This window comes from Leptidea sinapis, chromosome 25 (assembly GCF_905404315.1).
Source record: "Leptidea sinapis chromosome 25, ilLepSina1.1, whole genome shotgun sequence".
NCBI classification, from domain to species: domain Eukaryota; kingdom Metazoa; phylum Arthropoda; class Insecta; order Lepidoptera; family Pieridae; genus Leptidea; species Leptidea sinapis.
The window spans coordinates 9,268,087-9,502,358 of record NC_066289.1 but is presented as its reverse complement, the minus strand read 5'-3'; the positions used below and the strand labels follow the sequence as shown (position 1 = coordinate 9,502,358).

General features: G+C 36.1%; 6 protein-coding genes, 1 non-coding gene and 1 pseudogene across 10 annotated transcripts; 3 read left to right on the top strand and 5 right to left on the bottom strand.

Annotated features, from left to right (window-relative positions):
- Window positions 1-2,242: 2,242 nt before the first annotated feature.
- Window positions 2,243-24,685, bottom strand: LOC126972168 (ubiquitin carboxyl-terminal hydrolase 14). Of its 2 annotated transcripts, XM_050818771.1 has the most exons (12): window positions 24,518-24,685; window positions 23,545-23,723; window positions 21,421-21,528; window positions 21,184-21,298; window positions 15,948-16,194; window positions 15,525-15,596; window positions 11,723-11,879; window positions 10,533-10,598; window positions 8,309-8,491; window positions 6,666-6,771; window positions 4,731-4,910; window positions 2,243-3,517 (listed from the first exon to the last, which is right to left on the bottom strand). In XM_050818771.1, exons 1-12 carry the CDS (start codon window positions 24,531-24,533, stop codon window positions 3,390-3,392), a joined length of 1,557 nt encoding a protein of 518 aa, XP_050674728.1. In that variant the 5' UTR covers window positions 24,534-24,685; the 3' UTR covers window positions 2,243-3,389. The 2 variants fall into 2 exon arrangements, with proteins under 2 accessions (XP_050674728.1, XP_050674729.1); XM_050818772.1 differs by lacking the exon at window positions 15,525-15,596.
- A 4,273-nt stretch (window positions 24,686-28,958) lies between these two features.
- On the top strand, window positions 28,959-79,679 carry LOC126972192 (ras-related protein Rab-23). The gene is made up of 6 exons (XM_050818823.1): window positions 28,959-29,134; window positions 65,087-65,283; window positions 70,869-71,031; window positions 73,275-73,354; window positions 74,383-74,555; window positions 78,748-79,679. The coding sequence occupies exons 2-6, from the start codon at window positions 65,129-65,131 to the stop codon at window positions 78,855-78,857; spliced, it is 681 nt and encodes a 226-aa protein (XP_050674780.1). The 5' UTR covers window positions 28,959-29,134; window positions 65,087-65,128; the 3' UTR covers window positions 78,858-79,679.
- Window positions 58,119-58,421, top strand: LOC126971998 (60S ribosomal protein L44-like; annotated as a pseudogene).
- On the bottom strand, window positions 76,697-76,814 carry LOC126972260 (U5 spliceosomal RNA). Its single transcript, XR_007731107.1, has one exon. It is a non-coding gene; the product is annotated as a U5 spliceosomal RNA (small nuclear RNA).
- A 1,241-nt stretch (window positions 79,680-80,920) lies between the features above and the next one.
- LOC126972196 (BAG family molecular chaperone regulator 2) lies at window positions 80,921-104,116 on the bottom strand. The gene is made up of 4 exons (XM_050818828.1): window positions 103,896-104,116; window positions 103,331-103,473; window positions 102,374-102,486; window positions 80,921-86,663 (listed from the first exon to the last, which is right to left on the bottom strand). Exons 1-4 carry the CDS (start codon window positions 104,000-104,002, stop codon window positions 86,427-86,429), a joined length of 600 nt encoding a protein of 199 aa, XP_050674785.1. The 5' UTR covers window positions 104,003-104,116; the 3' UTR covers window positions 80,921-86,426.
- A 1,268-nt stretch (window positions 104,117-105,384) lies between these two features.
- Window positions 105,385-134,061, bottom strand: LOC126972152 (protein FAM91A1). 2 transcript variants are annotated; one of them, XM_050818740.1, is made up of 19 exons: window positions 133,858-134,061; window positions 133,663-133,747; window positions 133,002-133,109; window positions 131,047-131,148; window positions 127,996-128,177; window positions 126,641-126,741; window positions 124,713-124,890; window positions 123,583-123,716; window positions 122,106-122,208; window positions 120,377-120,484; window positions 119,103-119,189; window positions 117,357-117,535; window positions 116,435-116,601; window positions 114,671-114,895; window positions 113,671-113,817; window positions 112,442-112,971; window positions 111,270-111,373; window positions 110,582-110,651; window positions 105,385-109,795 (listed from the first exon to the last, which is right to left on the bottom strand). In XM_050818740.1, the coding sequence occupies exons 1-19, from the start codon at window positions 133,927-133,929 to the stop codon at window positions 109,685-109,687; spliced, it is 2,793 nt and encodes a 930-aa protein (XP_050674697.1). In that variant the 5' UTR covers window positions 133,930-134,061; the 3' UTR covers window positions 105,385-109,684. The 2 variants fall into 2 exon arrangements, with proteins under 2 accessions (XP_050674697.1, XP_050674698.1); XM_050818741.1 differs by lacking the exons at window positions 116,435-116,601; window positions 117,357-117,535; window positions 119,103-119,189; ... (8 more) ...; window positions 133,663-133,747; window positions 133,858-134,061 and having other exon boundaries at window positions 114,671-115,045.
- Window positions 134,062-145,855: 11,794 nt separating this feature from the next.
- On the top strand, window positions 145,856-160,757 carry LOC126972182 (muskelin). Its single transcript, XM_050818810.1, has 7 exons — window positions 145,856-145,908; window positions 146,363-146,501; window positions 147,157-147,375; window positions 150,078-150,236; window positions 152,019-152,258; window positions 157,888-158,043; window positions 159,070-160,757. Exons 2-7 carry the CDS (start codon window positions 146,487-146,489, stop codon window positions 159,295-159,297), a joined length of 1,017 nt encoding a protein of 338 aa, XP_050674767.1. The 5' UTR covers window positions 145,856-145,908; window positions 146,363-146,486; the 3' UTR covers window positions 159,298-160,757.
- Window positions 160,758-167,091: 6,334 nt separating this feature from the next.
- On the bottom strand, window positions 167,092-210,763 carry LOC126972160 (protein bicaudal D). 2 transcript variants are annotated; one of them, XM_050818761.1, is made up of 12 exons: window positions 210,422-210,763; window positions 208,796-208,936; window positions 184,893-185,117; window positions 184,483-184,720; window positions 182,458-182,612; window positions 181,430-181,573; window positions 179,066-179,315; window positions 177,794-177,934; window positions 176,273-176,449; window positions 173,007-173,264; window positions 172,482-172,648; window positions 167,092-170,292 (listed from the first exon to the last, which is right to left on the bottom strand). In XM_050818761.1, exons 1-12 carry the CDS (start codon window positions 210,635-210,637, stop codon window positions 170,218-170,220), a joined length of 2,187 nt encoding a protein of 728 aa, XP_050674718.1. In that variant the 5' UTR covers window positions 210,638-210,763; the 3' UTR covers window positions 167,092-170,217. The 2 variants fall into 2 exon arrangements, with proteins under 2 accessions (XP_050674718.1, XP_050674719.1); XM_050818762.1 differs by lacking the exons at window positions 208,796-208,936; window positions 210,422-210,763 and adding an exon at window positions 205,676-206,025.
- Between the last annotated feature and the right edge of the window lie 23,509 nt (window positions 210,764-234,272).

Sequence of the window (234,272 nt, the reverse complement as noted above, 5' to 3'; positions counted from 1 at the left end):
GTGAATGGAGCGACCGTATTGTACGATGTTACATTATAACTATATTTTTATAAAAAATAAGACCGCTGAGTTTCATGCGCCCGTTCTTCTCAAGTCTGAGGCATTTTATTTAGCATGGGTGGTAGTAGATTTAACTATGTGACTATTTTGAATGAAAATATTTGAATTTGAATTCACAAGAGATTCAACCACACGAGGCAATCCATCTTTACTCAGAACGATGTGGTCGGGGGTCATATTGTGGTACTCAACAGTATTATTGAGATGCGGTTTAAAATAAAATAAAAAATAACCAAATTCAACTTACGAAATTTATTTATTCATAATTCAGCGTTAGTCTTATCAAGCTCGATTCTTGAAGTGAGCACAGAACATAAAATAAAGCGGATATAACTTGCATTTTAAATGCTTTAACGGTTAACCAATAATAATATACAACTTTGTGACTGTTACAACATGACACAGTACAATACTTAGCAATTAACAATAATTTATTTCACCGAAATAAATGTAGGTACTTACCGATGCAAATGGGAACATTATTTCAATAAATTATAGGGAACGCTTTTAAAATAGCAACTTAATGTCAAATATGATTTAATCTAAATTTAATTAATTTTATTTTTGGCGTCTTAGAGCGCTTTCGCCCTACGTCCGATCAGAGTGCGAGCCGGTCCTTGAAAAGCCGGATCTAGTGCGTTTAATACCATCGAAATAGTTTTACGACTACTTCGGACTGTGTTTTCCCACAAGCACACAGCCGGTCTGAGGTTCGAGTCTCCTTAGGAGACGAACCGCGACTGTTGTTGCGTAGTCTTTGCGGCCTCCACGGCCCACGCTGTGAAAGCCAGAGCTGCTCACAGCACAGAGGAGGTTTTAGTCGGTATGGGGCGTCCGATTACGCGGACACTCGAGTCCGACATATTACGCCCCGTGCCGGAGCGTAAATACGTAACAGTATTTCCTCCTCTCAAAAAAAAAAAAAAAAATCGGACTGTGTTTCCACGGATACGGATCGAACTCTGATCGGACGTAGTACGAAAGCTGTCTAACTGTGGGTTATCTCAGTTTTACAGCCCTAGCCGTAACTCAAAGGAGAGTGAAATTCTTTTACTATTCTTTTTATGATTTTCGTATTCAGCTTGCTGTCATTGCATTTTTTTCTTTTCGCATTTTGGCAGCAGAGTCTGATGATTGCAATGCGAAGAGGAGACACGCCCACTTGTCGGTCCACATCCATTGAATTTCTAGCAACCTTGTGGGATTAGCTCCGGCTGACTACAGCATTCCCGATCCGATATAACTTTGATACCTCCAGGAGCATACTTTTACCAGAGCTGGCAAAGCATTCAATATTAATTCTGGTATTGCAGATGCCCTTGGGAATAGGTTTGATCTTCCAATCAGCCTTTCCCGCTCTTTCGGTATAAAGTAACAATTATTGTTTAATCTGTAGTCACTATCAAGCCTTGGAAATCCAAAAAAATAAATCAAACCGGTTATCGAGTAAAATAGTACATCGAGAATTAGGTTTTTGGTTAAGTTGGTTATTAAGGTTTCATCGCCAAGGCATTGGACAGAGCAAAGTTCAATTATAATTGCCACGTTTCAACTTTGGCGGAATTAACGGGTTAACATGTTCAGCCAAAAATAAGTTCATATAAAATGACCAATTGGAGATGTGAAATATAGAATAAAGGCGATCGCACACCAATAAACAACGAAAAATGGTAATAAAATGTAATATGGACATTATTTTGAACTCCTTTGTAAAACTGTCCGCGGGCAGAATATATATATATATATATATCGTCTATAAATATAGAACTTTCCATTTCATTCCATCCGAGACAAATAGTTGATAAAAATTAGATCAATTCTACCAATGTTTACGTTGAAGAAACTATGTATGTTTGCTTATTATACAACCGTACAAATGCATTTAACTAAGGTGGCGGACAAGATAAAGTTAAATTACTTTCGCAGAATTTAGCTTTTCTAAGCACCCCTGCAAGTGGAGTAGGATTGTGTCTTTTTGGAAGAGAGAAAATTTTTAAAAAGGTTTACGCACTTTTTCTAAGACATCCCACGTCGTATCGTGCTGGAAACAACGCACAAGGAAGCATTCTTAGTTAAATATTTTTGTGATCCGATGTTTTTATAACTATGCCCACGATAAAAATAATGAAAAATTTCAAGTGACGTCACGTATGGATATGTATTCACTAAATGAAACGTAGAATAAATTGTAGGAAATCTTTAATTCAATGATAGACTGGCAATCATACAGTACCCATAGTTTAATTTCTTAATCAAAGCTGCGTCGCTTAAATCGCAAAGGTTATGTAGAGTATCACGAATAATGAAAAAAACATGTTTCATATAAATAAATAATAACATTAAAATATAGTACTTTCTACTATAGTTACTTGCTCATTCCTTGTCAATGTACGGCCGCCTTTATTAGAAGTATGGCTTTAATAACATGACATGGAATATTTACTTTACATTTTCTTGTGATATTTATTTCAAGAATGCATTAATTTAATTACTATTTCATATTTATATAGATACTTTTGACACGTTTTGACAGTCTTAGATAATTACACATAATAAATAGAAAGTTTTGCGCTCTCTTGAAAAGTAACCCAAGTCCGTCTGTTTTAGGAAATGCACTGATCAGATACCTATATAATCATAAAGTCAAGGTTAGTTCGCTAAATGCAAACTAAGGATAACCTATGTCACGTATCGATTGATTATTGTTGTAAGTAAAGTTACTCGACATATAAATTAGGTAGTACCCGTGCGGGGTAAGTTGAGACCTGAGCGCTGTAATTCCACGGTCGCGTGGTAATAAAAATGGTATTGCCGTCAGTAAGACTCGCTCCATCGAAGGAAGAAATGAAAGAGGTAGCGGATGGAGCCTGCTACTCCTTTCACGCCGAATTCCAATCGAGTCTCAACATAACGCGCACAAGTAATATTATTACTTAAGGATTCGGGATTTAGGCTCCTCTAACGGCCATTCCCAATATTCAGTCTATCTCCGGTTGTGGCCTACTTGAGATCAAAAAATAGCAACTGTTGTTGACTTTTCTGTCCCAATAAACTTATCGACGGTAAGTCACCTTATCCGTACACGCTGTCTGTCAATGGAGGACGTATAGCTTACCAGCGATAGAAGTTTGTATGGAAATTGCAATTCACGCGTACCAATATAAGGCGATAATAATGACTTATCGGGTATATTGGGACAGCTTCACTGACACTATAAGGTAGTAATTTATCTCTATCTGTTGATAGTATATTGGGAACGGCCGTAAGTATTAGATAGAAAGGGGGCCTGTTAGGGGTTTGTTTAGTGCGTCTTGTTGGATACGGGATCTCTACGCTTGTGCGGTAGGGGGCGCCCCCGTAGCGTCCTCGATCACTTCAGTCACCATGGGTTCATCTTCCTCTGGCAACTCCAGAATACGGGGTCCGTACAGTAGTAAATACGCGCAGTGCCAATCACCTGAAACATTACAGGTTTTTATGAGACCAGGGAAATGGACGAGCTAACGGCTGGCCTGGTTTTTAGTGATAACCGCCATGCACTGTAGAAAAACCAGAAGGATAATTTGTATTATCTTATGATTTTTATATTAGACATTTCTTTAAAAAAAAGTTTATGTTCAACAATTTATCGCAATTCACATATTATAGTATCATTTCATTAGATTTATGCTCTAGTGCTGCGTTTTCCATTTGCCGGGTCGCGACCCAGTACTGGACCATCAAAATAAAATACCAAGGGTCGCAACATTCACGCCTTGTTTTAAAAATATTACCTATTATCGATCGGCGTATCGTAAATATTCATAAGTTATAAATAGGTAAACAAAAATAAGTAAAAACCGTTGCCGTTCACTGTTTTCTACTATTCATAACCTTTTTATTGCTAATAAATGTGTATTAGTTTACCTAATGGAACCAGTTTGGGTTTAAAAGGGTCAAGAAGAGGCAGTGTGAAAATTACCGGGCCACGGCAAAACAATGTTCACTGCTTAATTAAGTTAATATTAAAGTATCATTTCGTTATTTTATTTTTGTCCTTGCGATATTACTAAATAATAACACAGACTCACGATAATGCGGCTTACAATAATTTCCTGAAACTCACAATCGCGTGGATCTGAGTACTGAAGACCGAGCTGGTCTTTTAAAAAGGAGGTTTTTCAATATTTTTCTCATACTTTTTGAGAACTATGGTAGTTACGGAATGACAGTTAAACATGATAGACTATTTTTTTAGGGAAAAGGAGCACAAACGTGCGTTAAGTGATCACCGCCGCCCACATTCTCCTACAACACCAGAGGAATCACAGTGTACACACGCTTTTTTTGAAGGTACGTCGTATCATCCCGGAAAGACCGCACAAGGAAGCTCATTTCACAGCTTTGTAGTACGTGGAAGAAAGCTCAATGAAAATCGCACTGTGGAGGACCGCCACACATCCAGATGGTGGGGATGATATCCCAATTTGTGGCGTGTCGCACGATGGTGAAATTCGGCAGCAGGAATCAGGTAAAACAGCTCTTCGGAACACTCTCCGTTCACACAGCACTGGTACGACGACTGAGACGAATTTAATCTCTAGGGTGTAAAGGGATAAGTAATTAATGTATATTGCCCACCCACATTACTTCTGGTATATGAACATTACCCGCCTAATGCTGAACATTACCTCCTCCACTCAGCTTAAGCACCTCCTCCTCTGTAACAGGGGAGACCGTATCGTCGTCACATCGCAGCCAGGTTTTGTCCCGCTTAACCCACGCGACGTAGTGTCCAGACGACGAGGAACGTCCGCGGTGCGTGAGCACAGCCTGCAGTCTGTAGTACCCGCTATTGTTGCTACCGACATCTAACAAAATTCAAAGATGTTAAAAGGCATTTATTTCCTCAAAATTGATTCCTTTAGAATTCTTTTTGATGTCATTTCTAATAACTACTAGATACTACTACCGCTTCGGAAACAAACGGCGCTCTGAGAGAGAAGAAGCGGCGCAAGAAACTCTCCCAGCATTCTTTTTTTGCGCTCTTTTCAATAAAAATAATTTTTATCGCTATAAAATAATCACAATCTAGTCCCAGGCTGTCCGATCATTTAGATATTCAGCAGTGGAGTAATAGGATTTACGACAGAGCCATTTTTTTATTTTTTTAAAATTTATTTATAGATAATGCCTGAACAGTGGCTGGGACTTTATTATAGAAGTGTATACATTTACCCTTAAAGCTATTACTATTAGCTATAAGACGCCACCTCCACGAGCGAGTGTATTGCAACGACTACGCAATTCTATCGTCCGGGTGTTCACGAGATGATGTTTATCTATCGTCGTATCGCATCGATGTCACAGTATGATGGATTGAGATATAATAGACAAGGCTTGAAACCAATTAAAAATTTAACGGTTATTGCCGGTTAAATTCGTTTTGTATATTTTATATCGTTCAGTAACCCTTGCGAATGTTGTCTTAAAGCCTATATAAACCAGTTATTCTGTAAGAGTTGAAAGACGAGCATACCTACCAAAGGGTAGACCTGACCGTAGTCGCGGGAGGTGGACACTCGTTTCGTGCTATGTGCTTTAACTAATATATATATAAATGAATTGCTGTTCGTTAGTCTCGGTAAAACGGCTGGACCGATTTGGCTAATTTTGGTCTTGAATTATTTGTGGAAGTCCAGGGAAGGTTTAAAAGGTGAATAAATAGGAAAATGCTGCTAAATTAAATAAAAACAACAAATTTGTTTTTCCTTTAACGTGGCCATACATAATTTCTATGAGAGAGTTCATTGACGCACGGTTTGACAGTTCTGCTGTGAAACAATTTCATTACGACAGCAGGGTGCATATTTTACGAAGTAATTTCTGATGTTAGGATATATTATTGACAAATTCAAATAAAAACATTATTTTATTTATTATATACAGAACAACGTCTGTCGGGTCAGCTAGTTAGTTATAAAAATGCAGGTTGCACTCCGGCAAAAGTGAAAACTAGAACATTAACGTTGTGCATTTTGAATATTTTGGAATGGTGATGGAATAATTTCTCACAAATTGCTTTATTTATCACTTTAAAAGTACTAGCATTTATGTGGCTAAATACAATATTAATTAATTGCGCTATCGTATACAAAAATGAAAATTTAAAAGTTTATCTCTCAGAAAAACTTTCATACATAATTTCTTTTTCTTACGAATTTTCGATCAGGTCACGTGTCCTGACGCAAGTTTAACATTTTAATAATATTTGTTAAGAAAAGCGATTTATACAAAATTACAATATTATTAAAGTTTTCACTTCAATAATATTGTGATTTTGTTAAACAAATATTAGTTGTCAATTATGATAATATGACCTTAAATAACAAAATACGCAAAAAGTCTGTTAAAGGTAAAGCGGTTAGAAGTGCTATGAGAATGTATAGAAATTCGTAGCACGAAGATATCGCTCGCTCGTGGAGTTGGCACCTTAAGTCCTGCCCTTTTCGCATTCCAAAATATACCCTAAAGTTGGTGTGATACTTGTAACAATAATTGCACTCAAACTAGATATTTAATTAAATATTTATATGCGATTTGCATAAATTTTAATTTTAACTTACCATTCTCAAAATGATACGGCAACACTTTCTTTTTCCTGAGATCTCGTTTGCTGTCGCCGTGGCTTTTGTTGCCGAGCGATGTCTGTACTCCCGCTTCATCTACTTCCTAAAGGAAAAAACCATTCATCATTTATAATTTCAGCCGGAAGACGTCCACTGCTGGACAAAGATCGTCACGACGATCACTTTTCCGGTGCCTTCATCCAACCTTAGATAATTTATACATCTAGATATCTCTTGCTTTTAGAAAACCGATTAAAACAGGCCAGGTTGATACTTTAGTGTGCGTGACAAGCTACGCCTTACACTCGCGATTTGTATGTCACTTTGTTTTAGTGTGCGTTGCAAATAGAGGTTTACTGTCAACCTCAATTTTTTTTGACGCATTAACAGCTGTCACAGTCTATCTAGACGTATAAATGATCTAAGCATCCAACCTATTCCGAGGGGCCTACAACGCTACGTCTTCAGGTACGTGGCAAAACCCAATATTCTTAATTAAAGTATAGACCCCACTCACTATGTCAAAGAAATTCTTTGCGCAGTGTTTCCAGATTGCGGTATACACCCATCTAGGAGGCCGATAAAGACTACCAGCACTGCCGCTGAGATAGTGTGACGGAGGGTTCAATAAATACCTAATAATATAAACAATAGATATGAGACAGAGAGATATAAGACTACTACTGCATTACTTTAGTATAATAATAATATTGACACACTTTTACACAAATAATCTTGCCCCAAACTAGGCATAGCCTTTACTATGGGTAAAAGACAACGATATATTTAATATATAGTTACTTAAACATACATAAATACATATAAACATGCAAGACCCGGAAACAAACATCCATATTCATCATATAAATGTTTGCACTTACTGGGATTTGAACCCGGGACCTCTAGCTTAGTAGTCAGAGTCACTAACCATTCGGCCACATCGGTCGTAGTAGGATAAGACGGTATTTTACAATTTATAAAATTTCGTAGTTGACCTAATCAACGAAAAAAGCCTTAAAATCTTGCTTACCTTGATAGTGTCGAAATATAAGAGTGTTGCAGCACAAACAGCGGTGTTTTTTTTTACGTGAACATAGATGTTTGACTTTTCCACAGCTTCCAGTGACAGGAAGTATCGAGTTGAAATTAAAATGATATACTTATCATTTCACACGTTTCCGAAATAAAGGGTCTTGAGATACACACACACACACACACATAGATAAATGGACAAGAAAGTGATCCTAAAACGGTTCCTTTTTTCTTTTGAAGTTCCGTACCACAAAAATCATCTCATTATTATTTAAATGCAATTTTAATAAAAACTTTCAACAGTACAGTCTTGAGATACACACACACACATAGATAAATGGACAAGAAAGTGATCCTAAAACGGTTCCTTTTCTCTTTTGAAGTTCCGTACCACAAAAATCATCTCATTATTATTTAAATGCAATTTTAATAAAAACAGTCAACAGTACAGTCTTGAGATACACACACACACACACACACACACACAGTTAAATGGACAAGAAAGTAATCCTAAAAGGGTTCCTTTTTCTTTTGAAGTTCCGAACCAAAAAAAAAAATCTCATTATTATTTAAATGCAATTTTAATAAAAACAGTTAACAGTACCCACCTTAAACTTATTCCTCATCGGAGTCAGTCTCTCCTGCAGATCCGGTGTGCACAGCTCATAGACATCCAAGTCAAGAGGAAACTTGACATCCTTTAGGATCTTCGCATTAATAGATTCCTTCTCTTTGTAATAAAATCGCACGAACTGTACAGTAAGGTATGCAGGCAGCCGGCTGATTTTGCTCTGTAAGTGTAGTACATATTGTAAATATTAACAAAATTCAATAGGTACTGAGGTGTACTATACAGAGTAATAATCTAATATATAAAATTCTAGTGTCATGGTGTTAAACATTGAACTCCTCCGAAACGCCTTGACTGATTCACATGAAATTTTGAGTGAATATTGGGTAGGTCTGAGAATCGGACAACATCTATTTTTCATCCCCCTAAATGATAACGGTGGTCCACACGAAATTTTTTTTTTAAATTTGTTTGATTATCAGTCATAATTAAAAAATACATACAACTTCAAATTTTCACCCATCTACGATCAACAGTTACCTTTGTATCGCGATTTTAATATCGGCAAAACAACGTTTGCTGGGTCAGCAAGTATAAAATAAAAAAATTTAAAGTACTGTAAGTGGCATACAAATTTTATTACTTAATAGACTATTGCTGCAGTAAGTTTAAAAAAGAAAAAAAAAATTGTTTGATAGAATTGTAAACCTTGAACTTTGAGTATTAAAATTTCATAATGTTCAAAAACAATTAAATTATTAATTTCAATTTAATTTTAAAACTTATTTTAAATAATATATTTATCAAATAAAAACACTATTTCAACAATGCACAGTAGATACGCATACGATTGAACTTTTCATTAAATCCATTCTATTTCACTTATAGGATAGACACATCACTAATGTCTACTAAATACGTCAGCTGTATAGCTACAGATATACTGCTATAAGCAATTCGGGGAAGCGAACTCACAAGATTCACCCATCCAAAAGTATCGAACTAATTAATATACTAGCTGACTCGACAGACGTGTTCTGTAGATAATAAAAAAAAATACTGTTTTATAGGAATTTGCCAATAATACTTCAAAACATCAAGAATTATTACAAAAAAAATGTTCCCTGTTGTTATAATGAAATTGTTTCACAGCGGAACTGTCAAACCGTGCGTCACTAAATTCTCTCATAGAAAATATGTCCATACAAAACAAATATTGAAAATAAAAATAATTATGGGTCCCACATCGAAATAAAAACTATCCTATCTCTCAAGTTGGACCAAAATGCACACCATGAAGTAATCCCCATTAAAATCCGTTCATTAGTTTAGGAGTCCATCGCGGACAAACAACGTGTCACGTAATTTATATATATTACTAGCTGACCCGACAGACTTTGTTCTGTACATAACAAATAAAATACAGATTTTTTATGAATTTGTCAAAAATATTTCATAACATCAAGAATTATTTCGTAAAATATGCTTCCGATCGTTATAATGAAATTATTTCAGAGCGGAACTGTCAAACCGTGCGTTACTAAATTCTCTAATAGAAAATATGTCCATACAAAACAAATATTGAAAATAAAAATAAAAACTATCCTATCTCTCAAGTTGGACCAAACTGCACACCATGAAGTAATCCCCATTAAAATCCGTTCATTAGTTTAGGATAGGAGTCCATTGCGGACAAACAACGTGTCACGTAATTTATATATATTAAGATATATATATTTTTAATTACATAATATTTCTTTATAACGTGCACATGAGCATGTCGATGACGCGAACCCATAAGATTTTCCTTACCAAAAAGTGCTCAACGAGCTTAAAAAAGTTTTCACTTCAAAAATATGACACTACTAGCTGACCCGGCAAACGTTGTTTTGCCATATAGATTGTATTGATCTTGTGCTTGCTAGTTGATAAGAGATGGCGCTAGTTGTATTCATTAGTAACAATCACACTTCTTTTATATTTTGTATAATTCACACTACAGTTTTATAAATTATAGCCTATTTGTTATTCTGGTGTGTAAGCTATATTATTGTTAAGTTTCATCAAAATCTATTCAGTAGATTTTGCGTTAAAGAAGTTCAAACATACATCCAGACATACAAATTGATTTTTTTTGTTGAAACGTAAAGTTCTAACGATCATAAAAAATATGTATTTCTACTTATGTTTAATTGCCATATCTACTATCATATTGCTAATCAAATAATATATCATATTTCGTTACCAAACATGAAACTCACGGTTTTTGTGTACACAGCATCTCTTCCTAGTGTCTCTGACATTTTTGTTATCTGCTCCGACATTTTCTGTTAAAACAAATGAAGAGCGTAAAAATAATAATAATATAAGAATAAAGGAATCGATGGAAGGAAAAAGGAGAATTGTCAACTTCTAAGTTTAAACGTAGATTTGTAGCTATCTTTATTTTCACATAACTATGTCATAGTCCGGTCAAATAAGACTAAAAAATAGGGGTGAGGTTACAAAAATTCCCTCTTGGCTGAATATTGTTAGGATTGTTCAATACACTATTATAAAGGAAATGTGAAAAGTCCTCATTGATCCGGCATAATCCTCCTCATTAATATTCAGCCAAGTGGGAATTTTCGTTACCTTGGATGTCTAATTGATCGGACTAGTCACCTCCAATGCTAAAGTAATTGATTTGTAATTATTAAGTAAGTGAGTTTCATCACTACTAGAATTATCTATACAAATTTTAATTAGTATTCGAAATTGTTGACCAACTTTAAAAAAGGAGGAGGTTCTCAATTACACTGTATTTATTTTATGTTTGTTACCTCAGAACTATCGACTGGGTGAACTGATTTTGATGATTACAAGTGTTTCTCGTGTGGTCACATTGCAATTTGGGCCAGATCTGACAATGGCATCCATGAGAAAACCATAAAATACTTAAATTTGCATTATTAACTCACGCCACCCGATTTTTTTTGTTACATCACTACATTCTGTTGTAGTTCTTAATACTTTGAAAGAAAGAAAGAAAAAATGTTTATTAACGTCATTATACATTCTGATAATGGTTCTTAAAGTTATACTAATCTAATTATGATCTAATGTCTCCAATGGGCCCCCAGCTCAGCATAGTTGTGGTTTCGAAAGAATCCACAACGCTGGTCTTCCGTGGAAACCCAGAGAGCGCTACTAACGCACAGTCCTGTCACACGAAGGTGTACAAACTATTAATTCTCTATGAGCACAAAGCACAAAAAATAGTGAAACTCGGATCTAAAATTAAAACTAACAACAAATAAAAACAATTAAACTTGATTTAAACTTTCACAACAAACTAATTTTTTCAAATATTTTAAATTGATTTTTGGACATTTATAAGATATTCCTTGTATTTTAATTTAAATAGCCCTAAACTGGCGGAATATCATTCGTGATATTTTATCGCACTCACCGATCTTAGGCCAGACTGTAAATATTTGACATCCTGGGATATGAAGCAGGACAGCTGTAGGAATGTCTCCGTAGACCTTGTGGGCGGCTCTTGGGCTTCACTACACACGAGCTCCACATCCAAGGTGCCACCGAAGTATTTCTCAATAAATGCTTTGCTGTGAACGAAATTTCACTTCTTATTATCTGACCAGTGGCATACCTTTCAGGATATGGTAAGCAAATATGTCTCAATCAAATCAAATCAAAATCACTTTATTTATGTAGGTGTCACGGAAATGACACTTATGAATGTCAAATTTTTTTCTCTTATTGAATCTACTGCTACTTTGAGTAGCAAGAAACTTATTGCCACTCTTTTAAATCAAGGTTTACATTTTCATCTTTTTACAAATCATTTCAGTTGCAATATAATATGAAAATATACAACAAACATACTCAAACGTCAAATAGTCAATGCACACATGAATAAGTCAAAATAGTAAATGTAAATTAAAACAAAACAAAAGTAATTGAGTACAGTAGCTGCTCTACACACACCGTAAATAAATAAAGGTATTCTGTGAGCATTTTATAATCGATCGACTGCCTTATTCATAATAAAACGCTTTTCGAAGGTATAAAGCTCTATTAGTCAAAACGTGTTTTAAGCCTATCGAACGTTCGATAAAATTCCTTATTCATATTCGTTAGACAAATCTCCCATAACTAATACGTCTCTATAGTACACAATGTTGCCATTTCGTACAACAAAAAAAACAACGTCAATGGAAACAGACATCTTTTAAATGTCAATGGTTTGTCAGTTGTCAAACGTCGATGTCAAAATAATTTCATAACTTCAAAAATCAAAGTTTGGAAGTGTGTCGGTTGTCTATCTATGACGGATATACAACATCTTTGAGCGGGAAGTTATTTTTTCACATTATTTAACGAACAGCTGATCGATGTCGGCCATGTTTTTTTGCGTTCGAGTGCTTAAAATAGGTTTATAGAAGGGTCTTAGCTACTATAAGTGACGTCAGCTTTAACGAAGAGATAATGAGCGATAATATGCGATTATGAATACCATTTTTTGACAAGTGTATATTAGCGATGTTTTAAATCTCCGCTAAGTCATTATGAATAAGACAGTATATGTTTAAAAAAAATAATGTTAATAATGTAGAGAAGCTCTGTTCATGAAAGTATAACACTAAGTAAGTATAGCACCGGGCTAGTTGGGTCCATTTCTGATGTTTCCACTTGTTCGAATCAAAGCCTTTTAAATGGTGCTCCAAGAGAAGCAGTTAAAGTTTGTCATCGGAGTGGTTGGGTATAAAGTGAAATCGCTTAATCACTATTCATATACCCAGAAATAATGGATAATCCTTGAACCCCAGGGACAGCTCTCCAGCGCTCAGAAAAAAATACCAAAAAAAAATAATTCCAAGTGATACCCAAAATAAGTTTTTTTTTTTTAGAAAAACATGTGTTTTTTTACTTTACTTCACATTCATGTGCACAACGCCCACAAAGTACTGAAATTTGTGGCGTTTCTTGTGTCATCTTATTCCCGATAGACTATACTACTAGAAATACATTAAATAATATAAGTATCTATGATATATTTTGCAAATACAAAATAAGAACTTGAGTTTTTGACATGAAATTTGATACCAAAATAATTTTGGCATAGTTTGAGAGTGTTTCATGTAAAAAAAAGTTCGAAAACGTAAGTGGCCAGCTATTTAAAAAAAATGCGCAGTACATACAGTTTACAAAATGGTATAAAATATCATTTTATTTAATATCACTACGAAGTTATTGCTATCGAGATGCAAAAAGAGTAAATACGACTAAAGACAGAAAATTATAAAATGATATCTTGTCTTAAACGGTAACATTGACAATAGCGTTCCACAAAAGGTTCCCTTTTATGGAAAATTTAAAAAAAAAAGTCATATTTTGGCTATCACTTGGAATTATTTTATTTAGATATTTTTTTCTGAGCGCTGGAAAGCTGTCCCGTGCGGGGTTCAAGGATTATCCATTCTTTCTTGGACACCCTGTATATACCACAAGTACCTAAGAGCGTAAACTGGTCAACTAATTCTTGGAACAGTTTGGCGTGAAGTAAAAATTAAATACGAATTGTACGTACTTTTATAATTAATATATATATAATTACTTTTATAATATTGAAAAAAAAATATATTTACAGTACAGCCATCGTTCAGTATTTCTTTAACAGAATCTGAATTCTGGTCGCTCGCCAAGGCTGTCCAAGGAAACTTCTGCCAGCCAGCCATTCCGCCACTGCACAGGGACGATGACTCGCAGGCCCATGACGCGAAAGAGAAAGCAGTCCTGACCTCACCTTGGACATTCACAAATCGAGGGGGCCCGATGGCATTCCCCCGATAGTGCTGCGGACATGTGCTCCGGAACTGGCGCCGGTCCTTACCCGTCTTTTCCAGCTCTCCTACGCATCACGCAGCGTAGTCATGGAAGGTGGCTTTAGTGCACCCGATCCCTAAGAAAGGTGAACGCTCGGATCCGTCTAAATACCGCCCCATTGCCATTACCTCCATTTTCTCCAAAGTAATGGGGAGACGATCATCAACCGCCAGCTCTTGGGATACCTAGAGGAGCACCAGCTGATCAGCGACTGCCAATACGCTTTCCGTCAGGGTAGCTCAGCTGGTGATCTTCTTGCATATCTCAACCATAAATGGGCACAAGCAGTTGAGTCGAAGGGAGAGGCGTTGGCGGTGAGTTTGGACATAGCGAAAGCCTTCGATCGGGTGTGGCATAAAGCGCTTATAGCGAAACTTTCATCGTATGGGCTTCCCGAGAAGTTATGCAAATGGGTCACTAGCTTTTTGCGCTATTAGCATCAAGGTTGTTATCAACGGTGGTGCATGCTCCGACTTAAAACCCATAAACGCTGGTGTCCCACAAGGCTACGTGCAATCCCCTACACTGTTTCTTCTGCATATCAGCAGTATTCATTGTTATGCAGACGACAGAAGAGGGTATGCTTCTTACACCGGCCTGCCAACATGTCTGAGGATAGCGGCAACGAGAACCGGAATAAACTTGTGTCTGAAAAAGAGACTATGCTTTGCAAAGTCTCAGAATGGGGCCGACAAAATTTAGTCCATTTCAACCCCAAGAAGACACAAGTTTGTGCGTTCACCACTAAAAAGTCTCCTTTTTGTCGTATCCCCTCGATTCGAGATCACTCCTCTAACTGCCACAGCCTGTATTGGCATACTTGGCATCGATATATCGAGCGAAATTCAGTTCCGTGGTCACTTGGAAGAGAATGCCAAACTGGCCTCTAAAAAGCTTGGTGTACTCAGTAAGGCGAGACAGTACTTCACTAAAAGTCACCGCCGCGCAAATTCAGCCTCACATGTCACCTCTGGGCGGGTGCTCCCCAGTACCAGCTTCTTCCATTTGACCGCATACAACGAAGAGCGGCTCGAATCATCGAAGATCAAGTCATCTCCGATCGGCTTGATTCTCAAGCATTGCATAGAGATGTGGGTTCGCTCTGCATCTTCTACCGCATTTATCACGGGGAGTGCTCAGAGGAGCTGTTCGGATTGATTCCAGCGGCCGAATTCTATCGCCGGACATTACATGCAAAGTACCACTCGCATCACGTTGACGTCTGGCATTCCACAAACGCACGTTTTGCTAGAAATTTCTTACCCCGCACAGCCACTTTGTGGAATCAATTACCGACTGCTGTTTTTCCCAACCGACACGACTTAGGGACCTTCAAGAAAAGAGCATGGCAGTATGCTCTTTACCTTAAAGGCCGGCAAAGCGTCCCTTGACCCCTGTTGCGGATGTCCGTGGGCGGTTGCATCAACGTTAGTCGCCTATAAAAAAAAAAAGTACGGTTTACCTATTAGTTAATGGACTGTATTAGGTCGTTACTAGATAGAGAATAACTGTGCTAATTTAAATATGACTATTAAATTGTTGCTAAATTAAGTCTAGGCATAAGCTGATATAATGAAGCACTCGGTCGCTGCTGTGAGTGAACTACTCGCCGCGGGGCGGCTTACGCGCTTAAGATTGCTGATCGGGCGAATAGCTAATCGACCAAAATTACATTATTGAAATAATGATATGTTCGATACTCGAACAGACATTAATTATTAAAATTTTGTTATAATTATCAAAATGTCAAGTCGCATCGCGTGTTGTTAGTACTGAGTTTGAGTCACCTCTCAGGTTCAGGCAGCGTGAGTCTCACACGCAGCGCACGCACTATCTCTGTCCAGCACTCGGAAGCGTCTTGCTGCGCCAGCTGTCCGCCGGCGCCGCGCTCCGCCAGGTGCGGCGCCGCTTCGTGCAGCGCGTGCAGCAACTTGGCAGCGGCTGCCGCACACCTGCCCGCACCGCCCTCCTCCAGCGCCTGCACCGTGTCCGACAGCGCCGACGTCAGGTGGCCGGCGGTACCGCCTCCTGAATCTATTATAATACCAAGAGTTGACGAGGCGGCCTGACAATTTTTTTCTTCTTTTTAATTCATGTAGGTCACAGAAATGACACTTATGAATGTCAAAAAAAAATAAAAATATTGTTTCTTATTGAATTTACCGCTACTTCGTAAAGGGTTGAGCTAAAAGTAGCAAGTTGTACATTTTAATTGTTTTACAAATCAATTCAATTACAATATATGCAAAGTGACGCAACAAAAATACTCAAATGTCAAAAACTGAAAGGCTTACACGAGTAAGTCAAAAAAAGAGAAAAAAAGTAAATTAATACTTATACAAGAGTTATTGAGTATAGTAGATGCATCAATCCACACATAGCGTAAATAAAAAGAGACATTATGTGAGCATTTCATACAATAAAATATATAATAACTTTAACTTTAAAGGAAATAATAATAATAATAAAAAACACATCAAGCAGAGGTCTGCCGGGAGGTCCCGGTAACAAGATCAACCAGCCACCACGAGTAGCACCCGTTCACGAGCATGACGCATGGACCAGCCATCACCTCCCTCAACCATACACGCTTTTAATATGCTTTTATTAGCTTCATACGTATGTTAGTATGTAACGGAATCTTTGAACATGATTTTGACCCCATTCAAAACGTCGGATTAACTCGAAATTTGGCATACTTATTAAGGACTAATGACAATTCAATATAACAAAAAATAAGTTTAAAAAATAGAAAATAAATCTTAATAAATTTGAATTAAAAATAGTGTAAGAAAAAATGTTTTTATTGTAAAAAAAGCGTGGGGTGTTTTTCAGGACATTATCAAAATAACCATTCTACTCATAATCATAAAATATTTATAACTATTAATACCATACACCCCGCGATTTTTTTACAATAAAATTATCTTTTCTTACAATATTTTTAATTCAAATTTATAAAGATTTATTTTCTATTTTTAAGTGGTATTTTCTATAAATGCGTATTTTTTAGTTTTTTTTTTAAACTATTAATTATTTTAAGGAAAGGGCGAGACGAGCAGGACGTTCAGTGCATCAAACTACAATTATCAAATATTTTAAAGGAAATTAGACTTATTATTTCATTTAATAACAGCCAAATGCAACTTACCAAATACACAGTGTAGACTAATTATAAGCAAATAGGTACATGCATTAATATTTTATTTTATAATTAACACTAGTGTACATAATTCAGTATACAATGTATGTAATCTAAGAATGTATGTTGTATGAAGATGTAAATAATTTCTTAATAAACATTTTTTATAATGACAATGAGGGACCGAGACGAGCTGGACCTTCAGCTGATGGTAATTGATATGCCTTGCCACTCAGGATTCTTGAAAAACCCAAAAATATTGAGTGGCACTACAATTGCGCTCGTAACCTTGAAACATATGATGTTAAGTCTATATGTCATAATGCCTAACTACGGCACCCTTCAGACCGAAACACAGTAATTTTTACACATTACTGCTTCACGGCTTCTGCCGTGAAGGCGCCATTGTGGTCCAATAAACTTGCCTGCATCCTGTGCATAGGAGCTTCCCACTGGTAAAACTGACTCAGTGACGACAAAGTGGAGCCAGATTGAAGCGAGCACTTCTAAAATCACAAATCATGTGGTGGCCCTTCCTCAAAAGCCACAATAGAAAGAATAAATTATGAAATCACCAATCAAATTGCAGTTTGCATTATGACAGCCCGCTGACGTCAGCAGATGTGTAACAATGAAATATATCTTTATTGCATACCACAAAATTATGAAACATAACAAAAATCGAGACTACAAAAAGCAATAGGCGGCCTTATCGCTTAAGAGCGATTTCTACCAGGCAACCTATAATGAATCAGTTATAGTTGAAAAGATAACAGAAGGTGGTGTTATCGATATGCATATAATTTAAACATACAGTAAATAATTCCAAGAAAAGAACTAGTATTGAAATTGTCACAGTAATAAATAATAATTATGGAGCGTTGTTTTGAAAGATTGGAGAGTTTAAGCCTTTCTGATTTCAGAGGGAAGAGAATTCCATAGGTTAACAGCTTGCACAGCAAATGAATTGTTGAAAAAGGAAGTTTTATGAACAGGTGTACAAAGCAAGAGATTATGAACAGACCGAAGATATAGTTGGTGAGAACTTAATGCTGAAAATTTTTCCTTGAGATATATAGGAGTTTTAGGATCAAATAGGACACGATAGAGATGTATAAGTATATGGAAATTTCTACGCAAGCGGATAGGGAGCCATTTGAGCTTTTTGCGAAATTCAGACACGTGGTCATACTTACGTAGTCCAAATATAAAACGAATACACATGTTCTGCAATCGTTCAAGCTTATCCAACTGGAGTTCGGTTAAGTCGACATATGAAATGTCAGCGTAGTCAAGAATGGACAGGAGAAGGGATTGAGCGAGTAAAGTTTTCGTGGGAATAGGAAGAAAATTTTGGAGTTTTTTTAATGAGTGAGAGGCAGCATAGAGCTTCCTACTAACTTCTTTTAATTGATGGTGCCAAGACAAATTCCGATCAATGAATACGCCCAAGCTCTTAACAGAGCAGCTAAAAGGAATAAGAGTTCCTCCTACAGAAATGGGAGGTAGATTACCCCACTCAATTTTATGGGTTAGTTGTGAGCTACCAACAATAATACATTGAGTTTTCGACGGATTCACTTTTAGTCCATGGGCAGTACTCCATTCCACGATTGTAGTTAAGTCTTTGTTAGTGTTTTTAATAGCTAAAGGCAGACCCTCGAGAGAAGATTGTGAGTATATCTGGAGATCGTCTGCATACATATGATACCAGGAAGTTAAATTTTTAGTTATCGAGTTAATAAAAATTGCAAAAAGAAGAGGAGATAGTACACCGCCTTGTGGAACTCCAGCGGAAAGGTTAGACCAGGTTGAAGTGTTATCATCAATCTTAGTCCTTTGCCGACGCCCACGTAAATAGCTTCGAAACCACCCTATCACTGTTGGAGATACGTTAATAGAACTCAACATGCTCAGCAAAATATCAAAGTCAACAGTGCAGAAGGCATTACTGAAGTCGAGTAGTGTAAGTATTGTGAGCTGTTGCTTATCCATGCCAGATCGGATATCATCGGTAATTTTTATAAGTGCAGTAGTCGTACTATGTCCTGGACGAAAACCAGATTGGAGAGGGTTAAGAACACTGTGCTTATTAATAAATATAGAGAATTGTTGATGGACTAAGCGTTCAAGAACCTTGGAAAGAAAAGGTAGTATAGATATGGGGCGATAGTCAGAAAGATTATGTGGTTTAGAAATTTTAGGTATTGGAATAACATTAGCGTCTTTCCAGGCTACAGGAAATTGGCCAGACGTTATAGAAAAATTAAGAATATGGAAGATTGTAGGAACTAGGATATCTATGATAGGAAGGATCATATTACGACTAATGCAATCACTACCAACGGCCTTAGATGTAACAGACAAAATGGTTTTTTTAACGTCAGAATCAGTGAAGGGAGAGAAGTTGAACGGTGGAAAGTCAGGGGTTGGGATTAAGGATAGGGATTTAAGCGTTTGAGCTTTAGTGTTATTGTCAAGAAAAGATGAATTTTGAGAGAAATGTTGATTAAGTTGTTCAATATTTAGATTATTGGAAACTGTATGTTGTTGCTTCCCAACTCCTAGCGTTCTTAGGAATTTCCAAACTTTACTGGTTTCACCGTTCTCAACAGACGAGTAGATATGGCGTCGCTGCGCGTCTCTGCACATTGTATTGCAACGATTCCTTAATCTTATATACTTTTCCCGGTTAAGATCAGAGTTATTATGCTTATAAATAGATTTAGCTCGATTTTTAGAAATTTGCAGTTTTTTAATATCATCAGTAAGCCAAGGAGCAGGTAAATGCTTTATCTTCACGGGTTTAACTGGCGCATGCTTATCATACAGCTGTATTAGCAAAGAATTAAAAATATCAACTTTATCGTTGATACTATTAGAATTAAAAATGACATCCCAATCAATAGTTTGTGCGTCTATAGAAAGACGTTGCATATCCATCCCAGAAAAATTCCGCTGCATCAGTATTTGGGGTTTACGTTTAGGGGGGCGTACTTTATAGGAGAGAAAAATGAGATCGTGGAAGGAAAAAGCATCCGCAGAGCATTGCCCATGCGAGTTTACATACTCGGGCTTAGAGACTATGTTAGGTTGTCGTTAATTTTATGACTTTATATTGTTATAATTAATATGCTGTTAGTATTTTCTTGCTGAAAACATGCACAAATGAATAATAGTTAGTTAGAAGTCTCAACTAACAGTGTTAATACTGTTGTTTTTCAGTTGTGTTACTGTAATTAAAGGCACCGATCCCTCACTGTGAAAGTTGCATGTCATGCATAGAAATATGATAATGTGTTAAACAGGTTATCATTCATTCTTTACCCAATACATTCATAGAATATTAATAGTATGATACAATGTAGTGCGTAGACTCTTTTAATTCCATATAACAAACCCAAATTCAAATATTTTTATTCAAAATAGAATGTGACTCACTTATTGAAAGTCAAAAAACTACCACCCATTTAAAAGTTAATGCCTCAGGCCTGAGAAGAATGGGCGCAACAAACTCAGCGGGTTTTTTTTTCATCAAAAAATATGTTTACAAAGTAACATTGTACAATTAAACTTATTATTGAATAGCCTAAGGGTGGTCGCTCCATTCCCAATTTGTGGTATCATTAAGAAAGTCATTTATGTTATAGTAACCTTTACCACATAAATGTTTTTTAACAGTTCTTTTGAATAATGTAATACTTTTGTTTTGAATATTTTCTGGGATCCTGTTGTGGGAAAGGCTTACTTCTGAAGGTTTACTTCCTAATTCTTAATAAAATATATTTTATTAGTAGTTTTTTTTTATTGATTATTATACATTGCCATAATGCAAGGTTAACCTATTATTATGTAATGTTGTATAGAGAAAAAAAACTTACTCTGATCATAGTCCAGCAATGCATTCCTTAGTTCGGGGACAGTTTTAAGACACTGTACTGTTGCATTCATATAACAAGTGTTACCTAAGTTAACAAGACCCTCTGGAAGTTCCAGCTATAAAAAAAGATAAACTCATATAGAAAACTAACAAGAACAAAGCTAAAATTTAACTTAAACTATAAAATTAACAAATATATTATTCAAACATTTGTATGTCTTAGCAGAATCATACTCACAGCGGTAGCCAGCTCTGACTCATTCATATCTTCCACAAACTTGGTCTTCTCGGCAGGTGCTGCTGGCACATCCTCCTCTTTGCTGCCCATAACCAGCACTAATGCATTCTGTGATTTTAAAATCTTAATTATATTCTTTAATAACTACCCCCTTATTCATAATGGTCCGCTAAGTTTAAACAGCCGATTAGGAGTGTTTTTCTCAATCTGACTTAGGTCAATAGAAGACGACAGAGTGAGAATTAGTAATGCTTTAAGTTGGCAGACTATTATGAATAAGGGGGCCAGTATTTTATTTAATCAATAATTATTTTATTAAATTCAAAAATTTACACTTATAAATATATTTGGGCTTAAATTAAATGAAGAGGTGCCAAGTAATCAATATATACTAATATTGTATAAGATTGATATGTTGCTAAAACTTTTGGATTGAATATATATTCTTATTAACACAACTGGCAAGTTCATTGCGATACTAGCAAAAAAATATACAATAATAGTTTGTATTGCAACTTTGTCTATGATTCCACTTTAAGTCAAGAAATTGACAAGAATCAGTTGTATATCTATATATATAAAAATGAATTGCTGTTCGTTAGTCTCCCGAAAACTCGAGAATGGCTGGACCGATTTGGCAAATTTTGGTCTTGAATTATTTGTGGGAGTGAAGTCCAGGGAAGGTTTGAAAGGTGAATAAATATGAAAGTGTTCGGAATTAAATAAAAACAACAATTTTGTTTTTCCTGTGATGTGTCCCCCGTCGTCCGATATTTGTTTTGTATGGACATATTTTCTATGAGAGAATTTAGTGACACACGGTTTGACAGTTCCGCTGTGAAACAATTTCATTATAACAACAGGGAGCATTTTTTACGAAATAATTCTTGATGTTTTGAAATATTATTGGCAAATTCCTATAAAACAGTATTTTTTTTACTATCTACAGAACAATGTCTGTCTGAGCAGCTAATTATTCAAACTTATATGACAATTTTAGTTTTCAGTGGAAATCAATAAAATATTAATATATTCATAGTTCATATATAGTTGCAGTTCATTTCACTATGACCTGCAACTATATATGAACTATGCACTTACAGAAGTCAAAGGTGGTTTATTAAATTGGCTCAGAAATTATGTGAAGTTTGCAATATGTCTTTAATATTTCAATAAACAAACACATTTTTTACATATTCATTATTGGTGTGACAGTGATGAGCAATCACTTTTTTCCATAAGTTTCTATGTCATATATATGAGGATTGTATAGTAGCTCGGACACAAGTGCAACTGTGACTGCTAAAGAGATAATTATTCCGTTTCGGTTTAAAGATATTTATTCTCATAAGATTTAACATAAAATCACTTACATGAGAATTTTACATTAATATACAATATAATATTACCGTAGGTTTCTATAACTAAGCATGCAAAACAAAAAGTGAACAATTACAAAAAATTAAGGTACATAAAAAATTCTCAACAAAAGAATATCAACATATTTTATATTTACCCGGAATAAGAAGGACTGGATGTGGCTAACGACTTATAAAGATAACAGTTGAAGTAAACTAAACTAATACCTATGGTTTGAACAATAATACAAATAAGAAAACTTAAAACAAGTAAGTACATGTTTATATGAGTGATCCAAGTCCACTTTCCATGTTAAGGTTATTTTGGAAGGTTAGATGACATATAATGCATAGCCATTCAACTGTGGAACAATCTGAAGCAAAACTTCACAAATCATACATTTATAGTTTAGCTTGTTTGATAACAATTCCAATGAAATAAGATTTATATGCCGTTCTAATACAAAACTTTATAAATATATTCAGTTCAATTTAATCACATATTTTATCATCATGCAAGAGTTTGGGGAGAGTTTCTTGCGCCGCTTCTTCTCTCTCAGAGCGCCATTTGTTTCCGAAGCGGTAGTAGTATCTAGTAGTTATTAGAAATGACATCCAAAAGAATTCTAAAGGAATAAATTTTGAGAAAATAAATGCCTTTTTATGGCTTTTAAGACCACCTAGATGAGTTGATTTTCAAAAATGACCTCTATAGTAGAGGGATTCAGCAAATGTTTATGTGTGTAGTAATAATAATAATACTTACATTACTTAGTGCAAAGTTGCCCCAAGTATCATCTCTCAAAGTGACACCTTTGCACACAACTTTTTGCCTCTCGGGTTGTACACCAGTCAATGCAAATATTTGAGCCTTGAATACTATTGGGAGGTCTTCAGTATTCACTTCCACACCGGGAAACAACTCCTTCCCCCATTTTACCTTTACTGTAAATATAATGAATATTGTTTTTGTATGTTTTAGAAGAGTGTGAGTGGACCTATGTTTAACCTCGGCCTTTGCACTGATACAGTGAAGGTGAAATGTGTAATTTACATTTTAAAAATATTCATATGTGAAAGGTTTGGAAAGCTTCCAAAGGGGCAATATACCTCACATATATATATATACCTTACAGCTACTGCTACTCTAAGCCTTCGGAGGAATACAATGATGCTTGAATATAAGACAATAAATTAATGTTTTTAGCTCAAAACTGCAGCTAGAATGTGATCTGCCATTAGAATACACTGATATCACACAAATTTCGAGCTAAAAACAGTATAGCTTGAAGATAGGTGATTATAGCAGCAAACTTCAATTATGGGCCAACTGGCGAGTGCGTTATTTTTCAATGATTCATATATGTTTGAGGAGGCTTAATAGGCAACATATATCCACAATAAAGAATACCTTGTGCTATTTATAATAATAATAAAACTTTGTAACCCTTCCAATAAGTAAGAACAATAAACATGAATGCCGGCAATTTTGTGATGTGTTGACATCATTTTTACTTTTTAAAATAACAACACACAAATATCTTTAAGAATACACTCTCCATCGAAGTTTTATTGTAACAAGCGATACTTTAGTCTATTTAATATTCCGAAGAGATTTAAGTATGGAGAAAAAGAAAGCTTCTGCAGAAAATAAACGGATAACCTCGAAGTTGGTAGAATGAATAGGCATATTTATGTATATAATTTTTATATGACTTGCTAGAAATTTACTAACTTACCTGAAACTTTAGGCATGTTGTGTATTTTGGTAAATGCTTCTTTAATTCAGCTGGAAATAACAAAACCACTGCACTAAAATAAACCGTTTACAGTTTGTAGGTATCCACTATCCAACCTATCTATGAGTTATGACTTTGCAATTCATTCGTTCATTGACAATGACAAAGACAGATTATTGATCGTAGAGTAATAAAAACCAAGAAAGAATAATTTATCATTTATTTTTTAGTTGTCCCTTAATGCAATCTTCTCTGCACAATTATATACCCGCTGAAGTCCCCCGTCCAACCTCTGTTAAATGTCTCCTCTCCCTAGTTTACACTCCTTTTGTAAATATTTTGTGTAAATATATTAAAATAAATAAGATTAAGTTGTAAATATTATTTAGTACTTATATTAATTAATTATTTAAGTATTTCTATTTGTGTATGTCATTTATAGCCTTACAGGCATGTATATTATTTGTTTCAGATATTATTAGAAAATTAAACTTTATGTAATCTGAACACCGATTATTACCGTTAAACTTGGAAGACACATACTCAAAGCTTGGTAGTCTAATCTAACGTGATTCTGGCAAATCTGTGGTATATCTTCCACAGAAGCCACAAAATAAAGCTAAGCTAAAGAATAATTCGAGTAATAATATACCTAGGTATTCTGTGGACTGAACACAATCTTTATGACAAATTTTTGACAAATAACGTTCACTTTGTTTTTATTATATTGTGACTATGCGATATCTAGACTATGCTAGTTTTTGGGTCGCTTGACATTAACTTTTAACCAATGAATGATTCATAAAACCATTTTTTTTCCAGATGCGCACTCCACACTATGTGCGCTATTAGCTATAGACAGTGAGTACGGAGAGTGGGCCGTGGACGAAGAAGTAAAGATAACTAGTATCAAGTATTTAAATATTTTTATAGTGAATATTATTTAGTACAATGCCAGTACACATATGAGAACCTCCTATACGCTCATAAACATATTAGCCAATTTAAAAATAATAGCGATGTACATAATGTCAATACTCGAAACAAACATAAGCTCGCAATTCCATCTACTAGGCTCCGTAAAATTGCTAAATCTTTTAAAGTGGATTGTGTTATAATATATAATAAACTCCCAAATGATATTAAAATATTACCTAAAATTTTAATGTATCGTAAAAAATAAATTAACATTTAGATGTTATAATGTGTATGGCCTATTATAATGTGAAAGATTATTTGAATGATAAAGATAGTTGGAATTTATGTTATAAATTTTGTTAATGAATATTGTTAAACGTATTTGAATGCTATTTTAACTTTGGTACTTCATCCTGACTTGCACTAAATAACTTATAAAGATTTACAGTGAATAAATATTTTTTTGACTTTGACTTCGATTAGTTTTGGAATAGTTTTTTTTTTTAAGTTGGTTGTTTTTTGTTTTGTTTTTATTTTATTTTTAGTGAATCTGAAGTAATTTATCTGAATATGTGTTGACTTACTTGCTATACGTACTGCTCATATAAGACAGCGCCGTTTAAATGAAACACTTACAAACGAAGTCAGGGAGAAAAGCCTATCTCAACAGAGGAAGTCCAGGACTCGAGGAATTTCAACAAAATACTTGCGAAGAGCGCAAAAATAGAACGATTACGTCATGTTGCAATGCAGCAACGAACGTAAGTGCACTGCAATTTGATTACAGACCGAGTGCCGTAAAATTCTGGCCACAGGTCGCTGTCTTACTGTAAGCCGTTAGGGAGTTCCATTGATCATCATATTCAACTACAAATATTACTTACGACCATAACGACGTTACGGTAGGTGACTCAAATATCCGCATAGCACAATATATAAGACTCGGCCGAGTATCGTTAATTTGCTTTTGATAATTGAAAAGTTCTTTTCATGGATCCCATTACCAGAACATAACCAAACTCACATCAAACTACCCTTGCAGTACAATTCCAATAAAAAAATAATCATTTAATCAGTTGGCGTGATATTGAGTTATTCGTCCATCTTTGGCGCACATACTTAATGCAGATTTAAGACCGATGTGGTTTTCTCATGGATGCCACTGTCAGAACTAGACCAAAATTTAAATGGGACTACACGAGAATCACCAGCTTTCATATAAAAAAAATAATCTTTTCTTTTTGTATGTACACCGACTACGCTGAGATTTATGATCCGATTTTCGTGATTCTTCTTTAGTTCGATACGAAATTTTTGCCATTTGGGCCCATAAAAAATTGTAATAGTTTGGCCCAGTAGTTTTAATTGATGAACATTTTTTATGAATATTTTTGTTTACGTGGATGATGTTGTTATAGTTAGTATACTGGTTTTTTATGACTTTTCATTTAGTTTGATTATATATTATTATTATTAAACCGTTTGCCAAAATAAATGGGTTTTGGGCTACCTGTCATTTATAGCTAACAAACGTTCTTTACGATATTTTAGTATCCCACAAGAACCTGAAATAAGGGATCTATATTGTTTAAGGCACGCGGAACCTTTGTCGGCCTACCCATAGCTACTTAAAAAAATTACTTTTATATGACAATAAAAAGCATCGACATCTTATAGTTTACCTGATGAATGACAATAAAAAAAATAATAAAAACTACGTTTAAGAAAACCGAATTAAAGAACTCAAAAGAATAAAATATTTTAATAGAGATTTAATTTAATACACCTCTTATGCAAATCTTTTATCTTTAATTTTTAATAATATTAAAGGTATTATTCATATGTGTTACCCATTGATAGTTTGAAGTCGGTGCCAAGCCAAATTTATTTTATTTAATAGCAGGTACCTACACTCGCCACGTGTGACTTTGAGCGGGATAGCTTCGTCTAGAACCAGACAACCCAAGCGGGCAAGCACCGACTTAAACCCTATCAATAGGTAGCACATACAAATAATAGTATTTTAGTAAAATTAAGGGTATAAGATTTGCATAAGAGGTGTATTAAATTAAATCTCTGGGTATTAAGTTATTTTATACTTTTGAGTTTTTGAAGTCGGGTTTTTTTACTTAGTTTTTTTTACATCTTAGTAATAATAATGAACACGTAATATATATTGGCTCGCTCAAGTCTGATAAATTAATTTACTTTTTATAAATACTTATTGGATCAGAATGAAATGATTTGGTGTACTTTTAATAATAGTTATTTTGATTAAGATGAACAATTTTCGTGATCAAGTTAGTTTTAAACCGTTTCTTAGCTAATACAAAACTAAATTCCACATATTCACATTAAGCAGCATAGAAGTATTATATTATAGCATAATTATCTACGTTAAAATGATCATCAGAACAATATAAACACATTAATGGAGATAGACTATCCCTTCTCATCATCTCTCATCACCAATGTTGTTGTACTTCCGCATCGCTTGGAGTACCACCAGTATTGGTGATATGAAGCTATTAACACTCAAAAATTAATAACAGGGATTCCTTGATAATTTAATTAGAATCATGAAATCAGTATATACTTAAAACAAAAACCGAACTTAAAAAAATATAAAAATAAAATAAATTACCTTGCCCCAACGATAATTATATCAATGACAATACATTTAATACGATGTAGTAAATACGAACGAACGAAACGATAGCCTGGCATCGGGGGTAAGGTCATCTTTTTTAATATTACCTTATTTTAATATTACATGAGACATTTTTTCATTTATTTTATGTTACGTAGTGCAAACGGCCAAGTGGCTCCTGATGAAAAATAAAAAAAACTTGCTGGCCTTGGATAATGGATATTATGACACGGCGCCTATTTCTGCCGTGAAGCAGTAATGTATAAACATTACTGAGTTCCGTGTGAAGGGCGCCGTGGCTATTGAAATTACTGAGCAAATGAGACTTAACATCTTATGTTTCAAGGTGACGAACGCAGTTGTAGTGCCGCTCAGAGTTTTTGGGGTTTTCAAGCATTCTGAGCGGCACTGCATTGACTGACACTACCATCATATGAATGTCCTGCTCGTCTCGTCCCTTATTGTCATAAAAAAAATACAAATAAAATATCCCCCTGTTTGTCGGTTTGCTTCAAAAGGTTGAACGCGCACCACGTAGAGGCCTCTAACCGGAGTCCGAATTAAAATATTGATAAATGTGAAGTTTTCCTTCGAGTATAATTTTGCGTTTATTTTATCAAAATTCATTATCTTTTATCTATTCTATCGTTTTTATGTATTAAAACCATAAATCATATAGTAGTATATGATAGTATACGTCGAACCTAGTGCATGATAAGTGAACTACAAGGCATGTAATTTTAACGGATCACATCACTTTTAAGCAAATTATCGTGGCATTCGTCAAAGCCTTCACAGCTAAGCTGCGCGTGCGTTCGATGAACTTTCCCATCGAAGCCTGCGGCGGCCAGCAAGCCTTCACTGGGGACCGAACTACCGAAGCAATACGGAAAAAGTTTGCTACTTGCCAGTTACTCCAAAACCGCGTATGAGCACGCACGTTTGATATATTTGTTGAGCCAATTTTACGGAAAGGTGATATTTAGTAGTGTTGTGTTGGTGTGTGTGTTTTATCGAGGAATGTCGCCGCACCATAGGACGAGCTTTATGTGAGTTGACGAGCTTTGGCTAGCGAAAGCTTCACTATTAAATTTTTTATCCACTTCTATCTTGTATGTGCTTAATTAAGTCGTTTGCTTACTAAAGCTACCTACTATTAGTAGTTCTCATTGTGTTTATACAATTAATTCAAGGAGCAAATATGTGGATGTTTAAATATATTTGATTTTAATTAATTAATTTATTTATATTAAAGTTGCATGTAAATGTAAACAAGTAAGGGGCACTTATGTGCCTCCACAAGTAGATAAGTGCTGTATACGAAATCAAAGGCAATAAGTGAAGCTATTACGTCTAATATACCCATTCCTTCACTGGTAAAATATGCGCTAAAATACTTTTATGTTTGCGTATCATATTATGCTGTTAGCGGGTATTATGTGGTTAGTGGTTAACTATTAATACTTAGATAATGACGAGGTATTTTTTGCTATGAAAAGAATCATTTTTTAGAGTTCCTTACCTGAAGGGTAACCTACGAAAACCCTAAAAATGGTAACCTTAACTTTACAAACACTGCGATTTGGTCAAATAACCACACAACCCTTTTTTTAAGGAAGAGGCCATGATTACCTGAACTTAGCTGGTAAAAATACATATCTACTTAATCTATAAAATACCTGTATTGCTCTCTCATAAACTGCACAAGAGTATTATATATGTGGATAAAAATAGAGGGTAAAAGAGCGTATGGATCGCCTGAATTTATGTGATCACCGCTACCCACAATCTGTTGCAACCCCATAGGAATCACTGGAGCGTTGCCTCTTTCTGAAGGCGCCCATGTCGTATCGTCCAAGAAACACCGCGCAAGGAAGCTCATTTGAACATCTTCACTGGTGTAAGGTAAGTTTTCCTCACGATGTTCTCCTTAAAGCGGAATAAATAAGTTCTTCTTATGATTATTTAGGACCTAGGCTATTAATTTCGTGAATCGTCTTCTGCAGTAGAATGATGGCACGTCGTTGCCTGATAACAATATAATATGTTATATAACATAGCTCTCTCTTTTTTTTTAAATTAAAAACAAGGGACGAGACTAGCAAGACGTTCAGCTGACGGTAATTGAAACGCCCTGCCCATTGCAATTCAGGGCAGATTATTGAAAAACCCAAAAATTGTGAGCGGCACGACTACTGTGCTCGTCACCATGAGAAATAAAATCAAGTCTCATTTGCCCAGTAATTTCACTAGCTAAGGCGCCCTTCAGACCGAAACACAATAATGCTTACATATTACTGCTTCACGGCAGACATAGGCGCCGTTGTGGTACCCATAACCTAGCCGGCATCCGGTGCATAGGAGCCTCCCACTGGTAAATCAACTATAAAATAATTTGCACTTAAATTGAGTTTTTAAATTTAAATTGAGTGCGTAAGAAGTTTTCAAACCATACTTACTTCTTTTACCGAAACAATATTATATAAACATGATAATTTGACGAATTGCATGACCAGAAGTATCGCAACAACGCAAATTAATGCCTTATCATTAATTACCATTATGGCCACGGGATAAGAAGTCAAGAAGTATACTAAATTCTTGCTTCCCATAGTTATCTGTTGTTTTTTATTCACAGTATCCTAACTACCGTGCTAAAAATTATATAAACCTTAGATCACTTTATACGTCTAGATAGACTATGACAGCTGTGAAAACGTCGAAAAAAATTGAGTTTAGAACTAATCTTTATTTAATCTAAGACGTAGTTTGTCACGCACACTAACGGTGGTTCCCAATATTCAGTCTATCTCTTACTTGAGATAAAAATCGTAACTATCGTTGACTTTTCTGTCCCAATAAACTTATCGACGATAACTCACCTTATCCGTACACGCTGTCTAACGTATAGCGTCCCAAGCGATAAGAATGACTTATCGGGTATATTAGGACAGCTTCAGATTAATGACAGCTAATTACTGACAGTAAAAGGTATTAATTTATCTCTATCTGTAGATAGTATACTGGGAACGGCCGTAAACTAGTATTACGGGCCTGTTTTATCTGTTATCTCAGCAAGAGGCTCTATCTAGACGTATAAATTATTTAAAAATTTAAAATATTACTTCAAACCTTATCTAGAGGGAGATTAAATGACTTGATAAAAAGTTACTCTCAAGTCTCATCCAATCGCGCTATAGGAAGTGGATGTAACATCTAAGTAAGCGTTTTCTTCCAATTTAGCCGAATAGAATGGCTCTGTCGTAAATCCTACTACTCCACAGCTGAATATCTAAGTGATGGACAGTTTATATTATATATATTAATTAAAGTACAATATTGTATATTTTATTGAAAAGAGCGCAAAAAAAGAATGTTGGGAGAATTTCTGCGCCGCTTCTTGTCTCTCAGAGCGCCATTTGTTTCCGAAGCGGTAGTAGTATCTAGTATATTAGAAATGACATCAAAAAGAATTCTAAAGGAATCAATTTTGAGAGAATAAATGCATTTTATGCCCAGGAAGACTAGACGAGCCTTTAGTCTCCAAATGCTAATGTGAACTGTTACAATAATTATACTTTTATCATATAACTACAACTCGCCCATGCACTGTCTTGTATACAATTATTATACATGTAATTAGTTGGGTTCACAAGGTAATTAGACACTCGCCAATTTGATTTGCTTTTAAGTCTTCTGGGAGACTTTTAAATGCGATGTATTTCTATGTAATTGAATAATTTTGAGAGAGAGATCGTCATTTTAGTGTAGGTATGAGAAATATAAAAAGTTAATAATAATTGTTTTGGTCAGAGGAGGGCTATTCGTGCAATTTATGACTTAGAAAGTTAGAACGGCTTGGAAACTTTTAAGTGTCGTCGAGACGAATATACATATCAATATATTCTTTGAGCATATTATATGTGTGTTATAAGTTATTTTTTACCTTTAGATTTCATATTATATTGCTGATCGAAATATTATCAATTCTTTGGGTAAGTAAGAAGTCAATGATACTTCCAGCCACTCCTTCGTCTGTGTTAGTATTACTGAACAGTGAGAAGTGTTTTCTCTTGGTATGTACAAAGAATGCAAAATACATACATATCTGTCCACAGATATGCCAACTGACAGCGTCATTCATGCACTTGGACATTCTTTTATCTTCCTGCATCATTAGATTGAGAAGACCTTTCCAAAATTCTTACCAGCTAACTTCTGTTTTTTTTATTTGGCTGTTTTACGACTGCAGACCTTCAAAGTATTATTTATATTTTTTAGAACATCCTGTTTTATCCGCATATCACGTTAACACATATTAGAAAAGTTAACTATAACCCTTACTAATATTATAAATGTGAATGTAAGTTTGTTTATTACACTTTTACGCAGGAGCTACTGAATCGATTGTTATGAAATTTGGTAGAGTGAGAGATTAGAGCGTAGGAAAGTACATTTTATCCCGGAAAAATCCATCGTTCTCGCGGAATTTGTGAAAAATTGAAATTCACGTCAATGAGCTATAACTATACCAATAGTATGTTTAGTTCGCCATCGCAATCTTCCTCGAAATAAGATTCATATAATATGTTGGGAACAGGAGCGAAAACGGGAACCGGAACTGGAATGGAACACGAGATAATCTTTAATTCCAAACTTGCTTATTATTTTTAAAAACCCTTTATCTACGCGGTCAAAGTCGCGGGCATCACCTCGTAAGGTCCGATAATATTTTAGCTATTTTAATGGTGACATTTGCCAGAAGTGACCAAGCACTTAATTTGAATGGAGATTTGTAACAAAAATACTAAAGAAACGCCTAAAATAAAGTCTCAAACAGGTCTGTTGATATAAAAAGCCCTAAACAACATACAAATAAGCTTACCGCAACTCAGTTTATTGCAAAATGTTACAAAACTGGAAACATTTCGTTGGAATTCAAGCTATTAATGTGGCGTAAAGGTGTTTTCTTGGTACAATCGTTCTTAGAAGGATATAAAGTCACATATCATGTCGGTAGAATATTAAGTAACGTTTGATATAAACTTAACACGATCCATTGAAGGTTACATTGCTCAATTTAGTTACGATTGTTTAGGGAATCTGTAATTTTCTGATTTTTAATGTTACTTTTTGGGTTATTAAATCGAACTTTATTGAAACCACAATTCCACAATACATAATCATATTAATATATATTCTATGGGGTTCTAGCTGACACCGACTAGGACTCATCAGGAGATGTCTAGAGTGTACTTAGACTTTGCTGAGATTTTACTTACGTAAAACTTAGCTGAGTGTGATAGCATAAATCATAATCATAAGCTAAAGCAACGCAGAGCAGCTCGAATTGTCGTGGACCCAGTGCTCTGTGAACGACTGGGGCACTTGGTGTTGCGTAGAGACATCTATTCATTGTGTGTTTTCCACCGCATTTATCACGGGGAGTGTTCCGAAGAGCTGTTTAACCTGATTCCTGCCGCCGAATTCCACCTTCGCACGACACTCCACAAGTAAGGATATCATCCCCATCATCTGGATGTGTGGTGGTCCTCCACAGTGCCGTTTTCAAGGAGCTTTCTTCCACGTACTACAAAGCCGTGGAATGAACTTCCTTGTGTGGTGTTTTCGGGGCGATACGACATGGGTACCTTCAAAAGCACGTACACCTTCCTGAAAGGCTGGCAACACTCCTGTGATTCCTCTGGTGTTGCAAAAGAATGTGGGCGGCGGTGATCACTTGACACCAATAAGTATTTACTTAAACATATATAAATACTTATAAACATCCATGACTCGGAAACAAACATCCATTCATCGTACTTACTTGTACACTCATCAGATATTTTAACAATAAGGGACGAGACGAGCAGGACGTTCAGCTGATGGTAATTGATATACCCTGCCCATTACAATGCAGGATTCTTGAAAAATCAAAATATTCTGAGCGGCACTACAATTGCGCTTGTCACCTTAAGACATAAGATGCTAAGTCTTGTTTCTCCAGTAATTTCACTAGCTACGGCGCCCTTCTGTCCAAAACATAATAATGCTTACACAGTACTGCTTCACGTATGTAAAAGACAACCCAATAATTATGTATTATTTATGAATGAAGTAAAAACGGAATCGTAAACTTCAAAACAAAGTTCCTAAAGCTTTTTACAGCAGTCGCGGTAGTGTGAAGAATTTAAATGACCATCGAGGATTGTCTACCTGTTGCTAATGGCCCCTTAAACTGACAACTCACGTCGTATACCGAACATTCCTGAACAAACGCACGCATAAATGATTTTCGCACTCGACGTTCCTATAATCAAGTCATCAGGATTTTATTTGCAAAGATTTCTACATTGTGAGTAATCTAAGTATATCTATATTGGAAATCCAGTAACCACCCTTGTGCATTTAACCATCATTTATACATCTAGATAGACTATGCTGCAGCTGTGAAAACGTCGAAAAAAAATAGACTTTAGAAGTAACCTCTATTTGGAGCAATTCATGCACACTAACACAAAATGTCAAACAAATCGCGAGTGGCCTGTTTTTATCGGTTGTTTAGCACCACGAGACTCTAACAAGACGTAAAAATTATCTACCTGAGCATTTAATAAATAAATTTGTAAAAATCTTTCTGGGTTTAATAAAAAAAATTAAAGTCCTATTTTGAATTAAAAAATAATAATTTGTGTTTTCTACCTTCTCGTCCTTTCCATCGGGTAATGTTTTGACCTTCTGTCATAGTGCTTCATTAAAGTTTCTTTAAAGTTCGCAATTTTATTAATGACCCATTAAAATTAAACAAGTTTTTAAATTTAAAAAAAAAACTTGTCTTTTACCTACTTTGCAAATTTGGCAGTGGTTGAAGCAATGTTTTACACAGTCAATAGCTTAGGAATACAAAAAGGCCAAATATACATTATTCTTTACACGAATTTTAGAACTTATTAAAAATCATCCTCACGTACAAAAATTCCATGACATAGGTATATATTTGATTATTATTTATTATATCATATTAATCGCGGAAACATATAAGGTAAGTTTCTATTGAGTGAGGATATATTATGTACGTCATATATATATTAAAATCTTTTCTCATAATAAACTTTCAGAAACTCTTGAGATATGGTAAACTAATAACTCCACTGAATACATTATAATATCTCCAGTTATACCTACCTATAATTATTGTTATTACTCAGACCGAGAAAGGCCTGTTCTGTTTCTAGTTCAGTCACTTTTTCTGTCTTTGTGCAAACTTGTCTGGCCTTTTCGAGTGTACTTGTAAAAGTTGTATTTAATTTCTCCGTTGTCTTTCCTTTATGTCAAGACCTAGTTTATCTTTACAATGAGGTAAGGTACGATGGGATTTTTTTAAATTGCTGTCAAAGAAAATATTAATTATTATTTGTTTTCAATAAAGTTACAGATACTTACTCAAAGATTGTTAGTGTTACCTTAGCAAAGTTAGTTAGTTATGTTAGTTTCATTATAATTCTAAATTAATAATTACAAATAAATCAATATAGGTACATTATGGCCAGCCCATCCGGGTTGGCGATACAATAATGTGAATTATGAAAGTAAATTATCATCACCGATTAAATGCGGAGATATCGCCGTAGGTACCTATATGTGTATTGTACTCAACGTTACAATCATTTCAATCTTTGTGTGACACTGTATTTTGGTTAATAATGGTAGTATTGATACTTACCAAATGAGTAATTCGCTAATATGTGACTTCAGTGTACATTTTAACTTTTATTATTATCTTCATAAATAGGTATTTCCTACTAGGAGGAAATTGCTTTACGTGTGTTAAGACATATTATTATTACTATTACATTCATATGTTACTTTCGATCCTCAGTAAATTAATATGTTCACAAAATATATTATGTTCTATCTCCACACTGTGCCTTTTCATCTTCAACTTTCGTCATCATCTTTCTATTCAATTTTCGTTTGGCGCTTACATTATATTGAACTCCAATATTATATTATAGTCATTGAGTTCTGTCGATGATGATTACCGTTTTATGGCACAGAAATATGAGTACCTACCCGTAAACTCTTCAAAGATCTTTTTAAAGTTTCATATACAGACTTAGGAGGCGAATCTTGAGAGAACAGCAAGGCTTCAAAATTGGTTGTCACAAGCCAATGATATTTAAGAGTATAGATAGGTTATGTAGACAATATTCGGTGTTTGAAAATGATACACTAACGCACACATGAACAATTTAACATTGCAATAGCACACTACATTACAGTTACACGTCAAAGAAGGATAGTAAATGCAATTATCGCAAGCGAAAAAGAGATAACTCTAATTTGCTAATTGCTTCGTATTTGTATAGAGAAAATACAGTTAATTCATTAGATATGATTTTTTACCGTATACAGTGATTTATGCCTAAATTACGATTCATTCATGAGTTCATGTAGTAAAAGCTATAAAGTAGTAAAACTGCATCGAAATTAGGTAGATAATGTGTCATTGATTTATAAAAAAAGTAATTTAATATTGATTATAATACATAGCCACATTGATGATGTTAATTATTTATATATAAAATAATAAAAAACATACAGACACCAAAACAAAACCGAAAGGTATCCACAGTAAGGGTCCCATTTTTACAATTTTACTTACAACTGCTCCCAAAAAGTTTTATGATTACAATTATTATTTTTTGTATCTTATATTATTTATGAATGTCTTTTTGTTGAGGGTTTATTACAATAAGGTAATGAGAAAAGAAGAAAATGATCCATTGATTCTTCTGCAGTTAGCAAGGGATATACTGAAAAAACTCCTACGTAAACAAATAGGGCTCACTGTCTACATCCGCTACCTACCCTAAAACTTGTTTTAGTAGTTTGATAGTTCAGCTACCTATATACGCACTTGTTTATTAAAAATTATTACATTCACTGCAACAATGACTTTTTTACATCATTTCCTAAAATATTCTACCTCGATCATCCCGCAACAGACAGCACCAATATTTTGTCATTTCTGTGCGTTAATCTATGATCGGCTTGGCAGCGATCGGCGATGTCATGGCAACATATTTATTTTGTTAGATAAATAATGAAATCAATTAAAATGTAATAATTCATGGTTTCTTAACTGTGGTACCTATGTAATTATATGATTTTTTTTACTTTCGTAATTAGTGCATCTTCCCATAACACAAGACGGCATTTTAATGTTGTACCTATATCAAATTGTAAGCAATTCGGTCAAAAACAACCGCGTGTGTACCGTTTTCGTATCGAGAGAGCGACTACGACAAAAGGAACCAATTGACTCCATTTAAGCGATTGATTTCGCCTTACAAATAAAATTGGCATAAAGTTATAACTAAGCATATACCAAGAATATGTAAAATGTTTACAAATAGACATTTTGCTTGCGAATGGTTTGTTCGAACGCATAACGTTTCCCGCGTTTATTTGCAAGGCAGCTTGTCATTCGGAAAACTTCAGAATTATCATTGTATTGACAGTGTTGTCAACGACATTGTAAACATTTTGCATTTTCTTTGTTTATCAGCAGTTATGACTTTATACCAAGTTTATTTGTAAGGCCGTATTACTCCACAGCTGAATATCTAAGTGATCGGACAGCCTGGGACTAGATTATGGTTATTTTATAGCAATAACAATAACAGAACAATATTGTATATTATTATTAAAAGGAGCGCAAAAAAGAATTCTGGGAGAGTTTCTTGCGCCGCTTCTTCTCTCTCAGAGCGCCATTTGTTTCCGAAGCGGTAGTAGTATCTAGTATATTAGAAATTACATCAAAAATAATTCTAAAAGAATCAATTTTGAGAAAATTAATGCCTTTAATGAATTTTTCGAGCTCTACATGTAAGAGCCGCCTTCCTTGGCAACAACAGAATTAAATAGAAAAATATAAACCAAATGTTGTAAAGACATACACAATCGCAGTATAATAATTAACAAGTCGTAAACCGTCACAAACCGATAATTGTTTCCGAGACTGATACTTTCTCGCTCATGATGATTGCATTTCATTTTTTGCACACGATGTTCCATTATTGAAGACGAGTGAAACATGTGAGATTGTTGATCGTTTATTGAAGATAGTCGAAGTAGAATTATTAGAATTTCTAATAAAGATCATCATTAGCCGGGGACTGCTGGAAGCTGAAGAAGTCCTGCGCTGCCCTCATCCAACGTATTCTGGCGATCTTGACCAGATCGTCGGTCCATCTTGCCTACTAACACTGCGTCTTCTATCTGCGTCGAACTATGTGCCCTGCCCACTGCCACTTCAGTTTCGCAATCATTTGGACTATGTCGGTGGCTTTGGGAGGATTGAGAGAAAATTTCTGGGGTTTTATACCCCATATACCACAAATAGATGACGACCGATTCTCAGACCTAACAAATATATCGTACTACAATTATTGTACCTATTCGATTGCCATCTTGTATCCCTATAACGGATTTGTGGATGGAACAGAATAATATAAAACGCGATACAAAAATAGTTGTAGATCGTAGAAGGGCGAAAATTTTATAATAAAATAAAAATTACAATAAATTGTCAAAAAAATTAAAAAAAAATACCCTCAAAGTCACCCTTATCATTCAGGGGTTTGAAAAAAGGAAGTCCGATTCTCAGACCTACCCGATATGCACACAAAATTTCATACAAATCGGAGTTTGGAACACAAACACCGGGACATGAGAATTTTATATATTAGATGTATGATATTGTTAGGAACTTCCGTAATCTTCTACAAGCTAGCAAATGTTTGTTAGTGAGCTATTAATTTGTTAAGATTCGGTCGATGTCCATCTCGTCACGGTTCACGCCTTCCCCGCCATATGCAACGTGTTTTCCTTCTTAATAAAAATATGCGTTCAGTTTCAAATGTTATATTGTATTCTATCGTGCCGTTTTTTGTACACATATTGTTAGATATATTAAATAAATTCTTATAAAATACGTTTGTTACAAAGGAGACCTACCTATGTAATTTCTTTAGTTTGTGACGAGACAGACTGCATCTACATCTTCTACCGTATTTATTACGTGGAGTGCTCAGAGGAGCTGTTCGGGTTGATTCCAGCAGCCGAATTCCACCACCGGACTTTACGTAAAAATTCAAAATACCATCCGCATCACGTCTGGCATTCCACAACCGCGCGTTTTGCAAAAAATTTCTTACCTCGCACAGCCACTTTATGAAAACAATAACCGGCTGCTTTTTTCCCGAACAGATACGACTTAGGTACCTTCAAGTAAAGAGCATACTACCATCTTAAAGGCCGGCAACGCATCTCTTGACACCTGTTGATATTTGTAAGTTTATGAAGGTTCACCCAAACAGAATTAGTAGCCACATAATTAAAATATAACAGTCTGGTGGTGCTTCCTCCATTTCCAAGGTCCGGTTTCATTGACAACGTAATTTATGCTGTACCAACCTTATTAACAATTATTTTATGATAATATATCAATCTGCCTCTGACTAGATTATTATTTATTTATACGTATAGATAGTGTAATGTTCCTCGTTTGCTCACGAGTGAAACAAATAATGTTTACTACAACCTGGGACGTCCACGCGCAACCGATAACCGAATAGAACTGACAGACAAAGGAAACTGGGAAAGGCCTACCGGAGGGTAGGCCTTTCCCGGCGGAGATAACGATGGGAGGGAGGTGGTAAATGCTCAATGCATGAGCAGTTATTTGGGACTCACGTAAAACCTAAGTGCCTACCTACTAAACACCACCTGAGGTTGGCTCTGGGCAAGTGCCCTCCAAGCCTTCATCGAAGGCGACCTTCTCTTGGGGAGAGAGAGACGAGACGGCACTCCCTATGGATTATCCGCTGGGATACGGCCTTCCGCTGTACTGTGCATTCCTTATATAGCACTCGACATCACACGGTTAATGTCACTGTCGATGTCATGACAGTGATAATGATTGTTAACACATACTCAGTTCAGACTAGATGTCAATACTCTACAGATAGACCCTCTTGCTGCGAGACTCAGGGAATGAGGGAAATATATCGAGAACTTTTCTCAAGTCAATTCTTGTTTCAAACTGCATCTAAAAGAACTGTGGTCTATTTAATTAGAAACACTGCGTGACAATTTGCGACCATAATATTGAACAGCCAGGTTATCATCCAATAGGCGGTCAGTTGCGATTGTTTCTAGTTAACTGGTCAGTAGGTATTCGGAGGCTAACATCAGCCACAAACATTCGCCAATCGCCTTAGATAATTTAAACGTCCAGATATCTTGCTCTAACAACCGATGAAAACAGGCCAGGTTTATTACTTCAGTGTGCGTGACAAGCTACGTCTTACAACCGCGATTTGTAAGACACTTTGTGTTAGTGTGCGTGCATTGCTCATAATATAGGTCTAACTGTCAAACTCAGTTTTTTTCAACATTTTCACAGCTGTCACAGTCTATCTAGACGTATAAATAATTTACCAGTGGAAGGCTACTTTGAACCGGATGCCGGCTAGATTATGGGTACCACAACGGCGCCTATTTCTGCCGTGAAGCAGTAATGTGTAAGCATGTAAGCTAGTGAAATTACTGGACAAATGATACTTGACATCTTACGTCTCAAGGTGACGAGCGCAATTGTATTGCCGCTCAGAATTTGGGGTTTTCAATCATCTTCAGCGGCCTTGCATTGTAATGGCCAGGGCCTATCATTTACCATCAGCTGAACGTCCTGCTCGTCTCGTCCCTTATTTTCATAGCAAAAAGTACAAGATCTAACTCGAATATATCTCACAAAATTCCCTATGTAGTAAAATACATAGAATATTGAGAAACACGTTTAACATTATAAAATCCTCGAAGTGTTTTCTATTAGAGAAAGTAGAAATTAACGTCATATTATTATACACAAGTCTAATAAATTATGTCACTACGAAGATCGACGTAGCTTTTTTGTGATAATCAGAAAGTAAAAGCTAAAACATGGCATTTGTTCAAAGCCGCCTTGAGCTGTCAAAAGTGTTAGTCATCTATTGTTTCGGATGAAACAATATTTTTTTACGATCAGGCTACACGGAAGAGGTATTATGTATTACAATTATTGAACTGCAGAAATTTTAATAGATTTTAGTAGTTTATCTTGACCTTGAGCGGTGTGGTCGCAAAGTGCGGCAACTAATACTACGCCCAAGTGGGCGTATTCGAGCCAATCTCGAACAATGTGTGACGTTGACTTGCCAAATGTTCTATTAAACTTTGCTAATAATTGAAACTAAAATACCGGGTTGAGTAGTTAAACTTTGTAAAAATAATACTACAAGAAACCATAAAGACCATGGGATCACATATCATCAGTAAGTTTTTTGAATTAATCTCAATGTAAAATAACACGAATCGTATGTTACAAAGTTTGAAAGATGCCATTGAGTGTCAAGATGTCACGCACACAAGCATTTATTAGTTGCCATAATAAAAAAGCTATTATATATAGGTTGTGCGGTAACTAGTCCAACTTGACCTCTAATCTAGTAATCTAGCACAGCGTAGACCAGGCGGACGGATGGAGGGAAGTACGGACAACAAAGTGATCCTATAAGGGTTCCGGTTTTTTCCTTTTGAGGTACGGAATCCCAAAAAACAGCATAAGCAAACATCAACAACAAAATTGTGAAACGTAAGGGACCTTCCCAGGGGAACTTGATTCTGTTATTACTTATACCTATAGCCTGAGTCACGTCGGACACCTCAGTAAGTTAATGTGAATGCCGGTACTCTATAGTGTTCAAATTAGAGTGAGAAAACAATACTATGTCCACTTTCTCCGAACATGCCTACGGCAAATAAATAATGGTAGGTATACAACAATTAGAAAAAGCCTAATTTAATAGAGTTTACTTAACGCGTGTCTGGCCGCTTGGGTTGATTTGTTCTAGACGAAGCTATCCCGCGCAAAGTAACGGGTGGCGAGTGTAGGTACCTACTATTATATTTGGCTTGGCACTGACTTGAAAGTTATTTTATGGGACCAAATGGCATCCATTCTGCATCGAACTAAAGAAGAATTAAGTAAATCGGATCATAAATCTCCGAGTAATCAGTGTACATACATAAAAAAAAAGATCAAATTGAGAACCTCCTCCTTTTTGAAGTCGGTTAAAAACTAAAAATAGTTACTTACACAGTTTTCCTGAATCTTATTGTTGTAACAGCAATTTAACAGCGACGTCGTTCGCTTGGACGTGGTATCGAGAGTGACAATAATATGAAGCCTATATAGTATTAGAATATGTTGTCCTTGATATATTTCATGCAACATTTTAGTTAAATCTATTCAGAAGTTTTTGGTTCCCGAACAAACGTACAGAGAAACAGACAAAAATTCTTTTTATTATTCACATTGTTTGTAGAATACTCAGCAGGTATTCTTGTTCAGAAAAACAGTAGCACTAAAATAGATAGGGGTAAAAACTATCGCAGTGAATAAAGGCAGCAGGTGCGTATAACAAAATGAAGCACCTGTCGAGGTTCAAACACAGAAACACATCTGAATTCAAGCCGCTTACCTGCCCGCGTTGGTGTGGTTAATGATTACAACATTATAAAGGAACAATCTTCATCATCGCCAATTTATGATTTTAGTTGAACTGGAAGAAATTTTATATCAAAAGCAATTGTGCTAATTGCTTGTTCCAATTATATCTATTGATAAAGCAATTTCAAAACTAGGTGAGTAATTTTATATGTTCACATAACAGTCTCAACACATGATCGGATTTGGTACGACCGAAGCATCGGACCCAGTCCGGTAGCGGACCATATGCGATTTTTCTATGTCGCATTGTCCATCGCACAAAATTATTATAGTCATTGATAGAGTGTTTGCTCTGCAAAAGAGAGCTGTTCGTGCTATATATCAGCTTGGTTATAGACAGTCTCTCAAAGAAAAATTTAAAGAAATAAATATTATGACTGTTCATTGTCAGTACATTTATGAAAATTTAATAAACGTTCACAAAAATCGTCACCTTTTTGATCTTAATAGTGATTTTCATTATTATAACATTAGAAATAAGGGATTGCTTGTAACTAATTCTAGTAGGCTTCATAAGATACATAATAGCTTTAAGGGTAAATGTATACACTTCTATAATAAAGTCCCCCAGCCACTGTTCAGGCGTTATCTATAAATAAATTTAAATGTTTTATAAAAAAATGGCTCTGTCGTAAATCCTATTACTCCACTGCTGAATATCTAAATGATCGGACAGCCTGGGACTAGATTGTGATTATTTTATAGCGATAGAAATGACTGTACAATATTGTATATTTTTATTGAAAAGAGCGCAAAAAAAGAATGTTGGGAGAGTTTCTTGCGCCGCTTCTTCTCTCTCAGAGCGCCATTTGTTTCCGAAGCGGTAGTAGTATCGAGTATCTAGTAGTTATTAGAAATGACATCAAAAAGAATTCTTAAGGAATCAATTTTGAGAAACTAAATGCCTTTTATGCCTATAAGCCTTTTATTATTATTTCCGTCCAGACCGTACCGAGTACGACCCCAGTACAGTTGGTGCGAGGCGCCCATCCGACCGTCCGATGGTCCGGCCGTAATTCGACCATGTGTTTATGCTATTATACCGGTTAGATAGGTATAAAATGTAACAAGGCGCCGCGGTGGCCTTACCCTGCCTCTATCTAGTAGTGTGCAAGAACACATCGTTTCGGTTTAAAGGACGCCATAGCTAGCGACAATGACTAGGGCTGGGCGTATTACTTACCAATAGATGAATGTCTTGTTCATCTTACAACTTCTTATCACACAGAAAAACGCCGAAAGAGAATTTATATACATACTTATATAAAATTTGGTAAAAATCAGTAAAGCCGTTTCGGAGGAGTAAGGTAACTAACATTGTGACACGAGAATTTTTTATATAAGATTATAACATAAAATAATATGTTGGTAAGAGGTGGCGATGACGTCAAACATTTTTTTTATTTGATTTTAAACGAGGAAGAACAAGTATAGACTAGGCCAAACCGGTTTATCCTAAGGTATACTTATTCATGTTATGCTCAACTACACAGCTCAGCCTACGCGAAACGAATTTGGCATGGGAAACTCAAGTTTGTCATATCATCATACCACCCGACACCAACATGTATTACCTTGGCTTGGCGTAAGAGTGAATGGGAGAACGTGAGAATAGAAATCTAATGAAAATCTCAGAAGCTCGGAAACAGCATAGAGACATTCGCCAAATAATAAAGAAGGAAAATTCTTTAGTCATAGGAAATTTCAGTGAGTCTTACTTTTGTGCCGTTTGATGTCGAGACTTGACTCTTGGGGTCCAGAGGCGCGGAGACTGTACAGACTACTATATCTACGCGCCTCAATAGTTGGACTACTGGCAACCCAAGTGCTGGCAGCTATTTTGTTCAACGGATCAACCTATCCAACGCGGAAATGCTGCCAGTATTATTGGTGCACGTCTGCGAAATAATAGTATAAATTTAATTTAATCAAAGCTTTTGTTTTTACCGTTTGGTGTTGAGACGCTTGGCCCGTGGGGCTCTGAAGCGCGTAGAAAGTACAATGTAATATATTCGCCCCTCAATAAGGCTAGGTACTGGAAACCCAAGCGCTGGCAGCTATTTCGGTCAACAGATCAGCCTAGCTATCTAACGCTGCCAATATTCTTTGTACACAGCTTCCACGTAATGATAGTTTTAATTTTATGTTTGATTAACAAATGTATTAAAATTTAATCAAAGTATTGTAAAATTTGTTTAAATATATCAGAATAAACTTATCCCAAAATAGGATTAAACATCCTATGGTCTTGCCCAGTCTTGGGGTCTCAGTAAGGTTTCCCGAAGAAGAAGCTGAACATGATATTGCCGGCTGGTCAAAATAAAATAATATATAATCAATTCATATAAAATCAAGGAACAATTAATGTTCCTTATTAAGAATAGAGATAGCATAGAAAAATTTACACAAGCAACAACAGAAGTATATTTTAAAAGGTACAATATTTGCGTAGTCTAAACTAATAGTAAAGTAAATACACACTGTCGTAAAGCCAATGGCCGAGTCAATACTTGTTCAGCCTATTTACACGAGAACTGAGCAAATACAAATACCTTTTCTGGGTTATAATATATAGGCATATATGTTTTGGCTAATATTAGATTTAGTTTTTGCAAGAAATTGCAGCTCACGTCTCGATTAACGCTTCGGTGATTACATATTATACTAGCTGACCCGACAGACGCTGTTCTGTAGATAATAAAAAAAATACTGTTTTATAGGAATTTGCCAATAATATTTCAAAACATCAAGAGTTATTTCGTGAATAAGGCTCCATGTTGTTTTAAGTTTTTAATGAAATTGTTTCACAGCGGAACTGTCACACTGTGCGTCACAAAAATCTCTCATAGAAAAGATGTCCATACAAAACAAATATTAAAAATAAAAATAATTATGGGTCCCAAATCGAAATTAAAACTATCCTATCTCTCAAGTTGGACTAAACTGCACACCATGAAGTAATCCCCATTAAAATCCGTTCATTAGTTTAGGAGTCAATCGCGGACAAACAGCGTGTCACTTAATTTATATATATATTAAGATGTATCTATAATACATAATTAACCAAACACAAAACTGAATTTAATTTTAATTTAAATAGTTCTATAATTTCAATAGCTGGGATGGGTTTACGCACTTAGCCTCTTGGTTATCGATAGAGAAATTGTGCATGTCCTTTATTCTTACGTCAACCAGCCGAGATGTCAAGCAGTCTTTTCAAATTGCTACAGGCATCGGTGAAGCAATTATGGTAAGGATAGCACATGTTCTGATGTTTTCTCTGCCTCCATGCACACTTATGGTAGAGTATTGTTTAAGAGCAGTAAGGGACAGTTGCGGGTGACAACTTACTAGTTGTACCTAGTAGTCGGAACAGGTTGCGGGCAAACCTCTTTGATGACGCTGGAACTGCATTCTTTCTTTAAAGTTTAAATAGGTCTCAATTCCTCGTCTCAATAAAAAAATAAAATAAAAATAAAAGGTATTTATTTCAGGCATAATAAAACCCATAGTTACAAAATTTTTTGGACACTGTAAAGGGGTGCCAAGTTAAAAGTAAAATTAGACTAACTAAAACTATATAAATATTGCACAAATTTGTGCAGTCATTTTTTGTTCTTGTCCATGTGAACAGAGATCCAGCGCTTAAACACTGGATTCCTGATTGTATTTTGTTGTCGGAACGTCTCAGTCTCCGCCAGAAAGAGGCAACGCGAGACCGAATTATGGCGAAAAAGTCGGGGACCCCAGCGTCTGCGAACATGCCCGACGCGCTACAGCACCGCGGGAGCCGCATAAGAGCCCGGAACGCATCATTATACTGGACTCTTATTCTGCTCATAGCTTTCTGAGAATACGTTACCCACAGCTGGCAGGTGTACATGCCTAAACAGTATGTATCAATAAAGTCGATAATCGATAACAGTGATGAAATTTATGGGAGAATGAAGATTAGAACAAGATTTGTCATTTTGAATAGCATGTATCTGCCTTTCATTGCAGGAAAAAGGCGTGCTTGTGAAATGTAATTAATAATAATTTTGCACAGGAATGTCTTGGAACAATCAAGCTGTAAAACAGATCGGACTCCGTTATAAGTTGAACGACCACTGACACCGAAGCGGACATGTTATGTTTTGATTGAGGAGACTCTTCAACAACATATTTACTGGTTGCTTATCGTATCAGATATTACTAATTTTAAAAATAATAATAATTTTACTATTTTATATTCCGTTTTCTATTACTGTGGGTAGCACTGTTTTTATTCTGGTATTACTTTATATTCAAAGTCAAAGTCAAATACACCATCTTTACTTTATCCAATTGGGCTAAAATTAAGTGCTTTTGTATAGTCACTATGATAAATATTTCTTTTAGATTGCTGAATCTACAATATTATGTTCGGAAAAAGTAGAGCTCGAGAGAAGAACATACAAGAAATTCCACGGCCACTATTTCAATCAAATAGAGTATTTTACAATGGCTGTGATATACAAATAACAAATTAGTTTGTAAGGTACTGCATCCAATATATTATTTAATAAAAGGTAATAAAGAAAAAACTGTATAAATATAAATTATCGTATAATGGATGCATCAACCTTAAGAGCATGATTTTTTTTGTTTTTACATTATCCACTCTTTATAATATGTAATTTTATATTTATACCTTTATTTCCACCTGTATATTAATCTCATCACCATATCTCTGGACCCATAAAGCGTAGAGGCTTGAAATTTGGTTGGAATATTCCTTTCATCGGGGAATGACTTTGATTGGCGGAGGCCTTTGTCCAGCAGTGGATGTCTTCCGGTTGATGATGATGATTTCTTTCGCCGAGTAGAGGTCAGCTAAGATTTTATGAAATTCCACCGGCAAGAGATTTTATCATTATGTAAAGAATAACGTCTGTCGTGTCAGCTAGTATATTATATTACCTTTATTAAATATATAGCCCAAGTTTTCCTCAGACTCTGGTGTTTCAAATTTGAAATGTGTTGTAATTGGTATATAGTTTGTAGGTTCCTAACTTGAAAGTGGGACTCGAAGTTGCTGGTTATAAATATTTATGTTTTTAGAGTTCCTATGAATTCAGTACAAATAGGGGTTACGATTTATTAATTTGAAAAAAGTCTGAAAAAGAGCCTGATATTTCGATAAAAGATAGGACTTTTATGATATGAATAAATAAATTATTTTATTACTATATTCCATCTAATTGATGAAATGAAATCCGGGCAAGTAAGAGAGGCGGACAAAATCTGGACTAGAGTCTAAAAGACCGGACATGTCCGACAAAGATTAATTCGGATGCATATTTTAAATAGTTTGTTATTTTAATGTGAACACTCACTTCTGGGATTTATTATACAATTTAAATATGTTACCAAAATTTATTAACGATGCGGGATTCGAACCCTCGCCTCTCGGTTTTTTTTTTATGAAAAAAGGGACGAGACGAGCAGGATGTTCAGCTGATGGTATTTGATACGCCCTGCCCATTACAATGTAGTGCCGCTCAGGATTCTTGAAAAACCCAAATATTCTGAGCGGCACTTCAACTGCGTTCGTCACCTTGAGACATAAGAGTTAGTCTCTTTTGCCTAGTAATTTCACTAGCTACGACGCCCTTCAGACCAAAACACAATAATGCTTACACATTACTGCTTCACGGTAGAAATAGGCATCCTGTGCAAAGGAGCCACCCACTGGTACCGTCCGAACGCTCTTACCAAATGAGCCAACCGTTTGAGTGGCGTATGGATTGTAAATGTCTTGTTCAACTCTCAAGATACACATTTCATATTACATTACATTACATAAACGTATTTTATTTACATTCGCTTGGCGGCCGATAAACACTAACCAAATATTGATTACTAAAAAAAAAGAGTTTAAAATTTCTACAGTAATTTTTAATCGTATTTGAATATTATATTAAATTACAATAATAAAAGACCAAGGATATTGATTTCACAGAAGTTTAAGGTGACCCATTGTTTTGCTGTTGAATGAACAGTAACTAAGTAATGCTTGCTATCATATTCAACACTTCCGCAAAGCATTGTGTAGTGTGCGATGAGAACAATGTACCTACCTACTTTACTACCTCTGTTTTGTAACATTTGTGAACACAAAACATCGTTTAATTACTTTTTCTCTTTACTAATTAATTACCTTTAAATGGCGCTTTTTATACAATTAATTCTTAACTTGGTACCACAGATTAGTAAAAAAATAAGGACTCCGTGTCACCTTACCCAACAGTGTAGCACCAAAACAAGCCGATTAACGTGTAAAAACATAGGCCCACGCACACACACCACTACAGGCCGATAGGCGGCCATTATGAGAATTGTCATCGTCTGTGACAGATCAGTTTGCGTCTCAATAAAATATTTTAAAAAAGCCGTCGTGCGTTGTAAAAAAGTGTAAAAACGATACTATATAAGCATTTGTGGCCATATATGATTATTTAAGGGAGAAAAAATTGTGTAACTAGTATCCCCCGTAACCGCACACACACTAGCATAACGGTGCTTCACTTGCTAATATTACGGCGCGGAGTCCTTCTTTTTTTACTCGTCCGTGCTTGGTACAATGATTTAGATCTTTTTTCATTATGTAATCTTAATGTAAGTAATAATATAGTCATAATATCAAAAAGCTGAAATATCTCTGCAATTTATCATTCTGTTGTAACTGTTAAATTTAAGTAAATTTTATAATTATGCTAATAACTTCGCAACAAAGAACGGTATATTGTAATAGGTACTAAAAAACGCTGAATTCTCGTTAAATATATTTTGCGTGGTTGTATCGTAAACACCTCTAACGCGCTATAGAATAAACTTACTACACGTGGTTTTTGGGGCAATATACCACTACCTAGCTATATGCCTCATCTTCGCGCGTTTTTCCGAATTTTCACAGACCCAGTCTAACAGGTGCGACATAATAAATAATAATAAACTGAATCTAAGCCTGAACATATTCTTATTATTAATTTTGCACATTAATATTTTAAAGCTAAAATGACTATTTATGTTTAAATAAACGTGCTACCTCTGAAATTCCAATTTTTGGAATTTAAAGCATATTTTGAGGAGGCAAGGCTCAGCTCATCGGAAACCTGAAATTATGTTTTATTAAATAATTCATAATCAGATTACTTTTCACTATAAGATTCCTAATTTATTCATATTTCCGTCATTTTGCACACTATTGTTTTTTTTTATGAAAATATGGGACAAGACGAGCAGGACCTACAGCTGATGGTAATTGAGACGCCCTGCCCATTACAATGTAGTGTCGCTCAGGATTCTTGAGAAAACCCAAAAATTCTGAATGGCACTATAACTGCGCTCGTCACCTTGAGACATAAGATGGTGTCTCATTTGCAGTAATTTTTCTAGCTACAGCGCCCTTCAGATCGAATCACAGTAATGCATACACATGACTGCTTCACGGCAGAAATTGGCGCCGTTGTGGTACCAATAATCTAGCCGGCATCCTGTGCAAAGGCGCCTCCCATTGGTGCACAAGTTCCTCCATTTCGTTAGTCTTACGAACATACGCAGCAATGTACTGTCTATATCTATCACAGTCGTCCCGCAGGGAATTAGCATATTATAATAGTTCCCTTACCTCCTTTTTAGATTTCTTTCCTCTTTTTACTTGTTTTAAGGCTTTGTCCTTCAGGTATACCTTTCGTATGTTTTGGATCAATATTTCGTACCTTACGTACGCGTACTCTTTTATTCACATTGAAGTTTACTGTCCAAATATAAGTTATAAATTACAACTTCCATCATATCTATATTATTGTAACTACGTAAGTACTGTTCGTATGTAAAATACGTGGAATTCTAATAAGGCACAATTTTTATTGCATATGATATATTTCTACGGTAAATTAAGTATAAAATGTTAATTAAATGAATAACTTAAATAATTCTAATTTCGTATCAGAGTGTCTGCTTTCCATGAGTCATTTTATATATATAAATTTAAAATTGATTATAAAGCAAATTATTTACTGCAGTTTGTAATTATTAATATTAGATATAATATGTAAGTAAGTAACTAAGTAAACACACTTCCAAAAGAAATTACTATATTAAGTTACAATCAAAATTAAAACAAAGAATATTATTGATGACGAAAGCCATATCATCTTCATCATCATCATCAGGCGGAAGATGTCCACTACTGGACAAAGATCTCCACGATGATCGATCTTGCGCTACCCTCATCCCACGTATTCCGGCGATCTTGACTAGATCGTCGGTCCATCTTGTAGGGGGCCTACCAACACTGTGTCTTCAGGTACGTGGTCGCCATTCTAGTTTTATGTTTTCGACTTTTCTGCCCCACCTGTCCCTCGAACTATGTGCCCTGCCTACTGCTACTCCAGTTTCGCTAGCATTTGAGCTATGTAGGTAACTTTGGTTCTCCTACGGATCTCCTCATTTCTGATTCGATCTGGCAGGGAAACTCCGAGCATAGCCGTCTGACCCATATCATTATTTAAAATTAATATTACAGTGTGACTCAAACTGAAATTTGACATTTTTCTGTAAAAGACTGATGATAAGCATTTGATAGAAAATTATTTACAGCTGACAATTGTTACTAGGAGTGCTAATAGTTACTAGGATCCTCTCAGGCCATGTGCCAATTTGGTTTCGTTTGTCAAATTGGCTGCGGATAAAGTATCTGTAAGTAAATAAAGAGTTTGAACAAACAATCCAGTTAGGCAGGTCCAATTTCGCGAAAGAGGACTCGTCGAATCCAACTCGGATGGGCAGCGTTCGGGAAGCTCCGAAAAATCTTCTCGTCCCAAATAGCACAGTGTCTAAAAACGATGTTTCTCAACCTGTGTGTGTGTTGCCAGTGATGTATTACGGTACGCAGACGTGGTCGCTAACTATGTGCCTGATGAGAAAGCTCATGGTCGCTCAGAGGGCAATGCAGAGAGCTACGCTCGGAGTTTCTCCGCGAGATCTTATCACAAATGAGGAGATCCGTGGGAGAACCAAAGTCACTGACGATCTGGTCAAGATCGCCAGAAAACGTTGGATGGAGATCTTTGGTGGAGGCCTTTGTACAGCAGTAGACGTCTTCCGGATGATGATAATGATGAAATAAAGAGTCGGTTTTGTTCCTTCAGTTATACTGCTTATACTATTATACCGATCAGAATAATACTTTTAAAATAATATGCAGCGTGTTTCGGAGAATGTTTTAGTATATTATATTATGTTGAATTACTTATCCGGATCCCTTAGATTAAGGAAGCAACCCGGCATTTTAGTTTCAATTATTAACAAAGTTTAACAGAACATGTGGCACGTGAACGACACACATTGTTCAAGAGTGGCTCGAGTACCCCCACTTGAGTGCAGTTTTAGATGTGATTACGCCTGCAGTATCTAGTTGGAGCGCAGCGGAGACCAATCCTTAATCTAAGCTGGAACCTATATTTTTAACTTAGAAATACCTATATATGAGCAGTACAGCCCTACTAATATTGCAAATATGAATGTAAGTTTGATGTTACGCTTTCACGCCTAAGCCACCGAACCGATTATGATAAAATTTAGTACAGAGATAGACCAGAGCCTGAAAAAGGACAAAGTCTATCTTTTATTGCAAAAAAAATAATGGATGTTTTGAAATAGTGGATGGCAGTTTGTATGGAAATTCGTCATTATCGAAGATAAAACGATGACACTTCGTATTAAGGCACTCGATAACAAATAATTTATAAACATTTATTCGAGCATTTTTTTAAACTTTGTCCTACATGGGGATGAAATAGGGGATTTAGGTTCACAGAGAGATACAATGACAAGGGATATGCGCTGCATCTTAGAAGAGCGCTGCCAACAGCGAAACGAGCAGTTTCTATGAGCATTATTTGAAAAGTATTTAAAAAAAATAAAAAAAAAAGTAATTATTCAATTCGGACGAAGTCGCGGGTAAAAGCTAGTATGACAATACATTCCTACATTGTGCGGGCGCGAGGTAGCTATTTATCTATGTGGCAAAACCACAGAACAGTTTAAAGAGCTAGACTGTTCTGTGTGTGTAACATACGTCTGCATAATAGATTCGCCTTCATTTCCTTAGAACTCGTATATTTATACGAGTTGTGTAATGAAATATAGTGGTTTCTATTATCCAGTCATGCTTTCCATGTGACAAGAAACAATAAGACAAGACGAGCATCAAATGAACAATAAACCACACTTAACTAACATATAGGTACCATTTACTGTTAAGTGTTAAATAGGAAAATTGCCGTTAACTTATAATTTAATGAATAATCTATAGGGCTGTCGCGTGTAAATTTCTACTTTGCATAATCAAATCGTATTACATGTTCATTTTGGTATTCATTAGGTCAATATTTAACCTGAGAACTTAGAAACATCAGATATTTAAATTATTATGTTAGATGCTGGATGGACAAATAGCCATTGTTTCTGAATATTATATTTCTTTACTATCAAAAATATAAATAAATACTACTACGTCTACTGTAACCTACTTACTAATTAAACACACACACACATATTTAATTTTTAATATGTTTCATTTGCCATTTGTCGAGGAATCACTGACCCGGAAGATACAGTTTGAACTAGTTTCGGGGTCAAAAGTCCACCCCTTCTTGTCCACAAGCCCCTTTTCCCTGCTGGCCGACAGCCTGGAACACTCGTTCAATGGACCTCCCACAGCAGACTTACTTTGGTCAGTCCATGGGCTCGATGGACTCACTCTCGCGCCGGGAGACGTGTCCTAAGAACTAAAGTATGCGTCTCTGACATGACATAAAACTCGGTCCATGAAACTCCCAGCATTCTCCTCCAACACTACATCTGCAGAGCAAAAATTTTCTTTTTCTCGACTTGTCGCAAAGTCCACGTCTCTGCAGCATACAAAATATGGGAAAAGCAAGTGTTTGGAAGAGACCGATTTTCGCAGCTTTTGTTATGTTTCTGTTCTTAAATAATTTCTTCAATTTGTCCATCACAGTTCTTGCTATCGCCATACGGCGCTTTACTTCATATACTCATCCTCCATTGATTTTGGTATTAACCGGTTATTATTGATTTGATACCGGTTTGATATTACTGCAAAACCGTTTTTGAATTTTATCTTTCTAATATATAAAATTCTCATGTCGCGGTGTTTGTAGTTAAACTCCTTCGAAACGGCCTGACCGATTCTCATGAAATTTTGAGTGCATATTGGGTAGGTCTGAGAATCGGACAACATCTATTTTTCATCCCCTTTAAATGTTAAGGCAAAAAGGCACGCCAATTTTTTTTTTTTTATTTGTTTGATTATGAGTCAGCATTAAAAAATACATACAACTTCACATTTTCCAACTTCCATCTACGATAAACAGTTACTTTTGTATCGCGATTTCAATATCGGCAATACAACGTTTGCTGGATCAGCTAGTTATCAATAAAATCATGTAAGTAATTAACGAGGAAGTATTATTAGTGTATAATAAAAATAGGAAATGTACGTAATTTAACTTATTTGCAGTGAGTGTAAAGATATGAAAATAAAGTATTTATTCTTATTAACTAAAACGGTCTATTAAAAGTAAAGTTATTAAATAAAATAATATCATTGTATTTCAACCCTGATATAGTGAGAATTATTGCCAACATTAGAATACGAATAACAAAAAAGGTTTCGGTCTGTATATCTGAATGTTCTGATTACTAATGTAACTGTATCTGATATTGAATCTGTATCTACGGACGCAACTACAAATGTATCTACGTCAATTGTACGCAGTTAGTAGTCTAATTACATTCAATATATTCACAAGCCTAGTTAAATAATTCAAATAATGGTTATTATACAAAGTTATAAAAAACTGTTAATTAAGGCAGTATTTATGCTACAGTTATAGAGGCAGTAACGACCAGCAATTTGGGAGTCTGAGTTTGTTTTTTTTTTATGAAAGAGTAGGATAATCATCGTACGGGTCAACTGACGTTAGTGATCACCGCCGCCCACATTCCTCTGTGACACCAGAGGTATCACAGGAGCGTTGCCGGCCTTTTAGAAATCTGTAGGCGCTTTTATTATATTATTTAGTGATGGACTCAATAATATGGCTTTCTTTATGGTCTTTAATTGATCATTTTACCACCGCGATGAAAGTTTAGTAAATTGAGTTTGTTCGTTGTGTTTATTGGGGTCTGATTAGGGTTAAGAAACATTAGATAAGATAAATTATCATAATATATCCTTCAGGTAGAGATGCTCTTGGGTGTCACGGGCTATCCTGCCTGAAATCGGAAGGCTGTATCAGTCGTCATGCCAGCATTAATGAAGTCATCCGCAGGGCATTTGCCGCTCTAAATATAGCCAGCTGCTTTAGCGCCAAATGGTATTACCCGCCGCGATGGCAAGTGTCCTGATAGAATAAATCTGGTGTCTTGGGCACGGGGAAGGGCGCTGGTCTGGACTTGCGTCGACACTCTGGCTCCTTCTCATGTCCAATTGGTGCTGGACCTTTGGTGTAAGGGCTGCTGCTTCGACTGCCGAAGACAGCAAACGTCGCAAATATGGCGGTCTCAGAGTGTCATACATCATTGTGCCGATTGGTCACTTGAGGCACATGGCCCGTGGGTCCCAGAGGCGCGGAGAATGTATGGTATGGTATGGTATAGGGGCTCCTGTTTCCGCAATTAAACCACTAGCATGGATCCATTTTGCGTGCAGTAATGGCCAGTTACTCCAACCAGCCCAGCTCCTTCCAGAAGTTCTGAACATTCCTGGGGTGTTCACAGACTTCTTGGAGCGACCTCGTATTGGTTAAGGTTTTTGCCCGTTGGTTGGCCACCCCCGCACATTCCAGGATTACGTGAGCGACCGTTTCGTCTTCGATCAGACAGCCTCTGCACTTATCACTGTCCGTTACGCCGATTGTGAAAAGGTGTTTGTTTAGTGATGTGTGACCCGTTAGGGTGCCCACCATTATACGGATGTCATGTCTGTTGAGGCTGAAAAGTCTACGTGTCAGTTTGAGCGATAGTGCAGGTATCGTCTCCTTCGACTGTCTGCAGCTTGAGACATTCATCCATCGGGTGTTGTGTAGGTCGTTGGTGAGAGAGTGTATCCATGAGCGCATTTGGCTGAAGGGCAGTGGCAGAAGTGGCAATGGACCAGTCACTATATTTGCCGATGCCCGCCTTGCAAGCTCATCCGCTGCATCATTTCCCAACGAACCGCTATGTCCTTTGATCCATTGCAGAGTAACCCGGTTATAAGAGGCAACTTGCTCAAGGGTTTGGTGATATTCGTGTATTAGTGCTGAGTTGTATGTGGTGTTCGCAGAGAATGTACAAAGTACTATCTTCGCGCCTCAATAGGGCTAGTGGAAACCCAAGCGCTGGCAGCTGTTACGGTCAACGGATCAGCCTAACTATTCAAGGCGGAAACGCTGCCAGTATTCTTGTCAGACATCCCGTAATGATAGTTTTATTTTAATGTAATCATAGTATTGTAAATATAATAACGTTTAATTTTAATATCATTAAATTACTTTTATACAATTAGCTACGAAAAAATATTAGTGATTTATTATTAATAGATAAATTTAATACTTCGCTCAATGTACCACCAGCACCGTAAACTACGAATTAGTTACTGGATAATATTATATATGAGGTAAAGCACAATAAAATATATTGCTCAAATAATGTATACTTTAAAATATATTTCACGGTGGTTATTATAATTTGTCTAAGTAAAAATCACAACTAACGAAATTTGGAACTCGTACGAAGCTTGTTATAAAGTTTATTATTACTTTTGACAGGTCGCTATTAAGCTATTTAACACTAACAATACTTGTAACCGGCTAAGATTAACGGCTACTTTTAATAGTTAAAGTTATGACGTCATCTAAAAGTTTTCAAATAGTGCAACTCAATTTTTGCCCAACCGGTATTTTAATATGTTTATTATTGCTAAAGTAATTTGATGTGACTCAGCCTTAGTTGTTAAGTGCTATTTTTATCATTGACTGGGGACTCAGGATAGTGCATATCATATAGGTTAATTAGGCAGTGCCTACCTCGTTATAAACTTAAATAAATATAGCACTAGTGTTAATGTTAATTGAGATTAATTTAGTCCCGTTATTTTAAAACCAAACTTCTATTTAACACCCACTTATAACATTTTTCCTTACGCTAGATACTAAATACCTACCCTACCTTTGATAATAATATATGTAAATTAATATACTTTTATGACATTGAATTTGTTAACATTATACATAGGTACTAAATGAGTTATTAAATTATTTACGTCTCATATTATAATATCTTTCAATTTAAATTTTATAAATATTAATGATCGCATTGTGAAATCCAACATGTTTCAGTATTTTCATTTTCAGTATTCATAGGTTTAAACAATTTTGTAACATATTTTGCATGTCAGTTGACGATATTATTATATATGATAATGGATTATCAATAATATTATGTTAACATCTTAAGTACAATGTTACGTGCAAATAAAATTTCGTTTCATTTCATTTCATTACGTTTAGCAATCTTTTCATATTCCAAAGCTCAACTACGACTAGTTAGATCCACACTGCCTACCTTACTAGAAAACCAATGCACGACCGTGGTTCGACCACACTAAACACAAATTACTTATTAGTAAACACGTTTATTCGTGGTTATATTACTCTTGCTGGTTTTGCGACCGTTACCTTTAATCTAGTACTCAAATATTTGATCAAAAACCTAACCGATGATATTATATTATGATCCAACAGCAGTTCAAAACTGTTCTGTGACAGAACTGCTTTTACTGCATTGTCTTGCTCCATAGCTATTTTATAATGGTTCATGGGATAACTGCATGCATAGATAAATACCATCATGTCGCACTTGGTAGTTAGCAAGTTATTGCTGGGATGTACCATTTTAATGGAACATTTTTATGAATTGGTTGCCATCAGCCATCACCAAACTACAAGTGCCTTTCTGTAGAACTACATTATTTCAGAGAAACTGTTTGTGTATGTGCATAAAAATCTATAATCACATCCCAAAAATAATAAGAGAGGTATCGTCAAATAGGAATTTCTCATCTAAATTGAAAATATACCTTAATAAAATCTGCAACATATTCATTAGACGAAAATTTTCAACAAAAAACTTGACTATATACTATATAATACTGCTATTAATCTTTTGTTAAATTTATATTATTATAACTAATTATTTAGAAATGTATTTTATAAACTTTGCATGTCATAAATGTGGCAAACATGTACTTAATAATATTTATGTAACATCAATCTAACATGTTTATGCAAATAAAAACTTTGACTTTGACTTTGACTCAGAGTATGGTAAACGTACCAAAACAAAGCAGGACTTACGCCAAAAAATGTAAGTGACACAAAGTGTCTCAATACAAGAAATCAAAAGAAAGGCACGCTGCGCAAGGTAGAATACGTTACGACCGCAAACAGCAGGGTTACGGTGGTCAATCTAAGTCTATTTTCAAAAAGAAGGCTAAAAAAAATTGCTTGCGTCTTGAATGTGCTGCTTGCAAAGTGAGATCACAAGTGGCTCTCAAGAGATGTAAACACTTTGAGCTCGGTGGTGACAAGAAAAGGAAGGGACAGATTGATTTTTCTTTCAATTAGGGAACAATAATAATATAGTTATTATAATGTTGCCCCAGTAAAATTACTGGGCAAAGGAGACTTAACATCATGTCTCAAGGTAACGAGCGCAATTGTAGTGCCGCTCAGAATTTTTGGGTTTTTCAATAATCCTGTGCGGCACTGCATTGTAATGGGTAGTATCAATTACAATCAGCTGAACGTCCTGCTCGTCTCGTCCCTTATTTTCATAAAAAAGGCTCTATTTTGAGCAATTCACGCACACAGTGTAAGACGTAGCTTGTCACGCACACTAGATTAATATACCTGGCCTATTTTTATCGGTTGTCTAGAGCAAGAGACTCAATAGCAAAAACAGCAACGTGACATCAAGCACCCAATAATTCATTACAATAAAATACATTTTTTTCGTAGTTTATGCTTAGTAAAATTATTTTCTACTTCTTAGTTTGGTTTTCTTTAAAAGTGTGCTTTTTTAATTTTTTTTTCAAATTTCTTGGAGTCGCGTTCTCGTTTCATCGAGTTCCAAAATCAAAATTGTGCAGCCTCTCGAGCCTGTTCTAATAAATGACTTACACATGTATTAAAAATTAAAAAAAAAACACAAAACAAAAAAGCTTTAAAATACACCACCAGTGGGAGTGGTTTCACCAGTGGGAGGCTCCTTTTCACCGAATGCCGGATAGATTATGGGTACCACAACAGCGCCTATTTCTGCCATGAAGCAGTAATGTGTAAACATTATTGTTTTTCGGTGTGAAGGGCGCCGTAGCTAGTGAAATTACTGGGCAAATGAGACTTGATATCTTATGTCTCAAGGTAACGAGCGGAGTTGTAGTGCCGCTCGGAATTTTTGGGTTTTTCAATACTTGAGGGCCCTGCATTGTAATGGGCAAGGCGTATCAGTTACCATGAGCTAAACGTCCTGCTCGCCTCTCATTAAAAAGCATTAAAATAACAATTCTCACGAACGAAGTGGCGTTTAATCATAACGCCTACAGGAAGTTTGCCAACTATTTTTAAAAACAAACAATCTCTCGATTTCCCGCTCCATTCAGTGTTCGAACATGTTATCGTAATTGGAATAGCTCATCTCATCGCATGACTTTGCGGAATTCGTGTCTCGGTGAAACGCAAGTTCGAAAGTAAAAACGCGTTGATGCATCGGGACGTGTATTTATGTTGTTATGATCTGCCACACCTCATTTGATTAGGTGAAATATTAAAAGTAGTTAAATTAGAATATAACATGCCTTATTCAAATTTAAATACTTTTTATTTTATTACAATTGTATAATAGTAATTTTCGGAACGACATTTGCACTCTATCCCCAGTGAATTTCATTGTTTTTGTTAGACTAAAAGGGAATTTGAACATTCTTTCTTTGCTTTTGTTAGACAAAAGAATACAAATCAGATTTTGCCCACATTTATATAGATTTTATTAAGTTTTGAAATATTTTTTCATTGTTGTTATTAGACAAACAGAAGACGAATCAGATTTTGCCCACATTTATATAGATTTTATTAAGTTTTGAAATATTCTTTCATTGTTTTTGTTAGAAAAACAGAAGACGAATCAGATTTTGTATACATTTATATAGATTTTATTAAGTTTTGAAATATTTTTTCATTGTTGTTATTAGACAAACAGAAGACGAATCAAATTTTGTATACATTTATATAGATTTTATTAAGTTTTGAAATATTCTTTCATTGTTTTTGTTAGACAAACAGAAGACGAATCAAATTTTGTATACATTTATATAGATTTTATTAATTATTGGAATGTTCTTTCTTTACTATTGTTAGACAAACAGCAGACGAATCAGATTGTGTATACATTTATATAGATTTTATTAATTATTGGAATGTTCTTTCTTAACTATTGTGAGACAAACAGTAGACGAATCAAATTTTGTATACATTTATATAGATTTTATTAATTATTGGAATGTTCTTTCTTTACTATTGTGAGACTAAAAGAAGACAAATCAGATTTTGCCCACATTTATAAAGATTTTATTAACCTTTCGGATATTCTTTCTATGCTTTTGGTAGCCAAAAAGAAGACTTTATATATATTTTACTATACATGCGCGGAATACAAGTATACAAAGTTAATACATATACCTTTTTTTGAAGAGGAAAATATATTTACCCATTGAGACCCTGAAAAAGGGCTCATATTATTCTAAACTTTTCAACTCAATCACTGAATCTTTGAAAAAAACAAATTTAATTTAAATATCAGTTACGCTTTATCTTAATATACAACCATATTATAATATTAAGTAGATTATAATTTATTTTATCTTTTCTCGCCATAATTTCTTAATAAAAATTATAACTTACGGTATTTTTACACATCAATTTGTGGTAATCTTTGCATGGATGAAAAGCGAAGACGGTCAGTATAGATATAACAGTACTTATAAATAATATAATCTAATATATAAAATTCTCATGTCGCGGTGTTTGTAGTTAACCTCCTTCGAAACGGCTTGAACGATTCTCATGAAATTTTGAGTGCATATTGGGTAGGTCTGAGAATTGGACAGCATCTATTTTTCATTCCCCTAAATGTTAAGAGTGGTCCACACCAAATTTTTTATTTTAATTTTTTTGACATTTTTTTTTAATTTGGTTGATTATGAGTCAGCATTAAAAAATACATACAACTTCAAATTTTCACCCATCTACGATCAACAGTTACTTTTGTATCGCGATTTTAATGTCGGCAATACAACGTTTGCTTATAACGTAGGTTTCATGCACACTACAATAATAAACCTGGCCTGTTGTGAGGCGTTGCCTAACAGCAAAAGGCTCTATCTAGACGCATAAATTACCTATGGTTTATTTCATCAAATGGAACCCTTAGTGCGCAAAGCTGACTCGGTCTTCTCCGTTTTGTTCGAAGACGTACTCATATCTTCATTTTGTGGGTATTAAAAAATACTGAGCCGTCACGCTCGTCCTACTAAGTCGGCTTGATTGGAAGGAACATGTCACAATAAAATTGACTACAGTATCTGTACACAATTATATAAGGTACTCTATGAATATTATTTTCCTCACCGTGATGAAGTTTCCATTTCTGTCGTGTGCATGTTTTTTTTTTAAATATTTAATCGCCACCCAGTCTTTCCTAAAAATCCACGGAAATTGCAGCTTTATAATTATTGTGTATCTAAGCATATATCTTGTGACATAGTATGATGGCAAGCGAAAATTTCTCGGGCAATTTTTAGCAATACACAGGAAACCAATAATCATTTGTGTTAGAGCTTTTAAGCCAGCTCGACAGGATTTGGCCAGAGCCGGCTCTAACGAAGCTGTTTGTTTTGAACATGCAATCCGATTTACGTGGCTTCACTTGTAGTTCCAAAATATTCCGCTCTTGTGAATATATGAGCCTTTCGTTACATAAATGACGAGACGTTGATAACCTTTACTTAAAGATGTTGCCTTTTCAATCCCATAAAACTTACTGTTTATACATGACATATGAATAGCTCCCACTGACGTTTCTGTTTTATACTTTAAATTTTTATCTCAATACTTTTTCTTTCTTACACGTGTCTCTACTAACGTTTAAGATCACATGTGCATATTATATGTGTCAAATATCTGTCAAACATTCCTATATGTGTCAAAATATGTCACACGTGAGGCTTTATAACACGTCTCTCACGTCTCTTTAGAGACAAAGATGAATATGTGTCAAATATATGTCGCACTTTAGACTTTAATACACATTCTCACATACACTTATTGACAAAGATTCACGTGTATGTGTGTTTATCGAACACTTGTGCGGTCGCAGCTGGAATATGTCACTTCTATATGGAATCATCAGCTGGAGATAGTACAGAAGAAATTCTTGCGGATCTTAAATATATCTTGCGTGGACGTCTACCATTTATAAAAGTCAGCGAGGCATTATAATTGACTGTGTCACTTTGGGAAAAAAGGGTGTGTGAGAGAATGAATAAATGCAATAATAATATCTTATAATTTAATAGTATTTCATTTACCAACTGCGGCTACACACTAGAATTAATATGAAATTTTGATCTGTTGATCGTAGATAGGTGAAAATTTGAAGTTGTATGTATTTTTTAATGCTGACTCATAATCAAGAAATTTAAAAAAAAATGTCATAAAAAATAAATAAATCATAATTTATGACCACCCTTAACATTCAGGGGGATAAAAAATAGATGTTGTCCGATTCTCAGACCTACCCAATATGCACTCAAAATTTCATGAATATCGGTCAAGCCGTTTCGGAGGAGTTCAAAGTTTAACACCATGACACGAGAATTTTATATATTAGATATACCTACATATATAAGGAGGACAATCGAGCGTACGGATCACCTGGTGTTAAGTGATCACCATCGACCACATTCTCTTGCAACACCAGAGGTATCACAGGAGCGTTGCCGGCCTTTAAGGAAGGTGTACGCGCTTTTTTTGAAGGTGCACATGTTGTATCGTCCCGGAAATACCGCACAAGAAAGCTCATTCCACAGCTTTGTAGTAGGTACGTGGCAAAGAGCTCCTTGATAACCGCACTGTGGAGGAAAGCCACAAATCCAGATGGTGGGGATGACATCCTAATATGTGGCGTGCGAAGGTGGAATTCGGCGGCAAGAATCAGGTAAAACAGCTCTTCGGAACACTCCCCGTGATAAATGCGGTAGAAGACACACAATGAATCGACATCTCTACGCAACGCTAAGTGATCCAGCCGTTTACAGAGCACTGGGTCCCCGACAATTCGAGCTGCTCTGACTCACAAATTGTACTTTTGACAGTTAATTTTAAATAGGTACTACGAATATTATTATATATTATAAATAAGTAGTTTAGATAAACAACTAGTTTTATTTTCCTCATATTCGAAATGAAAAGTAGCGTGTTTACCAAGGGTGGAAAGAATCATTTCCTACTCGGACTATCGCCGCCCTTGCTGCGCTCGGGAGTCTAAATACCTCGGGAATTGATTCTTTCGACCCTTGGTTAACAATCTACTATTTAATGTTGTATCATAAAAAAATAAAAACAAAAAATTACGTCCAAAAAAAAAAAAAATAGATAGTAGCCGATTCTCAGACCTACTGAATATGCATATAAAATTTGATAAAAATCTGCAGTAAAGCCGTATCGGAGGAGTAAGGTAACTAACATTGTGACACGAGAATTTTATATATAAGATAAAATATTAATAAAACTTATAAAATATAGTTATCAGCTGGTTGGTTTCTTTTTTTGAATAAATTAATGGTTCTACTTCTCAGTACGTGGATTTCTACTATTAATTGGTTAAAATGGTTACTCGGACCAGTCCTGTAATTGTTATAGACAAATGGTTAATGGTAACTAGGACCGGATCGATCAATGGTTACACGCGTACTGTATCTCTACTATGCATTGGTAATAAATAATAATGGTTAAAATGGTTACTCGGGCCGGTCCTGTAATGGTTATAGACGAATGGTTAGTGGTAACTAGGGCCGGCCCGATCAATGGTTACACGCGTACTGCCTTACTACTGGCAACACATGGTTATAAGTAATTAATATTATCTACAAAGCAATATTTGTAATATAATGTTGTTCGATGGATTTACTTCGAACATAAATATTTTCTATAAGCTGTGACAGTCATATAGTCGTTTAACACCGGGAACAAACAAAGTCCAAAAACGACGTTTGCTTAACCAAATGTGTTCGTATTCTGTACTTACATACTAGCTATAGAAGCCTATTATAGACACACAAGGTAGATACTAAAAGTACTTATACAAAATACGCGGGTATGAATCGCGTAGTGGGTGGACAATCAGCTTCGGATCTCGGACAGGTGCTCTCTGAAACGGGTTTTCAATAGTTAAGAGCTACACGACAAAACAAGGTCCATGAATGAAATGAGGTTCTAACTGCTAGCATTATTCTACAATTTGAAATGTCCTTGAAACTGGTATGTTTAACAAACCTGGCGAGGGAAAAGCGACTCATTTTAAGTACCTACTTACCTCTGTCCGTCTGTTTTGACCCAATTTTTCAGATATCCCTATCAAATTTGAACATCCGTCAACAACTAACAGTTAATAAACCTTTTAATTCAACCCAAAGAACAAAATTAATACAGTGATATTTATTAACATTTTTATTTTTCTCAGGTAAATCAAAGCCTTAGAAAGGAATCATTTTTTACTTTATCGAAAATTATCTAGCCTAAGCTAAACTAGACATAGCCTATATTATTGGTGCCGTTACATCCATGACTCGGAAACAAATACTGATATTGACCATACAAATTTTTCGGATTTACCCGGAATCGGATACGTGATGATATATCATTCAATGGATGAATTATTAGGTTTAGGTATATGACTGACGGTCTAACTGCATATAACCTTATCTGTATGTCAGTGGAAATCCCTTAACAATCGATTCAGCAGTTTCGGAGCTTAGCCAGGAAAAACAGACTGAAAACTTTAAATTTTGGTGCCTTAAATAGCTGTGTCAGGTCGGATCCACAGGATAGGCGGGTTCAAATACCGCATCGTTATCCATAAATTATAGGAACAAATCATATATCTATGTGTTTTAAATTATGTTTTAAAGCATTGGTTTAGAATAAATGACTAAAATATATTTTTTTTGTTTCAGAGATTAAAATAAGGCACTAATGTGCGGTTCCGTGGCGGGAGGATGCGCGAGGAGGAGTTGGAAGTGGCCCTCAAGGTGGTGATCGTAGGTGATGGCGGTGTGGGCAAGTCCAGCATGATACAGCGCTACTGCCGAGGAACCTTCACCAGGGACTACAAGAAGACCATCGGCGTCGACTTCCTCGAACGACAAATTGAGTAAGATACTCCTTTACCTCAATCTGCTGGCGCCGCCCGTATTCCAGGAGGGTCCTAAATACGCAATCCGTGATCAAGAATGTTTTTTCTATAACCTAATATTTCCTCTCGGTCGATGCGCTTTTGGGAGAGCAGTCTTGGGTGTCATGAAATTTTGTGCCTGTATGATAACTTGATAACGACTCTTGGGAAAGATTGAGATGCCCTGGTTTCCCGCTGCCTTTTGCACCAGTCTGTCCATTATTTAAGCCCCAAGGTTGGTTAAGTCTCTTCTGAACAGTCCTTCGATCATTTGTGTTGTTATACCGCTGCTACTTTTTCACCAAAGCCAAAGTCACCAAAGACTTGCATGAATCTGCCCCGCGTCCATGTGAGGATGAGAATTGATTGAAGTTTTTTTTTATGAAAATAAGGGACGACGCGAGCAGGACGTTTAGCTGGTGGTAATTGATACGCCCTGCACATTACAATGCAGTGGCGCTCAAGATTATTGAAGAACCCAAAATTTCTGAGCAGCACTACAACTGCGCTCCTCACCTTGAGACATAAGATGTCAAGTCTTATTTGCCCAGAAATTTCACTAGCTACGGCGCCCTTCAGACCGTAACACAGTAATGCATACACATTACTGCTTCACGGCAGAAATAGGCGCCGTTCATTATGGGTGTGGGTACCACAACCATTATCTAGCCGGCTTCCGGTGCAAAGGAGCCTCCCACAGGTCCATCCGTTCTACCAGTGCCTCCCACTGGTCCATCCGTTCTCCCAGTCCCTCGATTATCGCTGTCCAATATACTTCATTGTCATTATATGCTTCTTATGCATGAAAGGGTGCACTAGTAGCTAGCGAAAGTGAAAATTTACGGCGTAGTATGTAATCCGCGTACCAACTGAAGCCCAACACACACGCATAGCGGATGAAGAGTCCACCCAACAAAAAGGTGGAAAAAAAAATAATAATCGTCAAAACGTGCCTAAACTAAAAGAAACTAAACTAAAAGAAATAACTATTAATCCCTATAAGGATTATGAGTAAGTACAGCACTTGCATTACATTGCAGGAAAAAAATAATGATTCTGACAATATGATTTAGCGTTTTTCTAACATGAAGACAAGAAGAAGAAGAATGACATTTCTAAATATTGCTAACGGATAATTTTAAATCTCAACCATCATTATGAAAAAGGCTTAAGAGAAAAATCTTAATCATTGTAATAGATACTTATATCTATATGTACTTACGGCCGTTTTCAATAACGTATCTCTAGTTACGGATAAATTGCTGTCACCGTTTAGTGACAAATCTTATCAATCCATAGTTATGTCCAATATAGGTTAGATGTTAGACGATAGGTTCTATAAATGAAAGTACGCGTAAGAAGATAGATTTGTCTACCTCTAGTAAGTTAAACTAAGGATAGATAGCTTATTGAAAACGGTCGTTGATTGAAGTGTCTTAGACTGAGATCTTAAACTTAGACCATAATCTTTTATAGTTACTTACCTAATTACTACAATCATTAAAAATAAATGTTATAAATACGTAACCTTACTCCTTTCAATAAATATCTGTCACATACAGAGCAGCATCTGCTTCGGAACCCCTTAAAAATATTCGAATATGATTGACCCGCCAAACTTTACAAGGCAACATATTATATTAAATTATTAAAGCTAATTAATAACTAGAATACAATTTATCGATAAAATCGTTTCATCAAAATAGAAAACATGAACACTTTCTAATAACTATTGGTCAAACTGATAATTAATAAAATCCTCAGAGAGTGAAAGCAGCTAAATATGTGTAAAAGTCGATAATAATATCGAGGTTTAACATCCTCGTGTTCACATTTGTTTGGATTTTGTATTTTAAATTCTAACTTTCATATCCAGCTTTTTAGTGCAACTTTCGCCAAAGTATTGCTGATCTCTTATACTATTAAAATTATACTTCTTATGGTGTTAGTCAAAGTCAAAGTTCTTTATTTGCTAGAAACATTTACAAGTAAAGCACATGTGTGCTTACTCTTAAATTTATAACAACTTCACCATGAGCACATGGGTGCTCATGGTGAAGCTTGACATACATACAAATATTCGAGAAGTTTAGTTTTATAATTATTATTATAAAGTAACACAAATGAATAATTATTACTGCTACATTTCATTTGGCCAACGTAAAGCTTATACCTAAAAGATCCTACAATATACAACTATAATTATGTTCAAAGACACAAAGTTCTTTGACTTTCAATAAGTGATGTCATCCTATCTATCTATCTATCTTATTATATACATTTCTTGTGTGCGTGTGTATGTCACCGAACTCGTCCTAGACGGCTGGACTGATTTTGATGAAACTTTCTGTGTGTCTTCAGGTGGATTCGAGGATGATTTAGATTGACAATTGAACTACCTCCTAATCGGTTGGACCGATTTTGATGATATTTTTGTGTGTTCCACTGAATTTGAGATTGGTGTGTGTCTTCAGGTGGATTCGAGAATGGTTTAGATTCACAATTGAACTACCTCCTAAACGGTTGGACCGATTTTGATGATTTTTTTGTTTGTTTCAGTGAATTTGAGATTGATTTAGATTCTCAATTCCGTCCATATTATATAATTCTCCTGCTCATGTGTATGTTAGTGAACTACTCCTAACGACTGGCCCAATTTTTCAAATTTAAGACGTTTGTACAGGACAACGTCTGTCGGGTCCACTAGTATATATATAAAAATGAATTGCTGTTCGTTAGTCTCGCTAAAATTTGAGAACGGCTGGACCGATTTGGCTAATTTTAGTTTTGAATTATTTGTGGAAGTCCAGAGAAGGTTTTAAAGGCGAATAAATAGGAAAATGCTGCTATATTAAATAAAAACAACAAATTTGTTTTTCCTTTGATGTGTCCATACATAATTTCTAGGAGAGAATTCACTGACGCACGGTTTGACAGTTCTGCTGTGAAACAATTTCATTACGACAGCAGTTTGTATATTATACGAAGTAATTTTTGATGTTATGATATATTATTGACAAATTCATATAAAAACATTATTTTATTTATTATATACAGAACAACGTCTGTCGGGTCAGCTAGTTTTGAATAAAAATATTTGAATTTGAATGATTAATAAAACGTTAAGAGATAGTGTAGTAAAAATAATCACAATAAAATATAATATTAAGAATAATATTGGTGCCTGCTGGTTTAATAATATTCGTTTATTGAGTAAAAACAATATTTTTAATAGAGTTAATAATTTAAATTTAAATCTATTTAACACCTCTCTTATTTCTTTTGGTAATTTATTAAATATTCTTACACACCTAACACGACAGTTTCACGCGATGGAAACAAAGAACAGTCGCCTAACCGACTGAATAAAATATTTAAAATTTTCTTAACAATTAAACTAGCCTCTAAAAAAAGTACATAAATTTCGTAAGTATGTTTAAATTTTAAAAGGAAAGGAAGTAAAGTTGATTTATGAGGGCGAAATTTTAATAAAAGCTCGAGATATTCAATAACGACTATTCCTTTACTATCCCAGAAAAGCGAGTCCAAGATATTTCTGATGATGATGATGATCTCTTCCATGTAGACTGTAATATTGTTTCTGGGTGCTCATGGTGAAGCCTTCGTCATCCATGGTTATAAAGCGAGCTAAGAAATACTCAGGATCTTGTTTTTGTGCATCGGTAAGCATTCTAGGATTCTCAACGCTCGGTAGCTATTTCATTTCTAAATATTCGTGTTAAATGACTGCTGTTTACACTACCAGTTGAAATCTTTGTTTCAGCAATAAATCCTACTGTAATACTCTAATCTGCTAAACTTCTTTAGCCATTTGTTTGGTCTCTACCTACCACTTTTGGGCTCCCGAACGAGGGTGGTATTTGGTGGATATTATTCCAAGTTTGCACGTTCCAAATTGGTGCACCAGTGTGGAACTGATGAATACGGTGGAGCATGACCACCTAAAGTATTATGTGAATCTTTATAAAAGTCTTCCTTGTCGAAATATATCATATAGATACCTAATTAAAGAACAAAAATCTATTTTCGCCAACAAAAATCTATTGAGTCACTCTTATCCGACTGCTGTAAAGGCGAGTTCCGAAAACCGGCACTTTTCACTGTCATGTAAATTAAAAAAAGATCTCCCAGTTTGGGATTTTTTTCTCGTCGTACAATTAATTCTCAGATCACAATATTCCCTCCTCAGGATCTCTCATCCTCATCCAAAGAACTTGCTAACAAAAATGCCACAATAAAACCTAAACAACAGATCTGGCCACTATATGATCCTATGTTTCTATAACTAACTGACTAATGTGTGTTCGGAAAAAATCGGAAACTTAGCCTATGCTCCTACGAAAATTGCATTAAAATTGGTTGGGTATAACAGCCCTGAAAAAGTAAGAGACAGTAAGGTAGACAAATTGCTTTCACATTTATGATTATAATAAACTGGTCCAGCTATGGAAATTTAAAGAGCACTCTATCTTCAAGGCTAAAGAGCTTCTATCAAAATATTTAACACAACAATAACAATCCTTACAAATACACAATACATACACTTTCATGTACATATACACACAACAAATACTTGTATAGTTATTACTTTTAATTTATTTCTTTAGTTGATTAGTTAAATTTTGGTAATCAGCTTGTTGTCACTAGCCGCTTGTATATTTTTATTTTCTGTTAATTCTACTATTTCCCCCACGACACAGGCAACACCTAGTGTGGGGGTCAGCATAAAATGTTACTTTGTACATGTAAAGTGCGAAATAAATGATTTACTTACTTAGGTCAAACTGAATGTAAAAAAATGTAACGCCTTGTTTATTTTTATTAGCAAAGTGTCACAAATCAACATTGATTATGATTTTTACATATTTGTTATTTAATTGCAAATGTCGTGGGGATAACTATTTTGTTACTCAGCGATACTATACAATACTTAAGTTTTTATCGGTCTAGTAGGTTTTGAGTATAAGCTCAATGAATAATCGTTAGTTACCAAGAATGATGATTCGGGGAGAAATGTCTTTTTGTAGTTTTTACAGTATGTATCTGTAGTCTGTAGTACTGTCTGTAGTTATGTGGTCTATAGAAAAAAAACACAAATTATTGCAACAACAACCATTATGAAGCTACTTCCAGATTAATTTTTAAATCATATTAACAAAATTACTTAGCCTATTTAGCCTTTATACAATTTTAAGTGGCCTGCGCCGAACCACATAAGAACTACTCATTATTTTTCTGTATATAATCTACTATACTATGGCAAACCTTCTTTGTCAAAGAAGATTTAATATATTTCTTGAATTTGTGATCAGTGAGCCCTAATTTGTCACCACAACCATTATTTTGATCAATTCCTGCCGCTTTCTCTCAACTTTATGCTTTAATCTTATCAGTTGTTGAAAGTAGAGTTCCAAATCTATGCTTCAAGTAATCAATAATAAGGATTATAGAAAAATATAATATTATAGTCATAAATAAAAGTCACTATTTATTTAATAACATAATATAACTGCATTATTTAATGAAATGTACCTCCATTTCAGAATAGATGGTGAGGAAGTACGGCTGATGTTATGGGACACGGCGGGGCAGGAGGAGTTCGACGCTATCACCAAGGCGTACTATCGCGGGGCACATGCTTGTGTTCTGGCCTTCTCCACCACAGATAGAGACTCATTTCTTGCTCTGCACTCGTGGAAACTGAAGGTAAGAACCTGACCTTACACTTACATCTATAGAGCGTACATAGACTTTGCTCAGACTTTACTTACGTGAAAGTGTAAGCTTAGCATAATCTGTGATTTCGTTTTTATTGTCATTTAATAGCTGAATTTATGCTGAGATAAAGGTAAAACAGCCGAATGCATAAGTGAATTTTTTATCTTTGTTTTTTTATGAAAATACGGGACGAGACGAGCAGGACGTCCAGCTGATGGTAATTGATACGCCCTGCCCATTACATTGCAGGGCCGCTCAAGATTATTGAAAAACCCAAAAATTCTCATTTGCCCAGTAATTTCACTAGCTAGTTCGCGTTTTATCACACTTAGCTAAGTTTCACGTAAGTGAAGTCTGAGTACGCTTTATAGATCGCATACTTAGAATATTCTAGCATACACGAGTTAACTAACATTAACAATAACAAACATGTTAAAGTTAAACATGTGTTCAACAAATATTTGATAATTTTTAAATGACGTCATAACTTTAACTGTTGACCGTAACCGTTAATCTTCGTCGGTTACATGTATTGTTATTGTTAAATAGCTAAATAGCGACCTGTGAAAAGTTTCAAATAAATATTACCAGCCTTACTGTTTACGATTCGTCAATCAAACTCGGTTACAGCTGTAACTGTACAAAAATGACAGATTCCAAATTCAAATGTAATAAATTGTCTATTTTTAATTGTAACACTTTTATAGCCAGACTAACCCCCTTATTCATAATGGTCCGCTAACTTTAAACAGCCGCTTAGGAGTGTTTTTTCTCATTCTGACGAAGGTAAATAGAAGAAGACAGAGTGAGAATTAGCAACGCTTTAAGTTAGCAGACTATTATGAATAAGGGGGTAAGTATATAAATAAAAATTTATCACTGAAATGCATTTGTTACTTGCATAACTTTCGAACGAAAATGAATAACAATGTTTTTTTATTTCATAATATGAAAAGTGGGTGAGTGAAAGAAATCTGTGATGAATCTATTTATTATATAACTAACTATTTTACGAGTCGAGGTGTCTGTACATCGGATTTATTTTCCAAAGGCAGTGTGGCTGGATACAAAAATACAAATAAGTTCAAACAGACCATACGATCAATCTATCAAATAGTCAAAATTGACAGTGACTGTGAAAGTGACTTTAATTTATATACCTACTTTTACCGTTCTTTTCGCAACAGCAAAACAGTGTTTAGTGTGTTTTGATGTGCGTTTTTCAAAGGTTTACCTTTGGTCCCTATACATTACATATACATATACATTCGTTTCTCCACGCATTTCTGAGATAAAATGTCTTGACAGACAGATAGACAGACGGACGGTCCACAAAAGGATCTTATATAGGTTATTTTTCAGGTATCTTCAGAACCCTAAAAATAGGAACCTACCTAATTTATTTTGTTAATTTTTGAGGGAAACTATATTCCTCATATTTTTCTTCTTTTACCCGTCCCTATAGGTTTATAATAAACCTAACCATAGTTTTGTCAAAGAATGTCGAACTATCATTTTTGCCGTAATAGGCAGGGTTTGACATATTATGAAGTAAGCCCCATTTTAATGGAATAAAAAGACAGAGCAAGTTAATAGTACGTAATAAAAGGCGGGGCTGCCAAAGTAAAAATTGAAATTTAGTTTAGTATGAAAAGTGCAGTCATTTGACATATGTTTGAAATAGTAGTAATTACGTTATGCCGATTGGCGACGAAGTATAATCCGGCAAGATTTGAAAGTTAACAGTTGCATAAAACGTAGTGCATTTCGGCTACATCCGTTTTTTACAAGATTATAGCCGTCATCTGCCAATATATCAATGACTGCACGTTTCATACAATCGAGTGAATCGCTTTTTTCTTAGAGAGTTTTACTAGGCTTGAAAAAGACAAACAGACTTGGGAGACGATGATCTAGACTGGTCACCGTCTGCCATCGCCGCTGTTGCTCGACTTTAGCCCCCTTATTCATAATGGTCCGCTAACTTTAAACAGCCGCTTAGGAGTGATTTTTCTGATTCTGACTTAGGTCAATAGAAGAAGACAGAGTGAGAATTAGCAATGCTTTAAGTTAGCAGACTATTATGAATAAGGGGGTAAGAATAATATAGGGACTCGCTTTTTAGGAGGTAGGTACCTACCTAGTACCTACTTATTTCTTATTGATCTGCAGTAAATATCGTATTGACCATATTCTACGTGCAGTAAATTAGATTGCATTTTATATTTCAGGTTGAAAACGAATGTGGAGAGATACCAACCATCATAGTTCAAAACAAAATTGACTTAATGGACCAGTGTGTTGTTGGACCGTGAGTATTGTATTAATTTGTAAGTACTTAAAAAACAAAAAATTTATATTTATACAGACAGTTTTTTTTGTAATGAAAAAAAAAGAATTATTACATTTTAACTTGTATTCAAAAATCCTATTTAAAATTCTGGACATAATATATACCTACCAACAACTACTACCTGCTGTTTATTAATGAAACTGTATCAATGTTTCCAACAAGGTGGGAGGATTAGCCGGGCCGGAAATAAGGCAGGAGACTCGAAATTTTTGGAAATTTTCAAACAACAGTGTTTTTTTATAGTTCCACAGAGAGCATTGAAGTAGAAACTTTTTCTAAGCATTATAATGTAAAGAAAAAAATTATAACTACACAAAAACTATTCATTCCTTTTGCAATAATATCTTACAGTTGCTGTTTGTGTGTCTTGATCAATGAAATACATTATTGTCCTCATTTTTTCCTATACCGTGAAGGTATCTTGTATTCAGTATGAATATCGTAAACAGTTTTTTTTTTCATAACGGAAGTTAGTTAAATTATCTGGAAGGCCCCACTAGCAAGAAGTATACAACTATGATATGCTTCAAATTGAAAGAAGTGCAATGTTGGTTAAGTTAATATCTAAATGATCGGACAGCCTGAGACTAGATTGTGATTATTTTATAGCGATAGAAATGATTGTACAATATTGTATATTTTTATTGAAAAGAGCGCAAAAAAAGAATGGGAGAGTTTCTTGCGCCGCTTCTTGTCTCTCAGAGGGCCATTTGTTTCCGAAGCGGTAGTAGTATCTAGTAGCTTTAGAAATGACATCAAAAAGAATTCTAAAGGAATCAATTTTGAGAAAATAATTGACTTTATGCCTTTTAAGGGCCTTTTCCAAAGTTCGCCAGATGTAGGTACTTATCTTACGTTTTCCGCATTTAACTGACTGCTGTGGCCTTTTGGGAATCCTTATAGCCGTTGCCTGCCAATACTCCGCCTTGCATACCTTGGTCTTTTCTCTTATCATATTACCATTAAATAGAATTTCATATTTCTAGAGATGAAGCTGAACTAGTGGCCCGAGCGCTGGGCTGCCGACTGATGCGAGCCTCCGTGAAGGAAGATGTGAACGTCGGTGCCGTGTTCCGAGCGCTTGCTGCCAGATGTCTGGCGAACATGAGGCGGGATTATGAAACAGAGCTCACAACACCAACCATTGCTCCTGTTATAGGTAAGCCGTCAGAAATTTCAATGAAATGTCCAAAAATTCTGAGCGGCACTACAATTCCGCTCGTCACCTTGAGACATAACATATTAACGGCCGTTCCCAATTTACTATCTACAGATAGAGATAAATTACTACCTTCTACTGTCAGTAATTAGCTATCAATAATCTGATGCTGTCCCAATATAGCCGATAAGTCATTCTTATCGCCTTATATTGGGACGCGTCAATTGCAATTTCCATACAAACTTCTATCGCTGGTAAGCTATACGTCGTCCCATTGACACACAGCGTGTACGGATTACCATCGATAAGTTTTTTGGGACAGAAAAGACGACGCTAGTTACATTTTTATCTCAAGTAGGCGATAGACTGAATATTGGGAATGGCCTTTAGTCTCATTTACTCAGTAACTTCACACTACTGCGCCCTTCATGTCGAAACACAATAATGTTTAAACATTACAGCTTCTCGGTAGTAAAAGGCGCCGTTGTGGTATCAATAACCTAGCCGCCATCCTTTCAAATCCTTCATCCTTTAAGATTCAAAAGCGCTTAATTTAGGCTTAATTGAATAAAGTTTATTTGACTCTGACTTTGACTTTAGGTGGTCATCACACTCAGCTACGTAACGGTCGTTTGGTTTTTTTTTATGAAAATAAGGGACGAGACGAGCAGGACGTTCAGCTGATGGTAATTGATACGCCCTACCCATTACAATGCAGTGCCGCTCAGGATTCTTGAAAAACCCAAAAATTCTGAGCAGCACTACACTTGCGCTCGTCACCTTATGACTTAAATGTTAAGTCTCATTTGCCCAATAATTTCACTAGCTACGAAATACAGTAGTGTGTAAACATTACTGTATTTCGGTCTGAAGGGCGCCATACATAATTAATGAGACTGTTTATGTCATCTTGCGGTATTCGCTCCCAATGGAATTGTAGCAAATCCTTCAGCTGTTAGGTTGTTGTCACTCAGTCCAAGTCCTTCAAAACACGTCTCTGGAGCATGTCCCATGCGTGCTCGATGGGGTTGAGGCCTGGCGATTGTGCAGGCCAGGTACCCGGACGTTCTCCGTTGCCAAGTACTGACTGGTTCGCCGAGCTGCATGTGAACGCGCATTGTCATGCATTAACGTAAAATCGGAGCCAAAGGTTTGTGCAAATGGATGGACATAAGGTCTGAGAATATCCTCAACGTAATTTTCAGCGTTCATGTTTCCATTTACAAAAACGAGCTCAGTTCGCCTGTTTTTCATAATACCCGTCCATACCATAACTGTTGTGCTGCTGTAGGGATGAACTTCCTGCACCCTTCTTCTATCAGGCCTAAACACGAATTGTGACTCATCGGAAAACATAATTTCATCCCATTGTTCGTGGGTCCATGTTCTGCGTTCTCTACACCATTCATTTCGACGAGCGCGATTCCTGTGACGTATCGGTGGGCACCTAATTGGGCGTCGAGCTCGTAGGCCCTACTCATGCAGTCGATTTCGCACAGTTTGGGGACTTACATAAACACCACTTCAATTTTGTAGCCTCAAACTTATCTCTCGAGCGGTTAACATTGGCTGGCGTCTTGCAGTCAGTTGTATGTACCTACCGGTCTTGCCGAGTGGTTGTACTCCTTTTATGTATGTGGCCTGAATGCTGTTCAGCGGGTTCCCTTGTATTATTGTAGCGCTGCCAAAGACGACAAATAACACTTCTATAAATGCCAAAATGCCGAGATACCTGAGATTGATTACAACATCCCTACAGCTCTTTGCATTTCATTTGCCGTCAAATGACGTCGCTCCATGTCGTAAAGAATATCGAACAATTCAATTTTGTCGCTAACTTTATTTAAATGGTTGGTAAAATTAAAGATTAGACTAAACGTAGCAATAAAAACGCACTTAAATTCAAACGAATTCCCTTCATTTAATTTTATGAAAAAAACAAAACATAATCGAAATTTTTATTTGCAACCACTAACCACAGCCAGTATTCTTTAGGAAACAGTTTACATACCTATGCAGTTTGAGTGAATAAAGGCTTAAAAATTAATTAATATAAATAGTAAATTTGTAATATCATGCATATTGCTTTGTTGTGTACGGTGAATTTGTAATTTTGTGGCATATTAGTTTTAATATATATGAGTCTCACCGAAGTGAGACTGTCCAAAAACATAGTTAGACTCATTTGAGTGTTCCTCTCCACGGAAATCTTTAGTAAAAGGCGAAAGATTTATACGTTATGAAGAGAAACCAGAGTATAGAATTCCCGAATTTGAAAACACCCTAGGTTTTGTCAAAGAATATTTCTAGTGCGTTGTGGAAAACACTTGTGCATAAGAAGCGACATCTAGCGACATATTAACGAACCACTAGGCCTTGATTGATAATCAATATAATAATTTAGGTACGTTAATATTAAATGGATTCAATCATTTTCTATTTAGATATTGATAAAAATTAATAAGCTTTTCCAAATTTATATCTAGATTTTTTTGCTTGTACAATTAGGTACTTATATTCAACAATAAGATGCTCCTAAATCATATTGCTAAAAATAGGCTAATCTTAATACTCTATAAATAATAATTTAATGCACATTAATGTGCCTTTACATTCCAAAATTAAAATTAAATTAACAAAATACTTACAATACTGGCAAATTACTTACAATTTGGTGTCATTATTATACAATATTTTATGGTCATGGTCAATCTTAATGTTTTGGATACAGATTCATTTACATTTAGCACTTCAGATGGTTTTTTGTAAAACCCTCCAAAAAATTATTTGTAATCTGCACAAGCTAGGTGAAAGAAAATGACTTTGGTTCAAAGTTTAGTGTATATCTCAATAAAGTTAATATGACATATTTGGGAGCGATTATCTTCTTAGATCTCTGGAAGCTGGTTATCAGGTGGACGCTGTGTATACAGACTTCTCAAAAGAATTTGATAAAATAAGCCATGCGACGAATAGTAACAGGCTATGAGAATTAAGTTAAGTTCGTACGAGGCGAACCGTAGTCAAGCCGTGGCTCTAACGTTACACCTCCAAATTTCTTGAAATGTCTTCACACCTCGGTCCTATTTTATTTACAATTTATATAAATGACTTCAGCTAGCAGCTAGATCAGACTAGCTGTTTCAGAAATACGGGTCATCTTCTTTATGCTAATGACACTAACATTTATATAGAACTATAGCTAACCGTAATGACTGCCATAAGTAACAAATAGATTTAGAATGGTATTGCCATAGAAATTATTACTTTTTGAATCCCAAAAAGTGTAAAATTTAATCGGAAACATACGCCTATTATTTACGATAACGTTCTATCTGTTAACGTTATAAATCGGGTTGAGGTAATTAACGACTTGGGTGTTATGCTGGAGCTGCGGTTTGACTATCATATTGATGACATAGGAAGGGCCTTTCAACAGTTAGGTATGATTCTGCGTCTTGCTCGGTAATTCAGGCAGCTATTTACTCAGAAATTGCTTTATTAATCTTTCATCCGCAGCATTCTCGAATACGCAATTGTAGTGTGGAATCATCAGTACGCTTGTTCACATTGGTCGACTTGAAAAGGTTCAAAAAAATTTTTTGAATTCACTAGAATATCGCTCTGGGCACATTTTCATTGAATACTAGAATGACTCAACCCGACTTGTCGACAAAGTTGTCGCAACTATTTACCTAGACTTTTATTCTTTTCAAAATATTTAATAAGCATTAAGACTCTGAAACATTAGTACCTATCAAAAATAAACTTCTTTATTCCCAGAACCCCCACACGTACGAAAAATCCTTCTGTATAAAATATTTTCGTACAAATTATGCTAGAAATTCATATTATGTAAATCGTTCATGAACTTATTACAATATATATTATTTAACCTTAATTATATAAGAAAGAAGTAGGCAAAATTATATTTTGATTACAGAAAAAAATAGTTATAGTTCACTGTTATATGTATGTTTAATTATCTAAACACTGTCTAAGCTCTATACTCTCTAGGCTTACCTACATTTTTCTATTTTTGTAAAATAATTTATAGGACTATTTTGGTCTATTAGATTATATTATTTGTATATTATATTTGTATTTGCCTGTTTGTTCCTTTAAAATAAATAAATAAAAAAAAAATATGCAAAATTTATCATAATTGTAGCTATTTTTATTAAATTTACAGGTACATTCACAAACCACAATAGTAATGGTACTATACTCCTGCGTCCAACAAAACATCGTAACGGCAGCAAAAAGAAGAACGTTCTAAGAAATGCGTGTCGAATACTGTGATACCTGTCAATATGACATCTCCTTCAATATGTGTGAAAGACTGTACAGTGTGTAAACCTATCAATTTGAAAATTAGATAAGTCTAATGCTTCTATAAATAGATATCATTATATTTTGTAATACAAATTCAAATATTTTTAACCCATTCGAAAATTTATACCTCAGATCAAGAAATGCAGGGGCTTCTTCTATTTCGCTACACCAAAATTTATTATTATTTAAAAAACCTGAGGGCGATCCATTCGTCCATCTACCTTTACCTACATAATATACATCAATTATTGCAAGTATTTGCTGATACAGACTCAAACTAAACAAAACTTCTACTAGGTATCAACAATAATATTTATCTAACAATTATTGGCATGAAAGTTCAACTGAAACAGTTGGTATTTATAGGAAAATGAAAGTGAAAAGATAGTGCACACGACAATGGACAGTAACATTTTATTTATTATCATTCGCGAGAATTCCTTTCAAGTAAACATAAGCTATGTTTATCAATCTGTTATCACCTGGTTATAAATACCTCAGGTTGGGAGAAACCATTGCAACATGATAATATGAGTGTATCTACTTATTCGTTGTACATAATTATAAATAAGTATCTTAATACTAACCAGTAAAAGGAAGAACCCAACTGTAATGTAACATAGATGTTGTCTATGGTCATGTATATCTAAGTCTATTATCTATTGTAGAATCGATTCAAGTCTTTAGTGTAACAAAATGTATTTATTGGACTTAACAATTTGTTTGATTTATATTTAGTGTAAATATGTATTGAGTTTGTTTTTATGTAACAATAAATTATTATTTTTATATTATTTGATTTTATGCAGCATGAATTACCTTGAAAAATTGACAACGGCACTCAGCCGTTGAAGGTCAAGTTGGTTGTTCGACTAGCTGAATTGACGGATTGAATGAGTTTCGGACGGTGCACGTAAATATTTACTCACCCAATATGATTATAGTAGGTATCCTACTACTGAACCACTTTAGCTCATCATAAAGTGTCAATTATCAGTTCTTATGTCAGCTGGATTGAAACCTAGGCTAACAGCTTGCGCGTGCGTTACTGTTTGCTCGTGAGTCCTCACTGGATAGTCACCGATCGATTTCGATCCCCACACAAGATCCGAGTGGTTAGCGATCCTACCTACTAAGCTAGAGGTCCCGGGTTCGAATCCCGGTAGGTGCAAGCATTTATATGATGAATATAGATGTTTGTTTCCGAGTCATGGATGTTTAAATGTATTTATGTATGTTTGTATGAATATATGTATGTTTAAGTAAGTATATTTTATTAAATATATCATTGTCTTGTAACCCATAACACAGGCTATATATGATTAACTTGGGGCAAGATAATTTGTGTAAAGTGTCAATATTATTATTATTATTACAAGGAGAGGAGACAGGCCTGCCCTTACGTCCACCTCTGCCAGCGGTATATATCTCATAAACCGCCATCTTTACATATGACAAAGTGTATATATATCACACATTTTTATCTTTCACTATCACATCAGTTTCTATCACCAACAAAAAATACAACTTTCTGGGGTAAGTCTAATCTGTCTGCTATTTTGGTGCGCAAAAATGTGTAAAGCGAAATTTAATTTTAATAATATATTTGCATATTATTGCTTTCATCTTTAAAAACTGTTAAAATTTAAATAAAAGTTTATTAAGAAGATAATATATTCTTTTCTACAAGTGTTTTCGTCATTTTTGTATTGATACTTAGACTTTGCAGTATGTTGACGATTTATCACTAGTTTGTGTACCATGCACCTTATATGTACAATGTACCTTATAATATAAGCGGTGCCTGTTAATTTCGTTGATCATAATTGTTTTTTTTTTAATTAATATCTTAAAGAAAGTCTCTTGAGTTGTGAAGTAGGTGTTATGTACGTTGCTGCATGCTGGAACCTGATTGCAATTGCACACTGTACGTAATCGCGGATCAAATCTGAACCGTATACTTGCCTATCGCTTTTCTTCATTAATTAGGGTTATCTTATAAACCTGGGTAAGAAATGAAACAGTTTAAAAATAGACCATCATTAGACATTTATTAGGTAGGTACCTATAATACCAAACCGAAACAATTGTAACTAGTATAATAAAAAATGCAAAAGTCCTATAAAAGCATCAATTTAAAGGAATATTTTACTTACTGTAAATTTATCAGTTAACATCGACTTAGCAACAAACACACTTCGCGCGCATTGGCTGGGGCACAACCGACTTTGGTGTCAAACTTAGTGATATATTAGCGAGAAGTATTTCATACAATTTAGTGCAACAATGCTATAATTGTCAAACACTCGGTGCCCGGGACACGTGCCGTTTACCTTTGACATCTATAAATCGTAAATTCCTGTAAATATGTGTGCTTTACAATTAGGATCTCAATAATGTATGTCAGCTGTGCACCAATTTTATTATTATTAATTTCAGTATAATCACAGAACATTCTAGAGCACTTCAATTACCCAATCCCGACACTTTCTATGACGCAATATGAAAATATTTTCTACAGTTTTAGACGATCTATAAACGCTCGCAACCCTACGACAAGTCCAAAAAAGAAACCAATAAATCAACGCTAAACACTGACGTCATTGATAATATCTTTTAATTTAATTAGTTGATATTTTTATGAATTCTTAGAATTATCATCAGTCGCTTAATTATTCAATGACAAGGCTTTATGGTTACGAGGCACTTAGCTGTTGTCAAACGCATGGTTGCCAACGCAGTACCTTCAGTATCGGTAATAATGTCGCAATCTATTTAGGAACCCTGTTTTTAACTCTTCGCGCATACAATTTAGATGTTTAGCTTATCTTTTTGGACACCCACCTTTATCCAACTAGTTTTATTTCATTCAAGAATGACTAACGTCTACATATTGCGTCATAGAATTAAGTGTTCCCTAATTTTAATACAACTAAAACACCATTTCATGGCGGTATTAAAACTATACTAAGTATAGTTTATTAACATATAAGTGTGTAAGTTTGGAGCATACGCGAACATCAAACAATAAGAAGTACGCACATCTCAACAAATCACAAAATAATGTAATTAAAAACTAAGTACACATGAATTATTATTATATAATTAATATTATATTTATCAATCAACAAAACGAATACATATCTACCACCTCGATTACATTACCACCATGAATACAAAGAAAAATAGCCGCGTACAAGACAAACACATTTCCGGACGACTTTCATATCTTTTCTTCATTGAAAATCAGTCCTGTAGAAACTCTGCCTTTTAAAACTAACGCCTGTAGTCTATCTATAAACGTAGCAACAAATTCATGATTGGACGCCGATAAAACGCTTAGGCGGGAATCACGTAGCGAGTAAAACATTTCGTTGAAGTTTGTACCCACCAAATATTTAACGAATAAAATTATTGGCTTTATAATTAAATTCAATAAATATAAACTAAGACACTTCACACAAATTAGTGAAATAAAATACAGCAAGTATTGCTCGATAGATGGCGAATATAAGTTTGTCATAAGCCTTAGGATGCTAAATTTATTATAAATACCCTTTTAAATTATTATTCAGTATGAACGTGCCCTATTATTTTAAATCGGTTGTGGGCGGAGCTAGTTTCTTTTTCTTGTCTTTTGTCTGGGACTAATAAAGAGAACACTATAGTACGTTTCGATTTCGGTGAATATATCGATAGATATATTAAATAGATAAATTGAGGTATTTACACTATGTGCGATAGTTGAGATCAGTTGCGCCAATAATCCAAGCAATTTGCAAAATTTTATAAAACATGACAATGACATATTCACACAAAATTTGGTGAGTTCAATCGAAATTAATATATTTAAATTTAAATGTAACTAAGCATCAGTCTGTTGCTGTACATACTGCTGTTGCTGCACTACCTGTCTGTTATTCTTCAAGGCTATACTATCCAACCGAATTCGATGAAATTTACTATGGACTTAGACTAAGGGCATTTGAGCATTATATTTAAATAGTATAATATTATAAATGTGATATATTAGTAGTCTTAGATATTCAAGTAAGAGTCTTGTCCCTCTACAAACATCAATGTTACCAAACACACACATACAATTATTAAGCAATAAGTTTTAGTTACCAAAATTTTTAATACAAAATTACTTCAATTTTTTTAAGTCCTGATACTATTGACCGGCAGTTCTAAGAGACGCAAAACCTCGACGGAAAATGAGACGATCAAGTCTGAATACAAATAGATCAGAGACAAAATATTATACAGCATCCTTGATATATAGGTATAACTAGGCTTAGTATACTAAGGCCAACGAGACTAGATAAAGAATGTAAACAGACGGACCGTTACTGAGTTCCATTTTCATAAATACAACTGATTCGGACTCTTCCGACGAATTGTCTTTGTTTAATACAGACGAACACGATTAAAATAGGGAATCCAAAATTTGTACATAATTCAAATAAAAAAAAATTAACAAAAAAACAATCGATTTCAAAAATACTATTCTAAAACTATATATAATATGCACTAAAATGTGTAAAAATAATTGCGTATTTTGGAGAATCTAATTAATTAATCCAATTCTAGTTACGATTATTGTTATTTTTGGAATCTGTGTCCTCCCACCGCGGCCCCGCTCTCGCCTCTCGCCTCCTCACATTACGCGTGCGACTAAAGCACATCTCACCTTTAACTATGTATGTAGTTACAAACCTACCTTGGCTGAGACCGACTACAACGGGAACACAAGGGAAGCACCAGCTTTCAAATAAAAAAGAATGATCAAAATCGGTTCGCCCAGTCGAAAATTCTGAGGTAACAAACATAAAAAAAACATACCGATTTGAGAAGCTCCTCCTTTTTTGAAGTCGGCTAAAATAATGTTTTGAAACTTTGTTTACATTCTTTATCTCGTCTCGTTTGCCTTAGTAGATATCGCACAATTAGATTATTAAATCTTTCGTGAGACATTAATAACTTTATTTATATAAATCGGCTTTACTCACGATTTCTCGGTGTTGAAATCGAATTATTAAAGCCTATTTAAATATATAAAGATATCAAGTTATCAATGGTTAGTTTTTGTTTTTACTCTGCTCTTTCGTAATGTCTTTCATATTTCTTTATTATAGAGCGGTCGTAAACTACGACACATTTCGTGCAATGAACTCATAATGGACTGTTTTTTTCGATCGCGTACAATATCATTTATGTCTCGCTCACACAAGAACTGATTTATGTGCCGTATGGAGGAATTTAGGGCAGTGTTTAAGACATCCCGTCTTGTCGCATCGATAATTATGTCAGGTGTATCTATTGATGACTGTGACTAGATGGTTTAAAAATCAGTCTTTTGTAGTCCGTTTTACTCTGTTATTATGGTTAGAAATAGTAAAAAAAAAATATTTTGTTTATGTATATATATAATTATCTATATTTTAATTACTGGACCGCTATTGTTGACGAATAAGTGTAACATCTATAATTATTCGTGTATAAGATTTATGTTATTTATATTGTAAGATCACACACCTACGTGTTTATGAAAAGAAAAAATGCCTCGGACGAGATCCGAATTCATTGCGAGTTTAGGAATATATTATTTATCTGTTTATCATACAGTATCTAATAAACGCGACACTATAAGCACTAAAGTCATACAGACACTTATAATATTGTAGCATATAAAATGAGCTCACTAATAAACTTATAAATACACGCACAACAATAGAAATTAAAGTTAGGTCTTTAGTACAGAGAGTAGCCAGACGAAGAAGCATTTTAATTTACAGCTGATATTTTAAAGCCGCAATAATGTAAGTAAAGTTTGAATGTGTAATTAAAAACATGGGGTCAACTATGTCTAGACGCAAGGGTTGTCACAAAACAAAGCAATTTAGAGCACAGTTAGTGTGAGCATTTTTAAATTAAAAAGTAGTTATTTGATAAAAAAAAACCACTTAGTAACCAAACAGTGTTGTGGCACGACAAATGTGCAACTTATTTCGTCTACATGAACATACGAGTACCGATACGCAATAGAACGAACCGGTACTTCACAGGGCGCGGGTAGAATGGAGAAGCCGCTCTTCCTATCGTCGCAAACCAAACGGCGGAGTAAGCACACTATATAATATATTTATGAGACTGTGCTACAGCAACAAGCAATGGACCAAGACATATCAAAATATGTACCAAAGTTCACAAATATTAACGCTGATGCAATCACAATGTGATATGTGTGTTTAGTGACGAGTGTCACAAAAAAAGATGTTTATGAGGCAAAAGAATTAGTTTTACAAACAAATTGCCACAAAGAAGACGCGGTTATTTAAACGATATATCAGTATTACAATAAGCAAAATAACTTGAACTGTTATTTCTGAATATTTGATAGAGAAACATTAACCGGGGCTCGAATATATATGACAGCGGCGTGATATCGACATAATAAGATAATTTTCGCAACTGATTTGCAACTTGTCTAACGGCCGCTTTCTACAGCATCACCGGTGAGACACTCACAAAGTAAATATTGACTACTAAGTCCCGATTTCACCAAGTTAACTGAGTTTAATAAAACTCAGTTTTACGTAAACAAATGAAAAAGCCAGTTTTAGATCTCTATTAAAAACAAAGCGATTTCACCTTAAATATCATAAAATAAAGAAGAATGTATCAAATATCTGTCAAAACAGTCATCGATAAGTCAGTAAGTTCGGCGGTCAGCATTTAAACGCGTTTATTCTATAACTGTGTTTAGTTTGTGTTAGTGAAATCCGAATGGAACCTGTAAACTCGTTTACGGCTGTAAAGCTTAGTCGAAAGTATTCTAATCGCGTTCAACTTCAATTATGAACTTTGGGGCTTAGTAATCTTAACCGAAAGTTAAGTAATTAATTACATAACTCACCGCGCGGATGCACGGATTACACGCTAATCGCGGGGCGCGGAATTAGGGGGGCAGACACGCGGACCTGTCACCGCTTGCGATTAACTAACGAAGGAATCACGCAGTGCGTTTTTGTATCCAACACTATATTTATTTATAGGATAATTTGTTCTTAAATGAACTTTATAGCAAAATTATAACAAGAATCGAGTACCGAGTTCGATATATACTCGATTCACGTACTCTCCTTATGTAATATTAGTGTCTCGCCTGTTACACTGTATATTAATCGCAATCCTAAATTGACAAATAGACATTGATATTTCAATCAAATCCCTGCTTTTAATGTTTCAATAACTACACTACGGATCATTCTTATTTTATGTTCGCCTTTTTTTGGAATACATCGTGAAGATAGATGTTTTCTAAATTTTTACGACAAATGAGCGTTTATGGGATTCCTATAGTGAAATGCAGATTAAGTATCAATCGAAGGATATCATTAAATGTAAATTCAAAATAAGTTTATATTGAAAGCGGCCGTAGGTAAGAGCGACCAGTCACCGTTCAGCTAAGCACGCGATCTAAACATCGAAGTAGCAGCACGACTCGTCGAAGTAGCGAGGCGAGGTGCGCAGTCACGAGTACGACGTCACGTTGAGCTTCGCGAAGTACTCGAGCAGACCTTGCAGTCGCTTCTTGATACGCTTCTGGTCGTCCAGTGTGCAGCCAAGGATCGCTGTCTCGAAGTTCTTGTCGGTGCCGGCGGAGTCCGGGTGCGACGTGCACGCGTTCATGTACGTCTGGCAGCGGGTGTGCGCTAACACCGCGTCCTCCTGCACCGTCATCACCAGCTGGTCAATGTACAGGTTCACCTGGAAGGTACACGTGACGCTTTTAAACTATAATCATCTAAAGATAAGGTATCAAGGAATATAAAGGAATCTACACACTACACTGTTCCAACCATGACGGGGTTAGCAATATATTGCTTGTATTAAAAACAGACTATGCCCAATAGATGTTATGTTAGGGTTATTTTTCACGGGGTAAGCTACCAGACTAGACACCAGAGTTGCGACGAGTTAGTTGCACAACCAACGAGGTACTCTCTTTATAGCTGTATATATTTAATTGGTAGCGGCGACTGGTTGCGCCACCGTGATGTCGCAGTGAAATATAGTTCTAAGAGTGCAACACTGTCGCGAGTCATACCTACATGGAGTGACACGCATGACTGTATTTGTAAAGTGATGCAACAAAAATACTCAACGCCTTACATGAGTAGGTTAATAAATGTAAATTAATAAATTAAAACACAAGAGTTATTGAGTATCATAATACAAATTTATAGTTTTATATACATAATAATAATATTGACACACTTTTTACAAAAATTATCTTGCCCCAAGTTAAGCATATATAGCTTGTGTTATGGGTTACAAGACAATGATATATTTAATACAATATACTTACATAAACATACATAAATACATTTAAACATCCATGACTCGGAAACAAACATCCATATTCATCATATAAATGCTTGCACCTACCGGGATTCAAACCTATATATGATATATACATATTTTATGTGTATAATGTTATAAAATATAAATATAATATACTTATTTAAAGTTTTATATATATATACATAAAATATGTATACATATGTATATATATAGACATAAAAAACATATTATAATAATTATGTATAGTTATTTATGCAACTGTTGTGTAATAAGGGGTATTAAAACACGAATGTGGATTTATCTCACGAGGCGAAGCCGAGTGTGATAATAGTATCACATGAGTGTTTTAATACTTAATTATCAACAGTTGCATACAAGACTTTATCTACACCCAAAATATGAATCCTCTAAAAGATTCTGAAACAGTTAGCTTGCTGCTAACATTAAAACAGCCAGTCCTAGTAGTAACCTTATATCATCCATTACTGATTATATACAAATAAACTAAGTATTAATGAAATAATTATTTATTTTAGTAGTAATTTACATTTTAGATTAGTTTTACAATAGTACATTAGTTTTTACATTTTACAATAGTGCAATAATTAAAATTCACTTGAATATTATGTTCTTTTGGAAATTAATCGCTAATTTTTTGTAAACAAAACAATAAAAATATCGAAGAAAAATGGCGGGGATTCGAATAAACTACATTTTTTTAAGGCGCGCGACGTTCTGGTGGTGTGGAACGCGCGTAAACCAAAAAGTTATTTTTTTGAAATTTATACAGATGCCACGCATCGAGCAATAAGAATGAGGCTGTCTGTTAAAACTCTTTGAGCATGAAGTGAATGAAAAAAAATAGGAGTGTTGTTATGAAATTCAGTACAACATTACAACACTCGTTTGGATGATGTAATGGTTATTAGAACATTGGGTATTTTAATGTTGGCAATAAGCTAACTGTTTCAGAATCTTTAATAGAGGATTTAAAGCATGGGTGTAGGTAAAATATATTAAATAACTTTAATTTTTAAAAACATGAAGCAGAGATTCCGATAACAGGATCATGTAGCGCCCGCTCACGAGCATTACGCTTGGACTAGCCCTGAGAGCTAAGGTTGAACATGTTTTAGGAAAGGGACGACTCACCTCACGGCAACGGCACCAAAAATGACATTTAAGCAAGCATGAAGCCTGCTACAAGAACCGAACCAAGTAACAAAAATGATGTGTATACATTTATTAGACGTAGGTACCTACATAGATATAAGACCGGCAACGCTCTTGTGACTTGTAGATTTTTTTTATGAAAATAAAGGACGAGACGAGCAGGACGTTCAGCTGATGGTAATTGATACGCTCTGCCCATTACAATACAGTGCCGCTCAGAATTATTGAAAATCCTAAAATTCTGAGCGCCACTATAATTGCGCCTTGAGACATAAGATGTTGAGTCTCATTTGGCCAGTAATTACACTAGCTACTGCTCCCTTCAGACTGAAAAACAGTAATGCTTACACATTACTGCTTCACGGCAGAAATAGGCGCTGTTGTGGTACTCATAATCTAGCAGGTATCCTGTGCAAAGGAGCCTCCCAATGGTACTTGTAGGTAAAGAGTATAGGCCGCGAGTATCACATACATCAGGACTAGGGGTATGTATTTATGCTCGTTTGGCCTCCATAAAAAAGGTAGACCTACGTTATGAACAACATTGATATTTATACAGTGATTACATTTCATAACAGTATCGGCCACTAAACCCATAACGTGTTCAAGTCAGACGTGTCAACAAACTATTAAGTGGCTTAATGGATCGCAAATATCGTAAAAGCTTTATGCCCTTATATAACGAACATTATACCAGATATTATAATAAACCTGTACTGGCAATCGCTTTATAAATATATAGCTACAAAAATGTTTATCGCAAAGCCTATTAACTCAATAAGTACTAACTTTAACTAGTCTTTCATGAATACTGGTAGATTCTACTTAAAAGCACTGTATTTTTTTAAAATTAAATAGTATATAATATGGTATATCATAGCGATCATTGTCACTAAGAATTTCTAAATTTATTAGAATTTCGGCCAATTTGTACTCCATCGCGGCGTACGTATATAGATACCTACCTAAGGTAAGTAAGTACTGTAGGTAAGTTTTTATAGACGACAGTGATCCGCAAGGATTTAGCGCATTTATAATATTTCTATTACCTTCTATTCAGATTTGTATGGCATACATCACATGTCGTCGAAGCAGGTCACGTTCTAAGTCAACCCAAGGAAAAGATCGATGAAAACGCTAGCTGTCCCACGCTGGTGAAAGGCTTTTAAATATCCTCTACTATTGAAGACCTATTCAGGATTAAGGGCTAAGGGACTGAGGAGCAACAATCGACAACTATCTCTTTATTCTCAAAATAAATCTCATTTTTGTTTAGTAGCCATCGCACCATGTTGAATTTTTCGGAAACCGTAATTTAATATAATATAAAGGAAACCTGTTATAGGCATTATTATTGTAAAATATTATTAGTTATTTATCTAATCTGCTGTTGGTTTTCTTAATAAAATAAAATAATCTGTATGAAGCCCACCCAGTGAACAATAAGTAGCTAATACTAGGCTGTTACGTTTTTTAGAGATTGGATGGACAAAGGCTGACTTCCATGAGTGCGGGACGACGTTTTAAGTAGGCTTGCGGGGAAAAACTGGTTATCACCGGAGTAAACTCACGGGTTCTCGTTCTGAGCACTGTGGAACGCCATCCGGCTCATTCTTCTTGTTGGCATATTTCGCCAAACTGTATCTCGAGGTGTTCTGTCTCTGAGGCGGTGTCATTCCATTGGTTAAGAGACAATAAAGATTCAAATACACGTCTTCCACTGCCACTTGAACGTGATCAAGTGGATTCGTTACTGCATTACCACATACGAATGCGTAGTTGCGAATGTGATCCTCAAAATCTATGACTTCTATTGCGAACACCATGATACCCATGATGATGGCACAAAATCACACTCAATCTTTTCTATAAAATAGGATGAAGTATTTTTTCCTTTTAGCAATAAACTATAAATAGTTTTAGTGCAACGACCTAATTGGATGATTCAGATATTGGAAAATTACCAAGACACATTCGAGGCCGCAAATAACTAGATGATAACACAAATCTATTCACGTCATATCGCCACTTGTTGTGGACGATTCATAGCAATTTTCTTATCTTAGCACAAACACACACACGCACATCCATACATACACACACATCCATACCCACACATACACGCAAATTTATTTTATTTTTATTTTGTACTATTATAGGGGAAGAAACTGTACCACACGACACAGGGAATCCTAGTGTGAGGCCAGAATACTTGTAAAATTAAAGTTACTTACTTTAAACCAATGTATACTTTGTAACAGATATTTTGTAAATCTATGTAACTAATATGGTACTGCAATAAAAAAAATTATAAACAACATTAAGTAGAGATATTACTAAAGTCACACATGAACAACTGCGAAGTATTTTTAACGAACAAATTTCCTTTGCCCACATTTCTAATTAACTATTTATTTAGTAGCCTGAGATAGTGTGGTACTATCGCATTTGCAGTGTGCATTCGAGTTGTTACTGCCATATTTTTTTTTATAGAGAATTAGGGCGAACGAGCGCGACGCTCAGCTGATGGTAATTGATACGCCCTACCCATTACAATACAGTGCCGCTCAGGATTCTGGAAAAACTCTATAAAATCTAAGCGGCAATCCAATTGCGCCCGTCACCTTGAGACATGAGATGTTAAGTCTCATTTGCCCAGTAATACTACTTCACGGCAGAAATAGGCATCCTGTGCAAAGGAGCCTCCCACTGGTAACATCATACATCTTTCTCGTAATAATGGCGGTGTACTTGTAATAATACATTTTTATTTATCTGTCATGGATAAAGAGAGTAATGCTCAGAAAGCCCTGAAACAAGCCGGAGGAGGCTAAAACCTATAAACCTATATACCCTTGAAAGTTTACAGTCAATAGTGACGAAGATATTACTTAAAACAAATAAAAATAAACTTGGTAAAAAGTTATACCTGAGAATCAACCCAGAAGTTTATACAAATTGTCTTTTTGTAAACATTTTTCATATTCTTGGATTATTCTCAAGTGTAACTTTAGCTGACCCAGCAAACGTCGTATTGCCATATAACATATTCTATATATATAAAAAATCAATTATTAAAATTTTGATGCAACCGATTCTCAGACCTACCAAATATAACGTACTGCAATTATTGTTTTCGATTGCCATCTTGCAACCCTATATCGGTTTGGTGGATGGAATAGAATAATATAAAAATCGAGATACAAAAATAGTTGTAGATCGTAGAAGGGCGAAAATTGAAATTTGTATGTATTTTTCAATGCTGAATCATAATAAAATAATAAAAAAAAAATAAAAAATAGATAGAAGCCGATTCTCAGACCTACTGAATATGCATATAAAATTTGGTAAAAATCATTAAAGCCGTTTCGGAGGAGTAAGGTAACTAACATTGTGACACGAGAATTTTATATATTACTAGCTGACCCGACAGACGTTCTGTATATAATAAATAAAATAATGTTTTTATATGAATTTGTCAATAATATATCATAACATCAAAAATTACTTCGTAAAATATGCACCCTGTCGTAATGAAATTGTTTCACAGCAGAACTGTCAAACCGTGCGTCAATAAATTCTCTCATAGAAATTATGTATGAACACATCAAAGGAAAAACAAATTTGTTGTTTTTATTTAATTTAGCAGCATTTTCCTATTTATTCACCTTTTAAACCTTCTCTGGACTTCCACAAATAATTCAAGACCTAAATTTGCCAAATTGGTCCAGCCGTTCTCGAGTTTTAGCGAGACTAACGAACAGCAATTCATTTTTATATATATACAATGATATTTAAAAGTATAGATAGGTTACCTAGACTACATTCGGTGTTTGTAAATGATACACAAACGCACACATGAATAATTTAACATTGCAATAGCACACTACATTACGATTACATGTCACAGAAGGATAGTTAATGCAATTATCGCAAGTGAAAAAGAGATAAGTCTAATTTGCTAATGGCTTCGTATTTGCATAGCAAAAACACAGAATCATTCACCAGATATGATTTTTTACCGTACACCGTGATTTATGTCTAAAATACGATTAATTCATGGGTTCATGTAATAAAAGTTATAAAGTAGTAAAACTACATTTAAATTAGGTAAATGAGGTGTTATTGATTAAAAAAAATATATTTAATATTGATTATAATATAGAGCCCTAATGATGATATAAATTATTTGTACATAAATAAATAAAAAACATACAGACATATCAAAACAAAACCGAAATGTATTAACAATAAGGGTTCCATTTTTACAATTTTACTAACGACGGCTCCCAAAAAGTTTTAAGTTTACAATTATTATTTCTTGTATATTATATTATTTATGAATGTATTTCTTATATATCTTGCAAACATAGTTTTTACGTTTTCTTAATACACAGGTTGGCATTTTAGATTATTATTGTCACGCCACGAAAACGTTCCGCTTAGCTCGCTGCTATTAGCCGACTAAATGAAATTACGACAATTGTCTGAATTTATCTGCAACATTTTGCGCGCGTTAGTGCGATATCTACGTCTTTATTGTATATAATATCATTGTATATATAGATAAGATATAAGTAATGATTATAATATTTATACATAATACCTTCTGTTTCTAACTTTTAACCTAGTTATTAAGCGAGAGCCTCTTGAGATAACGGGGATAATTATTGTTGAAACAACATCCCACATTATTATACATATCTATTTGTTGTCTTGTGTTCCGATTTGGTACGTTACAGTAAAAGTATGAGCACAATATTTAAGGTTTAAAGAGTTTATTTCTCAAAAAGAACAAAAGTTCACTTACATGAGAACAATGATTCTAAATAAATATAAAAGAAAACATAAATTTTATAGTTTTATAGTTACGGTGACTTTAAAGTTAAACAATAATAAATTAAAAGCACGCTATGTTCTAACGTAACAATCTTTTGTGATTGACAGTGCTTTTTTAATTTAGCTTTAAATTTAGGAAAAGATTTTTCCTCAAATATATCTTTCGGCTAGTCATCATATGGTAGGGCTCCCTCAAACTGTATAGTTTTCGTACCATAATTTGTCCTAGCTTTAGTTAGTTTATGTTTGTTTCGGGTACCATGTTTATGTGATTTTATCTTAAAAGTGATTTGGGTATGTACGGATTTAGGTGTATTTTCTTAACTAGTATGCATACTTTGTATTTGTATAACTGACTTATTTATTTAAAGGTGCTCCAACGACACATACACAATACAATCTTAAACTCAAATATTTATACAGTGATTACATTTCATAACACTATCGGCCACTAAACCCATAACGTGTTCAAGTCAGACGTGTCAACAAACTATTAAGTGGCTTAATGGATCGCAAATATCGTAAAGGCTTTATGCCCTTATAATACGAACATTATACCAGATATTATAATAAACTTGTACTGGCAATCGCTTTATAAATATATAGCTACTAAAACGTTTATCGCAAAGCCTGTTAACTCAATACTTACTGTAACTAGTCTTTCATGTAAATGGTAGATGCTAGTTAAAAGCACTGCCGTATTTATTTTATCTTAAATATTAAATCTTATAATAATATATACAAATTACGTGACACGTTGTTTGTCCGCGATGGACTCGTAAACTAAAAAACGGATTTTAATGGAGATTGCTTCATGGAGTGCAGTTTAGTCCAACTTGAGAGATAGGATAGTTTTTATTTCGAATTGGGACCCATAATTATTTTTATTTTCAATATTGGTTTTGTATGGATATATTCTCTATGAAAGAATTTAGTGACGCACGGTTTGACAGTTCTGTTGTCAAACAATTTCATTATAACAACAGGGAGCATTTTTTACGAAATAATTCTTGATTTTTTGAAATATTATTGGCAAATTCCTATAAAACAGTATTTTTTTATTATCTACAGAATAACGTCTGTATGGGCGGCTAGTAGTATATAATATTATGGCGATACTAACACTAAGAATTTCTAAATTTATTCGAATTTCAGACGTACGTAGCAATGTACGACTACTCTACAGTATGTTTATACAGACGACAGTGGTCCGCAAGGATTTAGCGCATTTATAATATTTCTATTAAGATTTGTATGGCATACTTTCTATGTCGTCGAAGCAGGTCACGTCCTAAGTCAACCCAAGGAAAAGATCGATGAAAACGCTAGCTGTCCCACGCTGGTGAAAGACTTTTAAATATCCTCTACTATTAAAGACCTATTCAGGATTAAGGGCTAAGGAGCAACAATCGACAACTATCTCTTTATTCTCAAAATAAATCTCATTTTTGTTTAGTAGGCATCGCAGCATGTTGAATTTTTCGGAAACCGTAATTTAATATAATATAAAGGAAACCTGTTATAGGCATTATTATTGTAAAATATTATTAGTTATTTATCTAATCTGCTGTTGGTTTTCTTAATAAAATAAAATAATCTGTATGAAGCCCACCCAGTGAACAATAAGTAGCTAATACTAGGCTGTTACGTTTTTTAGAGATTGGATGGATAAAGGCTGACTTCCATGAGTTGAGAGCGGGACGACACGTTTTAAGTAGGCTTGCGGGGAAAAACTGGTTATCACCGGAGTAAACTCACGGGTTCTCGTTCTGAGCACTGTGGAACGCCATCCGGCTCATTCTTCTTGTTGGCGTCCAAGGAAAACATATTTCGCCAAACTGTATCTCGAGGGTAGAACTCTGACGCGGTGTCATTCCATTGGTTAAGAGACAATTAAGATTCAAATACACGTCTTCCACTGCCACTTGAACGTGATCAAGTGGATTCATTACTGCATTACTACTTACGAATGCGTAGTTGCGAATGTGATCCTCAAAATCTATGACTTCTATAGCGAACACCATGATACCCCGAAATGTGGCACAAACTTGTAATCAATCTTTTCTAAAAAATAGGATGAAGTATCACAGATTTTTTCCTTTTAACAATAAACTATAAATAGTTTTAGTGCAACGACCTAATTGGATGATTCAGATATTGGAAAATTACCAAGACACATTCGAGGCCGCAAATAACTAGATGATAACACAAATCTATTCACGTCATGTCGCCACTTGTTATGGACGATTCATAGCAATTCTCTTATCTTAGCACAAACACACACGCACATCCATACATACATACACACACATACACGCAAATTTATTTTATTTTTATTTTGTACTATTATAGGGGAAGAGACTGGACCTCACGACACAGGGAATCCTAGTGTGAGGCCAGAATACTTGTAAAATTAAAGTTACTTACTTTAAACCAATGTATACTTTGTAAATCTATGTAACTAATATGATACTGCAATAAAAAAAATTATAAACAACATTAAGTAGAGATATTACTAAAGTCACACATGAACAACTGCGAAGTATTTTTAACGAACAAATTTCCTTTGCCCACATTTCTAATTAACTATTTATTTAGTAGCCTGAGATAGTGTGGTACTATCGCATTTGCAGTGTGCATTCGAGTTGTTACTGCCATATTTTTTTTATAGAGAATTAGGGCGAACGAGCGCGACGCTCAGCTGATGGTAATTGATACGCCCTACCCATTACAATACAGTGCCGCTCAGGATTCTGGAAAAACTCTATAAAATCTAAGCGGCAATCCAATTGCGCCCGTCACCTTGAGACATAAGATGTTAAGTCTCATTTGCCCAGTAATACTACTTCACGGCAGAAATTTGTATGTATTTTTCAATGCTGAATCATAATAAAATAATAATAAAAAAAATTAAAAAAAATTTGGGGTGGACTACCCCTAACATTTAGGGGGATTAAAAATAGATAGAAGCCGATTCTCAGACCTACTGAATATGCATATAAAATTTGGTAAAAAACATTAAAGCCGTTTCGGAGGAGTAAGGTAACTAACATTGTGACACGAGAATTTTATATATTACTAGCTGACCCGACAGACGTTGTTCTGTATATAATAAATAAAATAATGTTTTTATATGAATTTGTCAATAATATATCATAACATCAAAAATTACTTCGTAAAATATGCACCCTGCTGTCGTAATGAAATTGTTTCACAGCAGAACTGTCAAACCGTGCGTCAATAAATTCTCTCATAGAAATTATGTATGAACACATCAAAGGAAAAACGAATTTGTTGTTTTTATTTAATTTAGCAGCATTTTCCTATTTATTCACCTTTAAAACCTTCTCTGGACTTCCACAAATAATTCAAGACCTAAATTTGCCAAATTGGTCCAGCCGTTCTCGAGTTTTAGCGAGACTAACGAACAGCAATTAATTTTTATATATATACAATAATATTTAAAAGTATAGATAGGTTACCTAGACTACATTCGGTGTTTGTAAATGATACACAAACGCACACATGAATAATTTAACATTGCAATAGCACACTACATTACGATTACATGTCACAGAAGGATAGTAAATGCAATTATCGCAAGTGAAAAAGAGATAAGTCTAATTTGCTAATGGCTTCGTATTTGCATAGCAAAAACACAGAATCATTCACCAGATATGATTTTTTAACGTACACCGCGATTTATGTCTAAAATACGATTAATTCATGGGTTCATGTAATAAAAGTTATAAAGTAGTAAAACTACATTTAAATTAGGTAAATGAGGTGTTATTGATTTAAAAAAAATATATTTAATATTGATTATAATATATAGCCATAATGATGATATAAATTATTTGTACATAAAATAATAAAAAACATACAGACATATCAAAACAAAACCGAAATGTATTAACAAGGTTCCATTTTTACAATTTTACTAACGACGGCTCCCGAAAAGTTTTAAGTTTACAATTATTATTTCTTGTATATTATATTATTTATGAATGTATTTCTTATATATCTTGCAAACATAGTTTTTACGTTTTCTTAATACACAGGTTGGCATTTTAGATTATTATTGTCACGCCACGAAAACGTTCCGCTTAGCTCGCTGCTATTAGCCGACTAAATGAAATTACGACAATTGTCTGAATTTATCTGCAACATTTTGCGCGCGTTAGTGCTATATCTACGTCTTTATTGTATATAATATCATTGTATATATAGATAAGATATAAGTAATGATTATAATATTTATATATAATACCTTCTGTTTCTAACTTTTAACGTAGTTATTAAGCGAGAGCCTCTTGAGATAACGGGGATAATTATTGTTGAAACAACATCCCACATTATTATACATATCTATTTGTTGTCTTGTGTTCCGATTTGGTACGTTACAGTAAAAGTATGAGCACAATATATTTTAAGGTTTAAAGAGTTTATTTCTCAAAAAGAACAAAAGTTCACTTACATGAGAACAATGATTCTATATAAATATAAAAAAAACATAAATTTTATAGTTTTATAGTTACGGTGACTTTAAAGTTAAACAATAATAAATTAAAAACCCGCTATGTTCTAACGTAACAATCTATTTATTGTGATTGACAGTGCTTTTTTAATTTAGCTTTAAATTTAGAAAAAGATTTTTCCTCAAATATATCTTTCGGCAAGTCATTATATAGTAGGGCTCCCTCAAACTGTATAGTTTTCGTACCATAATTTGTCCTAGCTTTAGTTTATGTTTGTTTCGGGTACCAACCATGTTTATGTGATTTTGTCTTAAAAATGATTTGGGTATGTACGGATTTAGGTGTATTTTCCTAACTAGTATACATACTTTGTATTTGTATAACTGACTTATTTATTTAAAGGTGCTCCAACGACACATACACAATACAATCTTAAACTCAAATATTGCATAAAAATAGTTCCAGTGTATGAGTCAATTACAGGTGCACACAACATTAATGAGAATCATTTCTATTGGGCACTTATATATAACACAATGACTTATACAGTATATAATATAATATATATAAATATGATAATAAAAAAATATGATGTAAGTAATTAAAGAATCACTATACTTTAGTTGCAATACCTTACTGGACTATACCTAATGGATCAGCCCCGGATGTCAATATGACATATTAAATAATATACTAGCTGACCCGACACTCGACAGACGTTGTTCTGTACATAATAAATATAATACTGTTTATTTTTATGAATTTGTCAATAATATTTCAAACCATCACGAAATATTTCGTAAAATATGCTCCCCGTTGTTATAATGAAATTCTCTTATAGAAAATGTGTCCAAACAAAATAAATATTGGAAATAAAAATAATTACGGGTCCCAAACCGAAATAGAAAATATCCTATCTCTCAAATTGGACTAAGCTGCACACCATCCCCATTAAAATCCGTTCATTAGTTTAGGAGTTCACTGGAAAAAACATCATCGAGACTGGATTTATATATATCAAGATTGGGCCCCACACAATGTGGTCGGAAGGTCTTGCACTACATTACGGCTTAGGTCGTGTTGTAAATGTGTTTCTCAGACCATATTTGAACCTGCGCGTCCCGTAAATTAATCCAAAAACAATGGCGATTTCAATTTAACAAAATAATAAATAAATACATTGCTATAAAATTAAAATCATTATGTAAGTTTACATTACAGTTCGGCCGTGACTCAGCGACTGGTACAATGACCTACCTCAATGTCATATCAATTGAATAAGATTTCAGTTAATACATCTGAATTAATATTTAAATTATATCTATAATAAAAATTTATTTGGCAAAGTAGTGATGAAGTTATTAATTATTTACATAACTTAGTAATTGTTTACCTACAATGACTGTCTCACCGAAAATGTTTCACGTTAAGTTGTTCGCGAAGCCTCATCCGAGCTCAATATATTCTATCGTAAAAAAAGTTATGAGATCTTTTTTTTTTATGAAAATAAGGGACGAGACGAGCCGGATATTTAGCTGAAGGTACTTGATACGCCATGCTAATTAGTCATTACAATACAGTGTCACTCAGTATTCGTGAAAAACCCAAAAATTCTGAGCGGCACTACAATTGCGCTGGTCACCTTGAGACATAAGATGTTAAGTCTCATTTGCCCAGTAATTTCATTAGCTACGGCGCCCTTCAGACCGAAACACAGTAATGTTTACCCTACTGCTTCACGGCAGAAATAGGCACCGTTGTGGTACCCATAATCTAGCCGGCATGCTGTGCAAAGGAGCCTCCCACTGATAAAGATCTGTACTAGAGTTAACTTATTGCCGTACAAAGCCAACAAATAAGTTCCACGATCCATGAAACATAAACACTAGGGTGTGGATATGATATGATATCCACTAATGAAGCTCAACTATTGATTCTAATTGCTTCACTCCGCATACAGACATATCAGAGGGACCCCAAATATCCACGCAATGCCAAAGAGTCAAGCTGATAAGATAAGGTATTTATCATCCTGAAGCTCTTTGTTGTATTTTTATAATGCAATTTTTATTAATTATATGTATTAAATTTTTGTTAAATATGGTTTTTCATATGTAAAATGTAGATAATATATACTTACTATGTAAATAATTGTAACAATATCATTAAGTAATATTTATTATAATGTTACATCCATAATTTACCAGTGGGAGGCTCGTTTGTACAGGAAGCCGGGTACCACAACGGCGCCTATTTCTGCCGTGAAGCAGTAGGGTAAACATTACTGTTTTCAGTCTGAAATCCCCGTAGATAGTGGAATTACTGTGCAAATAAGGCAACATCTTATGTCTCAAGATGACGAGCACAATGGTAGTGCCGCTCAGAATTTTTGGGTTATTCAAGAATGCTGAGTGGCACTGCATTGTAATGGGTAGGGTGTATCAATTACCATCAGCTGAAAGTCCTGCTCGTCTCGACCCTAATTATCATAAAATAAATATAATACAAATATCATAGATGATAACTGTAAGAATGTAATTTAATGGTAGATTAGATAAATAGATTTTGTTTTATTATTATTATTTATTCAATTTTTATTACAGCATTCCTAATACAAATAATATAATTTAAAATTAGGTAAGAAAATAAATAAGGGGCATGTGGAAGGGGAAAGAGCGAGACGGACAGACGGTCATCCAAGCGATGGACAGATCTAATCAAAGCAGTGACCCAGACAACTGTGGTGGAGTGCTCCCGCAATGTTACAAACTGCCAAAAGTAGAGGAGCATCAACCAGCAGTGCAACCGAAAACTAAGAAGACCAAAGACGACTATTGTCACATCATCTAAGCGGCAACAATCGCTCTGACAAGAGTGACCAATTCTGAAGAAAGTATATAATATTTTGATTGTAGCCTTTACAATAAATTACTCTTTGTTTGTAAAACATATTATTAAACATTCGAGCCTCTACATATGTATCTTTGATTACAAATTGAATGGCTAACCACATATCCTTGAGTGTGGTCAACAGGAATGAAAGCAATTGTACTTGTTTAACTTAAGTAAATATGGATCTTATTTACATAACAATAAGATTTTTATCTGATTTTCCTATTGCACATATTCTGTATGTATACTTTCACTATGGAAAAATTTACACTATTTACCTTCAGACAACATTAAATGTATGTAAAATTTTTGCATCTTGTATAAGTCTTTGGAAGCCGTATGTTTCAAACACTAAATACTAATCAGAATGTAACAAAATGAACAGCTCTTTATAAACATGATATTATAAAGAGATGGACTCATTCGTGATCATAATAATTGAAGAGAAAAATACAGTTAGGTTGCTGAATGTTCAGGTGTAACAAGAATACTAAGTTAGTTTCACGATCTAGAGACATCATAAATGACATTATAATTTATAGTTTAATTACTTTAAGTTTACAAATTGAATCAGTATCCCATGAAAATTGTATTTAAATCAGGTCAAGACTATCCCCCACAAGAATGCCATGAATTATTGATACAAGTCATTATAATACAATGCCAGTGTAGCCTTATTGCATAACAATGTAAATTGTTGCTTTCTAGAAGCATTCAACTGTTAATGTTTAATTTATGAAGAAATGTCTGTAATTTACGTACAACACAAAAATATATGGGAAAATTGACTGAGCAATTTCTGATAACATTTTAAGATATTTATAAAAATATTTGAAAGAACAATTGCTTAGCTCTTTTGCACAGGGGCACCCTGACTAAGCTAAGCTAAATTATGGGTACCACAACGGAGTCTATTTCTGCCGTGAAGCTATGTGTAAGCATAATTGTGTTTCGGTCTGAAGGGCGCTGTAGCTAGTGAAATTACTGGGTACAGCGCCCTTCAGTGTCGTGACTGAAGGGCGCTGCCCTACAGTGAGACTTAACATCTCATGTCTTAAGGTGACGAGCACAATTGTAGTGCCACTCCGAATTTTATGAGGGTATATCAATTACCATGACTGAATGTCCTGCTCATCTTGCACCTTATTTTCATAAAAAAAAAAAATCAGAAGCTGTAACAATAGTAAGAACTGTATGTAAAGCAATATAGTTTTAATTGTTAAGCTTGCTGACAAATAACTAACTATTCACTGCTGCGCTATTCCATAAAACAAAAGCAACAACTGCCACTTAAATGCAGGGCACACTTTGCAATGATAGGGGATACCTATACACCAGGACAGCTGCTTCTAAACATATATGTACTAGTTTCTTAACAATTAATAATCAAGCTCTTTGAGATGGATTATTATAATAGAAATTAATTATTTATTGTATTTTTCAACTTACTGGTTGAAGTCAGACTTTTGAGTCTTAGGCTTGGAGCACTAGAAATTTAATAACTCTCTCTCTAATTTATGACTGGAGGACCAGATTTGGGGAGTACTTTCACCTATGTGATGTTGATATTCTATGTCTGTTTTTCCCAAACAATATAATCTGGTTGTCAAGATGACTATATAGAACATAGGCATTTACTAAATGTCAATGCTACAACCTCTTACCCAATATAATTTGTCATAAAGCAAAATGAAAGACAAACTGGTCATCAGTCTCATAAAAATATATTACCTGATGCAATGCTTCTTCCTGCTGTGCATCTCTGTCTGTACGGACTGCAACCTCAACTGTCAAAGCTCTGGCAAGGATTCTATCAGCATACCTTGCAATATCATCTTTATCACCTACAAGATAATGATGAAACTTTATAATTGCATCATAAATATACAAAGTGCACATAAGAGAATAAAAATTAATTTAAGTTAAGCAATATATCTTAACAACCATGTGATACAGACATACTAAAGAAAACTCTCATAACAAAAACAAAACTTCTGAAACAAGTTTAATCCTTGTTAACATATACACAAATAAAATAGTACCATTTATGCCAGAGAAAGAACATAATATAAATTATAAGGCCATGAAAGGTATCTCTGGAGACTTTTATTGATTTTTACAAAGGCATTTGGCAATACCCATCATTAAGATTGAATTATATTAAAGTATATTATTCAACACTAGAGATGTTGTCTTTCTCATTGAACAATGCAATGCAACTTAAAGCTAGCTAGCAACATAAATGATTTATATACTATTGATTTTATAGTAAAATCATGGACTAGTAAAAAAAGGCGGACTCCGCACAGTGATATTAGCAAGTGAAGCACCTTTATGCTAGAGTTTGTGTGGTTACGGGGTATACCAGTTCAACAATTTTTTTTCCCTTAAGTAATCATATATCCACAAATACTTTTATAGTATTGTTTTTACACTTTTTCACAACACACGACGGCATTTTAAAAATATTTTATTGCGACACAAACTGGTCTGTCACAGACAATGGCAAATCTCATAATGGCCGGCTTATCGGCTTGTATTAGTGTAAGTGTATGCGTGGGGCTATGTATTTACATGTTTACCGGCTTGTTTTGGTGTCTCACTGCTATATAAGGTGACACGAAGTCCTTCTTTTTTTACTCATCTTTGAGTAAAATAAGCCTTTACACCTTTTTAGGAGCAACTTACATTCAGATATATCACCAAGTAGTTCGGAATGCTTAATACTATCCAACGTGGATAAAAGGGAATCTTTCTCTTCTTCAATTCTAACAGTATCTCTTCGAAGCCTCTCTACTCGCATTTCTACTTGGTCTAAGATGGTAATCAATCTGTTATAATAAAAAATATGTTTTAATTTATCAGTTTGAATATATTCTTAACAATAATATGGTTGTGACTATTAGCTAACATAATATACTGAGTATTCCAAAAACTAGATAATTTATGTAGCTGAACTAAATAAAACTTAAAGGTACTTAAGATTAACAAATACAGTATTAAGTACATTTTTATTATTCTTTCTGTATATGGTAGCAGAAGCTGTTTCAAAGTTCACGAATTTGGATGTGTGGGCGATAGGCAAGCAATTATATATTTATAACATGACAAAAAATTGTGCTGACCAAATTTGGTAAGTCAGCCTGTTGACTGTTAAGGTTTACACAGATTTTGGTGATATAAAAAACAAATAAGGGGTCCATCAAATAATTATTTTATAAGTGACCAATAAATTTGTTATTAAAATCCTTGCCTGTCTTTCGGAGCTTGATGTCCTAGAGCAGACGTTTCATCAATCAGGGGTAGTCGGGAGCTCTCCAAGAGTTGCGGCCAATCCGCCGTGGACTGATCGACCTCCATGGTTTGAGTAAGGCGTACGCTTATCGCTATTGTTTTTCGAACTCAAAAAATAAAAAACTATTTTTCATAAATATTGCGCTGTTTTCAAACCTTCGATTTGTGAAATTTTAGTGTTAAAATGACATTTTGTATTGACAGTTGATGCATAGCCATAGGGCGTCATTTTGTCAGATTTTACTACAGATAAAAAATTAAAATTATTTCTTGCTACTACAGGCACAGTATACATAAAACTACATGTACAGCAGGTTCACTTGGCAAAATCAAGCTTAGTCTTTTGAAAGAACATATAAAACTTATTAGAAAAACATCTCTCACATAAATGAAACATGTAATGTAATGTAATTATCATTAAAATACTCATTTATTTCACAATATAACTTTATTTCCACTCTTTGTCAAAAAAGGTTCATGTAAAATAAAGTCTCAACATGATTAATTAAACATGGTCTTATAGCTTGTTTCAATAGCTTGGCATTCCACCGCAGGTCTTTCAGGCAGAGAGGGCCGATCAAGAATTATATATATATATATATATAATGATATATATATTATATTGTAGCTGTATGATCGTAACAAATGTGAACTTGTTAATGTAAGATGGAAAAATCAGGGTATTAGGGTGCCCTGAGTTCTACGTGCGTTCAGTGAAGAAGCACGGTGAAGCCGAGTCCTGGGAGTATATTTTCCTTTCCTTCTCGTTTTTTTGTGCGTACAAAACGTAGGACGTTTAGTAACGTGCTATATATGAACACCGAATAGACATACTATCCCACTGATGTAAGCAATTATCTATACCTTGGCGTAAAGGATAAGAAACCAGCAACTTGTTTAAACTTATTTTGACATAGGTACCTACTGAATGTTGTTAGCCAAGTTACGAGTCAATTACAATATCAAATGGAAAAAAATGTTAATTTGATTTCTTTTCAAATAAATATCCTGACGAATACAAAATGTTACGACCAGCATAAAAATAAATCCATCCTTATGCTTGCTACCATTACTGATGACTTTGGCTGAATAATAAAAGTTCTAATGCAGTAAGGAACCGGACGATAGACCACCTATATGCTTGCATAGTATTAAATTTACATGTGTTCACGAGCTGATGACGAGGGAACGTGTAGTTAATATAATGTAGTCCTAGAAAACCACAGTGAGCAGGTTGGTAGGAAGCAAACCCTAAAAATCGCCTCAGAATACTGTGTTTTAGACAAATCCAGTCCATCACCCAAGTCCACCCAATAAACAGACACAACACTAGAAGTTAAGGAGATCGCATATTGAAAAAGTAAAATCCACAGTATAAGATAATATGCGAATAATTTAAAACAAAATATAAGAAGGTAACACGATTGCTTAAAAAATTAAACACCAGATTAATTTAATATATTATTTTAATAATATTTTAATTTAATTGATTGGTTATTGACATTAAATTATCAATCAATACATAACCTCTAATTCAACATAAACGCAGACCTCCTAAAGTACGTAGTTAAATAACGTAATATGTTTCAAGTATCTTAAGAAGGAACTAAAACAGAACTTCGAATTCGTGTTATATTGGTGAAATACCGTGTAGTCGCCACATGAATTCAAACCTTGAAACAAATATGGCTATCAAAATTTTTAGTCATCAGGATATAATTATGAGCACAAAATTAAAAACTACGGCGTACAAATTAAATAATAAATTCCATCACGAAACCATCATTAAATTTTATAATTAGGCAACATTTACATACTACACGTACGAAGGGTAACATCTTGCTAATCCTACAACTACCCTACTATTGCTATATCACTTATTTAACCTGGCAACACAAAAGCACTTATCTAAATGGACAGCTTTAAAAAAATAAAATAATTCTCTATTTTTCTTATAAATAAAATTTCATAACATAAATTATTTATATATAGTATTACACTATGGAATTAAATGTAAGGTTATAAACATCTAGTAATATAATATTATATAAAATAATTAACACAAAAATATTAGTTTGGTGTTATATTTTATCACAAAGAAAAATTTGTTTTACTTTATTTATTATAATTATTTTTGAATCCAAAAGTAAATAAAAATACTTTAGAGCCGTGAGCTCGATTTTTATATTTCTAACAAATTAAATTGAATATTTACTTTTTTTTAAATATTCAATTACCTATTTACAAAAAAAAAATTAAGGGACTTTTTCTTGAAATGGCGTTATTTGAAAAATGTTTTGTTTTTAACTATTATTGATTGATAATTGTGTTTTAGTACGAGTCCATGGCCTTGTTGCTAAAGTTAAAGTTAATGTTTGCTAATAGGTACATTCGTTTATTTTTCTCTATTTTATATAATGAGGCTGACAGTACTTCTTTAACATATTTAATAGATACCGCGATATATATATATATATATATCTATATTTATATATACATATAAATATATTACGGCCTAGAAAGACAAGTTCTCAATTGCCAACATGTCAATCATCAACATATTTAGCACTTATTTACGTACCTAATTCAATTTAAAAGAAAACAATTCTGTAAACTAATTGGTTTGTGATTGGTCCGAATTACTGCGAACCAGTGCGAGGTATTTCGAACTTTATCGCTATGCGTAACGTTATTTAGCGTCTTAATGCTTTCTATCGATATCGATAAAAGGTTTTACAGTTTTCTAATACCTACTTTGTTTTTATATCAGTAACTAGCATTTGCCTGTGATTTTAATTTTGCAGACGAGAAATAAATACAATATTTAATGACCTGCTAAAGGAAAAACACATTTTAGTACTTGTTCAAATTTAGAGAACATTAATTCCTGATGGTACAGTAATTTAAAGTTATAATAAAAGAAATTGGCAACTTTATAGTTGCAGTTTTCTCGTCGTTCTATTCCTCATTGACTGCCTTTTTTTATATATTTTTTTTTATTTTTCAAGGCTTTTTTTATAGCCTTGCGAGTCGCAAGGCTGATATACTTTAATAACCATTTATAAGGTTTAAATATGTCCTCCATTTTCTTTGTAGAACATGAGACTCTTTCTATTTTATTTTATTGACGCTAAAACCACGGATTGCATTTGATTTTGTAATGAACGCACTATTAATTGTTATTTTTTTTTATTTTTATTTTATTATGATTCAGCATTACAAAATACATACAACTTCAAATTTTCACCAATCTACGATCAACACCTATTTTGTATCGCGATCGCGACCATCCACAGATACGCAATAGAGTTGCAAGATGGCAATCGAATATTAATGATTAATGTAGTACGATAAATTTTATGTACGATATATTTGGTAGGTCTGAGAATCGGTCGTCAACTATTTTTTATACCCCAAGATTTTAATTATTAGTTTATATGGCAATACAACTTTTACTGTGTCAGCTAGTTTAACTATAAAACTAGATATAACTTTTTATCTATAATAATATATTCGACATTCAAAAAACAATACCCGCGATGCGTAATCACATGTTTTAGGATATTTTGATGAAATAAAGAAACAGACTTACCGATGAAAGGTAATATTGCTTGTTGTTTCACTACATGATGATGACATGATGCCGTTAATTAAAGATGATTTATGTTTTAAATATAAGCCGGTATGTTTCGGTTCTAGTATTTGGTCAAAACTGGCGGAAAACAAAAGAGTTGCGAAATATATCAGTGACTCATCACTGACGAGTAGACGGGGTCGCGTCGCCGTATATGACGTCTCAATGGGGATAAGTGCCTATAGTAACCGTATTTCCTTCCTCAACATTTTTGTCACTCACTTTTTAAATGTAACAAACATAAGTTGTATTCAATCTTGTATCCACGATTTTTATATACCGATGCTTGAAGATAACAAATTACTGGAGGCTTTAATAAAATCCATTCAATAGAATCTGCCACTACGGGAATTCTTTGCCAGTAAATGTTCTGCTTAGTAGCCTTATCTGGTCTCTTTTATTATCAACTGGCACTGGCATTGATGGCAAATCAACGAGAGCTCTAGAAAGCCCACTTCCCAAGAGAAATAATAAGGTCTACTGACATACTTTTTTAGCCATATAAAGCAAAAAGGAGAACAAAGGAGTCGATATTGCAAAAATTAAATTCTTTAAAATTCCTAAGGTGCGTAAGTATTTAACTATACTGAATACCTGTGAAAACCTAAAACTTTATTATTACTATACCGTATTATTTCTCACACAATTAACAAAAAGACCTCATGTAGAAAGACTTCATACATATTAATACTGAAAACAATTACTAAACAACAACAACTAATATACAATAACAACAAATAAAAACTAAATACAGCACTTTAACTATCATTTTGGTTTTTCTTTTTCACTAACCTTTCTTTAGTTGTATTAAAGCGTCAACCTTATAACACAGTGGACTCCTACGATACTAGTATCACATGAGTGTTTAAAAACCTAATTATAAACAGTTGCATACAATACTTTATCTACAGCCATAATATGAATCCTCTATAAAAGATTCTGAAACAGTTCGCTTACAGCTAACATTAAAAAATTTAGTCCTAGTAACCATTACATAATCCAAACGAGTGTTGTAATGTTGTACTGAATTGAATTACAACACTCGTTTGGATGTTTAATGGTTACTAGGACATTGGGTGTTTTAATGTTCACAATAAGCTAACTGTTTTAGAATATTTAATAGAGGATTTAAAGCATGGGTGTAGATAAACCATAACCAAATGAAGGGAGCGGGCACGGGATACTGAAAGCTCATTGATTAGGTAACTATACTTGCATGTCGTAATTAGTCAGGTAATAATTACATCATATCGTAAACAAAAGCGATTGCCTCTTGGATCTGTATTCATAATGCGTGTATCTGAAAGCTTACGCTCTTAAATAGGCGTCCATTGGTTATAAGGTCGATATATTGAAGAAATAACTTCAGGTCTACCTGATAAAAAATATTAATTTATACCAAACATCGTGTAAGAATTCAGTTAATTATACCTACACGCGTTTTATTTATTTAGAAATACTAATTTACTACATTAAATTATTAAAAATAAATTAGAATGAATTTCGTAAATCTACACTTTTTCAAATTGATTGCCACTCATGTTCGGACGTGTCGAAGCACCTAATGTCAGCATAGCGAAACTCTAAGAATAAAGCGATTCACGCGATTGCATGAAACGTGCGGTTATTGATAGAATGACAGGTGACGGCTATAATCTTGTAAAAAACGGAGATAGCCGTAATCCACTACGTTTTCAGCAACTGTTCGCTTTCAAACCTAGCCGGATTATACTTCGTCGCCAATCGCCATACTTTTATCACTACTATTTCAAACTTATGTCAAATCACTACACGTTTCATACTAAACTAAATTTCAATTTTTTCTTAAGCAGTACCGCCTCTACGCAGTATTTACATCCTCTTTGCCTAATGCATTAAGCGAGTCAATTTTCACCATTACTATATATTAATTTATGACTTGCATGACGTAAGCTGAAATAAGTTGAAGACTTAACAGAAGTGAGCGCGGTAAGTAGCGAAATCATTAGGGAGGGAACGCGCATTCCGTTTGGGTCTCAAATTAAATTTTGCGCGTTACATAAGGTACAAAACTAACAATAAATGAAACTGAAATATTTCAATTTCAATTGTGATCTGTTGTTTTCCGCGACGTCTCACTTTCCACTCCACTCGCTGATCCTGCCATTTTCGAACACCAGGTTCTTCCTGGGCAGAGGAACGAGAGTACCGCGCTTAACAATACCCATATCTTCACCGGGATTATACTGAAATATTAAAAACAAAATTATATCGTTAATTAAATAGTGGAGACGTGCGACAAGCACATTATTTGATTAATATTTAAGTTGATTTTTTTTATGAAAATAAGGGACAAGATGAGCTGGACGTTCAGCTGATGGTAGCTGGTGGTATGTAGCTGCAAACAACGACCTTCTCCAGATACAATAAGGAATGATGTTCCATGCATGTTAATAAATAACTTTCGAGTTTCAATCTTTTAGATTACAGCATGAGACGTCACAAAACTCAGCCCATCCCAGGCGTGGATGTCTGGCAAGGGTTTGCCACAATGGTAGGTGTCTGGCAATGAATAACGTGATTTTTAATAATATTCTGAAGGTAATACCGAAAAATCGCACTTTATTCATTGATGTATTTAGATCGGTATTTTACACACCTTTAGTACTGCTTACCTGCCAAAGCCACTGCAACCCAAACTCCATAATGGACCATCGTTCTTACCTTTATTGGGAGCATGCGCTGACAAACTTTCAGCTTTTAAAAAATGACGTAGGTCTGGGGTCCACGGGCTCTTAGACCATTATTCTTATTTATTCTAGAAGAATGAGCCACAAAGAGGCGTAGCCGTAGTAACTAAATTATTAAAATGATCTTACCATCGACTTTGATTTTAATTTTATTTTGATTATTACCCGACCAATTACGCCTGCAGACCTCAGTTCATGGACTGAATTGTTTGCATTGCGAAAAAAATATTGGTATTAGGAGTGTACTGGGTTATAACGTCTATGGATCTATGGTTTCCTCACCTGACATTGAGATACGAACTTCAGTAAATCTGACCTTATAAACTCGTTATCTTCTTTTATTTTTTCTAATCTGAAAACAATAAGGAAAATTATAGGAACATTTTACACAATCCACACACATAAATATGTACTTTTTTTTATAAAAAAATATTTTTATTAAAAATGTATTTTAAAAATTATATAACATATGTTTTTTTTTAAATATTTACTGTACAGCGTGGATATATGGTTATATATAAATTAATAAACATTATTCATGTAAATAAATAAATTTTCCATTATATCAAGTCGGTCGCGCTAGCGACACCTACTTGTCCCACGCCGCGCCGGCCGTACCCGTTCAGAACTCGTAGATGTGTAACGCTCACGTAAAGTTGAAGTTTTTTGTAAATATATAATTTGTTTGTTTGAAAAAAAAAACATAATTTCAATTATTTACTTTGACTTTTAGATGTTCTTTTTATGATTGCGGTTGAGTAGTTCTTTCCGTGTGTTCATTTATTATCGCCATTGTAGCGCAACGCTGTATCCTATATTACGTAAAAGGAACATATTTTTTTAGTTGGCATGTCGACCATTTTGGAATTGGCTATCATGGTGTTTCAATAAGGTGATGAACTTATGGAATTGAATGAAATATTGAAGAGATCACTAGAGAACTCAGAGAAGACTTTAAAAATATACTCACAGTTCAGGTTTAGCAATTCTGTCCACAATACTCTGACATACTTTTTCACAAATGCCCTCATCAAACAATGGAATGCCAAAATGAAGTCCAAGTATCGTCCATTTCTAAAAAAAATACAAATAATTGTCCGTAATATGACAGATATTTTTGTGTGACTGAGAAACAACTGAGCAAAACATGTGATATTGGTTAAAACAAAAGTAATGCAGGTTGAGAGCCGTTTTTTTCCTTGGCACCGGCCAATTTGAATTAAATAAAAAAAAGTTTTATAATTTGTAATAATACTTATGGCGAGATTAGTTACCTATAATCTACATTTAATTATTTAACTATCGCACATACTAGACCAGTCCAGAGGATCGCACCGCCCGCAATAGTAGAGCTATGAAATGGGCTAGGCAGATTGTTGTCACGATGCAATGTGATACGGCTTACATCAGTATGCTTTGGGAGGTGTTTTTTACGGACGGCTGACTGATTATTTCATTATTGCGTTACGCATTGTTGCAGCTGTAGTGTGCGCGAGCCTTTAGCAATACTGTCCTAGACAAACACTGCATTTGGAGTGATTTATTAACCGACTTCAAAAAGGAGGAGGTTATCAATTCGGTCGGTATTTTTTTATATTTATGATCCGATTTACGTAATTTTTCTTTAGTTCGATGCAGAATAGATGCCATTTGGTTTACATAGTTTGGCCCAGCAGTTTTCATTTTATGAACATTTTCTATGAAAATCTTTGTTTACCTCGATGATATAATTGTTTTTTGTGTACGCCTTTTTTAGGAGTTACCATTCAGATTATTTATTATTATTACACTAAAAAGTAAAAAATAAAAAAAAACTGCGTTTAAAAAACCGACATCAAAAACTGAAAAGTATCAAATGCTTAACTAAAAATTTAATTTAATACACCTTTACCTTTAATATTAATAAAATACTATCATCTGTATGTGCTACATATTGATAGCTTTGAAGTCGGTGCCAAGGCAAATGTAAGCTTACTATTACATTTGCCTTGGCACCGACTATACTCACCACGCGTGACTTTGAGCGGGATAGCTTCGTCTAGAATTTTTACTGAATAATGTCCTGGACAAACACTGCATTTTGGAGTGATTTAGTAGTACTAAATTGTCTGATTGTCCTAAAGATTGTCCAGTATTACTTACCTCAGGTTTACAAGTTTCGTCATCCGAGTTGTTGTGTGCGGTATCAACCCCGCTATCTCCGTCATTACTTATCTTCGTTAACCTGTTGGATAGCTGAGTAAACATCGACACAGTCTCTTCAGCAGGACTCAACAGATCGCCAAACTGATCCACCAACTTATCATCCTCGAACTTCATACTGTCTATACTCGTCATAGAATGTATTTTGACCAATTCGGCGATAGACTCTTTACTATTTGAAACGGAATGTTTTGAATCGAGATTAACGCACGGTTCTTTGTCTTCTAGATTGTCCAGTTCTTCACATAGTAATTTCCCACCTTCGACGCTTGTGAATCCGTTAGCAGGTGAGCTTGTTTTGCTGTCTACGGTTGGTGTAACGGCAAAATGAGACTCTATAGGCGATTGTAGTCTATTACTTATGGATTTCGCATATTCTATGTTCTTGTCAGTAGATTCGTTTGATGATAGAGACAGCTCGCTCACCGGTTTTGCTATGCCACAAATATCTTTTTTCTTTCGGGTTTGAACTGTGGTAAGATACAAAATTGCGTTTAGATTATAAAAAATTCGAAGCATGCATTTATAATTTGATTACAATTAATGTGCAAGTCTAAAATGTAACTTAATAGCTATCTATTTTCTGGATTTAATGGATTTAACAAAGCTATATTTATTTACTTAATTTAATAAGAATAATGGAGAATATAATGTTTAGTTTTCCCTGGAAATGACAAACAGACACTGAAAACACTTGTACTAATTATTATCTCATATCTTTAATCTCAATTTGACTCATGACAAAGACCCTTAAGTCCCTCCACAGGGTCCTGTCCCGACGTGTCACTCGTAGGATCCTCTGGGATCAACTATTATATATTATTTTGACTTCATAGTATTCTTTTTTTTGTCTTCAAATCTGCAAGGCATCTACCTCTACTCATGAGTTGTTGCGAGAAGTTGCCATGCGTACCTGTTTATGTAGGTTATTTCCGCATTTCCTCTGAGAAAAGACGACTGTTATAAGTTTGGGGTGCCTTTTTGTCAATGACGTCCTAATTCCGAAAGTAATGGATCTGATGCGATTTTATTGTTACGAAGGTTATATGACGAAAATGGTTTTTAGCTTTGAGATGCATTAGTCTTTAAATTATTTTTACATAGTCGATAATAAAGTAAGTAAAGTAATAAAGAAAATATTTCTCTTTTTGTCTTATATTATTTCTCACCAAGTTGTACAGTCGAGGGAGGTCGCGCGCATCCGAGGTCGGGCACGCCGATATCTGCGAGCGTGACGTAGCCCGCCGTGCGTGTCAGACGCAGTCTACGCAGCAATCTTCGCAACCCCGCGTGTTTGCGCCACAGACACTGCGCGTCTAAAAAAAAAAAATACATCAATAACTCCTAATGTATAACTAATAGTACCCACTAGCACGCCTCAAGTTCGCTCAGTTTAAATCTAATGCGAGGTGGGATGCAAGATATAATGACAGCTCGCTAATTCGGAGCACCGCACTACCCAACACATTTTATCACACAACAACGTAACAAAGGGGAAATATCTTAACAAACCCTTAAGAATTTCCATTATATTAGCTTTTGTCCTCTTGTCGAAAGTAAAAATCATGTAGATCCGTATTTTCATAAGCAAGGGCGAAAGAACTCTCTATCTAGTCAAAGAAATAAGGAGCATGACATGTTCTCATAGATTCTGTACGTGAAAAAAAGATTTCTTCACAAAAAAATTTCAGCTCAATTAATGGAATCCCATTGACGACTGAAACAAGTACAAAGAGAAACTTTCAAAGCTAGCTAGTGCTACTTTGTCGACTGTTTTTTTGTTCTCATTGTCTGAGAGCCAAAAATAAAGTAAATTCCCGCACCACACTCGTAGATAAAAATATAAGGTTCTGCAATTCCCAAAGAAAAAATGGGTAGAGCATATGGAACGAATTGGTACTAGAGTTGTTAACGTTTCGTAGATTCTATTACAAAAAAGATCTCAAAGCAGGTGCAGGTCGCAGTGGAAATATTGCGGGTAGAAATCTTTGAGGAGATCCGGAAAAAACATCCTATAGATAGAAGAGAATTATTGAGCCATAAAATACCATAAGTTTTGCGAAAAAAGAATAATAATATATAATATGAAATAAAATTAACGTAACGTGCGCTGTATTACATAAGCACACGACAGAGTCTTCGAAGGTACTTTCATAAAGAAATTCTCACCATCGCTGTCATCGGCTTTAGGCGGGAAAGGTAGATGTGCTACTGCCGGTGGTGATCGCACACCGGCGGCCTGCACCATCACTGGTCCGCGTCGTAGCGCCGTGTTGGCTGCAGTGAGCGCCGCGGCGGCCGGCAGACACGTGGCCTCGCCCTCCGAGCCCCACCACGACACCGACAGGCGGGAGAACCCCAATAGGCACCGGGGCACGCCGCGCAGAACTGTACCTGTAAACACCAAGTTTAACTGACGACATATATAGCCGAATGGTTAGTGACCCTGACTACTAAGCTAGAGGTCCCGGTAGGTGCAATCATTTATATGATGAATATGGATGTTTGTTTCCGATTCATAGATGGATTATATTTATTTATGTATATTTAAGTAAGTATATTGTATCAAATATATCGTTGCCTTGTTGTACCTATCACAGAATAGAAAAAACTAGTAGAAATGGAATCATTTTACTATGGAAACCGATGTCGCCAAAATCACACAATTAATCTATTAAATATATAATACACACACTTAATTCCTGCTTTATGATAGGCTTATTTCACAATCACGAAAAGTCCTAACTACAAATTTATTTACATCAATTTCGAACTTAATACCATTATGCTAATCTCATATTCTTACAGCCATATTCTAAGTCGTTACCTCGAAAGTCCCTCGACTCGAATTCAGTCGAGGAGGCCTCAAGGAATGACTTAAAAGGAACTCAAGTTTGGTATTCATAGCTGTCAGTTTGAGGAATTCATGAGGCTCCTCGAATGAGTGTGAGTCGAGGTAAAACTCATGAATTACGTCATCGTTTGGAGGAATGCTAACCTTATTATTGACGATTTTTTATCTGTGGCTTTCAACTTCTTGTGTCAAGTGATTGAGCGAACACATAAATAAATATAGTAGTAATTTACATTGCAACAATTTTAGTACAACATTACAACACTCGTTTGGATGATGTAATGGTTACTAGAACATTGAGTGTTTTAATGTTGGCAATAAGCTAACTGTTTCAGAATCTTTAATAGAGGATTTAAAGCATGGGTGTAGATAAAGATTGTTTATGAAATTTTGTGATAATTACCTGACCAATGATAGCACAATAGCCCGCACACCTCAGTTATTTGAGAGAATTGTTCAGTGACATTAGAAATTTGTCTACGTCGTGTAAGACTATTAAAATTGATTTCTGTATTTTTTTTAATTGATTTATTATAAACAAACAGTTTCTACTTAAACTAATACTTTAAAACTGTTTACACAGTTTGTCTGCAGGTTCGAGCGAGTCATCACAGTTTGTCTACAGGTAGTAAATAATACATCAATAGTTTTTTAAATTCATTTCTTTGGTTTTCGTCGGATGTCCTCTGGCAAACTATTAAGCAGATATGGTATTATTTTCTTCAAAGTTTTATCGCCAAAGTGATTGTTTACTCTATGAATACAATACTGCAATAAGCATTTCGGGGACTGCGGTTAGGAGTAGATCATTAACATACCTACGTAGGAGAATTATATGTATTGAGAATCTAAACCAATCTCAAATACACTGGAACACTCTAAAAAATCGTCATCAAAATCAGTCCAGCCAATTAGGAGGTAGTTCAATTGTGAATCAAAACCATCCTCGAATCCACTTGAACACACACAGAAAATTTCATTCGAATCGGTCGAGCCGTTTTGGAGGAGTTCACTGTCAACACACGTACAGAAGAATGATATATATAAAGATTATGATGTATATAATGTAAGCGACTGACCCTTCGCGAGCAGCAGCGTGGGTGGGCCATAGCCGGCCACGTGGTACAGGTACAGCCGCATCCACGGCGAACTGGCCTCAGGCGGAGCCGGACCCACGTGAGGCAACGACCCCGCCGCGCTGCCGGCGCGAGCCTCGCGGCTCAGTGGCGCCGTGGATATCGCCAGCCTGATGACAGTCACCATTATTTATTTCAGAGACTTAAAAAAGTGAAAACAATTTACACCATAATTTCTAGACGTAGAAATAATGATGTAAATTAATTAACTAGAAATAATGTGTAATAATGTCTAGATAAGTGTAGTCAGAAGAATGAATTTAAATCTACCCACCAAACCTTACAATGACCGAACAAAAGCGTTAGACTATAAACTTAAGGCTGGTGATTGCAACTGGCAGTCCAATTAGACCCAAGCCTGTGCTAGGGTTGTCCAAATATCCTCGGCCAAATAGTAAAAAAAAGTAATTAAAGTTTAGAACTAAAATTTTAATTTTACGAATTATATAAGTACCTACTAAATTTAATTATTATTACTTTTCTTTGGATTATCATATATATAAACATAAAAATGTACGAAACAATAAGTATAAGTAACTGTATTAAGTTTGAAGAACACACGCAGTAAACGACGCTCGCACACAGACGCAAGTCTCAAAGAGGCCAATAAGCGGATGTCGCGGCACTCTGTTAATCGCGCGAGCCCTGCGCATGCCGCGTTGAGACTTGAGACATGCATGACACCTGCTCATTTGTGCGTAGTTAGATTTTTTCACTAAATACTTGCATTAACGTTATATTTAAAGCAGTCGAAACACAACTGAACGAAAACTCTCTCACATCAATCACACTCAATTTTTGAGCGTGATTGTGAGTCTAGTTGTTTATTGTACGTCAATGGTAATAAATCAGATATCTCTGCTACCTATATTTCGTAGTAAGTAGGCGTATCCTCGCCGGCGCATCAAGCGCATGCAGCGCTTCACAGCGCAGCAAGTCTAACGGTCGCAGCTTAGGCCGAAGCGTGCGCAGCGCTGTCCTTAGACACGCGGCGGCTGCGAGGTAGCGACGCGCCTCGCCTTCTATTTCCGGATCACCCACCACCTGTATTGACACATTCTCTGAACCTCACCCCAGTTTATTTGCTGTTATAATAGGCATTTATAAAAAAGAACAACAAAAAAGTAATATAATAATTTTAATGCAAATGTCACTGTGGCCAAGTGTAATATTTCCAATAGCATAGGTATTTACGGAGGAAAAGACTTGAAAGCTAAAATGTATATAGTACTACTAATGCATTAAACATTCCCAATGCTTCATAGGTCGTGAAAAAAAATTAACATGTCAAATGATTAGAAATTTCATAAAGACAAAAAAGATATTCGAAAAGATATGTCAAGAGTGTGTCACTCCGCGCTTTGGGTACGAAATCATACCGACGGGTTCCACGGGGTACATGCAGTCATGCGTCAATCGCTCACCGCGACACACGTGCCGCTTTTATTCCTGCCATTGGTACATATTTTCCTTTCTTTGTTTATCAAGAACTAAAACTTCTCTCAAACACGGAGAAGCATAAAAAGGGAAGGAATCTAAGTACTTAGGCAAAATACATAGGTAATTCTTTATTCTAACAAGCTCTGTTAGGTTGCTTAGATGCCTTGTCAGATCGGTCTTCCACCTTACCTGCTAGTGATAAATACTAGTAATGTTGCTATGCATAATGTTGTGTTAATAATCTAACGCTGAACTGATAACGATTTAAATCAATCTTATTAACGGGTACTTAAAGGCTATGTATTTCAAAGGTGTAACTAAGTGACACTTCTGTACTATTCCTCTGTGAATAAGTATGCCTATATTTAGATATAGTGCTTTAGGTTACATCACACGTCATGTGACCTTGGTCCTAACGACAGAGAGTGACTGATACAATTACTCTAACTGTGAAATGCTATGAAAAACCGTTCAGATATGGCCTCAATTTATCAATCTCCCAGGGCGATCACCCACTATCAAGACCTATGCTCGGTTGATGACTGACGTTATGCATTAAAATGTCATAATATAAACAAACAATAACATTCACAATGTTAACAGCGACCCCTATAGCTCAGTGGTTAGTGACCCTGCCTACTGAGCTAGAGGTCCCAAGTTCGAATCCCGGTAGGTGCAATCATTTATATGATAAATATGAATTTACCAGTGGGAGGGTCCTTGGCACAGGATGCCGGCTAGATTATGGGTACCACAACGACGTCTATTTCTGCCGTGAAGCAGAAATGTTTAAGCATTACTGCAGCAGGACGTTCAGCTGATGGTAATAGATACGCCCTGCCCATAACAATGCAATGCCGCTCAGGATTCTTGAAAAACCAAAAAACTCTTAGCGGCACTACCATTGCACTCGTCACCTTGAGACATAAGATGATAAGTCTCATTTGCCCAGTAATTTCACTAGCTAGCGGCGCCCGTCAGACCGAAACACAATAATGTTTAAACATTACTGCTTCACAACAGAAATAGGCGCCGTTGTGGTACCCATAATCCAACCGGCATCCTGTGCAAAGGAGCCTCCAACTGGTATACAGCTCAACTCAGCCGACAATGGTCTGACACACACTAACCGCTTTAAACCGACTATACAAAAGTCTATAATTGTACATACCTTGTCCAACTCCATGAGCAGACTATCTAAACTCTCGTCGCACAGCTTACCCACTTCAAATAGAGTCACCGCATGGCTTTTCAGATCCTATAATTGAACGAAATATTTTGCATCGATAGATATTATAATAATGTGTATAGTTAGAAATAAAATATATATGTTTACATTACAAAACTGAAGATGAATAACAGAAATAAACAAAACACATACATAGTAATTGGGAAAGTACCTTTGTCTGATAATCTATAAATTAAATAAAAAATTAAATGACGACCGAGCCTTGCTCGGATTTTTAAGAATGTACATAACTTGAACAAAAAAAACTAATAGGACATCTGGATTCGAACCGCGGTCTTCTGCTTTCCGGATCACCCAATGTCCCGTCTGAGCTATTATAGTCTTGTATATAGTGGCGAAATTTACCTTTGTATTCTAATATTATTGTAGCCGTTTCTCATTAAAACTTATTTTTTTTTAAGTTGAAACCTAGCTAGATCGATTTATTCCTCGAAATGTATATACAAATTTTTATGAAAATCGTTGGAGCCGTTTCCGATATTTAAATTATATATATACAAGAATTGCTCGTTGAAAGATATAAGATAGATAAATTACTCAATCCATAAAATAGGAAAAATAATAATATTAATAATTTTATTATGATTTTTTCTTTTTTTACATTGTGAACTTAATGCTGTTAATATGCATAAACATACTATTAGCTTTATTAAGTTCACAATGTAAATAAAGTAAAGTAAAGGAATAATGATACAATTAGTACGTATTTTATAGTTTGACGTAGGTAACAGATAAAGTAAGTTTATTAAAATTTTGCAGAAGGTCGGCAGCGCTCTTTTAAGTCATCTGGTGTGATACAAGAGATTATCGGCAGCGGTGAACACAAACCATTTAATGATAGTTTGCAGTATGTATGCTTGTTTGTTCTCCTCTTCCATAATAAAACCCTTATATTTGTATGTATGTGTTCTTCTTATGAAATATAAATCCGATTTTTAAAAACTTAACTATATATTTTATGATACTTCCTACATTACATTTCATTCTGTAGATTATTTCAAATAAAACTAAATTATATAAAAAAAATATACAGATATATCATGTTGAAATAATACAATGAATTTGTTTTTGATCAAATTTAGTAGGGTTATACAAAGTTGGAATTTTATTTGAATTTCTAAAAATAAATATTGGAAAATTCTATATTTCCTTATGATTTACTTATTTTATAAATAAAGATAAATATGGAATCTTACTGGTGATAGGTTTCCCATCATTAAGTACGCGGCTAGGGTTGAGTCGAACAACACAGCAACTCTTTGTCCGCCAGCATTGTTAGAATATTCAAATACTTCTTGAGGTCTCTGGTAATTAGAAAAAATAATGTTAAAAAGCATAATTTAAGGCTCGGACGCACTGCTTAAGACTTAAGATAAAAAGGTCAATATCCTATATATAGATAGAATAAATACAAAACCCTATACTGCTCGGTTGCTCCAAACCTTTTAGAAATAAGACAATTGAGATTTTGAACATCACCAGACCAAGGATGGTCCCTTGCGGTACCCCTAAATGGAAATTATTAAACTACTTAATACTATTATATACCTAAGCATTATAGATTATTAGCTTTATAAGCAGCCGCTAACTAATATAAGGTGAACCCTCTGATACCTAACAGCATTGATTTTTTAAGTATAATGGTATGACTTAGATCTTCAAATGCTTTTGTTCAGATCGAAATCAGATGACAAAGAGATACTATCCGTAAAAATATATTCAAAGAATTCTTGTGATAGTTTTCAACAAAGATTTTATCAGATCTTTAAGATTTGAATTGAATGTAGTTGAATTAGTGTGTATTCTTATTATTCGAAATTCGATTAAAGAAAAGCTAATTAAAAGTCAAAATCTACACCCATTCACAAGATATTTCTCTTAGGTTCTGCCTTACATTTGAGTAGCATAGACACAATAAATTAAACAGGAATAGAAACGGTATAAATTACCCACAAACCTATCACGGTTCATTTCAGCTAAAACTTTAATTAATTAGGTGATTTACCGCTGGAATAGAAAATCAATGTAATATAATATTATTTTTCTTTAATAATTATTAAATCATCAATAGCTTTAAGACAGTTTCACTAAGGTTATACACTGTTGTGAAGGTATAAGTGAAGAGATCGCTGGCGATGTAACTGTGCATTAACGATTTATCAACCAGTGGATTATTTTTGCGCTATCGTGGATGATTTGTGCGTAACTATACACATGCGCAAACAAATCCCGACCCTGTCCAGTTAAGGCCTACGCAGACCGGGACGGCAAGGCAAGGGATTTTAATTTTTACTAATGGACATTCAACCGTACTGGTACAGAAATACGACATAAATTGCTATGCTTTAAAATGATGCCGTGGCATTGAAAGGGATTTTATCGCAACACGCGCCACAGGCTCCCGTGGCGGGATGCCGTGGCATACTGCGGTAGGCAACGGCATGCCACGGACTCCGGCGCTCGTAGTGATATACTGCGGGGTGCTCATAATCCATTCTATGATAGTCATAAAATTTTTGCACGTCGTATTTTAAATCATTAAATAAATTATTGAATTCACCCTTTGATTCCCTTTCTTTCCATAAATTATCAACCCAAAATCTTCTTCTATCCCTATTATTAGCCTGTGCACCTTCTTCTTCATCTGCAATAATCGATATCAACACCAAATCCCAATCTACCATTTTAAAACTGAGGCACACCAACACTCGATCAAACGCAACTGAAGACTAAAAGTGTATCAGGCAGCAGGAGTCGCTGAGGCGTGCTTTGTCGTGCCGCGGCACGCCGTGGCATGCCGTGGCAAAGTGCTGGAATGCCGCGGTATCTAAGCGGCCAGTGTGCGCTGACTCACGGCAAAATCCCTTGCCTTGCCGTCCCGGTCTGCGTAGGCCTTTAGTGCTTTTTAGATAGCGTGAACCACACCTGAGTAGACGTAGACGGCATATCTTTTATCAACACGGGCTCCATCTGCAATGCATCTTCATCTAAGCGAGACTCGAATGTTAGCGGTGCAATCTGGCGATATCTGTTAAATAGAAAATTCTTCAGGAAGACAGAATAAAATACAAACACAGAATTAAGATGAAATCGAATAACTGATAAAATCAATAGAATATATAATCACTTCCTTGCGATAAAAGTACCAGAAGAATCGGGCAAGACTTTGATTGAACTTGGATCCATTATTTTTGTCAATCATCCATAGACGATCTTGCACTTTACGATATCGGTGCTCGATCACTCCAGCCCAATACATCATGAATAATGCGACTCTAGTCTAGATTTTAACTGGTGTTTCATTTTTAGAATCTGAGTTGAATAATTTCTTTTGTTTCTTCAAAATTTTTTGTGGTTTCACTTTGAGACATAAGATGTTAAGTCAAATTAGCTCAATATCTTTACTAGCCACGGGGCGTTTCCTGTTTCGGTTGGAACAACAATGATTGCACATTACAGCTTGCCGGTGGGAAAAGGTACCGCTAAGGTGAGTAGTTCGGTACCCACTTATCTGACAAGCTGGGCATAGAAGCCACGCCATGTTAAGCTTGTCCAAATTGACAGCTGCTTAAGCTATTTTTCTATATTGGTCCACATCTGCGCGTTGGTAACTATTTAAATTAATGGCATTCTGTCACACTGGTTTGTCTGCTCCACTATGAATAAATTTGCATGAATTGCAAGTGCTAATAATTAATAACGGAAACAGAAATAAATAAAAATAAGTGTTATAATATGAAATACTTAATTCTCTAATGTTTAAATTAAAAGGTAATCAGCAAAAGTAACTAGCATTACCAAAAAATGACGCTGATATGCTTGGCGGTTTTTCACGACAAACAATGGTTTTTGCTCATCGGAATTCCGCACCGATAATGTGATACATACATTAAATAGTAATATTTCAGTTTCATATTCATCACAAGCATCAGGGGGCGTCCATTAATTAGGTAAGGTGATCTAGGGGGGAGGGGATCAAGCTAAATCTTTCCAAATCTCAATTAGGGGGGAGTGGGCGTTTATCACGTTATTATTTTTCTAGCTCATTACGGTGTAAAATTGCGTGAAAAATTATTTCAAGAATAAGATATGGCCAAATCTGATCCAGCTATGATTGTGATTTTAAATTACTGAAATATTGACAAATACTATTCTTTGCTAGTCTTCAATGAAAGTAATAGAACAAGTTGTGTTTTTTTTTCTCAATAATCCAACACTTTTACAGCCAAAACTTAAATTTTGAAGAAGAAACATGAGGATTAGGGTGGGGTTGTTTAATGTTCCGATATCTCAAAAAAGGGAAGAGTGGGAGGGGGTCTAAAAATTCTCAAAAATGCCTCACGTGCCTCATTAATGGACGCTCCCCATACTTCTTATCATATAAAACAAATGCATCACTAACGGCTGATGCGTGTGGTCGGTGACAGCGTCATCCCAGGAGGGGTGCCGCGGAGAGACGGGCGGCGGCTGCAGATTGTTAGCGAAACCGAGCCGGCAGTACAGCGACACGGCCTGCTTCACCAGCTCACACTCCACCTATGTGACACATACCCACACAGTTATCAAATGATTATTGAAGTATTACAATTGTTTTGTATTTTTTATTACAGTATTATTAGTATTGTATTACATTGATACGTACCTACGCCAAATTAGTACATTACGATAGCAGTGCGCAACGACCTACGCGCGCACGAGTATCGCATACCATTTTTCCTATTAAGTTGCGCAAAGTTCGACCACTAAAATTATTTTCAAACATTCCCACACGCTCAGCTACATTTAAAGTACAAGTACAGAAGGGAGCATTCTGCAAAATCAATTAAAGAAATAGGGACTCTTTTGCGATACAATTAGGCCCAATTCAGATCGCATAGCGCTAATAACCTACTCATACAATTAACAAGAAGTTGCCTCTCTTTCTATCGCATGACTCTTCTTCTGACGACGTTATGGTTGTCTACTTTAAACAAATAATTTTAGCTGAAAGTCAACAGAAAAGACCCTATAAATTTGAACTCTGTTTAGTGTCGAAATATACGTTTTTTGCAGCATAAACGGCCGTATCTTTTTTTTACGTGAAAAAATCAAACTTCTAAAGTTTGATTTTTTCACAGCTTCAAGAGACTGTAGACTTTATCGTTTTAATTTCAACTCGATACGACTATAGTAACTCATTCCAAAAGGTATGCCTCAAACCTGAGAAGAACGGGCGCACCAAATTCAGCGGTTTTTTTTTTTATTTTTAAAACATGGTTACAATGTAAAATCGTACAATTAAAATTATTATAGAATAGCCTGTGGGCGGTCGCTCAATTCCCAATCAGTGATATCATTAAGAAAGTCATTTATGTTATAGCGACCTTTACCACACAAACGTTTTTTAACAAATTTTTTGAATTTCGTAATACATACATTTTTGAACATTGTCTGGGATCTTGTTGTAAAAGCATATACAACGCCCCACAAAAGACTTACTCGACTTAGCCGAGTAGTAGGTATTATAATTAGACTTACTAATGGCCGACTCACCATCAAGACCCCCGCCAACTCAGCGACGCTCGTGTGCTCATCAATCGACACAAATATCTTGTAGAGAAGCGTTTCAAAGTAATCTCCTGCGATGCGGTTCATTACGAACCCCTTTAGCGGCGGCACTGATACCTTATCCGCGCCTGTTATAGGTACGTCCAGGTATATCAGACCACGCCTAAAAACAAATGTATTCTATTATCTATTTGTGTAGGACTGTAGGACACCAAACAAATGTATTCTATTATCTATTTGTGTAGGACTGTAGGATACCAAACAAATGTATTCTATTATCTATTTGTGTAGAATTGTAGGACACCAAACAAATGTATTCTATTATCTATTTGTGTAGGACTGTAGGATACCAAACAAATGTATTCTATTATCTATTTGTGTAGAATTGTAGGACACCAAACAAATGTATTCTATTATCTATTTGTGTAGAATTGTAGGACACCAAACAAATGTATTCTATTATCTATTTGTGTAGGACTGTAGGTCACCAAGCAAATGTATTCTATTATCTATTTGTGTAGGACTGCAGGATACCAAACAAATGTATTCTATTATCTATTTGTGTAAGACTGTAGGATACCAAACAAACATATTCTATTATCTATTTGTGTAGTGCTGTAGGGTACCATACAAATGTATTCTATTATCTATTTGGGTAGGACTGTAGGACCCGAAACAAATGTATTCTATTATTTATTTGTGTAGGACTGCAGGATCCAAACAAACATATTCTATTATCTATTTGTGTAGGACTGTAGGTCACCAAACAAATGCGACCACAGATTTACAATATACTATCTTATAGCCGAACAAAGCGTGCAAGATAGAAGAAAATCTCTAGGTCCAATAACATTTCGTAAAGGTCAGCACATCGATGGTGACTGTACCCGTTTTTGATTGACAAGTCGAAAGCTGTCAGTAACGCTTGGAATTAGCTCCTTTGTATTTTGATATAAAAATCTATAGATAAATGATTTATGTAGATAGATGTGTGCATTAGCGATAGATTTATAATTTGATATGTAAATCTATAGATAGATGATATATATAGATAGATAGTGTGCGTTATCTATAGATTTATATTTTGATGTATAAATCTGTATCTGTGTTGGTAGGCCCTCAATAAGATGGACCGACGATCTGGCCAAGATCGCCGGAATACGTTGGACGAGGGTAGCGCATGACCGATCGTCATGGAAATCTTTGGGAAAGCCTTTGTCCAGCAGGAGGGCTATGCTCGGAGTTTCCCTGCAAGATCGAATGAGAAATGAGGTGATCCGTAGGAGAACCAATGTCACCGATATAGCCCAAATGATTGCGAAGCTGAAGTGGCAGGAGGCAGGGCACTCTGTACAAGATCACCAGTTCACCAGTGGGATGCTCCTTTGCACAGGATGCCGGCTAGATTATGGGTACTACAACGGCGCCTATTTCTGCCGTGAAGCAGTAATGTGTAAGCATTACTTTGTTTCATTACTAGTGAAATTACTGGGCAAATGAGACTTAACATCTTATGTCTCAAGGTGACGAGCGCAGTTGTAGTGCCGCTCAGAATTTCTGGGGTTTTTCAAGAATCCAGAGCGGCACTGCATTGTAATAGGCAGGGCGTATCAATTACCATCAGCTGAACGTCCTGCTCGTCTCATCCTTTATTTTCATAAAAAAAATATCGCTGGAATAAGTTGGATGAGGGCAGCCCAGGATCGATGATCATGGCGATTTTCGGGGGAGGCCTTTGTCCAGCAGTGGGCGTCTTCCTGCTGACAATTTGAAGCGATTATTCAATATAAACTTTTTATTTTATGTTCAGAGTTCCACTATCAAATGAAAATGGGATCATGCTGTTCATTGATTACGGACACATAACAAGCCTCTTGGTATCATAATCCCATCTCAAAAAGAAATATAATTACCTGTATAAAATTTTGACGACATTGTAGTCTAATGTGCCGGCAGTCTGTGAGCCTCGATCGATCAACAAATCTATTAGTTCCCTTTCGTTCTCACTCAAATGCTATTAGGAACAATAATTAATGTGTTAATTAGTTTTATACACAACAAAAAACAAACTACTCTGCAAGCGATGTGTTAGGATATATTATATATTAATATATTTATTTATATTTATTTTTCATGTATATAAATGACAAAACAGGCGTCTGATGCCGGGTAAGGCCTTCAAAAAAAGCTTTTTAATTTTCATATCATGATGTGGTCTGCTTAAAGATTAAAATTATCATTTTTGAGTGTATTATCTAAATTTTTTATAGAAGTCAAAGTTGTTCGTTAAACTCGCTAGAATTTCGTTGGGTTCGTTAGTATATTTATTTTGGACCCAATTCGGGGGCTGTTCAAACGAACGAAAATATCCCAAACAACCGACTAAAATTTTAAAAACCATCGAAAATGTTAAATTTATATGGAAATATAAATCTTAATGAATGAAATTTAGATTAGATCCCACCATTTGACATTCTGTTACACAGTTTTGGCATCACTTCGAGGACTTTTAGTTGCTATCAACTAAAAATCGATTGATATTTTGCAAAAAATAATAGGTTTATTCAAAGCCATAGATATATTTCAAATCCATGTGATATATTTATTTATACAATTAGTTATTTTTTTTTAAAGTGTTAATCTTCACTTCTGGGATTAACTAAAAAATATTAATTTGAAAACAAAATTTATGAATGATGCGGAATCGAACCCGCGACCTCTCGCGTTCCGTGCGAGCGCCCTTCCACTGAGCCAACCGTTGAAGATCGTTGATAAACATTGTACTTACGTCTTGTTCAACTCTCAGGGTGTGGCTTGATCAATGAATCTTATTTAATTATGTTAATAAAATGCAAATTTCCGCGACGTTTTATTTCAAAACAACGCATTATTTGAAATTAAAATAATGTGTGCTAGGTTCGTTCGTATTACAACTTTAGATAATATTTTTACTGAGGTAATTATTAATACTATCACAAATTGAAAAAGTGTTACATGTAACTTACGTAAATTGCTTTTAGACGAATTTGAGGATTTTTTAACTGGTACCTAACAAAGAGAAAGGGATTAGCACGCAGTTATAACACGCCCATGCAGTTTCTATCTATTTTTAATTTATGCTCTTGAGTGGCATCATCACCTCATAACAGTGACAAAATCTGAATCGTTAATTCGTCGACACATCATTCATAATTAAATATAATATCTATAGTATTTTAATACGTTATTATTAAAATAAAAAGATATTGTTTATAATACAATATAGTACCTTAACATCATCTTCTAATACGTAACCCAATTCAACCCTCCACCAAGGTTTCATGGGTATGTTCAAGGGAACTCTGGGTAACATGGCTCTGATCGCTTTGGATCTGCCTCTTCGACCAAGAGACCTGGCTTTAGCGACCAGCTCTAAATACTCATTGCGTCCAATTCCCAAAAGTCGTAAGCCTGAAAATGAGAAGATTTAATTTTATTATAAAAATAATGCTAAAAATCTAAAATTAACGCATAAAATCTAATGTTGAAACAAAGTTACAATTGCACACGTTTTAATCCTTTAATAAGTTAGTATATGATCCGGATATAGAACGACCTTCGCCGAGCTGGTTACTGGAAGAACCTGGATTGTTTAATGGACAAATTCTATACCAAACGAAAGTTGGCTTCGAAGAAACTGGGCGTTATAAATAGAGCACGGCAATACTTCAAGCCGGCCCACATTCTAGCGCTCTACAAAGCGCAGGTCCGGCCTCACATGGAGTATTGCTGTCATCTCTGGTCTGGCGCACCCCAGTATCAGCTCGATCCATTTGACCGCGTGCAACGCAGAGCAGCTCGAATTGTCGGGGACCTAGCGCTCTGTGAACGGCTAGATCACTTGGCGTTGCGTAGACGTCGCATCATTGTGTGTCTTCTACCGCATTTATCACGGGGAGTGTTCCGAAGAGCTGTTCAATCTGATTCCTGCCGCCGAATTTCTTCCTCGTACTACGAAGCTGTGGAATGAGATTCCTTGTGCGGTGTTACCGGGACGATACGACATGGGTACCTTCAAGAAAAGCGCGTACACCTTCCCTAAAGGCCGGCAACGCTCTTGTGATTCCTCTGGTGTTGCAAGAGAGTGTGGGCGGCGGTGATCACTTAACACCAGGTGACCCGTACGCTCGTTTGTCCTCCTATTCCATTTAAAAAAAAAGCAAAAGTTAGGTTGCCTATTTTTCCTGTCACTAGTCATGGGTTGCCAGGTATGAACAGGTTAATCGATACCAGTTATTATAACATCTGCATGCTCATAACATAAAATATATTTTACTATAGTAGCATTTTACGTTAGGGAAATGTAGAAAATCGGGCCTTCTAAGGGAATCATCACCAGAAGTCCGAAGTCCATTCTGACCTAAAAATTACGGACAGTCAATTACCACACAAGTGCTGTCAGTAGTAAGTGCATGTTGGTAAATGGTGGCAAGTTAAAAAACAAATATTTTTATTAAAAATAGGACGTGACATCACTTATTGAAAGTCAAAAACTACCACCCATACCAAAATGAATGCCTCATTCCTGAGAAGAACGGGCGCAACAAACTCAGCGGGCTGTTTTTTTTTCATCGAAAAAATATGTTAACTAAGTAATATTGTACAATTAAACTTATTATTTAATAGCCTGCGGGCGGTCACTCCCTTCCCAATCTGTGGTATCACTAAGAAAGTCATTTATGATATACAAATTTTTACCACATAAACGTTTTTTAACAATTATTTTGAATAACGTAATACTTTTGTTTTGAACATTTTCTGGTTTCTTGTTGTAAAAGGACTTACTAACTCGACTTAGCCGAGTAGTAGGCATTATAAGTTTATGCCTGTTCCTGGTGTTAACATTATGGTTATGACAGTTTCTAGCAAATTCACTTATGTGCCTATGAACACGCATTACATTATCAAGAATATATTGAGAAGCAATAGTCAAGATGTTAATCTCTTTGAATTTTGCTCTCAATGATTCTTTTGGACCTAGGTTATAAATAGCGCGTATAGCCCTCTTCTGCAGCACAAATATTGTATTAATATTGTCAGCGTTGCCCCATAGCAATATACCATAGGACATAATACTATGGAAATAAAGTATACAGTTAATTGTTCAATCTTTTTAACCGCGTATGCTGCAGAACTAAGTCTGTTCGTCAATCCTTCAATATGGGGGCCCAATTGTAATTTGGAATCTAGAGTTATGCCAAGAAATATAGCAGATTTCAACGGTTTTATCACCTCTCCGTTTAACAAAACACTTGCATCTACATTTTCGATATTTGGTATGGTAAATTTAATATATTTAGTTTTCTTGCTATTTAACAATAGGTTATTAGCGCTAAACCAGTACACGACGTCAGATAGAATATCGTTCACTTCGTCATACATAGCTTGGTTTCTTTTCACTTTGAAAATCAGTGAAGTGTCGTCCGCAAACAATACTACCTTATGTTTTTTCTCTATACGATTAGGAAGATCATTTATATAGATAAAGAAGAGGAACGGTCCAAGAATAGACCCCTGTGGTACCCCCATACTGAGAGGAGTCCCAGGAGATCTCCTGCCATTCACGTCGACCTTCTGAATTCTATTGTTTAGATATGAAGTCAGAAGATCGAGGGCAGTTCCTTTTATGACATAGTGATTTAACTTCAGTTTGACCAGCGTTGAATGTTGAACATAATCAAAAGCCTTAGATAGATCACAGAAGATGCCAAGTGCATTCTGCGATTCCTCCCAGGCATCAAAAGTATTCTTGATTAGCTCACCACCTGCATCCATTGTTGAATATCCCCTAGTAAAAATTGTTTCAAATGAAGTAACTTATGAGAGTTAAAATAAGTAAGCATTTGGCTTAAAATTATTTTTTCAAAAAATTTACTAAGGGTCGGCAAAACCAACACAGGACGACAGTTATACGGATCAGAAGAGCAACCCGACTTCAATATTGGTGTAATTTTACTATGTGATGAAAACCTTTTTACTCAACTGCAGATTATCTAAAGTGTTTACAGACTGATTGTTAGTCTGAGACTAGATAATAATTATCAATATATAACAGAATATATCACTTATCACTAAAATATAATGCTATAATGATAAGATTCTACAATAATTTAAGTTTATATTAGATGTCAATATACAGTATGTGATAATTAGGTTTTACATTTAAGATACAAATAAAATAAAAAATTCACTAAACATGAGAAAATATGGAGAGTTGGGAGTCAAAACTTTAATAAACAATAAAATAATTATGAGTTGCTACCAAATAACTAGAACTTACAATCAGCAGCTGTAAAGTTGGGCATAGTATCATAGCTTTTTTCAAGCTCTATGAGCAATGCTACCACCTCCACATAGTAAATAAATGGTGTTATTCTGAGTCCTGCAATAAAAGTAAAATATTATGTTTTTTTTTATGACAATAAGGGGTCTCACCCCTGCTGATGGTAATTGATATGCCATGCCCAGTACAATGCAGTGCCACTCAGGATTCTTTAAAGACACATAAATTCTGAGTGTCACTACAACTGCGCTTGTCACCGTGATGTTATATCTCATTTGCCCAGTAATTTCACTAGCTATGGCTCCCTTCAGCCCGAAACACAGTAATGCTTACACATTACTGCTTCACAGCAGAAATAGGCGCCATTGTGGTTATTATCTAGCCGGCATCCTGTGCAAAGGAGCATCTCACTCATAAAATGTGTATTGTATGTGTAACGTAAAACATTATTTGTATATATATATTTGCGGACGATACTTGTCTCGTAATCGCTGACAAAGATCCAATAAAGGCTTGTGATTTTATGCAACAGGACCTCAATAACCTTACCCGGTGGTGTCATGATGTAGGCCTTGTTCTTAATCCAAATAAAACTAAGCTCTTATTGATAAAATCACCGTTTATTAATAAATTACCAATCAAAAACATAACAGCTCACGAACATGTCTGCCTACATAAAAACTATCACTCATGTAAATGCACACCCTTGGAAATAGTTAGATCTCACACATATCTTGGGTTAATAATAGATGATAAATTTAAATGGAGTAATCATGTGGACTATGTATGCAACAAACTTAGACAATTCCTTGCAAGTATCTCAATTCTTAAAAATCGCATACCCTATAAAGTCAAAATAATGCTCTATAACGCGTTAGCCGAATCGTACGTTCAGTATGGACTGAGCAGTTACGGTCGTACTTACAATTCGTACCTTGACAAAATTAATAAAATTCAAATTCAAATTCTTAAAAAAATAGTATCAAATCAAATTAAACGTAAATTTCAAGGTAACGAAAGCGGGCTATTTAAGCATTGTCAAGTGTTGTCAATATTTAAGCAAATTGAATATGCAATACTAAAAGAAAATTATTTTAATAATAAATTAAAAACAGCCATAGATCACCCCGTGTATACGCGCGCTGTTAGTCTAAACCGGCTGCACATGCCTCGGGCATCCAATGCGTTCGGTGAAAGAACAACAGCTTACATAGTACCTAGACTGATTAATAAACTGCCACGTGACTTGACCGACTCGTTGACTGAGACTAATTTAAAACAGAATTTAAAAAAATACTTTTTAAGACTTGACTGACCACCGATCAACTTATCGTGCTTAACTATTAATTGTATCAAGTACTTTTACTTTTATTAATATAATTATAATGTATAGCTAAGTGATTGTGAACTATTTTTTCTTTTATTAATTTAACTCTGTTGGTGTAGACTTAATTTAGCAATTGTACAAACCTCAGTGGTTTTTATTGCTTTGAAACCGCAATGTAAAATTTGTTTTTTATTAATAAATATAAAAAAAAAAAAAAAAAAAAAAAAGTGTGATTATATGCCTCTCTAAACTAAATGTATGTTGACAGTCATAGTAATTTGTGTATGTCTGTATGTTTCGGCAATCTCCAAAAGAAATAGGATATTATTATAATGAACTAGAATTACAAGAAAACAAAATTAAGAGCAAAATACGGGCATATTTGATACATAATTAGTTAATTCAATCAGAGTGCTGGTGTGTGTGGGAGAGGTTTAAATCTTGCATTGTCCACACTTTGAATTTGTATATTTAATCCCCGATGTGAGGGAGATGACTGCGAAATTCTTCATTCATCAGAATTCAATACAATATAGTTCAATAATATTTCAACAGCATGACCCAATTGTAACATTTTATAGTTGCTTTTCAAGTAAAAAAATTATAATAGAGATATGATATTTACCTTTAACAATCATGTCTGCTAAATGATATGGATACAACATAAGTCTCTGTATACTGCTTTGCACCAAAGTTTCATAATATTTCCTTTCATCTTTTCTAACTGTGCGCACTAAAAAGTATAATAAATTTATGTCAAGCTAATATTATATGTTTTGTAGTTCAAACATTTGTGTGGAAAAGGTTATTATAACATAAATGATACCAAAAACTGGGAATGGAGTTACCAAACTCAGGCTATTTAATGTTGGCAGTTTTATTGTATAATATTTTATTGCAGTGAAATTTTATTTAAAAACAATAAGCCCACTGAGTGTCTTGCGACTGTTCTTCTCAGGTCTGAAACATTCTTTTTCGAATAGGTGGTAGTGCTGAATTCATTAGGATATTTTAAATCCTATTTTTAAAGAAATATTTAAATTTGAATATACACATTCAACTACAATAGAATAATAATTAATTTGTACATTGACTGCAATTACCAATAAGTTCAGAGATAGCTTACAGAATCAATCACTCCGGAGATACTTTTAAACATTTGTATATTATGTTGCAATTAACACAGATTAAAGATAATAATTATTGATTTAATTAAAATGGATAGTAAATATAGGAATCCAATTTTTTTTAACAAAATAAAACCAATATTTTGCATACTAACTTACCTAGACTACCTCGAAAACGTAGTTGATTTTTAATACTAAATTCAAAAATGTACTTTTCATAGTCTCTTGAGGAATCATTTAGTAGCTGGAAAATAAATGTTTATAAAACCAAAATTAGAAAAATAAGAACTATTTACCAATTAACATCATAATTCATACACTAAAAGAGTAAATATAAAGTTAAACATGTATTACTTTTTTCACACTTCCTGGCAACTGATTCCATTGAATTTTTTTTCTGACACATTCATCAATTTCGTCTTCCATATTAAAAAGCAGTCGAAAGAGTTCACATTTGTAGAAAAAATTAAATTACTTATAACATATAATCAATAACTTATCATTAATTTATAGTTTTAAGTTTATTTTGATATTTTTTGTAAATAAATTGATATCATAACATGGCAAGATGTCATTTCACCTAAATTGTCAATTGTCAGCTGATAAGTTTTTTTTTTAAGCTGATGGTTTTGTTACCAATGCTCATCATAAGAAAAGTTCAAGTCCACAGATATTCTTTTTAATCATTTTATGAACGCCTTCTCAGATAATTCTTGAAGCCTATAGATTGAACTTGGTTTGAATTCGATGCAAAGGAATATTACCCAAAAATTTGTATAACAACTTTCAGGGCTATTCTAAAATACAAAACTGCAACAGTACTACAACACGACGACCGCCGCGGTCGTCAAAAAGTTCTATTAAACAGGCCTGTAGCAGTTTTTTTTGCAGTAATGTTGCCGTAAATGATTACCTATTCCCCTACTAAGAGTGCACTGCATTGAACGTTGACTACAAAATCATCGTATTCTGGTAAATTATTTTGGCATGATGGCATTTCTTACAGGTTCATTGAAGTACCTAGAACATAAGAAACTTATGTTCTTTAACTTTGGGACTTTCTAGTCAATAATATAAATGTTTGGATGACAGGCCTTTGACAACACTCAATAGACTTTATATTGCGGTTTGAGTCGTGAGCCGATGGCCTCGTTGCCAGCGCTCTAAATAATAAAAAAAAAGTGGTATATAAAAAAATATACTGGTAGGCGTAAATATCGCGCTGTATTTTTTTATTTTTTTTGGAATTAATAGTAATTTCTGTAAATAATGGAAGAAAATATCAAAACAATGAAGCTTAATTACACAATACACAAATATTCCAGCTTTTCCGCCCATTATATACCTCAGTAAGTAATTGTGAATGTTGGTGCACCGGGAATTTATTTTTATAAAAAAACAATGTAAATAAAATGCAGTTCAATTAGATTCATATAATCGACATATATGCATGCTGGTTATCCTATTAGTCGTAGAATTTTTGTCCAGGAAATGTGCATATATTTGTACTTTTTTTATATTTCAGGAATATAATGGTCAATAAGCCTTCTGATCAACTGTCAAGATGGTTCACAGACAGTTTCACACCATCACAGTTTATAATGCTTAAATTAGAATCTCCGGCTTTAGTAGAGGTGATTAAATTTGGTAAATATATGAAACCACATGTGAGTGATCTGAAGAAATTCCAAGTGTATGGAGGGACTGATGAGAATAATTTGTCCTTACTCCTGACAGCGTGAGTATATGTATATTTTTTTTAATTAATTTTAATAGAAAACATGTACAGTAGTATCGCTAAACAATCAACATTAGTACTATTTAAATCTGAATAAATTAATTGTGCTATTATTATAAGTATCATAATCATTGTAACAACTATTATTAAACATTTGGAAACTTGATAAGTTGAACAAAACAATGGCCAGTAATTTTATTTTGATGTATGTAATTTTTTAAAATACTGTAAAAAGTTACATAGTAAGAAATCTGTTATTTCAAACAGTTTTAGCAAATAATATAAAGGCATTTAAATTCTCAAAATTGATTCCTTTAGAATTCATTTTGATGTTATTTTTAATAACTACTAGATACTACTACCACTTCGGAAACAAATGGGGCTCTGAGAGCGAAGAAGCAATGCAAGAAACTCTCCCAGCATTCTTGTTTTGCGCTCTTTTCAATATTCACAGTCATTTCTATTGCTATAAAATAATCACAATCTAGTACCAGGCTGTCAGATCATTTAGATATTCAGCGGTGGAGTAATAGGATTTACGAACAGTGGCTGGGACAATATTATAGAAGTTTACATTACCCTTAAAGCTATTATGTATCTTATGAAGCCTACTAGAATTAGTTACAAGCAATCCTTTATTTCTAGTGTTATAATAATGAAAATCACTATTAAGAGCAAAAAGGTGACGGTTTTTGTGAACATATAAGATCTTCATTTGTGTGCTGATAATATAACATAACACATTTCTGAATATCAAACCAAATAATTGGCTTAATTTCTGCATAGTTTTTTGATCTAAATATTGACACAGTTGGAAAATTACACTATTGTAGCAGTAAAGTGAAGTCTTGTTGACTACTTAGTATTTTAGTGAAAGTGCAAAAAGTATCTAGTAGTTGTTTGAAATGTTTTGGTACAAATAAGATCAAATTTATTGTGCTGTGATGATCTTATTATGTAAAATTATGTATCTAAATGATAAGCCTTAATAAATAAATAAATGTACACACAAAGGGCTTACTTAACCCAAACATAAAATTTGCAGCATTTGCCATCTCCCCCCCTTCAAACATTTGGTATTTGTCTGGTTAGAAGAATTAATAAATTTTAGTGTCTGTTGGTACATATTTTTGTGATAAATAAACATTTTATTACTAACTGACTCCAATTCTATAATTTATAATTTTTTTTTTCTGTCTGATGTCTTTTTAAAACTTAAGAAAAACTTGCATAAGAACTTAAAAAAAATTGGTGTGTTGTGGTGATCATGTGATTGCCTTATGGATAGGTTATATATAATGAGTATATTCTGCCCACATCTTCATCCACATTCCTAATAGTACTACTTAGGGATATCTTATAAACTATAGATTTCCTACCCCCGGTGTGAGTAAAATTTCATGATTCAACTTCAAAGTTGATGTGTGAAATCAAAACAGGCAAACAAACCCAAATTTGTGTTATATGCTTAAATTCTGTTTTGCATTGTTTTAGTTTGTAAGCCTGCCTAAGTTCAGCAACAAAAAAGATACCCGCTACTATTTATGATAGATAGAAATTTTGAATTTTAATATTATGAGAAGTGTTGTTTGTAGATTAAGGAGACATATTAGTGTTGCTTGCAGCTTGATTTTATATTATTGGTTGAATCCAATATATAAGATAATAATAATAATATTGACACACTTTTCACACAAATTATCTTGCCCCAAGTTAAGCATATATAGCCTGTGTTATGGGTTACAAGACAATGATATATTTAATATATATTATTACAATATACTTACTAAAACATACATAAATTCATATAAGCATACATAAATACATTTAAACATCCATGACTCGGAAACAAACATCCATATTCATCATATAAATGCTTGCGCCTACCAGGATTCTAACCCGGGACCTCTAGGTAGTAGGTAGGATCACTAACCACTCGGCTATACAGGTGGTCAAGATGTACGATCAACCCACCCCAAAACAATAGTAATATCAGACAAACAAAAAGTTGCTTCTATTTATATTATATATTAACTTTTTGAGACACATTTAAGTCCACACAAATGCAGTGTCTGGCACGGCTATCATTTATAGTGTTAGGAAATGTGATTTCTTTTGAAAATATTTTCAATTAAATATACCTTTTTTAGTGGCTTGCGCAAGGACAATTCAGCTGAAACATTTAGATTGCGACATGTGACACAAGAGGGCCTACATTTCCCGGTACAGTATTTAAAAATAGTACCACTGCAGTCCTGGGGTCCTGCTTCAAATTTTACCATCTGGTATATTGAACTGCTTGGCAAGAATCAGGAAGAACTGATAAATAGAGCTTTGGATACAATTAATATGGTAAGATATATTATGGGACAAGCAGACATAGTACAAATTAGCTGACCCGGCAAACATTGTTTTGCCATATAAATTATTTTTAGAGTTAGACCATTTCTTGGACATTGCAACATTACTTTATTTTACTAAAATAAACGTAGCCTAAGTTACTCCTTATTACATCAGCTACCAGCCAATAAATGACAGAACGAAAATGTTATTTTGGTGTATGTGTACCGTATATATATTCATAATATCCAATTTTTATTTATATGTATCACACAATATTTTTATAAATTATAGCCTATATGTTATTCTGGTGTGTAAGCTATATTATTGTAAAGTTTCATCAAAATCCATTCAGTAGTTTTTGCATTAAAGAAGTTCAAACATACATCCACACATACAAACTTTCACATTTATAATATTATTAAGATTAGGTAACTTGATGGTGATCAACACCTATGCTACAGAACTCACAAATTAAAATTCAAATATTTTTATTCCGAATAGGATTTAAAATAACTTGTTGAATATCAAAAACTAACAACCATTATTTCATTGCATTGTATTAAAATTCATAGTATTATATACAATTCACACACACACACACATAATTTGCCTTAAAATATGGGAATAATTTTTTTAAGGATAAGTTAAAGTATGATAATTTAAAAAAATAATAATTATGAATTAATTCTTTGAATTGTAGCGGAAAGAAGAGGAAGCAGTACGAATTCTATTAAAGCATTTACGCCGTAGGAGATATAAAGATGCCTTTGAAGCTTTGTCCAGAGAGAGTGGGGTGAAAATAGAAGGGCCGGTACAGTCACGGCTCTGGAATGCTCTGGTTGAGAACAAAGACTATAAACTAGCTGAGAAAATTTTTGAAGAAGCTGCTAATGGTAAAAAAATATATGATTTTCTACTTCTCTTAAATTTTTTTATGATGAGTTTGTCAAGTTTATGAGTATGAATCTGGCCTTTGTGAGTGTGGCATCTGTATTCTCAAATAGGAGAGATGTTTATTAACGTTTTTCGCGAATAGTAAATAGGGAATGATATAATATTCATCCATATATGAGCTTACATCTATATATTTTGTTAGTAATATTAATTGCTAACTTACAAAATAGTGTTGGTAAAAAATTTATTAATTTACACATAGATAAAAAAATTAAATTGAAAAAAAAATAATGGTCCTGGTGGATTTCCCGATGATGACGGTAAATTACTATACGACTGCGTGATACCGTATCCAGCGAGCCAGCATCGGAGCCATCTATGCCAGCTGAGCGAACGTCGCGGAGGCACTACAGTGGCGCGGCAGTCCCATCAGCACCCGAAACGCGTTATTGTATTGAACTCGCAGATCGCTGTATGTCCGCATTGTATAGTTAACCCAGAGGCTGCAGGTGTAATTGGACGGACAGACAGTGCTCTGCGCTCTCTTTCAATGTCTACATTGTCATTAAGGTCCTCTGTAATCCAGTGACCCAAATACGCAACTTGCTTTACTTTATTTACAGCTGTACCAGATAAGCTGAAATCGAACCGAATGTGTATCGCCTTTTAATCGGCCAGAAAATCCTTATTTCGCTCTTTTTCTCGCGTGCTATTGAGCCCCTGTGCCACCACATAGGACTCACAAATTTTCAGAAGCCTTCGTAAAGAACTGATCGATGGGCTCATCAGCACCATACCATCTGCGTAGCTGATATTATGCACGCACACTCCTTCAATATGACACCTGATGGCTGTGCAGCTGAGCTCATCCTTCAGTTGGTACACATACATGCTGAAGAGCTTGGTAGAGGTCAGCTCCCCTGCCTCACCCTGCATTCCAGCCCGTACTCCTCCGAGGCAGAGCCTGCCCATCTTACGTAGTTCTTTATTCCCCATAGAATGTCGTATGATACAAGATCAAAAGCTTTAAAAAATGAAAGCTTAGTAGCATGCATATACTGGGGTCTTTCTACTCGTATTATACCATACAGTCTACTTGAGGACCAGTAATGTGGGGGATATCACTTACTATCAATTCAACCCCATGCTCGTCCATCGATGTCTGATAAAAAAACGATAATTAGCTTATTTTTGATCAAAATTATTATGTGTTACGTAGATGGGGAGTTGGAGTGGTATATGTCTTGGCAGCCTTACAACCCTGAGTGGAAGAAGTTATGCGGGTGCTCCTCTGATGTGGAAGATCGCTTATCCAGTGGCGATCAGACTAACTCTTCAGTCACCAACAGGAACAATGACCTCATATGCTCTGACCGTGAACCGAGATTAGATCCCACCGTACGTATATTGTTTATACATATCCGCATTTTAATGAAACAATAAATAATAACAAATAAATTATAAAAGGACTATATATATTTGATGTAACTTTTTAAACATTTTAATCCATAGTTTTAGAAGTTTGCCAGTGGGAGGCCTTCCCTACTCTTTGCTCAGGATGCCGGCTTGATTATGAGAACCAAAACGGCGCCTTTGTACTGTGAAGCAGTTATGTATAAGCATTTTTGTGTTTCGGTCTAAAGGGCCGTAGCTAGAGAAATTACTGGGGCAAAGATACTTAACATGTAATTTCTCAAGGTGTTGAGTTCAATTGTAGTGCCGCTAAGAATTTTTTGAGTTATTCAAGAATCCTGAATGGCAGTGCATTGTAATGGGCAGGGCATATCAATCAGCTTAACGTAATCATAAACGAAAAAACAGTACATCTACTAATTTATTGCAATGTATCAGAGGCAAATCAATTGTAATAAGGATGGTTATATCATCCTGCATAAGATTATGAAGTAACAATTAGTTGATAGCTTGAATTACACAGGATTTACCACTGAATGGTGAGGACAGTGAGGCTGAACTAATCTGTGACAATAACAGCTGTCTTAGTCGACCAGGGCCCAGGGGTGGACATCAGTTGGTTGTTGATTCTAACACTGGTAAACTATACTTCTTGTAATGTAATATCTTCTTAATATTATATATTTAACACACACACACACACACACACACGCCTTGTTCCCGTCGGGGTAGGCAGAGACAATAGAATGCCATTTGCTTCTATCCTTACAAACCTCACGAGCTTCCTCTACATTCATTACTCTTTTCATACATGCTCGCCGGTTGCGGGTGCTTCGGACCTCTCCTTTTCTCAAAACGTCCCCAATTTGGTCGACGAATGTTTATTTGATACACTTAATACTATCCTAATGTTTTAAGTATTCTTGAGTGTTAATTCCGCCAATATTCGTCTATATTGTCGGAATTAATAACTTAAATTAATCTCAAAACTTGGATACTTATGGATTTCCCCAAAATAACGCATACTTTAATAAAAACACTTAATACTATTTGCTTGGCTTGTATCCATCTATAAAATGTATTTAAAAAATAAAAAATAAAATCGCTTAAGAGCAAACCAAATTTCAAAGTAGAAAAGTTGAATATGGAGAGTTCGTTTTGTAGCAATATAAATTCAACTTTATTATTATTAACTTTCCACAATTTAAATGAAATGGTTAAATGTTGTCGTCAACAAATAATAGCCTTTCTGTGTGAACATATGTTGTAATATTTAATTGCTTTTTAATGATATTATATTAAGTTTCCTAAGACAATTATTGTTTGGAGAATTTTTTACTTCTAAATTAATTCTAAAGTATAATGGTTTAAATGAATATTTTTAAGAGATTCGTAACCAAAATAAAACCTATAACTAAGATTCGGCTGTCTGGGAGAGTTATCTCATAAACCGCAAGAATAAGAAATCTAAAATTGAAAGAAGTTCGTACTTCTATTATTTGTATAACAGTAGATAGAAGAAACATATATGGCGAAATTCAAAATGGCCGTCACGCAATTAAAATAATCAAAATAAAATTAAAATAATAGTTTTATAGCGATAGTGATTTTCTTTGCGACTTTTCAAGCTCAACTTTTTTGAACTCATATTTATTACTTTAATTGGAACTCTGTTCACAAGTGTAATTAATTTATCTAGAATCTAAATGACTAACGGCCGTTCTCAATTTTCAGTCTATCTCCGGTTGTTCCAATTTCAACGTCGACAAATTTATTGGGACTTTTCTGTCCCAATAAATTTGTCGACTCACCTTATCCGTACACGCTGTCTGTCAATGGGAGAACGTATAGCTTACCAGGGATAGAAGTTTGTATGGAAATTGCAATTCACGCGTCGATAAGAATGACTTATCGGGTATATTGGGACAGCTTCAGATTATTGACACCTAATAACTGAGAGTAGAAGGTAGTAATTTATCTCTATTTGTAGATAGTATATTGGGAACGGCCGTAAATGGTTTTCGACTTTGATGTTTATATAATATTTAAATGTTAACCAGGTACATTATATCTATTTGGTGGATGGAATGGCACTGAAGACCTTGACGATCTGTGGAGGTTTGACCCTGAGACGGAGAGATGGACCCTGCTGTGTGAACACAGTGAGCAGCACGGTGGACCTTCGCCCCGCTCTTGTCACAAGATGGTCTTTGACCCTGTCCACCAGAAGCTATACACACTTGGGAGGTACCTGGATAATGCTCAGCGGACTCCAGCTAACTTGAATGTGAATATATTTTTTTTCACAAGAAAATAATAATATTACATTCCTTATTATAGTTCAATAAATGGTCCTTCGATCCGGATGCATGGGAAATCTTAAGCGATGAAATCGATTTTAGAAAGTAAACATTTTTGCTCGCTGATGAATGTTTGGTTAACTAGGGCTTAATGCAATAATGCTACGTACAGTAGCTTTGGAATATCTGTATGATTTGTGGATCTTGCTGTGTGAACACGGTGGGCCTTCGCCCGCTCGTGTCACAAGATGGTCTTTGACCCTGTCAACCAGAAGCTATACACACTTGGTAGGTACTTGAATAATGCTCAGCGGATACCAGCGAACTTGAATGTGAATATAATTTTACACTTTTTTACATTTTTAAGATGACATTCTTTATTTTTTTTTATCTGTTTACTCTGCATTAAAATCCTCGAAACTAACCAGTACAGTACATATAGTCGATAGCGCTATAGAATATCAAGGAAATGTATGGAGGCTATGTTTTGTCACGTGATCATTAGATCGTTGTTATTGGCTAAAATTTAACGTACTCAGTGAACTCTTGCTAGTTGGCTTAGCCCACAAATGACATGGCAGTTTAAACCATTATACAATGTCATTGTTAAGTGTTGATTACATCCGATGCCTTTCTGCACATCCAAAGAGTTTCAGAAGTTGTATTGATTTTGTTCACATAAAATACTATGTCTATGGAATCGATTTTGGAAATGAAATGACTTATGATTGTGACAGATTCTCGATATATTGACTCCATAATAGGATTTTATGGAGTCAATATGGGATTATAATGAAATAATTGTGTAGTTTAAATTGTAATGAACTGCTGAATATCTAAGGGATCCGCCTGTGACTAGATTATGATTATTTTTATAGCCTTAGCAATGACAATACAATATTGTATATTTGATTAAAAACAGCGCAAAAAAATGCTCGGAGAGTTTCTTGCGCCGCTCTTTCTCTCTCAGAGCGCCATTTGTTTCCGAAGCGGTAGTAGTGTATATTGTATATTAGAAATGACATCAAAAAGAATTCTAAAGAAATCAATTTTGAGAAAATAAATGCATTTTATGCCTTTTTATGTCTGTGTACAGAGCGACTTGTACGTGTACTGCGTGCGGAACGGTGCGTGGACGCTGATACAGCAGGACACTGCACTGGCGGGCGGGCCGCGGCTCATGTTCGACCACCAGCTGTGTCTGGACCCCGACACCGGCACTCTCTACGTGTTCGGCGGCCGCGTGCTGCCCAGCGACCCGTGAGTACCGGCTCATGTTACACCAGCTGTGTCTGGATCCCGACACCGGCACTCTCTACGTGTTCGGCGGCCGCGTGCTGCCCAGCGACCCGTGAGTACCGGCTCATGTTACACCAGCTGTGTCTGGACCCCGACACCGGCACTCTCTACGTGTTCGGCGGCCGCGTGCTGCCCAGCGACCCGTGAGTACCGGCTCATGTTACACCAGCTGTGTCTGGACCCCGACACCGGCACTCTCTACGTGTTCGGCGGCCGCGTGCTGCCCAGCGACCCGTGAGTACCGGCTCATGTTACACCAGCTGTGTCTGGACCCCGACACCGGCACTCCCTACGTGTTCGGCGGCCGCGTGCTGCCCAGCGACCCGTGAGTACCGGCTCATGTTACACCAGCTGTGTCTGGACCCCGACACCGGCACTCTCTACGTGTTCGGCGGCCGCGTGCTGCCCAGCGACCCGTGAGTACCGGCTCATGTTACACCAGCTGTGTCTGGACCCCGACACCGGCACTCTCTACGTGTTCGGCGGCCGCGTGCTGCCCAGCGACCCGTGAGTACCGGCTCATGTTACACCAGCTGTGTCTGGACCCCGACACCGGCACTCTCTACGTGTTCGGCGGCCGCGTGCTGCCCAGCGACCCGTGAGTACCGGCTCATGTTACACCAGCTGTGTCTGGACCCCGACACCGGCACTCTCTACGTGTTCGGCGGCCGCGTGCTGCCCAGCGACCCGTGAGTACCGGCTCATGTTACACCAGCTGTGTCTGGACCCCGACACCGGCACTCTCTACGTGTTCGGCGGCCGCGTGCTGCCCAGCGACCCGTGAGTACCGGCTCATGTTACACCAGCTGTGTCTGGACCCCGACACCGGCACTCTCTACGTGTTCGGCGGCCGCGTGCTGCCCAGCGACCCGTGAGTACCGGCTCATGTTACACCAGCTGTGTCTGGACCCCGACACCGGCACTCTCTACGTGTTCGGCGGCCGCGTGCTGCCCAGCGACCCGTGAGTACCGGCTCATGTTACACCAGCTGTGTCTGGACCCCGACACCGGCACTCTCTACGTGTTCGGCGGCCGCGTGCTGCCCAGCGACCCGTGAGTACCGGCTCATGTTACACCAGCTGTGTCTGGACCCCGACACCGGCACTCTCTACGTGTTCGGCGGCCGCGTGCTGCCCAGCGACCCGTGAGTACCGGCTCATGTTACACCAGCTGTGTCTGGACCCCGACACCGGCACTCTCTACGTGTTCGGCGGCCGCGTGCTGCCCAGCGACCCGTGAGTACCGGCTCATGTTACACCAGCTGTGTCTGGACCCCGACACCGGCACTCTCTACGTGTTCGGCGGCCGCGTGCTGCCCAGCGACCCGTGAGTACCGGCTCATGTTACACCAGCTGTGTCTGGACCCCGACACCGGCACTCTCTACGTGTTCGGCGGCCGCGTGCTGTCCAGCGACCCGTGAGTACCGGCTCATGTTACACCAGCTGTGTCTGGACCCCGACACCGGCACTCTCTACGTGTTCGGCGGCCGCGTGCTGCCCAGCGACCCGTGAGTACCGGCTCATGTTACACCAGCTGTGTCTGGACCCCGACACCGGCACTCTCTACGTGTTCGGCGGCCGCGTGCTGCCCAGCGACCCGTGAGTACCGGCTCATGTTACACCAGCTGTGTCTGGACCCCGACACCGGCACTCTCTACGTGTTCGGCGGCCGCGTGCTGCCCAGCGACCCGTGAGTACCGGCTCATGTTACACCAGCTGTGTCTGGACCCCGACACCGGCACTCTCTACGTGTTCGGCGGCCGCGTGCTGCCCAGCGACCCGTGAGTACCGGCTCATGTTACACCAGCTGTGTCTGGACCCCGACACCGGCACTCTCTACGTGTTCGGCGGCCGCGTGCTGCCCAGCGACCCGTGAGTACCGGCTCATGTTACACCAGCTGTGTCTGGACCCCGACACCGGCACTCTCTACGTGTTCGGCGGCCGCGTGCTGCCCAGCGACCCGTGAGTACCGGCTCATGTTACACCAGCTGTGTCTGGACCCCGACACCGGCACTCTCTACGTGTTCGGCGGCCGCGTGCTGCCCAGCGACCCGTGAGTACCGGCTCATGTTACACCAGCTGTGTCTGGACCCCGACACCGGCACTCTCTACGTGTTCGGCGGCCGCGTGCTGCCCAGCGACCCGTGAGTACCGGCTCATGTTACACCAGCTGTGTCTGGACCCCGACACCGGCACTCTCTACGTGTTCGGCGGCCGCGTGCTGCCCAGCGACCCGTGAGTACCGGCTCATGTTACACCAGCTGTGTCTGGACCCCGACACCGGCACTCTCTACGTGTTCGGCGGCCGCGTGCTGCCCAGCGACCCGTGAGTACCGGCTCATGTTACACCAGCTGTGACTGGACCCCGACACCGGCACTCTCTACGTGTTCGGCGGCCGCGTGCTGCCCAGCGACCCGTGAGTACCGGCTCATGTTACACCAGCTGTGATTTGTCATTTACACCGACTAGATTGGTACCACATCGACGTCTTTTTCTGCCGTGAAGCAGTAATTTGTAAGCATTATTGTATTTTCGTCTGAAGGGCGCCGTAGCTAGTCAAATTACTGGGCAAATGACACAACATCTTAAGTCCAAAAGTGATGAGCGCAATTGTAGTGCCGTTCAGAGTTTTAAGGTTTTACAAGGATTCTGATCGCCAATGCATTGTAATGGGCGGGGTGTATTAATTAAAATCAGCCGAACGTTTTTGTCATAAAAAAAGCACAAATTTCAATGATTATCTTTGAGTTCATAAAGAGTTTTGCGTTAACCGACTAAAAATCTATCGCTATAAATGTATCTTAGACGTGAAGTTTTAATGTTTGACTTTCGTCACATACAACATTAAAGAATGTGTTCACAACTTGCAGGGACGAGTCAGCGGCCTCTCAATACTCTGGTCTGTACGCGTACTACATACAGACGGACACGTGGCAGCAACTGTTACCAGACAAGCATGACCTCCCCGCCCCGCAGCCGAGAGTTTCACACTCAATGCTATTTCATCCGGTGAGTAATTCTATGGTATGAACATGATAGATATAAATAAAATTAAAATAAAAATAAAAAGCCTTTTTATTTGCTCCTATGAACTAAGTAACATTTTGTTTAGTGGATTAGTAATTATAATGAAATAAAGTAATTTTAGTTAGTATTTATTAGTAAAGGTAATATTTATTTGATTTCATTCATAGGAACCCCCGTGCGGGTGAAGGCCTCCTCCAGGTTGTGTTATTTATCCCTATCTTGTGCCAATCCGAGCCAGTGTTTGCCTGCAGTCTCGTGACCAGCATTTGAGCGGACGACCTAGTTTGCGCTTTTCATTTCCCGGTCCTTTCCACTTTGTGACCACTTTCGTCCAACGGCCATCCTCAAGTCTCGCTACATGACCGGCCCATTTCCATTTTAGTCTTCTGATATGTTGTATAGCATCTCTAAGTTTGGTACGTTTCCGAATTTCTTCATTTCTGAGTCTCTCTCTGGTGTCTCTTCAAAACGTAATATATATACATAGGAAAAAATAAAACAGTTGCATTCATAGAGCTTAACTATGAACCTCAATTTTTTTCTATATTTTCGCAGCTGCCACAGTCCATCTAGACATTTAGATGGTCTAAGAGGTAAACAATAAACAATAGATTCGGACAACATTCCCATTTCCCAGACGCAGCGTCGCCTGTACATGTTCGCCGGCCAGCGCAACAAGGAGCAGCTGCTGGACATCTGGTGGTGGGACGTGGACAGCGGCCGCTGCGGCGCCATCTGCCCCGGCGTCACGCCCGCCCCGCCCCCCGCGGCCACGCCCCTCACCCCCGCGCCTGCCGCCGGCTTCACGCAGCGGGCCACTATCGACCCCGACACTGATGAGATCTTTGTGTTGTCCGTGAGTACTACGCCATTCGTGTATTGACATGAAATATGACAATTAACCGAGGAAATTAACAATTCAAAATTGTTTTATCTATTACTAGCGGCCCGCTCCGGCTTCGCACGGTAATAAAATATAGCCTATGTAATTCACCGAAAAAATTATTAAAATTGATCCAGTAGTTTTGATTTATTCATTACTGACCGTGGCCCGCACGCGTTAAATTTGGAGTAAAACAATCCTTCTTTCCCTAAACCATGAGGATTTCCTGCTGTCTTTGGAATATCTAAATTCATACACTACATTTTTAATTATTTACTTTTTACATTTTTACCTATTTATTTTATTTTTATACAATTATTTATTCAAAGTGATATAGGGAGAACCGTGGCCTCCGACGCGCTATTTATATGCACGCTCCCGCTGGCCGGCCGGAACCGCAGCAAACGCTACGTCCCGCAATTTTAAATCTGTAATATCTTCGAAAATATTCATTTAAATCATATGCTGTTAAGGGCCATATAGATCTATATTAAATCAACAATGTATTTAAGGTATTTAATTTAGATAAGGATTAATGCTGTATTGGTTAAAATCGCTTCGAAAATTAACCATTATTTGTCGTAAAAAGTAAATGACAAAAAATGTTATTGTGAGATGTACATAAGAGATAGACATATACCACAGCGGAGTTTTCTATAGACCTTTTCAATTTGTACAATACTTAGTACATTATTTTGATAAATCTCGTAGGGTTAAGCCTGCGTTTCAATGTAAGCGAAAAAATGTAATTATTTACGACATCACATTAAAAACGTCAAAATAACAGTATTATTCCGCTATTTAATGGATGTTATACATATTATGAACCTTCGTCTTCAATTACTTTATCTATTAAGAAATCGCATCAACATCCGTTGAGTAGTTTTAAAGATTTAAGCATACATAGGGATATAGGGACAGAGAAAGCGACTTTGTTTTATAGTATGTAGTGACTATTTAATTTTATTAAATTTCTTATTACAAGATATTTATACTTTAAAGCCGGAATATTGTTTTAGTTATCAGTTTTAGTTCTATTTCATTCATTATTAACATTAAATAAAATTACATAGCAGATGGAAATCACTGGTTGGCCCTGCACAGGATTTCCTAGTGAGCCATCCAGAGGAATTTAATACATTAAAGATTTGTTTCTATTTTTGAGACTGACACTGTAAATGTATATTAAGCATAAAAAACAATTGTAATTATAATTAATAATAAATAAATGAATGAATTTATATAATACATATGAGATTTCCACCTATGTATTGACTCCTAAAGACTTGAAATTTGGTAGGAATATTCATTTCGTCGAGTAGAGGTCAACTTTTGCGTATTTTACAAAATTCCACACCCAAGAGTTTTTTTTTCTTGTGAACAGAACAACATCTGTCGGTTCAGCCAGTTGTTTTATTAAAGTTGTTTCTTCTTGTACATTCTTCAAACAATATAAAATAAAATAACACTTAATTAAAATTTACATACGCGGACGCTTTTTAGACGCGATCTCTAATCTTAGATTATTAATCCTGAATATTCTTTATTAAAATATTAAACTTCTTTACCGAATGCATATAATATATTAAACGATTATTTGTCACATTTCTCCAAATAAAAGTAAAAAATCACGTCATCCCATAATTGGATTGGAAAAGTGAGTAAAAAACGTTTAAAAAATCGCTTATTAGAATGATAACGGCAGGAAATCGGTTAATATATCTTTCTTGGCTCGCCAATTTAGAATTGCGTATAGAAATTGCCTGTAAAATAGGAGTTGAAATTTTTTTTTAATTGATTTCCCTCACATCTGACATATTAATTTCAAATAAGTATTTATTCCAAGATTTATAGGAGATTCGGTATTCGAACATTGCATTGCATCTACAGAGTATACGCCCCTGCAAAACGATAGTTAGCTTACTGTTGTAACCGCTGATTGAAAAGTGTCTGAAACGTTTACTCTGGATGCGCAGTGTCTACATTGTATCGTGCGTAAATTCAAATTAGGATCAATTGTGGTTCTCATTTCTTTTCGTTTATCGTATTTTACGTTCTTTTTTTAAATAAAAGTGATTTGAAGTTTTTCTTTAACATGACAGGTAACATTGACAGTAACCTTCGTCTATCTTTGCTATTATGAATGTGTATTTTATGCGATTTAATTTGCTTTAACAATAATTAAAAACGTAATATTTATTACAATTGACAGCTGGGAACACATACAAACTGTAGGAATTTCTTGTAGGATCTGGCCCAAGATCCTTGAAACATCCCTTTTGAATTAAACACTTTTAAAAGGATTATAACGCCTATATAATAATTGTAACTATTTACATTAATTACATAAAATTTTGCGTAAAAGTTACATTTTCTTTATTATTTTGGCTAAACCGAAGTTTCGAGAACTTTCCACATCACGTATTCAGGGGTACGCGTTTTCATCCTTTAAAAAGTGTTTTATTTAAATGAATGTGTAACACTCAAATAAAAACTAAAAGTATATAGTAATAAGTTGAACCGTTTGCCTATCCAAATAATGGACGAAGAATCCAAAAAAAAAAAACGAATGTCGCAAACGTCAGAAAATTTTAGGAACCAACTTCACCCTGTTACTTTTATTAAAAAACATCTCTTTTGTCCAAATGATGACCGTGAAACTGGTGTGTCCGCAGGGCATGAGTAAAGAGAAGGATCGGCGCGTGTGTAACACGCTGTGGGCATTGTCTCTGCGGCGACTGGCGTGGACGTGTGTGTACCGCAACGACAGCGTGGCGCCCAACCACCCGCGACCACGGTTCGCGCACCAGCTGGTGTACGACCCGCACAGGAAGGTATACCGCTTGTTGCGTGATGATTAGGCCCATCGCAGACGACAGACTATGCGTGACGCACTTTTTAGTCTGTGATAATAAAATATATAGAATTATATGCAGTACCGCATACGACTTGCAAAAATTGTGACACACAAAATATCCTCGTAGATCAAACAGACCGCGCCGTACAAAAAGTGCGCCAAAAAAATATAACGTTCGCGTTAACACGCGCTAACGCAACGACGCTCACTTTAGTCTGTAGTCTGCACTTGCTAGTGATTGTCGTGTATCATGGCTCTAGACATCGATGTATCGATATTGATTCAAGAAATAGCAAACAGACCAGCACTGTATGATACATCTTTGGCAGAGTATCATGACTGAAATAAAACTTGAAAACAAAATTTTTATGATCGATGCGGGACTCGAACCCACGACCTCTGGCGTTCCTTGCCAGTGCTTTCCCAACCTGAGCTAACCGTTCGAATGACATATCGTAATAAAATCTTGTATGCTTTGTTCCACTCTCAGGTTGTGGCTTCATCTACACTATCTACTTTACCACTGTTGATAACCTGCTCAACCGCAATATTTGCATATTAGGAAAGTGACTTGAGATGTCGCTCTTGTAAATCTAAACAATTTGTTATGTTTTTAAAGTGATAACCACTTCTAGGATTAATACACAAATAAAATTTGAAAACAAATTTTATGAACGATGCGGGACTCGAACGCACGACCTCTGGCATTCCGTGCCAGTGCTCTCCCAACTGAGCTAACCGTTCGTGTGACGTATCGTCATAAAACCTTGTTCAACTCTCAGGTTGTGGTTTCATCAAAAAAATTGTGGGATGAAGTGTGCAAATTTAATTAGATATAGTTTTATCTCAAGTATGAAATTATACTCCGCAATCTCTGTACTTCCATTGCGTGTACATCCCTACAGTTCTGCCGAAAAAATGGCCGAAAGTGTACGCCGTGTGCGTTGAGTCTGTAATATCTGCCAACGATATTTTGCGCGCAATGCAGAATCGATAGCATAAAAAGTGTGTCATCTGCGATAGGCCTTACATGAGCAAGGGGAAACATTGCGATTACATTACTTTAGGGGTGTTCTAGCGGAGGCAGCTCCTAATTTTCCCGATAAGTATTAAATCTGAAGTGGTCGCAAATTGGCATTCAAAAAACTGCTTGTAGTATTTTAAGCAATTATACGGTCAGTTTGGAGGTCAATGGTGGAAATTACATTAAAATCGTTGGAGTTGTTTCCGAGATTTAGAATATAAATTGCTCGTTTAAAGATGATATGAGATAAAATTTATTGTGACGATTCAAAGGCGATTAGTTTAACCCAAATTGAATATTCTTTTTTTGAATTTGAAGTTGTGGCAACCTCGCAACTTGGTGGCCCGGGTCACATTGGAAATTTAGACCGGCGGGGTCTTATGATGACGATGGTAACACTTTGGAATAGGCAATAACAATACAATAGACGTACGTACCTTGAACTGCTACTAACACTCGATGATTCTCCACCAGCCACAGGGATTCTCACGTGGTCGATAGGATCTTGGAGATCATGCGCGTGCGCGACGGTTTCGTTCGAACGGCTCGCGTTGACAGACGTGTGTAGACTGGCGGGGTCACGTGGAAGACACCCGTAACGAACGTCGGGCATGACAGCTAGTTTTAGCTGCATGTTGTCATTGCACCAAATTCTAGTGCCAACCATCGTTCATCGGTGGCGCGAAATATAAAAGTGTTACAGTAACGGAACAGACGTTGTTTTTCTGGCATCAGATCCACTATCTGTTTGGCGGCAATCCCGGCTCGGCGGGGAGTCCGCGGCTCCGGTTGGACGACCTGTGGTCGCTGCGGCTCCAGCGGCCGAGCTCCTCGGGCGTGGTGGGCGTGGCCCGCGCCGCCATCCGCGAGGCGTGCTACCGCGAGCTGGCGGCCGACCCGCGCCTCGCGCCCGCCGCCTTGCACTACCTGCGGCACGACCTGCACGCGGCCACCGACCACGGGGACCCGCTGCAGGTGACACGAGACACTCCTGACAATATACAAATACAAATATTTTATTTTGTCTCAACAGAAAACGTATTATATCACAACCATTAGGTACAAACATTAAGAAGTCTACATAGGTTATGTTATCATAAGTTTGGTAAATGCATCTAGACAAGTTTTTTTTTCTCCTCTGATATTTTCTTGTCTCCTTGGTGGTTAATTTTTGTCATGTACTTCATTTTTATAGTCATCGAACTGATCTAAATGTTTGCTGACTATCCGGTGGTGAATCTATCAGCAAGGTTAGGATTGCTGTGTCTTTTCATTTTCAGTCTGTTGTATATGACACTACCAGTGCCCTCCAGTTGGGAAGCCAAATTATTTATATGGCATTACAGTCGCAGCTGGTACTTTATGCTGTAGTTGGCGATTTCCTCTTTCACAGTGTTCAGTTTTAGATCAGCATGCATCAGCATGTTGCTAATATACTTGGCAATGTTACACATATTTCGTATTATTTTTCTTTGAAATCGTTGCAGTATTTCTACATTGCTGTTCTTTGCTGTGCCCCATAGTTGAATCCCATAGGTCCATATTGGTTTAAGTGTCGCTTTGTAAATGGATATTTTGACAACTTAGATTTGCGTCCGATCATCCAGTACATATCTCTCACTCTAGCATCAAGTTGTTTTCTTTTGGCCCATATGTGTTTTCACCAGGTCAGTCTGCAGTCTAGATGCATTTCTAAGTACTTAGCATCATCCGCTTGAGGAACGTTTTCGTTATACAGATGAACTGGAGAACATGTTTGCTTACGAAGTGTATAGGTTACGTGTACTGAATTGTTTTGGTTTGCTTTTATTCTTTATTTATCAAGCTACGCTTCCACTTCCGACAGTTATGATTGGAGATCAGCCGAGGCCTGTACTGGGTGATCATGTACTGCTAATAGGACTGTGTCATCAGCATAGGTTGCAGTTATGTTTGTGGCATGTGTGGGTAGGTCGGCAGTATACACAAGGTAGAGGACTGGACCCAATAGACTTCCTTGAGGCACCCCTGAGCGAATAAGGTATATTTTAGATGTATTGTTATTACATTTGACTTCAAAGCATCTGTCGGCGAGGTACGATCGAAGGATGGAGAAGACGGAATGATGCAGTCTTTCTTTTATTTTATACAATAATCCATCATGCCAAACTTTATCGAACGCCTGGCCGATATCAAGAAAAACGTCTTGTCCTCAAAGGTGCGACTTACATCTGTAAGCCGATGTACCTGTTCTATGGTGCCATGTTTCTCCCGAAGACCAAATTGATGAGTCGGTATTATGTCAGACAAGTGAAGTCTAAGTCTATTTAACAATACTTTTTTAAAATGCTTCCCAGTCACACTCAGTAGGCTAATTGGGCGATAAGAGTTAGGTTTATGAGGTGGTTTACCAGGCTTCGCTATCATTATGACTTGTGCCATTTTCCATTAGCAAGGGAAGATTTCCAGGCGTATGCAGGCATTGTAGATGATATTGAGGAACATAATTCCTTTTTTGGGCAATTTTTTCAAGATGGTTGGGTCAATTGAGTCATATCCTGGTGCTTTTACTTCCTGAAGCTTCCTAACTTCTTTTTGTATTTCCCTTGGCGAAACACTTCTTAGAGGCGGAAAAAGTTGAAGCGGTGAAAGAAGAAAATTTGCAATCTCTTCGTCTTGTTTGGGATATTTAGTGCTGTGTGGCTGAAAGACTTTGTTAAGATGTTCGGCAAAAGCTGTATTTTTCTGCATCTGATCTAGCCCATTCACCGGGCTTTTTTTGAAGCAGAGGAGTGTGCGTAGTAGGTCTTTTCAATTTCCCTGTAGCTTTCCATAACGAGTGGTTTGTGTCTTTATGTACGAAAAGGCTTGCAAGATATGATTGCATGTCATTGTTTACTGCTTCAGTTATCATTTTCTTTAATTCCTCTGAAGCCTTGTTAAAGCAGGCTTTGTCGCAGGGGTATCCAGTTCTGTGTCACTCTTTTCGTAATTTCCTTCTTACTTTTACTTTGTCCTTTATATATGTATTAGGAAACTCAGGTGGTTTTGATATTTTTATCACCCCGATTGGAGTACTGTATTCAATTGCGCAGTGAATGAGTTTGTTAAATGATTCAATTGCAATTTCAATATCGTTCACATTTTTAAGAGGAATATTTTAGGTCTATATTTTTTTCTATGATATTACTAAATTCATTCCAGTCTGTTTTTTGTTGTATAGTCTGTAGGGGGTTTTTGTCAAGCTTACTTTACTGAGTGTGATCTGAAGACAAGTCAATACATTCTGTTATGTTAAGATTATCTTCTGAATCGTTTTTAATTCTGAAGAAATCCAGTTAGTCAGGTAGTTTATTTTCGTCCGTTGGCCAGTAAGTGGGCTTACCGAGCGAGAAACTTTTGAGATTGAGCTCATTCAGAACAGAATATAACTGTTATTGTTCACAGCCTGGAGCTCCAGAACTCATGTTTAGAATTCCAGTCACCACCACAGATGAACTTATTTCCTAGTATGTCAAAATAATTTTTAAAGTCCTCTTTGCAGATTTTGTGCCTAGGTGGACAATAAATAGCAGACACTGTCATTTTTTAGTTTCTAGCAGGAGATGGATGATTGGTAGTGTAAATTTCGTATCCATTTATTTTCATGTGTGTTTCACATGTGAATCTAGTTTCTGAGATCAGAGCAATGTCAATTGTTTCTGTTTTCATGAACAGACAACCTATTGGCATTCCATGTCGCAATTCTAAGATTTAGGAGCATTTTTGTACAAAAGGCTTGATAAGCGGCCTAAATAATATTTGTGGCCATTAGTAGCTTTTGTGATATTTTGGGTTGATTGTATATTATAATCTTGCTTTGTTTGAACATAGTTCCGAATTGGTTTAATGTTTCCATAATTTTGATGGGGAGGTTTTTTTTGGTTTTGTTTTGTGTCAGTTCTTTGTACTTCTGATACTTTATACATCCTTTGTAACTTGCAGGATGTGACTCCTGACAGTTGGCACATTTGGCTTCGGTGTTTGGTTATTTTGTGCAGGATAGTGTTGAGTGTTCACCACCACATATAACACATCTATAAGGCCTCATACACTTATAAGGTGCTTCAAATGAGACTTTCATGTAATTTAGATTATTGACACTAAATATATATTAATTGTTATTTTTTGGTTCAATATCTACTTAGAACAGTGGTAGATGGTTTTTTGTTTCCATGTTCCGGACATTCAATATATGTCTCACATCATGTCCCAGAGCATATAATTATTCCCTAATTACTTCAGTGTAGGCTCTCAGTACAACTCTGTATGCTCTCTCACATTTTAGTTGGTAGGTGTAGTGGCTTATGTTGTTTTTTCTAAAGTCTTCTCTTATTAATTTATAGGTCTCTATGTCTGATGGCATTATTTTGACTATGTTTCCTGCTTTCATGGTAGTCATTGTAAACTTTTCACGGGTAGTAATTTTGGCCTTGGCTTCATTAAGTGTAGTCACTTCTAAAACACCAGTGACAAATATTGGTTCCGGTTTTGGGATTTTTGCTGCTCTCTTTCTTGATTTCTCAAGTCGCCACCTTCGTCCGCATTCCATAGTTGAAACTGGTTTGATGTTGGCACTGGATAATTAGTTTTTAATAGTTTTATAGTGATCATCTTTATTGGGATTTATCTCTGTTCTTTTTCGCTTAGGATTTGGTATGTGATCTCTCTGCCAATGCTGTTTGCTCTGTTCTGAAGCTTTAAATGCAGTATTTGTAAATTCACTGGGGACTGCCCCTAATGAGTTACTTCTATGTCTCACATGCTAGGGAGGAAAGTTTTTGAACTAGGGTCATATTTTTGTTTTTTTTGTTTTTCATTTCTTTTTTCCATGTTGTTCCCACGAGTATGGGTCGATTTAAAAGGTCACAAGAAGGGTGACGACCATCCCTCCAAGAAGGCAAATACGCACGAAGTTTGCCAGGTGCATCGCGGTTGGCGCTCACAACTAGTAACCATTCATCCTCTAGGCACGTTTCCCACCAAAGGATTGGGGTGTTTTTTATAGAGATTTTCTTTCTCATGGTCGAGGCGGTGAAGCCAAGACCCCCGATCGCTACGCGGTTGCGGGATGGATTGATCATTTGCAACCAACCTCTTTAGGTTTACTAGGGCTTCTTGCCGGGATATTTGACCGCCGCCCGAGTCTTGGCGGTGTAATTCCTTTAGCACCACCCAGGGGGTAAGTGTGGGGTTATGGATAGGTATGTCCCACGGGCGCGAATTACTTGACCCCCAGACAAGTAGGTACGAAGTTGTTACTGCCAGGACTTCTTAAATAAACTAGGTACATACAAACAGTAGGTTTATGTGAAACAGACATAAGAGCAAGCTTAAATATACAAAAAGTATGCAGCTCTTACACTCAAGTTTCAAGTTATTTTGGATCAGCATTTTTGAAGTCATACTTCTTTAGGCTCGTTATGAAAAAACTATAAGAGTGAAATTTTAAGATGCGCGCGCAGCACTGTAACACAAAAGTAACAGGGTGAGATTGGTTCCCAAATTTTGCTGACGTTTGCGACATTCGTTATTTTTTTTTTTTGGTTTCTTCATCCATTATTAGGATAGGCAAAGAATTCTAGCCCGTACAGCCGTATTCGTTATTTAATAATTAGCTGTGAAGGCCATCGTACCAAGATTATTATAATATTGTTCTTTCTACAAACGTAGAACAGCACGACTTTCTATAAACGTGAGTAAATGGTGAGAGTGAAATTATTGGATGCGCACGCATCACTGTAACATAAAAGCAACAGGGTAAAGTTGCAAACGTAGAATAGCACAAGGAATAAATAATTTTAAGAATTTTTGCTTTGTTGGGCCAAAGAAGTAGAACTTTTTGCGTGCATACATAAGTACACACATACTTTTTTTACACACATAAGGAGATCTAGTGTTATGTGATGACCAATGCCCACATTCTCTTACAACACCAGAGGAATCAGAGGAGCATTGCCGGCCTTTGAGGAAGGTTTACACGCTTCTGTTGAAGGTACCCATGTCGTAACGTCGCCGAAACACCGTTTCAGGACAAGGAACGAGCGGGACCGCACAAGGAAGCTCATTCCATAGCTTCGTAGAAGTATTTATATTATATTTCGAATAGAAGAAAGTTCCTTGAATACCTCATTGAAGGAACGCCTCCAGATTCTAGGTGGTGGAGATGATATTCTAATTTGTGGTGTGTCGTGTGAAAGTGGACGCGGTGGCAGGAATCAAGTGAAACAGCTCATCGGAACACTCCCGTGATAAATGCGCAACGCAACGTCAAGTGATCCAGTCATTCACAGCACTGGGTCCCCAATAATTTTAGCTGCTCTGTTTTGCACGTTGTCAAATGGATCGAGCTGATACTAATTGATAGTCAAACAATGAATCATCATCACTATAGTTTTTGTGAATTGTTGAAATGAATAATGTAAAAAACATTGTAACTACTTATAACTATTTGCAAAATATGCTCGAGGGGATGGACAAAAATGTATAGAAATCTTAAAAATAGAGATGGCTGATATCTGTTTAGAGTAACTTAACTAAAGTAGATTACAAAAGTAGATGTTATACTAAAACAACTTGTTCTCAGGTGGCGAACTTCCAGAAACTGGCAACCCTTCTATTCTCCGGCGAAAAGAGTGACGAGCGCAGTCCGGTGTCGCTGTCGCCGCGGCGCACGCGCACGTTGGCCGCGAGGCGGGCGCGGGCGCCGCTACAGGCCGACCACGTGAGGGTGTTGGCTCAGGTGGGGGACAGTACACTCTTGTAGGACTAAGGAACCACGGGATCATATCGACCTGAGAAAACTTTTTTTTAAATAAGGGATGAGATGAGCAGAGTTCAGCTGATGGTTATTGATACGCCCTGCCTATTGCAATGTAGTGCCACCGCCAAGGATTCTTGAAAAACCCGAAAATTCTGAGCGGTATTAAAACTGCGCTCGTCACCTTGAGACATAAGTCGACATTTGCCCAGGAATTTCACTAGCTATGGCACCCTTCTGACCGAAACACAGTAATGCTTACACATTACTGCTTCACGGTAGATATAGGCGCCGTTGTGGTACCCATAATCTAGCCGGTCTCCGATGCAAAGGAGCCTCGCACTGGTAAAACTGTAAAAAATCATTTCTCATTGTTTGTTTGTATATAAACTTTTGCTAAATGTGTTTGTCTATAGGAGGAACTAGTTCGACCTAGTCTGTATTAGTTGATCCTATAGTCTGCAGGATGAACTAGTTTTGCCTAGGAAAAACTAGTTTGTTCTAAAATTCAGTTTGGCCGGTAACATATTATATATGGCAAAAAAAACTTATAATATTTCTTGAGATCACTGGACGAACACATCCAGGTTTTTGACGAGTATTATTGGAAGTGGAAGAGACTGTGGACAGAATCAAGTTAAATAGTGATTATCTGGTTATATTCTGAATTAATGACTTTACTTACGATACTATCTTATAAGTATTAATGTGGGTGATAATTAAAACCTTATGTATTTTATTGTATCTAATAATAAAAAAATGTATTAAATTGTATTTATAAGACTATAAAATAACAATTCTGCAACAACTAGGAATCCTAAAGGAATCAATTTTGAATCAAAATAAATGTCTTTTATGCCTTTTAAATGTGTTTTTAAAATATTTATTGTTAATCACTTATACCCAGTAAAAGGAACGAAAGTAGCACGCTTTAATCTCCAGCTCATTTATTTTTTATTGCTGCCAAGGCAAAGAGCGTTTGACGAAAGCTGTTGTAATACTCCGCAGGTGCTAGGCATCGACGACAGTACTCCTGAGCCGACCCAGCCCTTCGAGGAGTGTCTCCCGCCCACCCCCGACACCTGGGACGTGGGCCACGACGCGGAGGACCACACGGCCGACCCGCACTGGGACTCGCGCCAGTCGCGCATCCAACTGTACGACCGCCTCGCGCACTACTACAAGCCGTCCACGGTGCCGCCGCAGGGAGACATCATGGACTTGGTGACTCTGTAGGTTGTGACACTACACCTACTCAACGCCAGAAAATTGATTGATTGAAGTAAGCGTTACTTTCCGGAAATCCATAATTATCCAAATGTTTTGAGTTTTCTTTAGTGTTAATTCCGCCAATATTTGTCTCTAAGCAATGCGATGCGTGTTTCGCCTCTACACGAGGCATCCTTAGGAGATGATAATTCGCCAAACTCTGGCACGAGACTCAACGCCAATCCAATACGAAGGGTAACTAGAGCTATCGATTCGGTATCAACGAGTTGTCAACTAGGCGATCCACGCGGTGGTCACCAGTGGAAAGCTTGACGTCAACAATTGGGAAGCGCGTTGTCAACTAGCTCGACCTCAACCAACAGGAATGAAGACTCTTGTTCATGCCGTGTTGGTTGAGGTCTCTAGGGGCGACGAGTTGACAACGCGTCGTTGCTCCTCGTTGTCGCCGGATTCGTCGACAACGAGGAGCAAACGGGTCGGTGACAGTCAATACGTGAATGCGTGGAGCACGCATCGCCTTATACTTTCAACTTACTAGTTGACAAATATACACTCTTATGTGACACAACATAAAACTTATATTTCAATGCTATACTGTGAGTTGAGTTGGAGTGGAGGAGACGTTGAGTCGGTGCAATGTACGAAGATCTTAATGTTTGAATAAAATATTATGGGTATTTGAGCTTTTTGAGAAACTTTCATAGTCTACTTTAATATGTGGATTTTCAAATAAAAGTAGTCCGAAAGACATAATCACCGTTAATTTTTGCATTTTTTTATATAATACCTAAAATATATATGAAACCCGTACAATTATAACTGTTTTTTAACATTAATATCATCGCGAAAAATATCCGTTATATACCTACTTATCCCGACGTTTCCCGCGAATTCCAACATAGGCGACTATGAGACGTAGTATTCCACAGGTTTTTTTACTAAAATATTCATGTACTTATCCAAATATATAATTATAGTATATGCCAAAAGATGTCAATGATATACTATATTAGTTCGTGTATAATGTGTATCCTAAAATGGATTCATTGTACACGTCTGTTATTAAATACTGACAAAGTTCTAGGAACTTTGGAACTTTCAATTTTATTATTATTATTGTTACACAATTATTATTGTATTATTGCTCTATGATACTATTTATGGTTAAAATGGCGTTTCTTATATTAATCTCTTTATGGCACATTCTTCACTCGAAGCTTTTACTTGTAGACATATCTGATCACTAATTGTTTTGGAGCGCTTTCGCACTACGTCCGATCAGACTCCGATCCTTGAAAACACGGTCCGAAGAAGAAGAAGAAGTAGTTTACGCACTAGATCCGGCTTCCGTCATCTGATTTCTTCCCCTCAACCGTTAATCTCTGTTCCGGAGAAGATTATCGAATAGACGGACCGAAGTAGCCATAGTATTATTTGTATGAACGCTCGCGCATTGCGTCCGATCTGAATCAGAATTACAGGGATGTGTAGTGTTGTTCCTATCTTGATACCTTCATAAGTACTTAGACGTAAACAATAATAAATATTGTCTGATTAAGAACTGAGTTTTACTTATCTTAAAGTGACTGCAAGCATTTCTTCTGGCGGTATACATTGTCTAAATTTTGTGTCTTATCGCAAAATATTATATTTTATGTGATGTTAAATGAAATTGAAAGTGGACACACTCATTCGGTAGTCATTATAAAATTGCCTGTCGAAGTGACGATTAACACTGCGTGGTGATTGTAAAAAGCTCCTTTTAAACGTCGGTTCACCAAGACAGGTTGCGCCCAGAATTCTTTACTTCTGCGCCCTCGTACGTACAATAACATTGCCAAGAGTTGACGCCGCTTCGCGTAAAATGCCGTATACTCAAAAATTGGCCTCTGAATTGGTTGGAATTTGATTAGAGATCAGACTAGTGCGTAAGCTATATCCGAATTCGGTTCAAGATTTCTAGATCTGTATTTTCACGGGTACTGATCTGACTGTGATCGGACGTAGTGCGAAATTTGAAATACCATGCGGACATAAATATCCCACGCTGGTACATATCCTCTGGGCGCATACAAATAAAATCATGTTTGTATTTAAAATATAAAATTATAAATAAAAAAGGGTGTTTGTTGAAGATCAGAAGTAAAACTAATTATAAAATAAAAACATTTGTAATATATATAATTATGTATAATAATTGATATAGAAAAAGTACTAGAGTAATTCTAGTATTTGTTTTTCTGACAGAACATCATTTGTGATCAGTTGCCCTTTAAAAATGATACAATTGTGGTGGGGATGTTACCCATGCTATACTTTTTGACGCTATCGTCAATCTATATACTCTCTCATACACACATACATATGTAGACACGCGTATTATATTAAATAACATAAGAATATATACCGTATTGGAAAAGAACATACGGTCACCAAGCGAAAGTATCAAGGAGACTTTCAAACGAGCGATATTATTATATTTAGATTTACTAACACTGAAATTTTATAAAGTTGCTTCAAACGCTGAAACAATTTAAACTGATTTTTATGTCTAATTCAAATTAGTACGACTATATCTTACATCACTCTTGTCTATGTTAAATTTTTAACAATTTCTCATATTGTCGACGTTATGTTATTCAATGACAATCGTAAGTGTCAGAGTTGGAATTAAAGGTTTGCGAGTTGATGTTCATGACGACCTCAACATTTTACTATAATTAGTTTAATATAAGCTATATTATCTGTATTTATGTCATGTTTATTGTAGATGTTTTCTTCAATTATAACTAACGATTTATTTACGTACATTTAATGAGTTGCCAGTGCATTTACCTGATATGTAGATTACCAAATGCATTTAGTTTGCGAGCAAATTATTATATTGTAGTTATTAATTTCTAATGTAATATTCTCTTTTACTGATTTCAATGCGAGGCGCCTTAACATGTATTTCTGTTTACGCACCGATCGTTTATGTTATTAGTGTAACTAAGTGACAGTATCTGAATTACTAATTCTCCATTATCTAAAACTAATACTTTTTGTTCTAAAGACCCAGACTAGCGAAACTCTAAGAAAAAAACGATTCACTCGGTTGTATGAAACGTGCTGTCATTGATAGATTGACAGATGACGGATATAATCTTGTAAAAAACGGAGATAGCCGAAATCCACTACCTGAAGCAACTGTTCGCTTTCAAACTTAGCCGGATTATACTTCGGCGCCATATTGTAATTACTATTTCAAACTTATGTCAATCTCACTGCACGTTTCGTACTAAATTTCAATTTTACTAAGGCAGTCCCGCCTCTTATAACGTAGTATTTATATCCTCTTTGTTAGACAAAAATTCTTTGTAAATGTGTACCTATAAGATATGTTAGTCTTACCTATATACTGTGATAGGAATTATATAGTCATTAGATAATATATTCATCCATGTTACTGTATTGTAGTTGTACTAGCACTAGAAAACAATATATCTATGTACATGTAGTTGTATAGCACTGTGTAACAGGAATACTGCACCCTTTTAATATTTAATAATAGTAAATTAATAATCTTCTATTGAAAATATTTCCAATGATAAAAAAATCATATTGTATTTCTTCATGAATGGTTAAATATTACAAACATGCTATGTGAATGATTTTCTATGAGATTTGTGTTTTGGTTAAATTTGGACTTTAGAAAATAAACACGTATCCACAAATGATCAAGAATTTTGTGTTGTGTCGTTTTTCCGTATGTTAAATATTTTTTATAGGTGTACTTGGAATGAAAAGTTGTAATTTTATGCTTATGGTTCTAATCTCGTCATTGTAGTTTTTATCGAACCGAAAAATTCTGTCTTAATTTTCCAAAATTATATTGTTTTACAGAACATGTCCCCTAGATGTTCTTGGTTTGTAACCATACTGTCTTAACGCCAATTTGAGGCTTTTTAAAATAATGTAAAGCAATTTTACTGATTCGAAAATTGCACTGATTCTGGCTAAAGGAGAGCTGCCGTTGGACACAATATAGAATTACTAGTGTCGCAAATTTCAGTTTGTAGGTACTACTTCATGCTGGACTGAAGATAAATTGCTGTCTTATATTATTTTAAAAACTTTGAATGAGGCTCCCGGAAAATAATACTAGTTTTAGTGGTAATTAAACTTCAGATATTTATCTCTACTATATTATATACATACAACCATAAACTTAGTATACTACCGTAATAGACAAACACTCTCTTCATTACGGCGAGACTAAATTTAAAATGTTCATGTGTTAGTGACTTAGTGAAGTGTGTATTATTTTGATTTTGGTCAAGCCCTATGACAAATATTTATAAACGGCGTCACGTAAACAATATTTCATTATCTAACACATATTTCCTGAAATTATTATAATCTTAACAGACATACTCTTACGGCCTTTCAAATAAACTCGGTATAAAGTTGTAACTAAGCAGTTAGTGTTTACTGCGTTTATAAAAGGCAGTATTTAGTATTTAAGTGCATATTATGTTCTACGAAAATAAACATCACGAAAGTAGTATTGAAGAATCATTATTTACCTGTGAAATGTTGATAACAACACAATCTAATACAGAACACGACTCCAATAGATTTTTTAATAAATATCCGTTAAGACACAGGAAAAGTTTCAAGGTCTTCGTCTATTCCGTCTCTTTCTCACACCTAGGTTTTTATGTGAGGTTAGTTATATCACTTTCACACAGGGTTCGTCTATTACAGTTGTATAATAAGTATACGGTTATAATACGTAAGCTACTTACTCTGCCGTAATACATATTATAATATACATTTAGAATTGTTGGTATAACTTTTTAAGATATTGAATTCTACTTATTCAAGTGAAGTATAAATATTAATTATTTATAGGTTATCTTCACTTCTGTTTCGTCGTGTTGTGTTTATATACAACATATTATATGTTTTTCGTAATCGAATGGTTTTATTTTATGTTTGTCACTAATAATACATAAGTTATATACCTATGAATAAATTAATTTTATATTTGCAGTCTTTTATTCGAATTTTATTTACCCACTTTTACATTATTTTTCAATCTGAAAATATCGCTTATGATTATCGTTTTATATACAATAAACTGATTAAATATTTATAAAAGTATTTATTCATAAAAGTTACAGACTCAAATATATTTTAAGTAATCTAATCCATAGTATTTTCTTTGATAATGACACTTTGAAAGTATTAAACCGCGTGTAATTGAGAAACGGGGGACACATCTGCAGTCCCCCTGAAAACGAGATCTGGAAAGGTCGCGTCGGGTTAACTAAAATGAAAATGTAACTTTTACGCAAAATCGAATCTCTAATCTAATTACGCAAAAGTCTAAAACCGTTACAATTACACGCGTTATAATCCTTAAAAAATAGTTTTTTTTTATCTAATCCAGTTCACTTATATTATTTGTTTTGGAATGCGTTCCGAAACGTCATATTTTGATTAAACTTGACTGCCCACGCCCTCGACGATTTTTTTTAATGAAAATAAGAAGACGAGCAGGACGTTCAGCTAATGGTAATTGATAGGTACGCCATACCCATTACAATGCAGTGCCGCTCAGGATTTTTGAAAAACCCAAAAATTCTGAGCGACACTGGTTGCGCTCGTCACCTTGAGACGATCGATGTTAAGCCTCTTTTGCCCAGTAATTTCACTAGCTACGACGCCCTTCAGACCGAAACACAGTAATGTTTACACATTACTGCTTCACGGCAGAAATAGGCGCCGTTGAGGTACCTATTATCTAGCCGGCATCCTATGCAGAAGAGCCACTGGCGCTTTCTGACCCAAAATCATCTATAAACGAAATCTGTGTGCAGCTAGCTGGCACCTATTTTGGTCAACGGATCAGCATAGCTATCCAACGCGGAAATGCTGCCAGTATTCTTGGTACACTTCTCCGTAATATATTTATAATAATTAACAATTTAATGTACATGTAGATATAGTACTACGCATTGTTTTGTTTGAATAAATTATTAAATATTTTTTTTTGTCTGTGAAATGTATTCACTTGTGGAGTCCTCTCAGCTCAGTCCTTCAATACGTTTATGATCCAATAAGATGCCCATGCCGTAATACAGTGCTTTTCTCCCTACATATAATGAATTTAGGTTCAATTTTATAAACGCTTCTTTAATTTTGATTTTATTATAAGACGCGGTAAACCGAATATTGGCTCACCTTGTTATATGATTATAATATGTTTTCTCAAAATGATTTCCTTTTGAATTTTACGAATACCGAGACTCATGGCAATAATATTGCTTATTTTTTTTTGCCAGAGGTTTTCAAGGCCTGTCTCTAATTATTGTAGAAATCGTTGCGCGATGGCTATTAAGCACCAGAATTAAAATAATATTAAACACATAACACGCCCATCACTTACGTAGCTAGTCTATTGAGCATCTTGTGTTGCAGATAGACTTATGTAAATTTACAAATAGTACTTACTTATAACCTTTATAATAACTTCAACTTGCATCTGAAATTCAATGAACATAATCTGTCTTATTAATAAACGCAGTGTAACGTTACTCCCAAGTTTAAAATTACTTTTCCGTGTCATATAATTCTGTTGTGACAAAGGTAAGAGAGATATATATGTATATACTAGCCATAAATACTGTTACAGTTTAAAAAAAAGTATTACATTTGAATTTGGAATCTGTAATTTTTAAATGATTGTTCATTGGTTTTCTCATTTTGGCGCCAATCTAATCTGAATCTATAAAAATTCTGATTTGAATCCTTTAACATTTCACCGAAAGTTCATTTTCCACAAATGTCTCCATATTGTTGAATACTGTGTGTAGCGATATATTTGGTGCTTTGAATGTAGCTATGTTTATGATGTCCGGATATATTTGACTACTTTGGACGACGCATCTTTTTGGTTACTTTCGGTGAATCGATGAATATGGTAACGATAGGTCTTGCCATGTTTTTGAATACAATGGGTAACGCTGTCTTTTTGACGCTGAGTGTACAATAGTTTGCGATATTAAAATGGAGTGGGGTGATAAAGAGAACCGAATCGCTGAGATTGCATTACACAAAGTAGAAATGGATTCAAATGCAATTTTTAAAGCTCTCCATACGCTTGGTATCAGTAAATGTTTGTTTACCGGGCTATTAATAGGTACAATAACACTTGAGATGTTTGTGACATTAAAAGATCTGGCTGTCCTCGTAGTTAGTGTTCGTACGAAAAAGGTGGTCAAAGCAGTAAGGGAAAGAATTCGAAGAAATCCTGTCGGAAAGCAAAAGATTTTATCTCGGGAGATGAAGATAGCACCAAGAACCATGGCGCGTATTTTAAAAGATGACTAAGGACTTGCAGCCTATAAGAGACGTACTGGTCATTTCTTAACTGATAATCTAAAAAGAATAGGTTGGTAAAATCGAAACAACCGAAGCGGTACGCAAAGAGGTCACACAAAATTTTTGTTTACGGATGAGATTTTTTTTTAAATTGAGCAACATTTTAACAAACAAAACGACCGTATTTATGCTCAAAGATCTAAGAAAGCTTTCCAATGAGTCGACAGAGTGCAACGTGGGCACTATCCGACTTCAGTGATGGTTTGGTGGGCCAAGGAGTGACGGAGCCATACTTTTAACAGATGACCCGTACGCTCGTTTGTCCTGCTTTTCAATAAAAAAATGATAACAAAGAGTATTAAATTTGGAATAACCTTACACTGCGTTTATTAATAACATAGTATAAAATGTAAATAAAACACCCACACGTAAATATAATCATTTATTATTTCATACATGATTCCACATCAGTCGTGCGACAACGCGGCGCGAGCTTGGCTTACTTCAAAAATAAATAACGATATGTTCCCTTGGAATGAATGACTTATTATGCGAAACTATATTTACTTCACAATATATCGTTACAAACCGTAGCGCTTCCAGCACCGCGAACCATCAAACTGTGCACTTCTGCCCAAACTACAGACATTGGTATTCCCAAGAAAGAAACGTGAGCCAAGGGGAACGTTTCGCGTCGTGTTGTCGACTAAGAATCATATTTCAGTATAAGTAGCAGGCATCCTTTAAATAATAAAGTTATAAATCTTTCTATTATAGAAATAATACCTATAGCTAGGAAAAATAAGTGCTCTAAAGATAATAATAATATATAGACTGTATAAAGAAAATAATATTTGGTTATTCGCTCCCGAACCGCCACCAGGGCAGCAGACATCGGGCGCTCTCAACAATCACGTGGACATCGGGTCGACTGAAGCTTCACAATAACAATCAATAAATGTAAAAATTAGATCATGTCAAAATGTATATGTACATAATAATTATAACTAACAATACACCAAAATATAAAGTGGACGTGAATCGATCAACAGAACTAACTCACAGCGTCACAGCAAAAGCGGCCTTGCCTGGATTTAATTCTAATTTTGTAAATACATATTATGACAATAATTATTATATTAAAAATCATTAATATATTGTGTTATTTAATAACGGAATACTTAAAACGATTCGATTTATTTTTAAAGCATAAGTAGTAGTGATGATACGTCAGTAAAAGAGGGTTTATTGATTATTTTTGCGGTAAATTAAGCTAGTCGTCGATATATCATGCAACCCAAAAGTTCTCGCTTTTATTTATGTACTGCACAACCATGGCAGTTGATAAATATTCCTAATTTCGCGCTTATTTTTAACACTTAAATAAATTCACATATAAATAAATATTTCCGAATATTGCACATGGAGTTTCCCGTACTCTGGGGTGAGGTCGCTTCTGCTGTGATGTTATACAGAATACTATGAGAGCGTTGATAAACGACTCAGGGACTAGACACAAACAATACATTGATGTCTGCTGCTAAGCATTAAAAATAATACTACAAAAAATACTAAATCTAATTGGTAAGTCCGTTAAGTACGAAGCTAATGAGTCATAATAATTCTACAAACGATAAATGCAAGAACGGCCGTGTTCGAACGAGCCACGGGCACGTCCGCTAACATTGAGCTACACAAATAAATTATGCTAAAAGAGTTAATATTGCAATATTCCACTACCGAAGATGAACTCTACAGTGCGGGCTATAACATCTAGGACTACGTAACTTCTACAGTAACGACAACTACGAACTACCAATGGAACGGTCCACTACCCACGGCACTAACTCGTCGGCGTGTCTCACACGAAAAGCTGCACTATCGATCACATCCAATAGACATAAATAATACAATAATAACATTTCTAATAAATATTTCATCAATTTCGTCTTATTAAATAGAAAAGCCGGCGGACCCCCGTGAGCAAATTTTGAGCAACGGCGAGTGCGATACCGACTGCTAGTGGTCGGTGAAGTATTATGTGGTACGGGGGAGGAGTGGAGCAGTGGGGGCCCGTGGCTGTGGACAACAACTGGACGCGAGTGGCCTCGACCACGGACGGCAGACACGAGGTGACGCACCTGGCGGGAGCAGCACTCACGACGAAACAACGAGACGTTCACGGAAGTACTACCAATACAACTAGAACAAGATGGACGAAAACAGAGGGCGGAGGTTCACAACAACACAATAAACGCAACAACTACAAATACACAGACAGAGCTCGCGCACGAATGGCTGGAGTCGCCTGGACGTGTGGACGATCGTGGCGGCGCCCGTCAATACTCGAGGACGATACTTAACATACAGCACTCTTGTAAATATAAATAGTGATCAAAAATATCATCGCGGTTCGCTTCTCGGTCGGTCGACCGGCGCAGTAAATAGAGCAATTGAAATCTCGACCGGAACAACGGCGCATAAATTCATTTTTATCGCAATAATATATTATAATACCGATCGCGTTATAAAAATATATGTCACGGGGCAAAATATATGTGGGAGTAATTCGTTATGAAAGTATTGGGCAAGGAGAAGAGGCAGGGACGAGTTACGCGAGCGAGCTGCCCTCGCGGCATGTGTCACGCGACATGCTCGCCGGGGCAGCGCGCGACAATCAACATTACCGCAACAACACTCCGGGGCGGCGTCGTCTCCTACAAGCCATTATTATATAACGTAGCAACGATATTGACAAGACAGATAAAACATCCAAGTGGATAATATAAAATACGAAAAAGAGACTTGTCAATACGTATTATAAAAATGATTCTTGGTACAAATTGCAATAAAAAATGCTTGACTAGTTTTGAAATATGAGACATTTTCATATGTAGTGTCATTTTGAATTTGTCTATACTTTTGTTAGAAAAGGGGATATGAGAATGATGTGGTCAGTAGCTCGGGTCACTCTAAGCGGGGGTACGGAACGCGTCGCGCACAGTTTGACGGTTCGCATTCACGATACGACGCGTTCTGTACCGCCACGACGCCGCCCTCCACGCTTAACCTACAACTTTAATTATATTTTAAAAAACGTACAAACGATTTAATCTATAGAACGATAATAGTAAAAAAGTTCTCGTCAGATTTCGACAATTCGCCTCGCGGCTGTTCAACAATTAGTAACATTATAAATTCGTAGCGCGTCCGATCGCGATCCCGATATAATGTACACGTACTAGTGAACGATATCAACCCCAAATAAATTCCCAAACAGTAAAACAATCGTGTTTCATATCACGGTATTAGTACGTTACCATCGAACGGACGCGTAAAACGTTCAAATTGCACAGTAATTTTTTTTCAAACTTTTAGTCATATAACATGTAGACGTCTATAAACGCCAACGATAGCCAACATCCATGTCGCTACATCCAGTAGTGCTATGAACACACTACACCCCACGTTGCCAACTGTCTAGTCGGTGCGCGCGGCAGCCGCCAGCAGGTGCCGTAGCGCCGCGGCGGCCTCCTTGAGCGCGCGCACCAGTCGCTAGAAGTCCCGCGGCCGAGAACGAACCGCTCCACCTGCCTTGGGCACGCGGCGGGTACGCATCTCGCGGTCCACCTGCACATTCATAGTTATTTATGCAACTGTTGTGTAATAAGGGGTATTAAAACACGAATGTGGATTTATAATATATATTTATGATAATAGTATCACATGAGTGTTTTAATACCTAATTATCAACAGTTGCATACAAGACTTTATCTACACCTAGAATATGAATTATCTAAAAAAATCTGAAACAGTTAGCTTACTGCTAACATTAAAACAGCCAGTCCTAGTTGTAACCTTATCTCATCCAATACTGATTAAATACAAATAAACTAAAAATTAATGAAAGAATTATTTATTTTAGTAGTAATTTACATTTTATATAGTGCAATAATTAAAATTCACTTGAATATTATGTTCTTTTGCAGCGTTTAAAATGAATCGCTAATTTTTGTAAACAAAACAATAAAAATATTTTAAGAAAAATGGCGGGGATTCGAATAACCTACTTTTTTTTACGGCGCGCGACATTCTGGTAGTGTGGAACGCGCGTAAACGAAAATGTTCTTTTTTTGAAATTCATACAGATACCACGCATCGAGCAATAATAATGTGGCTGTCTGTTAAAAATCTTTGAGCACGAAGGGATTGAAAAAAAATTAGGAATGTTGTTATGAAATTCAGTACAACATTACAACACTCGTTTGGATGATGTAATGGTTATTAGAACACTGGGTGTTTTAATGTTGGCAAGCTAACTGTTTCAGAATCTTTAATAGAGGATTTAAAGCATGGGTGTAGATACAATAATTAAATAAAATGTGTGTGTTTGTACAACTAAACAATTTGTTATGTTTTTTAAGTGATAACACTCACTTACTGGGATTAATTACGCAGATGAAACTTCTTCAGTTTCTATTTTCGAAACCGTTCGAGTTGATAAATCTTATATGCTTTATGCAACTCTCAGGATGTGGCTTCATCTACAGGATCTACTTTACAGTTGATAACCTACTCAACCCCCAACATTTGCATGGTAGGAAATTGACTTCAGATGTCGTTCATTTTATCAAAGATAGGTCACTCGAACGGTTGGCTCGGTTGGAAAGAGCGCTCGCAGGGAACGCGAAAGGCCGCGGGTTCGAGTCCCGCATCGTTCAAAAATTTTGTTTTAAGTTTAATTTAAGTATTGCATATATTAAACAAAATTTATATGAAAAATCAGCCACAAACGTAATACGTCCAAAGCGAAGAACCATATTATATGACTTATATTAAAACAAGTGTTTATATTACTATAAACCTCCTAGATATTGTTGTCATTAATAAATTCATACATAGAGATATATTTATTTACCATGGGGAGTCACAATAACATAACATAATTATTTTAACAAGACTTAGCAAACGTCATGAAGCTATATCAGCTCGTAAAGGAACTTTTGGCTTTTTAACAAGATAAACAAAACAAGACGTGTACTTCAAGGCATTTATGAAGTCCTGTACCCTGTCGAAATTTATTTATTAAATATTTCTACATCGAATACCAACACCGACTCAAGACTTGGAAGAATAATTCCCAGCGGGTGCCAACACGTTGCTAAAACACATAAAAAATAATGTTTTATGAGAATGTAGTCATGACAATTAATGTGATATATAAACATATTAAAACAAATTCAATTATCAATACGCGTAGACAAACATAGGGATGCTCCACAATATACAGAATGTAATCGTTAAGAGTGATCAGGCGATTATTCCGTAATCGTTACAGATATCAAAAAACTTGATACTGATATCGAAAGTATGTTACCTAATCAGTAAATATACATCAAAAACTTTTGTAACGTACTTAGTAATGTACTTTCTTTTAAAGAATACTGATTTTAGAAGAATTATAAACTTATACAACAGTACTCTTTTAGAAGTTGATATAATTCATCTTTCAATTAGTAAATTTAAGATACACATAATAAAATATAAATAAATAAAATTTATAGTAAATAAATAAAATAAGTAAATATTGTACTCTTTTTAGATAATTGTCAAAATTGAAATAACTATGTATAAGTTGCCTCTTTACTCGAAAATATTATTTTGTTATTTTGTATGAGACTAAATTACATTTGTAAAATACTGTATTATCCCTGAAAATAAATAAATAAAATAAATAATCGCCTGGTAATACTTAACAATTACACCCTGTATTTCAATTGCTGGACAATCATTATTTTGTTCAGCTGTCCGCCACTGACCTCCAGCTCCTCCAGGCGCTGCGTCAGCGACAGTTTCTGCTGCACGGCCAGCCGCAGCAGCTGGTTGAGCGTCTTCTTCTCGTCCTCGGCGCCGCTCAGCGCCTGCGTCAGGTCATCCACCTGGGTCACGTACTCTTCGCACCGTGCCGCGAACATGGCGCGCAAACCTGATCAACCATCACTTTTTATTCATTTCTTTATATGGCTGTATACTTACATTAAGAATGTATTTGTTTTGATTCATTATTGACCTATAACACAATTAAAAAAAAAACTAAATGTCATATACATGTCAGTATGTTTGACAGACCGCCTTTTTACACTTTCTGTACTACAGCGTCTCACACCTCACAGTCTCAGATGTAATTTTATTTAGAGCCATTTAATAAATAGTAAATTTACAGTTAAAGTAGTTCTTCATTTTTCATTAATCACGCCGTCGACCTTCAACACTAACACTCTGAGAGAGATATAATATAATCTGAATAAAATATACAATAGTGTTGTAAGTAGCGCGATACTGACTGGAGAAGGTGGCGGCGTCCTCCTTGAGCAGCCGCAGCTCGTTGCGCAGCTTGAGCATGGTGTCGGTGACGATGGTCTTCTCGGTCTCGTACTTGGACTTGAGGTTGGCCAGCGCCACCTCGGCCGTGTTCTTGTTGGACTTGAGCACGGTCCGCAGTGTGGCGATCTGCTCCCGCTTGGTGGACAGCAGCGACTTGAGCTTGATGACCTGCTCCTGCAGCTCCGCCAACTCGGCGCCGCGCTCCTCCGTCTGCATCACTGTGGGGCAGGCTGTTACTTAGTGTGGGGGACTAGCGCTATTGTAGTGGCCCCGGCGGCACTGCATCGCAACAGACATGGCGTAATCAGATGAACACCCTGCTCGTCACGACACTTATTGCCATAAAAAGTTACTTACAGGACTAAGTGATAATAATATATGAGTTCCCTATATTTCAAATGCCGTGGCAGCAGGTTCGCAAATATCCGTTTGACCACGGATAATACCGCGCGTAAGTCTAATTCACAAATTTTCTAGAAACTGTAATAGTCATACTCTTAGCACCAGCAACAAATATAAACTTGTAGTACTCGGTATATTCAAGTTGTAATACAAAATATATCCGTACTCTGAAATTGATAAAGAAATAATATTGCTATTATTATTAAATGTTTTGATGTAGATCATTTATACGTCTAGATAGACTGTGTCAAGTGTGAAAACGTGGAAAAACATTGAGGTGGACAGTTAACCTCTATTTTGAGCAATGCTCGCACACAAACACAAAGTGACATACAAATCGCGAGTGAACGCGTAGCTTGTCACTTAAATAATAGTAATAAGCCGGGTCTGTTTACATCGGTTGTCTAGTAGCAAGAGGCTCTGTCTAAACATATAAATTATCTATGTTTTACGTCAAAGCTTCCTACAAACTTGTAAGTTTACGAATACAACTAAGTACGTATTATATTTTACAACTAATCTAGTAAAAAACTAAAAAGATTTTCTAAGACTACTAATAAAACTACATATTGACAACACTAATTAGATAGGAATACAAAATCAATCAACATACTTAATTAACTAAGTACAAAATTTGAATGTATCTTACACAGCCATATCACATCACAAAATGTATTGCAACATAAGAATACAAGCAACAAAGCCGGTACGAAGAGACCCTCTCAAATCTAATTTTCTTCTTTGATTCTTCGTCGGTAAGTTTGTTCGTTTGAAGTATACATTTCTGCCATGCGAGAACGCTTGTCTCCAAACCGCATGCAAATTTATATCGCATCTGAGGAACTTAGACTTTCTGGCAAACACAAAAGGGGAATTCCTAGTTTCGTAACTGTTAATATTTGACTTCATAAGCGACTGTGAGCGTACATATTTTCCGTATTCGTCTTTTGATTTAACCGTTGACATATTCTCAAAGTAATTCGCTATTTCCTTAACAGTCTTTCCCTTACATATACTATTTTTAAATTCACGATTCTGTTTCATGTCAAAACAATTAAATTGTGACACGACCTGGTTCAGTATTCTTCTCGACTCAATAGATTTGCTTAATTTCAAATTGTAATCCTTCAATTTTGTATGAAAATTAAATGCTCTTCTTGTTCTCGTATCATTACTGTTGGAATTGTCTGTGAATTAAAACTCTCTTAAGAAAATATTGAAGCGACAAAAATATTATATCAATGAAACATTGATTCCATGTAAATCTTAATAAATAAATAAATTTAATGTATTATTTAATATTATGTATTGCGGTACATTGAGTTTGTTGACAAAGTTATCCAAAAATACGCTGAAGCTCATCAACATAAACTTCACCATCACGTGAATGTCGAGGCAATCCAGCTCCATGGCAACACTGATATGATAAGATGACTAAAACGAACAAAACCTTTTGAGTCAGTGTAGTGCTAGTGAATAAGTGTAATATAATATAAAAATAGTGATATTATAAAGGACACATGAACAAAGTGACTTCCCCTTAAAAGAGACATTAAGAAATGTATTAATGGACACATTCGTAGTTTAAGTTAAAGTAGAATTACTTATTAGTCAATGTAAAGGCTAGATTGTAATGCAAATGGGGCAACATTATAAAAACTATGTTTATTATGTTAGAAACAAAAAAAGAAATTTTATATATTTTAAGAAAAAAAAAATTGTGGTGGTGAAACAATATGGAGGCCATCTTGACTTCTCACTGTCTTGACTTGACAAGTGTTAAGAATCTAATAAAATCTGGTGGTGAATATTTAGAATAGTTAGTATAATATATTGCAGTAGTATAGCGGCCATAAAGTGCGGATGAGCTCGTCTAAACGCTCTTGCACAGTACATGCATCTCGCTACTTATATTTTACTCTACCGGTTCATAGCTTTTAATCGCAGACATTCGCTATATATTATAGACCTGACCCACTGACCTCTACTATATAGCACTGGACTTGAAGTGCTTTTGCGTCAGTTTGATATTCGCCATTTTGGTGCTGTTGGCCATATCTGCGGTACTAAAACTAGTGATGACAACCTCAGCAAACAAGTTGGTGGAAAACTATTTACAAAAATATCGTGTACTTTACACAACATTGATTCTTGAAGTATAAATAACACGGAAAACCAACGAAATTAATTCAAAATGCAAAGTATTGTACGTTCCTTCGCAGCCATTTGTCTTGTACGTCAAAATTAGTTCTCTGGACGCTCGCGAGTGGCGCTTTTGAAGTTTGAAGTTTGCTGTCAAACACATGTTAAAAACTGCCTGTCCAGTGGTGTTGTCTGAGGTCGCTGGTGGCGTTGTACTGACCGGGCTGGTGCCTGTGCCGCGAGTCCAACGCGGCCCGCAGGTGTGTGAGCTGGTCCAGCAGGGTGTCGTCTGAGGTGGCGTGGTACTGACCGGGCTGGTGCCTGTGCCGCGAGTCCAACGCGGCCCGCAGGTGTGTGAGCTGGTCCAGCAGGGTGTCGTCTGAGGTGGCGTGGTACTGACCGGGCTGGTGCCTGTGCCGCGAGTCCAGCGCGGCCCGCAGGTGTGTGAGCTGGTCCAGCAGGGTGTCGTCTGAGGTGGCGTGGTACTGACCGGGCTGGTGCCTGTGCCGCGAGTCCAGCGCGGTGTCGAGCGCGGCCCGCAGGTGTGTGAGCTGGTCCAGCAGGGTGTCGTCTGAGGTGGCGTGGTACTGACCGGGCTGGTGCCTGTGCCGCGAGTCCAGCGCGGCCCGCAGGTGTGTGAGCTGGTCCAGCAGGGTGTCGTCTGAGGTGGCGTGGTACTGACCGGGCTGGTGCCTGTGCCGCGAGTCCAGCGCGGTGTCGAGCGCGGCCCGCAGGTGTGTGAGCTGGTCCAGCAGGGTGTCGGCGTAGCGCGCCACGCTGCCGGCCGCACGGAGACCTTCCAGCTCTCCAGCGGCCAGAGCGAGCGCCTCATCGTCCACACGGCCCTCGGAGTTCGCACCTAAAACATTTACGTACAACGAATAAACTGACTGTACATTCAATAGGATATCTTAAAATGAATCCTGATAAAACCAAGATAATGACAACCAGCGAATACAATAAAATCAGTTTGCTCGGAATACCTTTGGAATATGTAAATAGCTACAGTTATCTCGGAAAATTATTATCATTTGGAGATAACAGCGAGGAGAAAGAGGTCGAACGCAGGGTGAAAATAAGTTGTAAAAAATTGTATTTTAAACTAGCGCAAGCATGGAATCCCGTGGTCTCACTCTTCAGTACATATGCAACGAAAAGACCTAAAAGTATCGACGTCGTTAATAGTGTGTATTCACCACACACATTGGGGAATCAAAGACGAAAACGAATTAGACGCCACGTGGATAGATTGATGTACTATTAGTGTCAATTTATCAAGAGATCCTCGTCGTCTCCGCGGTACCGCCGTGACCACGATTCATGCAATTGTATCGAAATATCGGCTTCAAATTAATAACGTATGTTTCCTGAGTATCCATCATAATAATTACCAAGTATATGCAGTGTTCCAGCGTACCTATTTTTGGAACAAAATAACAGTGTATTAATATAATTGTAGCTGCATAGCACAAATCGTGTCTATGCTTCGCGATGAAAGATGCAGTTTAGTAGTAACCAGCAGACTTATGCAGCCACATATAATGTTACAGTTATAATATCTAGTTGAATAAGTAAAGGTACTCTAAAATAAATAAATATCAGGGATTGGAAATAATTTATCATTTGTTTTGACAACACTCCTGCTTGAGATATCACTGCGACTGGATGTATAAATGCGTTCGGTTATATATTATTTCGCGTACTTCCGTAAATCTTCTAGTCCCAAATACCAGTGTCTGAAGATGAAGGTTTTTAAGTGTGTGTTGCAATTGATGGCTTACGAAATGCAGAGGTGGTCGCTAACTATGGGATTTATGAGGAAGCTCATGGTCGCGTAGAGAGCAATGAATAGCTAAATGTAATTATAAATGAGGAGATCCGTATCAGAACCAATGTCACCGACTTCAGACGGTTGCGAAACTGATGTCACAGTGGGAAGATATAGCTCGATGAACAGATAGCCGGTGGGGCAGGAAAGTCGTTAAATGGCGACCACGTACCGGAAACATAGTGTTGGTAGATCTTACAACATGGACCGACGATCTGGTCAAAATCGCCGGTATAGATTGGATGAGGGCAGCCCAGGACCGATCGTCATGGCGGACTTTGGGGGAGGCCTTTGTCCAGCAGTGGACGTCTTCCGGCTGATGATGATGATGGATAAATAGTGAAGTGACGCGGGCGGCGGCACGATGGCACGTACCGTCGGTGTTGTGAGCATGCTCAAGCAGCAGTCGCTCGGGCTGCGTGCCGTTGACAGCGCACACGTGGTGGTAGAGCTGCGCCAGGCCGTCGGCCGCCGACGACAGAGCGGGCGCCGCCGCCGACAGCGCTCGGCCCGCACCTGGAGCACACGTCATGATGTGGCAATGTAACTCATTTACCAGTGGGAGGCTCCCTTGCACAGGATGCCAGCTAGATTATGGGTACCACAACGGCGCCTATTTCTGCCGTGAAGCATTAATGTGATGGCATAACTGTGTGTCGGTCTGAAGGGCGCCGTAGCTAGTGAAATTACTGGGCAAATGAGCCTTAACATCTATCGTCTCAAGGTGACGAGCGCAACTGTATTGCCGCTCAGAAATTTTGGGTTTTTCAAAAATCCTGAGCGGCACTGCATTGTAATGAGCATGGCGTATCAATTACCTTTTCGTCTCGTCCTTTACTTTCATAAAAAAAACTGGTATTCTAAAACTGGAGTCTACGCAGTTATAGTTGTATCCATACTTTAATGCACAACACTTATTTTCAGTGACCCTATTGTGTGACGTTTGAAGCGGAACTGATATAATATTTTAGGAGTAAAATATAATTTAAATTGTGGCACTTAAATACATATTATACAGAAATTGAGATTCAAAAAATGTAACTAAAAATAAGCAATTAAAATAATATTGTTGTAATGTTCTAAAATTAAAAATCAAATTACAAAATATGCACTTTTGAATAACTAGAAATAGGATTTTATGAAAATAATTGCAATTCAAATAATATTATTAGACTAAGTCCGTTGGCCTGTGTGGATGAATCCTTAAAAATGTACTTTTAAGAAAAATATAGACAGTGGATTGATATAAATATTTTTCAATAACTTTCTATCTTTGATTCCTATGCTCGGAGGAACTCTGTTGTTTTTTAATTGTCAAAGATATCAATAAAAGTTAATGAAAAAAAAAATTGATGATTACGTTATCTAAAAACGTAAACTTTTACTTTTCATCACTGTATATGTCTGTGTCTCGACAAACGAAGCCGCGACGATATATTTTCGCCATTGATATTTGGCTACATATTAAAAAATCCATCTCACACATCCATAGGCCTGATACACTCAAGTCTTGGATCCCTACAGCCACAGCTCTCTTCATTATAAGTTTATTATTTTTCTGAAAACTAATAATAAATATTTTTGTCGATATTATAATTTCATGTGACAACCCTATTTTGTACAGTGATTGTACAGCAATGAACACACCTCCCGCCATAGTCCTCAGCAGGTCCACGTCGGCCTGGTGCACGGCGCAGCGTATCTCGGCGTCCGCCAGCCGGTCGCTGAGCTGCGCCAGCGCCTGCCGCTGCTGCACGCTGCAGGAGGGGGCCGCCCCCGCCGCCAGGAGCTCCGCCAGGGCTGTGCTGAGCGCCGAGACCTCCCCCCCCGACACTCGCCACCACGTCAACCATTTAGCTGCCCGTGTGCTCACTCCACCTTCAGTCTTTTCATCGTCCTAAAAAAAGGGATTAAGCATTTCATTTCAAACATGCCGGTTTTGCTCTACTGGACTCTGTAGCACATATTTTATTTATTTGCGAAACAAACAGTTTTCAACAAATTATAGTAAAATTTAAATTAGGCACAAACAAACTTAAAGTTCCATAAAATGAAACACAAACTTAAAATTACAAAGCGAAAGGACGTCTATAGCACAGTAGACATATGTATCAGTACGGAAACTAAGCCTTGTTGATAAAATACTTACCTATATGTGCGTACACTCCATTGAAGCAATAGGGTTGTCAGGTTATTTTTCTAACCAACTTTAAAAAAGGAGTTTTGGGAGGAAGTTCCTTATAGCGTAATAAAGTAAAAAGCGTAAGATTTTAATGTATAATGTATGTATGATAGCTATACAGTGTATAATACAATATTATAGTCGACATGATGACTGTTATGTAATGTTTTAAACAACATTTTATTGAATGTTTTTCTTGGAAATATTTTTTTGGAATGTTTTTTTAATATTCGTTGAAATATATTATTCGAAATAATGACAGGAAGCTTTGAAATATGTGTTTTTAAACTTTGTCCGTTGAAGTTTCACGTTTACCACTGTCTTAAGAAACTCTTCCCTGCAGTCTAGACGGAACAATTATTGTTTTTGTGAGTGTCAATGACGAATATGACATCTATTTTGAAATCCGATATGGCGGATGTGGCTTATACAATACAATCAAAATGGGTATCATTTTCGGGAGTGTCGGTGAACACACAATTTTATTTTAGTATTCGTTTCTTTTAAGTCCAGCATTATCGGCTTCAACACCCTCGAGAATCATGAAAACAACTCCCATGTTAAAAAAAAAAGTTGATAATTTCATGTAGCTCCAGCTTGGATTTACATTTTGACAGCACTATCAGTTTCAAAATTCTCAAAAACTATGAAAACGACAGCCATGACGAAAAAATTTTCAATTTCATGCAGCCGCCATCTTGGATTAACATTTTGACAGCACTATCTATTTTGGCATTATCAATTTGCGCACACTCAAAAACCATGAAAACGACAGCCATGACGCAAAAATTTTCAATTTCATGCAGCCACCATCTTGGATTTACATTCTGAGACCACTATCTATTTCAGCACCCTCGAAAACCATGAAAACGACACGCGTGACGAAAAACTTGATAAGTTTTTGCAGGCGCCATCTTGAATTTTCATTTTGGCAGCACTAGCTGGTATTGGTTTCAACACTCACGAAAATCATGACAAAACACACGAAGGTAAGTATTTTTGTCCAAAATAAATAAATATAAAAAACATCCAAGAAAACCACTAAACCACACTCATCACCACCTTAGTGTAAATTGTGAATTATGTTCACGAATTTATTATAATCGATCTCACGGACTTCTAATTCGATTACCTACTAATTATAATAATAATATAACAATAAATCATTCTTATATACTATACTCCTTTAAAGTTCAAAACACGAAAACTTGAGTTTTGATGGAGCCGAGTTCAAATAGCCGTATACCACGCAATACGCTGGCATTTTTAAAAAGATCGCGGAAACAAATAACGTGACACTCGACTCGTATTGACCGCGAAAACTGCTTAGAAGCCTCGTCGATGCACATGTTTGTGTGAGTGTGTCATTTCGAACTTTTGAAGGTAGTTTCCGTACTGGTACATATTGTCTACTGTGTCTATAGGGTTATGTTTTGAGATTATCATATAGCACTTGATTTGAAGCGCAGTAGGTCACAAAAAAAATGCAGATCTGTTTGTAGATCCATACAATCTTCTTCAGATTTCATAATTTAATATATTTTTGTATCATCAGCGTATTATAGAAGGTGATTTGTAATTTATGAAATATCTACCATTGTTATACTTTGATATTACAAATCTCCATTTGAAACTGGAAATACGAGCCTACCTTCTTCCACTCTTAACTCAATACTAGGCTCTATTATAACCTTAACCCTGATTAGTATATTCTCTTATTATTTCCCAGCCCTTTCTGTATCCCTTATTCGCTCTACTGAACTACTCATCCTCTCTTCCCAAACAAACCACATCTATGATAATCTACAGTATAATAGTCGAGGACTCACAAGTGGGCCACACTCTGCGTGCAGATGGTTCAACGCTGACACCCTAGATGATATGCGCATGAGTCCGTTTCGCAGCGCTGTGGCTGCAGAACTCTCAGCCTCGGCGCTGGATTGTGCAGAACGTAGTGATGCTGAGAGCTGGGTCTGCACGAAAAAAAAATCAATAACTATTTTCAAGTTTTTTTTCTGAGTTAGTTTTTGTATTTTAGTTTTTATAAATGTCTTTTACAATATTAAATTATCAATATATTTTATGTTTAATTTTTTTTTAAATCGGCTTTATTCAACATTTATCGGTGTTGGTACTGACTAGTTTGGGACCATTCCCACTGCTACAAGCAAGTACTGGGTAGCCCAGGCGACGATTACATAAATAGTTCCTTACGTTTACGGGTCACAGATGGTATTAAGTTTTTTCAATGAAATTTTCTTCCACGTACAACAAAGCTGTGGAATGAGTTTCCTTGTGGGGTGTTTTCGGGACGATACAAGATGGGTACCTTCAAAAAATACGCGTACCTACCTGAAGGTTGGTAACGCTGTGATTCTTCTGGTGTTGCAAGAGATTGTGGGCGGCGGTGATCACTTGAAACCAGATGACCCTTACGCTCGTTTGTCCTCCTTTTCCATAAAAAAAATGCTGTCACCTCTTAAATCAATACGTGGTATGTTATTCTAAGTACTCTAGACCTTGATTGCCATCTGATGGTGGAACACATAGGGTTATCGTTCCCAGCCCATTTCGCGTATAAAACGTAATTCCATAAGTTCAGAAGATTCCTTTCGCAGACTTGACAGAGACCTCGTATTTTTGAGGAAATTTGTAATGTTGTTGTTGTGCCTCATTAAGCTGATAGGTGGACGGTATTTTTTTGTGACATTGAAGGAAGAGATGAGCAGGACGTTCAGCTGGTGGGAATTGATACGCACTGCATATTACAACACAGTGCCGCTCAGGATTCTTGTAAAACTCAAAATTTGTGAGCGGCTCTACAATTGCGCTGATCATGTTGACACACAGGACATACGTTCTCGTTGTGCGCGTGCTCCAGCTGCTTCTCCAGGCGCGCCACCTCCTGCAGGTGCACCTCTGAGAACAGGTCGGCGTGGTGCTCTCCGCCCAGCTCACCGATGCCTGATCCTCCCGCCTCGCCCTCTTCGTCACCGCCCTCCTCCGGCATACCTGCATTAAAAGGCATTTATTTTCTCAAAACTGATTCCTTTAGTAACATTTTTGATGTCAAATCTGACAGAGAAGCGGCGCAAGAAACTCTCCAAGCACATTTTTGGCGCTATTTTTAATCTAATATATAAAATTCTCGTGTCATGGTGTTAAACTTAGAACTCCTCCGAAACGGCTTGACCGATTCTCATGAAATTTTGAGTGCATATTGGGTAGGTCTGAGAATCAGACAAAATCTATTTTTCATCCCCCTAAATGTTAAGGTCAACACGAAATTTTATTTTTTGATTTGTTGACATTTTTTTTTTAAATTTGTTTGATTATGAGTCAGCATTAAAAATACATACAACTTCAAATTTTCACCCATCTACGATCAACAGGTACTTTTGTATCACGATTTTATTTGACAGTTAACGTATATTTTAAGCAATGCACGATGATGCTTGTTTTGCACACCGTAACAAAGCGATGATGTGACGTCATCAGCGGTGGATTTACACTAGGAGCAGTTGGGGCGAGTGCCCAGGGCGGCAAATATTTGAAAGTGAAAAAAAAATTTTAGTCCTATCGAGATTGCTCAATATAATTAATTAATTCTGTTAATTAATAATTTTTGGTTTTATTGATAAATTCGAATTAATTAGAAATTCAATTTATCTCTTATTTGTAATTGACTAAACGTGCCAAAATTAATAATAAAAAAGATTTAATCAATTTAATTCCTTGAAGATTTAAAATTTTTAGCGTTTTTTTTTTATTTTGTGGAATTAAAGAAATTTAATTAGTATTTTATATTTTTAATTAAAGTAAAATTCCAGTATTGGGGCGGATTTTTTTCGGGGCCCAGGGGCGGCATTAACTTTAAATCCGGCCCTGGACTTCATCGTTGTCAGGCCAGAGATAATGTAACCGCGAAATATTTACACAATTGCTACATCTAATTAAACTCAAAATAAAAACATGTTCAACCAAACCTCACTTACAAACGTAACAGTTTTAGCTAATTAATGTTAATGACTCCACTTATGTGTCTTTTATTATTATATCACTTATGTGATTCATTAATAGCATTTTATGCAACTTTTACCTAATGATCGTCATTTTAACTCGAATGCTATTTTTAAGTAGGTTCCTCACGACAAGAGTTTGTTTAAATGAGATTATGATCACTTTAAATTATTACAAAGTCTACATACCTGGTTAAAATAGCAAACGGAATGATACTGTCCCGAATTTGATATTGTTACTAATAAAAGCAGTGGCGTAGCGAGCCAAAAAGATTTCTCACAAAAGAAAAAAAAATGTTTGAAACAAATTAATATAAATATTTATTCATCATTATCATCTGTGACTTTCTCCAAAATTTTTACAAAACAAATAAAAAAATATACACTCTCTTTGCCTTTTTTCCGCAAGCAGATTTTTTTTTATTAATTTTTGCTTACGCATAACGGGGGCCCCCGTGACCCGGAGGCCCCGTATAATTGACACGGCAAATACGGCGGTAGCTACGCTCCTGAATAAAACTCTTAATAGAGTCCCAAATTTTCTTCATATCCCTTTGTACGGTGCAACTATCAAGAAAATAATTACAATATAATGGCTTGCAGATCGTATAATAATTTGTACTCAAAATCTGACGTAGATTTATCCAATAATTCAACTGTACAATTTAAACGTACCTACCGTCAATAATATGTTCTTTTCTCAAATTAATTAGAACTTTTTATCCCCTGTTGTGTATAATATCTTTATTTTCTAAATAGCTAGTAAAAATCTGTGCAAACTTGTAAATAGCCTTTCATGTAAGTAAATATTTTCCTTACTCTTATTGTATTTAGCTGTATGTTTTCCATTTATAATAAAGTACCTCGTATACTGTACGCCAGGTTGGTGATATTGTATGCAGCCTCCCTACTGAGGTGTGCATCAAGCTCTTTTTTGGCCGCAAACTTAGCTTCCCTTTCCGCTTGCAGCGCTTCAAGCGCTTCAGCCAGCTGTCGTTCAGCGATGCGCCGTAGCGCCGCAGTCTCGTCAGCCGCTGCACGAGCGTTTTCCGCTTCTTCGCGCAGCTGTCTGACCTCATGCTTCAAGCCTTCAAACTCTACCTACAACACATCGAGTCATATTTGCATTTCTATTGCACAACGAATTCTGGGACATTAAAGTTAGAACACTTTCATTGTCTATCAAGAAACGAAAGAAACAGATTTTGTGATAGATCCTACAGAAAAAAAAAATAAGTCCAAGCGGGACATTTATATCCGAAGCATCCCTCACCTGCGATGACCTGAGTGCGGAAACTTGTTTCTGCAGCGAGATGTTCTCATCTTCCAGGTCCCCGATATCTACCAGCAGCCTCTGTTCCCTCTGCCGCGCCTCCCGCAGCTCCGCGCGCAGCGCTGCCCTCTCCGACTCCCTCGACGCCTTGTCCACTCCCAGTTCCGAGCTCTCGGCCAGAAGTCTATCTCTCTCACTCACCACTCGTTCTAGTTCGTGTCGTAACTATCAAACAGAAAACGGTTTCATCAGAATGAATATAAGTATGTATATACTTATTAATTTATTAGGTTTGCCAACAGATATACAACTGAGTTCCGACCAGAATTCACATTCATATTAAAAATAGAGATGCAGACCCAATTACAGGCAAACACAGCTTGTGGTTAAAACAATATCGTATGGAATATTGATATTGGGTACGCATGAAGTATTGATAAAAATGAAGCCCAATAATTATTTGGAAAATTTTGCATATAAAGAATAGTACCTGTAGGACCGAACCTAGCTCGGATTTTTAAAAATGTACAAAATTTGAACAAAAGAGAAAACTAATAGGACATTTGGATTCAAACCGGGGTCTTCTGCTTTCCGGATAATGCAATGTCCCATCTGAGCTATTACAGTCTTGTATATAGTGGCGAAATTTACCTTTGTATTGTAATGTTATTTCAGCTGTTTCTCATTAAAACACGGATAAACTACATTTTTTTAAAATTGAAACCCAGCTAGATCGATTTATCGCCCCCAAAATACCCTGTGTACTAAATTTTATGAAAATCGGAGCCGCTATATATACACACACACAAGAATTGCTCGTTTAAAGATATAAGATAGTAAGAGAAAATCACAAAAAAATCTATACTATTAGCGTGACAGAGAGTATTATTAGTGTTGTGTCCACGACACATCCTGGACTGCAAGCCTTTTTGATCTCAATTGGTCCTGGTATTCATAACTCTTAAATTGCTATCTTGTAACACTAGTACAATGCAACAGGAGCATTGCTATCCTTTAAGTTAAGGGTGCATGTTATTTTGATATTGCGTGAAAGAGCTATTTCCTAAGAGGTTCCTCGAGTGCTGGAAACGAATGCCTTATGACCACCTGGATGAGGATGATATTAGAGTTCAAATCAGGCGATGCTTAAATCGGGCGCTAGGAATCAGCTTGAATAGCTCTTAGGAACACTTCCCAAGCCATTAATACAGCAAGATACACAAATAAGCGACTTGCTCTTAGTAACGCCACCGAATCGAGCCGTTCACGGAGTATCGGATTCCTGAAATTCGAGCAGCTCTTAGATCAATCCGGCGTTAAGTATAGTTATATGTTATATATATATGTTCAATTGACAACCAGTTTCTACGGAAACTTACAGTGGAAATAGCAGTCACTTGATATACCTTACTAGTAGCTACGTCAGGTTGACATCGAAGGTGCCCTAGAACCATTTCTATGCCATGTTATTATATGCCATCGACTATGGTACGACCAGAGGCGTAGTTACAGATCAGCTCCTTTTGTGATATAATAATCATTTTAAATTTAAGCCGTGAGTTCAATATAAACTTTAAAGACTCGACCAATGTTTAATAGCTAAGAACCATCTCTATCATATCAGACAATGAAACAAAAAAAGCCCGAATCAACATTGTCCCATTAGTTGGTGAGGGAAGATGCCATAGCCAGACCTTCAACACCCCTTTTTTTTGCCTCGGGGCTCGATTTTATAAATGTTTTATCTACACCCACGCTTTAAATCCTTTTTTAAAGTTTCTAAAACAGTTAGCATATTGCCAACATTAAAACACCCAATCTCCTAATAACCATTACATCATCCAAACGAGAGTTAAGTACAACAAAATATCATCCGTTTTCATAATAACACTCCTTTGGATGATATTATGGTTACTAGGACTGGCTTTTTTAATGTTTGCAGTAAGCTGTTTCAGAATCTTTTATAGAGGATTCATATTATGGGTGTAGATAAAGTCTTGTATGCAACTGTTGATAATTAGGTATGAAACACTCATGTGATACCATTAAAAAATAACTAATCTATACTAATCTTATAAAGCTGCAGTGTTTGTTTGTTTGTTTGTTTGAACGCGCTAATCTCTGGTACTACTGGTCAGATTTGAATGATTCTTTCAGTGTTGGGTAGTCCATTTATCGAGGAAGGCTATAGGCTATGTTCAAAATTAGGGATCCGTAATAAAATTGCTATTTTGTAACACAAGGTGTAAAATCGAAAACCTATTTTTGCGTGCGCTGCAAAAACTATTGACAATAGAACAAAATGATGTACAGGCTTTAATATAGGCAATATTTTATTACTTATAAAACTATCGCGTGAATTATACTTTATATGGCAAAACAACGTTTTCCGGGTCAGCTAGTATGTAATAAAGGGGATTCAAAGCCACATTCGTGTTTTAATACCTATTATCAACAGTTGCATAAATAACTATTACAAAATGATAATTATGATCTGTTTTCACTCAATTGGTCTTTTTATTCTTTTTGCTTAACAAATGCATTGAAATTATTCAAAAGACCTTCCTAGAAATAGCTCACCCCTTGTGGTGTAGAATACACTGTGAATTTTGTATGAGATACAAAACAGTATAACGTTGTTATATCTATTGATGTTACATCGCTTAGTTGATTATAGTGTCCAACCTAGTCGTAAATGGGTGCGGCAAGCGGCTGCCAGACAGGGCGCGGAAAGCTGTTACTATTACGGCCGAGGGTTGGAAATGACACACGGCTGATTAAACTTTTTGACAAATAATATTCCGTCTAATATATTTCGTTTAAGTACACTTAAAATACTTAACATTAATTAATTAACATCTCAATCGATTATTTTGAAATCTAAAGTCAGCGGAATAGCTTTTATACCTTCTAATACAGCAACTTAAATTTAAACGGAACTCGTCCTAGAATTATATATATATATATATATACCGTATCGTGTTGAAATTAAAACGATATATATATATTAATGATAGTTCTATGTTAACTATCTTTATAATTATTTTTTTCTTTCTTTATATAACTTTATAATTAATATTTTTTTTGACGTGATAACGTCTTATAAATCAATTAAAGACGCCGCGAAACGAAAAAGTGTCACGCGTTCTCTCTTCTTCTTCTCTCGCGTTCCGTGCGAGCGCTCTTCCACTGAGTCAAACGTTCGAGTGACGTGAAGTTCATAAACCTGTCTTTGTTCAACTTTCTGGTTGTGGCTTCAGAGAACGCGAGAGGTCGCAGGTTCGAGATCATAAATTTTGTTTTCAAATTAATTTGTGTAGTTGTGTACTTCTCAGAAGTGAGGTTTATCACATTAGGAAAAATTAATAATAATGTATAGCTCGAAGATTCCCGCTACGATTCTTTTGCATAACATCAAAGAAGACTTGACATTTAAAGAGAGAGGGTCGATCAAAATGTTCTAAAGCGGGTCTAAAGGTAGGTAGGTACAGAAACATCTTTTTCACTGATAAAATATTTCATACTTGAAGAACACTACAGCAAGCAAAATTAGAAAGTGTATGCTCACCTGCAACGTGGTTATCAACCTGCGTTTGTCAAGCTTTGGTTGGGGCCTTACCTAGTTGTCACCAAGCATCATTTTTGTGAAAAAGACGTAAGAAAGAGAGTGAAGTATTCATTCCTCGTATATCTAGTATACGAAATAGTATACTAGATATATAGTAACGTAGTAATATACGAAAATATTTCAAAAGTATATCAATAGATTTACATCTTATGTCCTGAAACGGAACTGTTGGATTCACTAATAAGGTTTTTCTCTATCAATTATTCTAAGATTATTTCCTCTATCTCGTCAGGTCATAATCAGAATAATTTATAACATTTTACAAGCTTCTACAAATATAATGTCCTAAAGTTATGGGACATGAAGGGAAAGTACCTTACATATCGTAGATACGGTATTTTACTGAAAGAAGACTTTGTTATCTTTAAAAGTTAGTAATTCTGCATTCAAAGATTTTCTAAAAATGACTTGCCTCGTTTAGGACTCGAACCGACTTAAATGTAAAAAAAACAACCCTACTTTTTCGATGCCAATCGTAAGAATGGCTAAAAACTAATAACTGTTCTTAAGTAACATAGTATTTTAAAAGAAAGGAGCAACGTAAAATGTTTGAGTCAAATTTCAAGAAAGTTATTTAGTGCCGACAACGTCGTTCGAAAAGTAGAGATATTATCATTCCATAGATAGCATGGATTATTCGTACATAAGGTAAGGTAATCATAATTAAAATACTTTAGAGCATAGTTTTTTGTTTAGTTTAAAAGCGATACGAGAATGTGGGCGAGTTACAAATAGAATTGTGCAATATCATATCGAGTGTTCACCATAAAATGATAAGAAAATCAAAAGGCAGCGGACTAATTAAAAGATTGGCGATTTGCGTAAGATAGGAGGGATCACATTTTGAGTATTTAATTAATTAATTTACAAAAAAATACCCACTTAAATGACTGCTTTCTCATATTTACATATCATAAAAGTAGGGGTGTTTTTTTTTTACATTTAAGTCGGCTCGATTCCCAGACGAGGCAAGTAATTTTTAGAAAATCTTTGAATGCAGAATTACTAACTTTAAAAAATAACATAAAATCTATACATATTTAAGGTACTTTCCCTTCATGTCCCATAACTTTGGGACACCTGTATATAATTTATAACTTTTTACAAACATCTATATATGACTTAATTTAGTTTTAGATTCAGTGAATCGCCACACTACCAACAAACCATACACATTAAATTTTAAAACACACCAAATATGTTTAAGATACAACTGTACTGTTAAACACGCCATGCGTGTTTAAAATATGTCGTCTATAGATTGATTGACGCCACACAAGAATATCAAACCTTGTTGGGCTTTCAATTATCTGGCCTTGCTTTAGCTAATTCTGAAGAAAGTGAAAATATTGATATGTTATGTATAACTAATACTTTTTTCAGCACTCTGCCCCATGTTTTAAAAAAGAACTCAAAAAAATTATGAAAGTACTGCAAGATGGTTAGTCATTGTTCGTAGTTCTTGTTTTATTCTTTAGTTTTTCTAGGTTATTAAGTAAGAACATAGTTTTTTTATCAGCCTTTTGCTTGTGGCTTTAATTTGTTAATTTTTTTTAGTTTAACAAAGGATGTATATATACTATTAAGTATGTCGAGTTAGCCTGTAAGTGGAGTATACAACATTATAAAAGAATCTTTAAATGTATCTATAGATTAAGATAGTTGTATGCAGGTTGGCTTCCTAATAAACTACTAATTAATCTAATATATAAAATTCTCGTGTCGCGGTGTTTGTTCCATTTGTATAAATTTTGTATGCATATCGGGTAGGTCTGAGAATCGTTCAACATCTAAATTTCATACCCCTAAATGATAAGACCCACCCCCAAATAAAATTTTTTTGACAATTTATTTTATTTTTATTTTATTCTGATTTAGATTTGAATACAACTTCAAATTTACAGCCTTCTACGATCAACCCCTGTTTTTTATTCGTGATTTTTATATCATTCTGTTCCATCTACAGATCCGCAATAGGGTTGCAACGTGGCAATCGAATATAATAATTGTAGTGAAATAAGTATAGAGTGTATAGTTATTATTTACTTTAATTATATTTTTTTCTTTTTAAACTTATCTAAACAATTTATATCAAAATATATGGGCAAAAGAACGTTTGCCGGGTCAGCTAGAAAAAATATAAAAATAAGTGTAAGACACTGTATGTTGAGTGTGTTTACGCATAGTTTAAATAATGATCAACACCCAAGCGTACTAATTTAATATACAAGAACTTAAAAAATAAACAGTCGCCTTACTGATAGACATTCAAGATACGCGGTATAATCACCCACTCGACCTGTAAAACCTCTCGTAGCCGAGCGGCGAAGCCTACCCGAGAGCCATTCACATTGTGAAATGAAAATGTTGATACAAAATTTTATTGAGGAGACCGGTTACGATGAATACAGAAACGCCGGCTCATATTTTCCGCGGAAAATAGTTTTATACATTTTCAAACTACTCGTTAGCTGAAAAAATTGTGCAACTTATTATTTTTAACAAGTAATTATGTATTTGTTTAAATGGCAAACAATGCAATTATTTCGTTGTTTCGTTGTCGGGTTTCTTTACATGACGAATTTCGTGAAGGGCGACCTTCACTGCTTGACTGCCTGAATGTGGCTACTGTTAAGCGGCTAATTGAAGAAAACCCCGCGGATTACCTATGAGACAATTTGAGGACTATTGGGGATTGGTATGAGCCAAATTCAGAAAATGTTACACGAAGAATTGAAATTTTGGAAATTTTGTTGTCGTTGGATCCCTCATGAACTGACAGCGGAGCAGAAGCGGGCTCGCGGGGAATGGTACTCACAGATGCTAATGAAGTACAACTATTGATATTCTAATGCTGTTTATGGCGTTGTTACAGGAGACGAAACGCGGTTTTATTGTTTTGAACCCGAAAAAAACAGTAATCTTGTGAATGGGTGTTTGAAAATAAGAATAGGCCAACAAAAGTGAGGCAGGCGAGGAACGTTGGTAAAACAAAATATCACATTTTTTTCTCAGCTACGGGTTCCATCTGCAAATTTCCACTTGAAGATCAAAAGAGCGTTAATGCCGAGTGTACTACCATTTGTTTACCCAGGGTGTTAAAAAAGTTCGCGAAAGACGACCAAACACCCGCGTTCTCCTACATCATGACAACGCTTCTTCACACACGGCCAGCAAAACTAATTCATTTCGTCACCCACCCTGCACATAGCCCCGACCTAGCACCCTGTGATTTTTATATTTTCCCCAGAATCAAAGATTTGATGAGAGGTTTCACTTTCACCAATTCCGAAGAAGCAGTGATAACGTTCAATCAGCACGTGGAAAACATCCCTTCAAATCTGTGGTCTTTCTGTTTCATGGTTCAATCGCATGAAAAAAGGTTTAAAATGTAAAGGAGTATTTTAAACGTGAAACTTTTAGTGTGACGTACGTAGCATACTGTTCCGAAACGATATTATGGAAAATTGATTTATTTTAATGAATGAATAGTCTTTATATAATTAAAGTATTTGAAGCGTTTCAAATATCAAATACTAGCTGTGCCCCGCGGTTTCACCCGCGTTTTTCTCGCTTCCGTGGAAATACCGAGATAAAATATTGCCTATATTATAGCGTGTACATCATTTTGTTCTATTGTCAATAGTTTTTGCAGCGCACGCAAAACTAGGTTTTCGATTTTACACCTTGTGTTACAAAATAGCAATTTTATTACGGATCCCTAATTTTGAAAAAAAAAACATAGCCTATAGCCTTCCTCGATAAATGGACTACCCAACACCGAAAGAATCATTCAAATCGGACCAGTAGTACCAGAGATTAGCGCGTTCAAACAAACAAACAAACAAACAAACAAACAAACAAACAAACAAACACTGCAGCTTTATAATATTATTATTAGTGTAGATTTAACGCAATCATATACCAAATAAATATTCATTATCGCATTATGGCATCAACCTTCAGAGCTTCAGAATTCATTGTTTGTGTAAGGGTGCTTCGTAAATATGGTTATCGGGTTACTTTCAGAAATTAGTAAGAACAAAAATCAGACGACGATTTAAGAATTATAACAGCTCCGTAGAAACGTCACTTCATTGTGTGTCTTCTAGCACATTTATCACAGGGAGTGGTCTGAAGAGGTTATTGAAAATTTAAATGTATGAAAATACTTTATTTCACTAAAAATACATAAAGTTATAATCTGTATAATATATAATAGATAAAAATAGTTTGGAGAGGATTCCCAATATTATTATATTTATATAGGACAGCACATTTAAAGAGTGTGTCAAAAAAGGATGTCTGCTTTAGTTTGTAAGTTTATTAATTATATTAACTAATATAGAATAAATTTGTTACTTACATTTATATGTAATTAATTATTGTATTTACTAACATACGTTACGACTGTTTCGCTTACATTTATATATGGACCTATTGTTGTCTAAAATAAATTAATAAAAAATTAAAATATATTAATAATAAAATGTTATGGTAGCACAATTAGGTGACTTTATCGATATTCAGCGATCATCTCTTCCATGTAACACACATACATATATTTATATAGAATATACTGTTAGATATACGTACAAAAGAGGAGAAAAAATTTTGATGTCACCATCAAATTCTGCCAATGTCATCATAAACCTGCTCACCCGTCGCTGGTTTATTTTTTGTTGTTTGCTCCTCTTTCACATAAAAAAAAAATATAAGAACGCATGCTTATACAAGTCAATACTTTAATTTATCGAATCAAGCAGGTGAGACCAAGATACCGGGTCGAACTGTTTCCTAAAATAACTCAAACCGTGTGTCCTATTTGTAATGCTACGTCTGCACTACCATACTGTCTATGTGTAACCACTTTCGGTTGTTTGATATGCGAAAGGAGACCGCCGACGGAGCTACTGTTCGTGGTTACCACACATAGGTAATCCTTTTACCTTTTGCCACGTAGCGTAAATAATTTAACTCAAAAACGGACGAGAAAATCACCATGTTAGTTTATACTTAACTAGTCGCACGTCTCGACATCGTTCAGGGGTATGATGACACTATTTAAGGTTTATTACAATATTATTATAAATATACTTTATAAATATAATGTAAATTAAATAATAAATCATTAATTGTATGGTTCTCACAGACAATGTACAACTCTCAATGTGTATTCTCGAGATCGTCGCAAATGAAAAAGTCAATATCAATGATATAGGAAGGTATATCCTTAAAAAGACTTAAGATAAAATAACTTTAAAAAGGCCTTATGTTTATTTTGGTTTTAGTTACTTAAAAATCCAATGAAAATCTATTCTGATGTGTAGATATTAATCATCATCATCAGCCGGAATACGTCCAAGGCTGGACAAAGATTTCCACGACAATCAGTACTGCGCTGCCCTCATCCAACGTATTCCGGCGATCTTGACCAGATCGTCGGTCCATATTATGGGGGCCTACCAACACTGCGTCTTCCGGTACGTGGCGGCCATTCGAGGACTTTACTGTTGTAGATGTTAATACCCTCTAAAAACTCCTCGACTGATAGTGACGAAGTGGACATTGTCACACTTGATCCCAACAATCGATGGAAAATTCTGGGTTCGCTACCACTTACTACCAAATTAACGTAACCAGGCAAACAGTTTCTAAAGAAGTTTGTGTACATGGGAACTTTCTTCCACGTACAACAAACCTGTGTTATGAGCTTCCTTGTGCGGTGTTTCGAGGACGATACGACATGGGTACCTTGAAAAAAATCGCGTACACGTGAAGTTCCTGTGATTCCTCTGGTATTGCAAGAGAATTGGGGGCGGTGGTGATCACTTAACATCAGGTGATCCGTACGCTCGTTAGTTTTCCTTTTCCATAAAAAAAATATATGCCTGAGATTTCTGTACTGATATTTCAAGATTTAACAGTCACCCATTTTTCTTATTATTATCTTTCATATTTTACAGAACGCCGATAAATAAAACTACAGCCCGTTATTTTATTTAGCTAAACATAATAGCCTCCCTCCTAATGTTTTGTTTTTTCTTTAGTGTTAATTCCGCCAATAGGTATTTGTCTTTCAACAATTCGACACGTTTTTCGCCTTTACACGAAGCATTCTCAGGACACGTTGTCTCGCCTCGTGTAGAGGCGAAACACGTGTCGATTTGTTTAAAGCCAAATACCTATTGGCGGAATTAACACTAAAGAAAACTCAAAACATTTGGATAATTATGGATTTCTGCAAAGTAACGCCTACTACAATAAAAGCCTCCCTCCTGTTTAAATAACAGCTGTAAAAATTATAAGCCGCTCATGAAACCTGAACCACCGCTCTAAATCGTAAATCAAGAACATCTGTAGCGACACACTCGAAGACAAATTGACAGTAATTTAAAATTGGGCTTGCAAATCATGCTACCTTTATGTACCTGTACTCAAAAATTTTTTTAAAACAAAATTTTATGTACGATGCGGTACTCGAACCCACGACCTCTCGCGTTCCGTGCGAGTGCTCTGCCAACTCAGTTGAAGTTTGTCGTTCGAGTGACGTATCGTCATTAAATCTTGTATGCTTTGTTCAACTCTCAGGTTGTGGCTTCATCTGCAGGATCTACTTTACAGTTGATAACCTGCTCAACCCCAATATTTGCATATTAGTAAATTGACTTAAGATGTCACTCTTGTAAATCTAAACAATATGTTAACAAACACTTAACACGTTAACTTTATTTTTTTAGCAAATTGTTTAGTACCTATTCTTATTTTTGGTGTGTGTGGATGATTCGTGTAAGGCATTGACTGTTTGACGTTTGAGTATTTTAGTTGCATCGCTTTACATATATTGTAATTTAAATGATTTGTAAAACGATGAAGATGCATATGAAATATAATATAACGTTTGCTGAGGACTTTCCTTTTTGCGAATCGCACTGCTGCCTCGTCATTATCATTCTAAGTTATTAAAATAATCCGTCCATGTTTTAAAGCTTTATTTATTTTTTATTGTTTTTAAACATTTGTATTGTTATTTTTTCTCTTTATTCATGTAATGTTAATTGTTCATATCTATTGTATTTGTAAAAAAATTGGTGGCATTTTTCGCAAGTAAAGATTATTCTTTCTTGCCACTTCTTCTCATTTGCTCAACTCTTTACGACGTGGAGGTAAATTCAATAAGAAAAGAAACTGACATTCATACGTGTCGTTTCAGCGACCTACATGATTAAGTGATTTTGATTTGATTTGATTTATATCAGAGCGAGATGTGACTAGAGTCGCTATTATAATGAATACGGCCGAGATCTGGTTAGCGCGCGACCGTAAGGACGGACGGAATTAACATAATTGGTTTAATGAATCCTGCTTCGCTACAGACGTTAGACTGGCTTACAGTACGGCGTCCCAAGGTTTTCTTGTTGCTATTTAATAGGTTTTTAAGATATTTTTTTATGAAATAGAATGTCGAATGAGTTTAAAAAAATTGGCAGTTGTAGAGACTTTCGATAGAAGTGAAAACTTTAAGTATTCAAATTTGAAATTTCATAAATTATTAATTTCAATTTATTTTTAAACACTTTCAACAATGCACAATATATACACACTAATGTTGCACAATACGTTAGCTGTATAGATGTTATTATTTATCAAAAGATTTAGTAAGGGGCGAGACGATCAGGGCGTTCAGCTGTGATGGTAATTGATACGCCATGCCCGTTACAATGCAGCGCCTCTCAGGATTCTTGGGAACCCAAAAAATCTGAGCGGCACTAGAATTGCACTCGTCACCTTGAGACATACGATGATGTCTCAATTGCCCAGTAATTTCACTAGCTACGGCGCCCTTCAGACCAAAATAACAATAATGCTTCACGGCAGAAATAGGCGCCGTTGTGGTACCCATAATCTAGCCGGCATCCTGTCTGAGAGGAGCGTCCCACTGGTAGCAGGTAGGTAGTAATGCAGAGGCGATACGTCGTTGCCAACTTTGAATGCGAGGATATAACCGCGCATTATATTCACAAACCACTTTAGATTTACATTATACCATTACTCGACATAGGGTTCACAAGTGCGTTATCAGCTTTAAAATGGCTGTAAATGCATGAAAATTAACTTCAATGGTGATATGAACTACATGCTACTGACGCAGTCGCACGCTCTGATATTGCATATCTCGAGGAAGTATAATTGTAGAATGGGCGCAGTTTGTACACATCGGCCTGTCTTCTCATTCTCGGAGACGATACTAATGACACGTTTAATAATTCGATACCTCAGTTCCAAAGAGTTACAATTAATTCAACTAATAATATGTGGTACAAAATGTTCTGTACCCTACCCTCTGCGATAGGATACCCTGAGTTGCAGAGGCTAGGTCCTTCCGAAAGGCTATCCATTATTAAACATTGCGTGTGTGTGTTTGTTTTATTTATTTTTATTATTAAAAGGAATCTCAAACAAAATTGCAAAACCCAGGTGCTGCTTGTAATACTCGCGTCGAGAAGATACTGCGGTTCGTAAAGGAGGCAGGGCTTGATGACGAGCTATAAGTATGAGTGGCGAACATAATAGTTCAATTTTGGACGCGGTGTTACTAGGACTGATTAGGACTAGACAAATAGCCACACTCTTCAAATAATAATCTATAATCCGATCTATCATCACGGACAGAACTATCACTGCTAATAAGCCTGACATTGTGTTGGTAGATCGGTTAGAGCGTCGGGCATTTATTGTTGATATCACCGTTCCGTGTGATGATAACCTTGTGAAAGCTGAAATAGACAAATTGTCGAAGTACCTAGACCTGGCACACGAGGTTACTGACATGTGGGATGTTGATTCAACAATAATTGTTCCAATAGTCGTTTCCTTCATCTCAAGAGGCTCTCGCTTAATAACTGGATTAAGTGTCAGTTACAGAAAGCAGCATCGCACGGGAGTTACTTAGTCTGTCGCCCTAACCACCGGCGGAATTGTCGTGAACCAACGCCGGCGGGACTCTATTTTTTATATTTATATTTGTAATATCGTTTTTTTATAAATATGTTATATATATAAATGTATAAAATAAGTTGAAATTATAATAAAGAGAATAATAATAAACTGCATTCACTCATCGACTTATTTTTCTGTCAAAATTGTGAGTTGTGTTTTGGAACGTTTCTTTTTCTTTGAAATATTTGTCATACTGGTTACACTTTGAAACTGAGGTATCGAATTTTATTCTTATGCAGATACTACAATGAAAAACTCTTCAACACTGTTAAAATATAGTTTATATGGTTACTTAGTTAGGCACGCGACACGTGGGCCCAAGCGGCGGCGGAAACTAATGAAATTTTAACGAGCTTTGTCACGGTGCGGCACTATCTGATGCAAACACACTTATCTCGGCGAGTTACTCATTTGCATACGATCTCAAGCTAAACACGGTCACATTGTACATGGGACGTTATGGCTCCTTGGTAATAGTCTTGTGTTTTTTATTCGAATATACAGGATGGTTTTTTGAGAAGGGCGGTGATGGCCAAGTCGGAAACTACGAGACTTAGAGAAAAGACGTGAAATGAGTCATGCCCTCGATTTATAAGAAACCAATAACTGCATATTTAGTTTCATAAAATTTCTTTAAGTTTGACGGAAATCGACCAATGAAAATGATTTAATAAAAAAAATACACCTGTTGTACAAATCCCAAAAATATCCCACTAACTAAGGTATTAAAACACTTAATAGGGGCGTACCAATCGTATATTCACCAGTTACATAATAAGTAAGGTCACAGTTCTATAATAAACTTAGATAATGCGTCCTTGATGGCTTAGGGCGACATCTATGAACAATATCAAACTGTAATCGATTACAAACCTTAACACCTGTATTATTGGACCAATGGTCTCTGTTGCTCATATCATTATCTTTGCAATCAAATGTATCACTACGCTTATTTAAGTATATTTCATGTAGAAATAAGAATGAATGTTTTTTAGAGAGGATAATGCGTTTTGCACGTTTCTAAATAATTTATAGTATGTCTACATAGACTATGACAGCTGTGAAAACGTCATAAAAAATATACATTAAAACTAATCTCTATTTTGAGCAATTCACGCACACTAAACTAATATTTCTGGCCTGTTTTTATCGGTTATCTAACAGCAAGAGACTCTATCTAGACGTATTCTATTATGAACTATTTCAGAGCATAACTATTCAACCATTGATTAATATATATAAGCCTAGAGTGAAATAAAGAATTTTTACCTCGACATAACCGAATACAAACAAAAGTATTGAATAATAAAGGCATAAAAAGGCATAAAAGGCATTTATTTTCTCAAAATTGATTCCTTTAGAATTAATTTTGATGTCATTTCTTATACTACTAGATACTACTACCGCTTCGGAAACAAATGGCGCTCTGAGAGAGAAGAAGCGGCGCAAGAAACTCTCCCAGCATTCTTTTTTATGCGCTCTTTTCAATAAAAATATCCAATATTGTACAGTCATTTCTAACGCTATAAAATAATCACAATCTAGTTCAAAGCTGTCCGATCATTTAGATATTCAGCAGTGGAGTAATAGGATTTACGACAGAGCCATTTTTTTTATAAAACATTTAAATTTATTTATAGATAATGCCTGAACAGTGGCTGGGACTTTATTGTAGAAGTGTATACATTTACCCTTAAAGCAATTATGTATCTTATAAAGCCTACTAGAATTAGTTACAAGCAATCCCTTATTTCTAGTGTTATAATATATGTAATGTCTCTGGCTTCTACTCCGAGGTATATTTATGTGCTGACTCACACAATGGCTACAGCATGGAGTATGAATGCGTCTCTTAGGATTTGAATCACGTAGCGATTATAACTTTACTTAATAAACGAACATAACTTGAATTGATATGACGTATTTTGGTTCTAGTTAAATGATAATCCTACTAATATTATAAATGTGAAAGTTTGTATGTCTGGATGTATGTTTGTACTCCTTTAAAGCAAAAACTACTGAATGGATTTTCATGAAACTTTACAATAATATAGCTTACACACCAGAATAACATAGGCTATCATTTTTAAAACTATAATGTTCCATTCCGAATAGCAAATTAATTTAAAAACATTGAAATGTTGATGAATAAATAAAATACATTCTCTCTTTTTAATCTCTGCATCTACTGAAACGATTTTAAAAATGTTCTTACACATAGAGAGACACATTTTTTGTGAATGTCTTATGCTATATTATATTAACCCGAAAAATGAAAAGACTTTTTCGTGGTCGTGGTTGTCGGCTTTAAGTAAGTAAGTCTGAGAAAAAACAGTCAAACACTAAAAACAATTTATATGGCAAAGCAATGTTTTCCGGGTCAGCTAGTAAGTAAGTAAGTAGTAATTATTAATGCACGCAGCATTGCTCAAAGCTGTTAGGTGCTAGATAGGCATCTAGACGTATAACGGCCGTTCACAATATACTATCTACAAATAGAGATAAATTACTATCTTCTTCTGTCAGTAATTAGCTGTCAATAATCTGAAGCTATCCCAATATACCCGATAAGTCATTCTTATCGCCTTATATTGGGACGCGTGAATTGCAATTTCCATACAAAATTCGATCGCCGGTTAGCTATCCGTCGTCCCATTGACAGACGGTGTGGATGGATAAGGCGAGTAACCGTCGATAGGTTTATTGGGACAGAAAAGTCAACGATAGTTACGATTTTTACTTCAAGTTAGAGATAGACTGAATATTGGGAACAGCCGTTAATGATCTGATCTTGATCTAAGCATATAGACTTTCTTTTGCATTTATAATATTAGTAAGGATAGCTAAACTGTTATAAAGATATTGCCTAACAGGAACTACGACATAGCTGTTCCTGGTCGCAAGATGAACGCTATCCTGTCTGGCTCGAAACGGACGTACCGAACATTAAGGCTGAGATCTATAGAGCCAACTTAGACTTAGCTCATACTATACTTACATAAGACTTAGCTTTTAGGAGCTATGAAATACTCTAGAGCGATGTCATTGGATGCATAAAAGTAGAAAAAGATTTTTTGACGAGACGAGCAGGACGTTCAGCTGATGGTAATTGGTACGCCCTACCCATAACTATGCGGTACCGCTTAAGATTATTGAAAATCCCAAAAATTCTGAGAGGCACTACAACTGCGCTCGTCACCTTGTGACATAAGATGTTAAGTCCATTTGCCCAGTAATTTCACAAGCAACGTAGCTTTTCAGACCGAAACTCAGTAATGCTTACACAATACTGCGTCACGGCAAAAATAGGCGCCGTTGTGGTACCCATAATCTAGCCGGCATCCTGTGCAAAGGAGCCTCCCACTGGTAGCTGAGCGTAAGCTTATCATATTCTTTGATTGCGTTTTTATAGTCATTTAAGGCGCGGTCATACCTCAATATCTACAAAAATTGGTTTCTTAGAGAGTCGATTACAACATAATCCAATGAAAATATTCCTACGAAAAAAAAAGATTACAAAAAGAAGGACTTAAAGAAAAAATTGAACCGAATAGAATGTTTACATATAATTTGAAATATCCAATAAAAAATTTGGAAGTTGCTTCCCAAAAATAAACTTTGGAGTTTAAAATCTCTGAATTTTCAGCGAAAACAACATTCTATTTTTAAAGAATTTAATAGAATTAGTATTTTTCTAAAACTTAAACCGAACAATAATTCAATTTAATATGTAAATTTTGAATAAACAATAGATAACCAGTAATATAAATGCCCATTTGCAGCTTAGCCTCATGATCAACACACATATTAATGTAATGTATGTTCATAGGCACATAAGTGAATTTGCCAGAAACTGTCATAACCATAATGTTAACACCAGGAACAGACATAAACTGATGATGCCTACTACTCGGCTTAGTCGAGTAAGTAAGTCTTTTGTGGGGCGATGTATATGCTTTTACAACAAGATCCCAGAAAATGTTCAAAACAAAGGTGTTACGTTATTCAAAAGAATTGTTAAAAAACGTTTGTGTGGTAAAGGTTACTATAACATAAATGACTTTCTTAATGATACCACAGTTTGGGAATGGAGCGACCGCCCTCAGGCTATTATATAATAAGTTTAATTGTACAATGTTACTTTGTAAATGTTACTTTAATTGTAAAACATACTTTTGATGAAAAAAAGAAGGCCGCTGAGTTTGTTGCGCCCATTCTTCTCAGGCCTGAGGCATTCAATTTGGAATGGGTGGTAGTTTTTTTTTGACTTTCAATAAGTGATTTCGCATCCTATTTTGAATAAAAATATTTGAATTTGAATATTGTACTATTGGTTGTAGCGTTTACAATCCAAGTCAGTCCGCGCCTTAACAGCTGAAATTATGCTGAGCTTAAGATAAGACAGCCCATTGAAATGCAGAAGTTTAGTCCGCGTTTTATCACACTACCCGCTAGTTGTAGAAAGCATCCTTAAAGTTAATATTAATAATTTCATTAAATATAATACCGTCGCTTTCTTTTTCATTTACATTGACAGTCAAAGATAGCATGTGATGTAATGAAACATTATTTTTATAGATGGTTTGTGCAAAAAGCGGTATAGATCACAGCCTGAAGATAAGCTCTCATAAAATTTATTAAGATTTACATTACATTATAAATAATAGACGTATAGAGCACGTTGATCTCTCTCACGCGAACTTTATTCGCCTATTCCATATTAAAATTATTAATCTTTCAGCCTAGTAGCCTATTATGAATGAAATTAAATTAAAAAAAAATCTAAGTGTGAGCACTTACAGCAGATAATTTGTGACTATTTTGGCCCTTTTATGTATAAAATGGTGTGACAAGAACAGACAGAGAGTAGGAACAGTAATTATAAGTACATATTCAACTTTCCACGTGACAATATGGATAGGACAAAACATAAATATGATGAAAGGATATTGTTAGAAATTGATCACAGATCTTGTTAGAAAAAATATAAATTCATACGTTTTGAATAAGAAATCGTTACCTTTTGCTGACAACAAAATATATTGGTAAATGCTTTTCATAACCAAAAATGTAGATACGAATTATAACGTTAAAAATTCGTATACGATTGTGAAGAGCACGTTATCATTCGCTAATTGGCACAGATTGTACAAGAGCGGAATGCAATGTGTGGTTTTAATTAATTTTATATCGCGGTCTGGTGCCGCAATATTTACACGAACGTAGGATATAACCAGTGACGTGAGAATTTTTTCGGGAAAGCGAGATGTGAACCTTTACCCGTAAAATCTTTCATAATTACATTTTATCGCAAAGCACCATCGTAATGATGAACGACAACTTTGCTGAAATATTATTTCTTATAATTATGCGGCTGAAAAAGTAAGACTTTACTACTCGGGTGTAATGAGGCCCTCGTCTTCGCCCCGTGTCTACAATTTCACCCTCGCAGGAATCGTTCGCTTTCGACCCTTGGTTAACAATGTACTACTTTGTAAGTGAAATTCTCCTATTCAAATGTATCGAGACCCTGCTAACGGCACCCTGCATATACGCTAGTATTGTCGTCTTACGGCCGCTTCCAATATTCAGTCTATCTCTTACTCCAGATAAAAATCGTATCCGTACACGCTGTCTGTCAATGGGAGGACGTATAGCTTACCGGCGATAGAAGTTTGTATGGAAATTGAAATTCACGCGTCCCAATATAAGGCGATAAGACTGACTTATCGGGTATATTGGGACAGGTTCAAATTATTGACAGTTAATTACTGACAGTAGAAGGTAGTAATTTATCTCTATGTGTAGATAGAATATTGGGAACGGCCGTAAGTGAAAAATGTACGTAATTTTGCGTGTTCCAGTCGGGTACACTGAAAGCTGCTCGCCGATTTTAACGAAAGATTTCTATATACATATAATTACTTTCTTAATGATAGTAAATTTTATTTAGAAAAAAAGAGTCCCACTGATCCAAGCGTACTCGTATATCTAAGGCTTATATTTTCGAATTGGCCGTAGATTGTTACGTTTAAATAGTCATTTAAAATCTTCTACTTTACTAAACTATCTCACATCAATTTTTTTCTAATTAACTTCTACTTAAGTAAACTATCATGCTGATAGCAATTGAAAGACTTGTCGCTAGTCTTTTTTTTAGCTTTCACTTCCTCAGTGTTTTATAAAACAATGATTGGTATTCTGTGTATAATTCGAATATTAAAAAACTGCAACAAATAATTACTAATAAATATTGAAAATTGTCACCTAACATTATCGTACTTAATCGATATAGACGCGCTTGTAGCACATCACTAATCCACGATTACGAGCAGTAGCCGACCCACAATATTGAATCAGGATTGAACGTATCCTGTTAACTTCATTTAGCAAATTAACCATTGCTAGATTAGAATCGAGCGTTAGTTTCACGTTAGTACAGAGGACGCAATGAATTTTATTTATATATTTTTATTACATTGCTATAACGCGCTGTGGTACATGATGGCCACGACACGACTTTCCCTATATGGCTACATCGCATTGTGAGCATTTTTATGTCATTTCTTAACACACAAGAAATTTGCGATATGGCTGTTTTACATTGACCACAAAACTTGTTTGTATCTCTTTTAAGCTTAATATACAAGAATCACATATTTATAAGTCAGCCACATGATTTAAAAGATATGTATAACTCGGAAAATAGTGTATAAATAAAACTAATAATTTTGAATTATTCGTTGGTGACGATGTAATTTTCAAGACTTATAAATGTGATTTTGTTTTGAGCTTAAATTACTAGATACATTTCTATCACTGAACAAAACGGTATTTTCTTAAAATATTTCACCAACGTTTCAAAAACAAATGCACGCCACAACTGTCAATGTCCTGACCCGATTAACGTGTTCTTTTCTTGAATTCATTGAATCAGATATTACATAGTATTTAATCAGTGTTGCCTACGGGTCCTTAGCATCGGTCATTGTGTGTACGTTTCAAAGCATATAGCCACTGTTATAGGTTGGTGATGCCGCTCAATACCATTTGGGTCAGCTGTCATAAAGACAAACAGGATCCAGTTCTCCTCTGATTAGTAAGCCTCGTGCCCTCATGAATCACAGGAGCATTGCTGTGTATTTTTGTTAAAAAATAAGGGTCATAGCTCATTAGAGCGGCGGCCGGCGTCCACTCGTTGTCGACAAGTGTTACACAGCTGGACACTGCGTTTTTAAACCTGGCGCGGTGCACTCTGGACGTGCGTTGGCATTGCACCGTACAAAAAGTTCAAGCATGCGAGCTGTGGGTTGTCACAGAGTGATAGAAGCGCCGACCTCGCCTGGACATCTTGAAAGGCGTTCCGTTGACGATACGGTTGATGTTGAGAGCATATATCCAAGCAACTTTATAATAATATAATGAAAGTAACCGCAAAAGGCGAGGCGGCGCGAATCGGCTGTGCTGCGTTGATCTAATGAGCTATGACCTTTATATTACACAGAGTATGTAGGTAATAAAAGATGTGTACTAAAAGGTTGTGCATAATTAATACACGCATGTTCTTACTGATTTATAAAAGAATAAATAAATACTTCAGTCGTTTAATGAAATAAGATATTCACATATGATATTGTATATTTATAAGAATTAGTATTTACATAACAAATTAAAGCTGTAATTAATTCACTAAAAATTACATGATTACTACTAATGAAATGCAATCAAAACTTTCTAGATTCGCGAAAATATTTGGGAATTAAACTATGAATAATATTAAGCCGTTATTACCACAGAAATCTCTAATGTTTTTCATATTGAATTAAAAGTCTCCATCGCATGCAGAATTTGTGAAATGTTTAGTATACATTAAAATTCTCAAGGGACTCCGAACCATCATTTATAAATATAGGTAAAGGCCACGATCTGTTGTGTACTCATTTCTGTTTCAGTTTGTGAATAACTGGGATGTAAAATAAACTGGATCGGCAGCAGATTATTGATATTTCCGCCGCAGGAGTTAGCATTAAGTGAGCCTTATTATTGCCAAAAAGAAAAATAACTTGTAACATGATCAAACGTCGCTACACATCCATTTACACAGTAAACACTGAAATCAGACACGTTAAAGTAAACCTCGACATGTCTACTGTACCTCTACACGTTCGTTCATTTTCGTTGACCAGCGACCGTCGACCAGTAACCGCGTGGCATCACAGTCACACAAACATACCCCCACGTACCTTGACACTACCACTACGCACTCACTCTACAGAATTTCTAAAAAAATCACTTCATTGACGAACGCGGCGCGAGCGAATCAAGGCCGGCCGAATAAACATTTATTTCTGGAGCAGAGTTATGGATAAGGCGTGCGCTTACGCCATTCAAGTTACGTCATTGTCCTTTCGATCAACCGGAGTTTAGATGAAAGTGATTATAAATCATTCACTCCTGTAAATTACGCGTGATTCAGTTACGGGTGTTTTGTAAATGGTTGCGCCGCGCTAACTGGCCGTGCCCGAGGGTCTCCGCCGGGATGATTCACAATTGCTCTCATTTCATTAAACGATGGATGCCTCATGCCATTCGTCACATGTCTGGGGAGTTTACTAACACTTTACGAATGACTACTTACATTAGTTTATTATTCTGTGATTTTTTTACGACGCGCGGGCGGTCCGTAAATGCATTCCGTACCATCGTACGACCATATATCGCTACTTTTTTAGAAGAAACATATTGTTTGCCATTCGATTTCATCATAATATTGACTTTTCATATAATTTGTAACACATTCTGTGTGAAAATTTGAGCTAATGATAGACAGGCAGTCAGTCGGTCGGACGGACGAACAGCGGTATCATAGTTACCCTTCGCTTCGAAATCTTATGAATGGTTAGTATAAACATTTACCATATTTAATGATTGCGAAACTGGAATGGCAGGGCACATATTTCGACGGACAGATGGCCGTTGGGCCAGTAAAGTCCTCGAATGGCGACCACGTACCGGAAGACGTAGTAGACGTGTTGGTAAGCCCCCCACAAGATGGACCGACGATCTGGTCAAGATCGTCGGACTACGTTGGATGAGGGCAGCGCAGGACCGATCGTCGTGGAAACCGTTTGGGAGAGGCCTTTGTCCAGCAGTGGACGTCTTCCGGCTGATAATAACCATATTAAACTTTCGTATCAAATTTAATTTGTAACCAAAACTTCCATTTCTTGCTCTTGTTCCTCTCCGGTCTAAGGATAAACATTGGAATGGTTAAGTAGTTTTTGATGTTCAATATTCTATTTTGAACAAAAAAATTGAATTTGATAATACTATTTTCCGTGTATTTTGTCTTTGTAACTAATGAAATGATTGGTACGAGGGCTACACTAAAAGTATCGGGAATTGAATATTTTCACTGTTTCTGTCATATTAAAATCTTTTTAATTGAAAAGTCCTTTTAGAAGAAAGGTTTTAAAAATCGAACACCATTTATTTATTTAAAAAAAAATCTCGGTCTTGTCACAAGGTCTTTTCAAACTTCTTTAGTCGTTGAGAAAATGGAATTGACTTGAGAAAATTCTAGAGCGATGATTTATTATGACTTTATGAAGTGGTTTAACACAAAAACAGTGTGTTGACCGGATGATTTCTGCATTTGGTGATGAAGCCCCATCCAAAACCACAATTTATCGCTGGTTTGCTGAATTTCAACGTGGACGTGTCAAGCTCAGTGATGATCCCCGTCAAGGTCGTCCCAAGACTGCAGTCACCAAAGAAAACGTTGATGCTGTGTGTAAGCTGATTGAGGAAGATCGACATACCGCGAAATTCAGGCAACTTTAGCCATTGGCATAAGTCAAATACAAATAATCTAGCATGAACAATTAGGTGTAAAAAAGTTGTTTTTCCGATGGATACCGCATTTGCTCTGTGAAGAGCAAAAAGCGGCTCGCGTTACTTGGTGCGTCAGAACTCTCGAAAGATTCCACGCAGGATCCTCAAATGCTGTATACAACATCGTATCAGGTGACGAATCCTGGATATACGCGTACGAACCCGATACAAAAAACCAATCACGAGTTTGGGTGTTCGAAAATGAGTTAAAGCCAACAAAAATTGTTCGTTAACGGAGTGTTACAAAAAAAAATGGTGGCCACGTTTGTCTCCAAAACCGGCCATGTTGCGACTATTCCTCTTGAGGGACAAAGAACGGTTAATGCAGAATGGTATGCTAGCATTTGTTTGCCACAGGTTGTTTCTGAACTCCGTAAAGAGAACTGTAACCGCCGCATCATCCTCCATCACGACAATGCGAGTTCTCACACCACGCACAGCTCAAAAGAGTTTTTAGAGCTAGAAAACATAGAATTATTAGACCATCCCCCGTATAGCCCCGACCTAAGCCCTAATGATTTCTATACTTTCCCTAAAATAAAGAATAAATTGCGTGGTCAGAGATTTTCATCACCTGAAGAAGCTGTGGACGCCTACAAAACGGCATTATAAAATTAAAACATTACAAAAGTTCATTATAAATATAAAAAAAAAGAAGTAGATTTTATATTACATATTTACATAATTCAAATTTGGCAAGATTTGAAATTAACAAATAATTAATCTGCACTAATACTATTTCTTTTTGGATTTTTGTGTCAGTAATTTTCTAGATTAGCTATATAGATACCAGAGTGGCACCTTATTCAACTAGTGTTTGAAAACTACTACTGGGGTTTTAGAAATTTACGTTTAAACAACTGCTTCAGCCTATTACTTCTTATATACAACATTTAACATAACATTGAGATCAATGGATCAAACATAATTGTGGTAACTCACAAAATTTTGAGTTTTGAGAGACATTTGTCTAGTGTTAATGATTACTCACCTTGTCACTTCTAATCACAAAAGAGTTTTTTGAACCTAGGTAAGTGTTAATTTCATATGTTATAGGTGGTTCATTGCGAACATTTTATTGAAAAAGAATAAAGAAAACTCATAATATTAATAATCACTTGATCAACTAAACATTAATAATATATTCAAATGTTGTGAGCCTTCTTCAGTGTCAATTCCGCTAAGATATCTTCAATCAATAATTCGACATGTGTTTCGCATCTACACGAGGCATCCTCAGGATATGTTGACTTGCCAAATTCTGGCATGAGACTCTTATCTTCGATTCTTGTGCACGAATTTGCTCACAACATATGAATAATTATAGATTTCCATAAAATAATGCCTACTTCAGTAAATTTTATTAATAATATATTCATACCTGTTTTGTTTCTCCTTCCAGTTCAAAAATTTGCAATGTAAGTGAACTCTCCATCGCAGCAGACTCATTAAGTAGAGCATTTTCTTGTTCTATACCACTTTGTGTGGTCACCTTTTGTGTTGTATCAAGTTTCATGAGTGCCTAAACATACAAAAGTTATTACAATTTCGGTTAGATTAACACATTCTCTAATTCAAATTTTAATTAGCATAATAATCATAATATTGACACACATTTACACTAATTATCTTGCCGCAAACTAGGCATAGCCTGTACTATGGGTACAAGACAATAATATACTTACTTAAACATACATAAATACATATAAACATCCATGACTCAGAAACAAACATTCATATTCATCATATGTTTGCACCCACCGGGATTCAAACCCAGGATCTTTAAGCACAGTAGATCTAGTAGTACATGCTTTAAGCATTTTTTATTTAGGGGTGTTTGTTTGAATTAGAGTAATTTTCTTAATTCATTTCAGTTAATAATAACTGCATGCTCTTATTTATATTGACTACTACCCATTAAATAAATAACAATTAACTACTAAACAATATGATTTCTTTTTTATATAAGAGGGAGATATTATATTTTTATTGAAAAGAGCGCAAAAAAAGAATGCTGGGAGAGTTTCTTGCCACTTCTTCTCTCTCACAGCGCAATTTGTTTCCATAGCGGTTAAAATCAATCAAAAAGAATTGTAAAGGAATCAATTTTGAGAAAATAAATGCCTTTTGCCTTTTAAATTCCAAGTGTCTTTCATGATAGGATGTGATGTGAGGCGACCACCTTTGGACATGTATGAAGACTTTGTAGATTCACAGTGTTAATCATGCAATGATGAAATCATTTCTTTACATTTATGAATCGTTGCTCATTAACAAACTCTTTTTTTTTATCTGATCTTAGATAAGGACCTTTTTAATAGACAAATATACCACATTACAAAGGAGCTCAAAGAGCCATGAAGCTTGTTGAAGTTACATTTTTTTTATATAAGTAGGGGCAAATGGGCAAGGGGCACACATGATGGGAAGTGGTAAACCATGGGCAAGTGTCTGTGGACATCTACAACACAAGAGGTCAAGAAAAGTGTTACCAGCCTATAAGTTGGAAGTATGCTTTAGAGCTGTCCCTAAGTTGTATCCAAAATTAACATGTTCCGTCATAACCAAATTTAATCAAGATGATTTTACTTATCTTGAAAGTTATCAATGAATATCCAAGCAAAAAAGTAAATTTTTGTTAGAGTGTGATTAGAACTAAGTTCAGTATTTTTGGTGTATAAGATTCACATTTCACAGTTTAATACAATTTATTTTTCACTCTCTGGCTTTACAACATAATAACAATAACTAAATACTGAAGAAGTTAGCTATTTTAATACAGAAATTAAATATTCTTATAAGATTTAGTAATCTCATTTGCATGCAATTTAATGTTAAGAGTAAAGGTATGTTTAGTATGTTAGATATTATATTCTGTATTCGTTTTCAATGAATATAGTTATAGAAGGAAAACAGGTCTCAGTTCAGTTATAGGAGATTCACCTGCTACATTGTTCTCATACATTATGGCAAAAATAACTTCAGTAAAGTATGTAGGGCATCTAACCTCCTGTGTTATGTCCAGGTCGTGTTTCGTGTTCTCGTACAGGCTTTCTAATTCGTCGCATCTTTGCTGGAGTGCACTCTTTTCTTCCAAAAGGACTAAACCCAGCTGCGCCGACTGGATCTTTTCACTGCTGGCTTGGTCTAACTCACGACTTAGCCTTTCAATTTCCGCCTTCAGCTCGGCGATTGCAAAATCGCTTTGAGCTTTGTCTGCCATTTTGACAGTAAGGCAGATTATATGTTATATATTCATAAACAAATAAATTTCATTAAATCAACATTTAAAACGTGTAAATTAATGTTTCTACATTCTCAACAAAAGTACCTATGTTTTAACAGTTTAACTTAGTATACTTGTATAAACGTTTTGACGTTGACACTTGACAGTTCGAGTTTTTTCTTAAATGAACTGTGTTAAGGGGATGGTATGCGAGGCCAATTTTAAGTACTTATTATATTATTAATCAATCTGCTGAGGAAATTTGTAACTGCGAGGTTGGAAGCTCGTGATCACACATGACTAAATTGGCTTCAATTGGACCGACGACTCGCTGTGTTGAGTTAGAATTACAATGGGTCACACGTTTCGATAAGTTTATAGATGGCTCTAATCTGCTTTAATATTGATACTTTTAATTAAAATAACATAATAATTATGGACCGATGATCTGGTCAAGATCGCCCGGAATAGTTTGGATGAGGGCAGCGCCGCATCGATCTTTGGGGAAGGCCTTTGTCCAGCAATGGACATCTTCTGACTACAATGTTGATGTAGATTTTCGTGATATGTAAGTATTAGGTATAAAGCTGTTTTTTAATTATGAATTAGTTAAGTTTAGATTTCCTCTGTAGCAAAAAATACCGCATATATTAGAACCGTACATAACTATCACATTTTAATAAATGTATCAATCTGTAAGACTAATAATATCCGTCATGGCAACCAAATAATTTTAAATAAATACTACTTGTACCTAATAAAATAAATCGTTAAATAAATAAGTAATTATAATTTATTACTTTAGTGTAAGTATTTTTTCAAGTTTTAAAACTGTTGTATGCATCTAGCATCTATGTGTGCGGGCTGCGACCCGGCGTTCATCGCTACGATACAGCTGACAATAAATTAGTGTGTTACCGACTTGCTAGTTTCACTGACGTACGTTCGTGCGCCCTCCCGTTACTTGACAAATACTCAACAGTGGCGACGAGGTATTCAAAATTTGTGGAAATGTCTACGGGCGTGACTTTCGGCGTTCTGTCGACCTTCGACCATCTCTCACAAGAATGGGACAGCTACAAGTCGCGTTTAAATCAATGGTTTATTGCTAACGACATAACCTCAACTACGGACAAAGCGACAATTAAGCGGAGGGCGATTTTGTTAACATCGTTATGTGAATCATCGTTCAAATTAGCAAGTGACCTGGCGTTACCCAAGAAGGTGGAAGAATTAGGATACGAGGAGTTAGTGAAACTACTTGACGATCACTTCACACCTAAAAGACTCGGATTTGCGGAAAAGTCGACATTTTACGCCGCAACACAGCGACCAGGAGAGAGTCACACTCAATGGGCAGCCAGGATAAGAGGATTAGCAGCTCACTGTGAATTCAAGAACTTGGAAGAAGCTATGTTGGATAAATTTATCATGGGCATGGCACCAGGACGTGAGCGGGACAAGCTGTTAGTGCAGGACCAGCGGGAGCTGACCCTCGCTAAGGCCATCGATTTGGCAGAGAGCGTGCGGTGTGCACGGCAGGCCGCGTCACAGGCGGCGCCAGGCGCGAGCGGCGTCGGCGCAGCGAGGCCAGATATGGTGTTCAACATAGACAAGAATGAAAAGTGCAGTGTGTGTGGGTTTACCAACCATAAGGCTAATCAGTGTCGTTATAAAACCTATAAGTGTAAAAAGTGTAATAATAAGGGTCATTTACGTAAGATGTGTCCTAACGGTGAGAGAGTAAAGTACGTAGATGAGGGTACAGTGGAAAATGGAGACGACGGTAAATCTTTTTTTAATATTCGGTGCTTAAAAGGGAAACCGATGATGGAGCGCGTCATGATCAGTGGTCTGGCTTTGGAATTTGAAATCGATAGCGGTTCAGCGGTAAGCGTAATATCCGAAAGTACCTACAAGTCTCATTTTATGCATCTACCGTTGTCAGTCACTAGCAAAAAGTTATTTAGTTATACGGGTGAAAATATTAAAACAGTTGGAGTTGCATTGTTGCCTATAACATATAATGGTCAAACGCATGTATTGAATGTTTATGTAGTGTGCGCACGCGGACCGCCATTGCTAGGTCGCGACTTCATTCATGAGTTTGACTTGGAGCTAGCACCCGCAAGAGGCGCGGCCGTGCATGCATTGTACACCGAGGGGCAGGCCAGATGTGAGTCTAATATTATCAAACAACTTGTTAATCAGTTTCCTAATGTTTTCTCTGACAATCTTGGATCTTTTAATAAGTATAAAATCAGGTTACACTTAAAACCGGATGCGAAGCCGATTTTTATTAAAGCGAGATCAGTGCCTTACGCGTTAAAGGAAAAAATAGACAAGGAACTCGATCGGTTATTAACATTAAGCATTTTGAAACCTGACGAACATTCTGAATATGCATCGCCTGTAGTACCTGTTTTTAAAAAGAACGGAACCATACGGTTATGTGCCGACTATTCGGTTACAATAAATAAACAGTTGGTTATAGACCAATATCCGTTGCCAACAGTAAATGACTTGTTAGCTAAATTACATGGAGGCGTACAATTTAGTAAAATTGATTTGTCGATGGCTTACAATCAATTTATTTTAAATAAAGATTCTCAAAATCTCACATGCATTAACACTCACCGCGGTCTCTTCAATTTTACCCGTTTAGTTTTTGGGTTGTCGAGCGCGCCGGCTATTTTTCAACGGGCGATGGAATGCCTCCTTTCGGGTATAGATGGAATCATATTCCTATTGGATGACATCCTCATTACGGGGAAAAATAAAGACCTGCATAAACATAGGCTGTATACGGTGTTACAACGTTTAGATGACGCTGGGTTAACGGTACAGATGAGTAAATGCGAATTTTTCAAAGATGAGATATCATATTTAGGTCATGTCATAGACAAATACGGAATTAGGAAGTCGCTAGATAAGATAAAAGCTATAATGCAAGCTCCTAAGCCTAAAAACGTGTCACAATTACAGTCGTTTCTTGGTCTGACAAATTATTATAGGAACTTTGTGCCCGACGCCTCATCCGTTTTAAGTCCATTATATAATTTATTAAATAAAAATACAAAATGGGAGTGGACTGGCATTCATGATGCCGCATTTATTCGAATTAAAAACATATTATCGTCTGATAAAACACTAGCGCATTTTAACCCTAGGGCCAGGATAATATTGACAGTCGATGCGTCGCCGACCGGGCTAGGTGCTGTATTGTCACAAGTAGACAGTGACTGGTTAGAACGACCGATATCGTACGCTTCTCGGACATTGAACTCGGCGGAAAAAAATTACGCACAAATTCAAAAAGAAGCTACGGCTATCATTTTCGGCATAAGGCGGTTCCATCAGTACTTGTATGGTCGGTATGAACCCTTTACATTACGAACAGACCATAAACCCTTACTAGCAATTTTTGGGCAACATAAAGGGGTACCGGAAGTGTCCGCAAACCGCCTGCAGAGGTACGCCATATCTTTAACTGCATACAATTATACTATAGAGTATATTAAAAGCAAGCTGAACAGCGCGGATTATTTGTCTAGGTCATGCGGGGAAGGGGGGCTTACGGAAACTCAGGAAGAACAGGGGGAGTGCGAAGATCGCGCAACATACGTCAATTTTATAGTTGACGGCGACCTGCCGGTGACACTTAGTGACATGCGGCGCGAAACGGCTCGCGACCCCTATCTACCTATAGTTACACGGTACGTGATGAAAGACTGGCCTAGAAAAGTAGACGACGTTAATTTAAGACCATTCTTTAATTGTCGATCACAGTTGTCATACGAAAATGGTATTCTTATGCGTGGACATAAAGTTGTTATTCCATTAAAATTACAAAGTACTACTTGCAAGGAACTACATAGTTCACATTTCGGTATAGTGAAAATGAAGGCGGAGGCTCGCAAGCGACTGTGGTTTCCGGGCGTGGACGCGGCGCTAGAGACGCTAGCAGCGACTTGCAGCGTGTGCTGTGCGCTACGCCCTGCACCGCCTCACGCCACACTCGCACCTTGGCCGCTGCCGCCGCATCCGTTTTACCGGATTCATGTGGATTTCTTGGGTCCGTTTCATAATTGTATGTTTTTAATCATTGTAGACGCGTACAGTAAATGGGTAGAATGTTACGACATGTCCTCGACATATAATTCGAAGGCAGTTATAAATAAATCGTATGAGACGATGTCACGGTTTGGAGTTCCACATACGTTGGTGAGCGACAACGGTACCTCTTTTACTTCGATAGAATTTAATTATTTTTGTAAACGTAACGGTATTGAACATGTTCTAAGTCCAGTTTATCATCCAGCCAGCAATGGCCAGGCGGAGAGTCTCGTAAAAATTGTAAAAAAGGGGTTAAGGGGTATTATTTTAGAGGGAATTAATAAAAAAAATCTACACGAGAAAATTAATAAATTTTTGTTTGATTACCGGAATTCTAAGCACAGCACCACTAATCTTTCGCCGGCGGAATTAGTATTTGGGCGCGCGTTACGCTCAAGGCTGGACTTAATTGCCATTCGTGCCGAAGCTCTCGTCTACGGATCTTACTCATACCGTCGAACGTAAACAGTGTTCACAGGCTAAAAATTACAAAGGTGTCCAACGTGCAGACTTTAAAGAAAATGATAATGTTTGGATAACGAAAAATAGTGATACTAAAAAATTCTCGTGGATTGAAGGAATTATAAAAAAGAAAATTGGACGCGTTATGTATGTGGTATATGTGCCAAATTTGGACTGTGAAATAACCAGACATATCGATCAGATCAGACCACGAATGTCTTCGGTGGCACGCGACGACCAGACGTATCACCTGCTGAAGTCCATGGCGATACTGTCTCACAACCAGGAAGGGAAGGAGAGTTGGCACTGGAGCCTGGGCAAGCAGAGAGACCGGTAGATTGCCCGGAGACACCACCGCGCGCTGGCTACCACACCGCCGCCACTCCTCGTAGGCGACGGGCAATAAGTCCGATTTTCTCGACACCTTCGCCAGATATTTGTAATAGATAAGTAGTTCATTATTAAGATGTAGGTTTAATTATGTTTCTTAGCTTAAGGGGAAGGGATGTTGTATAGATGCATCTATGTGTGCGGGCTGCGACCCGGCGTTCATCGCTACGATACAGCTGACAATAAATTAGTGTGTTACCGACTTGCTAGTTTCACTGACGTACATTCGTGCGCCCTCCCGTTACTTGACAACTACTCAACAAAAACATAGCGCACTGGGTAAAAAACTGCCGCTTCAAGTAATAACGTAAGGTATTTAAAATATATTTGGTCCGTGCCGTATTCGTATACTTACCTACGTTATTTTTAAAATAAAACATAGTTTAGTTTTGTTATTAAATATTGAAACCTTATTTTTATCAGACTTTTTATATACAGAGTGTCCCAGACAGATTGGATTAATCCTGGAGCTTCTATCCCATATTATGAAGTTTTTCTTAATAAATACTTTTTTATTGACCTACTGTACTTTCATGTACACCACGGCCGTTTTTGGTGTTAAATTATTCTTCACAGACAGTTTTTTTACAAATGCAGTAAATAGTATGAGTATCAATTGTACTTTTTTGAAAAAAAGGCGTGGCCACTGCACGTACCTACTACGTTTTCGATACCTACACGGGGAGTGAGATAGGCCTGGTACTACCATTATTTAGAATTTTATTTCAAATTTCATACGTCTTATTAAGAAGCTTAGCTTTTCAGTGCTTGTTATATAATTGAAAAATTAATTTATCTTCGGTTTAAATAAAATTCATGAGATTCATTAAAATGAACTCATCATATTCTATTCTATTTTATTATTACTACTGTGGCTACTGTGGAAGGTGTATACCACAAGTTATAAGCCAATGTTACGTTTAAGTATACCACCAAGCTAAGAGTATTTATTTTCTAATTTAAATGGTAGTGACGGACGATCACTACTATAAGAGCTAAAGATTGAAACAGGTTTTATTTTCTTATTTTATACCTGATACAAATATACATGCTGTAAGACTTTAAAGGACATACACAAATATAATTACTTAAATTATTAAAAAATAAATTGCATATCAATGATATGTTGGACACCTCCAACATACATTGCTATGCAGACGACAGCACTGGTGATGCCGATACACGGGCCATGCAGGTCTCTCTCGGGAAATCGTCGACCAGTGCCGGGAGAAACTTGTGTCTTCTATCGAGTCCTCTCTCGGGAAGGTCGCGGAATGGGGTAAATTGAACCTTGTCCAATTTAACCCCCAGAAGACTCAAGTTTGCGCGTTTACCACAAAATAAACCCCATCTGCCGTATCACCGCTCTTCGACAACTCTTCCCTTAAAGCCTCGCCTAGTATCGGAATACTGGGTCTCGAAATCGAGCGATTGCCAATTCCGTGGCCATCTGGAGGGCAAAGCCAAATCGGCTTCGAAGAATCTGGGGGTCATTAATACAGCACGGCAATACTTCAAACCGGCCCACATTCTAGCGCTCTACAAAGCGCAGGTCCAGCCACACATGGAGTATTTCTGTCATCTCTGGTCTAGCGCACCCCAGTATCAACTCGATCCATTTGACCGCGTGCAACGCAGAGCAGCTTGAATTGTCGGGGACCCAGTGCTCTGTGAACGGCTGGATCACTAGGCGTTGCGTAGAGACGTCACTTCATTGTGTGTCTTCTACCGCATTTATCACGGGGAGTGTTCCGAAGAGCTGTTTAACCTGATTCCTGCCGCCGAATTCCACTATCACACGCCACAAGTTAGAATATCATCCCCACCATCTGGATGTGTGGTGGTCTTGCATAGTGTGGTTTTCAAGCAGCTTTCTTCCTCGTACTACAAAGCTGTGGAATGAGCTTACACCTTCCTTAAAGGCCGGCAACGCTCTTGTGATTCCTCTGGTGTTGCCAGAGAATGTGGGCGGCGGTGATATCATAGAGGTCTTACTCATAGAAGAAGAAATTAGTGACTTTTGGTTACTATGACTACAAAGCAGTTATTACGTGGTCATGCTTATAAAAAGTTGTAATTAATTTATAAAGTTGTTTTCTTATATTAAAAAATGGTGAATGCACTGATTTGCTCATAGTCTACTGCTGATACTCTGCTCTATCTCATATAACAGGTTATGGGCCCAGAAACGGGAATAAAAGAGAAAAATGAGTAATCACGTGCACATAGAACAATTGAAAAGAGAAAACTACGATACATGGAGGATCCATGCAAAAGCCGTACTATTAAAACTTGGCCTTTGGAGCTATGTTTCAAATAAAATTAAGAGACCAACGCGAGAAGGTGATGCATTGAATGACTATATGAAAAAGATGAGTTAGCATTAGCCGAGCTATTTCTCATAATATCACCGGGCGAATTAAAACAAGTTAAAAATTGTCAAACAAGTAAAGATGTCTGGGATACGCTAGAAAGCATATATTATAGCAAAGGTCTTGGAAGAAAAGCAAGCCTATTAAAAGAGTTGATATTGAAGAAGAAGAAAGATGGTGATAATATTGTCAATCACTTGAATAAATTTATGGATATCGTCGATAAACTAGCAGATATGGACATACCAATTAATAAAGATCTTCTTAGTATTATGATGCTTTACAGCTTACCACAATCTTTTGAAAATTTTAGAATTGCAATAGAATCCAGGGATGATCTACCAGATCCAGACAACTTGAAAATAAAGATAATTGAAGAAGCTGAGGCAAGAAAAAATATAGCTAGTACAAGTGAACAAAACTCTGAACAAGAGGCGCTGTATAGTAGACAACGTGGCAAAAATAAAAACTATATTGTTAAATGTTTTAAATGCAAAAAGAAAGGACACAAAGCTGAATGCTGGTCAAAAGTGGACCGAGTTAATAAAAATAATGCAAGTCTATGTTGCTTAGAAGAAACATGGCTAAATACGTTTGATAATAAAGAAAAAATTAAGAAATGGTGTCTTGACAGCGGATGTACGTCACATATGAGTCATGAATTGAAAAGATTCATTAATATGGACTAAGCTGATAACAAAACGTTAAGGTTAGCATCAGAAAACTGTCTTGCACAAATCGAAGGACGAGGTCCAGCAAAACTTTACACCTATAAAATACCAAATCTGAAACTAACTGAAGCCTTGTACGTACCATGGCTGACTACAAATCTAATGTCAGTTGGAAAAATAACAGATAAAGGTGGAACAGTTTTATTTAAACAAAAAAATGCTACCGTGATGCGAAACAATAAAATTCTGTTAAAAGCAGAGAGACATTCAGACGGTTTGTACTACGTTAAAGAAAACATAGAAGAGAAAGCTAATTACTGCGAAGCAAGCAAAATGCAGCAATGGCATAGAAAGTTAGCACATCTAAATGAAGGACAAATGAGAATAGCACTTGACAAGAAAATTATGGAAGGCTTAGAATTCAATAAAAGTGACACAGTTAAAGACTGTGAAGTCTGTGCTAAAGGCAAAGCAACAAAACTACCGTTTAATGCACCTAAAAATGAGCAACGTACAAATGAAAGATTAGAAATTGTGCATACTGATGTATGTGGTCCCATGAGGCAGCCATCGAAAGGGGGTTCCAAATACTTCATCACATTTACAGATGATTATTCAAGATATACACGAGTATATACAATGAAAACTAAGGATGAAACCCTATCAAAATTTAAGGAATTCAAAAATGAGGCTGAAAGATTTACCAAAAAGAAGATAGTATGCTTACAAAGTGACAATGGGACAGAATATATTACTAATAATTTTGACAAATATTTGAAGGAGAATGGCATCAAAAGGAGACTTTCCGCACCATACACACCAGAACAGAATGGCTTATCAGAAAGAAAAAATAGGACATTGCTTGATAAAGCTAGATGTATGTTAATAGACGCCAATATGAAAGAAGTTTTTTGGGCTGAAGCTATTAATACAGCTAACTACTTGGCAAACCGTAGTCCTTGCACGTATTATATAAGTATTCATAACGCGACTCCATTTGAAAAATGGGTAAAGGGAGTTCCATCAGTAAGACATTTTCACATATTCGGAACTAAAATGTAGAAGATAATAAAGATTTGAAAGAACATGAAATTGATGAAACTGACAAGAATTGAACAATGATGAAATATTTGTTGACGCAAATACAGAAACAGATGAAATAGATCCGACTAGTTCTATTGATAAAAGACAGAGAAAACCACCAGCATGGCATCAAGATTATGAGATGGATGCTGAACAATCATTCCTATGTGAAATAGACGAGAACATGGATGAAAGGGAAGATGCAATAATAAGCGAGATTGAATCTCATCTTAAAAATAATACTATGAAAATTGTACACAGGAACGAAAGCAAAAATTTGATTGATAGTAAAATGATTTTAAAATATAAATATAATACAATGGGAGAAATAGATAGACGAAAAGCACGACTTGTGGCGCGTGGGTTTAATCAGAAAGAAGGAATTGATTACACTGAAACATTTGCACCTGTTGCAAAAATGAGTACTCTTAGAATTTTTAAAATTTAAGTTATCCCAACTAGACGTGTGTACTGCATTTTTAAACGGCGATTTAGATGAACAAATTTTTATGAAGAAGCCGAAAAATCTGGATAAATATTTAAAATACATAATTACACATGGAAATGACATAGAGTTGATTAAAAAAGCAAAAGAAATGCCTTTAGATATAAATAGATATAAAAATAATGGGATATTTCAACTAAACAAAGCCATATATGGTTTGAAACAAGCAGGAAGACAATGGTTCTTAAAGTTACATGAGAAATTGTTGGAAATCGGATTTAAGAATTCTTCAGCGGATCCTTGCTTGTATATATTAGAAAAAGGAGGAGAAAAGCTGTTTGCAAACATTTATGTGGATGACTTAATACTAGCATATAAATCAGAAATGTTGTTACGAGAAGTCAAAACAAAACTGCAAAAAGTTTTTGAGTTCCGAGATATGGGTTCACTCCATCATTTCCCGGGCATACAATTCACCCATGTAGGGGGAGAAATAACATTGTCGCAGGAGAATTATATTGAAAATTTAATAAATAAGTTCAACATGGCTGAATGTAAGCAAGTGTCAACGCCCATGGAGACTGGTCTGAAACTGGAGAAGGGTAATGGACTCACAGAGATGGAGAATATACCATACCAAATGTTAATTGGATCTCTAATGTACCTCGCTGTAGCCACAAGACCAGATATAATGTTTGCTGTTAGTTATTTGAGCCAATATAATACATGTTTTGATAATACACATTGGCAAGCTGCAAAAAGGGTGATTCGTTATTTAAAAGGAACGAAGAATGTAACCATCAGATATAAATAATCAGGAATGGCACTAACAGGTATGGCTGACGCTGACTGGGCGGCATGTACCGTCGACCGTCGTTCATATACCGAGTATATTTTTAAGTATAGTGGTGGCTTTATCAGTTATGCATCAAAGAAACAAAGAACAGTGGCTTTGTCAACAGCAGAAGCCGAAAATACGGCGATGACAGAAGCAACGAAGGAAGCTTTACACTTGAAATATCTGTTGGAAGATATTGGAGTCTTTCAACAAACTGTTACGATCTATAATGATAATTTGGCTGCACAGATGTTAGCAAACAATCAAATGACTGGTAAGAGATCGAAACATATCAGCATAAAGGAACATTTTATACGGGATTATGTCCAGAAGAAATTAGTGAGCATCCGTTACAAGGACACAGAGCATATGGAGGCAGACCTTTTTGCAAAGGCATTACCACAACCAAGATTGTTAAAGCTTCTAAAGATGATAGGCGTCACTCAGACCTGAAGGTCATCGTGAGGGGGAGTATCATAGAGGTCTTACTCATAGAAGAAGAAATTAGTGACTTAGTTACTATGACTACAAAGCAGTTATTATGTTGTCATGCTTATAAAAAGTTGTAATTAATTTATAAAGTTGTTTTCTTATATTAAATAATGGTGAATGCACTGATTTGCTCATAGTAGGTTATGCCCTGTACTTTCCCCGGGGCGTAAAAAGAATAGGGGAGTCCCAGGCCCATGGGTGTCGTAAAAGGCGACTAAGGGCTTTTTAGAAGTGGGAGAGTCACGCTGCCGTCTTATGACGTCAGCACAATCGGGCCAGACTCGTCCGGGTTAATTACCACACTCGCACAGAATACCGGCGTGAAGTAGCGGCCTAGTGCCGCTATGTTTCGCATAGGTTAGTGTCGAGGACCGGAGGCCATCCCTTACCCCCACCCCCTCCCCCCAACAAAATATGAGAGCGGTCCATAAAGAGATATTACCCCAGGAGGGTACCGGCTCTACCAGAGCCGGAGAATCCCTCCCCGAGCACTCTCGCTCGGGCTGCCCTTCGTATTCTGGGGTGGGCACAGAACCGCGCATGACCGAGGACAAACGAGGCAGAAACACCACGGCACCCCACTCCACGTTCAACGTGGACTTTTGCAATATCAGGGGAATTGACTCCAATTTAAACGCCGTCCACCACCACCTTGAGACGGCGCAGCCGGCCTTGTGTTTCCTTACGGAGACGCAGATATCTCGACCTAGCGATACGTCATATTTAACGTACCCCGGGTACAAAATTGAGCACAATTTTTTGCCTCATGCCGGGGTATGTGTGTACGTTAGGGAGGATATCTGCTGTCGCCGTCTCAGCAATTTTGAGGGTAGGGACCTGTCTACTCTCTGGCTCCGCGTAGATTTAGAGGACCGCGTCCGTATCTATGCGTGTGTCTACAGGTCCCATAGTGGTAACGCAGAAACCGATCATCTCATGGGCTGCGTTCAAGCGGCAATTGACGACGTGCTTGCACAGATTCCCTCCGCTGAAATCGTAGCCTTGGGTGATTTCAACGGACACAATGCCGAATGGCTTGGATCACGTACCACAGACTACGCAGGGCGATCTGTGCATAATTTTGCATTGGCGTATGGTCTGTCCCAATTGGTTGAGTCGCCAACGCGGCTCCCGGATGTGGATAGCCACATGCCGTCCTTATTAGATCTTCTGCTGACTACACATCCCGATGGTTACCAGGTCTTTGTCGACGCCCCTCTCGGAACGTCCGACCATTGCCAGGTCAGGAGTGTAGTGCCTATCCGACGCCAACGTCGCAGACCACCAGCGACCCGCCGCGTTTGGCACTACAAGTCAGCAGATTGGGATAAGATGCGTTCCTTTTTTGCATCCTACCCTTGGGGCAAGGTTTGTTTCCCTTCGGATGATCCTAGTGCCTGCGCCGTTGCAGTAGCCGATGTGGTGCTGCAGGGAATGGATATTTTTATACCAAGCTCTGTAATACCGATCGGTGGCAGATCACAGCCCTGGTTCGATGCGTCAGTTAAAGCAGCATCTGACTGCAAACACAGGCGTATCGAACTTGGGTTGCGGCTCTGGGCTCAAAGGATCCGAACTGCAAAATTCTGAAGAGGAAATATAACCGTGCCTTCAGATTTTTTAAGCGGCAAATCACCCGTGCGAAGTCTAAGCACGTCGTCAAAATCGGCGAGCAGCTTTCCAGTTACCCGACCGGAACACGCAAGTTCTGGTCGTTGTCGAAAGCTGCTCTTGGTAATTTCAACATGCCGCCGTTGCACATGAGGAATGACACCCTGGCCCATACGGCAAAAGAGAAAGCCGAGCTCCTGTGCGCTTTTTTCGCCTCCAACTCGACACTTGACGACAACGGAAAAACACCGCCGACCATTCCGCGGTGTCAGAGCTCTATGCCTGAAGTACAGTTCAGACAGAAAACTGTTAGGCGAGCTCTGTTTCGTTGGATGTCAGGAAGTCGAGCGGGCCGGATGGCATTTCTCCAATCGTGCTTAGAACGTGTGGCCCTGAGTTGACGCCGGTGCTAACGCGTTTATTCCGGCACTCTTATTCCAAAGGCGTAGTCCCTGACTCATGGAAGTCAGCCCTTGTCCATCCGATCCAAAAAAAAGGAGACAGTTCGGATCCGGCGAACTACAGGCCTATTGCTATCACCTCCCTGCTCTCCAAAATCATGGAGAGCATAATTAGCCGCCAGCTTTTAGTATACCTAGAGGGTCACCAGTTGATCAACGACCGACGGTACGGCTTTCGCCATGGACGGTCGGCAGGTGATCTTCTGGTATACCTAACACATAGATGGGCGGTGGCTATTGAAAGCAAGGGGGAAGGCCTGGCAGTAAGCCTGGATATAGCGAAGGCCTTTGATCGTGTATGGCACAAGGCGCTCCTCTCAAAACTTCCATCATTTGGGCTTCCCGAGAGCTTGTGCAAGTGGACCTCCAGCTTCCTCACTGGGCGTAGCATACAGGTCGTTGTCGACGGATATTGCTCGAACCCGAAGCCCGTGAATGCTGGAGTGCCCCAAGGCTGTGTGCTATCTCCTACGCTGTTTCTTCTGCATATCAATGATATGTTGGACACCTCCAACATGCATTGCTATGCAGATGACAGCACTGGTGATGCCGTATACACGGGCCATGCAGGTCTCTCTCGGGAAATCGTCGACCAGTGCCGGGAGAAACTTGTGTCTTCTATCGAGTCCTCTCTCGAGAAGGTCGCGGAATGGGGTAAATTGAACCTTGTCCAATTTAACCCCCAGAAGACTCAAGTTTGCGCGTTTACCACTAAAAAAACCCCATTTGTCGTATCACCGCTCTTCGAGAACACTTCTCTTAAAGCCGCGCCTAGTATCGGAATACTGGGTCTCGAAATCTCGAGCGATTGCCAATTCCATGGCCGTCTGGAGGGCAAAGCCAAATTGGCTTCGAAGAAGCTGGGCGTTATCAATAGAGCATGGCAATACTTCAAGCCGGCCCACATTCTAGCGTTCTACAAAGCGCAGGTCCAGCCACACATGGAGTTTTGCTGTCATCTCTGGTCTGGTGCACCCCAGTATCTGCTCGATCCATTTGACCGCGTGCAACGTAGAGCAGCTCGAATTGTCGGGGACTCAGTGTTCTGTGAACGGCTGGATCACTTGGCGTTGTTGTTGCGTAGAGACGTCGCTTCATTGTGTATCTTCTGCCGCATTTATCACGGGGAGTGTTCCGAAGAGCTGTTTAACCTGATTCCTGCCGCCGAATTTCACCTTCGCACGACACGCCACAAGTTAGGATATCATCCCCACCATCTGGATGTGTAGCGGTCCTCCACAGTCCGGTTTTCAAGAAGCTTTCTCCCTCGTACTACAAAGCTGTGGAATGAGCTTCCTTGTGCGGTGTTTCCGGGACGATACGACATGGGTACCTTCAAAAAAACGCGTACACCTTCCTTAAAGGCCGGCAACCCTCTTGTGATTCCTCTGGTGTTGCAAGAGAATGTGGGCGGTGGTGATCACTTAACACCAGGTGACCCGTACGCTCGTTTGTCCTCCTATTTCATAAAAAAAAGCGGACCTTTATGAATAAGGGGGTCTATCTAGACATATACATTATGTAACGTATCTACGTAAAAATATAAGCATCAAGAAAGCACGCAATGTATTCATAGCGTTCGTGTGATATTTCATTTTAGTTCACTGAATTTGCAGGTGCAAGGGATAGAGCGGGTGTTACTAACCTAAAATTGTGGTACGAGCAAAAAGTAGGCTTTGATAAATTTGTCTATATGACCTATAGGTTCTCTCCTGGTTTGTTTTGGCAATGAAGATATACAGAGACATACAACTTGTTAAAATTTTTATTTCATAATTTCAACACCATCTAAGAAGTACGACTACTTCATACATATAAATCTCTAAATAAAAACCATAAATTGCGTAGAAAAAGTGAACTAGGCTAGACAATGAATTGTGTTGTTGTGAAAAGTTGCATACAAAATGTTGATAAAATATTATAACACACATTACATTTAACATGCCACCTCACAAATATTTTCAGGGACAAAATTGGACGCCTCATATTTAGCTTTATTAAATCATAGAATAGAAACATAAATTGAATATCCAGTATGCTTCTTTACCACTAGATGGCAGTAAAAATAAAATTACTAGGTAGTTCCAATTCCTATCGAGGCGCTGGTTGAAGAGATTTATACAGATAGAATAAGATATAAATATTTTTATTAATATCTCATTTATATGTATGAACAGTGGAAGCAACTTAAAATTTTACTTATTAGCACCTGCCAGTTCAAAGAGTTTACAATCTAACATAGTGTCTTACCAATAATTATTGTTAATAACTAAAATTGACTAAATATTCATAAACCTTGTTAATTAATTTACATTTATAATTACACAGTTACGATTATAATAAATTATTATTATTTATTGCTATATATAATTACGATACGTAAAATAATGCAAATATTATAATACAGTACAAACAATTGAATTCCATAATTAATGTTTATTTTATTTGTACTATGATTTAACATAAAATTTGTTACGAAAAAGAAATATATTTGAATCAGAATGATAAATATTTACAATTGACATTAAATAGGTATTATATACTATTTCATTTTAACGAGCTAGCACTGTCTCTATTACTTTCATACAAATAACAAGGAAGGAATTCTAGTGTATGATATAAAGTGGGCATCGACAAGTTCAAAAGATAAAAGGCCCGTTACTTATGATTGTATAATTTCAATAGTTTATTATGTTACTGGCGCAGTCTGCCGGGAGTATGGACGGTAGAGGTAACGAAAACCATCTCTGTGTATGAAAATATGTCCGTAAAAATGCGTTCAAGAAGTGTGGCGCTGCGGTAGCCTACGATAAATTTTAAATAGAGGACTGAACAATTTCGGAGCATACTCATGTGATATAATATATTATATACATATTATGTAGAAGGGGTTGGTAATTTAAACGTACTTAAAATTGTTTGTATCTGTATTTCACACTTTCCACTAAAGACTATTATATTTATTACCTTACAATTCACAATGCACGATCTGTGCGTATTCCATGTCTATTTACGATCAATTCTTCAAATAATAATGTATCGTATAACAACCCGATTATGAGAATTTGCAGAGAATTTAATGAAGTGTGTGCTGATTTTGATATATTCTTTCCAAATATAAACTTGTTTAAAAATACTCTTTATAGAACTTGCTAGTTTACTTAAAATAATTTAATGTTTAACTTAAATTTCGTCATAATGTAATTTCTGTTGTGTCCACTTATTATTTTTTACTGTATTTGGCGAATGATGTGTACAATTTTAATTGGATCTCAGGATCATAAAAATGCTGTAATTGTTGTTAGATGATGGATTATCTTGTTATCTGTTATTGTACCTACTTGTAAATAAATAAATAAATGTGTAATGCATCCTCGAATCTTATATAGGGCACGCCCGTGTACCGTAATGATGCTACCAACTGTTAGTTGGCACAACTGTAGTGCCATCTAACTTACACGAATCAAATTAACTTAAGATCAGAATATAATTTGCTATTATAGATATTTCTAATTACAGTGATAATTATATTAAATAGTATTTAAATATTAACAGTAGTTAGATGAATGTTATTATTAATTGGGATATCTTATGACAGTTCATGACGCTTGTAAAGCTGACATGTTGAAAGCAGCAAACTTCACTCCATTTACAACAGCTATGTTCATAAACGCTATTCGTAATTACGTTTGGCGCTTTCTTTAGAAGTTATCGTAGGCTACCGCAGCGCCATTCTTATTGGGCGCGTTTTACGGACACTTTTCACACACAGAGATGGTTTTTCTTACGTCTACCCTCCATATGATTTAATATGTTTAAAAATATGACGGTGAGTGCAAGTATTTCATAATAATATTATGTATAACTTATAATATAATATATGAATTAGGTACAATAATTAATTGTATATTAAAATACAATAAATTGACTGTGAATTGAAATTAAATTAAAACTGTTACATTTAAAAGAGCGACATCTCAAATCAATTCCTAATATGCAATTATTGGGGTTGACCAGGTTATTAACTGTAAAGTAGATCGTCTAGAAGGAGCCACAGACCAGACAAACCTGAGAGTAGAACAAGACATATCAAGGTTTACGAACCATGCGTCACTCGAACGATTGGCTCATTTTGTAAGAGTGTTACGAATGAACGAATAAATAATATTTATTATATATTGACTTTTTGAATACGTAAAATTAATCGTGCGCCATGCATTCGAGCTCGTTAAAATGATTTTTAAACTTCAGATTAATTGACTACAGTACTATAACTAGTATTACGAAAAGTTAGTTGCAATTTCACCATTAAGCCATTGATTAATAAGTTATTATTATGATTTACTTTAACTTTATAAAACTGTTGTATTTACAAATTAGGTGAAACTTAGATTCAAAATTGCAGGAAATCGATACGAGTCGTATAGTTCAAAAACTCAACAGATACCTATGATGTTTTTATATAAATACCTCCATAAATTTTAATAAACTGTAGTGAAAGATTTACAATTACCCTCTCTATCTTGTTTTACACTACAAGCCATCAAAAGGTATGTAAATGTATCTTTATCTGCTAAAATATGCATTTTGCATGCAATATGCATTACTGAACTTCATTTTTGACCATTAGGTAGGTACCACCATGAATCTTGGGCGGGGTTATTGAATGCGCAAAATTAAATAAAGAAACCGAAACACGTGGGGTGTGACATGACTATGACTATATTTATTAAGATTGTATTTCCGCTTATTGCGTTGCTCACCGCTCAAGGTCCGTGTCGGCACCTACTCTTAGGCTAAGTTTACTCCACATCGCTTATCACGATAGGTAAGTTGTGGACCCCGCAAACATTTTATTATTGTTTTTACATTATCATATGAGTTTAAATTAGATTAAAAATATTACAATAATTAAAAAATTATATGATTAAGATATGATACAATGTTATAATATTATAAGGTATAGATTGGCACTGTGATGGCAGAAAACAAAATATTGATTTATTTTCAGCTATTTTACGCAGACTGAAAATAAAACAAATGAACACAAAATGTATGTACTTATTGAAAGTAACAATTAATTACTAAAGGTAATTTGGACATTTTGATTAAAACTATATTCATAAAGAATTACACTATTATTTTTTACTATTGCGTCGAGATTATATCATTCATATAAACATAATGAAAATGAGATTTTTATAATGATTATTAATATCACTTAGGCCACAAATTTATAATTATTTTTTAAATAAATTAAATTATACACAAAATTAAATAATGATTCCACATACTGAAACATTAATAAACAGACGAAAGAACTCTGTAAAATGGGGCGACGCAACATCTAGCAAGTATAGGTTGGAATGTGGAGTTCGTCAAGGTGGGGTGACCTCTCCTGATCTTTTTAACCTGTGTGTGAATGGTTTGATCGAGGAGCTCAGAGGTACCAAAGTCGGCTGTCACGTAGGAAATGTTTGTGTCAGTAACCTTAGCTATGCTGATGATATGGTGCTTCTCAGCCCCTCGATCAAGGGGTTGAGGAAGCTGCTTTCAGTCTGTGAGCATTATGCTAATGCTCATGGTCTGAAATATAACGTTTCCAAAACCAAAATGATGGTGTTCCCTGCAGGTGGAGGTCCGGATATGGTACCTGAGGTGTATCTAAACGGAACGGTTATTAGTGTTGTTAAGCAGTTCAAATATTTAGGTCACGTGCTTACGGAGAGGCTGCAAGATGACGAAGATATCGAGCGAGAACGAAGGGCCCTCGCTGTTAGAGGAAACATGCTTGCACGACGATTCGCTAAATGCAGTAGGGATGTAAAGACTACCCTATTCAAAGCTTACTGCCTAGACATGTACACCTGTCAGCTGTGGGTAACATTTACACACAAAGCATGTAGAAGAATAAGGGTCCAGTATAATGATACATACAGGGCCTTTATGAATCTTCCGAGATGCTGCAGCGCATCAGGCATGTTCGTGGAGGGTGGGGTCCCTGACTTCTTCGCTGTAATAAGAACAAGAATCGCGACGTTTTGGAGTCGATTGCGCAGCTCAAAAAATAAAATCCTCACGGCTATATCTGACGATATCAGGAGCCCTATATATAAACGATGGATATCTGTTCACATGGAGAATAACAAAAAATAAATTGGACATGTAATTAATATTATGAATTTTTATATTTTTATATTTTGGACACCACACCCTTATACAGTGATGGTTTTCTAGTTTTTAAGTTTACTTTTAATTATAATAAATAATTAATGTTAACTATGGGACGTAATTGGCCTGAAATAAAAGAATTATTATTATTATTAATTATTAATCATTTTATGAAGTCTCATATTGTTATTATTAAAACGTCCTTTTGTACAATAATAAGGTACTCGTGGCAATCCATAATGCATGTTTATTTTTAAATACGTAAATAGCAGGCTGGGGATAAAAATTCCGAGTCGATTCCTGTTATAGTCTAACTTCGTGCGTCACCGTCCCACGGGGTGACAGACGGTCTGTGTCATAATCACCATCATTAAACCCATCATTATGCCTTTTAATATTCGTTCAAAACAGCCACTCAAACAAACGTTACAAAATTTATTTCTTTCAGTAAACACACATACATTGTTAAATAAAAAATGAATTGATAGTTACAATAAATAAACAAATAAAAAATACTACATCACACTATTTTATAATAATTACTATACAGTAACGCTATTTGTCTCAATCCTAATAATATATTAATGAATTCTGTATCCATTCCCCGGGAAGACTTAAGATTCAACATTTCAAATAATATTATTGAGAAACGCTGATTTATGCACATTCAATTAATTATACACATTCACACAACACCTCATCAATACAAACACACTTACCTAATTTATTAAGATATACATATATCTTTCACACGAATTAACATTAGATGAGCAAAAAGAAAACACTTATCGAATATATATTATACTCTCAAACTTAAGCATAAAGAAAAAAAACAGTGTATGTAATATTGCTATAGATTTCCTATTCAGTATTCCGATATTATAATAAAATGATATCAACTAATAGTTATTTATGCAACTGTTGTGTTATAAGGGGTATTAAAACACGAATGTGGGTTTATCACAATATGATTGACATGAGAGTTTAATACCTAATTATCAACAGTTGCATACAAGACTTTATCTACACTCATAATATGAATCCTCTATAAAAGATTCTGAAACAGTTAGCTTACGTGTAACATTAAAAAAGCCAGTCCTAGTAACCATAATATCATCCAAAGGAGTGTTATTATGAAAACGGATGATATAATGTTGTACTGAATTTCATTACAACACTCGTTTGGATGATGTAATGGTTATTAGGAGATTGGGTGTTTTAATGTTGGCAATAAGCTAACTGTTTTAGAATCTTTAATAGAGGATTTAAAGCATGGGTGTAGATAAAGATCTTTTCAGAATTTCACTAGCAGCTGTAGCTTGATAAGGTAATTGAATAATTATAAATACCATTTACAATTAATTAATTATAAGTCGTATTTTGTCACAAGCAAAATTATACTTGACCAGCTGAAATAATTTTTGCCAATGGAACTTAACCGAAATGAAGTTGATACTAAAATTAATTTTCTCAAAAACGTAATAGAGTTTTTTTTCATGTTATTGGGTAAATTGAAAAAAAAAAATATTTTATTGAAGCCGTTGGCCTCGTTGCCAATGCTCTTAATAATAAAAAAAAAACAAGATGGCGCTATCAGAATTGAGCATTCTTGTGGTCAACAATATCCTTTACAGCGACAACTATAATAATTATCTGGATTCTAGTTAGGAAATTAATATACAAATATCATTAACGAGACTGCTAGACTAAACAAATGTTAGAGATTACTACACAATTATTAATATCATTATAATTACAATTAGAAAAATATAAATCGGAATGAATTGACCAGTCTAAGAACATCAAGTTGCGGTATCTAATTCGCTCCGGAGTTCACGTACGAGTATTTACTAAAACCCATTATTTACTACTACTACTGTAGTAAAAGTTATAAGATTTTCAAAAAACAATCTTAACTTCACTATGATGGTCGATCGTATGTAATTAAAAAAAAAAACACTTTATAAAGGATTAAACGCGTGTAATTATAACTGTATTTTTATTTTATTTGCGTAAAAGTTACATTATTATTATTATTATTTTAGTTAGTCCCGCGTTTCGTGACTTTTATAGTTGTCATTATGAAGTTTAGAACCATTCGTTGCCTCGGAGGTGGTATTTGCTGTACTGAGATGGTTTTTGAAAAAAATCACTGACAGTGTTTTCTTCAATAATTCAACCTTTACACAAAATCTAATGTAAACAACAAACTAAAAAACACAGTTATATTTACACGTGTTTTAATCCTTTAGAAATGGTTTTAATATTAGTAAATTAATATACTCTGATATAACAATCAGCCTAGCAAAACTCTCTTAGAAAAATGAGATTGTATGAAACGTGCAGTGATTGATAGATTGAGAGATGACAGCTATAATCTTGTAAGAAAGTACGAGATAGCCGAAATCCACCACGTCTTAAGCAACTTCCCGCTTTCAAACTTAGCCGGATTATACTTCGTCGCCATCTTGTAATTACTATTTCAAATTTATGTCAAAACACACTGCACGATTCATACTAAACTAAATTTCGATCTTTACATAGGCAGTCTCGCACCGTTATTTCATAGTATTTACATCCTCTTTGATAACAATCAATAAAATCCGTTACGAATAAAATCCCGTACATATAATCGAGCTTAACGTATTTACACAATGACGCAGTTGGAGGCGTGGTCTGGATTAGCGGGCACGGGACGACTCGGCAGACTGACTGAGCTCGCGGCCACCTCAACGGACGCGGGAGTTTCCTTCCTCACCAAGTTGCTCTCAACACTTTTCTCTACTATAACATTGTCGTGAGTCTGTTTGTCCGTGTTGAGCGAGCCGGTGCTCGGCGTACGCACTCTCTGCTTCACCATGGACATTCGACGTTCCCGCGCGTTTATTATCGACGTGAGGAACGGTATCTGGTTGCTTATCGCCATCATGAACGGCTTGTAGCCGATGCTGGAAGGCAAAATAATTATTTCATTAGATTAGATAAATTTGAATAACGATGTATTAATATTTTATTATAACACGCTATCAAAATTTAAATATAATAAAAATTACTACATCTTATTAAACAAAGTCCCCCGCCGCGTTTTATTCAATAAAACTTGATTTGTCTGACATTTTTTAATTGAATTTTATCAAATGTTATTAATTTAAATATTATTAGTGTTGTAATTAAAGTACTAAATAAACATTTTTATTTTATGTCGTCTTTTGGTAGTAGCTAAGGTAAGGTGGTATAGTTCTAGTCGGTGTCAGCCAAGGTACAACTACATACATAGGTGAGATGTGCTTGAGTAGCTCGCGCGACGTGAGGAGGGGAGAGGCGAGAGCGGGGCCGCGGCGGGAGGAACCGAAAAATAACAGTTATCGTAACTAGAATTACATTAATTAATTTGTTTGGTTAAAAATACGCTATTATACTTGCATATTAAATCTAGCGTTTTGGAGTAGTGTTTTTGAAGTCGGTTGTTTTTTAATTATTAAAATAAATTAAGTATATTGTGGGATAGATAGTAGAGTGAACATACATAATATGTGTTTCATTTAAATCTAATCCATATGCTCTGCAACATGTTGTCCTACATGTGCTGTTTGTTACATCACTTTACATATTGTGATTGAAATGATTTGTTTAACGATGAAAATGAAAATCTTGATTTAAAAGAGTGGCAACTAGTTTCTTGCTACTTCTTCTCAATAGCTCAACCCTTTACGAAGTAGCGGTAGATACAATAAGAAAATAAATTCATAAGTGTCATTTCCGTGACCTACATGAATGAAGTGATTTCGATTTGATATGATTTTAATTTGATTTTGATTTGATTTACCAGTCGTCATCAGCCCACGCGACGAGCTCCTGCAGCGCGGCTCGCAGCCGCTTGGCAGCCGGGATGGTGACGTCAGAGGCTCGCGCCGCGTTGGTACACCGCAGCACGGCGAGAGCGTCCCGCAGACACACCGCGATAACTAGCGCCCACTCCACGCAGCACGCCTCCGTCATCAGCTGCAGGAAGTATCTGCACCGGATATAGAATAGTACATTATTACAAAGGCCGGGAAGAATTAAGTGAAGTCCTCGACTACGGCTCGGCCTTCAAAGTCATACTCCACCTGCAATTGTCTATTTCCCGCATGGAATAAATTACACATAATGTAGATGGCTTTTAGTTTTAGCAATCTCATTAAAATGTGCCAAAAATACTGTTTCGGAGAAAATATTCACTTTTTTCTCGTTTTTCCAACTCATAATTTTTTCATATACTTTCATGTATGTTTCTTTTGACTTCGCTGGAATTAGGTTTTCCATTAGCAATTTGGCTTTTGATCTTAAATCTGGTGGAGTGGTACAATCAATCTCCATACATATTTTCATTTTTTTCATTCATTTTAAGAAAATTATATTTTATTTATTTCTTTTGGAAAACAAATAGCTTTAGTTATGTACACATTGCAACATATAAATTTATATTACACAAGGCAATAAAGTTTCCGCTTAAAATAAACAATTTTCATTATTTTTGT

Coding starts and splice junctions, on each gene's coding strand:
- LOC126972196 (XM_050818828.1), bottom strand. CDS start 104,002: ATGGAGGTCGATCAGTCCACGGCGGATTGGCCGCAACTCTTGGAGAGC. Junction 103,474..103,895: donor CATCAAGCTCCGAAAGACAG/GCAAGGATTTTA, acceptor TTATTATAACAG/ATTGATTACCATCTTAGACC. Junction 86,664..102,373: donor AGGAAGAAGCATTGCATCAG/GTAATATATTTT, acceptor TGTACCTTCCAG/GTGAACCTGTACATTGACCA.
- LOC126972160 (XM_050818761.1), bottom strand. CDS start 210,637: ATGGCAGACAAAGCTCAAAGCGATTTTGCAATCGCCGAGCTGAAGGCG. Junction 208,937..210,421: donor ACCTGGACATAACACAGGAG/GTTAGATGCCCT, acceptor TTGTATGTTTAG/GCACTCATGAAACTTGATAC. Junction 172,649..173,006: donor GGACGCCGCCACCTTCTCCA/GTCAGTATCGCG, acceptor ATGGTTGATCAG/GTTTGCGCGCCATGTTCGCG.
- LOC126972182 (XM_050818810.1), top strand. Junction 152,259..157,887: donor ACCACGGGGACCCGCTGCAG/GTGACACGAGAC, acceptor ACTTGTTCTCAG/GTGGCGAACTTCCAGAAACT. Junction 158,044..159,069: donor ACGTGAGGGTGTTGGCTCAG/GTGGGGGACAGT, acceptor AATACTCCGCAG/GTGCTAGGCATCGACGACAG.
- LOC126972168 (XM_050818771.1), bottom strand. Junction 10,599..11,722: donor TACAGTCTGGCCTAAGATCG/GTGAGTGCGATA, acceptor TTGTTTTAACAG/AAAATGTCGGAGCAGATAAC. Junction 3,518..4,730: donor GCTTAAGCTGAGTGGAGGAG/GTAATGTTCAGC, acceptor GTAATGTTTCAG/GTGATTGGCACTGCGCGTAT.
- LOC126972192 (XM_050818823.1), top strand. CDS start 65,129: ATGCGCGAGGAGGAGTTGGAAGTGGCCCTCAAGGTGGTGATCGTAGGT. Junction 71,032..73,274: donor TGCACTCGTGGAAACTGAAG/GTAAGAACCTGA, acceptor TTTATATTTCAG/GTTGAAAACGAATGTGGAGA. Junction 74,556..78,747: donor AACCATTGCTCCTGTTATAG/GTAAGCCGTCAG, acceptor TTAAATTTACAG/GTACATTCACAAACCACAAT.
- LOC126972152 (XM_050818740.1), bottom strand. CDS start 133,929: ATGGAAGACGAAATTGATGAATGTGTCAGAAAAAAAATTCAATGGAAT. Junction 123,717..124,712: donor AGTTGGCGGGGGTCTTGATG/GTGAGTCGGCCA, acceptor TGTGTCACATAG/GTGGAGTGTGAGCTGGTGAA. Junction 114,896..116,434: donor CACGCTGCTGCTCGCGAAGG/GTCAGTCGCTTA, acceptor TGGTGTTTACAG/GTACAGTTCTGCGCGGCGTG.